Source organism: Prionailurus bengalensis, chromosome E4 (genome assembly GCF_016509475.1).
Source record: "Prionailurus bengalensis isolate Pbe53 chromosome E4, Fcat_Pben_1.1_paternal_pri, whole genome shotgun sequence".
Classification (NCBI taxonomy): Eukaryota; Metazoa; Chordata; class Mammalia; order Carnivora; family Felidae; genus Prionailurus; species Prionailurus bengalensis.
This window is the reverse complement of record NC_057360.1, coordinates 859,839-1,123,717: the sequence shown is the minus strand read 5'-3', so window position 1 is coordinate 1,123,717 and position 263,879 is coordinate 859,839. Positions and strand designations below refer to the sequence as shown.

At 53.7% G+C, this 263,879-nt stretch overlaps 2 protein-coding genes and 1 long non-coding RNA gene across 8 annotated transcripts; 1 reads left to right on the top strand and 2 right to left on the bottom strand.

Annotated features, from left to right (window-relative positions):
• Window positions 1-20,333: 20,333 nt before the first annotated feature.
• CNIH3 (cornichon family AMPA receptor auxiliary protein 3) lies at window positions 20,334-105,701 on the bottom strand. 4 transcript variants are annotated; one of them, XM_043569422.1, is made up of 6 exons: window positions 105,210-105,697; window positions 63,401-63,469; window positions 58,432-58,479; window positions 27,955-28,067; window positions 25,172-25,315; window positions 20,334-21,475 (listed from the first exon to the last, which is right to left on the bottom strand). In XM_043569422.1, exons 1-6 carry the CDS (start codon window positions 105,288-105,290, stop codon window positions 21,448-21,450), a joined length of 483 nt encoding a protein of 160 aa, XP_043425357.1. In that variant the 5' UTR covers window positions 105,291-105,697; the 3' UTR covers window positions 20,334-21,447. The 4 variants fall into 4 exon arrangements, with proteins under 4 accessions (XP_043425357.1, XP_043425358.1, XP_043425355.1 ...); XM_043569420.1 differs by lacking the exon at window positions 20,334-21,475 and adding an exon at window positions 24,188-24,922 and having other exon boundaries at window positions 105,210-105,701; XM_043569423.1 differs by lacking the exon at window positions 58,432-58,479.
• Window positions 105,702-134,763: 29,062 nt separating this feature from the next.
• Window positions 134,764-223,797, bottom strand: LOC122475852. 2 transcript variants are annotated; one of them, XR_006295322.1, is made up of 6 exons: window positions 223,520-223,797; window positions 208,128-208,311; window positions 196,097-196,273; window positions 192,680-192,872; window positions 156,020-156,142; window positions 134,764-135,888 (listed from the first exon to the last, which is right to left on the bottom strand). It is a non-coding gene; the product is annotated as an uncharacterized LOC122475852 (long non-coding RNA). The 2 variants fall into 2 exon arrangements; XR_006295323.1 differs by lacking the exons at window positions 134,764-135,888; window positions 156,020-156,142 and adding an exon at window positions 185,861-186,333 and having other exon boundaries at window positions 223,520-223,795.
• A 563-nt stretch (window positions 223,798-224,360) lies between these two features.
• WDR26 (WD repeat domain 26) lies at window positions 224,361-260,920 on the top strand. Of its 2 annotated transcripts, none has more exons than XM_043567956.1 (14): window positions 224,361-225,132; window positions 226,744-226,843; window positions 226,945-227,001; window positions 233,096-233,232; window positions 236,489-236,586; window positions 237,934-238,090; window positions 242,918-243,056; window positions 247,465-247,605; window positions 250,432-250,551; window positions 252,535-252,680; window positions 252,979-253,057; window positions 253,389-253,518; window positions 256,451-256,636; window positions 258,950-260,920. In XM_043567956.1, exons 1-14 carry the CDS (start codon window positions 224,735-224,737, stop codon window positions 258,973-258,975), a joined length of 1,914 nt encoding a protein of 637 aa, XP_043423891.1. In that variant the 5' UTR covers window positions 224,361-224,734; the 3' UTR covers window positions 258,976-260,920. The 2 variants fall into 2 exon arrangements, with proteins under 2 accessions (XP_043423891.1, XP_043423890.1); XM_043567955.1 differs by having other exon boundaries at window positions 226,945-227,049.
• The last annotated feature ends 2,959 nt before the right edge of the window (window positions 260,921-263,879 follow it).

Sequence of the window (263,879 nt, the reverse complement as noted above, 5' to 3'; positions counted from 1 at the left end):
GGGGGTGGGGGGAGACTCAGAAAGTACATGGTCGGAAGGAGGAGGGCATAGGAGAGTTAACAGTGATCACAGGGCACAGGGTGGTCTCATCTGTGCTCGTGACAGCAATTCCAATGTTCACTGGTGTTCCCAAAGAACATCCTCCCTGGAACCCACCCAAGTGACTCTTGACTCCTGGGGCCCCCGCCCCTCGTCCCGGAATCTGTTTCTCTCTCTTACTGGATAGCGTCTTCCTCTCTGATGGGGATGTTCCAGCCCAAGCGCTGAGCCGACACATTCAAACGCTCCCTTGGAAGGAGACTCACGGGTTCTCTCTCCTCCACACCCGGGGGTCGAGGAGACACTGTCACTCCAGAATTTAATTTTTTCCTTGGGACTCTTCCCATCAATGAGGCGACATCTGAAGGGCCAAGACTAGGGTGTAGGTCTAGAACACAGTCCCCCAAGCCCAATTGCCATGTTTTAGACCAGGTCCCTTGCCCTGTGGCTGTGATGTCTGGATGTGCTCGGAGAGGGGCCAGGGGAGAGGCCAGTCTCCAAGGGACCCGACCAAATTATCCATGCCTCCCCGAAAATTCGGAGCCCTTCTCTCAACTGAGAATCGCTCGCTTTCTCATCCTCTCAAATCCTGTAAAATGCATCTTATCAGCAAATCCTGTGGACACTGCTTGAGAAGGGGAGGGGCTCCCACCGTCCCACACTGTCCGCCGGATGCTGATCCGCTCACGGGGCCCTGCACCCCGGGCACACCTCGCGCTAACTGAAGACCTGGGTCACTTTCCGGGCTCTGGATTAGGCAGGAGACAGGTGGCCAGTCCTTCCCAGCCCAGCACCCTCACGCACGGCCTCTGACGGGCCAGAATGGAGGGGAGGTAGACTCGGCCATGGTCCCCCACACATTGGGACGGTGTCTTAGGCTCTATAACCAAATACCGCCGACTGGGGGCTTGAGCATTTATTCCTCACATGCCTGGAGGTGGGGAATCCAAGACCCAGGAGCCAGCAGGGCTGGGTTCTGATGAGAGCTCTCCAATCCGTGGATGTCATTCTCCTTAACATCACCTCAGCCAATATTTACAAACTGTCTCTGTAAGGCGGCCCTTGGAAATCTGCCTTCGGAAAGAGCCTGAATCCACCGCAAGACAGTCTTAAGTCAGGTATGTAAGCGTGATCCTAGAACAGAGATTAGAATTTCACCGCACGTCTTAGCGGGAGCCTTTGCCGCCCTGAAGCGTGGACGGGAGCAAGTCTGGAACCCTTGGCTATCAAATGATCTGCGGATCTTTGCAGATCAGCCGCATCCTGCCATCCCCGCCATCCCCGCCGTCGGTCCTGGGCTTTCCTTGTGCTTCCGATGACCCAGGATGAAGACAGGATTAGTTATACGTGTTGTCGGGGCGTCCCCCCAGCACCTGCTGCAGAGGGGGAGGGGGAGGGGGAGGGGGAGAATGCCCTCGGCACCGCAGCGGGACGGAGGGTCCCCCGCGGTGCTCCCCGCCGCTGAGGGCGCCATGCCGCTTCCCAGGTCACAGCACTCACCAGTGACGTAAGACAGCCTGGCTACGGACCTCACTATCTCCCCTCTCTTTTAACTTCTCACGGGCGCGCTGCCTACTAGAAAGCGGGACCGGGGGCGGGGGAGTGAACCACAAGCCACGCGAGACCATTAGCTCCACCACTTGAAACCTGCAGTGGTGCGGGGGCGAGCACCGGTGCGGGACGTGACCCAGGCCCTGGGCAGGCGCGGTCGAGTCGGAGAAACGAGAAACCAACAGGGGAGCCACGCGAACGCTGGGCGCACCAGCTGCCCGGCACGGCGTATGCCCTCGAGACGCGCGAGCCACGGCACTACCACGGTGGCTCCTGATGATGCCAGGCTATCGTCCCAGCACGGGAGCCACGCTGGGAAGCGCGTTCATATCCTCACTGCTGACACCGTCACCGGCCGCCTTCCTCCTGGAGCCCTCCGGATGCCTGCCCACGAGCCAGCGCTGGATGTGGTCCCCGGGGGGCGTCCGCGGTCGGCGGTCGGGAGCAGGAAGGCTCAGGGCAAGACTGAGGAGGAACCAAGGGTCCGGGCTGGGGAACCGGGGGCAAAGGCGGGGCCCCCTGCAGACGCTGTGGCCCAGGGGCCCGGGCAGAGCTCGCTCAAGAGTGGAAGGCGGTTTGCAGCAAATCAAGGAGGACCCTGGGAGGCTGTGCACAGCGAGCCGGGACAGCCACCGTCCACCTCTGGTCACTGCCGCGTTGCCACCAGGATGCTGACGGGTCAGAGACCACGAACGGGATGGTAGGACAGCGGTTCTGCAAGTGGGGGCCTGAGGGCCAGCGGCACCAGGAACATGTAGAGATGCAAATCCTCAGGGACCCCCAGGCCTGCTGATAAGAAAGTAAAGGAGGCCCCCAGCCTCTGCAGGGAGGCAAGCGGTGAGCCAGCCTTTCTCCACTTCAGCCCTACCTGTAGAGACCCTGGGCAGCCCTCCCTAGGTCAAAGGTCAGCGAGGCAAACTATTCAAGGGATGTGGACGGGCCGTCTGGCTCTTTTTTTTTAATGTTTATTTTTTTTTTGAAAGAGAGAGAGAGAGGGAGAGTGCACGAACACGAGCAGAGGAGGGGCAGAGAGAGGGAGACACAGAATCCGAAGCAGGCTCCGGGCTCTGAGCTGTGAGCACAGAGCCCCATGAGGGGCTCGAACCCACGGACCAGGAGATCACGACCTGAGCCGACGTCGGATGCTTAACCGACTGAGACACCCGGGCGCCCCCATCTCTCTTTTCAAAACTCCTCGGGCAAACCCAGCGGTGGAAAACCACCAGCTCAGAGAACGCACGGAACCATCCTGACCACATCCCAACCCGGGCTGTGGGCCCCGTGTGGCCGCCAGCTCACCGGGCCCGCCCCAGGCCTGGCACATCACGTCCAGCGGGCTGTGGAGCGCAGCCCCATGATGTGGACAAAGCAAAGGAATTTGCTTCACAAACACCCTCAGGGTCGACTCAGCTTGATTCCTGGCTTCTTTCTTTTTTGATTCTTCATTTATTTGAGGGAGCCCGAGCTCGAGCAGGCGAGGGACAGAGAGAAAGGAGAGAGAGGATCCCAAGCCAGCTCCCGACGCAGCACGGAGCCCCACTCAGCTCTCAGGATCCTGGGATCACAAACTGAGCCAAAAACAAGTCTGCAGCTCCACCCACTAAGCAACCCTGGTGCCCCCTCTTGGCTCCACTTCGTCACTAGCACACGGGAGGCAGACAGTCCCCACGTCAGTCAGTCACGGGCCTGCTGTGAGGGAGATAAAGAGGATAAAGGCTCAGCCGGGCCGGATGTGAGGGAGACTGAGGCCAACTTAGGAGAATGACTCAGCATGGCGGCTGTGGTGGAAACTGAGGAGAAGGGCTCAGCGGGGCGGCTGTGAGGGAACCTGAGTAGAAAAGATCAGCATGGGGGACTATGGGGGGAAACTGTGGAGGAGGGCTCAGCATGGTTGCCTGTGAGGCCCTCCACATCGGGGGAGGGCCCAACCATAAAACACCGGTGTGCCTGCCCCCTCACCCTGGGTGACCCCTGTCCCTCAGTCTGGGAAGAGCACGACGGCCACCTCGACCCAGTGCCTTCCTTGGGGGATGGGCTGGGGTGTTGCGTACGAGTGGGGTGGAGGGAGAGCCCTGACCCACCGGACCGCTAATCCCAAATTTGGGGTTCAGCGGGAGGAAGCTGTGGCGATGTGGCCTTTGCACCGCCACTGCCGGTGACACGCTGGGGATTTTGAGCTACGCACGCCTCGGCTATGGGCCGTGTAGGGTTGGAGGTCCAGGGTGAGCATGGGGACCATTCCCATCGGGACACAGTGGAAGGACCACCGGGCCTGAGTTACCGGCCGTGCCGGGAGACCTGGCAAGAAGTGGGGTCACCGTCCCGTCGGGGGAACGGCCCTTGACCCGCGGGAGGACGGGGCTGCCGTGGACGACGGGCGCCACGAATCCAGCGGGCGGGTCATCCCCTGCTGGTGCTCCCCTGTGGCGCCAGGACCCACTCTGGGGGCTGAAGGACTCGTCCCCTCTGCTGCCAGCCCCAAAGTCACCCCCAAGGTCTCCACGGCAGCCTGAGCCCAATGGCTGGGACTCGGGGAAGCAGAAAGACCCACCAGCGCCCAGGGTCCGGCCGAGCCTTAGGGGGGACGGCACCCCTCTCCCACCGCCCGCCCCGCTTCCGTCCCATCGTCCCCGACACCGCGGCTCCCAGGCCGCCTCCCGCAACCTCTTGCCCACCTCAGACTTGCTTCGTGCGGCAGAAGCCCCCCGATCTCGGGGTTCGCGGTGTCCTCTGACGTAGACTTGTCCGCGGCTGGGGGGTCGCGGGGCGTCCTCTACCTGACCCTTCCCCTTGTCTCCGATTCGGAATCGGGACGGGGTTTGGGGGACTCCTTCACGATCCCAAGGGCCGTTGTCCTTAGCCGCCCGGGAAAGGCCGGTGCACACCGGCAGGCAGGGCACCGAGGGCATCACAGATGGGAGCCCGGCCGAGAGCCTGGGGCCCGGGCAGCCTGGGGGGGGGGGGGGGGGGGGACGGGGGTGGTCTCAGCCACAGCAGCGGGAGGTGAACCTCGGGCTTCATCCGCCCCGAGCAGCCTCGCCGCAGACCGTCCTTCGGCCAACATCAGGCCAAGAATCGCCCGACGCTCGCGAGGGAAGCGGGTTTAACGCGGTCCCGATCGCCTCGGCGCTCTGGTGCATCGCCAGCAGCGGGGTCTGGTGAAAATCACACGACCGTGTGACGCACGGTCTCCCCGGCGCTACCCGCGTGAGCCCCAACCAGCTGCTTCACTTTGCCGGGCCGACGTTCGTCAGCTGGAAGAAGGGGAGGCTCGCAGGGCCGGGGTTACGGGCGATAAAGGACGTCAGGCCTCCAGCCCGGGCCCCACCTGACGGGCGTTAGTGTTTTCACATCAAGGGTTTTTAAGCTTCTCGGTGCGATGAGCTGTGATCAGCCCCTCCTGGCCGATTCATTTACCTCCCACCGCGCCGTCTCTAAACAGGGACACCGTTTCCACCTGGGCAGAACAGGAGGGACGTCTGGGGCAGCCGTGCAGGGCAGGGAACCGCCTAATGAGCGTGGCTTATCTTTACCCAGTGCTTCTGCCTCGTAGACGCCGCTGTCTTGCCGCAGGCCAGCCCTTCCGGGAGAGTGACGCTCTCCTGCAAAGGGTGAGTTACGTCAGGCCGCTTGCCCCCTGGGGACACGAGGCGGTCAGCGCCAAGAGAGAGGACGTGTGCAGTCGGGAGCCCAGAGGGGGCGCTGGGATCGCCGGGGATGGGAGCCTCTGCTGGGACAGCCCCATCCCAGAAATGAAGTCTCCTTGGCGGGTGTGGGTTTTGAGCCCCCACCCCAGAGTTCGCTGCGGGAACCCAGGGTCGGTCACTCAGGGAAACGCTTCGCCCCGGGCGGAGGAAAGGCCGGACACATGTGTCAAAGGGAGTGGACAAGCCAGTGTCCTGTTCAAGGCTCCATCGGGAAAGTCCCACACCGCGGCCAGGCTTCAGCCGGCCGGCTGACCCCGGGGTCCCCCAGGCCCTGGACTCCAGCTCTGGAAACGCTGGGGGGTTGGCCCAGGTGAGGGGAGGGATGGGACAAGCGGGGGGCCCCCTGAGGAGCCTGGACCCCAGGGTCCCCGAGCTGGCTCTCTGGTGAGTCTGCGGGACTGAGGACCAGACCCGACGGGCACCTTGAGAGACAAGCCAGGCAGTGAGCGGTCCCAGCCAGTCTTCCTCTCAGGCATGCTCACAGCACAGGGACACCCGCACAAATCCGGGAGGCAGGAGAGGGTTCTCTGTCCCCCAAGTGGCCTCTCTCCCTGGCGGCCTCCCCACCTCCCGCTATAGGAACCGCTCTGAGGAACGAAGCCGAAGCGAATTTTCTTCTCTGAAACCCCCTCCTTCCGGATGGCTTACTGGTCAGGCTCACCAGCTGCACAAGGGACGGCTTCACCTGGGGGAGGGGAGGGTGTCCCCACCTCAGAGGGAAGGGGACAGGCTCTGGCAACGGGACCCTCCTACGAGCACGAGGCTGACCCTCTCTGGCCTCGTTGCCCCCACGCCCAGTCTACACGGTACAGGCAGCCCACGGGCCCCAGCACAGCCGTGCAGGACAGTGGTCCTAACGCCACCACAGGTTACAGGCGTGGACAGGACAGACACCCGTCCGAGCGGTAGAAGACTCACCCCGGCTCCAGGCAACCGCAGAGCCCAAGCACCTACCCCTGCTTCACTCCGTGTAGCTCTAGCAAGTGCCCCTTCCTCCAGAGAGCCCTCCCTGACTCCACCCCCATTCCCAGGCCACTTCCTGCTCACAGGCGAATTCTTTCCCTTTCCATGCATCTGCTTTTCTCCACCGAGGGAGGATTTGTGCGGGTCTTGAGAGCCGGGACCGTGTCTTACTTGTTTTATGTCCTTGCGTGCGTGCAAAGGCCCGTGGTGGCGCAAAGCTAGACTGCTGGGCTTTCCCGGGAGGGGCCGCCGTGCGGAGTCGAGGAGGCCGGGGGCTGAAGCGGAGCCTGGAGCCGGCCTGTCACCGGCACCACGTGTGGGCAGCTCAGTCGGTTAAGTGTCCGACTTCAGCTCAGGTCATGATCTCGTGGTTCGTGGGTTCGAGCCCTGTGTGGGGCTCTGTGCTGACAGCTCGGAGCCTGGAACCTGCTTTGGATCCTGTGTCTCCCTCTCTGCCCCTCCCCCACTTGTGCTCTGTCTCTCTCTCAAAAAATGAATAAAAAATTTGAAACCGGTAGCTTAACTGACTGAGCCACGCAGGCATCCCCAAACCATTCCATTTTTAAAAGAATTCCCGTTTGAGATCAAATTAAAATTACTCCAGAGACAATAGGCCCTTTAAAAAGCTCAGAAAGTCAGTCTCGTTAACTGTCAGGAACTGTGCCTGACGCGTCCCGCAGGAGCCAAGAGATGGTGAATGAGTTTCCTCGTGTGGAGCCCAAGGGAGGAGGGGGAGTGGTGGCTCCCCGCTTGGGGCGGGGCTGCTCCCCGAATGACCGGGCATCAGGGCCACGCATCTTCGTCCTGTGCCCAGGCCTCGCCCAATGTGCTCCCGCTGTGCCCACAAGCTGGGGCCTCGCTGGGTGGTCCCAGCCACGACTGGCCTCTCTGACCCGGGCCGGGGGTCTCGGCCAGATTCCCTCTCTGCCCACCTCACCCCTGGGACTGAGGGCCACTGGGTCATCTTGGGGGTCATGGCCCCCATGGGCAGGGCTGGACCAGGGTGACCCAGAGAAGGGACTCTTGTCACTGGTTTGCCCGGGGCCACCCTCGGAGAACCCCAGGGCCCCTCATGGGCGGTTCCTATGCAGAGATGTTGGCCACGTCAGGGCGGGCAGCAGCCCAGGGCACTGACCCCAAACCTCCCAACTGTGTGGTCACTGCCCTTTAGTTCTCTTCGGATGCTTCCAGAGGAATCCGCGTCAGTCACCAGCTTCGAGGTACTTAAGGATAGTGTTTATTTCTTCCTTCAGTTTTCTCCAGATGGGGTGATTAATACCAGTCTCCCAGGCTGGGGGCTCACGCCCTGGCCCCAGGTCATCCCCACGATGGCCTCGACCCGGGGTTTGGACCCCAGGAGTCAGGTCCTTGAAGGGGGCGTGGGCTGGGGGTTGGGGGTGCGGGCTGGGGGTCTGGGTTGTGGACGGGGGGCCAGGGGCGCGGGCGGGGGGTCGGGGGTGTGGGCTGAGGAGTCAGGATCCAGTCTGAACCTGAGTGCTCATCACAGAATCCGCCTCAGCTCTGGACTTTCTCGGTGGTGCGGGGGAGGGGTGAGGTGCAACGTGGAACAATGTGTGGCTCGGGATGAAACCAGGTCACGGAGGTGGGACTTGGTCCAGAGCACCCCCTTCTTACTCACTCCGCTGTCCCGGGCTCTTGGAAGCAGCCCGCAAGCCCACTGCTGCTGGCAGAGATCTGCCCCCAACACCTGCCCTGAGAAGCCTCCCTGACTTTCACCGGCTCCTGTTGGCCGGCCCCCGTATGCACATTTGGTGCTCCCACAGAAATTTGCACTTCGTCACTGTCTTCAGACGACCCTTCAGGGATCATTTCTACATTTTGTCACGAGAGAAGTTTCTATGAATGTGTAGAACACAGAAGGATCCATAAACATAAAGTCCCATTGTCTGGGGGGAAATGACCATCTTGTTATGTTTCTTGATCGTTTCATGTTAATTTTAGTTTTCCGGGGGCATTTCAAGATCTTTTAGGAACGAGAAGCTTGCTTCTCTTACTTGCTTTCTGCATTTTTTTTCTTTAAGAAACAAAAACAACTTCACAGCATCTACCAGGGTGCCAGGCAGCACTTGGTAAATACAGTCAGAGGATGGTGAATGAGTTCGGAATAGGCCACCACCCTGTAGGACACCTCACATGCCAAAGCTCACCGGGTGACTGCTGAATGAATGAGTGAACGCCCCCTTGGCTCAGAAATGGATCCCATCTCTCCATTCTCCCTGTTGGCTGGCTTGGTGAAGAAGAATTCACCAGAAACAGAAAAACAACGTAAAAAAATGGAATGAGACAAAAAATATAGTAGTGTGGGATGAAGTGCTTGGTAGGTAAGTGATTTCTGTACATTCTACAGGGGGGTTCTGGCTCCTAGCCTCTCCTGCATTGGCAAAAGCAGCTGGGGGTGTGTTTGGAAGGCACCCGCTGGATCTGTGCCCTGTCACCTTCCAAAAACCCCCTGCTTCCTCTGTCGCTGAAAGGCAAACCACGAGACGGGAAAATTCAACAGGAGGAATGGTTACATTTAAACACCGGTGTCCCAGAGAAAATCTTTCGTGGGGACTTCGACACTATCAGTTGCTGTCTGCACACGCGGACTTCTGTTTGCTAAGGGAGGGGACTGAGGAAAGGTCTTCAGCTTGACAGAGTGATTGCTCGAGCAGACGTGCCCGTCAGTTTGCCTGGCTGTGTATAATTTCCCCTCTAGGTTAGGATGCTGTTCCCACAGCCCCTGTGCTGGGACATCCGTCTTCACGGCCACATGCGGAAACCTGACCTCAGTGACCAGTGACATTCCGCTGGGGTTTTAAGATAGAATCTACGTAGATAAATAATACATAGTAGAGGGGGAAAGAATTTTTTTTCTTTCTAGATTTCCTTTTGGAAAGGTTTCTTCAGAAAACAGTTTTTGACTAACTCACTTAGGGTAAAAGTTGAGTCTTCAGGGCACGATTTATTCAATACGAGACTAGAGGGGATGTGTGTGTGTGTGTGTGTGTGTGTGCGTTGGGGTGGGGTGGGGAGGGTTGCAAGTCGGGTTCACTTGTGTACCTTTAGAGGAAACACAGGAAGAGCAAGAGGAAGGGGTGAAGGGGGAAGCCTCCATAGTGGCTCTTCCCCTCGCTCCCCTTCATCTTATGTAAGATGACTAAACTCACAAAATAATTGAGCCACATTAGTTGGAGAGGCAAAAGCCATGATGGGGCAAATCTCTGTGTTCACACCAATGCATTGGAGTATGGACGGTTCAAGCATGGCAGCAGACAGGAACACAGAGGAACTACGGGAGGGCTTTCAGAGTTTCACAGAGCTATAATATTGGGCAGCTGAAACACAGTGGAATCTCCAACATCTGCTGAGGATGAGGACCCAATGAGCACTTTGGATGGATGGATGGATGGATGGATGGATGGATGGAAGAGTGGATAGATGGATGGGTGCATGGGTGGATAGGTGGGTGGGTGGATGGGTGTATGGATGGATAGGTGGCTGGAAGAGTGGATAGATGGATGGGTGCATGGGTGGATAGGTGGGTGGGTGGATGGGTGTATGGATGGATAGGTGGCTGGATGGATGAGCGGATGGATAGATGGATGGGTGGATAGGTGGGTGAATGGATGGATGGGTGGGTGGATGAATAGGTGGGTGGATGGATGGATGGATAGATAGATAGATAGATAGATAGATAGATAGATGGATTGATGGATGGGTAGATGGATGGGTGGATGAGTGGATGGATGGGTGGATGGATAGGTGGATGGATAGGTGGGTGGATGGATGAGTGGATGGATAGATGGATGGGTGGATAGGTGGGTGGGTGGGTGGATGGATGGATGGATGGATGGTGGATGGATAGGTGGGTAGATAGATGGATTGATGGATGGGTGGATGGATGGGTAGATGAGTGGATGGATGGGTGGATGGATAAGTGGGTGGATGGATGGATGGATGAATGGGTGGATGGGTGGGTGGATAGGTGGCTGGATGGATGAGTGGATGGATAGATGGATGGGTGGATAGGTGGGTGGGTGGATGGGTGGGTGGGTGGATGGATGGAGGGATGTATGGGTGGATGGATTGGTGGGTGGATGGATGGAGGGATGTATGGATGGGTGGGTGGATGGATGGATGAATGGATGGATGGGTGTATGGATAGGTAGATGGATAGATGGGTGAGTGGATGATGGATAGGTGGGTGGATGGATGAGTGGATGGATAGATGGATGGGTGGATAGGTGGGTGAGTTGATGGGTGGATGGGTGGGTGGATAGATGGAGGGATGGATGGATGGGTGGGTGGATGGATGGGTGGATGGATAGATGGATGAGTGGATGATGGATAGGTGGGTGGATGGATGAGTGGATCGATGGATAGGTAGGTGGATGGAGGGATGGAGGGATGGATGGGTGAGTGGGTGAATGGGTGGATGGATAGGTGCATGGAGGGATGGAGTGATGGAGGATGGGGGTGATGGAGGATGTATGATGGATGGATGGCACTCACTGTGTGGTTATCCTGAAACTCATGGCTTATTTCATGAGCTTATGTGTATGTCAAGGTTATAGAAGATACTCTGCCAACTTAAGCACACTCAGCACAAAGCAATGCCTTATTCCTTCCAGAAGTCATTGCCTTTCCTTCTGGTCCACCAGACAAACACGTGTGCTCTGTCTTCACCTCAGAGATGCGTGTCCAGACTGAGCAGAGCAGTAGCTCTCGCACACGAGCTGGCTTGTGCCGATAACAGAGTTCTGACTCTCTCAGGCTTCTGCAGCTGAACACGCCCTTCTTCTGCAGACATCTGTGCTGCTCTTGTCATTGGCTACGCATGAGAGTCCTCTGCCCACGAAGCCACCCGCGCACACACACCACACACCTCTTGGGTGCTGCGCTGGGGCAGGAGTGCCCCCTGAACTCCGTTCGTTGCCTTTTTTCTAATCACACAGAGAATTTCAATGAAAGGAGATCACTGCAACGCCGGCTGTCAGCTCCAGCGTGGCCCCATAATTATCACCTTGTCAGACCTTGAAATCCTCCCACACGCTATGTCGTGGTTCCGAGTTCATCTGAATTTATGAATTATTTGTGAAGATAATGAAACCTATCAGATTACCTTTTAACTCCATTTGAAAGAAATGAACTGGCAAGACCGTAACGACTTAGGAGAGGACTTTCATGTCCTTAAAACAGCCGACTGACGTCCTCTCCCCTCTGCCCTCAGCCCTCCCTCCCTTCCTGGTCTCCTGCCTCTTCCTTTTCCTTCTCACCAGAGGCTTAGAAGGACAGGGGACCCGAGGGACTGATCTTGAGAAAAAGCGTGTGTGAGTGTGTGCGTGCACATATGTGAGTGTGTATGTGTGAGTGCACATGTGAGAGTATGGGGGTGTGTGTGTATATGTGTATGGTGTGTGGGTGAAGGTGTGTATATGAGGTGTGTGTGTAGTGTGTGTAAGAGTGTGGTATGTGCTGTGAGAGTGTGTGAGTATATGTGTGAGTGTGTAAAGGTGTGGGTGAATACGTCAGAATGTGTATGTGACATAAGAGCACGTCTGTGTGTACATGTGTGAGTGTAAACGTGTATGGTGTGGGTGTCCGTGTGTGTGAGCGTGTGTACACATGCGTGAGTGTGTAGGGCTGTGTGAGTGTGGTATATGCTATGAGAGTTTGTGTGGATGTGTGTGGGCGTGCGACGTGAGAGCGTGTGAATGTGTGTGCGTGTGTGAGTGGGGGTGTGTGTGGGTGTGGTGTGTGATGTAAGAGCATTTGCATGTGTGTGCATGTGTATGTGTGTGAGCATATGTGTGAATGTGACTGCCTATGTGTGTGGTATGTGTAAGTGCGGGTGAATGTAGAAGACTGTGAGGGGGTGTATGAGGGTGTGTGTGCATGTGAGTGTGTGTGGGTAGGCGATGTGTGATGTGAGTGTATGCCTGTGTGTAAGTGTGGTACCTGAAGTGAGAGTGTATGGATGTGAGTGCGTGTAGGTGTGTGGGGTGAATGTGTGAGAGTGTGCATGAGTGTGCGTGTGGGCATGCACATGTGTGTGTGAGCGTGCACACACGAGTGTGTGGGTGTGTGCACGTGAGTGCGAGCACATGTGGGTGTGTGGGGTGAATGTGTGAGAGGGTGCATGAGTGTGCGTGTGGGCATGCACATGTGTGTGTGAGCGTGCACACACGAGTGTGTGGGTGTGTGCACGTGAGTGCGAGCACATGTGGGTGTGTGGGGTGAATGTGTGAGAGCGTGCATGAGTGAGTGTGAGCACGTATGCATGTGTATGAGTCAGCGCAAGCACATGTGGGCACATGCATGAGTGTGTGCGAGCACATGTGTGTGCATGTGTGTGAGCACATGTGGGTATGTGGGTGAGTGTGTGAGTGTGAGCACGTGTGCAGGTGTATGAGTGACTGTAAGCACATGTACGCACATGTATGTGTGTGAGCACATGTGGGTGTGGGGGTGAATGTGTGAGAGTGTGCATGAGTGAGTGTGAGCACGTATGCACGTGTATGAGTCAGCGCAAGCACATGTGAGCACATGCACGAGTGTGTGTGAGCACATGTGTGTGCGTGTATGTGTGTGTGAGCACATGTGGGTATGTGTGTGAGAGTGTGAGCACGTGTGCATGTATATGAGTGACTGTAAGCACATGTATGCGCATGTATGTGTGTGAGCACATGTGAGTGTGTGGGGGGTGAATGTGTGAGAGCGTGAGTGTGAGCACATGTGTGTACATGTACGAGTGTGTGAGCACATGTGAGTGTGTGGAGTGTGTGTGTGTGAGTGAGCACACGTGAGTGTGCATGGGTGTGGGTGTGTGGACAAACTGCGGAGTCCAATTCAAAGGGGACGGGACCCCTTATCTTCCTGCCCCCCGACAACAGCCCGCTGCCCCAGCGAGGCTCTGGAAGGCAGTCCTCAAGGATGAAAATCAGCCAGAAAGGATATTACGGAGAAAAGTACTGCCTTCCCCTCTCTTTGTCCAGAAGGTTAATTACAAACGTGCGGCACTAGCCCAGAGCTTTCTCTCCTCTAACCCCTCCCTCCATGACCCACCGATGGTGTCGCTCACCGAACCATGGGCTGCACGGCGCCTTCCGTGCGGCCGGTGAGCCCCGGGCCACGGACAGCGAGGACAGTGTGCACGGCTCGCACCTGCCCCCTCACAGGCCTGTGGTGCGACTGTCCCTGCCCCCGCCGGTCTGTGCACAGCACGGTCAAGCCCAGGGACCTGGAACGGGTGGGGCCTGGGGATGGAAGGGCCCAACCTCCAAGGGGCTCACGGAAGGCCCCCTGCCAGCAGCGTCTCCCGGGGACCGTGACACGGGCCGCTGACCAGCCTCCGTTGCATCCAGGGTCTACCTGTCACCACGGGTCTTGCTCGCCCTGGGGTGGGGGCTGCACCAACCCCCACTCAAAACGCGACTCGGATGTTGGGCCTGATGGTGCATGCACTCCAAGAGGAAGGAGGAGTCTAATCACTGACAGGATGGCTCTCGGGGGAGTGGGGCAGGCCCCCAACAGGAGGGTGTGAGAGTGACGAGGGGGCGGGCCCCGGCTTCTATTGTGATCAGGGGTGGGGCTCGGCAAGGGGTCCGTCGCACAGGCCGGCTTGTGTGTGGCTGGATCTCCCCACCGACATCGAGGGGAGGAGCACCCAGGCTGTCTCATCCGCGGGCCCAGATGTGGGCAAATGCATGGAAGATGGAGTCAGGCTCATGGTGACCCCACGGCCGGAGCCACAAGACCCCCAGGGCCCGGCTGCACCCTGCCCACTGCCCCGGTCTCCCTGGGACCAGGCCCACCGGCCCCAAAGCTGGGCCCGCACCATGGGTGATGTTGCAGAAGTAGTTGGGGTTAAAGTCATTCCCCCGCCTTCCTCCCAGGACCCGGGCTCCTAACACCCCGAGCAGCTCTCTCTGCTTCCCGCTGATTCCACAAGTGATCCGCGTTCCATTCGGCACCTACTTGCTGCGTCCTAATACGAGCTAAGCCCAGGTCCGGAGCTTCCTAATGCAAACCTGTCCTCCAAGAGCTTACGGGGCGCCTGGGGGCTCCGCCGGGTAAGCATCTGACTTTTGGTTTCCGCTCAGGTCACGATCTCACGGTTCGTGAGACTGAGCCTGAGTCGGGCTCCGTGCTGCCAGTGCGGAGTCTGCCTGGGATTCTCTCTCTCCCTCTCTCTCTCTCTGCTGCTCCCGCACTCTTTCTCAAAATAAATAGATAAACTTAAAAAAAAGAGAGTTTATAATCCATGGGATCCTGAATCGAGCCCTTCCTGCCTTTATCTGCATTTGAATTCTGTGGATTGACTATTATGCTGTTGTCCAATTTGGGGCAAGCCCACTTTCGCACACTAATTCCGATCCTTAGTTCCCCTCGTGGACCCATCCCACCCCCTCCGACGTGCTCGTCTGTCAGGCCACCCTCGACCCCACGGCTCTGCCCCACTCCTCCCCACGGCTGCAGTTCACAGCCAGTGCCCCGCAAGCCTTCCCCCTGTGACGCCGTGACCAGAGTTCCCTGCACAGGTAGGTTGGGGACAGTCTGCAGGGCGCGTGGCCCTGCCCTTCCTACAGGTGTGCGAGCACAGAGCTCCAATTCCACCTGCGGCATCTCCAGAACCGCCCTGGAAGGAGGGGCAGGGTGTTTCCACCCCGGCCCTGCCCTCCGCCCTCGTGGCACCTTGGATTCTTTGTTGACAGTCTTCTTGAAGCTTCTCTGCCCAGCCTATAAAAGGGACTCTGGACGCCCTGCTCTGGGCATATGCGATTTCCCGGTATCCCTCGTAAAACACGCGGCCGCAAGCTGAACAGTGCCCCTCGGGATTGCTGGCGGCGGCCGAGGACGCTGGGGACCCACCCTCGCTTTCCACAAAGGGGCCTCACAAGCTGACCCTACCTCAGCTCAGCGCCAGGACCCACTGCCCACCAGACGCCCTGGGCTCCTCATCACGCCTGGATTTTCCTGCTTTTTCGGAGCCTCATCTCCTATTCTGAGCCTGTCCTGATGGAATCCTGTTCAGCTTTGTGTCCTCCTGGGATGGATCAGTGGCCTTCACGTGAGAGTCACGGATGATACTAACCATTGAACGGGACAGGGCTCAGTGCCAGGCCCTCGCGCCCCATCCGGACGGCCTTCCAGTGTCCAGGATGCTGCTGCCCGAGGAACCAGCACTCCTGGGGCCCCTGCGTCTCCCTAGGAAGTCCCGTCATCCCACTGCCCTGACCACCTGGGTCTGGCATGGGTTGGGCTCCCCAACTGCGAGCTTCCCCAGACCTAGGACGGGCGTCTCCCAGTAATGCAGCCCTAAGTGACACGTGTCTCATTTCCTCGTTTCAGATGTGGCCGCTGCTGGACATGCGGCTGTGTCCTTACTGCTTCCCTGGGAGGCAAGCGCTAAGTTGTCTTCATCCAATCGTGAAATGTTCCTTCAACACAAAGAGTTGCTGGTTTTGAAGACCAGTTGCCCAGGGTGCAGGGTGCAGGCCGTCCCTGGGGTCTGGGCATGACGCGGGGCCCTGGTCCCCTCTGTGGACAGGGCTTTCTGCAGCCCGCGGAGCCCAGAAGGCCACCCCAAAGCAAACTTACTCTCCGTGGAGCTGCAGGAAAATCAGAACAGCATCACAGGACCTGTGCTCTGATGCCATTAACCGGCCACCCTTCCCTGGAAGCTTCTAGCTCCGCCCCTGCTGTCTCCATTGCAGCCCTGGGGCCTGATGGAGGTGTCTCACCGTAACTTCACACGGGGACTGGTGTTTATCCAGCTCTTATTTTCCCTACCTCCCCTGCCCTCAAGTGAGGAATATATTCCTACGGGGAAGGTGGTGCTGTTTCTCTGAGGTACCAGGTGTCTCTGAAAGAGACAGGGTTTGCCGCTCAGAGCCCCATCACGGCGTTTGGGACGGAAATGCCGTGGTGGTATGTAAGTCACCCTCTAGGAGCCAAACAGCCTCCTGGTGCTGGTGCATCTCTAAACCAAAAGCTGTGTGTTTGCCCCTGGGGTGCCTGGTCCAGGGAGGAGCCTGGCTTTCCCGGGGGACGCGTGCGTGCCGGAACGGCAGGACGCCCGCACTCAACAGGCTGCCTTGCCCGGCAAGGAAGGAGCTGTGCTCACCGAGCCGATTCTGCGTGCAAAGCTCAGCCAAGCCCCCGAGACACCTGGGGCCCCTCGTGAGACCGCCCACGGGGTGGATAATGTGGCCGAGTACGGTCGGTCCTCACCCCAGCACCCACCTAAGATGCGTGGGTCCAGCTGTGGGAGGACGTGGGAGCCCCTGGGAAGGGACGCCCCCCTCACAGGACAGTGGTCCCCAAGGGAACTCAAGGGTGTGGGGTCAGGGTCCAAGCGCAAAACCATGCTCGCGCTCAGCAGAGGATTTCACTTATGTCACGCCCAAGCCCAGGCCCTCGTGACACACCAGTGAAAAGCCTCCTTTCCTGTCATCTCTCGGGGACACAAAGCACATGGAGTGACAGCCACTGGTGCCAATGCTGGGGAGGGTGCAGGTCCGGCCCTGAGGGTCTTGGACACTGGGTTCCGGTGCTCAGGGCCCCCGCGTCCCCGCCGGGTGTCCTGGAGCCAGACTTACCGTCTGTGGGTAGACGTGGGCCCCGTGCTAGTAAACGTCTGACGGCGAGCACGAGGTGTGTAGGGGGGAGCAGGGGACGTGATCTGCAGCTTTGCCAATGTCTGTGTCGCAAACACTCCTGCCACGGCCCGTCGCGAGGCACCAGCGGCCCCGAATAGGGTGAGGCGTCCTGTCCCTGCCGAGTAACATTTCCGCGTGGGCACCACAGTCGCGCCCTCAGGAGCACAGATAACAGGAAAGCGTACTGAAATAATCAGGAGGTGGGGAGTTGTGACTACACGTCACCTTTGTTTTGAATATAATTTATTTAATTGTAAGCTTACATAAGCAGTTTTAGTAAGGGCCGTGCACGGACGGCAGATTAGCAAACTCCCGACAACATGTATCGACCGGCTCGCACAAGCCTAGCACTCGGCCAGCTGGGAAGGAGGAACGTGCGGGCATCACGTGGCGTCCAAGGGGTCAAGTTCAGCACACGAAGACACTCCTGGGCACCCAGGAGCTTAACGGGAGCAGATATGACTTGGCCACGTGGGGGAGACCCGGGAGGCTCTGCTTCGTGGCCTGTCACCCTGCACGGCTCCCGGGCACAGGGACAGCGGGAACGCAATCCAGGGAACGCCGCGGGGGCCTCGTCCGGCACCCAGGGTGACCGCAGCCCTCCGCCCAAGCCTCGGGGCAGGGGTGGCCCGGCACGTCCAGCTTGCACAGCCCGCCCTGACATCCGGACTGCTCTCCCCAGCGCCCAGTTTGGAAAGGAGCAAGCCCACGTCCCAGGAAGGGAAAGGTGGAGAGGAGGGTGTGTGCAGGGACACAGCGTGAGCACGAGTGATCGTCCTCGAAGCATGTGCTGGCTGTACTCATCTCTTACGCGGGAGAACAAAACTGTCTTAACAGCGACAACTTTATTGCGATTCCCACACCTGAAAACAGGAAGCAAGGGGAAGATCCTGTTGAGAGGGTTGGGCGGTTACCTGGGTCGCGTGCCTGGGACAGCGGGCCCGGGATGGGCAGGAGGAAGGCAGCTAAGGTTCACTAGCCGTGGGCGTGGCCCACGAGGGGAAGTGCTCTGTTGTTCTAGTAAAGGCTCCTTTCAAGTCTGCGGGGGCGCGGAGGGGAGCTGAGCGTGGAGGACCACGGTTTGTGGAGTGCTCGTTACAAGACAGGGCCCTGGTTGTCACAAGCACACCAGCCAGGGAGGTATTACTGCCCCACTTCACAGATGAGAAGGCTGAGCCGCAGGGAGGCCGGGAAGCTCGCCCAAGACCGATCACGAAGTCATTTACGCTGAGCAGACAGGAGGTATGCCAGGAGCCACCCTCCTGGGACAGCCACTCCCGTTCTCTCTCCTCCAGCCCTGGCCCTCCCCGAGGTGGTGCCTCCGGAACGAGGCACCGGGAGGACAGCTGGTCCAGGTGGGGCCCCTGCCCTGCCTGGGCGCAGGGCACAGGGCACAGGGCACAGGGCAGTGAGGACACCGCCTCCTGTGGAGTGGGGTCCTCTTACCGAACTTACCGCACGCAGGGCCCTGACCACGTCGGATCTTTATAACAAGTGAGTGCGGTGGGTGCCGTTACAAACTTCCCTCACCACCGTGAAAAGGAAGCTGAAGTGACCCCCCCACCCTTGGGGCCTGCGCTCCCCCTTCGGGCGCGGCCATCAGGCCTGCAGCGCTGCCTCTCTGAGGAGGCAGGAGCCAGTCACAACAGCGCCCTCCCAATGTCTGTGTCCCCGAGAAGCTCTCTCTTGGGTGCCCAGGCCCGGGCCGGGGAGGGAGCGCCGTCCATCAGCCACTTTGGGATTCACCCAGAGCACTGCCCCTGCCCCACTCTCCTCCCTCCTTAGGTCACTTCCGTGGGATGAACGGTGATGGCGAAGGTACCCAGCGGGCAGCTGTGCCCGCCCAACAAGTGTGGTTCTTAGCTGGTCACCGGGCACAGCACCGAGACCTGTCTGCTGGCTCCTTCGCTGGGGCAGCCGCACTGGCCAGAACCTCCCTGGCTTCCTGGTGGGTAACGTGGGGTCGCCGTGTGTCAGGGGTCGTGGCCCAGAGCCCGGCACCCAGCACGGCTCCAACAGGGTGCCCACTGCTCTCAGTCCTGTGGTCACCGTCCGCTTCTCCCAGGAACTGAAAATCGGCTCAAGCTCCGGACAGACCGGTGGACTTGGGTCCCAGCCACAGCTCAGGGGAGGGAAGTACTCGGATGTCCCTCTTTCAGAAGCATAAGACGCTCCCAGGGCGTGCCGGCAGCTTTTAAAGCTTTCAAGGGACCCCCTTCGGGAAGAACCTGACACAGTAAAGCAGGTCTGAGGCTGGGGCCCAAGGAAAAGAAAACCAGCCACTTTTTCTCCTGCTCTGTCTTTAAATCTCCTTTTCTCAGAAAGTTTATGCTAACTGAACCTTATCGGGAGCCCAAGCTCCTTTGCTGGCTTTCAGGTGATGGAAAAGACACGGGGTTTTCGAAGTCAGACGATCTGGGTTTAAAGACAGGTCTGTGGCTGCTGCGTGACTACAGGTAAGTCACCTACCCTCTCTGAGCCTTCCCTTTCTCACTTGGGAAATGGAGGAAATGGGGGACACCTGGGTGTCTCAGTCAGTTAAGAGCCCGACTTCGGCTCAGGTCATGATCTCAGTTCGTGGGTTCAAGCCCCACGTCGGGCTCTGTGCTGACAGCTCAGAGCCTGGAGCCGGCTTCCGAGTCTGTGTTTCCCTCTTTCTGTGTCCCTCCCCCACTTGTGTTCTGTTTCTCAAAAAATAAAAACATTTTAAAAATAAAAAAAAGAAAGAAAATGGGGAAAAGGCTCGTGTCAACCCCACAGGATGGCGAGGAGATCAAAGGAACGAAATCAATCTGCGGACGACGAAGCCCCAGGCAAACGTGAGCCGCCACGATTTGCCGCGAAGAAATGCTCAACTGCGGGAAGCAGAACCTCGGGGAAGGCGCGTGTGTGAATCCCCTCCCTCCATTCTAGCGGTCTCTGTGTCCCTGTGTCATGCCATCACGAGCCACGTGTCACCTTTTGGGAAGGAGGCAAAGTACAAAAACGAAGGAGACAGCTCCAGGGACAGACATGTGGGGGCGAGGGTCACGTGCAGGTGGCCCTCTCAGGCCACCCCAGAGGCGAGGCCCAGCAGCCCCGAAGGCCGCTCTCCCCCGGCCTCCGATACGCAGCCGGCACGGTGCGCCCTGGACAGAGGGGAGTCTGCTCCCCGAAATGCCCCCTGGAATCCTCCGGCTTTATACCCTCAGCCTCAGAGCGGAAGCCTGAGTTTTGTTCCCTACGGAATTTTTAGAAACAGAACAGCTTTTTGAAACTTTTCCTCCTCACCTACCAGTTTACCGCCCGTACGGAGAGGCAGCCAGCCTGCGAGGGGTTTAAATGAGGCGGCCGGGTAGGTGTGGCGCGCAAGCTGTCACTGCGTTTTAAACATAGCTCACGACGCGCGGCACAGACACCATTCACAAACCTGAGTCACCGGTTCCAACGGGAGCCGCGCACGGGTATAAATAGCCTGTGTGTGTGTCACACAGAAGAGAGGGAAGTGTGGGGAATAAGGTAGAAATCATCGTGCCCAGTTGAAACATAAAAACCTCAGCCTTGTCATTATTTACAACCCCAAGGACACCTCCTACCCAAACAGGAGAGGACGTCAGAGGGAAAATTCTAAATAAGCCAAAGTCCTCGAGTGGCACTAACAGAACGAATGACGTAGCAGCACAAAAGGAGGCTGTGATTGCGCCGTCTCGCCTCCTGGCCGCCCGATGCACACAGCACAGAGCAGGTGCAGGGCGTTTCCCGGGCGCCGCTGCTTGGGGTCCTTAAGAGAAGACAGGCGTTGACGACGTCGACCGGTCGATTTGCCTTCGTTGATTCCGCGACGGCTTTGGACCGACAGCGGGAGAACACAGTTTGTGGTGGCAAAGAACACTTTGAACGTGAAAATGCTTTAAAAAATCATTCTTCCCTCCGATTCCCGCCTCCCCTGAGACTTTGGACATAATTCATGGCCAGCAGCCGGAGCCCCAGCCCCCTGTGTCGCCGGGCCGACTCCCACAAAGCAGAGCGTGAAAACAGGCCGCCCGCGGGCTCGGGGCCGGTGGGAGCCAATGGCGAATCCGCGCCCCCGCAGACCCTCCCGCGGAAGCGCAGGGCGCTGCGGGGCTCCGAGGACACACAGAGGGCTCGGGTAGCCCGCGACACCCTGGAGGCCTCAGCAGGTCCTGGGTCATTCTGTTCCTGGGCAGGCAGTTTGTGGCCTGCCAGCCGTGCCCCCCCCCCCCGCCCGTGGTCCCGGGCTCACTGTGGACCGCACGGGGTGCTCAGAGGGGCGGGGGTCACTCAGGCAGCAACAGTCCTTGCTCAGGAGAGGTCCCGTGGCCCAGACGGGATCGCCACCTGGGTGCGGGCTGGGCAGCGACCCCCACGCTCCGTGACCTCGGTCCCCGCTGCCGCAGGAATGCGCCGTCCGCAGGTGTCTCTCACGCACCCCAGTCCGGGCCCTTCTCCAACCGCCAGCCAGTCGCGAGGACTCCGCCTCGAGCCTCTCCCGTCCCCGTCTCTGATGACCTGTGCGGCCCGGGTTAAGAGCTCACTAGAGTGTAGATCATGCTGAATGCAGAAAGAAGAGGAAGAGAAGAGTGAGTGGGAGCCCAGGAAGGACTCAGACCCTCACAACAGGGTCCTTCCTGAAGCCGGAGCCCTTGGCTCCCTTCCCGTCCTGGCACCGGAGCCAGGTCCCCCCACGGTCCACGTCATCTCCCACCACGTCGGACCAAACACCTGCTGTGAGCGTGCATTGCGTCCCCTGCTGCGAGACGGGATCGCTGCGCGCCTGTTATTCTCACCCGCACGGCTATGATGGCGGCCGTCCCCTTTCCTGAGACCGTAAGGCGGTCCCCGGGGTAGGGGTGCAGCGGATTCTTTCCCAGCAGCTGCCTCGTGCTGACGTGATGGCTGCGTCCGGGGCTCCCAGATTATGCCACATCACGTCTCAGCATCACCACCACAATGACCATCATCACTCTTCCGAGGTCCGAGGGGCACACAAACTACGTGATCTCTTACGGGGTATCTCCCTGGCCCTCCTGTTTCTAACAGAATCCAGACATTAAATGTGCATTGAGAGCACGTGTGCTAAGGTGGTGCCCCCACCCTGCCAGCGAGGGGTAAGGAACCCTGTGCTTTTAGAAAGGGCTGCAGCCTAATTCTGCAAGACCGAGGAACGTTCCACACCAAAGGACACCACATACACGTATCTACACGAATACCAAAATAGACGGCACCAAGAAAAGCGACCGTTTTTTCACATTATAGAGAGAAAAATGGATAATCTAAGGAAGAAAACCCCATGAAAGAAACCGCAGCGTTTTACTTCAATCCCTATCCAGGATCGAAGCTCAGGAACGCCTCGGGACGGCTGGTACACCTCGTGGGCACAGAGCATCCCTGGCCGGGCCCCAGCTGGAGGGCCCACTGCACCCCTGCCTTGGGAAACCTCACAGGCTTAACGGCTCGACAGCGGGGGCTTCAGGGGTGAGGCCGCTCGCTGGCGGGTGCTCAGCCTCTTCCGTCACGGGGCTCCGGGCGCCCCTGCCGCAGTCGTGGGCCTGTGCCCAGAGGCCTCCCTGACCCTCCTGGAAGCCAACAGGGCGACAGCACGCCTCCCCTCAGTGTTCCAGACACTGCCTGTCTGTCCTTCAGTTTGTCTCTGCCTCCACGCTGCATTCGCTAATTTCTTTGTTTCTAGAACAAAATTGGAACCACCGCTCTGCCTGGCCGGCACCCTGGGCGTCCCTTCCCCGTCGAACCTGGTGCCTCACTGCTCTGAGAGCTCCTCAGAGACCCCGTCCCTCCGGCCCCAGAACCCCCAGCCCCTTCGATGCAGGCCTCGAGGGGCGCGCAGGACCGTCAGCCCCGGCCACTCTCGGGGGGGAAGGGGGTCCACGTGCACGCGGAGAGCTGCGTCCAAGCTGAGCACGGTGACAGACTGAAGTGACAGCCGCTGCGACCCCAGTAAAGCCGGGGCTGGCACCTCGTTCCCGAGGACCTCACAGACGCTAAGAAATGTGTCCGAGGCCCTAGCTGGCGGCCGAGTGTCTGGCCCGGAGCCTGGGATCCTCTCAGCAGTGCGTGCTGACCACCCCAGCACCCCCTCTCGGGTGGCCTTGGGGCCAGGAGACATTTGCAGGTTCCTGGGACGCGTCCGAGCGGATGCCACATGGCCGTCTTCTCAAGCCAAGAGAGCTGAGGCGGTACAGCCTCCTGCCCGGTTACCCTGGGTCATGCGGCCTCCCTCTGTTCACCCCTCCCCTTACTGCTGGCCCGATGGCAGACACCCCCCCTCCTCCCACGGCTGGCCCCCCCACGGCCCCCCCTCCCCCCATGGCTGGTAGACACCCCTCCCCCCACGGCTGACCCGACAGCAGACACCCTGTCTGACTCGTTTGCCTGCGTGTCTACAGTGCGCACAGTAGGACTCACGCGCTCCTTGCTCTGACCCTGTGCCCCCCGAGGGCAGGCGTCAAGCCGCACGCTCAGCACGGTCTCCCAAGAAGGGTGCCCGGCATGTCGGAGGTGCTCAATAAATGCTGCGTGAGTGAGTGACCGAGAGCGAGGAGGGCAGGTGAAGGGTGTCTGTGACGTCACTTGCTGTCATCACGGAGAGGGCGCGGGCTTTGGCAGAGGGATGTGCCTCCTCGCCTTGACCTCCGTGGCTCCGGGGCCCTGAGCGATCCGCTTCTCACGGGACCCCCGACTCTGTGGCAGGGGCCCCTGGAGCCCCACAACAGGAGAGGCTGGGCACACGCCAGTGAGCAGCCTCACTCATGCCAGCCCCCGCTGTCGAGCCGTTAGGCCGTGAAGCTTCCCAAGGCAGCAACTAGTCTGAACACACTTTAGTCGCTAGAAAGTTCTGATTTGGAGTCAGACCCAGGCAAATCTGCCGGGCACCCTGGGACTCTCCAGGGACACTTCAGAGACCCTCGGGCTCCTTGTAACACGTTGAAGCAGGCAATGACCCAGGACCCTCCGTACGGAAGGAGGGGAGGGGGTCACCCTGAGCCTGGACCGACCCTCCACCCCAAGAAGAATGTGGTAGAAAAACTCTGAATCCCCCGCCCCCCCCGGGCTGATTTACCCCAGAGGAAGTTATACCCCAAGGACCTCTGGGTCTTCTGGACTCTGGGACGTTCTGGGGAGACAGGCAGGTCTTACTCCTGGGGGGACGCCCGGCCCCGAAATCCTTAGTCAGCAGATCCAAACCCAGGAATCTGCATCTTTAAGAAACTCACCCTCCTCACCCTGATTCTGATGCGAAAGAAAGACTTTTCTAGAGCTTTCCTACGACAGCCAGCAGTTGGGAGCTCCGTGTTTGGGACCGGACTTGAGATGCACCTGCAGCTGTGACCACGGGAAAACATGTGACGTCTGGGGACGTGGTCTCACTGCTAACGTGTGGGCAGTGACGGCATGTGGCCCTCAGACTGAGCGATGTATACCAAGCTCTTGGCTCGAAGCAGGGTTCGTGTGTAAATGCGGATAAGTGTGGCCGCCCCGCGGCCGGCCCAGCCTGCCCCCAGCCTGAGGCGGCCTTGGTAACACCCCCTCCCTCCTCTTCCTCACCCGGCTACCGTCCACAGACCAGTTTGGAGGCAGCACCGGGATGCTGGCGGTGTCGTGGCCGCAGGTACCCGCAAGGTGGCAAGGTGACAGGTGAGGTCCCCAGAGATGAGCCCAAAGAGGAACCAGAGAGGGACGCTTTAAGAAAAGGCACCCCCCCCCCCCCCACCAAAGGCATCCTGTTTACGCCATCTGTTGGGTAGGACACTCTACCCAAGGCGGGGGGAGGCTCCTGAACAATCGCCAAGTCAGCTTTACCTGATTAGCACGAGGTTACAGACCGTCAGGAGAATTGTGAGCACGCGCATGTAATGACCCAGCGTGCCCCTTCCGGGAGCGTGACTGCCACGCAGAGTCCCCGTTCTGGTTCCCCGGATGCTTACGTGTGGACTAGGGGCCACAAGGCTGGGCCCGAATGGCCGAGCTGTGGAGGGAGCCCTGTGGGGGAGGAGTGGCGGCCGCACGTCCCCAACCGCCTCCTCAGAGGCGCACCGCGTGGCCCCAAGGACGCGCCCGCCCGCAGGCGAGGACCTCTGCCTTCGGGCACGAGCCCTCGCCCCCGACCCAGAGTGAGGTGGCTGGCGTCACACCCGCCAGGCTGTGACCCCCACGCTCACGCCCCCCCCCCCAAAAAAACCTGCCTCCTTTGCTGCAGGAGTGAAAGCGTCAGGAGGGGCAGAAACTCACCAGTAGAGGTAATAGAAAAAGGACAGCAGGTAGAACGCCAGCTTGCACCAGGCCTCCTTCTGACAGTAACTCAGGGTGTCTGCGTTCATGACCGCGGGCGGGTCGTAGGCCAGCTCGGAACTGTCTGCCGGACAGTGGAAGTACCTGCGGAGAAGAGGACACGGCACCCTTGGCCCCGAGGCTGGGCGGGGACGTGAGGGCGTCCGGGGAAGCCCCCCTGACGCAGGACTGCGTCCGGGGGTCTCCGCCGAGCGGGCGTCTGCCTCCGCCGTCGGGAGTCACCGCCCGGCCCGGCCCGTGGCTGCTCCCGGACGCCGAGGTCCCCCCGCATCACAGGGATTCCACCCACTTACACAACAGGAGGAGGACGCGTCACGCCTGGAGACAGCGAGAAGAGTCTCCTTCCTCCAGGTGTGGGGGGTCCGCAGCACACGTGCGTGGGGGGCGGTCCCCCGCAGTGCACACCCACATGGGCATCCACACAGGTATGGGGTGCTACGCACAGAGAGAGCCGCAATGCCACCGACCACGCTCGCTTAACTACCACTGGCTGTTTTCACACCGTCCTCCCCCCAGACCCTCTTTCAAAATCCTGAATCCTGGGGGCGCCTGGGTGGGCCCGTCGGTTAAGCACCCGACTCTGGCTCCGGTCACGAGCTCACGGTTCGTGGGTTCGAGCCCCGCGTCGGGCCCTGTGCTGACAGCACAGAGCCTGCCTGGGATTCTCGCCCTCCACCCCCCCTCGAAATAAATAAATAAAAACTTTAAGAAAACAATAAAATAGAATCCTGAACGCTACAGGAGGGACGTCATGTCCTCGCTGGAGTGGGAATGGTTCACATCACTTGTCTTCTTGCTGGAAGGACCCAGAGCAGCCAGAGAACACTGGCCATGGTGGGGGGAGAGCAGTGAGGGAGCCGGGAACCAGGGAAGGGAAAGCACAGGGAATAGACGGGGCGGGGGTGGGGGGGAGTGTTAAAGCTAACTTTGTCTACCTGGAAACACCACCGGCCTCGTTCACGGGAGGTGGGGACTCCGGTGCGGGAGGCTGGGTGGGGGGTGGGGGCCACCGGGGGGGCCGACCTCTGGCCTCTCAGGCGGATGCTGTGTCTCCAGGCGGGGAGAGGGGCTCAGAAGAACACCTTCTAACCAGCACTGTGGGGGCTGGGGTTCCAGCCCCTCCTCACCCCCGTCAGAGGACAGCGACGGTGTCGGTCACCACCGTGTGCCGGGAGGACGCCGCAGGCTGCACTCCTTGCCTCCCTGGGGGCAGATCCAAAACCTACGGACCTTGGCGGAGAATGTTCTAGGCGACCTCACCCAGTGGACGCAGGACGGCTCAGTGGGGAGAGCCAGGCTCTGGGGCTCACAGGCCACCAGACCGACCTTCCTCCAGTCGACCACTGACCTCTCTGAGCCTCAGCTTTGTCGTGTGGAAAATGGGGGTGAAAGTGGCCACTCCATGGGCTCCTGGGACCACCGTGGGGGACGCTCGACATAACAGCCTGCAAGCAGGTGGCAGATGCAGGTGCTGAGGCCGCTTTCGGTAAAGCGCCCTGAGAGCGAGCACAGGAGGGGCTGAGCTCAGGAGAACGTCCTGGCCCCGGGCCTGGGGGCCGTCGAGGACCCCTTCTCTGGCTCGGCCTCCCACTTTGGGAGGAGCGGTAGCCCTGAGGATACGACTTTGTGAGTCCACAATGACTTTGGCGCCTGGAGAGACACCTCAGTACTGCAAGGGTCTCAGGGTGATTCCTCTCACAGGCAGGGGACTTCACAAGGAGCAGGACAGGTGACAAGGACATAGACTGTGACCCGCACAGAGGCGGGGCTGAACAGGCCCTGGGCAACTCTGGGCGGGGTCCCAGAAAATCCAGCCCATCTGACAGATGCTTGTCTTTTATTAGCATGATTCACAGGGGCGCCCGGGGGTCTGTGAGTTAAGCGGCCAACTTCGGCTCAGGTCATGATCTCATGGCTCGTGGGTTCGAGCTCTGCGTCCGGCTCTGTGCTGACAGCTCGGAGCCTGGAGCCTGCATCAGTATCTGTGTCTCCCTCTCTCTCTGCCCCTGCCCTACTAATGCTCTGTCTCTTGCTCTCAAAAATGAGGATAAATATTTTTTACAAATTTGAAAAAAAAAAAAAGACATAATTCACATACCCAAAACTTCACCTTTTTAAAATATACGGTTCAGGGATGTTTAGCATGTTCAGCGAGTGGCCCAGCTGTCACCAGGATCGAATTTCAGGACACTCTCACGCCCGAAGGAGAAAGCCCTATACCTATCGATGGTCCCCCGCCCTCTGTCCCAGCCCCCAACCCTCCTCCCTTCTCTTCAGAGCTGCCCGTTCTGGACGTTTCATAGAAATGGCCTTTAATGACTCGCCTCTTTGACCTGCATTTTCGAGGTCCGGCCACGTTACAGCGCGTATCACTGCATCACCGCCTTTTACCACCAAGTAACACGCCATCGCAAGGACGTGCCGAGTCTTGTGTATCCGTTAATCCACGCAAAGCGGTTCTCTCCACTTTGCGACTTCTACAGCTGCTTGTAACGGGGATGGGTGAGGTTCGAGGCCGCGGTGAGCCGACCAGGGAAGCAGACGGGCCTTCCCTTACGAGGCTGCCGTGCGGGAGGAGCTCCACAAGAAGGCTGCGGAGCACAGGTCCCCAAACGGAAGAGAGGAAGGCACGAGGTGGCTGGGGCCTCCGGGGCCACGGTCTCTGGAGGGCAGGCCGTCCAGGCAGAGAAGAGGAAGCACACACCCATCCCCGGCAGACTTACCTCCAGAAGTGATAGAAAAGCAGAGGGACGTTCAGCCCCAGGGTGAGCCACTCCTGCGCACACAGGAACATGACACAGAAGAGGCTGTGGATGGAGTATTCGGGCAGCACCAGCTGAAGGGGGAGCAGAGGCATTGGCCCGCGTTAGACGGAGGGAAGTCACTGTTGCCCGACGGGCCGCCAGCGCGCTCATGACCCAGTCACCGCCCCAAGACCGCGCTCCGTTCCTGCTACGCTTTCCTCGGAGCGGTCCCAGAGCCATGCTTCCCACCCAAGCCCGGTGGACCCGGGCTCTCGGCGCCCGACGTACCAGGCGAGAGCGCTTGGCGCCGGGGGTCACGGGAGGCGGGAGGAGGGCCCGGGAAGAGACGCGCCGATACAGGTTCCAGTGAATCTGCAACCGCCCGGCTCCTGCTCTCCGAGCCCCGTGCGCCCTCCCGTGCGAACCCGTACGCCGCGTAAAGAGGCGTATTTATGTCCAACCTGGGAGGGCTGGGAAAGCCCTGAGAAACAGCATCTTTCCTGGTGGCGGCTGGACCAGGGGGAGCCCGAGAGAAAGAACATGTAGTGACGATGAAGGCAGGGAGGCCAGCCTCCGCAAGATGGAGGCCAGCCCGGACCAAGAAGGGTCAGATGCTGGGACCAGCAGAAGGCCAAGCTGCCCGGCCCCAGCGTGCCCACGCGGGTGTAAATGCCACAAGGTCTATAAACTCCCCAGCGTGCGTACATCTTAGCGGAAGTCAAAGTTGGGACGGTAACCAAAGAGACGGCACGGGAGAAAGTGGGTCTCCATCCCCGTCACGCAGGAGCGCGTGCTGTGCCTCGGTGCCTCAGTGGGGCACGAGCGCCTCGGGGCCCCGGGACACTCCTTCCCACCACCCCGGCCGGAAGGCTCACCACGAATGCCGCTTCCTAACAGAAGCCGCGCCCGGCCCACCCCTCCTCACCCCGCGCCACCCTACAGCCCCAGGCCCACAGCGTCGGCACCCCTCTCCGGCCCCCAACACACATGCACCTGCCCCCCCACCAGCGCTGTCTTTGCTCATCTGTTCGCAGGTGCTATTGGGACTCAGTAGGGACCGAACAAGCACACGTGTCTGCAGCACGGCCGCCTGGCGCTGGGGACGCAGCCCACGGTCACCCACCAGGCTTCCTCTGGGCAGGAAACAAACCGCCTCCGGCCGCCCCACCCGGGTACGGGACTCGCCTGCGGGCCCCTCCCCTCGGGCCACGGTGTTAACCGCCCCACGTGACAATGCAGAGGAGACATGTGCCAGGCACGCGTGTAAGAAACGCACTTTGTACCCACGTGGCGTGTCCCTGACTCACGCGTCCACCGGCCCACACCCGGGAGCCCTGGATTCGAGCTCAAGGAGCCACTTTCCAGAGTAGGCGACTCGGTGGGTGAACCTCACCTGCCCGGGTCCCTCACCGTCCCCACCCCGGGCCCCTCACCGCCCGGACCCCTCACCCCACCCCCCGCCCCCCCTCCCCCCCAGGGCCCTCGCCCGCTCAGGCTCAGCCAGCTTCCAAATCCTGCCATTTCTCCTCCACGGCCGCTTGTGGCCACCCTTCCCTTCTTTCTCCTGCCTCTACCGGTCCGGCCCCCGCACCTGCCCCCAGACCAGGCAAGAACTTTCCTTCCTTCCACACGTGCCGCCCCCCGCCCCCCCGCCACTAGGGTGGTTTGACTGCATTTCTGCACCGCCCCTCTCCTTGGTGTATCCACGCACCCCCGGCCGTAGCCCACCCGCGGTCTGCCGACTGGTAACCTGACTCGTTACAGGAGCGGGTAGTGAGGCGGCACCTAGGTCACCGCTGAGGGATGGGGGGGGCTGCAGGGCGCGGACGCTCTCCCAGCCCCCACGGGGGGGGGGGTGAAGGAGCAGAAGGATGGGATCCCCTGGGACTGGGGGAGGGGGAGGTGGCGAGAAGGCGCCCCCACCTGCAGCCCCGCCCCGCCTCCCACCACACGTCCCGGGACCGAACATACTGAGAGCCACACCACGCCACCAGGAAGGTCCCAGGGCCGGGTGCAGCTTGCAGGGCGCGTGGTGAGACCCAGTCTCCGTGGACTCACATCGTGTTTTCAGCCGTGACCGCATCGGGCTAAAAATATTAGCCCGCTGCCTCAAAGTGTTACGTAAGTCCCGACGCTTACATAATGATCCCGTGTGGCACCGAGAACGTGGCTAACCAGGCAGTGTCTATTTCCCTCACCTGTAAACGCCAGCATTTACGACCTACCGAAGGGGCCGCGGTGAGGACACAGCCTGTCCCGCGGATGAGGCCGCTCTCGGGTGAAGGAGCATCGTAAAGGAAGAGGCGCTGTCCCTATCATTATCGCTAACAGTCGCGTACCAGCCAGTCCCCAAGCAGGGAGCTCGTCACTCTTGCCCAGAACCTCTGCCAAATGGCCCAGAGCCAACTGGGGTTTCCTGAGTCTCCTCTGACCTGCACCGGCCCTGTCTACACCGAGCCCCCAGCTCCCCCAAGCGGGGAGAGAAACCCAAGGATGTAAGACAAGGGCGTGAGACAAGCCTGCCTCTCCAACCGTGAAAACCCAGGCCTTGACTGTTCTTGGAGCAGACGGACACCCAGCCCCCCTCGTCTATATGCCCGCGGGCCCCTGGGAGTGAAAGAAAAGGAAAGGATGTCCTTGCATCCGATCCCCCAGCCGGAGCCAAACAGGTCCTAAAACAGGGGCCCTTGTGGGCTGGGCGGGGTGGAGGCAATTTTCTCAGAAGCATCCAGAGTGGAGGTACCACCGTCTCTGCCTGTCTCTGGGTGAACAGGTGCAGGAGGGGCAGCGGGAAGGAGGCAGGCAGGTTCGGAGGCGGGGAACCTGGGACCGCTGGGCTGGAAGGCTGCGGGGAAACCCCAGCGCGGGCAGGAAACCTTCTGAGTCCCTTTGCCCAGAAGAGGCCATTTTCTCTGGGGCCGCTCTGAACAGAGCAATCCCGGAGGGCAGCCTGGCAGGAGCCCACAGCAGCTGGGGCGGGGGCACCCCTCGTGCTGGAGACGGGCGCCCCAGCCTCAGGTGCCGTGATTCGCAGGGAGACCCCGACAGCTAGGCTTGGGGCCAGGCTGACCTGAGTGCCGGCCAGTTAACGTCCCGCCCTAGCGGAATTCGCACGGATGTTCGCCAGATACTCCCAGGGGTGAGCGGGAGACTCTGGGTCGTAACCACTGGGTGTGGAACCGTAACGTGAAAACCCACCACAAATCGGTCTGACGTGTGTGGATTCGTGTCCCTGGAACCGCGGGCCTGGCTCCGAAGCCTGTGCGGCCAGCAGCTGTGCTGGGCACTTGGGCCAAGTGTGGCCACCTTGGGTCGGGGTCAGGGTCAGACCCACACGGCTGATCCCAGGGACCAGGCCAGGCCTCAAGAAAAGCCAGTCCCCTATCGCTTTCCCTGTGGGCCAGTTCCCATCGTACACGAGGAGCCGGGGGGGGGGGGGGCACATTGGAGGGAGACAGCAGGAGGAGTTCCCTGCTTGGGTCCCAGCAGCACGTCAGGACACCTGGGGGGTCGTGGGGGGTGGGGCAGAGCACAGAGGTGGGGCCTGGAGCTGAGGAGTGTGGTCTCCAGCCCCCACTTCCCAGCCCCGTGGGGCCCTCTGGTTTCCACCCACCCTTTCTCCACCCTCCCTCCCTGAGCACATTTAATCCAAACCTGGGGGCTTTCTGCTGCTTTCCAGCCGTGTGGACTCACTTCTCTGCAGCAGAGGCCCAGGGAGAAGGTGGGGAGCGAACCCACACCCCTCTACCCTCTGCTCCTGGGCACCCAGCATGTGAACGGCCCAGTCGCAGCTCAGCCCAGAGGCCCCAGCCGGGACCTGGCTGTGCACCGACAAATCCGTGCCACCTGTCACACGTGCCCCGGACACTGGCACTCTGGCTCCCCCACGCCCTGCCCCGAGCCCCCAGAGCCGCCTGCTCCTCCCTGCCCTGACCGCTCCTCGGGACCAGCTCCCAGCCTCACTGACGCCCTCCGGCCCCACCGCCACTGCCCAGGGACCCTCACCACTGGCTGCACCTTGTGCTGGGGACACCAGCCGACTGGGGACACCCCCCCCCCCCGTGCCGCCTTGATCCAGGAGGAAATGCCTTCATGCCCAACACCCACGGGGAGGAAGGTTTCTTCCATCCAAAGTCCGAGGGGCCTCAGCTCTGTCTCTGGGGGAGGGGAAACTGGGGACAGAGGGAACAGAATGGGCTTTGCGGTGAGCTCTACTTCCCCGACACTCTACCCGCCTCCTCCCCCAGCCGGCTTCCTTCAGCCTCGCGGTAATCTAGTGGTGGGTCTCGAGCCTCATGGCACTCCCGAATCCAATGGGGGTGCTGCTAACACACAGACGGCCGGGGCCCACCCCCAGACTGTGTAGGTGTGCGTGGGCCTTTCCCAACCAGTTACCAGGAACCCACCGAGAACCGCACTCCTCAAACCGTGGTCCCGGGACCCGCGTCACCAGCATCACCTGGGAGCTTGAGAGAAATGGGAACCTTGGCTCCACTCCAGACCTGCTGAGTCAGAACCTGCAGGTTAACAAGATCCCCGGGGGACTTACAAGCAAGTCTGCAAAATAACTGCTCAGCACTGATTCCCAAAATAGGGTCCACCAGCCAGCTGCAACAGGGTCGCCTGGGGCACGTATACTAAAGTGCAGATTTCTGGAGGCGCCGGGGGGCTCAGGTGGTTGAGCTTCTGACTTCGGCTCAGATCACGATCTCACGGTCTTTGAGTTCGAGCCCCCCGTCGGGCTCTGCGCTGACAGCTCAGAGCCTAGAGCCTGCTTCGGATTCTGTGTCTTCCTCTCTGCCTCTCCCCTGCGATCGCTCTCTCTCTCTCTCTCTCTCTCAAAAATAAACATAAAAAAAATTTTTTTTGCAGATATCTGCGTTCTACACCTGTCTACCAAGATAGACTCCATGGGCTGGGAATCTGTATCTTTCAGAAGCATCCCAAATGATTTTATGAAGCATCTTAGCTAAGATTCGTAGGCCAAGGGCTTGAAGAGAACACAGAGCAGAGGCTTCCTTTCTGAAGACCCTGGGTCTCAGTCCTCAACCCCAACGCCCAGCGGGGCTATGACCGTCCTGCGCGCAGGTAGCCTCCACGGGTTAAGAGCAGCGTGGCCTGCTCCCCAGCCACCACCACGCGGGAGAACCCCTGCAGAAGAACCCAGAGGCTTGGCCATGAACTCTTCTGGGCGGAGCCATGTCCCCCAGCATCCTTCACCCCCTGAGCCCCCAGCCTCCGAGCCTCCCGTCCCACCCACTCTTACTGCTCTCAGCAGGCTAACTCTCCCCCCCTCACCGGCTCCCTCCTCCTGCCCCAGGGAGCTTTCTAGATCTGGGCGGTGGGCGGTTCCTTTTAGGACCAAACTTTTGGGTTCCGGCTCTGCCCGGCCCACGCCTCCCAACCTGCCTTTGTCCCTGTTCTCGTGCAGCTTGAATTCCTCACACTATCACCAACAACCTAGGGGGCCCGTTGGGGAGGAGGTGACAATAATGCCATATTTTCAAAGGAACAGAATTCCCTTACGACTCGCGGGAACCCAGAGAGATCTTAAGTTACCCTTGTAGCTACCCACTCTCTTCCTCCTTCCCTTTAAGGTGGGGGTGCTGGGGGTAGGAACCGCGGTCAGGATGCAGGGAGTGATTAGCCAACTGCTCAGACGGTCTAGGGGGAGAGGCATGAACAGGAGGGAACGTTCTAGAAGGAGAAGGGCAGAGGGGTGCGGGTTTCACAAGCCTGCCTGCTGGGGCCGGAGAGCCCACGTTCACACTCGGCAGGTGGGTGCCGGGAGCGCCCAGCAGTCTGGCGAGCGGAGGCCGCGGTGCAAGTGTACCCGCGACGCGTGGAGTCCGTCTCGCCAAGAAACGGGCGCCGAAGTACGGAGGGCAGCGCGCAAGACCCTCGCTGCGGGAAGAGCGAAGACAGAAACGCTCGTCTGAATGAGGGAATGAAGGCACGTTCCTCAGAGGGAACCCGGCTGAGGTCCAGCGGACGGAGTGTCCGGGCGCAGGGCGTCCCCGAGGGGCATCGGGCGTGGTTTGACACAGTCACGTTTTCCTCCCTGGCCTGGAATGACACGACTTAACAGATCTCCCACAGAAGTGACCTGGAGCCCCCAAATCCTTGGTGCCAGCTTCTTCTTAAAGCGTCGAGACTCCAGGGAGCATCCGTGGAGATTTCTCCGGACCACAGAAGCCACAGGACAGCAAGGAAGCTTCCGCCTTCACTCTGCCCACGGCCGGGGCGGAAATCCGTGCGCATGGTGGGGACGGTGAGTCTCGGGGCCTCTGCGCTCGGTCCTCCCCGCCGCCCTCCAGGTCCAGTGTGAAGGCTGGGAGGCCCAGCTCCCGTTGGGACCATCGAGGGCGCACCTTCTGGGGTCCTGTCCCCTCCACGAGGCTCTGTTGCTACACCTTTTATGGAGCAGGGACCCCCCACGCACGCACACACACCATCTCACATAGCCCCACAGGCAGTTTGTTAATAGAGCGAGGCTCGGAGGAGAGCCTTTCCCAGGTTAAAAACAGGATTACCGTACTTCACAGCCATTAAGTGGTGTTAATTACCCATTACCTGCAGCTCGTTGGAGACGTTTTGCTCCAAACGAGCTTAAGAGGGTGAATGGAAGGAGACAGGAGTCTCAGCACCTGGGGGAGGAGAGCAAGTCGTCAGCACCACCTTCAGTTGGCATTTGTTCAGAGCCCACGGGCAGGTACACGGACAGACGGACGGACGGCGGGCGGACGGTGGGCTAACCGCCCCGGCCCCGAGCCTACAGCAAAGCCAAGAGCGGCGGACCCCCTGCAAACCGGGGGCGGAACTGCACAGGCACCCTTACACGCGCACATTCGACGGCACAGGCTGGAGGTTTTCTCCACTCACTTTACCGCAAGAACACAGGATACAATCTGGCGGATTTCAACTGCGGGGAGGGCTGGCGCCCCAACCCCCTGCGTTGTTCAAGGGTCGACTATGCACACGAGTGTGCTTTCCAGAGTCGGGCAAAGGCGGCTATTAGAGGGACTGTGCCACGCTTTACCAGGAATTTGACTGTACAAGCTAACATTCTGGGGGAAAAGCAATATAATATTGCAACTTTTGCTTTCAGGAAGGGCTGGAGGGGCGGTGTCCCGGTGAAAACAGTTTTAGATTAGGGAGCAAGAGACCCGGGCTCCAGACCTGCCTGTCGAGCGCCAGATGCCCTGCGTAATCCCCATGGGCTCAGTTTCTTCATCTCTAAAATGGGGATAATAAGGACATCCACTTCACGGGACTGTAATGAGTGTTAATCGGTGAGAAGCTCTTAAAATCATGTCTGGCGCATAGTGAGACCGCACAGATGACATCTGAGCCGCGTGCTCCGATGGTCCCTGCCCTTGTCGGCTCACGTACTGTGGAAAAGCAGCACTTGAGCTCTCTTGAGAGTTAAACTGATGCATCTTCCCTTTCCCTTCTCCAGTCTGTTTCTAAGCGCTTGCAAGTTTTCAAAGTCCCCTCCCACCCTTCACTTCCGTCCCCAGAAATGCCATGTGCTCTGGGGTGTCCGAGCACTTTGTGTCAACGCTAACCGCGGGAGCTCCCACGTTCCTCCTGAGCCATGCACGCGTCTGCACCGTCCGTTTGTCCGTGTGTCTTTGTGGGTCTCTCTCCATACAGCGCCTACAGGTGTGAGCGAACCCGCCGTTTATTCACGTGCAGAGCCTCCCGTGAGGCGCCAGATGCCGTGACGGGCCCTGGAGGTGCCGATCCGTGGGCACCGTGCCGCTGCCGCCCCCCAGGCTGGCGGGAGGGACCCTGGCTGAACAGGCAGTGGGGAAACCGAGGCAGGCGCGCCCCCCCCAGCAGGCAGCCACGGGAAACACCGTGACCGGCGCTGGCCTCCGTCACCCGTCACGGGAATGATGGCAGCCTCCTGACCACGGGCCCTCTCCCGCCCCAGCCCTGCTCCTGGCCTGCCTTCACCAGCAGCCACAGAGAACATGCCACGTCTCTGCTCTACCCTGCACCGCCTCCCTGTGGCTTCTAGAACAAGACCCGACTCCTTACAATGACCTCCAGGCCCTCCCGACCCTGCACCCCAGGTCGCTCCCACTCAGCCACTGCTGTTCCTCAACCCCAGCCTGTCTGTCGCCACCTCGGGGCCTTGGCATGTGCCGTCACCCCTGACCAGGGAGCCCCTCCCCAGACTCCCTCATGTTCCATTCTATTTGCTCGAAGTGGACACTTATCATCATGACCTGAAAACATCACACATCTGTTTGCTCATTCATAGCCTGTGTCCCACACCCACAATGAATGCTCACAGCTGCACCCGCGGGGCCCGGAACAGTGGCCGGAACGCGGTGCCACCTTGTGTCGTGTGTGCCCGTAAATGTCACAATCACCATCCCAGAGCGAATTCCTCGGTATGAGAAACGCAAACGGCCGTCGCGGGCTAAAGCAGGGTGCGGACTCAGCAATAAGCTGGTGAGCCCGGGGTCGCTGGTCTGGCCCCCCACCCACGGATGGGAGCCCCAGCCCCGGCCGGGTCCCTCACGACGTCCGCCACTGCTCCCCAAGGGCTTGAGTAAAGGAGGCTCAACGACCTGAGCTCGGAGCGTCCAGGGCAGCGGGTCGGCAAGGAGGCACAGCGAGAGACCTGGAGAGGTGAGCGGGGCACACTGGGGACCATTAATCCCACACGGGGAGAACAGGAGTGCGAGCCCAGCGGGCAGGAAGGAGGAAGGAGGCCGCTCAGCCATCACTGCCCCTCGCTAACACGTGCGGTGCTATGGACGGGACGTCTGTGTCCCCCAGAGCCACACACTGAAGCGAGGTCGCCAGCCCGGTGGTGTTTGGAGGTGCGGCCCCTGGGTGGTCAGGTCACGAGGCTGGAGCCCCATGATGGGATGAGTGCCCTCAGAAGGACACGGGACAATGGCCTCTCTGCCCGGCTGCCAAGGTCACTCGGCACCTGCACGGCTGGCGAGGGCCCAGGGAGAGGAGAGTGCTGGAAGAGGGGGCCTTCTGGGGAGACGGCAGTGTCTGTAGGACGGCTGGGGGCAGGGTCAGTCCTCACAAGAGGGACGGGCGGGGGGGGGGGGGGCGAGGAAACACGAATGGTGAACGAAATTCAGACAGACCGCCTGGCGGGAGGGTGCGAGCAGACAAGATGTACAAAGTCGAGTACCAGGTCCCGGGTCCCCAACACGCCGGGACGAGGCGAGAAGGAAGGGCCCAGGACGCTGAGAAAGGGCACGTGAGGCAGGAGGCGGCGGAGGCTGGTGTCGGGACGGCACGTTAAAGACGGGAGAGATGGCAGCGGCACGCAGAGGAGGGAGGCGACGTCGTGGGGAGGAACCGCCGCTGGCCTGGGGCACTGACATCCCTGCCACGTCCCACCACGTCCCGCCACGTCCCTGGCTGCTGAGACGGTGTGTCTGTGATGGGCAGACCTTGGAAGGCGCAGGGACAAGGGGCTCTTCTCCGGGTTTTGTGAGGCGCAGGCCGACGCGGTGACAGACTGGTTCTGCAGCCACGGTGACCCTGCCACCCCCCACACCAGGTGATGTGACTCTGGACTGGCGGGACAGTGGGCGCCAGCCGTGGCCTTCCGGCTGGATCTTCAGAATGCAGACGACCCGTGCTCTCGGGGGGCAGTGTGTCCGGTGACCCTGAGTCGGCACGGATGGTAACTAGTCCCCCCAGTGTGGGCGAGATGTCCTGAGGTCGGGTCATCACCTCCCCACGGCCAGCGTCCCTCTCTATCCACATGTCCAGGGGACACGGTTCGCGGCCCTCCCCCAGTAGCACAGTGCGGCTACTCCCCCGGGACTGTGGGGGCCCAAGTAGCCCGGGGGTGCGGCCCCCTCGCTCCATCACGCCACCGTCACCCTCCCGCGAGGCGAGGGTGCTTGGAGAACGGGACGCCAGCAGCACACGCCTCCTGCCCCAGAACCTTCCTGTTATCCCCGGGGGCCCATGGGAGTCTGCCACACAAGGCGACTCGGAAGTGGGGGTCAGAGGTACACGCTCTCGTGGAGCGCTTGTGATGGAACGTCCCGGAAGAGCTCGACAGAACGGCAAGGCTCCCGGCGCCGTCCCGCCTGCCCCCCCAAGCTGGTTTCCGGACACGGCCGTGACTTCGAGGAGCCCAGCCTCGCAGACGCTGCTGTTCACGACGTGAACGCTGTGTGCTGCAGACCAACTAAAAGTCGCGCCGGAAGGGGAGGTGCAAGCTCGGGTCAGACCCCACACAGCAGATTTCATCGTGGGAGCAAACTTCACCCCTTCCTTCCGGAAGGCCCGGCCGCACACGTCCACGTGGGATGACGGGAATTTCTGCCGAGGAGGAGGTGAAGGTCAGAGAGGCACCAGTGACCGGCCCCCGGCTCCAAACAGCCCCTCGGAGAGTCAGGGGGCTGCAGCCCTGCCCTCTGACCCCAGCAGCTGCGACCCTCCCCCCACCACGCCCAGAACTGCGCCCGGCGCCAGCAGGACGAGGCGGGAGCCAGGACCTCAGTGGCACCGCGGACCCGGCCCAAGACTGGCCTGTGATCAGCAGCAGCACACGTGCCTCCCGCAGCGACGCGGTCCGTCCCGTGTTTGGCTTTTCGGTAAAAGCAGAGACACGTTCTGGAAGCCACCGCGCAGTGATTAGGTTCCTCGTAAGCTCCCGGCTGCAGAGGAAGGCGTGTGTCTCGCTGGCCCACAGGCTGCTGGAGACGCAGCTCGGGCTGGAGCGCGGCGCCGCGGATGGGGCTGGAAGGCAGCGCCCTGCAGGCAAGCAGGAGAGCTCGGCGCTCACTGAGGACCCGTCGGCGGTCGCCTCTCCGCCAAGGTCCGGCCACGAAGCGGGGCGGCAGCCGGAAATCGCAAGGAGTCTGGAGACGGGACGAAGTTTTCCGGAGTTTTCAAGGTTGTTGCCAGAGCAACCACATTCTGAAAGAGCTGAAACGTTCTATTTTAAAAATACCCAGTTGATCATCAGAACGCCAGAAGGGAAACAACCAAATAATAAGGTACACGTCGGAAAGCCTGATAAAGGGGAGCTTTTCTTGCGCCTGGAAATAATTCACTCTAGGAGGAATATTTTGACCCTGGAAGAAAACAGATTTCAAAGTGACTCCCCAGAGGCCTGATTACCACCTGCGTTTTGCACAGAATAGTGGTATCTCTCTCACCCGGGTCTTCTCTCAAGTCCTGGGCACGTCACACGTTCCCCCCACCCCTCACCTCCTTGAAGAACCCCCCCACCACCACCCGCGTGCATGCAACACGCTCTTGTGCAGTGACCGTCACATAAACGTGAGCTGTGTCCTGCCCGGTGCTCCGAAGGCTGGACGACTTGAGGACGCTGTTCTGCCTTCGGGAGGAGAATGATCCAGAAGCAAGACAGATACACACTCGCAACCCAAGGCAGTGGGAGATCCCATCCTGACCCGAGGGTCCCAAAAGTCGCTTGTTCCCAAAACTGCTGTGCATCAGAATCCTTCAGTAGATCTTCAGTAACATGCAGATCTGGGGGCGCCTGGGTGGCTCAGTGGGTTAGCCTCCGACTCTTGGTTTTGGCTCAGGTCATGATCTCATGGTTCATGAGATCGAGCCCGATGCCGGACTCTGTGCTGACAGTACAGAGCCTGCTTGGGATTCTCTCTCTCTCCTTCTCTCTCTGCTCCCCCCATCACTCTCAAAATAAACTTTAAAATAAGTAAATAAATAAAACGTAAATTTCCAAGCACCACGTCAGAATTTCCAGAGGGCGGGGGCCCATGATCTCTAGTTCAAATGCTGTGCTCATGATTCTGATGACGAACCGGGTGAAGGAGGAAGAGCTGGCCCGGGTGATGGGACAGGTACAAGTGTCAGAGGCGGCTGCGTGGAGCCCGTGGAGTCTGGGGAAATCGTGGCTCCAAAATGTGGGAGCGCTACCTGGCTGTCCTGGGAGAAGCAGGACTCACACACCTTGGACAGACCCCTGCGGCGGGGGGGGGGGGGGGGGGGGGGGGGGGGGGGGGGGGGGGGGGGGCCAGGAAGGCGGGCAGAGGACGTGAGACCTGGCGCCCCAGGCGACAGGACACGGGTCCCGGGATGCACAGCGGCGTCGGCAGAAATGGCTCAGCGGGGTCACGATGCTGGGTCAGCACCTGTCGGCATCCGGTTTCAGAGCGATCGCTAAGCACGCCTCTGGTCCTCAAGAGGAAAGACATAAAACCCTAAGTCACAGCGGGAAGGAAAAGCAAGAGATGAAGAGACGCTATTTAACATTTTTATACGCGGCTTTATTTCAGAATGGATTGTGGGCGGCTCACAAATGTGTTAATTAATCGTGACATGTTTGTTTCTGCACGGCTATATTTAGCAATACCTAGGATCATGTGTAACTTATTCGTGGTTTTAAACACTTTCCTCTGGCTTTGTTCCATTTCCTACTTTGGAGAAAAAGCCATTTTCTAACCACTCATCAGCAGAGTGTCCCGTGTGTGAGGACGGCACAGCGGGACCCGCGGGTCCCAAGACGAGCCGGGTCCGGAAGTCAAGTGCATGCAGCAGGCTTCACCATCGGGCCACCTGAGAACCCAGCAGGACAGGGAAGGCACAGAGTATTTCTCGTCTTGTGGACGAGAGAGAGAGAAATCTTCGCGGAAGGCACAACACCTGAACTGGGACTACAGGATAATAGTTTAGCCGAAAGAGAACATTCCAGGCAAATAAAATAGCGTACGAAAAGGCACAAAGAAAGGAAATCACAGAGCAGCCTCACACACCTCTGTTAACAGTATTTGGCACAGTCCTGGCACCCAGTAGGCACTCAATAAGTGCTGGGAGAGCAAATAAGTGTTTGGAAGGAAGCAGATTCTAATAGGGTGGTGAGAAATCAGAGAGAGCCTTAGAAGCAGCATGGAATATTTAGTCATTTGTGCTGCAACTCTGGGATCCAGATTTGCTCTGGGGTAAGGCAGTTTTATAAGATCAAGGTCTGCTTCAGTCACTCCAACAGTGTCACGCAGGGTGAACCCGGGAGGACTGGAAAACAGACCAAAGGCCAGGAGGAGCCCGGGTAGTAAGCTACTGCAATAGTCCAGGCAAAAGAAGAGAGCCTGAGCTCTGACAGAAGTGACTTGGGGGAGGAGGGCTGCAATTCACGAGGCACGTGGGAAACAGAACCCACAGACCAAGGACAAACATGGTGTTAAACCTGAGTGAGGTGGGGGGTGCCTGGGTGGCTCAGTCGGTTGGGCGTCCGACTTCAACTCAGGTTGCGATCTCACTGTTCCTGAGTTGGAGCCCCGCCTCGGGCTCTGTGCTGACAGCTCGGAGCCCGGAGCCTGCTTCAGATTCTATGTCTCCCTCTCTCTCTGCCCCTCCCCTGCTCGTGCTGTTTCTCTCTCAAAAATAAATAAACATTAAAAAAAATTAAATAAGGGGCGCCTGGGTGGCTCAGTCGGTTAAGCGTCCGACTTCGGCTCAGGTCACGATCTCGCGGTCCGTGAGTTCAAGCCCCGTGTCAGGCCCTGTGCTGACTGCTCAGAGCCTGGAGCCTGTTTCAGATTCTGTGTCTCCCTCTCTCTCTGACCCTCCCCCGTTCATGCTCTGTCTCTGTCTCAAAAATAAATAAACGTTAAAAAAAAAAATTAAAAAAAAAAATTAAATAAAACCTGAGTGACGCGGAAGACGGTGACCCAAGTAACCGAGACGGGTCACCTGAAACAGTAGGTGTGAGTAGGTGTGAGCCCCACAAGGTCACGCTCTGTGTTCCTGCTTCAACCGATAAAACGGGAATCCCCACCAGCCACTTCCACACCGTGGGGAAGCGTTAGGGAGGAGGCCTGTGGCCTGGCTTCTCGTGCTCTGGGACCTGCCTGTCCCTGAACTGCATGCAGTCTCTCCCCACTCCTGCAAGCTCGCGGCAGGTGCCCAGGTCAGGGTCTAAAGCCTGCCTCCGTGGCAGCACAAGCCCGCAGCCCTCCCCTCTCTGGCACCTGCTGTGTGTCTGTCTGTCCCTGTGTCTCTGTCTCTGTATGTCTCTGTCTCTCTCTCTCTCTTTGTGCCTGTGTCTGTCCATCTGTGTGTGTGTGTGTCTGCCTCTCCATTTCTGTGTCTCTCTGAGGGTCTCTGTCTTGTGTCTGTCTCTCTCTGTCTCTGTGTGTATCTATCTCTGTGTCTGTCTCACTGACTGTGTGTCTGTCTCTATCTCTGCGTGTGTGTCTGTCTCTGTGTGCGTCTATATGTCTCTGTCTCCAATTCTCTGTCTCTGTCCCTCTCTGTCTCTGTGTGTCTGTGTCTGTCTCTCTCTCTCAGACTTGGAGGTACCAGAGTCCCACCATGACTGTCCACGCAGCTGGCCGGACCAGACACTGCATTTTAATCCTCATCTAGACTCTTGCGTCTGTTCTCAACGGGCTGAGACCCAGAGAAGTGGCCGAGTGCGGGTGTTCGGCACGTCTGACCCCAATGCTGAGCTTGAGGTACAACAAGAACAGATAAAGGTACAACCGCTTGCCTGGAATTCGAGAGAGCGAGCAGGAGACCAGGGACGGTTCGGGGGCCGCTGTGAGGGCAGTGAAGACAGCAGCCCCTGTACTAGGGGAGGTGAGCCGCGCGGGGCGAGAGGAGGTCTCGGGCTGTCTCAGGACAGAGACAGGAGGGCGCCGAGCAGAGCAGGACAAAGACAGGGAGCCCAGCGCCCCATTTACTCACGAGCACACGGGGTCACTGCTGGCAAACTGCGCAGGAAGTGGGGGGGGGGGGGCGAGCGATGGGGCCGCGGGGGCTGCAGGGCCGTCAGAGGCCAGTGCTAGACGCACGCAGGACGGGGCAGCCCAGCCCTCTTCCCGTCGGCACAGAAACATTCACACGGGAAACAGGACGTGCACACGCGTGGGGACACTGAAAAACCACCCAAATCAGGGATTCCGCAGAAAGGCCAGTGTCCTGAGCAAAGCGCTAACGAAGACTGTGCTAGACTGAAAGAGATTGTGCGAAACATGACAACTGAATAGAACGTGTCAAACTTGGCTGGATCCCGAATTCTTTTCCCAAAGAACAAAACAAAACCAACCCATAAAGCACTTTAACAGGGAGAAGGGAGATGACCGTGAAGATGTCGTTGTCATGACAGCGTCCTTGGTGCGGCCGCGCGTTGCGGTCATGCTGGCGAATGCGTTTGGGGTGAAGAACCGTAACGTGTGCGACCAAACGGTCCCACAAAACAAGCGTGTGCTCCCGGCGCCGGGGAGGGAGGGGCAGACGAGGCCACGAGGAGTCATTCAGCACGCTGACCTCTGACGTCCTTCCCTGTCAAGAAACTCAGAGGGTGGGGCCAGAGCCGCAGCGTTTCAGGAACCCGCCGCCGGGGCCCCACCATGCAGGTAGGAGAGAAGACCCCTCCTGTTCCTCGACCTCTGGCTCTGAAACGCTACCTGTCCTGGGGGGCCGGCAAAAGCTTCTTCTGCCTGCTGGAGGTACCAGGAGATTCAGAGAGCTAACGATGGGGTCCCTCGCATCCCACGCAGTCCTGCCCTGGGCAGGAAGGGCAGGGCCATGGTGGACCGGCCACCAGACCAGCTGAGCCCCGGCAGCCGGGCCACCAAGGCGGCCGAAATGCGTCCGAGAACCTGAATGACGGAGCCTGCTTAGCAAAGGGTCTCCAACCAGGCTGCACGTCAGAATTACCCCGGGGAAGTTTTGAAAGTCCTGATGCCCAGGATTTATTCCAAACCAATTAAGTCAGAATCTCTGGGGATCGAATGATAGTTCCTAAAACCTCCCAAGGGATTCCGATGTGCAGCTCAGTGTGAAAAACAGTGCCCCGAGGAGCACTCTGCACACGTTAGTTATCACAGTCAGTAACTATGTGGGCCGGGCGAGGACCGTGGCCAGCTACTGATTCCTGCTGTCGTTGGGGTCTTCACCTGCCCAGATACCTCTTTCAAGTATCCCTAAGCCAGTTCTTGAGCTAAAAATAAAGGTTCTTTTTTTTTTCATGTTTATTTTTGAGAAACAGAGACAGAGCACGAGTAGGGGGGCAGGGGGCTGAGAGAGAGGGAGACACGGAATCGGAAGCAGGCTCCAGGCTCTGAGCTGTCAGCTCAGAGCCCGACCCGGGGCTCGAACCCACAAACCATGAGATCATGACCTGAGCGGAAGTCGGACGCTTAACCGACTGAGTCCCCGAGGCGGCCCGAGAATAGAGGTTCTGATGCAATTTGTTTCTTGAAAGGAGCTCATCTACTCCCACGAAGCATAACCGTTCCTGTATTTCTCTGCACCTGCAACACCTCCTGATTCTGCAGGACTCTGCGAGGTCTCCCCCCAGCCACCGGCTGGGGCAGCGCGGCACACGGCAGTATCCAGGCGGAATGAGGGAGCACCTGCATACCTCCTCCACCCCAACACACGCACACACACACGCACACGTGCATGCGCAGGCACACTCACACAGGCGCACACACTCACACACACCCGCTGCAAAGAACAACACCTGCATTGCTGCTGGTCCGTAGGCTTCCTGCCGCTCTGACGGGTGCGGCTGGATGGCAATGAACCACAGGGCACCCACGGTGTCACGAAGGAGACCAGGACTTGACCCTCTGGCGCCCTGGACTCCCCGTACAGTTGAGAGGGCTGCCATTCGAGGGAGCTGTGTGCATCACACGAGCGCACGCTGCAGGGACAGGGAGGGATGGGGCTGGGGGACACCAACCGGAAGATCTAAGCGGCATCGCCCGTGCAGCAGCAGGAACCCGCTGGAACTTCCACGCGTTCCTGGTCGTGAAATAGGACCTGCGTGCACACCCTCTTCTCCCCTGGAAAGCGTGCTGCCCACGGGCTGGGAGAGAAGGTTCTCTCAAGGGCAGCGGGGTCCTGCAGGGTCCTCAAGGCTCTGAAAGCCAGCCAGGGGCCTTGTGCAAAGGCTGGCGTGGGGTCTGACCAGCCAAGTGCTTCTGCAGAACCTGGCCAGGGAGCTGAGGCTGCCGGCTGAGGGAAAACACCTGGAGCTGCCAGCACAGTCCCCGCTGCCCGCCCAGGAGCGGCTCTCCTGCAGGCCAAGCCGTCCCCAACAGCGTCTTGACGCTGAGAAGATGCCCTTGGTCCAAAGCGCCCAGACTGCACTTGACGTGGAGGCCGAGAACGAGCTGAGAGGGGCCATCAGACCAGAGGAGCCCCGAGCGCGGGGGTGGATGTCATGGCTGCCCCCCCACCCCGAGCGCAGGGGTGAATGTCACGCAAAGGGCCCCCGAGAGCAGGGGTGAATGTCACGGCTGGCCTCCGGGCATCTCCGCTAACCACAAAGGCACGGGGCTGTCCTGGGAAACGTGGATGCGGAAACACGAGGACTTCTGGAGGGCAGGAGGCTGGGAGTCAGAGATGGGTGTGACCCCACACCGGCCGCCCCAGGGACAGGGACAGAGGAGGGGCCCCGAGGCCGCCAGCAAAGCACTCCGGGCTGCGCACCACTCCAGGGAGAACTGGGCACCCCGACCCGCCCACACCCCCCCAGCAGCCTTCCTCTTAAAAGCCCACACTTCGGGAAGCACCTCACCTCTGACTGTCCCTGTCCCCCCCACGCAGCCTTCCTCTTAAAGTCCCGACTGTCCGCGCTTGAAATACTTGATCGATAACGTCAAACAAACCAACGTCCACGTGGCAGTGGGCATCACCACTATCGCAAAGCATGATGGCACGGTGTGGCGTGTGTGACAGTCTAGCTCACCCAGGGAGGGTGACACGGCCCCTCTGTCATCGTGGGTCCCACCGAGGTAATCTGAGCACATCCCCCGAGGGCAGGAACCTTGCTAAGCGGCTCCTTTATCTGCTTCCTACCAGGACACCCGGGTCCGGCGCCTTGAGCCGCGAGGCGCGGTGATGTCAGCGCTCAAAGGCCACGGTGCCAGAGCCGTTTCCACCGTGAGTCCCTGCCCACCTCCTGGGCTGTAAGGATTTCATCATAGCCGCGACCCTTTGGCAGATACAAAAAGGGAACAGGACGTCTCTCTGTCCCTTTACAACAAAGGCACTTTGCATTTGTATAGGGCACTTGACACGTTCGCTGCGTTTCCTTGACTGCCTCCTCTTATCCCGATGAAACAAAACTCCATGTGTTTCCAACTGTGCCATAGAGACCGCTCAGGAATCAGAGCCAGTGAGACGGTGCTGGACGAGGACCGGCGCCCCAAACCGCCTCAAGAGTAACAAATCCCACATAAGCAGCAAATGGATCCGGCATGACAACGTGGCAGCTAACCGTGGGGAGAAGATGCATCCGGAGCGCGTGCGCGGGTCCAGCAGGGAACCCCGGGGAGGCCCAGCCCAGCCACGGGGGTCAGTACAGGCCGGTGCCGGAGGTGAACTTCAAGGAGGCAGAGACTAGGGAGCCCTACAGCCCTAACGAGAGGCCATTAGGAATTGGCACATCTTGTGGCCTAGAAACACGACCCAGAAATGTTTCTTGCTTTTCGAGCAATGAGGAAAAGGGCAGGAATGGATATCTGGAAGGGGGGGGCCTGGAAGTGGGGGGGGGGATTGAAAAACACAAGTCTTTACTCTTCATCACGTTGTGGAAAAGGGAGCTTCTGGAAGCAAAGCTGGACCAGGGAAAACAAGGTTTCTGCAGATTACGGGCAGAGTCCTCCCCCCGGGTCCACCCTGTCCTCAGAAATGGGAAGTCGGGCACTCACTCCTTCGGTCCGCTTGGGCGCCCACTGGCAAATTACTGCTTTTACCCTGGTGCCATTTAGGAAATGACGGCTCTCTAAATCATCCCCCGGGGCTGAGACTGAGCCACCTCCCACCTGCTCTGCCAAAGGCTGGCTCGTCCTGCAGCTCTGGGATCTGCACCCCACCCGGGGGGAGAGGCGCTCCCCAAACCCTGACGTCCAGGCCACGTCCCGCAGGGACTCTGGGGTGGGACCCCCGGAGCAGCATGCTTTAGGCCCCCCAGGCAACGCCAGCGTGCCGTGAGGTTGAGAACCCGCGCTCTGAGCCCGTCCGTGACCTCGCTCACCCGCCGGGCAGGGAGGGATGCTCTGATGAGACACAGCACGTCGCACCTGCCACTGGCCTCTCCTTGGTCACCTCCCTTGCCATAATCACTCGGCTGGAGAACTCTGCCACGCACAGCATGGAAATAACGGTGGCTGCCAGGCTCAGGTTCCCTAGTCCATTTAGCTAATCAACGCGAAGCCGACACCTCGTCAGGCAGTGCGGTGGGTACAAAAATCAGGAGGGCAAGATCCCTTCAAAAATACCAACGTGCGAGGTATGTGTACGAGCGACTATAACATAAGGTGTCGCGTAGCGGGGGCTCTGAGAGACTGTGAGGCAGGAATTCAGGGGGAAAAAGCACGAGATCCCTTTTAGCTGGACCTGTCTTCACAGCGCGCGCGCGCGCGCGCGCACACACACACACACACACACACACACACACAAAAAACATCCCCGTCAGCACCCGATACAGCACCATGTGCACAGCGAAATGAATTCCACTCAAATGACCGAATCAAGTCAGGCCGGTGCCCACCCGAACCCACCGAGGCCAGTGTCCAGGATGTCCTGGCTCCCCTGCCCAGCCCCACGATGCCCAGGTTTCTCCAGGTACCGCCAAGCCCCACCGCGACCTCTGACGCCTGGTCTGCCCCCCACCACGCAGCCCGTGGAGTCCCAGGTGCACAGCCGTGGCCATGTGCCCCGTGGGGCGGCTCTGCAGACCGATTCCTCCCTGAGGCTGCGACCTGCCCCATCCCCCAGTGTTCACTGCCCCCTTCTCTCCGGAATAAAATCCCTCATCTTTGGCTGAGCATACAGCCCCCAAAATAACACCAGCTGTGCCCATCTGCCTAAGATCCGGCCAATGAGTTAAGGGGAAGAGGTCTGTGCACCTTCGGGGACACGTCCCCACAGAAACCACTCTCTCCCTCTTCCCCCTCCCCCCTGGGCTTGAAGGGACATCGTGGTATGACACCTGTAGACTGTGGCCCGGGCAGGAGTGTGTGTGGGTCCCCAGGTAGCCCCTGGGGGCACCGTCCTCCTGACCACACCCCTTCCGGATGGACTCCCTGCGTCCGTCCCCGGCAGCGGAACCCACGCTCATCACCCCTTCCCGCCTCCGAAACCCGCAGCACCCGGAGTCTCTTTTCACACTCACGAGAGAAGAAAGGGTTACAGAAAAGATCATTTCTATGACAATGGCCAGTGGTCTGGGGACTTCCCACCGAGTCCACAAACCCACCTAGAAGGTCAGCTGTGAGAACGCGCTTTGCTGACGAACGCAGTGAGTCAACTGGCCTCCTTTTCTGGTCCACGCGCTCTGTGGAGACCACAGGGGAAACCAAGTGTCGTCACTCTCGATTGGTGGCCTCCAGACACAGGCCCCTGGTGAACGGCATGGAAAGTCAGCATCTCGCACGGACGGAAGCACATGGCAACAGTAAGAAAGAGAGTGAGCGTGGGCTCCGGGGCCACAGACCCGGGAGCAGGTGACCTGGAGCAAGGGGCCTACTGTCTGCCGGAGGCCATCGCTTCGCCACCTCACGGGATGCTCAGCCACACCCCCGCCCCAGGGCCCCTCCACAAACCCCCCCCCCGGAGCCTGAATTCCCCAGGACGGGGGTGTCGGTGAGAGTTCTCCAGAGAAGCAGAGCCGACAGGGCGTGTGCATGTACGTGAGTGTGCGTGGTGTGTGTGAGGGGTGGTGTATGTGCACACATGTGTATGTAAGAGCACATGTGTGCACGTGTGAGTGTGCATGGTGTGCGAGCATGTGTGTGAGCCTAATCAGCTGCCCACTCCCTCATCGCAACATGGCTTGGTCCCATGCACGTATATGGTACATACAGAGAGAGAGAGAAAGATTTTGAGGGGCTGGCTCATGTACTTGCAGTGGTTTGGGAAGTCCCAATTCTGCAGCGTGGGCCGCCAGACTGGAGATCTGGGAAGGCCCGATGCTGCAGCTGAAGTCTGAAGGCGTCTGCTGCAGAATCGCCTCTTACTTGGGGAGGTCAGTGTTCGTTCTCTGAGACCTTCAACTGATTGGATGAGGCCCACCTACATTAGGGAGAGCAATCTGCCTTATTCAAAGTCCACCAATCTCAATATTAATCTCACCCCAAAATACCCTCCCAGAGACATCGAGAGTAATGTCTGACCACATGTCTCGGCACCGTGGCCAGCCATGTTGACCTATAAAAATAACCACCACAGTGGGTGGCCATTCAGGAATCCGTATCTTCAATAACCTCTCCAAGTGTGATGTGAGGCACAGCCAGCTTTGGGGACCACTCTCGGGGACCCACCCCAAGGTCACTGGTGGCTCCAGGGTTTCTCCCTTCATCTCCACGAGGGTTCCTGGACTTCCTTTGTGAGGGGGAACCGGTCTTCCTCATGATATGGAGAGGGAAGGCGTTCCCTCGGCACGCAGCAGGGACACAGCAGACGACGGACGCTCCTCAAGCCTGTGCTGCCCGCCTCCTGCCCCTCCCCCCCCTCCCGCAGCCGAGACAACTCTCCAGACCCCGGGCAGCCACCGGGAAGCTGCCCGCGAATCACCAGGACACCCGCCAAATCACCGAATAGCTCTCACTGGGTTCCTCCGTCGTGGCCGCCCGTGAGATGCACACAGGGCGTCTTCAAATACATGTAACCGGACCTTCCCGAGCAGTGCGCCCGGCGGCCCCGCAGACCTGTCTCCTGCTTCCACAGTGTTGGGACAGAACGGACCCAGGGACACCCTTCCACCAGCCTCCGACCTCTTTTCCAGCCGTGACCTTTGGAGCCATCTTCTCGGCCACCCTCTGCCTCCGGGACCGGACAACACCCTATTCTGAACTCAGCTCCTCGTTACCAGTCAACCATGAGCTCCCAGGTTCGTCAGAATTATCCCACCGAGGTGGAGGCCGCCGTCAACGTCCTGGTCCGCGCGCACCCGCGGGCCGCCTACCCCTCCCTCTCTCTGGGCTCCTGTTTCCACCGGGAGGATGTGGCTCTGGAGGGTGTGGACCACTTCTCCCGAGAGTTGGCTAAGGAGAAGCGGGAGGGCGCTGAGCGTCTCTCAAAGGTGCAAACCCAGCACAGCAGCCGCGCCCTCTTCCCAGACGTGCAGAAGAGGTGCCGGGATGAGGGGGTGAGAGCCTGCATGCCATGGAAGCCGCCCTGGTCTGGACCAGGCCCGTTTGGACCTACACGCCCTGGGTCTGGCCCGCGCAGACCCCCAGCGCCGCGACTTCCAGGAGAAGCACTTCCTAGACGGAGGTGAAACTCTTCAGGAAGATGGGCGACCCCCCGACTCACCTCCGCAGGCCGGCTGCCCCCCCTCCCCAGGCTGGGCGAGGCCGGCGTCTCTCGGAAAGGCTCACCCCCCAGCATGACTCGGGGTCTCTGGAGCCCAGCAGCCCGTGAGGGGCCCCTCCGGCAGCCCCCGGATGCCAGGGCTGGTGCCCGAGCCTCTCTCTGTGGCCACCAGGCAGCTTTGCAACACCCTGGAGCCTGCTCCCACGCCACGGACCAAATGGAAACAGGAAAGCTTTTTGCAGCAGGAAAAGCAACAACAACAAAAGCCGGCCCCTCCCAAGATGCACGTTAGGTCTCCAGGGGGGATTCTGATCCGCAAAATGGTCAGGACCCACCAGCTCCACTAATGACAAACACAACAAAGCAGTGGACTCTACCAGTTATCGCTTCCCCGTACGGCACTCGCACACGATTTTGCACAACACGGGCAGCGAGGTTTCACGGCGAGTGCTAAGTGCCTCCTGCATGCACTTCTGAAATTCCCGGCTGTTGGATACCGAACGGAGAAGAGCAAAGCTGTGATACAGCGCTGTGACAGTGCCGGTCACTGGCTGGGCTCATTCACTAGCTAAGTGACACGTTTGCGCCCCTGGCCTAGAAGGTGTAGGACTCAGATTTGTGCTTCGGATCTATCGCCCCGGCATCTATTGCCGATTCCGCACGTGGCTGACCTTCAGGGCTGCTCCCAAACAGAACGGGGAAGGAGAAGTCCTTGAACCCCCGTGGTTCTAACGAGGCCACCCCTTTGATGGAAGCGGGCTGAGATCTCCACACGGTCGTCACGACGGGAAGAATATGTAGACGCTTCTGTGCCGCTCTCCTTGCACCTGTGGGTCCCTGGATGTACACGGAAAGACCACTTTTCACCGGAGAAGAGCTTATTATGAAATAACCAAGGGTCTTTTCCACGCCTTTTGCCAAGGATATAACAGCATGACGCCTCCTTCTTAGGTCTATCCGTGCCATGTTGGTGAGTGGTTGTACCCTCGGGGAAGACAAAATTCATGTGTAGTAAACGCTACACACGGTGAAATGGCCACTGACACGGGGTAGGGATGCCAGAAATTTCATCACTTACTGATTCCTGCGCTCTGGGCTCGGCTCTGGGGATGCCCTTGTGAGCAGGCAAGGTGTGGTCTCTGCCCCAGAGAGCTCACAGATCGGTCCGGTTCTGTCCAGCTTCAGTGACCTCAGACACTCCCCGCAGCCGAGCGGCCCAGACACACTGGCTGTGATGTCATCTCACCACTGAGCCCTCAGGTCTCAGTTTCCCCATCTGAAAATGAGGGGTCCGATCAGATGACCCGTAAGGTCCAGATTTAGCATTTCATCTCCTGGTCACATGCTGACCATCAGGACTGGGTCCCACATCGTGCTAAAGTCTGGGGACTCAAGGAAGACCAAGACGCCGGCGTCCACACCACATCTTCTTTGTCCACTCATCCACCGGCAGACGCTTGGCTTGTCTCCACGTCTCGCTTACCATAAATAAGGCCACTGGGTACACGGGGGTGGCACGTCTCTTCGGCTTGGTGTTTTCATTTCCTCTGGATCGATAACCAGAGGCAGAACTGCTGGGTCACAGAGTAGTTCTACTGTTAACTTTCGAGGCTCCGCCATACTGTTTTCAGTAGTGGCCGCGCCAACTTGCGTTCTCACCGGCAGGGCACGAGGGTCGCTTTTCTCCACGTCCTCACCGAACTTTGCTATCTCTTGTCTTCCTGATGCCTGTTCTAACAGGAGTAAGGTGGTGTCTCATTGTCCCGATCCCTGAATCTTAATCCCCTTCCTACTGACGTGGTAGATGGCCAGCACTTATGGTACCCTCACCATAGCCACACCTTTGCCTGTGACTCTGTAGCCCCTCCCAGTCCTACTCCGTGTTGGCGGAGGTCACCAAGAAGACGCGACCAATGGGTGACCGGTGAGGTGGACCCTGGTGCCCAGAGCTCCTCACCCACTCTCCTAGCTCTGGAATGCGGGTTCCACCTGCCCTCCCCGCTCCCGGGACCTGCCCCCAGGACAGGCCTGAGATGGTGACGTGGTGTTGGGACCACGTGAACAGATGTGGCTGAACCCTGTGAAGGCCTCTTTATAAGCTTCTAAAACAGGTGGGGAGGGGTGCAGAAATCTACCCGCCCTGTGGCCGCCCGAGACAAGCCTCCTGCGTAGGTTCCCTGGCTTACCCACCTGCCACGTGGCACGGCCTGCCCCCTGCACAAACCTGGGGAGCTTCTGAACCCACACCCTGGGCTCGGCCGCGTCCCTTGCGTCAGCCCACAGGGCACTAGGAGGTCTGATGCAGACCAAAGCTTGAAAAAGCGCCCGCGTGTTTCCACTTGTCCTCCGGCTTCTCTGTGACGCAGTGAGCAGAGCCTGGGCGAGTCGCTGGAGGACGAGATGCAGAGGGGGTCCAACTGCCCCCGTGGAGGCCGTCCTAGGCCAGCTAATGGCCTGTGTCCAGAGACACGCGCGAGCCTCAGGCAAGAGCAAGTGACACCCCTTCTCCCTGTAAGCCCAGCCAGGGTCAGGGGACCAAGCAGGGACCCACGGACCCACGAGAAATAGACGTTGTAGCTGCTGCTGACTGGCCTGACCCTCTAGGATGGTGGTGATGAAGAAGCAAGTAAGATCCGGCCAAGCAGCCACAGGCAACAGGGAGCCAGAGCTGTTGTAGGGCCCGCTGCCTGTCCTGCCGCGGCCTTGGGGGCGAGCGAGGTGAGGACAGAGCCCCCGCTGCCCCCACCACCCGGCTTCCGGTTCAGCAACGCTGGGACAGCACCGCTGCTCACACGGCGAGCAAAATGTTCCGTCCTTCCCTCTAACGAGGACTTTGCCGCAGAAAGCGATGGAAAATACATTATACATGAGACACGGTTTCTGAACTAGTTGCAAGCGTTGTTCTAGGATATTTTTACTTTTCTTCAAACATTCCCTCGAGGGGTGAACTATCCTACCAAGGAGTTAAACGGAAATAGAAAAGAGCCTTAAAGGAATCCACTCGGCCCCATCATGGTGAGCCAAGCATATTACAGGGTCCCTGTGGCTTTGGGGATTCCTGCCTTCCCTTTAAATAGCTGAGCGATATTACCGTCGTGGTGGTCCGTAAACAGCAGGTGTCAGAGAAGCAACAACTTCCCCTATTTTGTGATTAAAAATGTTGACTTCAGATCCACCGACTTGAGAAACATGAGACCCCAGAACAGTAAAGCTCTCTACGCCCCCGACTTCCTCATCTACTAATCATTAGTGCTTCACAGTGTCGTTATGAGGATTAAGAGTTAATTCTTCTAGGGGCACCTGGGTGGCTCGGTCGATAAAGTGTCCAACTTGGGCTCAGGTCATGATCTCACGGTTCGTGGGTTAGAGCCCCGTGTCGGGCTCTGTGCTGACAGCTTGGAGCCCGGAGCCTGCTTCGGATTCTGTGTCTCCTTCTCTCTCTGCCCCTCCCCCGCTCATGCTCTGTCTCTCAAAAATGAATAAACATTAAAATATATATATAAAAGAGCTAATTCTTTAAAAAAATTTTTTAACGTTTATTTATTTTTGAGAGAGAGAGAGAGAGAGAGAGAGAGAGAGAGAGACAGAGCATGAGTGGGGGAGGAGCAGACAGAGAGGGAGATGCAAAATCCAAAACAGGCTCCAGGCTCCAAGCTGTCAGCACAGAGCCCGATGTGGGGCTAGAATTCACAAACCGCGAGACCAGGACCTGAGCCGAAGCCGGACGCTCAACCGACTGAGCCACCCAGGCGCCCCAAAATAGCTAATTCTTTTAAAGGCGGGCAGTGGTCACTCTAAAAACAGAAACAGCTCCTGTCCCCAGCACACTTTAGAAATCTGCCAGCCAATACAGACTTCCATTCTGGAAAATTCCTGAGCCAAGGATGGTGTCTCTAAGGCATTCTACGCAACTGCCTCTGAGTTTATGTGTCCCTTTTCAACTGTATCATGTCCCTCAATTAAACACACCGTTCTCTCCAGAGCCCAAAGGAAGAACAGTGCCAGCGGCTAAAAAGACTGGCGATCAAGTCAGTTCATTGTGGCAGGAGTGCCGGGAATTACGGAAAAGGCACCGTCTTCACTATTCTTCCAGGTAGCTAATGCCGGACAAATAACGTGATCCAAAGTGATGTGGGTCTTTCTCTGGGCTCTGGTACATGAATGCATTTAGCAGCCTCCTCTGAGGTCAAAGAAATTGGGACAGAGTTTGAAACGGTCTATTTATAAATGTACAGAGTCAGCAAACAGCTGATGTGTGGCACAGGATACAATCAGGTTTTTTAAAAAAAGACTCCCCCTTATGTAAGCAGCACAAGCTTGCAGTATCGGTCAGTCATCGCTATAACAATGCTGCATAACAAATCATTCCAGCATTCAGCGCCTCGCAACAATAATCATTTATACTTGCTCGCACAGCTGAAGGTTGACTGGGGGCGAGGGGTCACTGGATCTAGCGGGCTTGGTTCTGAGCTACAGCTGGGCTGGGGTCTGCACCCCATGCCCCCGGGCTCCTTGCAGTGGGTTGGCCCCAGTGACGTCAGGTCAGGCGAGCAGGCACTCCCAGAACTCGGAAGACCTGGCAGAGCCCAGCGTGCGTGCAGAGGAGAGGGTCCCCACAATCCCTGGCTTCGGGGAGGTCACGGCTCCAGGGACGTGACCCAAGGATACAGCGGAGGGTGCAGAATCGGGAACAGCAGTGTGGTCTTCCTACTCGACCACTGCCCACCTCCGCCAGCTCCGCCTGCGGGACCACATCGTGGAGTGTCTGCGGCGGGTGCCGGTTTCACACCGTTCAGCTGTACTTCCCGCCTCGACCCCTCCCCCAAAGCAGGTGTGGCTCGGGTAAGCACGAAGGGGGAGGGGCACAGGCGGTCAGGGTGGTAACTCCTGTGGCCTTATCACCACCCCGTTCTTTCCAGAATAAAACCTGGTGCACCTGCCGCCTCGCACCTGGTTACACGGCCCCAAAGGATGCAACGCCCCCCGCCCGTCCTCCTCTTCCACAGCCCTGGAGGGAGGGAAAATCATCCATCCCCCGGGGCTCTCTGCAGCCACAGAGGTCAGAACACCGACACTGAGACTGGACACAAGCTTGCGGAAGTTGGGGAAAAAGGAGAACCGTACCTCCGTCAAGCCACACGGCGCCCTGGGTCCTGCCACGCACGCAGGCTCCGGCGAACGCGAGACCATCAGGGACACAAGACCAACTTGGCCCAAGGGAAGTGACACTTGACACGTCCCAGGACAACCAAATCCAGGGTGTGACGACCACAGCTCGCCAGGAACGCTTCTCCCCGAGCTCATGCCGACCCTGGGCTCTCACTGAACTTCCTTTCCTGAACCTGGAGAGGCAGCAGGGGCCCCTCGTCAGACGCTTCCTGCTCCCACCCCGCCCTTCTCCGTGACCCACGGAGCCGACCTCCTGCTCCAGTGGGAGAGCGGCTCACAGAGTGGTCCTGCCCTAGAACGTGAATCATACGCACACGTCAACACAAGAACCCTGCAGTTCAGACAATTACCCAAAGAACACATTTCCTGATAATTACAGAGCTTGAAATGGATCCACTCGAAAATCCCTTCCTTCCTCCCGAGAAAGCTGAGGAGGTGGTTTAACAACAATCAGCTGCTGAAATGCATCACATTCTGGGTGTTAGGAGACAAGTTCCAAGGAATTTCTTGGAAGGTACAGTCCCCAGAAGGTGGTGGTGCTAACCAGACCCACTCAGCCTCCCCCTGTGCCCGGCACGGGCTCAGACTCTGGCAGGGGGACCAGAGCTGGAGCCTGGGGGAGGCCGCCGGCCATGGGCCACCGCACCTGCACCCGCCTTGGCACGGAAGGCGTGCCCCGGGGGCGTTCACGGGGGTTTTGGCAGCCACCGAGGGTCAGGACGACAGCGGCAACGTGTGACGGTGTCAGCCGTTCTGAGCTGCGCACACCTGTGTCCTCCCCGCTAATTCCCCAGCAGCCTCCCAGGGGAGGCGTTGTGCTCACTGCGCCCGGGGCTAGAGTCGCACTGAGGGCCTCGTGGATCACCGGGGCAGGGGGCAGGACGGGGAAGCAGCAGAAGCCTGCATACATTACCTCCTGTCCGCTAGGGGCCTTCTGTGTAGACGGCGAGCACGACAGAGTTACATGTGATATGAAAATACACATCTGATGTAAGTAGTAAGTGTGGTAAGAGAGACACGTTCCCGGCTAGGTTCTCGCCCAGCCGGTGGCGGGGCCGAGGCCGCGAGGCTCCAGGATGAGTGATCAGTGATCGAGCGCGGCTCTCACACCTGCAGACTTGAAGTCAGTGTGCCCTGTCCTCTGCTGTCTACCGGAACTCTCCTCCCTGTCCTCTACTGTCTACTAGAACTTTCCTCGCTGTCCTCTGCTGTCTACCGGAACTCTCCTCCCTGTCCTCTGCTGTCTACCGGAACTCTCCTCCCTGTCCTCTGCTGTCTACTGGAACTCTCTTCCCTGTCCTTTGCTGTCCACTGGAACTCTCCTTGCTGTCCCCTGTGTCCACTGGAACTTTCCCCCCTGGTGTCGCCTGCTAACATTGAACGAAACATGCCTTCACGGGAGCAGTGGAGGCTGCAGCAAGGTGGGGTTTTGGGGGGGGGAGATGAGGGGACGGAGCCCATGAAAAGGAAAAAAAACAGAAAAAGGCCCTTGGAATATGTTTCCTGGAGCAAAACGCCTCATCTACTGCATACAGTTCTAGAAACTGTATGCAAACCCTATGCAAATTCGCAAATGGTAAAGCTAATTCTTGCTCAGCCCCTTTTCTTTCACACCCTTGGCTTTGACCTTCAGGCTGTAAGGCAGGACTCTGGCAGACACGGCCAGGCCACTGGTCCCTGTCCCACCAGAGTCAGTGGTCAAGCAGTCAGAAGGGTGAGCAAGCCTGATGTGAAGGATGTGGATTACTGCCTTGCCAGAGAGTCTGGGGTGGGGGGCTGGGGTACATTCAGGATGGGGGAAAGGGATGAGACAGACACTTAGCTGTCAGTTGTAAAGCACCAGCCAAACACCAGAAGTCACAGCCGAAGGCATCACTGGTGCCCACGATATTACCTGGGAAAGTCATTCACAGATTCATGAACTGCCCTTAATACCAAACGACACGTGCTGTTCTCTTAAATCTTTACTCTTGGATCACTAGTGTTTTCATATGCTTCTCATCATCTGACCACACTTCCCTGCTGCCTCGTCCAAGACGTGAAACTCTAACACACTGAGTGTCTAAGAAAACATCAACGGGCAAGCAATTGGCAGGAAAAAAATAATTAACTTTTGATGAAGCTCGCTCTTCCGATGGAAGGCATCATTACTGAAATCTAGAAAAGTTTCAAAAGCTTGCACGATGATTTTCCTTCTGTCGATGCTGGCAAGGTATCTGTTTCTCTCCTACTCACAGGAGGCTCAAAAACTCCTTTCGGGTTGACAGGTGGCTTTACGGTGTCCTGTAGCCCATCCTCTCTGAACAGAGATGGGGATGTCCTCTGGCTCTCGGCTGTGGGTACCGCTTCCTCTACCTGCAAGTTGCTGGTCTCTACACTTCGCTGCTCTCTGCACACACTTCCCTGCTGGACGGTGACGTCCCTCTGCCATCGGGCTTCCCCAGCTATGTCTCGGAGAGCACGCGCACCCATGAATGTGCATGCACACGTGTGTTCCGGAGGCGCCCGGCGGCTGTGACCTCTGCCCATCCATTCAGAACAACTCTCCGAACGCAGGCTCCCCTTCATCACGCTTCCAGTCCCAGCCCTGACACGCTCCCCGTGACGCTGTCAATCAATCTGCGAGGCTGAGTGGCAGCTGAAACCTCAAAGGAAAGCCAGCAGCTAGTTAAAAGCTTCCTGGAGCCGGGCAGGGGCATCCCCAGCGCCAGCCAGGAACAAAGGCCGCAGGGGCAGCATCAGGTGCAAATGCCATCCATCATCACGCAAAGATAGAGGACCTCCCGATCCAACCAGAGGCACCCGCAAGGATCCAGCGCCACCACTCTGGTGATGGCCACCACTCTAATCAGCTCCTTTCACCTCTGGAGGTTTCCACACGCTCCCACCTCCCCCACCCCTGCCATTTGCCTTCGGGGGAGACGGGGCTGGAGCAGGCATGAGCCTCGCTGGCCCCTTTTACCGTGTGACCGGCCACGACCCCGTGGCCGTCCACCCTCGGTGTGGCGTTCCTGCACTGACCTTTCTCAGGAGGAAGCAGATGCGTTCAATGTTCCTCAGCCGTTCCCTCTTCAGGACGCAAAAGAGAGGAAAAGAAGGGAGGTTGGAGGTTAGATGTTCTGCTGCGAGAACCTGAGAAGCCCCCACATTCAGCCCCCAGTACAGGAGGCAGAACCCACCAGAGACCCCTCCCGGCCACGTGGCCTGCATGCTCCCACCCAGCACCTCCTAACGAGACTTTCTGCTCATAGAACTCACTAGCAAAAAAACAAATCATCCAATGGTAAATGGGCAGAGGATCTGAATAGATATTTTCCCGAAGAAGACATACAGACGGCCAATGGGTATGCGAAAAGGTGCTCATCACCCATCATCAGGGAAATGCAAATCAAAGCCACGGTGGGGTACCGCCTCACACCTGTCAGGATGGCCCAAATCAACAACACAGGAAACCACAGTGTCAGCGAGGATGATGCGGAGAGAGGAGAACCCTCGTGCACTGCTGGTGGGAATGCAAACTGGTGCAGACACTGTGGAGAACAGTATGGGGGGGGGGGTCCTCAAAAAGTTAAAAATAGAACTACCCTACAATCCAATAATTCTACTTCTGAATATCTGCCTGGAAGAAATGAAATCACTGCCTGGAAAAGATATCTGCACCTCTGTGCTCACTGCAGCGTCAGGAGTATTTCCAATAGCCACGACACAGAGTCTACCTAAGTGTCCCTGGATAGATGAATGGAAGAAGAAAATGTCATACACACACACACACACACACACACAGCATATATATACTATTATATAGTAAGATATACACACATATACATACACAGTATGCATATAGTATATCATATAGTATGAAATATGTACACATATACACACACATGCACATATACACACACAGCATATATACAGTATACTATTACATAGCATGATACATGCACACACACGCACACAACACACACAAACACTGGAATATTACTCAGCCATAAAAAAGAAGGAACCCCCTGCCGTTTGTAACAACGTGGACGGAGGAGAGGGCATTATGCCGAGTGAAGTAAGCCAGACAGAGAAAGACAAATCCCGTGCGATCTCACTTATGTTTGTGGAATGTACAAACGTACAACAACAACAAAGCAAACTCCTAGAAAAGGAGAGAGAAGTGTGGTCATCAGAGACAGGGAGTGGGGGAGGGGTGAAAAGGCACAAACTTGTGGTTATAAGTACCAGGGACATCCTTCCGGGCGCCCACAATCAGCCCTCCTGGGAAGACAGCTTGGGCCCACTTGGGTCCCTGGAGCACGGGTGTCCTGATTTGTGTCCAAGGTAGGGTGGATCCCCGCCATTGGTTTTATTTTTCTAAAGTGAGTATATTTAGAGGAAGTCATCATCCCACTATGCCCCCAGGCTAAGATTTCTGCAAACGTCGAGGTCCCTGTCTGGAGCCTGGCTCACTGCTGGGGACAGGTGCCTAATGGCTGGGCAGGTGATGACGGTCACGTCACACACCGTGTGTTGCCTCCCCTTTCCCGCAATGACTTTCTTGTTTCCTGGAGCCACTGTGAGCACGGGTGAGGCATCCGCCGGCGCTCTGTTACCGAGGCAATGGGGTGGCCGTGGATGTGACGGTAATGAAATTCCTCGCGGATCTGGAGGGGACAGGTGGCTGGGACGCTTCTATTTCCCTAACTGACTCATACAGTGATTCCTGGGTGCCCTTTAAGAGCCCACATCAGGACAGATTAGCGCCCACGTGGCAAGGAAGTCAGACCATGCGTGTGCGCGCCCACACACGCACGTGTGTGCCCACACAAACCCCCATGCAGCTGGGCATCGAGGCTGCCTACGTAGAGAATAAGGAAAGGTGTGCCGAACCAGGCACAGAGAGGGTGCCGTGGGACGCACGGGCTGGTCCTCAGGGGTCAACGGCTCCCTCGCTCCGTGGCGACAGTGAAGGCCCCACTGGGAAAAGGAAGGGAAGGGCTAAATGAGATGCTAGAGTAACACGGGGGCCCCCTCCTCCTCCTGGAAGGGGGTCTGCCCCGAGGGCCCAGCAAGTCTGTGCTTTAGGGGATCTTCCTAGAGCAACTGCTTATAAGCTGAGTCCCCCCGGGGCTGGCGTCACCGCCCAGGGGGGCAACTGTTCCGAGCCTCCTGAGGCTGAGCTGCCTCCACGGAGGCCGAGATCGCTCCAACACAGTTAAGGAGGCATCTAAAGCGCTTAACTTCCTGCCAGGGAGTAAATCCTAAGAACCAAGAAAACGTGCCTAATATTCTTCCATGTAGGGTTTTAACAGATTTTTTTTTTAAATCCCAGATAAGAGGGACGCCGGGGGGGCTCAGTCGGTTGAGCATCCGAGTTCGGCTCAGGTCATGATCTCATAGTTCGTGAGTTTGAGCCCCGCATCGGGCTCGGTGCTGACAGCTCAGAGCCTGGAGCCTGCTTCCGATTCTGTGTCTCCCTCGCGCTCTGCCCCTCCCCCACTCGTGCTCGCTCACGCGCTCGCTCTCTCTTTCTCTCTGCTCCTCCCCCATGTCCTTCCCTTGCTCGCTCCCTCTTTCTCAAAATACATAAACTTTCAAACTCCCAGACAAGACTCCTTTCCCTGGGCCTTCAGTCTGTCTACAAGTTTGGCCGGCAGGGTCCAGGCTCCTTAATTACATCACAACCTGTTGGAAGCGTGGCTCTAATGACAGGAGTAAAGAGCTGAGACCCAGCCTCCAGGCTCACCTCACCCTGCAGGATTCACTTTCATCAACAACAGTTGAGCTCCTACTGTATGCGGGCTCCGTTCTTGCTCCGACCCTCAGCGGAGGCCGCCCCGGCCCCCGTGTGGGTCCTGTTCCCTCCGTCCCATCTGAACTAAGAAAACTGCCTGCTCCGTGACGTTTGTCTGTGGGTCGGATTTGCAGGACGGAGCTGAGTGGAGGACACGTTTCTGCACTCGCGTTGACCCTGGGTCATTTCAGAGAGCCCTGGGTGTTCTAAGTGAGCTGCGTCCTGGTTTGAGCCCGGACAGCTAGGAGGACGCAGCGGCAGGCAGCTGACCCCCCGGGACGCGCCCTCTCGAGCTGAGCAGCTCTGTGCCCTTGGCGGGTGCAGACGAGCCACTGCCAAACAAACGAAACATCCAGAAAGAAGTGAGGCCTTTCAGGCCCTGTGGAGCCAGGTTAGCCGGGGTGGGGGGGGACACCGGCCGATGGAAACCAGATGGATTTTAACGCAAGTTTCATAAAACTAAGGAGTTTCCAAGTGCCTCTGAGGGAGTCTTTCAACTTGTAACAAAATTCTGCTTCCCACAGTCGACTTTGAAAGGGTTTGGCTCTACGCCATGGAACCAAAGCATGGGTGCCAAAGGGATTCTGAAATCAGGCTTTAGAAAATCAGATCTCCGAAAGAGACAACACAGAGGAGGAGGTAAGAACACAGACGGCACACCTCGAATCCTGACCTCGCCGCCTGCGAGCCGTGGGCCCCTGCGCAGGTCTGTACTCGCGGTAAACGATGCCGGCGTGAGAGAGGTTACACACACGAGGTTCCCGCAGGCGGAAAAGACTCCCAAAACCTGGCGACTCCAGTAAAAACCCTGCACTTCACGGAGGCCACCCTGAAGCCTAGTCCCCTGGTCTTGTGGTTCCTCCAGGGAGCTTAACTTTCTCCAAGAACGGACCCCTGTGTCCCTGTCACTAGAGAGTGATGCCGCGAGCCTTCCAGGTTAAGACAGCGTCACACTAGTAAATCCTGCTGTTCAGTCTACAGCCTCTAAATAAAACTATCATCAGGGCGCCTGACTGGCTCAGTCAGTTGAGCGTCTGACTCCTGAGTTCAGCTCAGGTCATGATCTCGTGGTTTGCGTGATCGAGCCCCACGTCGGGCTCTGTCCTGACAGCCCGGAGCCTGGAGCCTGCTTCAGGTTCTGTGTCTCCCTCTCTCTCTGCCCCTCCGCTGCTTGCATTCTCTGTCTCTCTGTTCCCCCCCCCCTCAAAAATAAACATTAAAAATTTTTTTTAAAACAAGTATCAACAGAACTACTCAAACCAACACTTGCTTCCATGCTGGAAGGGCCTGGGAGGACCTTCATCGGTGCTGGGGCCCCGTGAGTTCAGATGGAGAGATGCCCCCTGAGTGACCCGTGTGCACCCCATCCTCTGAGCCCAGCAGTGCTGGTCTGGAATGAGTGTGGACAAGGCCCTGTCCGCGTGCGTGGCCGGTCCCCGGCTCCGGGAAGTAGGCTGCACTGACCAGAGAAGCAGAGACCTCACCCACCCCTTCCCTACGAGCGCCCCATCCCTCTCCTGCACCAAGGCCGATCTCCGTGGCCACCTCCATATGGGAGCAGCTGACAACTGAGAGGGAGTGGTAAGACCCGGAGCGGCGACCTGGGGCAGAGGGGCTGTCACCGCACCGACGACCAGACCGCGTCGGGTTCCCCAGCGGGAAGTGAGTCGGCCTGGGCCCACGGAGCCTCTCGAGGTGGGCGTCTCCTGGGCGGTGGTGTGGGGTCAGGGGCCCCGAACACCCACTCTGCACGTGTCCCACTGAGACGCTGGCCGGTGCCGAGCACGAATGACCACTAAGGAGGCTCCCTTCCCCCACAACATGCTGGTTCAAGGACGAATAACCACAAGACAGCACGAGGCCCCCACCTGGGTGACTGGGGTGCTCATACTTGTGAGTTAAGTGGAGACGTCCAGCCTCGGGCGCGAGATGTGTCCCCAACAGCCTGGAGCCAGGCACTCAGGGCTGGTATGTCCTTCACCCGCCCCACCCGTATCAGAACCTCCCTCCTCCACAGGCCCGTCACCACCCTGCCCTCCGCCACCCTGCCCACTGCCCCCCTGCCCTCTGCCACCCTACCCACCACCCCCCTGCCCTCTGCCCCCCGGTCCCCCATCACCCTGCCCTCCACCACGCCCCTGCCCTCCACCACCCTGCCCCCTGCCACCCTGCCCTCCTGAACCCTGCCCGCCACCAGCTCCCACCACTTACCGCGTGAACAGGGTTGCACTGGTCTATGGGGCTCTTAAAATCTGTCCTTAACTCATCGAAGGCAATTATCTGAAACGAATACGCAGAATCGAGATGTTAGTGCAAGTGTGAGCCAATGCACCAGGCCACAGGCTCCCTGTAGATCTGCTGCAAATGATACAGGGGGAGGGGAGGTCAAGGACAGGAGGCTGGCTGGAGTCGGTGGCTGTCAGAGCTGGCGACAGACACCTGGGGCTGACTGGGCTCCTGTGTCATCTTCTGCATCCGCTTAAAAGTCCCCAAAATAGGGAACAGGCCAGGTGCTGCATAAGGCCTCATCCTTGTGACTGGTAGACAAATAAGGCCCACAGACCTCATACGCAGCCTGGTGAGGACAGACGACAGAACCGTCCTCTCAAAGCTAAACTCACTCACAAACTAGCCCTAGAGGAGGTCAGAGGCCAGGGCCTCAGGTGCACGGAGCTGGCGGGTCAGGAGAGGCAGAGCCAGGCCAGGGGGGTCTGCAGAGAAGTCAGGAAGGAAGAAGAACTCAGTGGGAAGCTGTTTCTTTTTTCAAATTTATTTATTTATTTTGAGAGAGAAACAAGAGAGAGTGAGCACACTAGCAGGGGAGGGGCAAAGAGATGTGGACAGAGGATCCAGAGAGGTCTCTGTGCTGACAGCACAGAGCCTGACGTGGGGCTTGATCTCACGAACCGCGAGGTCATGACTTGAGCCAAGATCAAGAGTTGGACGCTTGACCCACAGAGCCCCCCGGGAGCCCCCATGTGTGAAGCTGTGTCTGTGAACTTGAGCCCTGTCTGTGCCACCGCTAAGCCGAAGCTAACGCATCACAGAGGTCCTGCCCCAGACTCTCCAGCCTCTCCCCGGCCCCAACCACCACAGGGTCACAGAGCAACGACTCACTGGCCAAATGGAGTCCCCGCGAGGGGCCCCACCAGGGCTAGCGATGCACCCTCCCCGCAACAACATCAGCAGACTCTCAGGCGGCCTGGACCCACCTCAAGAGGCGGGAAGTTGTATCTCAACGAGCTCTCCTTCTTTAGGCCAACAGCATTTACAATCAGGGGATTAAAAATCACCTTGCTTGTCTACAACAGTTATTTTGCTAAAAATAATAGTGCTGCACTACGGCAAACCCTTCCTGGAAGAGTGAGAAGTGGCTGAAATCTCAACCCGCTATAGGTAATGAGTCCCCGGGGCTGCCCCACTGAGAGCTGAGCATTTAGGAGACGCCTCTTTTCTCTGGAATGTTCTCTCCCGGCAGTGCCCTCTGGCTTCCGCAAGCTCCTCGCCGGGTGAGCCCTCACGATCTCGAGTCTGCATCGCGTGGACCTTACTGCTCGCGCACTGGGCGCACTGGGTGGGGCGCCTGCCTGGCGTCCGGTTCGGGGAGCCGAGCCCCAGGCACCGTGCTCGGATGACGGGGTCTCCGGGCTCGGACAGCGAGCACCGTGCCCCAGGTCCGGAATCCAGGATCAGCTGTGTGCCTTGCAACACAGTGTCGCTTCTCTGGGATCGAAAGGGCAGAAAGAAAGTGCGGAGTTACTAAAGACGCCGAAAGACTCCCCGCCCTGTTCGTAGCTTCGGGACACAACGGGGAGCGGGAAGACACGGCCCTGTCGTCACAGAGCTTACCACAGGGACTGGGTGGGGGTGATATGAAGAAACAGAATTGGGGGGAGGTCCGAGAGGTCTCTGGGGAGGTGCCCCCTCACCTGAGAGACCTGAATGACCAGGAGCCAGACATGGAAAGTTCTAGAAGGAAGTTAGGCTGCAGAGGCCCCGAAGGGGAAGCAAGGTCTGAAGGAGGGAGATGCAGAAGGGCCACAGAGGCCGAAGCCCCCCGATGGAGACACCACGGGAGACGAGGCCGGGAGCAGGGACCGGCCAGAACCCCACCCGTGCATGGCTCCCGTGGCCATGCTCCACCAGCTAGGCCTCTGTGGTCCCGGGCGCTGTGGCCCCCGGGGGGCTTGCAGAGCTGAGCACATCTGCTGCTCGCAATCTGACAAAGGGAACCAACCGCCTGGACGTGACCGAGTGGCCATCGGCGACACACCGGTGCTGGTGACCCCAGTGCCGACCGCGCACGCCGGGGAGGTGCTGGCGAGCAGATCAGGTCTTTCAGCAAGGCCGCGAGTTCACCCAGCGGAAAATCAGTGCCCAGAGAGTGGGGGACAGAAGGAGGGGCATCCTGGCGCATCGGACCGGGGAAGCCAGGTGGCAGCTGGGCGTTGGGAAAAACAGTCCATCGCTTTCTAATGGGGGGGCTCGTGGCCCGAGCCCGGAATTTCTGCCTCCGGGCCCACCTGGAGAGGGACGGCTCCCTCACCCGGGTCTGTGCTCAGACTCCCACGTGGAGTCCAGCGGGGCCAACCCCTCTCCTTGTTTCTCCGTGTCATGGGCCGAATAACGTCCCCGGGTTCTCATCCTCCCGGAACCTCAGAACGTGACCCTATTTGGAAGTAGGGTCTCTGCAGATATAATCACTCAAAATGACACCACAGACCCGAAATCCAGTGACAGCATCCCCGTAGAGAAAAGGACACGGGAGACTGCAGTGCTGTGGCTACAAACCAGGAGAGCCACGGATCGTCAGCAGCCACCGCAAGCCAGGAGCCTCCCCAGAGCCTCCCGAGAGAGCAGTCTTGACGGCGGACTTCGGCCGACAGAAGTGGGAGGGAAAAACACCTGTGATTTCAAGCCACCTAGTCAGTGGTGGCCTGTGAAGGCAGTCATGGGAAAACCAATACACTCCATTCACAGAGTGTCTGAAATTGCCACTGCTGGGACCTGAGACATCCGCGGGAAGACGTGGCTCTGGTGACAAACAGGAGCATTTCTGGCCCCAAATAAATACCCCCCACCCCCGGGGAAGCAGGCTTTTACCTGCACCCTGAGCCTTCCCGTAAGTCCTCCAAAGCCACACTCAGGATGCACTTGTAGGGGCGCCTGGGTGGCTCAGTTCAGCGTCCGACTTCGGCTCAGGTCATGATCTCACAGTTCTTGAGTTCGAGCCCCACATCAGGCTCTGCGCTGACGGCCTGTCAGTGCAGAGTCCGCTTCAGATCCTCTGTCCCTCTCTCTCTGCCCCTCCCCCGCTCACGCTCTCCCCAAAATAAATAAATATTAAAAAAATAATAAGGCACTTGTAACTTAGAAAGAAGGGGGTTTTTATGACCTCACCATGTCTTTTCCCTATTCCCTATCACACCATTCCCACACAACACGCAGCCCAAGCCCGCTCTGGGACGGGAGAGGGACGGCTCATGGGAACAAGTTTACTGCTGGGGACCCCTGTGTGGCGTGACATTTGGTCCCGGTTCTATGTCTGACCCTGGTGCGGCCATGAGTCCTAACATCTCTGTTCCCTGACCCTAACCCGCTCCAGGCCAGGGTTTGCTAAGCCACCTCTCAGCCCCTCGGAAGAAAGCTCCACACTCACGGACACCAGCCGCTCCTTCGGGTCCTGCCTCAGCTCCTGTCACCGCGCCGCATGCAGAGACCCAGGGTCTCTGACACGCAATTTACTGCCCACCTCCTTTCCTAAAACCGTGCAAGGCCCACAGGTCACGGGTGCTTTAAACTTCCCTAGGTATTTTCACGTGTTTTATTTTGTGTTCGTTTTCCATAACATCCCAAATTGGGGTGCCGTCCGCTTTCCCAGGGAACAATCGAGGAGAATGACGGGTCATCAGGAATGCCCGAGGTCACCCAGCAGAAGGGGGACTAAAACCGTCCCTCCCTCCGATGCTGCTCCTTGTGCTGTTTGCACGGGGCCGCACAGCCTCACCGCTCTTCCTGGGGGAGTGAGAAATGTTTACTAAGCCCCCACCGGTACAGGGTGCCATACTGGGCAGGACACAACGGGCTTAGCCCCGACAGCCCTGTCTTCTAAGGACTCCCAGTCAAGGAAATTGCTTAACCCTACCCGGCCAAGAGCTTAGAAAAGAACACTATTTCAGACCGGCACAGGGCATCTGAGTCTCCCCCTAACCTCACCCCGATTTCACCTCCGCATCAGTCGGCGTTCTGGAGAGAACTGGCTCATGCAGTTCCAAAGGCTGGCAAGTCCCAAACCCGCGGGGCGGGCTGGCAGCCCGGAGATACAGGCGAGGTCGATGCTGCAGGAGCAGTCTGAAAGCCACCTGCTGCAGAATTCCCTCTGGCTCGAGGGAGGCCAGTCTTCTCTTCTGTTCGGGGCTTTGGCTGATTAGATGAGGCCCACCCACATTAGGAAGGACAATCTGCTTGTGCTCAAAGTCACTGATTCGTTTCCATTTTATTTTTTAGTTATCTTTTTAAAATCCAGTACAGTTAACATACAGTGTTATGTTGAACACTTCTGTGCACGACTCCGTGCTCATCATGAGAAGTGTAGTCTTAATCCCTTTCACCTAGTTCACCCATCACTCCCCCACCCTCCGCTCTGGGGACCATCAGCTTGCTCTCCAGAGTTGAGAGTCTGTTTCTTGGTTAGTCTGTTTCTTTGTTTTGTTTCTTAAGTTCCTCATATGGGTGAGATCGTACGGTCTTTGTCTTTCTTGGACTTATTTCACTTAGCATTGTACCCTCTACGAGCAATCCACGTTATCGCAAATGGCAAGATTTCATTCCTTTTTATGGCTAATATTCCATTCTTTTTCATCATCAGTCCATGGACTCTCGGGCTGCTTCCACAGCCTGGCGATTGTAAATAATGCTGCTGTAAACACAGGGGTGCATGTATGCTTTCGAGTCGGTGTTTTCATATTCTTTGGGTAAATACTCAGCAGAGGAATTATTGATCACATGGTAATTTTAATTTCCTGAGGAACCCCCCACACTGTTTCCCACAGTGGCTGTACCAGTTTGCATTCCTGCCAACAGTGCACAAGGGGTCCCTTTTCTCCACATCCTCCCCAGCACCTGTTGTTTCCTGTGTTGTTGATTCTGGCCATTCTGACTGGTGTGAGGTGGTATCTCGTTGTGGTTTTGATTTGTATTTCTCTGATGATCAGTGATGTTGAACATCTTTTCATGTGTCTGTTTACCATCTGGATGTCTTCTTTGGACTATGTCTTCTATTTTTTAATCGGATTATTTGGTTTTTTTTTTGGATGTTGAGTTGTGTAAGTTCTTCATATATTTTGGATACTAGCTCTTTACATCATGTGCAAATATCTTCTCTCATTCCATAGGTTCCCTTTTAGTTTTATTAATTGTTTCCTTTACTGTGCAGAAGCATTTTGATATAATCACATTTTTTTTTTTGCATTTATTTCCCTTAGGAGACATATCTAGAAAACTTGCTATGGCTGATGTCAGAGAGACTGTGCTCTCTTCTAGGATTTCTACGGTTTCAGGTCTCACATTTGTCTTCAATCCAATTTTTTTTAAATTTCTTTTTAAGTTTGTTTATCCGACAGAGACAGAGTGCAAGCATGAGCTGGGGAGGGGCAGAGAGAGAGGGAGACACAGAATCTGAAGCAGGCTCCAGGCTCCAAGCTGTTAGCACAGAGCCCGACGCGGGGCTCAAACTTACAAACTGTGAGATCATGACTTGGGCCGAAGTCGGACCCTTAACCGACTGAGCCACCCAGGCACCCCTGTCTTCAATCCAATTTGAGTTTAGTTTTGTATGTGGTATGAGAAAGTGGTCAAGGTTCATTCTTTTGCATGTAGCTGCCCAGTTTTACTAGCATCATTTCTTGAAGAGACTGTCTTTCCCGCATTGTATATTCTTGCCTCATTCTTGAAGGTCAATTGACCATATCATCGTGTATTTATTTCTGGGCTCTGTATACTTTTATACTGACCTATGTGTCTATTTCCGTGCCAGTCTCATAGTATTTTAATTACTACAGCTTTGTACTATAACTTGAAATCTGTTATTGTGATGCCTCACAAAGAAGCTTTGCTCTTCTTTTTCAAGATTGCTTTGGGTACTCAGGGTCTTTTGTGGTTCCATACAAATTTTAGGATTGTGTTTTCTAGTTCTGTGAAAAATACTGTAGGTATTTTGATAGGGATTGCATTTAAAGTGTGGATTGCTTCGGGCAGTACAGAAATTTTAACAATACTTGTTCTTCCAACCCAGAAGCATGGAATGTTTCTCTATTTCTTTGTGTCATCTTTACTTTCTTTCCTTAGTGTTTTACAGTTTTCAGAGTACAGGTCTTTCATCTTTTTGGTTAGGTTTATTCCTAGGCATTTTGTTATTTTTGGTGCAATTTTTGGTGACGTTACTGAATTCATTTATCAGTTCTAGTAACTTTTTGGTGGAGTCTTTAGGGTTTTATATATATAGTATCATGTCATCTGCAAGTAGTGAAGGTTTTACTTCTTACTTACCAATTTGGATGCCTTTTATTCCTTTTTCTTATCTGATTGCTGTGGCTAGTTCTTCTAGTACCTTGTTGAATAAAAGTGGTGAGAGTGGAGGGGTGCCTGGGTGGCTTAGTTGGTTAAGTGTCTGACTTTGGCTAAGGTTATGATCTTGCAGTTCATGAGTTTGAGCCCCACATCAGGCTCTGTGCTGACAGCTCAGAGCCTGGAGCCTGCTTCAGATTTTGTGTCTCCCTCTCTCTCTGCCCCTCTCCCACTCATGCTCTCTCTCTCAAAAATAAATAAAAATTGAAAAAAAAAAACCATAAAAGTGGTGAGAGTGGACATCCTTGTCTTGTTCCTGACCTTAGGAGAAAAGTTCTGTTTTCCCCATTAGAGATGATGTTTACCATGGGTTTTTCATATGTAGCCCTTATGCTGAGGTATGTTCCCTCTAAACCTACTTCGTTAAGGGTTTTTATCATGAATGAATGTTATACTTTGTCAAATGCTTTTCCCGCATCTACTGAAAAGATCATTACAGTTTTTATCCTTTCTCTTGTTGATGTCATGTATCATGTTGACTGATTTGCAAGCATTGAACCTTCCCTGCATCCCAGAAATGAATCCCACTTGATCATGGTGAATGATTTTTTAAATATATTGCTGGATTCCATTTGCTAATATTTTCTGGAGAATTTTTGCACCTGTGTTCATCAGGGATATTGGCCTGTAGTTCTCTTTTCTCTCTCTTTTCATTTTGTGTTGTCTTTATCCTTTTGGTATCAGGGTAATGCTGGCTTCATAGAATGAATTTGGAAGCTTTTCTTCCTCTTCTATTCTTTTGAATAGTTTGAGAAGAATGGGTATCAACTGTTCTTTAAGTGTTTGGTAGAATTTCCCTATGAAGGCATCTGGTCCTGGACTTTTGTTTGCTGGGAGTTTTTTTTTGTTGTTGTTTTGTTTTGTTTTTGTTTTTTATTACTGATTCAATTTCATTGCTGGCATCCAGTCTGCTCAAATTTTCTATTTCTTCCTGGTTCAGTTTTGGGAGGTTGTATGTTTCTAGGAATGTATCCATTTCTTCTAGGTTGTCCAATTTGTTGGCACATAATTTTTTCATAATATTCTCTTATAATCCTTTGTATTTCTGTGGTGTTTACTTCTGATTTTGAGTCCCCCCCCCTTTTTTTTTTTGTGAGTCTGGCTAAAGGCTTATCAATTTTGTTGATCTTTTCAAAGAACCAGCTCCTGATTTCATTGATTCTTTCTTTCTTTCTTTCTTTCTTTCTTTCTTTCTTTCTTTCTTTTCTTTCTTTCTTTCTTTTCTTTCATTTCTATTTTGTTTATTTCTGATCTGATCTTTATTATTTCCTTCACTCTACTGGTGTTGGGTTTTGTTTTACTTTAGCTCCTCTACATGTCAGATTAGATTTTTGAGATTGTTCTTGCTCTTTGAGGTAAGCCTGTATTGCTATAAACTTCCCTCCTAGAACCACTTTTGCTGCATCCCAAAGATTCTGGATCATTGTGGTTTCATTTTTCATTTGTCTCTATGTATTTTTTAATTGCCTCTTCAATTTCCTGGTTGACCCATTCATTGTTTGATAGCATGTATTTAACCTCCATGTATTTGTATTCTTTTCAGATTTTTTTTCATGTGGTTGCATAGAGTTGCGGTCAGAAAAAATGCATGGAGGGGCGCCTGGGTGGCTCAGTCAGTTAAGCATCTGATTTTGGCTCAGGTCATGATCTCATAGTTCATGAGTTCGAGCCCCATGTTGGGCTCTGTGGTGCCTGCTTCCAGGCCTCTGTCTTCCTCTCTCTCTGCTCCTCCCCCACTCATGTGCACTCTCTCAAAAATAAATAAATATTAAAAAAAAGAAAAAGAAAAGATGCATGGTATGACTTCGGTCTTTTTCAATTTGTTGGGACTTCTTTTGTGGCCTAATACATGATCTATTCTGGAGAATGTTCCATGTGCACTTGAAAGTGTGCTTTCTGCTGTTTTAGGATGGAATGTTCTGAATATATCTGTTAGATCCATCTGGTCCAATGAGTCATTCAAAGCCACTGTTTCCTTGTTGATTTTCAATCTATTTAAGTAAGTGGGGTGTTAAAATCCCCCAGTATTGTTGTGTTATTATCAATTACTTCCTTTATTATCATTAGCTGCTTTATATGTTTGGGTGTTTCCATGTTGGGTGAATAAATATTTACAATTGTTAAATCTTTTTGTTTGTTACCTTTATGATTATATAGTGTCCTTCTTTGTCTCTCGTTACAGTCTTTGTTTTAATATCTATTTTGTCCAATACACATATTGCTACTCCAGCTTTCTTTTGACACCCATTTGCATGATAGATGGTTCTCCATCCCCTCACTTTCAATCTGCATGTATCTTTAGATCTGAAATGAGTCTTCTGTAGGCAGCATATAGATGGGTCTGGGTTTTTTTTCATCCACTCCATCAACCTATGTCTTTTGATTGGAATGTTTTGTCCATTTACAAAGTAATTACTGATAGGTGTGTACCTATCACCATTTGCTTTATTGGTTGTTTTTCTAGTTCTGCTCTGTTCCTTTCTTCTTTTGCTCTCTTCTCTCATGGTTTGCTGGCTTTCTTTAGTTATATTTTTGGATTCCTTTCTCCTTATTTTTTGCATATGCATTACCAGTTTGTCATTTGTGGCTTAGGTTTGTATATAACATGTTATGCATCTGGCAGTCTATATTATGCTGACGATAGTTAATGTTTGAACTCACTCTTTACTCCTTTTCCCCATCTGCCCCCCACCCACACTTTAGGTATATGGTGTCGGACTTCACATCCTTTTATTTTGTGAATCCCTTGACTGATTTTTATAGATATACTTATTTATACTGCTTTATGCTTCCTCCTGCTCTAACTCCTACCAAGAGTCCTTCCTTTCCACTCAAAGAGTCCCCTTTAACATTTATTGCAGGGCTATTTCAGTGGTGATGAATTCCTTTACCTTTGGTTTGTCTGGAAACCTCTTTATCGCTTCCTCTGTTGTGAATGACAGCCTTGCTGGATAGAGTGTTCTTGGTTGCAGGAATTTCCCTTTCAGCACTTTGAATATATCATGCCCCTCCCTCTGGCCTGCAAAGTTGCTGCTGAAAAATCAGACGATAGCCTTATGGGGTTTCCCTTGTATGTAACTGTTTTCTTTCCTCTGGCTGTTTTTAAAACTCTCTCGATCCCATGCTTCTTGCCATTTAAATTCCTTACATGCCTTGGTGTGGACCTCCTTGAGTGATTTTGTTGGGGTCTCTCTGTGTCTCCTGGGTCTGGATTTCCGTTTCCTTCCTCAGATTCAGGAAGTTTTCAGCTATTATTTCTTCAAATAAATGTTCTGTCCCCTTTTCTCTCTCTTCTCCTTCTCGGACCCCTATAATGCGATTGTTATACTTGATAGTTTTCCTGAGCTCCCTATATGTATTCTCATTTTGCATAATTCCTTTTCTCTCTCCTGTTCAGCTTGATTGCTTTCCATTGCTCTGTCCTCCACGTCACTGATCCATTCTTCTGCTTCCTCCAGTCTACTATTTATTCCCTCCTGCATTTCTAATTTCGGTTATTGTGTTCTTCACCACTGATTGGTTCTTTTTTATGTTCTCTCTTTGTTGAGGGTCTCACTGAAGTCCTCCACTCCTTTCTCAAGTTCACTGGTCATCTTTATAACCATTACTTTAAATTCTCTAACAGGCATATTATTTATCTTCATTTCATCAGGTCTCCTGCTGTGATCTTGTTCTGTTCTTTCGTTTGGGACATATTCCTCCGTTTCCTTATTTTGTCTAACCCTCTGTGTCTGTTTCTCTGTGTTAGCAGCATCTCCTGCCCTTGAAAGTCATGGCCTTATGAAGAAGAGGTCCAGTAGTACCCATGGTGCAGTGTCCCCTGTTCACCAGAATGTGGCTCTTCAGGGGTGTCTCCTGTGTATGATGCATGTACCCTGTTGTGGCTCAGCTTTGTTCGCCTTCTGTCCAGTCATCTGAAGTGGCTCTCTCTGCCTGTTGTGGGCAGGGTCTGGTCTCTATGTTGTTAGTGGGTCAGTCTGGGATCTCCCTGGGCTTGAGTTGGATCAGACCAGCAGTTTGCCAGAGATGTGGTAGCTCCAAATTGCAGGGCATTTTCCCAGGATCTTTTATTGGTGGGCAGGCTACAGTCAGACCTGATGTCTGTCCCCAGCCCACTGCTGGGGCCACAGTCAGACTGGTGTGTATGGTTATCTTCCCCTCTCCCCAGGGCAGGACTCACTTTGGAATTGTGCTGGCCCCTGTCTGGGCTGCTTGCACTCTGCCAGGCTTCGGGCACTGCTCTGGATGGACTCCACAGAGGTGTATTGGAGCAGGGAAGGTCCACAGGAGAATGCAGGGGCAGGGCACAAGGTGCCAGCAAGGCCTGTACTGGTCCGCTGTGGGAGGGACAATGCAGCCACCCAGGAAAACTCCTGCTGAGGCTGGAGCAAAAGGGGCAGGTTCTGCCACAAGCAAGCTGGGTGGAGTGTTGGGGGGGGGGGGGTGGCCTGGTTCCCACAGGTGTCCTGTGTCCAGGCTGCAGGCAGGAGAGAGAAACGGCACCTGCCAGCTCTTTTGTTCTTGGAGAAGCCTCCCGAAGACCCCTGCCCTTCCAGCACCCATTCTCAGATTGGTAAATCAACCTCCCTCCCCTGTTCCACAGGAGTTTTTCAAACTGCTGCTTCTACACTGAAGCTCTGTGGGGCTGTTTGCTGTTCGGTCTCTTTAAGGACAGGGACTCAGTTTCCTCCCGCCCTCCTGGCTCTCCCAGAGCCAAACTAATGACTTTTAAGGCTCCAGGTGTTAAGCCTCACTGATTGTTAAGAATGGCGAAGTTAGGCCCCTCTGGTTTTCAAAGCCAAATACCACGGGGATTTGTCTTCCCCGTGAGGGTCCCCGTGCCTGGGGTGGGGTCTGCTCCTCTTCCCTCTCCACGCCTCGGGTCCCTCCCTCCTTGGACAGTCTCAGTTGGTCTGGTTCCCAACTACATCTCTGCCCTTCCTACACCCTTCACTGTGGCCTCTTATCTCTATTTAGCTGTGGAGAGTCTGTCCTGCCGGTCTTTGGGTCATTTACGCTGATGTGAGTTGGCTCGTTGCATCCGTGGGACGAGATGAGCCCATCCTACTCGACCATCTTCCCTATGGAAGCCCCTCAAAGTCCCTGATTCAAATGTTAATCTCATCCACAAACACCCTCACAGGAACACTCAGAAAAATGCTGACCACATATCTGGGCACCACGGCCCCATCAAGCTGATGTAAAATTAACCACCCAAACCTCCAGTAGCTGGGGCTGTCGCAGGCTCTGGGCAGTGCTGGGCCTGGCCAGCGAGCTCGGCTAGACCAGCAGGACAGAGTCACGGCCCCCGTAGATCCCTCGTGAAATTTGGTATCTGTCAGTGAGCTCATTTTAGGAAGGAGCCTGCCCTAATGTAACTTGGGAACCGTGTGTGATCCGTTTAGGGATGGGGACCCTAACGACCAGAAAAGAAAAAAGGACCTGCAGGTCACCCTGCCCCCACAGCACACGCAGGGGGCTCATCACATCCCAGGAGTGGCAGCAGGCCCTCATTATGAGCGGGGAGTCCCTGAGCCGTGGGGGCCCCACAGAAGGATGCCCAGGCCATGGGTTCCCGGAGCAGGACCCAGGTGGATGGACAATCTCACGGCAAGTGCGTTGTCACCAGACCGCCTCATGCTCCTCACCACCCGTATGCTCACAAACGGTGCGGCACCTGCATTCACGGAAAGGGCATCATGTGCCAGTCAGGAACTTGAGTCTGGGTCCTGGCTTTGCTCTTGGCCGTGCGCCGTTGCCCCTGTGCCTCAGTTTCCTCATGTGCAAAATTAGCCCACTGGCTTACATCAGCATTGCTGAACACCATTTCTGGACGGTAAGCACTTCAGATTTCTTGGGGAAGTTGTCAAACCACAAGGGGGCACGGGCCCCGCCCTGGATCTGCTAATTGCCAGCGCCGGTGAGAATGACCCTCTATCCAGCTCTAGAAGCATCTCGGAGGATGCGATCACGCCAAGCCGCCTGCAGCAACCCTCACACAATAAAAGCCCACATACCAGCCTCTTGGGGAACTACAGACCCAAGTCACAGGTTTACGCTCAGTCTCTGACTCCTACCTACGGATACCATTTCATGGAGATACTATTTCAAACCTTTGCAAATACAGGGGTGCTCGGGTGGCTTGGTCGGTTTCGGCTCAGAGATACTATTTTAAACCTTTGCAAAGATCACCCCTGCAGGGACCTTTAAACCCCTGCAGGTCACCCTGCCCCCACAGCACACGCAGGGGTGCTCGGGTGGCTTGGTCAGTTTCGGCTCAGGTCGTGATCTCATGGATTATGGGTTCGAGCCCTGCGTCGGGCTCTGTGCTCATGGTGCAGAGCCTGCTTGGGATTCTCTCCCCTCTTTCTCTGCCCTTCCCCTACTTGCTCTGTCTGTCTCTTAAAAATAAATAAGTGAATTTAAAAAAAATAATAAGTAAGTGAATAAATAAAACCTCTGCAAATACAAACGTCTTTAACCTAGTCGCCTGCATCTATAAACCCTAATTCGAAAACATAGCTTTGATCTGAAAAGTGAGTCCCGGCACAGGCCACGTATGCGAAGAACACGGAGGACACAGGTACAGAGTCCCGCTGGGGTACGAGTGCCTCAGGACTACGGGACCCGGTGCGCTGAGAGGGGACGCGGCTTCGTTCCTTGCTGCTGTGAGACAAGAGAAGATGCAGGCACTGGCCCGTGCCCCCGTCGGCAGCACGGGGCTTCTAAAATCCTCGTTTCCTTAGTGGTAAGAGCTGTGGGCATCTTGGGTCTAACGGGGCATCTTTTTGTTCTGGGTGGTCTTCTGGATGGGGGCCGGTTGCCAGACGGACCCAGCCACGATTAGGAGCTCGGCATTGTCAACCCCACCGCACCCTCCAGAAAGGGATTAGGGTGGGAGTCAGTGAGTAGTTGGCCGTGTCTCTGTGGGGAGCCTCCGTAAAACCCCGGCAGCACAGGGTTCCGGAAGCTTCCAGGTTGGGGAGCACATCCACACCGAGAAGATGACGCACCCCAGCATCACGGGGACGGAAGCACCCGTGGCCGGGAGCCCCCAGACCTCGCCCTGTGTGTCTCTGCACCTGGGTGCTCACCTGTACCCTTTATCGCCTCCTTTAATGAACTGGGAAATGTAGCCAAGCATCTCCCTGAGCTCCGTGAGCTGTTCTAGCAGATCAGTCAGATTCAAGAGGTGCCCAACAAACCTCCGGCTTGTAGCCAAGTCGGGCAGAGGTCGTGGGTCACCTTTGGGAGTTACTACCTGCCGTTGGCATCTGGCGTGGGGGGCAGTCTCGTGGGACTGAGCCCGTAACCAGCGGGGTCCGCGCTGTCTCCAGGTAAGCAGGGTCAGGACCGAGTTAAGTTGTAGGACACGCAGCCCGTGTCACAGAGAACTGCTCAGTGCAGGGAAACCCCCTCCCGTCAGGTGACCGGAGTGAAGTGTTCTGTATGAGCAGGAGGACACCCAACGGGGGGAAGGAATGAAGCTTTTCCTCATACGGCCGGATGCCCCACGCCCAGATCGGGGCCAGGCGCGCAGCAGGTGCTTGCTAAGCGCCCACGGAGAGAACAAACGAATGGGTTTACCCACCTTTGTATCCTTGGCCTCGTGTTTGCAATAACTGGCGAATCGGTGCGGGGACAAATGCGAGGGGTTTTTACACCTCCCCAAATACCTTCATAAATGCTTCATTAGCACATTGTACCCACCCACCCCGTTCCTGCAGACAAACGAGGGGAATGCCCCGCTACCCCGCACCATCTCCCCAGGTGGGTACGTGCATGCTGGAGGACAAGTCTCCTCTGCACCCAAACTGGAGCCCAGGGGAAATCCTATGTCCGGGAGGGCTGTGTGCTGGGGACCGTCCCCTGTCCGTCCCCCAGGAGACGGGGCCCGGGATTCAGAGCCTCTGTGCAGACCCACCGATGACCCAGGGATCCTCCCACAGTCAGAACTGTGTAAGGACACGCCACCTTATAAAATAATTATGTCAGGTGGCTCATCAGAACTATATAAGAGAGTGAAAAATAATTGGGAATGAAAGTCAGGTCCAGAAACGACTTCAAACCTGAATAGCACGTAAAAGCTGAGAGGCACGAAGACCCTGGGACCCCACAACACCGGGGCTCCCACACGTACTTTAACGACAGCGGAGGACACGCACGACGGCCACAGGCACCGGACTTTTTACCGCGGGCGTCAGTGACAGTTGCGAACAGCACAGCCGTGTGGCACAGCGGGAGCATTTATGGGGGAGGCAAGACAACGCGGCCCGGGTGTCCACGTGCCTCAAATAATCCCCCCCCCCGCCACCTCCCAGGCGGGCGCTGGCACAGCCAGGGCCAAAGGGGAAGAGGTCGGGGTCCCCAGCAGAGATCTGCCTGCAGGTGACCTGTGTGGCCCCACACACTGACAGCAACTTGGGAGAATGGAGGGGCTGAACGGGCTTCTCTCTCCCGCCGGGACCCACTCTCCTTCCACCCAAAGCGGAGTCTCCAGATGCCTCTCTGCCCTCCTCCACCTGCTCTCCAGAGTGCTCCTCCCGGCCCTCCTCACCTGCTGGCTTCTCTCACCTTAGGCCAGTAGGAGGCGCCCGTGGGAGGTGGCAGGGTCTGGGAGGGGGGGTTCCTATTTCCTGTTCCCTTCCGGCAGGAGGCGCCCGTGGGAGGTGGCAGGGTCCTGGGGGGCGGGGGGGAGGGGGTTCCTACTCCCTGTTCCCTTCCTGCAGGACAGTGGCTTGGGGTCTCTGTTCCTCCTGTCGGGGACACCCCACAACTCTCATGAGTGAGGGCCCACTCCCCTCGCCCCTTCAGACCTGGGGTGGCAGCCGTTCCCCACGTCTGGGCCACACCTGCTGTGTGAGCCCTGCCCCGCTCTGTAAATGAGCTCTCCTCAATCACCCCGCTCCGGGGTAATTTTCTGTCTTTTTCTGGGGCCCTAATTGAGGCAGGAGCCCAGAGCCCTGAAGGGCAGGCCAACTTGCCTTTCCTAAAAACCGAGTAACTCTGGATACCTTCCAGCACGTGAACACACGACTGATCACAGCCTCCACGTCCTGTTCCGTGGAGGATGGGATTATTTTAGCCAAAAGCTTCCAAAGCGAGTACTGCTGGTGACTGGCCGCTCTAGTTGCTCAGCAGACGGTTCTGTTTGTTTGTTTAAATCTCAGGCGTGCTGCTGTGAACAAGTCGGCTGCCCAGTGAATTCTCCAGGCTGAATTATTTATAAAGCGTGTCCCTAAATAGCTGGAATTATTGGATATATACAATTAAATATTGTAGGACGTCGGCTGAGTCTGGGTTTAGAATGAGGCTCTAGACAATGGTTGAAATCAGTGTTTATTCAGGTCACTCCTCGCTTATGACCAAAGAGGAAAAGAAGAAACCTGTGCTCTTTATTTGAAACCACAAAAGGGCGCCTGGGGGGCTCACTCGGTTCAACATCCGACTATGGCTCAGGTCACGATCTCACAGTTTGTGGGTTCGAGCCCTGCGTCGGGCTCTGTACTGTCAGCTCTGTGCTGACAGCCTGCTTCAGATTCTGTGTCTCCCTCGCTTTCTGCCCCTCTCCTGCTCATGCTCTCTCTCTCTCTCAAAAATAAACACACACATAAAAAAAAGGAGGAGGAGGAGGAGGAGGAGGAGGAGGAGGAGGAGGAAGAGGAGGAGGAGAAAGGGTGTTTGGTAAGTTTCACTGCCCACATGGCAAATGGTTGATAGTTACCCTCCTTACGGGAAGATTTTTACATTTAGATAATCTCTCTGAAGGGCGTCTGGGTGGCTCAGTCGGTTACGCATCTGACTTCAGCTCACGATCTTGCGGTTCATGGATTCGAGCCCCGCGTCGGGCTCTGTGCTGACAGCTCAGAGCCTGGAGCCTGCTTCGGATTCTGTGTCTCCCTCTCTCTCTGCCCCCTCCCTCTTCAAACTCTATCTCTCTCTCGCTCTCTCAAAATAAAAACATTAAACAACAACAACAGGGACACCTGGGTGGTTCAGTCGGTTGAATGTCTGACTTCCACTCAGGTCATGATCTCACGGTTCATGGGTTCGAGCCCCACATTGGGCTCTGTGCTGACAGCATAGAGCCCACTTCATCCTCTGTCCCCCTCTCTCTGCCCCTCCCCTACTCACTCTCTCTCTCAAAAATATACAAACATTAAAAAAAAAAAAACACGTAAAAACGACAACAGGGGCGCCTGGGTGGCTCAGTCGGTTAAGTGTCCGAGCCTTGGTCTTGGCTCAGGTCTTGATCTCAGAGTCATGAGTTCAAGCCCTGCATTGGGCTCCATGCCGGGCACAAAGCCTACTTAAAGAGTGAATGAAGAAATGATAAAGAAAACTGAAAAATAAAAATAAAAACAACAACAAACTCCAGAGCAAGGAGGCAGCCATCGAGATTATCCAAAAGGAGCTCAGCCTTTGAGCCTAGGTTAAAAACGGAAGAGGGGCTGGCACACAGCTGCCTTACTCTGTTCAGGCTGGACACAAGGCCCGCAGGAGGCCACCCTTGTGCACAGCAAAAAGCAACAGTACCCGAGAGTTCACACGGGGCTCGTGTGGCCTCCCGTCCAAAGGGGAGGATACAGAGGGATCGCGACAGGGGCCCCCAATGAGACGTGTGTACACGTGACCTGTAAAGATGTAGGAATACCTACACTCCACCTGCTCCCCACATAAAATACTGACCTGAGAACGGCAGGCCCACCAACGTAAGGAAGAAAACCACAGAATGCCCTGGAAACGTCTAATCAAGTACAATCTGTTTAATGGTGAGGCTCTTCCGTTTGAAACGCAACTGACCACACAGTGCTTTAGGCGCGAATTGTAACCTGATCGGTAATTCTTTTTTTTTTTTTTAATTTTTTTTTTCAACGTTTATTTATTTTTGGGACAGAGAGAGACAGAGCATGAACGGGGGAGGGGCAGAGAGAGAGGGAGACACAGAATCGGAAACAGGCTCCAGGCTCTGAGCCATCAGCCCAGAGCCCGACGCGGGGCTCGAACTCACAGACCGCAAGATCGTGACCTGGCTGAAGTCGGACGCTTAACCGACTGCGCCACCCAGGCGCCCCTGATCGGTAATTCTTTTAGCGGCCAACGCGTGGCTGATGGCCCGGCTGCTGACACGGAAGGCTTCCCTTCCCGAGAGCCAGCCTTCCCCCTGCAAGAGTGAGGAAATCTCTGGCGAGTCCCGCTTCTGCCCCTTGCGCACCGCCTCTGCCCTGTCAGCCCCGCAGGGGTAGACCCGGGAGGCCCTGCCCAGTGGGCCTGGGAGGACGGGGGCCCAGGAGTCCTGCAGCCCCCAGCAGGGACAGGACATTAGTGTCCCGACCCCACCAGCAGGCTTCCCTGGGTTTGGATTCTGGAAGTCCTGAGAGGATCCCCCGTGGGGAGCCCTCTGTCCTGCTCCCTCTGCGTCGACGTGGTTTGTATGACCAGGATCCCTCGTCAGCTCCCCTGCCCCGTAGAAGACCTGCTCGCTGTGAGCAGAAGTAGCTGTCAGGCAACACTGCTCGGCCCTCTCTACCGTCACCCCTGGGCCCTGAGCCCGTGCCTCCCACACCCTTCTCCTCCCGCACCAGACAACGGGCCGGAACCCCGCTGACCGCGAAGGGCCAACCTCCCTGCTAAGTTATCAAGCCTGCTGGGGCCTGTGCTCAGCCGGCCAGCAGCCCTCGGGGCCTGGAGCCACACCACCTCCCGCCGCCCGACGTCCAGTGTGTACCAAAGCTGTCCCCAGACTTGCCGGTCTGCATGAGTACAGACCCCGTCTGCTCAAGCCTCTGGCCTTCGGCAGCAGACTGAGAAAGAAGATCCGGGGAAGGTCACGGGCCAGGTATCTGCTACTCCCCAAACCCAGAAATTACAGGTCAGACCTCCAGGCCACAACACTCCTGCTTCGCAAGAACAGCCCAGGGATCAGCAATCTCACGAACGTTGCTTGACCTCACTGATAGGCTGGGAGCGCAAACCTAGCTAACAACGAGATACTACTACTGCTGTTGGGGAGGCAGGGGCAAAGGAACGCCACCCGATGCCGGTGAAAACATGAACCGATTCGGCCTTTAGATGATACCTATCGTTGGTGACAATACATGCCTGCGTCCCGCAACCCCCCTTCTGGGGATCCGGCTCATTGAAATAAAGGCACCGGGGTGTAAGAACAGATGTCTCAGCGAAAAATGGGCAAAACACCGGAGACACGGTAAATAAGTGCCCGTCGTAGGAGGAGGGCGGAACGGGCAGCGGCTCGGCGGTTCCTTGGGCCGGAGGTACCGGCGATCCCGACCCGGAGGGGCCTCCTGGCGCTGCTCCGCGAGAAAAGCAAAACGCAGGAAAACGCAAAACCGGCATCAAGAAACACCCTAGAAAGTGTTCGCGTTTGTATATGAGCGCGAGGAAATCTACGAAGGACAGACACCAGACTGTTGCCACGGGTGCCCTGGGTATGAGAGGGGGCTGTGGCGGGCGTTGCGGGTGGAGGGGACGGTGAGGCGGGAACAGCAACAAAAGCCACAACTCAAGTCGTGGTGAAAAGAACAAAGCAAAACCCCAGGACGCATGACGTACTTCCTACAACTTCCTTCACGTGTGATTGTGCACACGTGCGTCCGCTGAAAGATACGTGACGGCGCAGTCACCGGAACGCTGACGGGGTGATCGCCGGGCGGTCCCCTCACCATTCTGTGACGTTTGCATTTTCACGATAAGCATAAGTTACTCACGCAACTGGGAAAGTACCCAGTACCGCTGTGTCAGCAGGTGTTTTTGTTCCCCTGCTTTTCCGACCCTGTTGTCACTTCGAACGCACTGCCTCCAACCACATAAGCCACAGTCAGCAGCTGCCAACTGCACTGGGCTCACCGTTCATTAGTTTTGAGTTGTGTGCAACCATGTGCACGTGCGTGTGTGTGTGCCTGCCTGTGTGCGCGTGTCTGACGTCTCCCTCTCCTCTCTCCCTCTCGCTCCAGCCCACCACCATCTGCACAAGCACACGGAAAAGTGAGGACCAGAAGACCCCATCAAGCCGGCATCTATACTGAACGCGTGGGCTCCACACCCACTGCCTTGCTTTGCCCCAGGAGCCCAGACCCTGAGCTGGCTCGCGGTGGGGAGGCCACGCTGAGTCCCGGCGGCAGCCGTGTGGCCCCACCCCACAGAGCCAAGGAGTCTCCTCAATCGTGACCTCGGGAGTCGGGTTCTGACCAATGTTTTCCTCGGATTCCCCGGACGATAGCTTACGGGAACGGAAAACCGTTTAGGAGCCGGCGCCGACTTGCTCTACGACGTTTGCCATGTGGAAGCTTCCGTTGGGACGGTCCTCCCGCCCGCCCGCCCCACGCTGTGCCCACCCAACCGGGGGTCTCAGAGCCCACCACGCGCAGAGGCAGCGGGGGCCGAGGGAGCGGGGCGGGGCCACCGGGCTCCGGGCTCACCTGCGGGTGGTTTTACACAAATTCACATGCGAGCCTCGGGAGGCCGAATTCCGAGTGCTTAGAACCAGACTGGTTGTTCTGCGGAACTTCTCAGCAGCACGTGGCCGGTCAGCACCCCCTGCACAGTCCCGGGTCCAGGGTCACTTCCGGCTGCGGAAAAGCACCGCTCGGGCGGGGGGAGCCCCGGCCGCCCCCGAGACACAGCGTCCTTGACGGATGGTCCCGTACAGCCCGCAAGGGCTCCTCCGGCCTCAGGAGCTGCTGCAGGTGTGTCCGGTGTGGCCGCCGCCTGGGGCGGGAGGATCCTTCTCGGTCCGGACACTCGCCTCGGCGGTCTCCCTGCACGCAGCTCCCTGCGCCGCCACGGAGCGTTTCTGCATGTGCTGAGCCATCCTGACCCGTTCTGCTGCGCTGACCCGTTCTTCTCGGGACGACCTTTCTGTTCGTGCTGCCCGGTCATGCCTGCAGCCTGTGTGAACGACTCCAGCGCAGGGGCCACACCGCTTACTGGAAATTTCCACCAAGGCAAAGACCTCTAGGAGTCCGTCGAGCACGGCGTGCGCAGACCTGCCAGGAGCCCCCGCTGCGTGAATTCGCAGTGAGAGAGAACAAAGGCGGGGAGGAGGACGACTCGGCTGGCACCGCCGCAGACCCTACCCAGCAGACCTGCACCCGCGCTCTGCACCCAGGAGTTGACGGAGGGGCCCTGGGGATTTCCTCGCCGGGACCAAGTTCCCCCCGAGCGTCTGTGTATCCAAATGGAGCCAGGCAGATCTCAAACGGCGCCAGAGAGAACGCGGCTCCGAGTGGCGGCAAACGTGGGACTCGTTCAGCCATGAAGTGACACCGGGCGTCTTCTTATGTACCAAGATTCCAGGTACACGCGGAAACAGGGAGAGGAGGGCGTATTCGTCTCCTACAGCTGCCGTATCAAATTGCCACAATCCTAACGGCTCACAACGGAGGTCAGAATTCTGAAACGGGTCCCCTAGGGGCTGAAATCAAGTACCGACGAGGCCGTGTCCCTTCTGGAGTCTCGGGCGAGAATCTGCCTCCTTACCACATCACTCTGGCCCTCCCGCCCCCTTTGCCAAAGGACCTCTGCGGTCACGTCGGGCCCAGCAGACAACCCCTTCCCCATCTGGGCATCCTTAATTTAACCGCAAACGTAAAGCCCCTTTGGCTACATCAGGTATCGCAGCAGCGGGTCCCAGGGACTGGGGTGTGGGCATCGCTGGGGGCCCTCATCCTGCTTCCTACACCTGGGGCGCACAGTACCCCAGGAGGCCGCACCACTAAGGGCTGGCCGTGCAGGCCGGGGACTCAGGAAGGAAGAAACTCAAGGAACAAGGGACGGCGGACGGTTCACACGCGGGACAAACGACAGCCACCGGGCCGGGCCTGCCTTGCCCCTCGCTCACACGGCAGCTGAGCACCTCCCGCTCCTCCCACCCCGGGACGTGGTCCTGCCGGCAGGCAGCAGGGCCGTGCACTGGACATTCAGGAAGCCCTGCATGCCGCCCCTCTGCCGAGCTGAGTGCTGCCACCTTCCTCAGCTCTGACACCCTGCAGCGTGGGGGCAAGCCGGTCCCAAAGTCTGCACCTGAGCTTAGAGGACGCAGAGACTCCCGCGCGGGCTGACCGCGAGCCCCGGGCTCCAGCGCAGCGGAGTGAGTCCTGACCGCGTGCCGCTCCGACCCTTCCGTCTGTGTCTCCTGCAGACCATCCCAGGGTGAGGGGATGGGAAATGCATCGCTAGCTCGAACTCCCGTACGACGGACGAGCAAGCCCCTCCCCAACCCCAATAGCGCTCTTCGCCCCAAAATGGCTCCGGAGGCCGAGGATCGCCTGTGACGGGACCTGGTGCCAACAGACACGTGACGAACGCGTCGCTGAGGGGAAGACCGTCTCTACCACCTTTCCTTTGCTGAGGTCACCCCTCCCCCTGGTTCCACCAGCACCTCTAGACCCCCACCTCCCGCTGCACAGCCTCGCTCGCTCCCCTGCTCCAGGCACAAGGCTCCCCCCATCTTCCTCCACTCCTCAAGGTCAGCACGTCCACACGAGAGCTCATCCACACCGTTCCCCACACCCCCTGCCCGCCGGCACCTCCCAGAGGGGCTCAGGCTTCAGTGCTTTTTACCTCTTGTCTTAGCCACCGGCCGCTGATGCCCTGAGCCAGCCCGAGCCGCCCAGACCCCGCACCTGCTGGTCGTGCCGATCCCGGAGCAGCGGCTGGCACTCTGATCGTCTCCCCGCCGCTGGCTGGCTTCCCACCCGCTTTCTCTTCCGCCACTCTGCCACCCAGCCCAGGGGTCCCGGCCCCACGCCAGCCTCAGTATTCTCCAGGATTGAGGTCAGGCCACATTCCCCCAAGTTGTTTCTTAAACAGAGCGTGTTTTTAAGCGCAGTTGCAGGTTCACGGCAACTCAGTGGAGAACACAGGTTTTTCGGAGTCCCTGTGCCCACACACACACGGCCTCCCCGTCACCAGCATCCCACACCAGGCGGGACGTTTGTTCGACCGACACGCCGCGGCCACCCGAAGCCCAGCGCTGACATCAGGGTGACTCCTGGTGGCGTGCGTGCTGTGGGTCTGGACACGCGGACAGTGACAGGGGTCCGCCGGGACAGCAGCACTCAGAGCATTCTCTCTGCCCTCGAAATGCTCTGCGCTCTGCCTGTTCACGCCTCCCTCCCCCAGCACCCGGCCACTCTTGATCTTTTACTGCCCCCAGAGCTTTGCCCTTTCCAGAGCGTCCTGGAGTTGGGATCGCACGGGACGGAGCCTCTTCAGACCGGCGTCTTGCACCGAGCAACCAGCGATCCGAGTTGCTGTGTGTTTCGGGGGCTTCGTAGCCTGTTTGTTCTACGTTCTGCCCAGTGTCTGAGCACCGCCTTCTCCTGGGGGCTCCGAGCCAGCTCACTGGGTCCTGTCCTTCAACCTGGGTGGGAACTTCCTGCCACGGCCCTGGCCACACAGAACCAGGTCCCCACCAGCCGCCACACGGCCACCTTCTGTGTACCCCAGTCCCCGGCCCAGGCAAGAGGGCGTCACGCACTCCCGTTCGCCTCAGCAGTCCCAACTCAGAGATCACGCTCCACGGACAAGCCAAGCCAGACTCCTCACGAGTTCTTCCGGATGCATCCGGACCCTCGGGACCGACCCCTCCACCCTTCTGTGCACCTGTCATGACGCTCAGGCCCATATAAATGCCACCTCTCTGCGACGTCCCCAGACAGGACTTGACGTGAGCCTCTGTCCCAGACCCGTTAGGTTATACTCACTACCTGAGAGGCAGGACCCCTGTGCCCTGTAAGTCCAAACACAGCGACTGACAAACAGGGGCTGACTAAAGAAGAATAACCTTAAACACATGGGTTTGCCTAAGGACTCCCTGCTCAGGGCTGAAAACACCCTGTGCGTTGCCAAGGGCGAGAGATTATCTGATTTAGGAATTAAACATGGCCCTCTGCTTCCGGCCACTCGGCCATTTCGATCCTTATTAACTCCTGCAGGGACAGGTGGCCGGGAAAAGAGAGCTCGCTGCAACGTGGATTCCTCCATTCGGGGTCGGGGGCAGCGGGCGGGTGAACGTGAGCGGGTTTGGGTACACTTGTCCTCCTCAGATGTCTGGGCGGTGACAGGCCACAAGGGGTCCAGTCCTCCTTCCAGGCTGGGCCGGCCCGGGTGTCAGGACCCTCCATGGGGCCTCACTGCCCGCCACACTTTGCAAAGAGGCGCGTCAGGAGCACTGAGGCCGTGTCACATGGCCCGGACTTGAGAGCAGGCTGGAAGTGCTCCACATCTCCACCCACCATGGCAAGCTCTGGAACAGACGTGCCCAGTGCAGAGCTGAGGAGGGGCAAGGGGACAAGGCCACACCAAGTGTCCTTGTCCCTTCTTCCTGGATTTCCATCCTGGAGCCAGGCCGGCTGTCTGTGGGGGCCTGGCACCCACAGGAACATCGAGCACCGGGCAGCCCAGGGATGCAGCAGAAAGAGGAGCAGGGGAGCAAGAGGCAGAGGAGAGGCGGGCGGGCAGGGGGCCAGGGGACACAGGGAGCCGCGAGCTTTCCCTGGTGTAGACCACACCCTTCTGAGCAAGTCTGCTCCTCCAAAGCAAGGAAGGCCAGCGCCGGAGAGCGGAGAGCACAGGTCTGCCCACGAGGTGCTGCACCACCGCCACCCTCCCCGCCGCCCTCCTCCCCGCCACCCTCCCTGCCCATGCCCACACAGGCCTGCTGGCCACCCTCCCCACGCCCCCCTCCCTGCCCCCTCCCCATGGCCCCGTCTCCCCGGTCCCCGAAGCCTCCACCCTCTGGTGGTGGCAGGTGACACTGCGGCCTGGCAGGAAAACACCAGGTCCCAAGCTGACCACGAGGCTGCTGAGGAGGGTCAGGAGTCCCCAGGACAGTGGCCTGCCCTTGTGCAGCCAGACAAACCTCACGGAGAGTGGACAGAGCAAAGACAGATGGGCAGGGCGTCAGGATGCCTTCCCCCCGCAAGATCTGTAGCTTGCCTGAATTCAACAAACGCGTCCAGGCGGGTGTCGGGGCCGCGAGGCCCTCGGACATCGTGTGCCGCGTGCGCCCTCTCCAAGGTCCTCGGGTCCAGCTCCACAGCCCCCATGTGGGACCGAGATCATCCGGGAGGCGTATTCAGTCTCCTCCACGGGGTCAGAGCCGCGTGCAGCTTGGGAGCTGGGGCAACGGGCAAATCAAGGCACACCCGGGTCCCGCCTCGCTGGGGCTTTCCGTCAAAGAGGTCCCCGGGGTCATGGGCTCTGCCACAACTCACACACCGCACTAGGTGCCCATGGCTGTACCTACACCGCCCGCCAGGCTTGACCGCGCTCCGTCCACGCTCTGACCAGCTCTTGACCACGGGCCCTGAGCCTCCAGCCCCAGTGGGGAGGCTGCCCTCCCCTCCCCCACTGCACCTACCCCCCCCCCCCCGTCTTGCTTCCACGACCCACCGTCCTGCCTGGGTCACTCCAGTCCAGATGACCGGCCCGCAGGGCTCAGGCAGGACCAGGTATACTTAACATCTTGCTGCATTTTCTCCGGTTTGCTCACTGCAAACGAGCCTCCACGCAGATGTGGCTAGAACCAAGGTCCTAAAGGCAGCGCACCTAAGACGGTCTGCAGACGCAGCAAGCACGTGCACCGACCGCGTGCATTTTCTCCCGCACGCGGCTGCCTGCTCCAGGGCGGGCCCTGCTCTGTTCCTTGGAACGCGTGCGATAATTGTGTGCAATAATTGTGTAATGAGGAAATGCATCTGAGGACAGGAACGTAAGAGCCAAAACCAAAGCGCACGCTCGGCAAACGCGCTCTCCAGCTACCGGCGAGACCACAGACGGCCCGCGGACATGTCTGGGGACCCACACCCAGGACCGTGCGGGAGGCTGTGGAAGAGACCGTATCCTGATTTTCACGTTCGGCGGCACTGACACGTGTCCCTTCGGGGCCCTTGGGGTTCACAGCCCAGAGCGGCACCCATTCCCAACACCCCACCCTTCCCCCACCCGACCCGGAGCCTCTCCCAGAGGGTCAGGCCTCCCGTGCCGGGATGACGGGCTCTCCATCAGACCCGCTCACATCCGTGCAATTTTAAGACGCGTGGAATCGAGAAGACCGATCGTTCTCTTTACAATCTCTACAGAGCACAGAGAGCTTGAAACAGTTCCCAAAAGGCGTCACACAGCAGACACGTGTGGTGGCGTGGAGGCCGGGAGCCGCGCGGGGGTCGGGCGGCTGGGGAGCGGTCCTGGCTCGGCCACACACCACCTGTGCCCACGGCCACACCTCTGTGCCTCCGCTGCTCACCTGAGACGGACACTCGTAGGCTCTTCGCGACAGAATGCCGTCCCCACGGACACGCCAGCGCCCGGAGGAGCGGGCACACGGCACCAGCGACTTTACCACGATGCCCACCCCCCACGCCCCCGCACAAAACAGAAGGGCAGGTAAATATCGCTAACACACCCGTGTCCGAACACACACCCAGCCCTCGGACATCCCCACGAGCAGGAACTGCCGGAATTTCACGACAGTCCCACTGCCTCGCACGCACCCCGAAGTGTGAGGCCCGCCGTGCTCTAGACGCCCTGAAAGGAACAGACGCCTCCGGCGGCCAAATGTGTGGGAGCATCCGTATCTGCAGCCTCACGGGCTCCACGAACAGGCCCGCGTCCTACCTCCCGTCAAGTGCGCCGTCAGGGAAGAGGGCAGAGCAGGGGACAGAGCCGTGGCAGGCAGACGGCGGCCACGGGCCTCACTGGTGGTGGTGTAGACGGGACTCGCTTTAGCTTTTCTGACCAATCAGACAACCCATCTGTCCTCCATGAACTACTGACGGCAAAGGAAAGTGGGGACGGGCCCGTGTCCCACGAGTCCCTGGGGGTGGGTACAGGCCAGCATCCCAGGAATCCTTGGGGGTGGGGACAGGCAGTGTCTCCAGAATCCCTGGGGGTGGGGGGAGGACAGCCAGTGTCCCAGGAGTCCCTGGGGGTGGGTACAGGCCAGCGTCCCAGGAATCCTTGGGGGTGGGGAGGGGCCAGTGTCCAGGGAGTCCCTGAGAGTGGGGACAGTGTCCCCGGAATCCCCCAGGGTGGGGGGAACAGCCAGTGTCCCAGGAGTCCCTGGGGGGGTGGGGAGAGGCCAGTGTCCGGGGAGTCCCCAGGGATGGGGACAGGCTAGTGTCCCGGGAATCCCTGGACGTGGGGACGGGCCAGTATCCCGGGAGTCCCCAGGGGTGGAGACAGGCCAGTGTCCCATCCTGTGAGAGATGCTAGAACATGGCAGAGAAGAGAGGTGCACTATGGGCAGAGGTCCGTAACCTCTGACAGTCAGCCTGCTTCCCGGGAGAAATGAGCCTGTGCCCAAAATAGGTCCGGGAGTCCAGCAGAGGCCCTGCCCAACAGGGTGGGCCTGGAAAGGATTTCCCCTCTGGCCACTGCCCGCCTGAGCAGGGACACCAGTGAGCAGGGAGTAGCTGGAGAGGCAGCGGTGATGGTGGGGGGTAAATAAATTATTCAGAGCATCAGTGGATGGGCCCCGAGAGTCTGAACCACTGAGGGCACAGGTAGCTTCCCCAAAGTGGACACCAACACCCTTTGCAAAGACAGGGCCTTTTTTTTTTTTCATTATTATTGGGGCGGGAAGAGAGGGGGAGAGAGAGAGAGAGAGAGAGAGAGAGAGAGAGAGAGAAAGAGAGAGAACACGTGGGGGAGGGGCAGAGAGAAAGAGGGGCAGAAGATCCAAAGCAGGCTCTGCGCAGACAGCACAGAACCCGATGCAGGGCTCGAACCCACAAATGCTGAGATCATGACCTGAGCCAAAATTAAGAGTCGGACACAGCCAACTGAACCCCCCAGGATCCCAAGAAAGAACCTTTCTTTTTTTTTTTTAAATTTTTTAACATTATTATTTTTGAGAAAGGCCTTCCCGCCCTTCCCAGCTCCTGGCGGGAACACAGAGGGGGCACCTTCCTTGGGACAGACGGGGGCCTCCTGCCCTCAGCTGTGCGCAAAGCAGGGAACTGAGGCTCAGCACTGTCACACGTGCGCCGACAGGGAGAGGGGGTGTTTCCCAGGCAGAGGTGGGAATCTGGGCCAGGGGTTGCTCTTCCAAGAGGAGAGGGAAGAGCCGGGGTTCAGTTTCCCATTTATCCTCCAGAATCTGGGGCCAAGCAGTGTGGGAGACTGCGAGCTCGCAAGACGCGTTTTTCTTATTCCTGATTCGCACGCCTGCTGCTCAGTCCTTCCTGGTGAGCAAGTGCTCCTCTAAATTCCTGCAAAGTTCTCCACCAAGCGGACTGGGTAAAAGCTGTGGGCTCAGAAGGCAAGACGTGTGCCATGCCATGGAAGCGCGTCACGTGGCCCCCGTGGACCACTTTAAGGAAGAGAAGGTGGAGCCTCTACTCTGGGGCAGCGGACGGTCATCACTCGAACGGGTGAGTCCAGCACATCCAGCCTCCTGGCCAGGGCACAGCAGCCCTGCGCGAGCCTGCCTGAACTTCTAGCAGCTTCCCTGGGATAACCCGGCACACGGTCTGGGCACCAGGAAGCTCTCTCTGAACACCGGGGAGGTGATGGCTAAGCTGCAGAGCTCGGGTCCTGAACACCTGTTGTGTCTTGGTCCCCAGCATCTACGGCCCCTTCCACACTGGTCCGACTTTGTCCGGAGAACCACCTCCCCCCTCTGAGTGCAGTTCCCCGTGGGACGGTGAATCCAGGTGCCCGGAGACCCCACGACACTTCTACTCACCCCTCAGTGCAACACGTGCCAACAGGGGCACAAGCCTAGAAGATTCTCCATCCTCAGAAGCAGCGATTCAGGGACAGGAGGAAGAAGACCAGTGACCTAACCCACGTTATTCCGTGTGTCAGGTCTGTGTCCCAGAGCTGCCACGCATCGTATGTGCACTCCACCCCCCTTCCCAAAAACCCCTTTGAGTAAGGTGGCCAGAATCGACCCCGAAGAACCTCAGCTGATACAGCCCTGCTCAGGAATCTGACCCCAAGTGCCCGGCAAGGCCGTGGGAAAGAAAGCCACACACGGAGAACAGGAAGAGAACGAGATGCATGTAGGGAGCACAGAAGAACCACAGGATTCCAGAGCTGGATGGGGACCTCGGAGACCGCTTTGTCCAGGGCCTTCACTTCACACACATGCACGCACACACATGCACACCTACACACACATGCACGCACACACACACCTGCACACATTCACACTCACCTGCACACATGCTCACACACCCACACAGTGCTCATACACACTCACAGGCGCCTGCAGTCACCTGCACACATGCTCACATACACACACACATGCACCTGTACACATGCTCACACACATGCACACACATGCACCTGCGCTCACTCACCTGCACACCTGCTCATATGCACTTACACGCACCTGCACACCTGCTCACATGAACCTGCACACTCACACACACCTGCACACATGCTCACACATACACACACCAGCACACATGCACCTGCAAACATGCTCACACATGCACATGCACCTGCATACATCTGCACACATGCTTACACATACACACACACCTGCACACATGCTCACACCCATGCACACGGGAACATGTGCGCTTACACCTGCACACATGCTCACACATATACATGCACCTGCACACATGCCCACACATACACACATCTGCACACTCACCTGCACACATGCTCACATGCACCTGCACACATGCTCACACACATGCACACGGCCACATGTGCGCTCACATGCACGCACATGCACACGCACCAGGAGGTTCAGGGACTGCACATCCACACAGCGGGTGCAGGAGAACACCGTTCGGCATCAGCACCTGCCCAGGTAGCTGCCAGCCCCTTGCCAGGGCATGACTTTTGGTTCTAAAACTGCCAATGCCAGCCAATGAGGGAAAAGGGTGTCGAGACCAAACACATTTCTCTCCATTCGTTTCTCTGCACTCAGCACATATGCTCTGTTGGCCTCGGCTCAATTCCCTCATCGCCCTCAGAACCTCCAAGAAAAACCATCCTGGGATGAGTCACGCTCCAGTAACGAGGAAGGGGCTTGATGCTCTGCGCATCTGGCTCGATCCCCAGCTCCAGATGACGATCCCGCGTCTCTGCCCGCAGCCTCTACCCACTTCCGCCCCGGGCGGTCACCCACCCCTCCCTGCTCACAAAGCAGCCAGCGACAGCTTGACGCCCCCGATCGTCCGAGGATCCCCATGCAACGGCCTGCCCAGGACACGCGGCAACCGGGCCTGCGCCATTTCCAGCGAGAAGGGGAGGGGACCGGGATCGTCTGCCTCTCTGTTCAGTGTGGGATCTGGAAACGGTTGGCACAAACGTGTTCTCTTTGGCCCTGGTCTCCCCACAGCTGCTGTGAACCCACCCCAGCTGGCAGCCCCTCCACGTCCACGTGCACACAGGTCTGGTCCCCACGCCCCGTGCCCGCGGCCCGCCCCACGGTGGGTTACGTGGAGCTCCGTGTCTGTGTGCACACACGTCCCAGCCCCCGTGCCCGCGGCCCGCCCCACGGTGGGTTACGTGGAGCTCCGTGTCTGTGTGCACACACGTCCCAGCCCCCGTGCCCGCGGCACGCCCCACGGTGGGTTACGTGGAGCTCCGTGTCTGTGTGCACACACGTCCCAGCCCCCGTGCCCGCGGCACGCCCCACGGTGGGTTACGTCCGGCCTGCAGGCCGGGGGGTAGGATGGGGGGGCACCCTGAAGCCATCTCTCCCACAGGGCCCCCCTCGCATCCGCCCTCTCTACCGCCAATTCCCACTTCCTAATCTTCGCACTCTGGGGGCTGGAATCACTGGGCTTCTTCCATGCCCACAAGCCCTGCACTTGCTGATTCCTTTTCTCAATCAGCTCACAGAACACATTTAAATATTTTTTTATCCAAGAGACAAATGTCTCTATTATATAGAGGACCATCTGGGCTGCTATGGCTAGCTGGCTGTGTTGCCATCAACTCTTTTTTTAGGGTTCATGAATCAGTTGCCAATAAGAAAAAAACAAGGAAGTCGGCTCCAAGATTCTGCGTTCCTCCCCTGCATTTTTCCCCAGCAGGAGAGCCGTATCCCAGCGCCAAAATGGACCGTGTGAAGGCGAAACCAGCAAAGACGCCGCCCAAGGCTGCTCTGGAAATGTCAGCCCAGAGCTCTCCTCGCTCTGGGGGAGGGGGCGCCGCCAGCCACCCACCTGGCCCTGGGGCCCCCCGGCTGGGCTCAGTAATACTGTGCAGCCTCTGGCAGGTCCAGGATCTACGCCAGCAAGAAGGAACAAAAGGAGGTCAAAGCAAGAGAGGACGGAGGAAGGAGACAGAGAGTGGTTGAGGCCCCGGCGCCCCTGACTCCAGGCCTCCCCACCCACCGCAGACTCCCAGCAGCTGGTCAGCGGGAGGAGCCGCAGGGGGCGGTGGGGCGCCGTGCGGCCACATCCTGAGAAATCTGGGCATGGGAAGCCAAGGGACCGAGAGGGGACATCATGTGGGTTCGCGGTGTCCTGGCCTGCGGTTCCTTACGTGGTAGACAGAAAAGAGATCAGGGTGTCATTCAGTCCGAAACGTGTCCTGAGCGCATCTAGGGTTTTTACAGACACTGCAAAGGACCACTTACAACTCCATTCTGGCCAGAGGGCGTCAAGCCAACCCCCAAAACGGGCAGTTCCAGGTTCTGACCACCCCCAGGCAGACCAGGGCTGGGTGAATGTATCTGGTCAACTGCCCCCATGGAGGGATTCGGCCCAAACCACGGGCACGCGGGCACTCCCTGCCTCCCACACCGGCCCGCCAACCCTCGCCCAGGGGTGGGGGGACAGAGGAAAGCAAAGGCATCCTCCCAAAACGTGTGGCCAGGAAAGGGTGGGGTTTTCACTGTTACGGAGTATTTTGTTGTGCTGGTAACTGTGTGTGAGAGACAGGGACAGACAAACTGAGGGAAATTACATTTTTACAAACCTACTTGGTTTTTTTAAGCCACTTTTGTGACTCAAGGCAACTTAAAGGGGCTAGAAAATGAAGCCATCCTCCTAATGGGCCCCATGAGCTGACAGCCGCCTTCTCCCAGCTCCTCCCTGCCCAGGTGAGCTGCCTGGTCCTCCCCCGGCGGCCGCCTACGCCTCCGCAGAGCTGGGCCTTCGGGCCTCCTCCTACACTGTGAGAGCGGAAATGCAAATAAGGCTTTAACGAACAACAACATTTTCACAAGATCCCTGAGTTCTCCGTTCCTCACTCAGGTGCATTCCTCAGTTCTCAGGCCTAGACTCGGGGAGAAAACGCTGTTCTCTGCCAGAGGAAATCCCTAGGAAGAAATGACTGCGCCAAGGGGCGTCTTTCCCGGCAAAGCCAAGAGCCGCATCCCATAAAACCTGTACACCCAGGACCCAAAGCGGAAACTTGACAAAATATTCTGTAACTACTTTGTTCTCCCACAAGACCTGAGGACTCCCGAGGAACGCAGCAACACGGACCAGATACCCAAGCCCACGAGCGGACGCAGGTGCTGTTGGTCCGCCCCGTCCAGGAGGAAGGCGGAGAGAGGCCAGCCCCAGGGGTCAGACGTCCAGACGGATATGGCGCAGCACAGACAGGACCAGAGTCTCTGCCTGGAAAGAACACAGAATTTCCACTCCATCCTGTGTTTCCACTTTGGGGCACCAGAGATATGTGCACGCCCATGTTCCCAGCAGCACGGGCACATAACCGCCCCCCCTCCCGAGGTGGCCCCAGCAGAGGACGGATATTCACACCATGGAACACACACAACACATGTAATCTGACATGTGCCTCGACACGGAGGAATCTCCAGGGCATCCTGCTCGGACACGGGCTTGCACACGCACACAGAACTTGTGCATGGACAGAGGCTTACACACGCACACGGATGTGCTTGGACAGATGCTTGCACACGCACATAGAACAAGTTCTATGTGCTCAGGCGCAGGCTTACACATGCATACAGATATGCTCAGACACAGGCTTACACACACACACACACACAGAACTTGTACCCAGACACAGGCTTACACACACACGTGGAACTTGTGCTCAGACACAGGCTTACACATGCACACCGATATGTTCAAACACAGGCTTACACACACACACAAAGAACCCGTACCCAGACGCAGGCTTACACACGCACATGGAACTTGCGCCCGGACACAGGCTCGCACATGCACATGGAACTCACACCCGGATGCAGGCTTGCACACGCACACGGAACTTGTGCCCGGACAGAGGCTTACACACGCACACAGAGATGGGAAGCAGGAGGTAGGAGGGCAGTGGTACCAGGGCTGGGTGGGCAGTGAGGGTCGGCGTTTGGTGGGGACAGAGTTTCAGTTTGGGAGGAGAAGGCTCTGGGGGGGGCGGGGGTGGGGGGGTGCTGCACGGCAGTGGGAATGTGCTCGATGCCACTGAAGCAAGCACTTAAAACTGGGTGAAAACAGTAAGTTTTATGTTATGTGTATTTCACTACCGTAAAAAAAATAAATAAAAGAGATCAGGGGAGCCAGACAGAGCCCAAGGTAGAAACCGCCAGGCCGCGTGAGGCCCCCGTCCCAGGCAGGTAGCCAGGCAGACTCAGAGAAAGGCCAGCCAAGGCCAGAAGCAGACAAACCCGGGGTCTTGACGAGGCTGCCCAAGTCCGGGCCTGGACCAGACGGTGAAAAGAGGGGCACCGGATGGGTGTGCCCGTCCGGCTCCGCAGCCCTGGTCGGCACCAGCTGGGCTAAGAAGGCGGCGAGAGCAGGCGAGCCCCTCTGCCTGCCGGTCACAGAGGCGCCCACAAACCCTTCGGCGAGAGGCCAGCGTGGGGGCCAGGTGGTGACGGGAGGTCCGTTCCCAGAGCCCCGTCACGCAGGGGTGCCGAGGCCCGCGGCGCCGAGGCCCGGGGGGCGAGCCGGTCCTCTGACGGTCCCCTTGGGACTGCTGCGTCCACCCGTCTCGGAGCGGACGGGCTCGGCCCGGGTGCAAGGCACCCACGCGCTCGCCGGACAGCCGGGCACTCCCCGGGGGTGGCCGTCACTGTCCCCAAAGCCGCCGGCTCCCTCCTCTTCAAGGAGGCTTCTGGATTCACAACACACACCAGGCTACAAAGAGGTGACTGCCATTCCCCTCACAACCAGTCAGAGCCACCAACCACAGCCACGCTCCGCACCTGTTCATCGTGGCCACGAATGCGTAACAGGGACGCAGAGCCTGCCCTCCATCAATTCTATCCCACAGACAGCAGATGTGCAGCCTGAGGCACGCGCCACCCCCAGGTCACGTGTGCGTGCCGCCCCCGAGGTCGCGTGTGCGCGCTAACCCCAGGTCACATGTGTGCTACCCCAAGGTCGCGTGTGCACGCTAACCCCAGGTCGTGGGCGTGCACTAACTAACCCTGGTCACGTGCACACTAACATCGAGTCATGCGTGCGCACTAACCCCAGGTCACATGCGTACACTGACCCCGGGTCACGTGTGTGCACCAACCCTGGGTCGTGTGTGTGTGCACTAAACCCAGGTCCTGTGTGTGCACTAACCCCGGGTCACTTGCACGTTGACCCTGGGTCGCCTGTGGACAGGGGTCAACAATCTGCAGCTTTCCCAGGGGTCGCTGCTGAGCCCAAGCAGGCTTGACCGTGGCAAGACACGTGGTCACACGTGGAAGAACGTGCAGAACTTAGGTCCAAGAGGGAGGAGTAAACACAAACCCGGGCGTGCTGTGGCGCCGGGGCGTGAGACGGATGCGGACCCACAGAGGCAGGCACACGACACTGTAACAGCCTCCAGCGGCCGAGCCACGCGGCCACGATGCCGGGAGCATGCCCGTAGCAGGGAGCCCCCAACCAAGGCTGTGCCGTCCTCACACCCCGGACGCTGAGCACGCGGGCATGTCGGTGGCTCCGTGACAGCCTCGCAGCTTACTCTTGATTTCTGTACCTTCTTCAGTGTTTTGTGTTTGGGCTTTATTTCAGCGTGTGTGAGAACGTCTCATGCCTGCCTCTCCTTCTATGTCAAATTAAAAGTATCTGCCAGCCTCATCGCTGGGTTCTGGGTTGGTACTCGGAGACCAATTCAGGATTTAATTGTGCACTTGGGATTTTCGGTAACCTTTACAGGAATTAATCACATTCCAAGAGGCATTAAAAGAAGTTCCTGCGAGTCTCAGTCACCTGTGTTGACACACAGAGGTCCCGGCTACGAAAGATCCCGCCTCCACCTCCAGCCCCACGGATCTGGGTGTGTACCTCGTGTGCCCAGCCACAGTGCCATGCCAGGACGTGGTGACTCTCTTCTCTAAGCTAACACAGTCCGCAGCCTTTTTCTAAGGGTCCTCCCTCTCCCAGAAGAGGAAGCAAGTCAGAAGAAATCCAAATGGCAAAGACATCAGGCTGGCACTTAGTATCTGCCTTATCTGAGCCACAAGGGGACTGTCCACACCCAGCCCTCAAGGGACAGAAGAATGGTGTATATCACGATCACTCACGGTCAAACACAGGTGCCGCGGGACGCCATGCACCCACTATCACGAAGCATTAATCGGCGTGGCCCCAACATCATCCTGTCAGACCGTGTGACGGCGACTCGTCCCGACATCTGCCGTTCGGAACCACAGACCAGCATGGCCCTCCTCCCCAGCACCCCGGCTGACACGCCGCATCGAGCGTCTCCCCCAACTCGGGGATTCTGGGCTCCCACCTCCCGGGTGGGCCTCCAGTGGGGCCCAGGAACGTGCATTTTTAACAAGCACCTGGATTGCTGCTGTAACCAGGAGGGTCTGGGAGACCGTCCGCTGAGCGGGAGTTTGTCAGCCTGGGTTGGGGCAGTAAGTTACCCAGATCCGACCACAGGGACGTTTGCAGAGGACGCAGGTTACAAATGAGGGGGCAGCTCCCGCCCCAGAAGAGCTTACAGTTCACGTGCAGAGACAAAAGGGATCGCTGATTCGGCGGCAGTGCTCAGACCAGGGGGCCGAGGACAGAGGCTGGGGCGGAGCGCAGGTGAACACAGGTGTGGGCAGAGTACCCCAGGGGGACAGCCCGAGCAGGTACCTGCAGGAAGGTGAGAACGTCCAGAACACGGAAGACCAGGAATGAGGTCGAACTGTTAACTGGGCCGCCACGAAAGTGGTAGGAAGGTAACACGGACAGGTCCTATTAGCGGGAACGATGGTCACTCCCGGCAGCTGGGGCTGGGGGGTGGGGGTCATCCCAGTGACATTTAACCAAGGGTGCTGGTCTGGAAGGGCACGCTCTGAGAGCGAGGGCCTGGGCTGAGGTTGCGGGGCGGGGGGGCGGGGATATACATGCTGACGGGGAGACCGGGCCACCGTGAGCGGTCACCGTGGGGACGGGGAAGGCACGGCCGAGGGTGTGGGGCAGGCGGCCCGACACACAGTCTGCAGGGTCGGGGGCACCGGCACGCGGGCACTGGGCAGCCACAGGTCAGTGGAGGCAGGGGAGGAAGAGGAGACGAGGAGGAACACAGAGGCCATGAGAGCAGCCACGAGGAGGATGCGGGCCAGAGCGTCAAGGCCACAGATAAGCCACAGCCACCAGAGAAGAGGTAGGCGCGAGGCCATGGCCACCGGAGAAGAGGTGGGCGCAAGGCAGCGGCCAGAGGAAATAAATGCCTGAAATAGTGTGGACAAGAAATCAAAGCAACAAAGCGCTAACATCTGCTGATTCCAGATGACGCGACCAGGAGGCTTCTCGGCCTCTGCTTTTCTGTGCACTTGCTACAAGAACAGAAAGAGGGAGCGGGGAGGCAGGACGAGGTGAGGCGACTCCGGCCCCCGAGTCAGGAGGGCCCGGAAGAATGGCTCATCCGCAGGCTCAGAGACTCCGGGGGATGGGCCGGCGGTCGAGGATGCGGGAGCTGGGGACAGGAGGCGGGCAACATCCCCGGGCGCCAGCAGGGGAAGACGGAGGCTCCGGCAGGAGAGGCTCCGAGTCTGGGAAGGAAGGAGAAATGTGGCAGCAGAGGCATTAGTTCAGGGACAGGCAGGCGTCCAGGTGTCCCTGTCAGTGACTGTGCCCTCTCCGTCGGCCCCAAGGGAGATCTTCTGCAAGGAGGGGGCTGGGCCTTCAGGGGCTCTGGGAAAACACCACGGATCTGGACCAGCATCGCAGGAGCCGAAAGAACCAGCCAGGATCACCTGACCGGAGGGCCAGGAGGTGAAGGTGAGCCACACACGACCCCACTCCAGCGGCCCTGGGCATGGGCAGACGGCAGACGGGGAGTCCCTGGCGGGTCCCTCGGAGACCGTGAGCACAAGGGGCCGAGAGCAGGGGTGAGAGCTGGCTGGAGGTGGGTGAGGGCCAGTGGCACAGGGTGGGGCACAGGAAACGGTCCCAGTCACACGGGGCCACAACCAGGGCAGCGGAGTGCGTGCAAGAGAGCCCTGCCCACCCCCCTCCCCCCCAAGAAAAGCAGGGGCCGTGGAGAGGGCACGAGACTGTGACAGATGCCAGGTCCCGCGGGGACCCCTGAGGGCATGGCCGACAGGGCACAGGAGACCGGACATCCACAGGGCAGCGGGCGTGGGGTGGGGAGGGAGCCAGTCTGCAGACCTGCCCGGAGGGAGAACAGCAGCGGAGAACCCCATGCAGGCCGTGGGCAGGGGTGGGGGTGCCGGACAGGAGTCAAGCCAGGTGAACGGGCCTCGCAGTGCAGGAGGGGACTGGGCCCAGCACGGCTGCAGGGCCAGGACAGGAGGATGCTCCGATCACAACCGTAGCTGCCTTTGCTACTTGTTCAGCAACTCGAACGTCACAGTCAGACGTCACGGTGGGCCCACGACATCCCACCCCAGCCGGGCCGGGAACCTCATCGAGCAGTCAGGCTGGGGGCCCATGCCCCTCCTTCTGCTCCTCCCTCCCCTCTGCCGCCTGACGGTGGGGGACCCACCACGATGATGCTGTAGGCTGTCCCCTGCAGGGGCAGCCAGCCCAGTCATCACACCCGATGGAAGACACTCTCTCTGGGAACAGCCAGCACCTGTCCCCACCCCGTGCCCCCCACACAAGCCCCACCCCGCGCCCTGCACCCCCGGCGATGGGAACAACAGGTTCCCAAGTTTCCAGGTGCTGGGACGGCAGAAAACACACGTGCCCAAACCACCCGGGGGCAGAAGCCACGTGAGAAACGAGCTCCATCGGCCAGAAGCGTGTGGAGCCCGAGCAGAAGGAGAAGCTATCCTGCGGGTGTTCGCTGAGCCCTCGTACTTGCCGAGCAACATCCCGGCTCTGGAGAAACCCGGTGACCCAGAACAGGTGCTCACGGAGCTTCCTTCCTCCAGGCGGGGGCTGGAGAGGCGTCCGCACCGCTGGCTAGGGACCTCGGCCGCGAGAGGGGATGAGCTGTCCCAGACGGAACAGGCACCCTTACCCAAGCAGACCAAAGCAGGGTCTCAAAAAGACAGGCTGTGCAGCCCCCGGCGCCCTACCATTTCACATAAGCCACTTCACGTTTCCAGAGGGACGCCTGGAAACCCTGAGAGGCTTACTCGGTCCCCAGGGCTGGGCCTGTGACAAGGCTGGAACTGGCTGAAAGGCCCAGGTGCAAGGACGTTCTGCCCGCAACGCCGCCTCTTGGTGAACACGTGTTGTGATCCTCTGTCAGGGTGTGAAACCTCTCCCGAGGCACACACTGCCCGGAACCGGAGCAAGTATCATCGGGCGTCAATTTTATTCCAACGCTGTCAAAACTCAAGTGTTCTTAAAAGTGACTCTAGGGGGTGCCCGGGTGGCGCAGTCGGTTAAGCGTCCGACTTCGGCCAGGTCACGATCTCGCGGTCCGTGAGTTCGAGCCCCGCGTCGGGCTCTGGGCTGATGGCTCAGAGCCTGGAGCCTGCTTCCGATTCTGTGTCTCCCTCTCTCTCTGCCCCTCCCCCGTTCATGCTCTGTCTCTGTCTGTCCCAAAAATAAATAAACGTTGAAAAAAAAAAAAGTGACTCTAGGTACTAAAAAATTTTAAGGGTGCCTGGGGGGCTCAGTCGGTTAAGTGTCCAACTCCGGCTCAGGTGGCGATCTCACAGCTTGTGGGTTCGAGCCCCGCGTCGGGCTCTGTGCTGACAGCTTGGAGCCCGGAGCCTGCTTCGGGGTCTGTGTTTCCGTCTGTCTCTGCCCCTCCCCCACTCACTTGCTCACGCGCTCTCTCTCTGTCAAAAATAAATAAACATAAAAAAAAAAAAAAACCTTCAAAAGCCAAAACCCTGAAAATGAAACTTTGATCTTTTCGAAGACTGATTTCGTCTGTATTTATACAAACGTGACGGTCGGCAAAAGGCCCAACCAAGCTGGTGCTGAGAGGCCTGGTGCCAGTAAATGCTGCTCATTTTATCCTGGCTGGAAACGGACATCAGTCCACATCCGAAACCCTTCACAACACCTCTTCTTCCTTCTAAACATCCAGAGGCAATTTTTTAAAACACACAATGTTTGAAAGAAGAAACACCCAAATCTTTTCTGGAGAATAAGGTTAACGGTGATCTTGTTCTATAGATGTCCCTGTATTTTCGAAATTTTCCACAAGGAGCCTGTATCGTTTTATGAGCAGAAACACTGATTTTTTTTTTTTTTACAAAAAGAAACACAATCTCCTCCTCTTAAAAGGGACACATGTTAGGTGTCTCTGTGATTATGATTCCAACCAGAAGTTCCAGCTCCAGATATCTTATTTATGCAGAGAAACGTAATCCTCTGGGTAAAAGCGTGATCCACTATTGTCAAAGTTAAACACGCCCAAGATAATAACCACAGCTGGAAAAAAGGCACGGGCACACCAGGCTCGGACTCAGCTGCAGTCCAGTTCTGACACACAGCAGCTGTGCAAGTTTCATAACCTCTCTGATCCACAGTTCCCTGGCCCATAAGATGTCCACTGTGAGGAGTAAAGGGCTTCCGGGGCAGAAAGAGCCCATGTGCCCACAGGCATGCAAAGCCACACACACACAAACACGCCGGAAAACAAACCCTCACATTCTGTACATTCCAAATGTGGCAAACAGCGGCTGATGTAAAACTAACCGGTAATTCAAAATATTTTCATTTGAAAACAAACGCAAATAAATTTTCAAAGTGAAACATGAGACTTGAAAGCGATATGCTTATGGCCACAGCCACCCTTTCTCCCAGGCCTCCGGTGGGAAGTAAACAGTCGGTGCCTAGAACCGGCCTGCTGTCCACACTCAATGCCAGGAGCTACCATCATGACCCCTAAGCAGGTGTGTACCATTGACAAGAAGAAAGTGCCGTCTTCGTGACTTACGGCCTAGACCCGGCAACGGGGCGTGTCCCCAGCTGCGGTGTATGTCAAGTGCCCAATTCATTCCTGGGGATGTTCACATAGGCTAAGCGATCGATACGCCTTATCAGATCAAAAAATATCTGAAGAAGAAGCCAGAAAGAAAGCAAACCACCGCCCAACCCAGAACTCGCTCTCCTAAATTTCCCTTGAAGTAATTACCACCGTATAAGCAACACCCACACATACAACATGTGCATCGATTTCCCCTTTCAGTGTTCAGCAGCCCGATCAATGAGGGGACGCTCTGGGCTGTTTGATCCGGAGGAAGGGAGAAGGAACAGACGAAAGAAACAAGAGGCTAGAGACTCAGGAACGCTTCCTCTAATGTGGATTCAAACAGCACAGATTCCTTTCATTATTAGAAACTGGAATCTCAGCACTCCCACTGGGAATCTGGTCGGGACCTGACAGCATTCGACTGCCCCTGGCCAAGGGGGTGGGCGCTGGGGACCCGGCTGGCGGGGCCGATGGGGGATCACGGCACGCCTGGCTTTGATTCACACATCTGTTAGTCAACGAGCGGCACCCACCATCCATTTAATTAACCTGCTCTTGAATTATTTATTATCTTCCCCCGAGTGACAGCAAATTATTCTTGCTGGTTACCCGCTCTGCTTCAGAGGCTTGTTCAGACAACTCCAATCCTGGCAGTTTGATGGAGTCCCTGGTTCCTGCCACCCTCTGGCCAAGGCAAAGACACGAAGCAACAGCAAGTGAAGTGTCTGGAAAAAGGGAATCATGAGCCTTCTGAAATGCAAGGAAGCTCCCCAAATCCAAGGAAGCAGAGCAAACTCCCTTGAAGACATGAGCACGTATGTGCTGCCCTGTTGGGGCGTGATCTGCCCTGCACCCCTTTTCGTTCTAAACTAGGTAAAGTTTCATTCTCCCCTAATAACCGTCAACAACTTCTAGACTCAATGCTGTAGCGAGGATTAGACCTGGGATCCTGGGGCAGAGGAGAGGCCACAAAATGCCATCACTTCCCACCGCAGGATTTTTGATCCGCCCTGAAATTCCTGTGTCTGAATTCCTTCTCCCCCCACCCCACCTCACCCCCAACTCCCCCTAGATTCCTAAACCCACTGATGCACAGACTTGCACCATCCAGACGCAAGGGGAGGCCTGGGGACCACCCAGGTCAACTCTCACTTTGGGGCTGTGGAAGGAAGCCCAGCAAGCATCTTCCCTGCCGCCCGGTCTCTGTCCTCGCTCTCAGAGAGCCTGTACCAGAGGCTGCGCTAGCCTAGTCTCACGCTCTAGAAACCTCTCCTACGAAACACCAGCATCCCACCCACCCCGCAACCCTTCTGGTCTGCTTCCCCGGCACCTGCCCCTGCAGGCGCGCTCCGCAGGGCTCGCCAGGGACGCGCCTCCGGGAATCCATCCCAGGGTCCCTCCCCGCCTCCGGGCTCGCTGGGCCGGGAGGCTGCGCGCCGCGGGCTCCGTCCGGAACTGGCGACCTCACCATTCCCCTCCGCACCGGCCCCCCGCGGGCGAGGGCAGGGGGCCTTGAGGGCGGTGGGCTTGCCAAGCGCTGCTTGGTCTCCGCGCTGCGGCCTCCCCCGACCCCCACGCAGAAGCGCTCCACGCCCGGGACCCACAGCGCGCCTGCAGACCCGCGGCCCACCTCCACGGCCCCCAGCCCGCGTGGCCCGGGGAGGGCGGCGGGACGCCGGCGCCGACAGTCTGCCACCTGCTGGGGTCTTGCAGGGGCTGGTGGCAGCGGAGGACGGGGAGACTCGCCGCGGGACAGGCGACCTCCACCTCCGGTACCCTGCCCTCCGGGCCCGGCTCGCCGCGCGCCCTCTCCCACTTTGTCTCCAAACGTGCCTCGGCCAGACGCTGACACGCTCCGGGTTAGTTGTTATAGTTACTAGACTAACCGCCGGGCCCGCAACTGCGGACAGGGAGGAGCCGGCTGGGCGGGGGGTTGCAGCCGCGCGCCCCGGGCCCCGCACCGGGGCTGGTGGGGCGCTCGCCCGGGAACCTGCGCTCCCCCCCCGCCAGCAGCCGGGCTCCGAGGGAGCGCGGGGCCGCCGGCTCGGGATGCCGCCACCTGTCCCCTGCCTCAGGTGCACTTCAGAGAAGCCGGGAAGGGGCGCACGGCAAGAGTTAGAAGTCGCGGCCGGTTACTCACGTGCCAGATGGCGAAGAAGATGAGCGCGGCGCACAGCACCAGGGACAGCATGTAGCAGAAAGCGGCGAAAGTGAAGGCCATGGCCGGCGGCGGGGCCTCGGAGGACCGCACTCCTTCCGGGGGTGTTGGGGGGCGCAGACGGGACCAGGTCCGCACCCCCGCGTCGAGGCCGGAGGCTGGGAGGAGGCAGGCCGGCGGGAGAGCCTCGAGGGTCGGGGGCGGCGAGCAGGGCCGGGACCCCGCAGCTCCGGCGGCCGGACCCTCAGGGGGCGCTCGGGCGTCGCCGGCGGGAAGTGTCCCCAAATGGAGGAAAGCGGTCGGTGGAGAACTCCGGCGGACGACAAGGCTAGAGGGCCCCCGAGGCAAAGCCGGCGAGGGCCGCGCAAGGAGCGCCCGGAGTCCCGGGGAAGAGCCGCCGCTTCCCGCGCGCGAGCCGGAGAGGGAGGCGGGCGCGCCACCGGGGCCCCGCCCGCGCCGCCCGGCGAGCTCCCCCCCCCGCGGACCCCGGAGCAGCCGGCGGCTCCCTTCCGGGAGCACAGGTCTGGGGGGGTGGGGGAGGGGGGGCGGAGGGGCCGGTGCCCCGCGCGGCGACCCGACCTCCCCGGAGCCCCGGGCCGGACCGGGAACCCGCTCCACCTGCTGCCGCCGCCGCCTCTGCCTCGGCGAGGACCGCGCGGCGCGGCGGGGACGCCCGGGCCCCGGTCCCGCGAGCGCGCCCTCCCGGCCCGCCTCTCCCCGGACACCTGCGGCGGGGGCGGGAGCGGGGGCGGGGCCTCGGAACACGTGCGCGGGGAGAGGTGGGCGCTGCGCGAGGGGGCGGTGTGTGCGCGCGCGGCTGCCGCCCGCAGGTGCCCGCGGCGGCGCGGGGGTGGGGGGTGGGGGGTGGGCGGGCGTGCGGCCGCGGGGCGGGGCCGGGGCGGGGCCAGGGCTGCTAGGGTGGGTTTTCCCAAACCGTCGTGCCCTTCACGCCCCAGCCTCTGCGAAAACCCCCAGTGGCGTTTTTCCCTCGCAGCTTCCACCTCCCCCCTCCCCCACCGTCTGACTTTGGGGTCGGGGCAGCCAGACCGCGAGCGGGACTCTGTTGTTGGCGTTGGTCCAGTGCAGTTGTCAAGGGCACGTGCTCTTGGAGCCAGACCTCTTCGGGCCACTTTCTTAACCTTCTTAAACCTCGGTTTCCTGATCTGAAATAATTGCGGGGTAAGAGTGCTACCAATCCGTTTCAAGGGGTTGAAGTAAGAGCCTAGCAGGGGCCGGGAAGTTGCTCCACGTTCAGTAAACCGCAGGGTTGTCACGTGCACACTTGACGCCTCTGGCCCGGCGCCTGGGAAACTCACCGTGCCTCCTGTGTGGGGCTGTCTGACAGGGCAGTGAAAGAAATTCCAGCGAAGTCAGCGCGTCCAGTCAGCAAGCGCACACGTCCTGGAACGTGACCGGCAAATCCCGGTGGGGGCGCTGGAAGCGCATCACGGTTGGGAGCAGATCTCAGAGCACCGGGTACCTCGCAGCGTGCGCGCGAAACAAATCCATCGGCGTTGATCCGCTCGGACCCTGGCGTGCTAGCTGTGCCGCTCACGGCTGCGATTCCAACGGCTGGAGAGCTGGCTTACGGAGAGCTAGTCCTAGACTAGGACGGGCTCTGCACGCTCCTGGCCCTGGGGTCTTTGCTCCGTACCTCGACATGTCCTGCAGCTGCCTGGCCGCACCTGCAACTTGGAAACTAGACGCCTTTCAACGGCGAAGCGCACCTACTAGGGCGAGTCGTAGTGTTGACACGGGGTCATCCCATCAGCATTTGATTGCCTCTGGGTCAGGACTGGCTACGCAGGACTGGGGAGGCCAAGGACAAAATGAAAACAGGACTCCTTGTTAAAAAGTTATTAAGAATTTCAAGACAGGGGCGCCTGGGTGACTCGGTCGGTTGAGCGTCCGACTTTGGCTTGGGTCATCATCTGGGGGTTCACGGGTTCGAGCCCTAGCCTGGGGCTCTGTGCTGGGAGTCTGGAGCCTGCTTCAGATTCTGTGTCTCCCTCTCTCTGTGTCCCTCCTCCACTCTCTCTCTCTCTCTCAAAATAAATAAACATTAAACAAACAAACAAACAAACAAACAACGAAGAATTTCAAGACCAAAGCAGCAGAGCATTAAACCAAGCACAAGGTCCTCCTGAGCCCAGGACCCTGGACAGCTGTGGAGGTTGTGCACTGTGAATCCAGCAGTGCTCTGGGTTATACATTTTATCACTTTCTCTTTCACTCATGTGTCTCCCAGTATCGATTCTCATTAAAGAAAATTTGGAAAATATGGAAATGGAAAAGAGGAGACAAACACCAGAGTTGGCTGATCTCAGAAACCAGCAACAGAATAGTGGTGTGCTCCTTCCCAGCTCTGTTTTCTGCTTTCGATGTTATACCAATCATTTCTCCTTTTTAAGAAATGTTTTAATGTTTATTTATTTTCGAGAGAGAGAGAGAAAGAGGGAGAGAGAGTGTGTGATCAGGGGAGGGGCAGAGAGAGAGGGAGACACAGAATCCGAAGCAGGCTCCCGGCTCTGAGCCGTCAGCACAGAGCCCGACGCGGGGCTCGAACCCACGAGCTGTGAGATCATGACCTGAGCCGAAGTCGGACGCTCAACTGACTGAGCCACCCAAGTGCCCCACCAATCATTTCTTTTAACGGTGGTAATTATGCTATATAAATTCTGTGGCCCCAAAACAATAAGAAAATATCAAAGGGAAATGCCATTGTTCAAATATTTTGAGTTCCTTCCAGGTCTGATCTAGTGTCTTTTATTTCTGCTGGTTCTTGCTTATGGTGTCCTAGCTCCTCATATGTCCAGTAAGTTTTCACTGTGTGTCAAACTTTTTAGAAAAATTTCTTTGCAGATTGAATCACCCCACGTCCCAGCAACAGCACTGCTAGGAATTTACCCAAGAGATGCAGGAGTGCTGATTCATAGGAGCACATGTACTCCAATGTTTATAGGAGCACTTTCAACAACAGCCAAATTATGGAAGGAGCCTAACTGTCCACCAACTGAGGAATGGATAAAGAAGATGTGGTTTATATATACAATGGAATACGACTCGGCGATGAAAAATGAAATCCTGCCATGTGCAGCAACGTGGATAGAACTGGAGGGTAATTAGGCTAAGTGAAATTAGAGAAAGACAGATACCATATGATTTCACTCATATATGGAAGTTGAGAAACTTAACGGAAGCCCGTGGGGGAAGGGAAAAAAATATATACAGTTACAAACAGGGAGGCAAACCATAAAAGACTTTTAAATACAGAGAACTAACTGAGGGGGGATGGGGGATGGGGGAGAGGGGAAAGTGGGTGATGGGCACTGGGTGTTGTAAGTGTTGAATCATGGGCATCTACCAAGAGCACACTGTGCACAGTTATGTTACTAACTCGACAATAAATTGTATTTAAAAAAAAAAAGTTATTTGCAGAAGTTCAAGGACTGAGATGATGTTATCTTTCTCCAAGGAGGATTTTCTACATCTTTTGCCGGGTGTCTGGGGGACACGAGCACTCTAGAATTGCCCGACTCCAAATTCGCGGTTTGAGATTTTCGGGGGTAACCAGATGACCGTGGTCTGCCCGAGGCGGGTTTTTTCCACTTCACCCTCATTCACAAGGAGCTGTCCTTTCAGATCCTGAGCCGAAGCAGGTTTTTATCACATCCTAAGCCCTGGTGGTCCTTGGACTCTGGCTTTTCCCCAAGCCCTACAGAGCACTAAAAGCCCAACCCAGCCTCACCCCTCCTCCAGATCGGCAAATGCCCCAAAGGGCAAAACTGGCCCCCACTGCGGGGCTGACCTCTCTGGATCCTGACCCCCTCTCCGCACGTGTCCCCAGAAGTGCTTGCTCTCAGGGCAAGTCTCTGATGCTTTTAAGAAGCTGTTTAGAGATTTTATTCAGCTCTTTAAACTGTGTGTGGTGGGAGGATTGGTCTGAATGATCCGGCCCAGCATTATCAGAATCAGGAGCGTCTACGTCGAAATCTAATGTCAAACAAAAATTGAATCCCGCATCCCACCACTCTGACTTCCAAGGCTCCATACATATCTCCGCCTCTATTTTTCTCGACCTTTCCCCAGCCCTGCTGCAGAATTGTCTACAGGACTAGAATTTCAGAAAGTGAGAGCTGCGGGCAGTTATAGTGTATTCATTCAACAAATGTTCTCTAGTGGTGGTGGGCACGTGTCAGGGACCCACAGGATTCCCAGCCTAAGTGGTGAGGTTATAAATAACCCCTTCACATGGGAGTTAGAAGAAAGACAAGAAGGAAGAAGGAAGAATTGCCTGTAACACTTACTGCCTGAGGAAGGCAAGAGAGAAAGTAATGAGGAATGGATTTTGAGTGACCAACCTACATGGATTCATCTACCGTAGACATCGAAAGGGCAACTGTTTTATTTTTTTTCCGAGCCGCCATGCAGCCACAAGTGGCCATGTGACAGTCTTGGAGCTTATGAGATATGTATTCCTTTGCGCTGGAATGCAGATGTGATTCCTGGAGGTACAGCAGCCATCTGGTAATAATGAGGAAGCAATCAACACATTAAGAACGGAAAGCTAAAAGAGTAAGAACCGTTGACATCATAATAGAGCCACCAAACCAGGCCTGAACTTCCAATTCCCTGGCTTCTTATAGACTGAGACAATAAAACTTCTGACTTTGGGGGGTGGGGGGCACCTGGGTGGCTCTGTCAGTTGAACGTCCAACTGCTGGTTTCGGCTCAGGTCACAATCTCACAGTTCGCGGGATCGAGCCCCACGTTGGGCTGTGTGCTGACAGCTCAGCCCCTTCTTGGGATTCTCTCTCTCTGTCTCTCTCTCTCTCCCTCTCTCCCTCTCTCTCTGCCCCTCCCTCCCTTGCACACGCACGCTCCTGGTTTTCCCAAATTGCATTTTCCAGCCGGTTTGTTCAAACCAGAATCTAAAGATGTTCCCTCCACACCTCTCACCCCCAGGGCTTTTTAACCTTCTCGTGGGTAATTTACCCAACAATAATTATTTTGGGGTTGAACGTCTGCTGCTGACGGCAGCGTGCCGAGCTCAGTGACCGTGCCCGGTGGGAGCCCGCGTGCGTGTGTATCTAAGCTGGCGCTGTCTGACTCAGGACTGTGTTCACATAACTCGCGTGGCACATACACGCGCGTGGAGAAGCCAGCCGCGGATTACTGACTCGCGCCTGCTCGACGTACCTGCTCTTCATTTTCCCGAAAACAACCGAAATCTAACTCTGAGTCCCCTTCCCGCTTGACCGGCAGGAAACTCGGTATCAGCCTTGGCTGGGGCTGCCCAGGGGGTCTGGGGCCTCACACGCAACAAACACCAGGCAGCTCCTCCCACTGCCATCGGTTGGTCATCTGCCCACGCTGGTTCCTGCCGACGTCCCAGCTGGACGGGTCCCGGGTGCCCACACCTCTGGCCTTCTGCTCCCTCCCAGATGGAGTGCCGGGAGCCCCGATGCCTAGTTCTGCCCAGCCCGGGCACCCACAGCCCCCTCTCTGAGGTCTCGCCTGCTCCAAAAGTCGGGGGCGTGAAACAGTGTAGGTATGGGTCCCCCTCCCGAACCCCAGCTTCAGCGTCTTTCCGGTCTGCAGGGGATCGCTTCCTGCCTCCGTCCAGCTGTTGGCAAAGCCAGTCTCCCCTTGGCTCTCTCCCCCAGAGGGACATCTCCCAGAATCTTCCAGAATCTCTCCAGAGCCAGAAGGAACCTTGGACTTCAAAGCTCTTTAACTTTCCACCTCCCGGTTTATCCAGCCAATATTCGTTAGCGTAACTGCCATGATTACGGCAATATCGAAAAGTTTTCTGTTCTGACTGGTAAACATCACAACGGCTGTTGTAGCGAACGGGAAAATTAACACGTGACTACATTCTAAATTAAACCCATTCATTCCAGCTAATTGTCACGGGATGTCACAAGGGCCGTTGATGAACGGGCCCCGACCTGCTCATCCAGCACAAGGCTCCCCATGCGATCGGCACCCTGGATTCTCACCGGACGGAAACCGCGTGGTGGCCCTGGACAGTCATCACTCTGGTCACATGGGCGCGTCGGAATTCTGTGTAAGTGGTAAACGCAGTGTTTCCATGCTCATAGGTTTAAGAATTTGTGTGGAAAGTATTAACAACGAGCTCACAAAAGAAAGGAAACTGAGCAAGGATCCATTTGTTGGCGTTCACCTAAGTATCATGCAGCTCAGTCTTCTGAGTCTGCGGGGAACCTTTCTGTCACTGCAGTGCGTCCCAACCACCCGAACACCTTCCACACTCGCGAGAATTAGTACAAAGTAACACGATACTTCTCAATACTCCACTCTCCATCATAGTTCGATCATTTTTTTAATTTTTTTTTAATGTTTATTTATTTTTGACAGAAAGAGAGAGAGAGAGACAGAGAGAGCATGAGCAGGGGAGGGGCAGAGAGAGAGGGAGACGCAGAATCCGAAGCAGGCTCCAGGCTCCCAGCTGTCAGCCCGGAGCCCGATGTGGGGCTCGAACCCACGAACCGGGAGGTCATGATCTGACCTGGAGTGATCTGGAATGGTCATGATCTGAGTTGGAGTCGGACACTTAACTGAGCCACCCAGGTGCCCCACAAAGGAGGGACTTTGAATATAAATCCATCTGTCTGTGATAAAGACAGGTATCAAAAACACTCCGAAACATACCTGTGATACTATTTATAGTTAGCATCTCTACAAAAATCAACACAATTTGCACTAGCTTTCATTTTCCCTGCTACTTTAAGCAATTTAAGTTTCTTTTTTTTAATTTTTTAAATACTTATTTATCTGAGAGAGAGAGAGAGAGAGAGAGAGAGAGAGAATATGAACGGGGGAGGGACAGAGAGAGGGAGACAGAATCCGAAGCAGGCTCCAGGCTCCAAGCTGTCAGCACAGAGCCGACGCAGGGCTCGAACCCACAAACCGCGAGATCATGACCTGAGCCCAAGTCAGACATTCAACCGACTGATCCACCCAGGCGCCCCTAAATTTAAATGTTTAAAATGTCGATAAAATGATTTAAAATATCGAGAAAATACCCTAAAAAATGCTAACAGTAGCCAGCATGTGCTTAAACATGCTCGAGCATTTCCAAACATGAAATATTCAGGAGCTTCTTAAACAAGAATAGTATCTATTTGAGCCCACATTGCATTCTAGATTTGTGGTCCCACTTGTTAGAAAACATACATCCAATGAAATGAGAAAACAATTTAATTGAAAAGTTATAAATCAAGACAGTAAAATACTCATTTTCTATGACACATCTGTGTTTTGCATCAAAGCGTATCAACAATTTATTTTAAAATGAGAAATTTAAGGGCGCCTGGGTGGCTCAGTTGGTTAAGCGGCCGACTTCGGCTCAGGTCATGATCTCTCGGTCCGTGACTTCGAGCCCCGCGTCGGGCTCTGTGCTGACAGCTCGGAGCCTGGAGCCTGTTTCCGATTCTGTGTCTCCCTTTCTCTGACCCTCCCCCGTTCATGCTCTGTCTCTCTCTGTCTCAAAAATAAATAAACGTTAAAAAAAATTTTTTAATGAGAAATTTAAATCTAATCTTGTTGGTCTTGTGACGTCGTAAGGAACAACATCTGAAATAAAGCCCAAACTTTGTTGTCAATGCTTGAGAAAAACGGGATCAGTGGGAAATATTATTGTGGAAATCTTGTCCATACAGGGCCTAGTACCTATATGTTAGGGGAGAAATTCTGGCCTTTCAGACAAAATTTTAGAAACATGTCTAAACGCCTTAAATTTGGCACTAAGTCACTGTATCCGATTATCCCTGGGTGATGCAATCAAAGATGTAAATTCGATCAATCACATTAGCCTGCTCTGGCCACCATAACAAAATGTCACAGACCGAATGGCTCATACAAGAGAAGTTTACTTTCTCACAGTTCTGGAGGCTGGACGTCCAAGGTCACGGTGCCGGGAATATCGCTTCTGATGAGAGCCCCTCTACCTGGCCTGCCGCGGCTGTCTTCCCCGTGTCCTCACGAGCCTTTCTTCTGCGCACGCGTCGAGGTCAGGGGGGCGGGGGGGTGGGGGAGAGGCATCTGTGGTCTCTTCCCCTTCTTACAAGGACACCAGTGCTATGGGATCAAGGCCCCCACTCTGACCCCACTTAACCTTTATCAGCTCTGTATGGTCCCCATCTCCAAATGCAGCCATACTGGGGCCTAGAGCTGTGACTTATACATTTGGCGGGGACACAGTCGGGTCCACAACAAGAACCACACATCAAATAAACAGAAAGAATTAAATCATGTGATAATCTGGGGATTGAGATCAAGAATTATAAGAATATTCGAGGGGCGCCTGGTTGGCTCAGTCGGTTAAGCGTCCGACTTTGGCTCAGATCATGATCTCGCGATTCATGGGTTGGAGCCCCGCATCCGGCTCTGTGCTGACAGCTCGGGGCCTGGAGCCTGCTTCGGATTCTGGGTCTCCCTCTCTCTCTGCCCCTCCCCTGCTTGCACTCTGTCTCTGCGCTCTCTCTCTCTCTCTCTCTCAAAAATAAATAAACATTAAAATGGAAAAAGAATTTAAAGAATAAGCCTTAGAAAACAACACTCTGTTGTTTTTGCTCCGTGTGACTTTACAAGAAATAAGTGTTTCTGTTAAACCGACTTCATTCAACGCCACTCAGCAAAAGTAATTAAGCTAAGGATAAGTCAGAGAAACTACAGGGAGACAGAAATACGATGTACCACTTGAAACAAAGCCAATTATGAATCCCAAGAAAGCTATTCGATTATCTAGTAAATTACATAAAGCGATGACACAGGTAAGAAGCAGAATGAATTTCCTTTCCTGTCAGTTAAATGCTGTGACTTCACCAAACGAGGTTTGCAAAGCTCCACGGAACGAGGGTGACCAAAAATTAACGAAAATCCATCCAACTCATGAAATTCGTTCTGTGAGGACAGAGAGGCCCCGCGGGTCCCCGCTCTCCGGTCGCGAGGCTGAGGTGACGCCCTGGGGGAGGCCTTCCTGGCTATTCCTGCCCCAGGCCCTTTGTAAGCGCGGCCAGCACCACGCGGAACCCAGCCCAGAGCTGAGTCACCAGCAGATAAAGAAAAGCTGCCAGTTTCAAGCCTTGGTGGTGCGGCGACCGCGGCCTGCAAACGTCCTTTATTCGCCAAGCGACCTTCCCGAAGAGGAACCCACCGTGCACAGAGCTCGCGGCTTCGAGAAGGGGAAGCATCCAGAAAGGAAGCTCTCCCGCAGCTCCAATGAGGCCTGCCTACAGACCCCTTCACTCCGTTTGCTCTGATCCCCGCAGCCCCCCAAGTCCCCTCCTGACAAGCAGGGCACAAATCCTCTGGGGTCTGGGGCAGGTGACACGTCCAGGGCACCCTGGCTAGGCGTGGGCTCCAGGGTCACGTGTCCTCCAGAGGCTGAGTCCTTATTACCACCTCATTTGGGGGGGTGGGGGTGGGCAGGGTGTGGTAACACATACATGAAACTTAGCTTTTTAACCGGTTTTTACACATTCCGTTCTGTGACAATGAAGGACACTCCCAGAGTTGTGCAACCATCACCCCCACTCGAGGGTCTCCAGAAAACGTTCCCCTTCTCCATTCTCCCCTCCCCCAGCCCCTGGCTCCCACCGTCTCACGTCCGACCTCTGCGCACCTGACCGTTCTGGGTACCTCATATCCGCGGAACGCCGCCCTGACACGTCACCCCTCTACGTGCCGAATCTCCGTCTCCCTCTGTAAACTGGGGGGCACCCGACCCCCCGGCGCGTGCCACGCCCGGTCCCCCCCGATCCTCACGCACTGCCACGTGTGTCTCAGCATCTCCGAGGCACCCGCGTGAACACGGAGATTCAGAGAGGGTCAGCGCTTGCGTCAGGTCACACGGGAAACTGCAGGCTCAGCCAGGATTCATGCGCGACGCGGGAGCCCGACCGCTAAGACGGCGAGGCCTAGGGACGCTGGCTTCCGGGACAGAGAGCCAAGAAACTTAGCAGCTACGTGTGTGCGCGCACAGAATGGGCCGTCGTGCAGCTCGCTATCCGGGACCCGCAAACCGAGGCCCGAGTACGTCCCGGTGTGCGGGGCAAGGGGCAGATGGCAAGACGGTTGGGCCCGATTAGTCTGTGGTCTCTCCTGATCCTTTGAAATGGGCCTCCGGGAAACCCGTCTCCGCAGGGAGACCGAGCCCCTCTCCCCATGCCACTGGCGACGCCCAGCGGTACAGAGAAGTCAGGGAACTTTGCCGGGAACACACAGCCAGTAGGCGGAGGGGCCAGGGTTCAAACCCAGGCAATCTGCCCACACAGATCCCGAAACCCCGAGCCTCCCAGAGGGCCTGGGCTAACGGCCCCTGAGTCCTGTGTATTGTAAGTGACTTGGGATTCGAGGGGTACCTGTAGGGAGGACGTGGCCGTTCAACCACACCCAGGAGCACAGGTAGGATCCAGGGAAGTAAAGGGGTGCCGGTGCCCTCGTCGACTACTAACAGACCCGTCCGACTGAGTTAACAGGGAGAGACACAGCATCACCAGAAAAGGAGTTTGGCGGCCTCGGATGCCGACCCGGAGGAAATAAAAACAACTTCAAGTGAAGTCAAGGTCTGCCGCGTGCCAGGTACGGTGCTGCCGTTGGAAGCAAATATGCTGGGGCACCTGGGGGGCTCAGGCGGTTAAATGTCCGACTCTTGGTTTCGGTTCAGGTCAAGATCGCAGGGTTCATGGGTTTGAGCCCTGAGTCGGGCTCTGCTGACAGCTCAGAGCCGGCTTGGGATTCTGTCTCTCCCTTCCCCTTCCTCATTTGTTCTCTCTCTCTCAAAGTAAATTAACTTAAAAATAATTCTTCTCCTCCCCAAAACTCGAGTTTGGGGCAAAGTCTTACACTATACGGAGCAGCCATCAGAGCTACGTGTCCAAGTGTCAATGAACACTTTGTGCAAACAGCAGACCCCACCAAACCCTCCAAGAGTCTGCTCTGAAAAAGGGCCACGGTCTGCCCTCACCCGGCACAGAACCAGTTTCGCCCGCGCGTAGGAAGTAATGTCGCTTGTCATTTACCCCGGATGCTCCATCTCACCAGAGAAGACCAAACCGTTATTTCTGGTTCGAATGTGAACTCACGAGAGTGAGGGCGGGTGGGAGCACGGGGTAGCCGGGCCCCCACGGTGCGAGCAGGTGCGCGGAGCTCGTGCCCACGAAGATTCAACTGCTCGCTTGCTCTGACGTCCAGCAAAGGCCGGGCGACTGCAGACCCAGACGGGTTTTCTGAGCAGCAACGATTTCAGTCCAGCCTCTCATCTCAGAGCCCAGGTTACACTGTGGGAGTTTTAAATACGTTTCTTGTTAAAGCAGCTGCAAAGGTCCCACCAGAAACTATGCTGTTTCTGAAAAATCCCCCTCCTCCATCTCTGATGGAGTCGGGGGCCCAGGGCCAGGACTCCTGTGCTAGCAGAGGTCCCAAGCAGGGACAGACATCCTACCTGGAGCCACCACCGCCTCCTGGCCCCTCCCGGACGCTGAGCCTGCGCCCTGGTCCTCAGGCTCTTGCAGAGTGCGGGTCCAAGGCAAAGCCCCTGAGAAAGTTTGCACACTCTTTAAAACTCGAAAAGAGGGGCACCTGGGTCGCTCAGTCAGATAAGAATCTGACTTCGGCTCAGGTCATAATCTCACAGCGTGTGAGTTCGAGCCCCACATCGGGCTCTGGGCTGACAGCTCGGAGCCTGGAGCCTGCTTGGGGTTCTGTGTCTCCTTCTCTCTCTGCCCCTCCCCCGTGCGCTCTCTCTCTCTCTCTCTCTCTCTCTCTCTCTCTCTCAAAAATGAATAAACATTAAAAAATTTTTTAAAAAAACTAGCAAAGAATGAGTGACAGGGGACAAAAGGTACAAACCTCCAGGTACAAGACGAGTGAGTCCTGGGGACACAAGCATAGTGACCACGGTGGGGAGCACGGTGCCCTACATTTGGAAGCTGCTAAGACATCTTGAAAGTTCTCATCCCAAGAAGAAAAATTGCAAAAGTGTGGCTCATTGTAAATATGACTGGCGTTCACTAACCTTCTCCTGGGGAGCATTTCACAATATGTACGCATATAGCACCTTATGCTGTGCGGCTTGGGCTCGTATAGCTCTATATGACAGATCCCAATAAGACTGGAAAAAAATAAAAGTAAATACTAATTTAAAAAAAAAAAACTTGAAAGAGAGCTATTGAGGAAAAATAAAAGAAAATGCTGCTTACACATTTTGAATACTGTCATTCATTCAACGGATACTCAATGACACCATAGTATGTGTCTGGGTTGTCCCATTAAGTCTTGGGGACAGATATCCGAAGAGGCACAACATCATCTCTACCCACAGAGAGTTCACAGTTTAGTTTTGGAAGCAAACACAGGAGGGAAAAAACACAGCTTATGGTAAATATTTAGGGATGCCGGGGAATTTATATACTAAAACTCAAACATGCAAAAACTATAAATAGATTTTCTATAACTAGTCTTTCCTTGTGCTCAGTCCCCACTGACAACACACAGATTTTCCGATAAAAAAATAGCTCAGGCTCTTGTAGACTGGGAACATTTCTTTCCCGTATATGTGCACTGACTTTCCAAGTGCGAGTTCCCTATCAGATCTGCTTCCTGTTTCCAAAGGGGCGCTGGCCACATACCTGCTTCCTTCTCCGATGGCACCAGGTGCAGGAGGAATCTTCCTACCTTGCGGCATCCCGCACAGGTCTGTGGTCCACCTGCTGTCCCCTGACCTCTCCTGGGTTGTGACCGGTGTCTCCCGGCATCCCAGGCTGAGGTCCTGGGTGTCTGGCCTCCTCTCCCTCAGTGGCTCCTCGGGCAGGTCCACACCCCCACCAGCCGAGCAGACTGCGGGGCCCATGGCAGCACGCTGGGCACGGGCAACAAGAACATGACCCAGAGCACCAGCACCACCCACCGGGGCACACAGTACCCTCTCCCGTGGCTTCCCGAACCAAGTCCCGCAACCTGGAGGGCTTACAGTACAGAAATTGATTTTCTCACGGTGCTGGGGGCCGGAAGTCTGAAGCCCAGATGTCAGCAGGGCCACGCCCCCCTATGGTCTCTCCAGGACCCTCGCACGCCTCTTCCAGCCTCTGGTGGCCCTTGGCGCTCCTGGACCCGTGGCCGCATCGCCCCGTCTCCGCCTGCGTCCTCCCCGTCTCTCCCCGGGTTCTGTCCTCACCCGCCTTGTAAGGGCACCAGTCCAGTCGCTGGATGTAGGCCCCGCGTAAATCGAGGAGGATTTCTTCTAGAGAGCCTTAACGGATCCCATCTGCAAACGATTTCCAAATCAGGTCTCATTCTGAGGCTCCAGGCGAACCCAGATTTGGGGGCTACCCATTCGACCCGCTCTACACACCATGCCGTGACAGTCGCATCAAAGCCAGACTTCCTCTAAGGGGCTGGCGGTGTCCCAGGGAAGCAGAGAATTTGCCCTCACGTCTCCAGGGTCTCCAGGTCACCACGCGTCACCCCTGAGTGGTTCCAGATGCGGATGCCGCTGGGAGAACCAGATCGTTCACGAGTCAGCTTCCGTCCCCTGATGGGAGGACTCCCCCACATCACGCGATTCCTGACACCAGCTGGGTGACCCACCATTTCACCAATTCAGACCCTGCCCACCCGGAGAGGGCGTCGGACCCCCGAGACCATCCCCTGCTTCAGAGGCCAAACGCAAGTGCAGGTCTCTACTGGGCTTCCGACCCATTGTTACAAATCAAAATTGGACCGAGTAAATGTGAAGATCTGATCCGCTTTATTAATCGACTCAGGAATCAGGCGGCACCCCGTCCAGCAAGTAGAGGGGAGCTCTGGGAAGTTTACAACATGGAAGGTTCTATAGGCTGGAGGGTGAGGCAAGCAAAGACAAGACTGCTTCAGGCCAGGTGGCCTTCCCTTGGGGGAAAAGGCAGGGATCTTATCAGGTGAATCACCTCACCTTCCTCGGACGGACAGGCCCTCAGGACAGAGTGCCTCACCGTGCCGACCAGAGCATTCCTGGCCCGCTCAGACGACATTTCTGGGGGGAGGTTGAAACTGCAGTCAGGTTAGGTGTTAAGCCCCAGTTCGGTGACGCGGCCTGGCCTGAGTGATTCCATTTGGGGCCTGTGGTCTCCTTCTAACACTGTAAATGGGCAGTTCCCATGTGGGTTCCATTCATTTGCCGGACCAGCAGCTCACAGAACTCGGGGCAGCCAGTGTCCTTGCGAGATTACCAGCTTACGGTGAGGGCGCAGCTGGACGAAGAAGCGTGTAGGGTGAGTCCGGAAAGATCCCGAACGCAGAAGTGTGGGGCGCACGTGGGTGTGCTCTGGGGCTCGAGCCTGTAAGCCCTCTGTAAGTCCTTTTCCTGTGCGGTGAGAACTTCCCCACATCAGATCTGCACTTCTGCCTACGCTCAGGGAAGAGCCCGTGACCTACCCGCACAGGCCCAGTCGGTTCTCGCCATGAGAGGGGACGACTTGTATCTCTAGAAAGCCCTTTTCTCTTTCAACAAAGTCTGCCTTTCGAGACAGTTGCCCGACTACAGATTCAAAAACAACTCCAAACACGAAACTGGGACCTGACTGTTCCCGTCTCACTCTCCGCGGAGACGCGGATTCATCACGTGCAGAGCTCAGGACGACCAGGGGCAGGGACTTTCGCGAATGAAAGAACCACACTTTGATTCAATCGCACCAGTACCTTGCACATCCCCTCGTAGGCTAAGGAGGCACATATGTGACCCCCTGGAGGGACCATCCCCACCTTTATTCACATCAGCACCGTGCCGGGCATAGGCAGGATGCTTTTGTTACATGCGTGTTGAATGACTGTGGGGGCTGGAAGGCTTCACGATGGAGGGGACGTTGAGTCAGGCCTTGAAAAATAAGTGAGTAGGTTTTGGATCGAGGGAAACGGCAGGAAAGGCATTATAAGCAAAGGGCAAAAGACCAAAGTCGTGGAAGCATGCTAGAGAGGGCATCTCCTGGCCCGGAGGATCCCAGGGTGCCCCGAGAGGCGAGAGATGGGGTTGGAGGGCTAAACTGTGGCCCACACCGTGGGACTCAGGCTCCAGGGGTGTGCCCCAGGCTTGGGATTTTCAAGGGAAGGAAATGGAGAGAAGCCGTGTAGGCTGAGAACAGAAGGTGTTTCCAGGGTCGTTCACATGCACGAATGTCTTACTGGCCTGTAACAGATTCCCGGGGAAGCCAGTGAAGGGGTTCAGAGCAAGTCTCCCCAGAACGTGCCCCTCTGGCACGAGGCCTATTTGAGGTGAAGGCCATGAAGGCGTAGCCGACTCAAGAGACACTTGTGCCCCTGCCTTAATGTCCTAGAATGAAAATTGGGGCTCCTACCCAGAATGAAGAGTTATGACCAGAGAGACATTATATCCGTGTGTCAGGGCAAACATCTCCTTACCCAACACTGTCCTCCGCTCTGAGGCCCCAGGCCCCCACCCATGCCTTAGCTCCAGATGGCAAATGTCTCACCCTACCTTTTCTGTCTTTGAACCTCTCGTGTGTGGGGTTCCGGGAGGTACGAGATTAAATTCGATTTGTTCCTGTTAGTCTGTCTCATCGTGTCAATGTCGTTCTTAGACCAGCCGGGGGAGCTTTGAAGGGGAGAGGAAAAATTTTCCCCCTCAACACCAGCAGCAGCTGGGTCCTCCGCGTTCCCAAACACACCCCTCGGTCCTAACGTCACAGACTTAACGCTGGCCAACCCGCATGGACATTTCTGAGACTCCCATGTCCTCGTCTCACACGAAGGCTCACAATGCTGAATCGTGGAGCCAAAATACCGTGTCAAATGATAACGATGCTTGTTCATCACATTCAAGTTCTGCCGTCCTGATGATGGCAAGGTGGATATCTTTACCGCCCTTTGCTTCATGACAAAAGTAAGGGTCTACGTCGGCACTTTTTCTCTGCCTTTCCGTTGTCTGCTCTGGCATTAAGGGTTTGTGATAGAACCGGTTAATTTTCTTCTAGCGCACAGACCAGACTTACATCCAATTTGTTCAAGATCAAGCAGAACCTCGCTGTCTGATATAACACCAGGTATAACGTTGTCTGTGAATCTCCCGTTATTCTGAGATTTAAGGACAAATTAGATGTGTGGTATTTATGGGGATTGCATGTGACTCTCTGCAACAGAAACTTGAGAATGTTTTTCTAATGCCTTTGCTCTGTAAAGTGTCCGCTTGCCCAGCCCCAGCAACTCGAACGAGTCATGGTGGAATAGCCCGCCCGCACCAGGGGGCCACCCGCCCAGCAGAGCTCTTCCATCCCCCTCAGGAAGGCGCCCTTGCCCCAAACGATGCATTCTTTGCTCATGATTTCCACCTGTAATAACGTTTCCTTCGCTAAAGTCCAGTGGGGCTCCTTCCTATCCACGGGCGAGATGGGCTCCATTCGTGAACTGCTGAATAAAGCCAACGTCATGGCAGAATTTTCTCTGTTGCGATCTGAGTGTTTGACCCTTCTCGTCTATCTCCGTTGCCACTGCCCTGAATCCAAAGTAGCAGGGAAGGAGCAGAGAGAGAGGGTGGGAGGGAGAGAGAATCCCAAGCTGAGTTCTGCACTCAGCGCTTAGCGCAGAGCCTGACTCAGGGCTCGAGTTCACGAACCTTGAGGCCATGACCTGAGCTGAAATCAAGAGTCAGACGCTCGACCGTCTGAGCCACCCAAGGGTCCCTAACATGCCAGCAGTTTAAAACCAGGGAATGAACAAAAATGGTCGAAGAGCTTTTTCCTGAGGGATCACTGACCAAACTACCCGGTCTCTACACACCCTCACTGTTGCCTACCGCACCCTCGTTGCCCTCCCTGAGGCATCTCTCAGATGCTGTCCAAAACCATCAGAGATTCCCAACAATGAGGAGGGTAGCTGACGGTTGGCTCCCACTCACTGGGCCCCACACGCAATTCAGATCTCGTCCCTCACCGTCCCGCACCTCCGCCGAGCTGGTCCCCTCTCTGGTTGGCATTTCCACCCTCGAGCAGGGACTCAACACCCCTGGCATTCCCCACCTACCCAACACAAACCCACCCATCTCTCCCTAGCAAAGCTCTCGGTCCTTGGAGACTCGCCCCCGTGGTCACTCGGGACTGTCCCCGGCCAGAAATGCTCCCTCCGTCCTCTCAATTCTTACAGCGCCTGGTATGTGCCTGGGGCAGATGGAGTGGGACGGTCCAGGACCCCAAACTCACAGGACTCAGAGCAATGTCTTTAAAGGTTAATGTTTCTAAAAGTGTGAGTTCCGAATTCTCCACGGTCTGTTCATGGAGACCACCAACGCCCCGGGAAATGTGCGTGCGGGCCCCGGGCACATGCTGTGGACCTCAGCGACACGTCAGTTGAAGTCACAGGGCTGAGAAGTAAATTAAAGTCAAAATCTCCTCCCCTCTATCGTTAAGAGTAAAGCAGGCATACAGGAGCGGCTCACAGAACAGCACAGCCCGCGGGCTAGCAGGACTCCCCCTTCCTAGAGGCATCCGACGCCTGCTGATTCTGAGCATGTCCCGTGGGGTCCCCGGCCCTGCCCTCAACAGGCCCCTCCTACTATTTCCCCAAAACACATACTCTCTCTCCAAGAGGAATCCAGGCAAGGAAAACCCCTTCCCTCCCGTTACCTATATAGGTAAGAAGGGAATTCCGCGGGGATCCATTCGGGTACGTCGCGCATAGGACAGCACCCCGGTTATTTCAATATCGATCGCTATTCTCGATGAAAAACTAGTTAGTACTTACCTCGGGGAGAAAAGTGATAGACTTTGTTCTTTCCTGTCTTCACCCCAGATCCTGCTAAAGAAAATACTTCCCTCTAAAACTTCCGGCTAATACTCGTTCATACTCTGAGCCCTGGCCTTCGATGGCTGTGTGTCTACCATAAACCGCAGTTAAATAAATGAACGCAGGAAGAGCTGGAGGAGGGAGCACAAAGAGAGGGTAGAGGAAACCCCAGCCTCCCACATCTCCTCTGCTGATTTTTGTCATCATAAGCACACCCGCGCTCTCATCTGTACGGACGGATGTCTGATGCTCCCACCTGCCACGTCCTGTCTGATTCCAGAGGTGCGGAAACGCATCAGGACACCCAGCCCCGGCTGCCTCCCCTCCAGCTTCCGAGAGTCCCTATCCTGCCCTAATTTGGGTATGACAACGTCTGTCTGTCTCTCTCCACTTCCAGGCTTATTTATGAGTGACTCAAATGTCATCCCTAAAGACCCTTAGCAAAGCAGATGAGCCAAATATGGCCTTAACGCATCATCTTCCAAGGAAAGAAAAATGAAGCCTGTCCCCTTGACAAAGCCAACCAGTCGATAATGAAAGAAGGCGCTCAGGAGGACAATCCCTTCACCCCACGATGCACGCCGCAGAGCACTGCGACTGACCACCTCTCTTACCTCCTCACATTGGGAGATAATCAGCATGCCTTGGGCTCTTCATATTATCGTCTCAAGAGCGATGAGCAACGTGTCGTGTGTCAGTCAAGATACACGGTCAGATGAACCAGCAGAGCGTGGAAGTGGACCCAAGAGCGAAGGCTTCTCAATGATGGAGAGAAGGGAGCAGAAGAGCCAGTGTGGTGACTTCCAGGGCTTTCCCCACGACGATGCCTCTTTTATTTCCAGAAATCTTAGGGCTCCAATTCAGGTCGCAGACTAAACACACTCACGAGTATCTGTTCCCTCAAAACCCACAGAAACACGAAGGAGACATGTGGTGAGGCCAAGCCCTGGAATAACGGTCAATTGATTTTCAACGAGGGTGCCAAGAGCATTCCATGGAGAGAAAACAATCTTGTCAACAGAAGGTTCTGGAAAAAGTGGATATCCACATGCAAAAGAAGGAATTTGGACCTTTACCTTACATCATATACAAAAATTAATCCAAAAAGATCAAAGAGCTAAATGTAAGTGTTAAAACTACAGAACTTAGGGGCACCTGGGTGGCTCAGTCAGTTGATCATATGACTTCGGCTCAGGTCACTGTCTCATGGATCGCGAGTTCGAGCCCCACGTCGGGCTCTGTGCTGACAGCTCGGAGCCTGGAGCCCGCTTCGGATTCTGTGTCTCCCTCTCTCTCTGCCCCACCCCCACTTGCGCTCTGTTTCTCAAAAATGAATAAATGTTAAAAAAAATGTTTTCTAACTACAGAGCTGGAGGAAAATGCAGAGGACAGTCTTCATGACTACAGCGATTTCTTGGATATCACACCCAAGACACAGGCAACAAAAGTAAAAATAAACAGGACTTCATCGAAATTAAAGACTATTGCCCATCAACAGACACTACAGGAGAGTGAAACAAACCCAATAAGTGGGAGAACATATTTGCAAATCACATATCTGATAAGGGATGAAAAATAGAACATGTAAAGAAAGAACCCTTCCAACTCAACAACAAGAAAACAAACAGCCCAATTCAAAACTGGGCAGAGGACATGAGGCTCGGGGGCTGTGCTGAGAGAAGTCTAGAAGAAAAAAAAAACACACACACATCCCAATAGAAAATGGTTAGCCAAGGACTTGAACTAGCTCTCTGCATAAGAAGAAATACAGACAGCTATGTCCAAATGAAATACGTTCAACCCCGAGTATAATCGGCGAAAGCAAAATTAAGCCACAGCAAGACACCGTTTCACACCAAGGGACTGGTAAGAGGTAAAAGGTCTGACAAAATCAAGCGTTGGCCATGATGGAGAGAAACCACCAGACGCTTGCACATTGCTGGCGGGAGTATAAATGGGACGAGCACCTGGAGAACCACCTGGAATCACCCGCGCGTGTGGAGACGCGAGTGCCTGTGGTCCGGTGTCCAAGGTAACGCCCTGGACCTCCTGTCCATGTGCACGAAAGCAGTGGGAGGCAGTCCAGACGTCCAGCCGACAGCACGGATGGGTCTCACAATCGAACACTTCCGTGGAAAAGGAAAGTTGCAGAAAATACGTACAGCGCGATTCCGCGTCGACGAAGTCCAGAAACACGCAAAAACGACAAAGGAGATTGTTTGGGGATAGAAAGAAAAGGGAGAAGGTAAAAGTGAAAGAAAGCAAAAAAAAAAAATCAATAAATAAAAGGAAAGCGAATCATAAACGCGTTCAGGAGAAGGGCTGTGTCTGGAAGCGGTGGGGGGAGGAAGGTTTCAACAGGAAGCCGCACACAGGTGCGCACTCCCACCATCCGTCATACACTGCACACACCTCACGAGTGTCCTTTGGAGGCTACTAGTATTTAATGAAAAGGTTAAGTGACGTGATAAGTGTGTGACGCGGAGCGCAGGGCTGGTGTGTGCTGGGCGCCTCGCCCTCCCGTTCTTCTCTCGCCGTACGTACTTGAGAACAAACTTGAGTTCACACCAAACGGTGGCTTCCTTACAACCCCAACCGGCTGGTAGATGGGGGAACACACAGGGTCTGCTCAAAGTCACGGAGAGCAAGGCTTCCCCACTCGTCCCCGGCTCTCACCACCCCCCAGCCTGGCCATTGTGCCCATGTTACTACAAATAACCGCCCGCAGGTGTTTCAGCCCCCTCCCCCCACCACGGTTCTGACTAGAAAGGTCTCCTTCGTGAGGCCAGGATGAGAGAAGCGGCGGTCCGATGGGGGGAGAAATGAAATCGTGGCGGCCTGGTTGCCTGCCAGCTGCACCTGTCTCGGCCAGCGGTCCGAGTCAGCTCGGGCTCCGTAACGGACTCCGGAAAGGACCGAAGAGAACCCCCTGCTCGGTGCCCGCTTTTCAGTCACCTTCTAGCCCAAATGTTGTGACTCTCTGAGTCAGTCTGAAAACACCTGTCAAACCAAGGGGAGTTGTGGGCCGTGTTGACATTTTCATAAGTAAAGGCTCTGACATTGATCTTCTCCCCACAGTTTTCTTCCATGACCGCGACGCAACTTGAAAAACGTCCAGGCAACTAACACATACAAAGTTCTATCCCTTCGCCGGGACGGACTTCAGGGAAGCGGCATCCTGGAGGGACACAGAAACAAACCACAGAGGAGTGGCCGGTGGCCCAATGCAGCGGGGTGGGGCAGGCCCAGGAAGCCAGGGGAGAAAGCCCCCAACTGGCCAAGGGCAGGGAGCCTGCACAGGGCACAAGGCAGCCACGCAGACCAAAGGGCCTGGAGCAAACAGGGGTGCAGGTCCAAGCTCCCCAGGGCTGAAGGCCTGCCGGACAAGCCCAGGAAATGTGCAGTCTTCTCCCCTGAGAAGGGAGCGTCAGCGCTCACAAACCCCACCTCGATTTTCTACCGTGCTTCGCACTTTTGCGACGAGAACACGCCTGACTGCAGGCACGTGCGGGCGAGAGGTGTGGCTGGGCCAGGACAGCGACCCGAGGTGCACCGCCGGACAAAAGAAACCTAAACCACCGTGACAAGCCTTGCCTGCAATGTTTGCAAGAAGAAAACATTTGCAGTGAGCCCCCCCACAGGCACCTTTAGGTCCCCTACTTGTAGGGGCACCCCGCCCCCACCCCCCGTACAGACGAACGGGGGCCTCTGAGCCTCGCCAAGTTTATTTGGCCAAAGTACCTGTTCTGCAGCGGCCTGCTTGTTGTCATTGAGAAACTGATGAATCAGATCAGCTGGGGGCATTTGTGACATGGGACAGAGAGGGTGAGGTGCGGGAAGTGGGGGCCAGAGCCCCCAGACTTCCCAGAGCTGACCAAGTGGTGACACGTCCCTCCACTTCTGTTCCGCCCCTCGGGTCACGTGGGCTCATTTTGTGACTGACCCTCTTTCAACCAGCCCTCGACGTTCCTTTTTTTTTTTTTTTTTTAATTTTTAACGTTTATTTATTTTTGAGACAGAGAGAGACAGAGCATGAACGGGGGAGGGTCAGAGAGAGGGAGACACAGAATCTGAAACAGGCTCCAGGCTCTGAGCTGTCAGCCCAGAGCCCGATGCGGGGCTCGAACTCACGGACCGCGAGATCGTGACCTGAGCTGAAGTCGGCCGCTTAACCGACTGAGCCACCCAGGTGCCCTTCGACGTTCCTTTTGACCCTGACCTCACCGGGATAAAAATGCCGGTTACCAGAGGTAGGGGTTGAGGGTTCAAGGGGAAGAAAGCTCAGCGTGCGGTCTGTCTTGAGGTCTCCACAAACCCGGGTACCGGTCTTTGGTGCACAGACAGTCCTGACGGACATAACACCGGATTCTTTCCTTTAAAATAACGGTTAAGAGGCGCCTGGGTAGCTCAGTCGGTTAAGGGTCTGACTTCACGATCTCGGTTTGTGGGTTTGAGCCCCGAGTCGGGCTCTGTGCTGACATCTCCCTCTCGCTCTCTGCCCCTCCCCCACCCACGCTCTGTCTCTCTGTCCTTCAAAAAATAAAACGTTCAAAAAAACATTTTTTAAATGATAATGGTTAGACCTAACTAGTTGTGTTGTCTTAGAAAACCAGACACGTTCCAAACCAGCAGTGACTGTTCCTTCCACCAGTTTAGACCACCTGCAGGTAGCAGGTGTTTATACATACCCACGGAGGCTAGATGATGGAGAGGCAGCACCAGAGCCTGCTTGTTCAGAAAAGGAAGCTTCCAGAAACCAGAGATCCAGAAACTCGTGCAGGGACTCTCCCATCCAGGGCCCACCCCAACGTGGCTCTCCCCGGGAGCCCACTCCATCAGATCAAACATAAACACGACCCACACCCCACAGACCCCTTTAGTGTGGGGACCTATGCCTCTCCAGAATCCCACCGGGGGATCGCCGGTTGGAAAAACGTCATTCACCATATAGATTTCGTCTGAAGTTCTGTCCTCTCCACGGGAAGATATCGGGAGACGCCACCCGGCAGGAGAGACCAGGAGAGACCAGATGGCTGGGACATGAGAGGCTATTCTCAGTCCAGGGCCAACAGAAAAGCTGTTGGCCAAATTTAGTTTGAAACCTGGTACCCAACAGTATAAAGTTAGAAACTCCCTTGAACCATCTGTCCAACCCTCGCTTGGAGAGGAACCTCAGAGTCTAGTTCCCTCCCGGACATGAGTCCACACCGTCACCATCTGGAGCCTCGCGGCCGCAGGACCGACCAACCAAGAGGGTGGCGGCCAATCGAATTCTCTGGGACCCCTGTGATTCCAACACGCCTTCCGCCCCCTCTTCCCTCCACCCAATTCTCTTCTGACTACCCCGCCTGAGTTCACGAAACACACTCGTGCACACGCACCCCCGTGTGAAATGTCCGTATTCTCGTCCTTCCGTCAACCCGGCCACGATGCTCTCTCCTTCTCACGGACGTGGGCCTCCCCGCTTCACGCCGTGCCTGCGTCCCCTTCTGTGATGCTGATACAATTTATCTGTCACCCCTGAGCACGAGGACGGGGAGGGACGGAGGAAAGACGCAGACACTGTGTAGGGGCGGTGGCGGGGTCACGCGAGGTACAGCGAGATCGCCTGGATCCCCGCGCACCTGCTTGCCACTTCTTAAAGGTTTGTGCAGTGGCCTCAACTGGGTTCAGCCACGTAAACCCTCCAGGTGCTTCCAACACCACCTTGGTCTCCTGAGCCTCCACTGCGGGAACAGTGAGCAGAAGGGGCACCTGAGGACAGGCAAGGGGCCAGGAGCCCCCCCACTGTCCAGGCCAGCTCTTGGCTTGACTAGCGGCCGCGTCCTCTCCGTGACCTCCTCCAGCGAGTCGCAATCCCGGCGCGCCACCCGGGTCAGTGCACGTCCCGGGCCCACCCCGCCCCCGCCTTGTGTCAGCCAGCACCTGGCCTCCAGCCTCTGCACCTGGCCTCCAGCCTCCACGCCAGGCCTGCCGTGCGGACACACCTGGCCCCTGCCTCTGAACTTGCTGCACATGTTGTCTGACGGGTAGGAGGTGAAGATTCTGCCAGAAGGTGGGGCATTAGGACCAACCGCAAGTTAATGTCCTGATAGGATGAAGCGTCGCCAGCCCTCTCTTTCTTTAACAAAAGGAGGAAATAGGAAATATCATCAGTAGAAACATCCTTGGAAGCAGAGCTGGCCGCCCAGCAGCACAGAGTCTGGGGGACACGCCTCTGGTCCCGGCCCCGGGGCCACCTCCTCCTGGGGGATGCCTGGCAGCCGGCCGCACCCAGGTGTCAGTCCTCTGGCAATCACAGGGTACCTTCGAGCCCCTTTGTCCTTCGATGACATTTATTTCTTAATGAAAACAACACGCAAATGTTAACATTTATTAGGATTTTGCTAGCTCACGGCGATAGAACTAACTGACTTGAACAGCTGGAAATGACTGGGTCGTCGTGCAGAAGTCACGGCACGGGGTGTGCGCGGACCGTGAGGCAGGACGGGCCGTCCTTGGCCCACAGCCTCATTTCTCCGTCTCTCTCGTCCCCCCCCCCCCCGCCCCCGGCTGCTGGCCCACGTGGGCCACTGTAATCCCGCCCAGCCCTGGGGGGCACCCCCCTCCTGTGACTTCGTCACCACTCCCACCAGGGGCTGCTTGGGACAGCGGTCTGTTCCAGCGGGAGCAGCACCTCGTGCAGCCTTGCCAGCCAGCACGAGGTCAGTAAAAAGCAGGCCAGCTTGTAATCCACGTGGGCCTTGTGACGTGTTTTGGCCAATAAATGTGGCGATTGTGACACCGGAGCTTCGGAGCCCGGACCTCAAGTGCTCTGCAGATTTTGTGTCCTGGGACCCCAGGCCACTGTGTCGGGAAGCCCTGCCCGGCCTCCCAGAAGAAGGGACTGTCCTCATGAGCAGAGAGAGGCCAGCAGGCATGAGACAACCAGCAGGTGCGTGAGGCCTCCTCCCGGCGCCCAGCCGTCAGACGGCTGTGGCCCAGCCCGCGGGGACCTCACACCTGGGAGCCACGGGGCTGTCCACGGGGCGTGCCCATCCTCACCCCTTCGCGGTGTGACCGTGAATTCCAAGTCTCCTTCCTTCTCTGCAGGGTAGAGATAGTGATACGCCTTCCACGGGCGGTCGGGGAAGCACTAGGATGGTGGGGGACAGAGATGTCACAGTGCTGGGACACCAAAGTGGGTATGAACACGCCCCGTGGACAGCTCCCGAGGCACACAGTCGGGAGCCGCCGAGGACTCCTGACCCTCGACTGCCCCTCACTGGAGTACAGACTGTCCTGTGACGAGGTCTCTTGGGGGGAAGCAGGGGTGAGGGTCCTTGAAAGCTGGGAAGCTGACAGTACATCCTCTCTCTGCAAGCCTGTGAGGGGCGCTGCCTGGGACATAAGGCCCACCCCCTCTGAAAGCAGCGGGAAGGGTGCAGGACCCACGAGAGGGAGAAGGGCCACCGCCAGGAGCCATTTTAAACCCTGCCCAGGAGGGTCACTCTGGAGAGCGGCCGTGTGGCACAGACACTGGGAAGCAGGAACGGAGAGGCAGCGAGTGGCAAACCACGCGGGGGACCCGCTGCCCAGAGGTCCGGCAGGGTGAACCGGCTGCCAGGTCCAGTGCAGAGCCAGCCAGCGTGGACAGTGCCGTCCACACGGATGCCTGGAGAGGGTGAGCGCTAGCTCAGGGTCGCCCAGGAGGGGTCAGTGCTGGCATGACATCCTCCGTGGGTCCAAGTCCCAGAGCCAGGCCTCTTCCCTACCACCTGGGAGAGCGCATGCTGAGGCAGGCAGGCACCATCCCAAAGTCAAGGGCAGGTGATGCAGGACAGGAAACCAGGCCGCCGGGCATGCCCGCCTCTCCCTTCAGGGCTCCGGACAGAGAGCCGATGCCCCGCGCCCGCAGGCAGAAAATGACAAGAGAGAGAAGGGGTATGTGGTAAAGATGTCACGTGCTGTGCCCACCATGGGGCACTCGCCACCCTTGCTCATCACCCCTGGCGGAGTCCCTGTGACACCCCCGGCAGCTGGAGGAGGGGCCCTGCAGCCAACCCACCGTGGGGTCAGCCTCGAGGCCTCCTGGCTCAGGGTCGGCATCAGGGGACGAGCAGACGAGGAGCGGGGCCCAGAGTCCATCCAAGGGCAAGGGAAGGTTCAACACTGAGGAAGGGAAAATATTGGCTCAAAACTCTGAAAAGAACATTGCAAACCACAATCGCTAAACGTTTCATTATATGTCTGCGAGATGTAATAATATTATGTCAACCTCATTTGCTAAATTAATATTCATAACAATGTCATTACATTTGGAAACAACCACAAGAATTCCAAGTGTGAATCAGACATCGCAGCCAATCATGAATTAAGCAAATTGTTCACAGCCAGATTACTTCAAAGGCAAATTACTTTCAGGACATCTTCCAAGTATTTATAGCAAAAATGTATATTTAATGTAGCATTTTATTTTTTCTTAATGTTGTAGGATGAGGCCTCAGAAAAACTTCGTCAGGTCTTTAAACAGGCCTGGCCAGTGTCGTCCTGAATCCACAAAGAAGGGCCATCAAAGCCATCAATAAATCCAATTCTTTGCACCATGACGGAAATGTTGTTGGTCTCCATTAAATCGTAATTATAGCCGCAGCATATCGCCGAAGGCAAGGGAAACAAAAGCAAAAATGAACTACTGGGACCTCATCAAAATAAAAAGCTTCTGCACAGAGAAGGAAACAATCAGCAAAACTAAAAGGCAACCGACAGAATGGGAGAAGATATTTGCAAACGACATATCGGATAAAGGGTTAGCATCCAAAATCTATAAAGAACTTACCAAACTCAACACCCAAAAAACAAATAACCCAGTGAAGAAACGGGCAAAAGACACGAATAGCCGTTTCTCCAAAGAAGATATCCAGATGGCCAACCGACACATGAAAAGATGCTGAACATCACCCATCATCAGGGAAATACAGATCAAAACCACAATGAGATACCAGCTCACACCTGTTGGAATGACTAACATTAACAACTCAGCAAACAACAGGTATTGGTGAGGATGTGGAGAAAGGAGAACCGTCTTCCCTCCTGTTGGTGGGAATGCAAACGGGTGCAGCCACTCAAGAAAATGGAGGTTCCTCAAGAAACTAAAAATAGGGGCGCCTGGGTGGCTCAGCTGGCTAAGTGTCCAAATCTTGATTTCAGCTTGGGTCGCGATCTCATGATTTGTGAGATTGAGCCCCAAGTCAGGCTCTGAGTTGACAGCACATAAACTGCTTGGGATTCTCTCCCTCTCTCTCTCCCTCCCTCTCTGCCCCTTCCCCCACCTCAAAATAAATAAACATTAAAAAAGAAGCTAAAGGTAGAACTACCCTAGAATCCAGCAATTACACTATTGGGTATTTACCCAAAGGACACAAAACTACAGATTCAAAGGGGCACATGCACCCCCATGTTTATAGCAGCACTATCGACAATAGCCGAAGTATGGAGAGAGCCCGCATTTCCATCAATGGGGGAGTGGGGAAAGAAGACTTGGTGTACAGATACAATGGAATATTACTGAGTCAACAAAAAGGATGGAATTCTGCCATTTGCAATGATGTGGATGGAAGTAGAGGGTATTATGTGAAGTCAAACAAGTCAGTCAGAGAAAGACAAATACCGTATGACTTCACTCACATGTGGAATTTAGGAAACAAAACAGATGAACATATGGGAGGGGAAAGAGAGAGAGAGAGGGAAACAAACCACAAGAGACTCCTAATGGCAAAGAACAAGCTGAGGGCAGCTGGAGGGAGGTTGGGGGGGGGTGGGCTAGATGGGGGATAGGTACTAGGGAGGGCACTTGTTGGGACAAGCACTGGGTGTCATATGTAGATGATGAACCACCGGGTTCTACTTCTGAAACCAGTACTCCGTTGTTTGTTAACTTACTGAAATTTAAATTAAAAAAAAAAAAGTAGACCTAAAAAAAGATCTTTTGGAGGCTTTCTATCCAAGGGTCTAGGGAACCCAGGGAACTAACTGATACCAAACAGTCCAGCTTTCTTAGTGATGACTCTTCTGAACAGTCCTATCCATTATTTGAAATTTCAATAGCTCCCTATCAAAATAACACCAGCATTCTTCACAAAGCTAGAACAAACAATCCTAAAATTTGTATGGAACCAGAAAAGACCCCGAATAGCCAAAGCGATCTTGAAAAAGAAAACCAAAGCAGGAGGCATCACAATCCCAGACTTCAAGATGTATCCCAAAGCTGTAATCATCAAGACAGTATGGTGCTGGCACAAGAACAAACACTCATATCAATGGAACAGAATAGAGAACCCAGAAATGGACCCACAGACGTATGGCCAACTAATCTTTGACAAAGTAGTAAAGAATATTGAGTGGAAAAAAGACAGTCTCTTCAGCAAATGGTGATGAGAAAACTGGACAGCGACATGCAGAAAAATGAAGCTGGACACTTTCTTACACCAGACACAAAAATAAACTCAAAATGGATGAAAGACCTAAACCAAGACAGGACGCCATCAAAATCCTCGAGGAGAAAGCAGGCAAAAATCTCTTTGATCTGGGCCACAGCAACTTCTTACTCAACACGTCTCCAGAAGCAAGGGAAACAAAAGCAAAAATGAACTATTGGGACCTCATCAAAATAAAAAGCTTCTTCACAGAGAAGGAAACAACCAGCAAAACTAAAAGGCAACCGACAGAATGGGAGAAGATATTTGCAAACGACGTATCAGATAAAGGGTTAGTATCCAAAATTTATAAAGAACTTATCAAACTCAACACCCAAAAAACAAATAACCCAGTGAAGAAATGGACAAAAGACATGAATAGTCACTTCTCCAAAGAAGACATCCTGATGGCCAATCGACACATGAAAAAATGCTCAACATTACTCACCATCAGGGAAATACAGATCAAAACCACAATGAGATACCACCTCACACCTGTCAGAATGACTCACATGAACAACTCAGGCAACAACAGATGTTGGCGAGGATGCGGAAAGAGAAGATCTCTTTTGCACTGCTGGTGGGAATGCAAACTGGCACAGCCACTCTGGAAGACAGGATGGAGGTTCCTCAAAAAACTAAAAAGAGAACTACCTTACAACCCAGCAATTGCACTACTAGGCATTTATCCAAGGGATACAGGTGTGCTGTTTCGAAGGGACACAGGCACCCCCATGTTTATAGCAGCACTACTGACAAGAGCCAAAGTATGGAAAGAGCCCAAATGGCCATCGATGGATGAATGGATAAAGAAGATGTGGTATGTATATTTACAATGGAGTATTACTCGGCAATCACAAAGAATGAAATCTCGCCATTTGCAACTATGTGGATGGAACTGGAGGGTATTACGCTAAGTGAAATTAGTCAGTCAGAGAAAGACAAAAATCACATGACTTCACTCGTATGAGGACTTTGAGACAAAACAGATGAACATAAGGGAAGGGAAACAAAACAATATAAAAACAGGGAGGGGGACAAAACAGAAGAGACTCTTAAATATAGAGAACAAACAGAGGGTTGCTGGAGGGGTTGTGGGAGGGGGATGGGCTAAATGGGCAAGGGGCTTAAGGAATCTACTCCTGAAATCATTGTTGCACGACATGCTAACTAATTTGGATGTGAATTAAAATAGATAGGTAGATGATAGATAGATAGATAGATAGATAGATAGATAGATAGATAAAAGAAAGGTATGGGCTACCAAAAGAAAAAGGCAATGCAATGTTGTTTGAGAATATTTTATTTATCATGTTATTGTGTGACATCATCCTAACCTCCAAGGCATTCCTCTTCTCTTAGCTCTTTTCCTTCTCTAAGCACTATTTCTTCCCTTGACCCTTGACTTTTCCCTCTCCTGTGCATCCCTTATTCCTACCCCCTTTCAAAGCTCAGCTCAGGAATCCTTTCTTCTGGGAAATCTTTTGTCATTCACCAGGCTAGACAAAGGGACTATCTTACATTGTCCCACACCTTTTTCCAGTAGCTCATCATCAAAAGGGAACTGTGATATTTATTTATCTCCAAGCCCTGGAATAGCATATAATAGTCACAAATTCATGGTTGTTGAATGCATAAATAAATGCATCCCAGACCATCTATTGGGATCCTGAATAACAAAAGAAAAATAAAATGGGTGACTACTTTCAAAGAGCTAACAGTTTATTATATCTGGTTGTGGATTTCTCTGATAGTTTAACGATGTAAGTTCCTTGAATAAAGATGCTTTTGAACTGTGAAAAAAAAAGAAATTTCGATAGCATGATTTTATATAAAAACCAACGTCAGAATTCTTCAAGATAAGTAAATAAATAAATCCTAACTGCATTTGGAGGTCACGCCTCTGTGATCGTTGAGTGTAGGGCCCACAGTCAGAACTGCCCCAGTGCAAACCATTGCTCCCGGACCTCATTGTGCGTCCTGAGGCAAGTGGATCAACCTCTCTGAGTCTCAGTTTCCTCACGTGTAACATCGGGAGCCCAATAAGGACCCACTTCAAAAGGTTGGGAGAATTAACGGAGCTAATACATGTAAAGTGCTCATAACCGTGCCCGGCACATAGTAAGTGTCGACTGAGTGTGTTGTTCGTGGAAATGTGGCTCCGCTGTGGGAACGCGAACCCACAATCATTACCACATCTTTCCCAAGTGAGTGAGTGCCAGAGCAGACAGAGACGCTTCTTCCACCAGGGTTCTCGGGACAAGGCGAGGGCACGTCACTCAGGCAGACCCCAGGTGGGAGCTGAGCAGAGAGCTAGAAATCTGGGGCACAGACACGATTCTCCCAATGGAGCCCCTCACGCTGTTGGCTCTCAAATAGTTTCCAGCCTCCCCGTGGCGGATTATTTATGCCTGTAGAGATAAAAAGGAGAATTTTTGCAAAACTACATGATTAATTAATCAACAACCGAGTGGTTGATCTGCAGCAAATGGATATTTCCTACAGAGGAATCAATTACTTGAATGCCAACTTGGTGTTTTATAGGCCCTTAAAAGGTCAAGGTAATTCTTTATAAGCATCCATTTTGTTTGTTAGGAGGGAAAGGAAGGGAGGAAGAGAGAGAAAAGGATGGAGGGAGGAAGGGAAGAGAGGGGAAGGGAAGGGAAGGGAAGGGAAGGGAAGGGAAGAGGGAAAGAGAGGGAAGGGAGGGGGAGGCAGAAAGGAAGGGAGGGAAGGGAGGGGAAGGGAAGGGAAGGGAAGGGAGGGGATGGGAGGAAGGAAGGGAGGGAAGGGAAGGGAGGAGGGAAGAGGAGGGAAGGGAAGGGAAGGGAAGGGAAGGGAGGAGGGAAGAGAGGGAAGGGAGGGGGAGGCAGAAAGGAAGGGAGGGAAGGGAGGGAAGGGAAGGGAAGGGAGGGGACGGGAGGAAGGAAGGGAGGGAAGGGAAGGGAAGGGAAGGGAGGAGGGAAGAGGAGGGAAGGGAAGGGAAGGGAAGGGAAGGGAAGAGGGAAGAGAGGGAAGGGAGGGGGAGGCAGAAAGGAAGGGAGGGAAGGGAGGGGAAGGGAAGGGAAGGGAAGGGAGGGGATGGGAGGAAGGAAGGGAGGGAAGGGAAGGGAGGATGGAAGAGGAGGGAAGGGAAGGGAAGGGAGGAGGAAGAGGAGGGAAGGGAAGAGAAGAGAGGGGAAGGGAAGGGAAGGGAAGGGAAGAGGGAAGAGAGGGAAGGGAGGGGGAGGCAGAAAGGAAGGGAGGGAAGGGAGGGGAAGGGAAGGGAAGGGAGGGGACGGGAGGAAGGAAGGGAGGGAAGGGAAGGGAAGGGAAGGGAGGAGGGAAGAGGAGGGAAGGGAAGGGAAGGGAAGGGAAGGGAAGAGGGAAGAGAGGGAAGGGAGGGGGAGGCAGAAAGGAAGGGAGGGAAGGGAGGGGAAGGGAAGGGAAGGGAGGGGACGGGAGGAAGGAAGGGAGGGAAGGGAAGGGAAGGGAGGAGGGAAGAGGAGGGAAGGGAAGGGAAGGGAGGAGGGAAGAGGAGGGAAGAGAAGGAAGGGAAGAGAGGGAAGGGAAGGGAAGGGAAGAGGGAAGAGAGGGAAGGGAGGGGGAGGCAGAAAGGAAGGGAGGGGAAGGGAAGGGAAGGGAGGGGACAGGAGGAAGGAAGGGAGGGAAGGGAAGGGAAGGGAGGAGGGAAGAGGAGGGAAGGGAAGAGAAGGGAAGGGAAGGAAGAGAAGGGAAGGGAAGGGAAGGGAAGGGAAGAGGGAAGAGAGGGAAGGGAGGGGGAGGCAGAAAGGAAGGGAGGGAAGGGAGGGGAAGGGAAGGGAAGGGAGGGACGGGAGGAAGGAAGGGAGGGAAGGGAAGGGAAGGGAGGAGGGAAGAGGAGGGAAGGGAAGAGAAGGGAAGGGAAGGGAAGGGAACGGAAGGGAAGGAGGAGGGAAGAGAAGGGAAGAGAAGGGAAGGGAAGGGAAGGGAAGGGAAGGGAAGGGAAGGGAAGAGGGAAGAGAGGGAAGGGAGGGGGAGGCAGAAAGGAAGGGAGGGAAGGGAGGGGAAGGGAGGAGGGAAGAGGAGGGAAGAGAAGGGAAGGGAAGGGAAGAGAGGAGGGAAGAGGAGGGAAGAGAAGGGAAGGGAAGGGAAGGGAGGAGGGAAGAGGAGGGAAGGGAAGAGAAGGGAAGGGAAGGGAAGGGAAGGGAAGGGAGGCGGGAAGAGGAGGAAGGGAAGGGAAGGGAAGGGAAGGGAGGCGGGAAGAGGAGGGAAGGGAAGGGAAGGGAAGGGAAGGGAAGGGAAGGGAGGAGGGAAGAGGAGGGAAGGGAAGGGAAGGGAAGGGAAGGGAAGGGAAGGGAGGTGGGAAGAGGAGGGAAGGGAAGGGAAGGGAAGGGAAGGGAGGAGGGAAGAGGAGGGAAGGGAAGGGAAGGGAAGGGAAGGGAAGGGAAGGGAAGGGAGGAGGGAAGGGAGGGAAGGGAGGGGGAGGCAGAAAGGAAGGGAGGGAAGGGAGGGGAAGGGAAGGGAAGGAGGGGATGGGAGGAAGGAAGGGAGGGAAGGGAAGGGAAGGGAAGGGAAGGGAAGGGAAGGGAAGGGAAGAGGGAAGAGAGGGAAGGGAGGGGGGAGGCAGAAAGGAAGGGAGGGAAGGGAGGGGAAGGGAGGGAAGGGAAGAGGGAAGAGAGGGAAGGGAGGGGAGGCAGAAAGGAAGGGAGGGAAGGGAGGGGAAGGGAAGGGAAGGGAGGGGACGGGAGGAAGGAAGGGAGGGAAGGGAAGGGAAGGGAGGAGGAAGAGGAGGGAAGGGAAGGGAAGGGAAGGGAGGAGGGAAGAGGAGGGAAGAGAAGGGAAGGGAGGGAAGGGAAGGGAAGGGAAGAGAGGGAAGGGAGGAGGGAAGAGAGGGAAGGGAGGGGGAGGCAGAAAGGAAGGGAGGGAAGGGAGGGGAAGGGAAGGGAAGGGAGGGGACGGGAGGAAGGAAGGGAGGGAAGGGAAGGGAAGGGAGGAGGGAAGAGGAGGGAAGGGAAGGGAAGGGAGGGAAGGGAAGGGAAGGAAGGGAAGGGAAGAGGGAAGAGAGGGAAGGGAGGGGGAGGCAGAAAGGAAGGGAGGGAAGGGAGGGGAAGGGAGGGAAGGGAGGGGACGGGAGGAAGGAAGGGAGGGAAGGGAAGGGAAGGGAGGAGGGAAGAGGAGGGAAGAGAAGGGAAGGGAGGGAAGGGAAGGGAAGGGAAGGGAAGAGAGGGAAGGGAGGGGGAGGCAGAAAGGAAGGGAGGGGAAGGGAAGGGAAGGGAGGGGACGGGAGGAAGGAAGGGAGGGAAGGGAAGGGAAGGGAGGAGGGAAGAGGAGGGAAGAGAAGGGAAGGGAGGGAAGGGAAGGGAAGGGAAGGGAAGAGAGGGAAGGGAGGGGGAGGCAGAAAGGAAGGGAGGGGAAGGGAAGGGAAGGGAGGGGACAGGAGGAAGGAAGGGAGGGAAGGGAAGGGAAGGGAGGAGGGAAGAGGAGGGAAGGGAAGAGAAGGGAAGGGAAGGAAGAGAAGGGAAGGGAAGGGAAGGGAAGGGAAGAGGGAAGAGGGAAGAGAGGGAAGGGAGGGGGAGGCAGAAAGGAAGGAGGGAAGGGAGGGGAAGGGAAGGGAAGGGAGGGGACGGGAGGAAGGAAGGGAGGGAAGGGAAGGGAAGGGAACGGAAGGGAAGGGAACGGAAGGGAAGGGAGGAGGGAAGAGGAGGGAAAGGAAGGGAAGGGAAGGGAAGGGAAGGGAAGGGAAGGGAAGGGAAGAGGGAAGAGAGGGAAGGGAGGGGGAGGCAGAAAGGAAGGGAGGGAAGGGAGGGGAAGGGAGGGAAGGGAGGGGAAGGGAGGAGGGAAGAGGAGGGAAGAGGAGGAAGGGAAGGGAAGGGAAGGGAAGGGAAGGGAGGAGGGAAGAGGAGGGAAGGGAAGGGAAGGGAAGGGAAGGGAAGGGAAGGGAAGGGAAGAGAGGGAAGGGAGGGGGAGGCAGAAAGGAAGGGAGGGGAAGGGAAGGGAAGGGAGGGGACAGGAGGAAGGAAGGGAGGGAAGGGAAGGGAAGGGAGGAGGGAAGAGGAGGGAAGGGAAGAGAAGGGAAGGGAAGGGAAGAGAAGGGAAGGGAAGGGAAGGGAAGGGAAGGGAAGGGAAGGGAAGAGGGAAGAGGGAAGAGAGGGAAGGGAGGGGGGAGGCAGAAAGGAAGGGAGGGAAGGGAGGGGAAGGGAAGGGAAGGGAGGGGACGGGAGGAAGGAAGGGAGGGAAGGGAAGGGAAGGGAACGGAAGGGAAGGGAACGGAAGGGAAGGGAGGAGGGAAGAGGAGGGAAAGGAAGGGAAGGGAAGGGAAGGGAAGGGAAGGGAAGGGAAGGGAAGAGGGAAGAGAGGGAAGGGAGGGGGAGGCAGAAAGGAAGGGAGGGAAGGGAGGGGAAGGGAGGGAAGGGAGGGGAAGGGAGGAGGGAAGAGGAGGGAAGAGGAGGGAAGGGAAGAGAAGGGAACGGAAGGGAAGGGAAGGGAAGGGAAGGGAAGGGAAGGGAAGAGGGAAGAGAGGGAAGGGAGGGGGAGGCAGAAAGGAAGGGAGGGAAGGGAGGGGAAGGGAAGGGAAGGGAGGGGACGGGAGGAAGGAAGGGAGGGAAGGGAAGGGAAGGGAACGGAAGGGAAGGGAACGGAAGGGAAGGGAGGAGGGAAGAGGAGGGGAAAGGAAGGGAAGGGAAGGGAAGGGAAGGGAAGGGAAGGGAAGGGAAGAGGGAAGAGAGGGAAGGGAGGGGGAGGCAGAAAGGAAGGGAGGGAAGGGAGGGGAAGGGAGGGAAGGGAGGGGAAGGGAGGAGGGAAGAGGAGGGAAGAGAAGGGAAGGGAAGGGAAGGGAAGGGAAGGGAGGAGGGAAGAGGAGGGAAGGGAAGGGAAGGGAAGGGAAGGGAAGGGAAGGGAAGGGAAGGGAGGAGGGAAGAGGAGGGAAGGGAAGGGAAGGGAAGGGAAGGGAGGAGGGAAGAGGAGGGAAGGGAAGAGAAGGGAAGGGAACGGAAGGGAACGGAAGGGAAGGGAGGAGGGAAGAGGAGGGAAGGGAAGGGAAGGGAAGGGAAGGGAAGGGAAGGGAAGGGAAGAGGGAAGAGAGGGAAGGGAGGGGGAGGCAGAAAGGAAGGGAGGGAAGGGAGGGGAAGGGAGGGAAGGGAGGGGAAGGGAGGAGGGAAGAGGAGGGAAGAGAAGGGAAGGGAAGGGAAGGGAGGAGGGAAGAGGAGGGAAGGGAAGGGAAGGGAAGGGAAGGGAAGGGAAGGGAAGGGAAGGGAGGAGGGAAGAGGAGGGAAGGGAAGAGAAGGGAAGGGAACGGAAGGGAACGGAAGGGAAGGGAGGAGGGAAGAGGAGGGAAGGGAAGGGAAGGGAAGGGAAGGGAAGGGAAGGGAAGGGAAGGGGAAGAGGGAAGAGAGGGAAGGGAGGGGAAGGGAGGGAAGGGAGGGGAAGGGAGGAGGGAAGAGGAGGGAAGAGAAGGGAAGGGAAGGGAAGGGAGGAGGGAAGAGAGGGAAGGGAGGGGGAGGCAGAAAGGAAGGGAGGGAAGGGAGGGGAAGGGAGGGAAGGGAGGGGAAGGGAGGAGGGAAGAGGAGGGAAGAGAAGGGAAGGGAAGGGAAGGGAGGAGGGAAGAGGAGGGAAGGGAAGGGAAGGGAAGGGAAGGGAAGGGAAGGGAGGAGGGAAGAGGAGGGAAGGGAAGGGAAGGGAAGGGAAGGGAAGGGAAGGGAAGGGAAGGGAGGAGGGAAGGGAAGGGAAGGGAACAGAGGAGGGAAGAGAAGGGAAGGGAAGGGAAGGGAGGAGGGAAGGCGAAGGGCAGGGAAGGGAGAAAGGGTGGAGAAAAGAAGGAAGGGAAGAAAACGTACTCCCAAAAGATTTGTAGTGTGAACTCCTATGTGAAAGAAACCCAGACTCCACTTGGGTACATGTTTGGGTATAAATCTGTAGGAAACAGGCTGAGGGGTACACAGGCGTTTTCGGAGCCCCACCTCCGACAGGGGAGATGTTGCGTGGGGGCTGTGGTAGGGGGCCAATGGGGCGTGGGGGCACCAGTACCCCGTGGAGATGCCCCCGGTGTAAAAAGAGCAAAATCCGGTGGCTGAATCAGGTGCGTCGCCTGAACCTCAAGCTGAACTCACACGTCCACGCCCCCCTGGGGGTGCCACAACCCAGATGTGCTTGTGGAGGTGAACAGAAAGGGATTCTTGCCAGAGGAGAAGACACCCGACGTGCCTCCTACAGGCTGAGCGCCAACACCAGGCGACGAAGGCAGGAAACCCGCCAACCGGCTAGACGCCCAGCTGGCCAGATGGGCCACGCGAGCCCACGAGAGTCCCCGTGGAGCAAGCGCACCTTCGCACGTGTGTCCGACTGAGCGCGTGAGATGACGCCGCGCTCAGGCGGTCTGCACTCCAGGTCCCCGGCAGTCCAGGTGCGTGTGTGACACCTGGGTGGCAGGTCGGCCAGGATCGCAACCCCGCCCACCCCTCTGCTAACCCCACCGCCCCTCCTGCAGACGCGCCTCGAACGTTCACTCACCACCACGGCGCACCGAGCACCGTACTGGAAGCTGCGGAGGACACGGTACGGCCCCTGGGAGAGACAAACCAGCGGCCAGGCCGCCACGGTTCAGTGGGCTTAGGGCTACAAGCCCAGGAAGCAGCCGTCAGGAGGGGATCGCCCCTGGACAGAGCCCTGGAGAAGGGCCAGCGCTGATGTGGACGATGGAGATGACTGTCTACACCCCAATGTCCCCTGCTGCTAACACTCCTGACGCCAAACCTCACTGCCGACTGCCGGACCACGGTCTCTGTGCCACACGTGGTCCTGGCCTCCCCCCCGCTGAATTGTTTGAGTTTCTCTAAGCACATACAGGACTGTGAGCGACAATGATTAGATCCCTAATAGAAGCTGTTACCCCCTCCCCCCAAGAAGCTGGAGCTGAGATACACCGGTCCTGTGGTCGGAGACGCTTCGTTCCGAATGCTCAATAACCCAGTAAAGCTGCTTGGGCACGCTGTGAGCAGTGATCATACTTAGTCCACTCGGGACGCTGCAACTTTATGCTCAATACACTTGCCATGGCCTTTTAATACGTATTTTCCTTCTTGAACAGCTCCCTTCCCCCCACCACTCATGAGTCTCCGCCCTTGGGTCAACCATGCCTCGTAATATTGAGCAGATTCAAATCAGTTTCCAAATCTCCTTTTTTTTATATTCAAGGTTTTTTATTTAAAAAAAATTTTAATGTTTATTTTGAGAGAGAGAGAGAGAGAGAGGCAGAGAGCGAGCAGGGGAGAGGCAGAGAGAGAGGGAGACACAGAGTCTGAAGCAGGCTCCAGGCTCTGAGCTGTCAGCACAGAGCCCGACGTGGGGCTCGAACTCAGCAACAATGAGATCATGATCTGAGCCGAAGTTGGACACTTAACCGACTGAGCCACCCAGGTGCCCCTATTTTTAAGTTAAAAAAAAATTTTTTTAATGTTTATTTCTTGAAAGAGAGACAGAGACAGAGACAGAGCATGAGTGGGGGAGGGGCAGAGAAAGAGGGAGACAGAATCTGAAGCAGGCTCTGGGCTCTGAGCTCCAAGCTGTCAGCACAGAGCGCAATGTGGGGCTTGAACTCATGAACTGCAAGATCATGACCTGAGGCAAAGTCGGATGCTTAACTGACTGAGCCACCTAGGTGTCCCTATTTCCAAGTTTTTAAAAGCAGGCTCCATGCCTAATGTGGGGCTCGAACTCACAACCCCAAGATCAAAAGTTGCATGCTCCACCAACTGAGCCAGCCAGTCACCCCCCAAATCTCTTTTTTTTAAGTTTTTTACTTTTATTATTTATTTTGAGAAAGAGAGAGAGAGAACATGCATGAGCGGGAGAGGGGCAGAGAGAGAAGGGGAGAGAGGATCCAAGCAGGCTCCAGGATCTGAGCTGTCAGCACAGAGCCGGATGCAGGGCTCGATCTCACGAACCATGAGATCATGACCTAAGCCGAGATCAAGAGTCAGATGCTTAACCGGCCAAGCCACCCAGGTGTCCCCAAATCTCCTTTTTAAAAAATGTTTCTTTCTTTATTTTGAGAGAGACAGAGACAGCACAAGGTGGGGGAGGAACAGAGAGAGAGAGAGAGAGAGAAAAAAAAAAAACCCAAGCAGGCTCCACACCACCAACACAGAGCCCTACATGGGGCTCGAACTCATGAAACTGTGGGATCATGACCTGAGCCGAAACCGAAAGCCAGACACTCAACCCGCTGAGCCACCAAGGCTCCCCTAAATCTCCTTTTAAAAAGACACATGGGACGTGAGTCTAGATCTGGGCATTCAGGTGCCAAAGAAAAGCAGGAGGCCAGGGAATATTTTTATTCCACCTGACACGTACCTCTTGAACATCTCCTCTGTATAAGACGTCGAGCTAAATGCTAATGTATGCAAATACACAAAGGACCTCCCTCAAGATACTGGCAGTCAGATGTGACAGGACCAAGGTTAGAAAAGACAACAAGCAGAATGAGGCAGGAACGAATAACGAGTGACAGGTAGGCGTTCGGACAAGGAAAAGATCACCATCAGAGAGGCACCTGCAAAGTTCCCCCAAAAGATCCTGCGTGTACAAAAATTACCTTAAAGATAAAGCATTCCCAGGGCCAAACACTGGATAATCGAGCAGATTCCTGCTGCATGGTTAGAGACCCAAAGATGAGGCAGAGGAGATGATGCAAGCAGGGATCCCGTTAGCACATAGACAGAATCAACGGCAGCTGGGGGCGGCTGCTGCCAAACATCCACTCAAGATACCTGCAAACGGAGACGACTCTGTCCACAGATCCGGAGTGCGCACAGTAGGGACGTCTCCACCTTGCGGGCGGGTGCTCTGACCCTGAGGTCTTCAAATATTTTTGAAGTGTAATAACGAATGTCAGGGAGGAGTGGAGAAAAAGAAACCCTCGTGCACGATTGGTGAGAATGCAAACGGGTGCAGCCGTCTTAGAGAACAGCATAGAGGTTCCCCCCCCAAAATTAAAAATAGAATTACCATACGATCCAGTAATTCCACTACTGGGTACTTACCTAGAGAATATGAAAACGCCAATCCAAAAAGATATGTATGTCCCTGTGTGTACTGTGGCATTATTTACAATAGCCAAATTACGGAAGCAAACCAAACGTCCATCACGTGACGAATGGATAAGGAAGATGTGGTACGTATACACAATGGAATATTATTCAGCCATGAAAAAGATTTAAATCTTGCCATCTGCGACAGGGTGGATGGAGCTAGACGGTACAACGCTAAGTGAAATAAGTCAGTCAGAGGAAGACAGATACCATATGATTTCACTCATGTGTGGAATTAAGAAATAAAACAAAGAAAAAAAGAGACAAAAAAACCAGAGTCTTAAATACAGACAATTGATGGTCACCAGAGGGGAGGGGAAGAGGACAGGTGGGTGAAATAGGTGAAAGGGATTAAGAGTACACTTACCCGGATGAGCATCGGGTGATGTATAGAATTGGTGAATCACGGGTGCCTGAGGGGCTCGGTAAACTAAGCGTCTGACTCTTGATTTCGGCTCAGGTCATGATCTCGTGGTCATGTGAGATCAAGCCCCACTTTGGGCTCCACGTTGAGCATGAAGCCTGCTTGGGATTCTCTCTCTCCCTCTCCCTCTGCCCTTCCCGCCATTCATGCTCGCTCTCTCGCTCTCTCACTCAAAATAAATAAATAAAAATATTCCAAAAAATTTAATTTTTAAAATGTTTTTTTAATTTTATTTTTGAGACAGAGAGAGAGCACAAGCAGGGGAGGGGCAGAGAGAGGGAGACACAGAATCTGAAGCAGGCCCCGGGCTCCCAGCTGTCAGCACAGAGCCCGATGGAGGGGTCGAACTCACAAACTGCGAGATCATGACCTGAGCCAAAGTCAGACACTTAACCGGCTGACCCACCCAGGCACCCCTAAATAAAACATTTTTTAAAAAATAATTATTGAATCACTATTTTGTACCCCTGAAAGTAATATAACACTGTATGTGAATTGTACTTGAGTTTTAAAAAATAGTAAAAAAAAAAAAAAAAAAAGAGGTACAATTCACTCCCCACAACCACCTTGCTATGATTGCACAGAAGCTTTGCACTTTGACCTGCTGCGTAAGTTTCCTACTGAGACACAATACACTGACCAAAGAACACAAGTATCTTGGTCTTCTCATTTTTCATTATAAAGGAACAACATAGCATATTATATTCCTTACAAATCTCTTGTGAAATTGGGCAAAACGAATCCTCCCTGGAGAGACTGTTCCATTCTGGGTGAGCCTAAGAAAGCTGAGATTACAAATCAATGCAAAGTCACCAAGGTGCACAGCACAAGCACTCTGCCTTCAACAGTGAACTCCACAATGAAAAGAAGAATTGAAATAATGAATTCATGCGTGGAGAAGCCAAGGTATTAAAAAAAACAACAACTAATGGTGATCTGAATTCAGTTAAACATAGAAATAAATCCTAATAAGTGGTAACTACGATAAAATCATTATAAATCGTGGAAGAAGAGTTAAATCGATTTTATAATAATAATAATTTGATGATAATATATTGGGGGAAATTTTCACATCTTGCCAAAACCAGGAGATTGAAAAGGGAGGTGCTGTTGTATTTCTTTCCACATTTCACAGGGAGAGTCAAGACACGGATTTATTTATGAAAATTGATGTATTAGGAAATGTAAGTTTAATATATTATTTAAAGAAAAAATGAGGGGTGCCTGGGTGGCTCAGTGGGTTAAGCATCCGACTTCGGCTCAGGTCATGATCTCCTGGTCTGTGAGTTCGAGCCCCACAACAGGGTCTGTGCTAATGGCTCAGGCTCGGAGTCTGAGCCTGCTTTGGATTCTGTGTCTCCCTCTCTCTGCCTCTCTCTCTCTCTCAAAAATAAAACAAAATAAACATTAAAGAAAAAATGGAAACTATAGGCTGACTTCTAGGTAAGATGGAGAAACAGAGCCCAGATTTATCTCCTGCTTGAACCAACTAAGAAAACAGACAAACTATATATAAAACTATGGTTTTCAAGACACAGGATGGAAGGCAGCAATGAAGGATGGTGATCTCTGAGAGGCAGAACACAAACAAACGTGAGTCCGACATTGGCCCCCTTACTGTCTTGAGAGAGTTTCCAGGCTATGGCTCAGAGAGGAGGAAGGGGGACCCAGGCAGAGCCCCATGGTCTCCCTGAATTGAGGACACAGATATGGGAACACAGGAGAGCCAAGACAGCTAGTGTTCCCAGGACAAAGTACCAAAGAAGAGAGAGCTGTTCACAGAAAGAACTTAAGAGATCTACAGAAATTCCTCCTCTATTTGTCAGCCAAATGCTGACCAGCTTGCATGTGTGAGGAAACTAAGGCTGGGGAAAGAATCACAAGAAAGTCTTAGAAAGAACAATTCCTGGGGGTTTCACAATGACAGAAAGAGTTCCTCTTCTTACTAGGCAGAGTGAAAACTCTCATAATTCACAGAAACTCAGCAGAGTATACAGGAGGTCTGTGCCAGTACTTGGGGAAAATTATCCACAGATTAACTGCTGCTCTGCTCTCACCTAACAAATATTAAAAACAAGATGGAAACATATCAAACTAGTAACTTAAGCACATCCCCAAATAAAGTTCAATAATATTTAGAGGAAATACAAGAGTACCCAGGACCAAACAAGGTAAAATTAACTGTCTGGCATCCAATCAAAAAATACAGGGTATGCAAAAAGGAGGAAAATATAATCTATAACATGGAGAAAAAAATCTATCAACTGAAACTGATCCGGTAATCACAAAAATGATAGAATTTGGGGACATGGCTATAAAAACAGTTTTCTAAACTGTATTTCATATGATGAAAAAGCTAGCAGAAATATTGTATATACTAAGTACAAATACAGAAGATATTAAAAAGATTCTAACTGAAGGTCTGTAAATGAAAACTGCAATGTCTAAGATTAAAAGTATCCTGGATGGACTTACAGTAGGTAGAAATTGCAGAGGAAAAGATTTGTGAACATAAATACATAGCAATAGTACCTGTACTATAACTTCGAGCAGCCAAACAATTGGAATCCAAAAAGAGAGGAGAGTGAGGCACAGAAAACGTATTTTATTTTATTTTATTTTATTTTATTTCATTTCATTTGTTAATGTTTATTTATTTTGAGAGAGAGACAGAGCACAAGCAGGGGAGGGGCAGAGAGAGAGGGAGACACAGAATCTGAAGCAGGCTCCAGGCTCCGAGCTGTCAGCACAGAGCCCGACATGAGGCTTGAACTCATGAACTGTGAGATCATGACCTGAGCCAAAGTTGGATCTCAACCGACTGAGCCACCCAGGCACCCCTAAAGAAATTTTTCCCAATTTGTTTAAAACTTTATAAACCCCACAGATGCAAGAAACCCAATGAACACCAAGCACACAAAACATAAAGAAAACTACACAAATACATCAAAAATCAAAGGCTCATAACCAGTGATAAAGTCTTAAAAGCAGCCAGAGGAGGAAAACACACAACACACATCAGAAGAGAGAATGGCAGCAGACTTCTCTCTGGAAACAACAGAAGCTAGAAGACAGTGGAGCAAAATGTTTTCAGTACCGGAAAACACGTTAACCCCGACTTCTATACCCAACCAAAATATATTTCCAAAAATGAACATGAAATAAAGACTTATGCATACCTACAAATGTTGACAAATTCATCCCCCTAGGGTAAGCCCCAAAGTCAACAGCACAAAACCGGTCAGACCCTTCGATTCTATCTCAGGGATGTGAATGAATTCATCATCAGCAAACCCCTCAAGAAATGTTAAAGGAAGTCCTTCAGGCAGAAGGAAAACTATAACGGGTGGAGGTGTGTATCTACACAGCAGAATGAAAAGAACCAGCAAGGTAACCATGCAGGTAAATGTACTGCTTGTCTCTTGTCACATAACAAGTTACCACAAATTTAGTGGCTTAAAACAACACCTATTTATTATCTCACAGCTCCCATATGTCGGGAGTCTGGGTTCAGGTTAGCAGGGTCCTCTACTCATGGTCTCACTAAACCAAAATCAAGGTTGTAAACCTGAAGTCCCTTTTTCTTTCTAGCTGTCAGCTGAAGATTACTTGCAGCTCCAAGCGGCTGCCCGTGGGTCCTGGCCCTGTGGCCCCTCCACGGACAATTCACGACATGGTTGTATGCCCTTTCCAGGTCAGCAGGAAAATCTCCCGCACTTCCCACTTTGAGCCTCTGACCTCCAAACCGTCTTTCAAAGGGCTCGCCTGATTAGGTTAGACCTACCAGGATAATCTGTCTTGGTTAACTCAAGGCCAACTCATTAGTAACCTCATCACAGAGAGATCTCATCATATTCACAAACCTCACCCACACTCAAGGGGAGGAGAATATTACAAAGCATAATGTGCATTAGGGCATGACTCCTGGAGACCTTGTGTGAATCCTGCTTCCCACAGTAAATATAAAATGTTCTACTTATTATTTAAATCTTTTTATGAGCGAGCTATTTAAAGCAATAGTAATAATGTATTCTGATGTTTATAGCACATATACAAATAAAATATGTAACAACAAGATCACACAAAAGATGAGGGCAGGTTGGAAATATACTATTATAAGTTGTTTGTGATATCTGACTGGCATGATATTACCTGTGGCAAGTTGAAGATGTAGACTATAACCCAAAAGCAAACACTAAAATAAAAGACCAAGTGTTAAAGCCAATAAGCCAACAAAGTAAATAGAATGGAATCATAAATAGTACTCAGTTGATCTCCAAAAATGCAGAAAAAAGAGGAAAGGAGGGATAAAACACAAATGGAGCAAACAGAAGACAAGATGATAGATTTAAAGCCAAATGTATTTATAATCACATTATCTGCAAATGGTTTAAACAGTACATCTTGGAAAGTGATGGAAGGTGGAGCCAGTCCTGCCTTCACTCCTTGGTGTCCAGGCCCATATAATACATGGTACCTACTGGAGACATGACGTACAATGGCTATTCCTTTAAGGTGTATGCCGCCTTCTGGAGAAGGCGTCCCACCCTCTCAGGGCACCGTCTCCAATCTGATGCCTCAGTTTTGCCTTCAAAAGAGGACTCCATTTCTCCCTCCGTCCGGCACCTTCTGAGTGATGGAGAGTGTGATGGGTCAAGTGGACCCCATAATCACATCCCCACTGTTCCATCTCGTGTGCTGTTCCATGGGTTACTTGACACACTGAGATGTTACATGGGATCCCATGTCGGTGGGTCAAACACTGAGTCCCCCAGTTGGCGGTGCTGGCTGAGACCCTAAAGTCAGGAAAGACAAACTCATACCTGTAATACATGTCTACTGCAGGTAAGGTGAATCACTCTGCCTTCCAAGGGGAACAGGTTTAGTGTGATCAACTTGACACCAAGTGGTTGGTCCGTCTTCTCAAGAGATGATGACGTATCGGGAGCTTAGCACTGATCCCTATTACCAGAAGATGGGCGTCCAGCAGCAGCAGTATACGTAGCAGCCTTGTCGAGTCAGAGTCCCCACTGCTGTGTCCACGTAGCACCAGAGTGACCAGTGAGAGAGGCTAGCCTACATCACTGGTCAAGCCATTCTGCCTAATTGGTTGATTGGTGCGTTTCCGTCGTAGATGCTGTAAACCATACCGAATCCAGGACGACATTTATTACCTGGCTTCCATTTGCCTCCCTAATCTTACAGAAAGCCCTGATAACACTTTGGAAATCGATTTCAACTCTGACCCTATATAGAGCGTTCACTGAAATGTCAGAACATTCCCTTTTCGTCAGTAAACCCAGCTACCCAAGTAAATGACAATAGGGATGGGGGGAATGGTTGTCATACCCCCTTGCCGTGGAGCTGTGGGGTCCTTCTATGGCAGAGACCATGGAGACTTGGCCTCTTCTGTAGTCAGTTTTGGGTCCGAAAACTGTCTCATGTCTGGAAACTAGTCAAAAAATTATTACTTTTTAAATTGTGACAGTTGCCCTCAGCCTCCTGGCCTTCCATCCTTGATGGAGTTTTGCCTTGCAAAAGTTTTGAGTGCATATCTGAGCAATCCCCATGGCACTTATCCCTCGTGGCCCCTAGGGATACCGTGTTCTGACCGTGTTCTGACCATCCCCATTGGTCCCCGAGAGTCTGGTCCTATGGCTATCACTCTGACCTTGCCTCTCGCTATAATAATAATCATGCTCCATTTTGCTTCTGACACATATGTGCCACCACCTGGCCTTAATTCTTTGGGGAATCTATAATTTCCACTTCTGTAAGAGAACCCGGTTCTGTCACAGTGTCTCCCCGAGAGCAGCCCTGGCCTGTAGAGGAGTCACCGCTGAGCTTCCCAAGGATGCTGGTGCTCCTTTCTTCAGCATGTACCTTATTACTTTGGAAAACAGAGTGTTGTCAGGACTGCCCACCAAACACAGTCATCGGTGAGCTTTCCGGAAAACCTTTAGATAAGATTTCCACTCCAGCATACCCACTTCTCTGAGACTTATGATTCCTTCTTTCACTGCCAACAGCATTTGACATTTCTACCTCCGTTAGCATGAACCATTGTTTTTTCCAGGCTTCTAAGAGCCATCTTTGCAGTATATTAGCACCATCTCCCAGGATCTTTGCAAGGATATTAAATCCTATATCAGGAAAGCGTAGTCCCACATTGATATGCTTCCATCATCCAACTTTATGTCCTCTCCTGATCTAGAACCCTCAGAATCCTTTCCCACATACACTGATCTACAATCCCAGAACCCTCAGAATTCTCCCCCATGTACACTGATCTAGAACCCTCAGGATCTTCCCCCCATGTACACTGATCTAGAAACCTCAGGACACTCATCTACTGATCCAGACCCCTCTCTCAGAATCCCCCCCACATACATGGATCTATAACCCTCCCCCATGTACACTGATCTAGAATGCTCAGGACCCCCCTGTACACTGATTTAGAATCCCAGAACTCTCAGACTCTCCCTCCCCCCATGGACACTGATCTACTGATCCAGCACCCTCTCTCAGAATCTTCCCCCACATACACTGATCTAGAACCCGCAGAATCCGTCCCCACATATAATCTCCCAGCTCGTGCCAGAGAATGGTGTCGAGGTCTTGTAGCTCCCTCAGACTATGGTCCCTTTCCTCCCTTCACAGGCCCATCACTTCTCCAGCCAGGCTATGGAAGGGCTCAACTATACGTATTGGCCTGGTGGCATCATCTTAAAGAAAGAGGGAGTGCTAGCCTTTAACAGTGAGAAACACATCACTTCTGTGGGCCCAGAAGGTTCAGAGCGATCTAGAGATTCAAGATTTTACTGACCTAGATGTCCCCACTGTGGTCTCAGGATTCTATTCTTCCCAACTCAGGGCCATGACCTCGGCAGAGCAGGCTTGACAGAATGACAATTCAACCCTCTCAGGGACACTTGTACTCTTCCAATTGTTTTGGGCCATTTGGCACAGCCTTCCCATTTGGCCTTATTTGGTGACTGATTACCATTAGCCTTGACTATCTTTCTTCAATGCACCGATTTCCCCTGTCTATGACCTTCCAGTTCTAGCTTCTAAATTACTGCTTCCTCCTTAATTGGCAAATGCCTGACGTACCACCGTGGCCAGTGCATTCATTCCCACTGGTGTTGCATTCCAGTTGGCCCCAGCAAAAGTTGGGATGACTGCATCAGTAGAGCACGCCAGGGGCAACCCATGCTCCCCGCATCAGGGACGGGCATCTCGCTGCCAGTTGGGTGGAGGGTGATCAATACAGGTGTCCAATACAGGTTTGGTGAATGGACGGCGCGTAGGTAGACGGCTGCTGGGAGGGGAGGAGTCCCCCGGAACCCCACCTGGTTAGCCTGAGAAATAGCTGAGAAACATTGGCATTTCCTAACCAAAAGTTTTCCTTTAATAAGAACACTATACAAATAACAGGGAAAGGAAAAGCAATTCTTTGGGGACTTCTGACTTCTCAGCAATTAATAATAAATCTGTAAAGTGACAACTAAAATGAACAATCATTAACCAAATATATTATGACCACGAAACACTAATGTAAGTCCTAATACACTTCGGTCAGAATCAACATCAGTCAGAGGGGCCAGAGGAGACGAGACGCTCTGCCCTCCAGGCCCTGGAGCCCGGTGGGTGACAGGTGTCTATGTCACTCTCAGCACTGCCTCCTTTGGGATATTTATGGTGTAGTTACCAGGCAAAGCCCAGGAAAGAGAAGGGCAAAAAGAGAATTTCTTCACATTGAAAACTCTGGCACTGTTTCCAGACCAATTCAGAGTCGGGGGCCCTCTCTGTTCCTCCCTGGTCATTTATCGAATTGCCAGAGAAGCTGAAATATCTCCAATTGTTAGGAAACATCGCTGTTTTGAATTTTGACATCCTTTTGTTCATTCGGCCTCCAGTATGGAGACAACCTTGAAAGTGGGAACACAGGTAGCCCCTGGGTACTCACCCATCCTGTGGTCATCGACCATCCTTCAACGGTCCAGTTAAGGGGCTGAATGTCTTAGTTCTGGCTTATGATTGTCACAGTCCTTGTTGCTAAAAAAAACATGTCTCCGTCCAGAGCCCTGCGTCAAACGTGCCCCTTGGGGCGCCTGGGTGGCGCAGTCGGTTAAGCGTCCGACTTCAGCCAGGTCACGATCTCGCGGTCCGTGAGTTCGAGCCCCGCGTCGGGCTCTGGGCTGATGGCTGGGAGCCTGGAGCCTGTTTCCGATTCTGTGTCTCCCTCTCTCTCTGCCCCTCCCCCGTTCATGCTCTGTCTCTCTCTGTCCCAAAAATAAATAAACATTGAAAAAAAAAAAAAAAAAAAAACGTGCCCCATCACCGTCTCTTTAGGAAAGATGCCCCGTGAGGATCACCGGCAGACAATGAGACAGTGTCACGGACTCAAACACATTTATTTGTCAGAGCTAAGGCTTCTGCTGACCCTAAGGTTTCCTGAGAGTTAGGGGAAAGGCACCCGAGTCCAGACCAGAGGCGAGGCCTGGTGAAGTAAGTGGGATGCTCGCAGATCCGTGTTCGTTTCACAAACGTTTGTGAGTGTCCGCTCTGTGCAGGTGCCACGGACACCGAAGAGCAAAACCCAGCCAGGCCCTGCCTTCTAGAAACTTCTAGCAGGGAAAACAGAAACTGATATAAATACATGTGTAGTGTATACATACACATGCACGTTGTGTGTGCATATAAACATAATACCCTGGAACAAGCTGCGGGAAGATCTGTGAGGGTCTAGGTCCAGAAAGCTCTAAGAGGGAGCACAGTGTGATCTGCTGTGGTCTGGGAGGGCAGGGCAGGCTTGCCTGGGGCGGGGAGGGAGGGAAAGGGCAGAGTCTGTGCCCACAGTTCCTCCCCTCCCCACCCCAGGGCTGGAAGATTGAACACTGCGTTTCCCAGACTCCCTTGCCAGCGGGTTCTGCACGGGGAGGTGGGAAGTGGGAGGCAGGGAGATGCGGTCGCTGCTGCTGTGGCGGCCGTGGGCTCAGGGCAACACCACGCTCTCTTCTGTGCATCCGGCCCCCGGAGGCGGCCGGGCTTCCTAAAGCAGCCGGTCTTTGAGTCGTTCGCCTTCCCCTTCTGCTCGGCCGCTCTTGCGAGACCTCCATTACCAAATTCCTGCGTTAAATTCCCTCTGTTTAAAACCCTAGAGGAACTTTTGCTCCCCGACAGCACTAACGCTCAGTTCCTGACACAGCCCCGCGAACGCACTCAAACATGGGCGTCTGGATGGGTCACCGGAAGGGACGCTAGCGGCTGCAAGGCTCGAGACCCATAAAGCTTCGACGACCGTGAAAGAGAACCTCTTGTCTCTCACAGCCCCAGAGCCACCTACTAGAGGTCAGACCTCACACCTGATCGGGCAGACTGCAGAATTATCAGTAACAGACCCACCGCGTCTCTTTTGAGTCCTGTCCTGTGATCTATAACCAAGCAAGCAACCCAGCTGCGTCTCCAGGTTGTGGGTCTGGAGGTGCACAGGACGCACGTGGCACACAGGACCAACGGCCCTTCCAGCCCCAGGAAGGTCCAGGCACAGATCTGAGGAAAGGCATTCCAGGCAGAGGGAACGGCAGGTGCGAGGCCCAGAAAGGGAGCCAGCATGGCGAGCGTGAGGGACGGGGAAAGGCCGGCGTGTCTGGAGCACGGCAAACGAGGAGGAGCTCAGAGGGACGTGGTGCCGGAGAGACAGCGGGGTCACGTGTGGCCCAGCCAGGATGAGAACTCATTTTCTTATGGTTTAATAAAATCCAGTTGAAGGCGAAAAGCAGGCGGTTTCCTGGGGTTCTGACACTGACCACCCAGAGGCAGCGCAGAGCCCCCTGGTTCAAGGGCACAGCCCCCAAGAAGGCAGTCACTGCTTCAATGCCAGCTATGAGCTCAGGGTCCTGAGGCCGCCCACACGTCTGACCAAGAGGCTAAAAATGCAGGGGTTGCTATGGCCTCCTCGCTAGGGTGACTCACAGCCCCCAGGGAAGCGCGGTGCCTGTGGTTAGAGCTGGATTCGAATCAGGACCGGCCAGATGGAGAGACACATAAAGCCAGGTCTGGGGGAGGCCCAAAGGCAGAGCCTCCATCGCCTCCCCCAGGGACCTCCAGGGACCCAGGGTGTGTCACCAACCGGGGCAGCTCCCTCCGGCCTCAGTGCCCAGAGTATCTGTGGGGTTTGGTCACCACGGAGAGACTGGCGGGCTGAATCATGGGCCACGTGGTTGGACTGCACCTTTTTTGTTTTTTAATTTTTTTAACGTTTATTTATTTTTGAGACAGAGAGAGACAGAGCATGAACAGGGAGGGTCAGAGAGAGGGAGACACAGAATCCGAAACAGGCTCCAGGATCTGAGCTGTCAGCACAGAGCCCGATGCGGGGCTTGAACTCATGGAGCACGAGATCGTGACCTAAGCCAAAGTCGGACGGTCAACTGACTGAGCCACTCAGGCGCCCCTGGACTGCACCTTCAACAGCCTCTCCTCCCCCGAGGGCAGGCTGGCACCACGTGCTCACAGCCCGACTGACCACAGGCTTGGTGCTTCTGGGGTGGGCTATCTCGTCAGCATAAACCGTCAAGAACCACCACGAAACAGTGGCACTCCCATCACTTGGGAAATCCGGTGGGTTTTAGAAGCTCCACGCTAGGAACCTGGGACAGAGACCAAAGAAATTCCTTACGACATAGCAGCAGGAGTTTCACAGTCAGAGTTAAGTTTTACAAAGATCATCGATCGCAGCTGCTATGTGGAGGGGTGGACAGCAGGCATCTATGGTGGCGTTCCAACAAGACGGCCCCTGGGCAGACACCTAGTGCCCTTGGTCCTGTCCATGTCCAAGCCTGGTTCCGTAGCCTTCCTGGTCATTCTGGGAGCTACAAAATGCCCTCGTAACAAAGTGTTTCTGCCCAGGTTCACGGGAATGGTTTCTGTACTTTTCCACCAAGAGCCCTAAGCGTGGCACACCTTTCTAGGCTCCTATGGCCTAGATATAGGAGCCCAGAATGCGGCGGGGGCCTCGAACGCTCGGCACAAAGCTCCCGCTTACAACGAGACGGGAAACCACCAAACCTTTGGCTGGAGACAGGTGTGACGGAAGTTTCGTCTGCATGGTGGCACCAGGCTGGATCAGAGGTGACGGTGGTGGAGACGGAGAGAGACAAACAGTGTCGAGATAGGATACGGATGTTCCCTCTGCATGGAGGATGGAAGAGAGAGAAATCATCATCATGAAAGCCAAAGTTGTGTATGAGAGAGAACAGTAGACACCGATTTATGAAGAACGTCCCATAAAGAACAGTCAGTTCCTTGCCGCCTCCTTTCTCCTTCCTCCCGAGGTCAAGAGGCCACGGCCCCGCCTGCTAACGGCCCAGACGCTCAAATCTGATAAACGGCTGCTTCTCCTTGAAGGGGAAATGGGGCGGTTTTGCTGACTCAGCCCCATTTTCCCAGTCAGGCAAATTTATTTCTCGTACGCACACGCACCGTATTCAAGACCCTCGTCTCCCGCTTTCCTCTCGTGCAACTTGTCCTCAATTCCCTCAGGGAAACTCCCTCTGTCCTCCAGTTTCTTCTTTTTTTTTTTAATTTTTTTTTTAACATTTACTTATTTTTGAGACAGGGAGAGACAGAGCATGAACAGGGGAGGGTCAGAGAGAGGGAGACACAGAATCTGAAACAGGTTCCAGGCTCTGAGCTGTCAGCACAGAGCCCGACACGGGGCTCAAACTCACGGAACGCGAGATCATGACCTGAGCCTAAGTCGGATGCTCAACCGACTGAGCCACCCATGCGCCCCAATATTATAAGTTTAAATGGTGTTAGTGGGCCAGCCTGGGCACCCAGTTGTATTTTTATTTTATTTATTTATTTATTTATTTATTTATTTATTTATTTTGAACGTTTATTTATTTTTGAGACAGAGAGAGACAGAGCATGAACGGGGGAGGGGCAGAGAGAGAGGGAGACACAGAATCTGAAATAGGCTCCAGGCTCCGAGCTGTCAGCACAGAGCCCGACGCGGGGCTCGAACTCACGGACCACGAGATCGTGACCTGAGCCGAAGTCGGCTGCTTAACCGACTGAGCCACCCAGGTGCCCCAGTCCTCCAGTTTCTTCCACGTGCGAGCCGAGGAGAAGCGAGCCCAGCGTGGTTAGTGCACAATAGTGCCAGCGACACACCCTCTTGAGGAGGAAGGCAGGCCTGACACTAGGAAGCCAGGTCTCATGTCCTGAAGATCCCATCACCTCCCGGAATGCCTAAGGACCCACATTTCCCTGCGGACCGCCAGCACCGATCTATACCATCATCCTTCCTTAACTAGCCCTATGTCCCCATAGGTGTCACTGTTTAGTAAAAATGAAAACCTTCCATAATCAGTTTCACGGATGATGGATTAAATCACTTACCTACATGCTAATGTTGCAATGGAGACGGATTTTGCTACAAATTTTTCTTGCAGACATACAACCTGGCACCGACTGATATTATCAGTTTTTAATTTATTTTTTTAAATTTTTCAATGTTTATTTATTTTTGAAAGAGACAGAGTGTGAGGGGGGGAGGGGCAGAGAGAGAGGGAAACACAGAATCTGAAGCAGGTTCCAGGTTCCGAGCTGTCAGCCCAGAGCCCGACGCGGGGCTCGAACTCACGGACCGCGAGATCTTGAACTGAGCTGAAGTCGGCCGCTTAACCGACTGAGCCACCCAGGCACCCCGTGTATTTTTAGGAGAAAGTGCGTTAGGCCTTCAAACAAACACTTTCAAGGTGACTGCTGGAAACGCAGGTTTTGGAAGCTGAACACAGCTTAACTCTTAATAAAAAAAATTCTAATGAGACATACAAAGTTATATAATTATTTTAAGTATAGTAGCAGAGAATTCCAACATGCGTGTCGAACGCATGTGACTTCCTTTCTCGCCACTTAATTGGTTCTGGTAATCTGCCAGCTCTCTCTTTGTTGTTCTAAAGCTGTCATTACGAGTTTTGCTGGCTCGCAGGGCGACAGAAAGACAAGCTGGAGGTATGAATTCTGCTGCCTGAGTTTTCCACATAAATTTATTAATACTCCTTAAATTATCCTCGAAGCTGGGTGTCTCTCTCGATTTAGAGCCTCTTCTCACCTGGTTTAGCACCGCAGTCTCCCTTTGATTGTTCGTACGGCCAGATGCAGCTGCATTGATTCACATGTTTTAGAGGAACGCAGCGCTTAGCTTGTTGGCATATCGGAGAGTCTACAAGTGCCCCGGTTCAAGCCCTCCTCACGACGACACGCGCAGGGCCGGTAGAGTGGAATTAGCCCCATTTGGCAGCACTGTTCCTTTTTTTCGGGGCCAATGCCCGAGCGGGAGCTAAGGGCTCAGAGAGCCGTATTACCAAGCCACACGGAAGGAACGGTTCGGGTTGCATTTCAAGTTTCCAACAGAAATTTCAAGTCAAGGCCATGAGACAAAAGCCACGGGAGCCAAGTGGAACGGAAACACAGCTGCATTTGCACTGTGCCTCCAGGAACCGGATTTTCTTCCTCTGCGCCTCTGTCCCCGGCGACGAGAGGGCAGGGGTTCTGAAGCTGCGATCTTCAAGGCCAGCCTTGAAGGCCACGATTACCCACAGCGTGTGACTTCGGCAGTCGTCGTGCACCAGCTGACAGGTGAGGAGAACCCACCGGGCTTCACGCACGGTCCCGTGGATGGAGCCACGGGGCCACAGAAGTGAGTAAGATTCCGTGGCCCTCCTCCCGCAGCTCCCGATCTGGAGACAAAGCGGGTGGCTATAATACAAAGCAGACAGGAAAGAGGTTCCCTAGGAGAAGAGGAAGCAAAACCATGCGGAAGGGCAAAGCGGGGACCGACGCGTTCCAACCAGGCGGCGGAGGGAAAGCTTCCAGGGGAGGAGGCTCTGAGTGGAAGCGAGGAGGGTCCCTCAGAAGGCAGAGCAAGGACATGGAGGCAGGAACGGCAGGTGGGGCGGCGCGGGGAGCCGGAGGAGACGGACACGGTGGGCGAGGGGGCCGGAAAGGCAGGTCGGGGCCACATCCTCCAGGGCCTGAGGCCACAACCAGGGCTTGAACCAGACACTATCTGACCCGTGTCATAGAAGAACACCCGCGTGACAACGGGGAAAATGGGCTGCAAACCTGACCCACCCAGAAGCTCCTGAAATACCCAGAGTAGAGTTAATCAGGGTGGAAGTTAGAGCAGAGCCACGGCCCTGGGATGGGAGGCTCACAGGAAGAAAGCACAGGGTTGGCAATCGATCATTCGGACGTCGAGAGGCACCGGAGTCCAGAGAGAATGGAGGGCAAGGGCTGGAAGCTGGCGGGGCATCCGGCCAGGGTAGGGGCCCCCAGCAGCCACGTAGGTAAACACGGCAAACGGAGCAGCGAGGTGGAAAGCGGGTGTTGTTTCAATGCGGCCAGTTTTCGTCACTGATGAGAGATGTGCATGAGGACATCCAGGAGAGCGTCAGAAAAACGGTCATAGCTCAGACCCTGCAGGAAGGGAGCCTGGAAAAGAAGATAAAAGACGGGAAGATAGAACTTGGAGGAAAGCTGCATTTAAGTTGTGAAGTTAAGCCGTAAGCAGAGAGGGGACCAGGAACAATCACAGAGAAGACACAGCCCAAGATACAGCGAGAGCCAGAGGAATGTTCCCGGCGCTCACGAAGGGGAACGGGGTCATGGGGTTTGAAAATACCCCCAAACCAGAGGCGCCTGGGGGGGCTCAGTCGATTGAACATCCACCTCTTGATTTCTGCGCAGGTCACAATCTCACGGTTCCTGACTTCAAACCCCGCATCGGGCTCTGTGCTGACAGTGCAGAGCCTGCTTGGGATTCTCTCTCTCTCTCTGTCCCTCCTGCGTGCTCTGTCTCTCAAAATAAATAGACTTAAAAAAATTTTTTTTTAGGGGCACCTGGGTGGCGCAGTCGGTTAAGCGTCCGACTTCAGCCAGGTCACGATCTCGCGGTCCGTGAGTTCGAGCCCCGCGTCAGGCTCTGGGCTGATGGCTCAGAGCCTGGAGCCTGTTTCTGATTCTGTGTCTCCCTCTCTCTCTGGCCCTCCCCCGTTCATGCTCTGTCTCTCTCTGTCCCAAAAATAAATAAACGTTGAAAAAAAAAATTTTAAAAAAAAAAAAAATTTTTTTTAATTTAAAATAAAAGGAAAGACAATCCCCCCAAACCAAAGCTCTTTGAGTTTGCTACCTGTCTTGGCTAAAACCAGAGTGCAAGGATCAAACCGGACCTGGCCTTGAGGTGGTTCAAGGCCCTGGCCCTCCCCCACACACCTGCTCATGAATATTCAGGACACACGCCTCCTCTCGGCAGAAAACTACCATGTCCGTGAGACTCTCAGGGGACGGTTCCAGCACTGAACAAAGTCGGCAGTTTGGCAAAGCCCAGGTTGCACCCCTTCCCCCTCGATCGGTGCGTCCGATTCCTATTCTTCAATCTGCCCTTCCTGCCCTGGGTCCCGTGCTGCCGGTGGAGGGAATGGAGTCGTGTGTTGGGGGCGACGCTGACCGTGAGCAGGCGGTGGCTCACAGCCCACTGGGTCCACTGACGCTGGCCAGGTGTCTCCCTGAAGGCCCGGCAGCTGCCGCGTATCCACACAGCGCTTTGGCCAACGAGCGTTTCTCCGCGCGTGGACGCACTTACGCCGCCCCACCAGCCCACAAGGAGGACGCTATTTTGCTCCCCCTGATTCACACGCTCGGAAACCCCTGGCCCCTCTGTCTCGGGGCTGAGTCTGCGTCATCGTTCCGGAACCTTCCGCAGCTTGTCCTCTCTGCCGCGTGGCACCCAGCTCACATGTGGCCGGTGATCCTCGCCTCTACCCGAGTCAGTATTCTCCGCTGGCAGCCCCTCCCCCGTGACTTGTCCTAATTTTAGGTGGCCCTCCCTCCGTCTCTGCCCCCTCACCCTCGAGCCATCAGAGAACATACATGACAACTTGGCATTAAGAAACATCCACTTCCCGGGGCGCCTGGGTGGCGCGGTCGGTTAAGCGTCCGACTTCAACCAGGTCACGATCTCGTGGTCCGTGAGTTCGAGCCCTGCGTCGGGCTCTGGGCTGATGGCTCAGAGCCTGGAGCCTGTTTCCGATTCTGTGTCTCCCTCTCTCTCTGCCCCTCCCCCGTTCATGCTCTGTCTCTCTCTGTCCCAAAAATAAATAAATGTTGAAAAGAAAAAATTAAAAAAAAAAAAAAAAAAAAAAGAAACATCCACTTCCCACCTAAAAAAAAGTGCCACCAAAATGCAAACAGGCTTGAAAGGGGGCTGTCCCAACCGGGCACACCCGGGACAGGCAGACCAGAGGTGGCTGGGGCAGGCCGCCAACTGCTGGCCCCCGCTGCACAGGCCCCAGCCGCACACACTGCCCACCCCCCGTGTCCCGGGACCTCACTCTGCATCCAGGGAGGCCAGCCTCGCAGATGGCGGCCGCGGCCTCCCTGGCCTCCAGCTTCTGGTCGGGAGAGGCCAACAGGCATCCGAGGATAGATGAAGCAGACGATCGGAAACGTGCCCCCCCCCCTGCCGCTCTGAAGGTGACGGTGGCCACGCGTGTCCATGGCAGGCCCAGGTCCCGGCACGCAGGCACCTCGTGGGCACCGCCCCCGCCCTGCCTGTCCCGGCCCCCTCTGTCACCCTGTGGTGGGACTCACCCCTCACCGCCCGTTAGGCTCTCCCCCGCCCACACCTTTGCATGTCCCCTCGTTTAACTGTCCTCAGCCACCACATTTGAGGGTCACCTGCCGACACGGTCCCTTTCCAGAACAAGCTCAGCAGCAGCCCCCAAACCCCAACGACTGTCAATAGTTGCAACGGCTAACGTGCCGACGGAGCAGAGGACACGAGGACACGAAGCTTCAGACAGCTAACCTGGGATGAAGGAACGAGGTCCTCGTCGCCCGGGGTCGCCGTCCACACCACAGGCTGGCGGCTTCGGCCAGCAGGGCTCCCCCACAGGTGTGAAATCGAGGCGATGGCAGGGCTGTGCTCCCTCAAGGGAGGGGAGCACCCACCCTCACCTCTCCTGGCGCTTGCTGGCCGTCCTGGCATTCGCTGGACCGCGCCGTGGGGCTTGGGCCTGCACGCGGCCTTCTCCTCGGCCTTCTCCGTGCGCGTCCCCGCCCCCACGCGGCTTTCTCCTCTTGTGCCCGTTGACGAGGACCCGCCAGCACGGCACCCGCACCGGCCGCCGCTCAGTCGGCAGGAACCAGCCTGGACGTGCCCGTGAGCGAGAGCACCGGCCTCTGTCACGACGCCGTAGAAAAGGCCACGTCCGCGCGAGACTCTGGAGGCTCGCACGGAGGCGCCGTGTGTGGTGACGACGTGCGATCGTGGAGGCCGTAAGGGACCCCGTAGCAGTAGAAGACGTGGGCACGGTCACGCTGGTCTGACCGCTGGCTTCTTCCAGGTTTGCTTTTCCGGAGTCAGTTACGGGTCCTCTCGAAGACTTCAACGCAGAAGGAACCTCTGTTCTGAGCCCGCGTGGACTTGCTGCTCGGGTGTTCCAACGGTGGTATTTTTAACGATCGTTGGTTTGTAGAATCAAGGTGACATCTCTAGGCAGACTGAAGATCTAAAATTCTTAAATCCCGGGCGCCTGTGGGGGCTCAGTTGGTTAAGCATCCGACTCTTGGTTTCAGCTCAGGTCACGGTTTGTGGGTTTGAGCCCCACATCGGGCTCTGCACTGACAGTAAGGAGCCTGCAGGGGTTCTCTCTCCCTCTCTCTCTACCCCTCCCCTGCTTGCGCTGTCTCTCTCTCTCTCTCAAAATAAAAAAAGATAAGGGCGCCTGGGTGGCTCAGTCGGTTAAGCGTCCGACTTCAGCTCAGGTCATGATCTCGCGGTCCGTGAGTTCAAGCCCCGAGTCGGGCTCTGTGCTGACCGCTCAGAGCCTGGAGCCTGTTTCGGATTCTGTGTCTCCCTCTCTCTGACCCTCCCCCACTCATTCTCTGTCTCTCTCTGTCTCAAAAATAAATAAACGTTAAAAAAAAAATAAAAAAGATAAACTAAAAAAATAAAAGTTAATTCAAAAGTAAAATTCGTAAATCTCAAACTATAAACCATTCCTCTCTGCCACCTGACCCTGCAAAATCAACTCAGCATTTCCGTTAATGGGCTTTACCACCGTAGGCAAAGCACAGTCCGAACTCCACGCAGCACTGAAGGTCCTGTCACCTCGCTTAACCACGCACACCCCTTACATCCCATCACACGTCACGCATTTCGTTTGTTCACTCAACAAGTAGTAATTAACCACCTACTTCTTGCTTAGCAGGCGTCAACAGGGTGAACTGTGTCCCCAGCCGTACAAGTACCTGTAAGAAACCGTACTCAGTACCCGTGAATGTGCCCTTGTTAGAAAATGGGATCTCTGCAGGTGTAATAAAGTTGAGGTCGTACCGAATTAGGGTGGCCCATCAGCCCAGTACCTAGTGCTCGGTCAGCCCAGGACCTAGCGCTCCGTCGGTCCATTTGCATTTAGTCATTTCACAGGATATTAACCAAAGCAAGAGAAGTCATCCTTACTGCGGGCTCTGGCCTGGGAGTTCCGTCTCTTAGCAACCGCCCGAGGGCTCTACCCTCCCCCTCAGCTTGGCGGCCTCCACCCCATCCCTCCCCCCACAGCAGTGAAATTCAAGCCAGCAGCAGGGATGGGACATTGTTGGCTCCGTCGCGTGTAACACCCCACTGCCCTGTACTGATTCCAGGCAGGAAGCTTTCACAACTTAAACTAGCTTGTGTGTAAGAGATCAGATCAGAGCAGGGAGCACAGGTTCACCGGGTCGTGAAACCGAATAGTCAGGCAGAAACCTGTCACGGCTGCACACGGGGGCTCAGGCAGTTTCATTCGGACCACGTTTGTCCCCACCTTCAATCCTCCTTTCCTCTGGGTTAGCTTTGCTCATTCGTGCAGGCAGCCACCCCGGGCTAGCATGCTCCCTGCAGACACCCCGGGTGAGGCAAACACATCTCCTCCCAACATTCAGACAAGTCCTGAAACTGAGCCCCAGCCTGGCTCAGATCGTGTTCCCACCCTGGGGACGGTGGAGACAGAGTCCTCCCCCAGCACCCTCCACACCCAAAGGAAAACCGGGGAGCGTCACTAGAGGGGGCACGGCGGTGGAAGGACGGATGAGAACAAAAGTCATTTCCTAACTCGAAGGGTGTCGATCACTCGGGGCAAACAGTACGACTCACCCACCCCGTGTCCGTTCCCAATACTTCCTGTTCCCGGCTGACGGAATCTCAGTTTTGCTTGCTTGGCAATATGCTCGCTTTAGGGCATGAATCAAACCAAGTCAAAATTAGCAAACACGTTTCCTGTTTCCAGATTATTTAATGGATGGATTCAAAACAAGCTCTGGTCAATGAATTAGAGGGGGAAATCTGGGAAATCTGCTGTGGACGTATGGCTCGGGGAAAAAATCCTCCTCCCTGAAAGGAAAGGAGGTTCATGAAGACAGTCCACACACGTGCTGTCCTGGGCTTACCTCTGGGCCAAGTATACGGGGATATGATGGGGATGTGATGGCTGGAGCTGCTGCAGCCACCTTGCGACTGTGAGGGGAGGGCCAAGAGAATAGCATAAATGCCAACCCACTGCCCTGATGTCCCGGAGCTACCGACCCAGCTCCAGACCTGCCATCTCCAGGCTGCTTATCGGGAAAACCACATGCACGAAGCCAGGCTGCCTGTTTCTCACAGCTGCACACGTCCAAACTATTCCACTACAATCCACGGACACGCGGGGCCTCTCCTCACACAGCCATGGCAAACAAGGAACCAGCAGGCCTTCAGTCAACCACCCTTTGCTGAGTTAAAACTATCCGGATGATCACCATCCGGTAGCGTGCCAGCACAGGACTAAATGAGGAACACAAGCCACAGATGCTCCTCCTGCCCCAGAGTGTCACTCTTTTCCCTCAGTTTCCCGGGGGTAAAAATGAGGCTAGTTCTCCCGCCCGGCCTGGGTCACAGAGTGATCATGGCAACTGCATGAAAGAGACAGGCTCCGGGGGCAGGCACCAGGTCTATCTTGCATACCCAACGCCCTGCCCTCGATAAATGTTTATTGCGGTAATGATGCATCCACAGCACTGAACAAGCTGCTGCATCGCACACACAGAGAGGTGTGGAGGCTGCAGTCAGTGGCCACCCCTGGGAGGGCCTGCTCTGCTGCTGCGGCCTCCCTGGCGGCCGTGCGTGCAGCATTTCTCCTTGGCCAGTGTTCGCTCCAGAACAGAAAGCCAAGAACGCATCTCCCATCACACAGCAATGCCCTGGCAACGAGGCACCAAGGCCAATCCGGGGCGATGCGCAAACCCCGGCAGGGCTGAGACCAGCCCCGCCCCAGCCTAGCGCAAGCTCGGTGCGGGGTCCAAGCTCCTGCATCCGGGTTTTTGGGCCAGCTCGGCCACCTAAGCTCCCCCACCTGCCGCCCCTGCACACCCCACGGACTAAGGCCCTGAGGGCCAGGCATCCCTCCAAGATCTGCTCAGCTCGGCCCCTTCCCTCCGCAGCGACCCAGGTCCGTGGGGTTCATGGGGACCACTCTCCCCCCACCTCCATCAGCTCAGGCGAGCTGAGAGGGGGGAGGGAAACAGCTGAGACACATACACACACACACACACGTATGTCCCACATCTGCCAATGAATATGCAGGTGCCCCATCTCCAGGCCCCGCGAATCCTGCCCCTGAAACGAGCCAGCCCTGAGGAGTGGATCGAACCATCAGGTGCACACCCAGGCCTCCTGAAAAACCCGGAGGGGGCCCAGGAAGGCCCCGCGGGGAGAACCATGTCACCGTAGCTATGTGTAGGGACAGAGGGTAGGGAAGCGCCTGCCCCGTCCGTTCGGCCGTGTCCTACCCGTGGCAGACGCCACACCCGCCACACGGCCCATCATCCTCCTTTATGCAGGACCACGCCACTGACCACGTGCCCCGAGACGGCTCTAGAGACAGGGTGTGCCAGGCCCCGCTGTCGGGGCTGGGGAGAGGGTTCGCCCCGACCCGACCCCAACAGCAGAAGACCCAGGACGCTTTACCGCAGCACTTTTGCTTTGAGATGCAAGAATTTGCCACTTGTAGCTCTGAGCGGGGCTCTGAAAATGCAGCGATGAATAGGGTGCCACGGCTGCGCTCAAAGGTCATGGCCTCGGGGCGCTGGGGGGGGCTCAGCCCGTCAAGCATCAGACTCTTGATCTTGGCTCAGGTCACGATCTCGCAGTTCGTGGGTTCGAGCCCCACATCGGGCTCTACGCTGACAGCTCAGAGGCTCCTTGGGATTCTCTCTCTCCCTCTTTCTCTGCCCCTCCCCCCTGCTCATGCTCTCTCTCTCTCTGTCTCTCTCTCTCAAAAATAAATTTTTTTTTAAAAGTTCACATTTTCGTGGAAAAAAATCACGGACGTGGCCAAACGGTAGTGGGTTTGTAGCTGAAGAAGAGCAGGTGCCCCCCGGTTTTTGAAAGTCCAGTTCAAACCGCTTTGCCTTTATCAAAGACCTACATTAGCACTTGCTCTTGCTAACTGAAAGGCATCCAAAGCGGACTTCCACTTTTACGAGAGAAAGTGAAGAGAGAAAATAGCCCTCAGTGGCTGTTACAGGGGCAGCACCCGGGCCCCCGCCCAGCTCCCTCCCCCCCACCACGCGGACCCCCACGCAGCATTCCCACAGCAGGTGCCTCTAAGCATCAGTTTTGTGCATCCGTCGGTAAGATGTGCCCTACGGTGTCAGAAAAGCCCAAGACAGGTTATTTCTTTGGTCTGGAAACGCTAAAAATATTTCCCATAAAAACCAACGGTAACTGTTTCTCCTCTCTGCCACTTCGGTTTATGGAAGGTTTCACGCTTTCAGATACTTTCAGATGCTGCGGGGAACCTCCAGCTATTTTTATATAATTAAATACAAAATAAATGAGGCTCTTTTAATATTCATATAAGCAATGGCTTTCACACCTTCACCTGGTCCACTCATCAGCGATCCGTCATCGAGCTCTCCAGGGGGAGATGAGGCAGCCAAAACGTTTCCCAAATTATCAAGACCATCGGCAAGGTACCTTTACATTCGGTGTTGATAACGAGAAACCTAATCCCAGGCATAAACGGTGCCTCAGATATTAGCTGATGGCAGTAACCAAAACATTGCATTTGACAAGACATTTAAGAATACTGTTTACATTATCTTCACCTGTCTTTTCTGGATTTTTACGCATATTTATAAGGAGCATAATACATTGGTACCGTAATGCATGTATAAAATTACAAATAAACGGGTATACACCTGCTGGGCGCCCACTCACACGACAGCGGGCCATCAGAAGGTTCCGGAAGCCACCGCTCTGAGAGACAACGCCCAGTATGTACTGGAAGTATAGTAATTGGCGGTTAAAATACCGAGCAAATAATGTAGCTAGAGAGCAGATTTGTGTTCAGATGTCGGAGAGGAAGGCGGTAAGTGGAGGAAGGTTGGGGGGGGTGGGGGGGGGCGGGCTGGTGGGGGATGGGCACTGAGGAGGGCGCTTGTTGGGACGAGCACTGGGTGTTGCAGGTAAGAGATGAAAATCACTGAGTTCCACTCCTAAAGTCAAGACTGCACTGTATCGTAACTAACTAAAATTTAAATAAAATTTTGAAACAATAAATAAATAAATAATCTGATATTGATGATAAAAAAAAAGGATGATGAACGAGGGGCTCTTTGCCGCCAAGGTGCCACCGCCTAGAAGCAGGGTGCTGACCGCCAGCCTCCTGTGGATCCTTACAACCTCGGGCCGCTTTCTGTTCCGTCCTCCAGAAAGGGGGGTGGTTTGTGTGACAAAGCTGGGAATCTAACTGTGACCAGGAGAAATGACCAAATCCCCGGAAACAAGAGTGAAGAGCAGGCTGAGAAAACCGGCGCTCAGCCAGGTGCCATCTCCCGGCAGGAACGTGCGGGTTTGCTGCCCCCTGCTGTCCCTTCCTGCCCGTGCCGTGTCCTGTGTCCTACGCTCCCTGTGTCCTACGCTCCCCGTGACCCGTGTCCTGTGTCCCCTGTGCCCCCTAAGACCCACGTTCCCTGTCCCAGCCCCTGTGTCCCTGTGTGAGTCTCAGAGGCCAAAGGACACAGGCCACAGGTGGCAGAGGCAGGTCTCGAGCCCTGGTCCGGCGGACCCCAAATTCCATGCTTCACGTGCCCACATCCTTCCGGGGCTTGGTTCTGTTGTGCGCAGGGGGGACGCGGCGGCACGGAGCACACAGCCATGACGGTGTCACCTCGGGGGCTAGAGAAGGGAAGGGCTACGATGGGGGCACACAAATGTTTTACTTCCTGTATTTTATTTTTTAAAACTTTTTTTTAATGTTTTATTTATTTTTGAGACAGGGAGAGAGACAAAGCATGAGCAGGGGAGGGGCGGAGACAGAGGGAGACACAGAATCGGAAGCAGGCTCCAGGCTCCGAGCTGTCAGCACCGAGCCTGACGCGGGGCTCGAACTCACAAACTGCGAGATCATGAGCTGAGTCGAAGTCGGATGCTCAACCGATTGAGCCACCCAGGCGCCCCAACTTCCTGTATTTTAAAAACAAAGTTTTGGGTTGCCTGGGGCTCAGTCAGTTAAACATCTGACCAGCTGAGGTTATGATCTCATGGCTTGTGGGTTCAAGCCCTGCGTCAGACTCTGTGCTGACAGCTCAGAGCCTGGAGCCTGCTTCAGGTTCTGTCTCTCTCTCTCTCTCTCTCTCTTTTTCTCTCTCTCTCTCAAAAATGAATAAACACTTAAAATTTTTTAAAAACTTAAAAAAATTTTCCTAAGTATTTTTATTTTATTATTTTTAAATGTTTATTTATTTTTGAGAGAAAGAGAGACAGCGTGAGCAAGGTGATGGGGTAGAGAGAGAGGGAGACACAGAATCCGAAGCAGGCTCCAGGCTCCGAGCTGTCAGCACAGAGCCCGACGTGGGGCCCGAACTTGGGGGCCGTGAGATCATGACCTGAGCCAAAGTTGGACGCTTAACCAATGACTGAGGTCCCCAGGCGCGCCTGCTAAACAGTATTTTTGAAGAAGGAAAAGACGCTGAAGGAAGAAAGCATCCTCCGAGGATGTGAACACGAAGTCCTGAAAGCTGGTCTACCGGCTCGATGATCACAGGTGGCTGTGAAAACAGGTTTCTCCTCATGGACAAAATCCAGGTATTTATACAGCACTTTCATCTGGGGACCTCTGAGCATGTCACAGACAGGAGTTAATGGCACCTCCTGTCACCTCCTAAAAGGCGGAGAGGCACTCGTTAAATAGGGTCTGGGCAAGGCGAAGCATCTGGTCTAACCGCGCAGCCGTGGCGGGGGCAGCGGGGGGGGAGGGGTGGGGGGGGGGCCGCGGGTCTAGAAAGCGGACAAACGTCCCACCCGGCCGCGGCGGTGACGCATCCACCACGGGCCCAGTGGGGGCAGCTCGGGCAGAGGACAGCCACCGCCTCCACAAGAAGCCCCATCTTGTGGGCTTCCATATATAAATAGAGACCGTCCACATATATCCTTATAAATATCCTTCCACATATAAATAGAGACCTTTTTCGGGGACAGCCCAAACCACATCCTCTGCCTTTTATTGTACATGTTCGGCCAGGCTGTTTCAAGCACTGGGTCATCTGTGCTCTGTCCCCTCTCGGCAGACAGGGCCCGGGAGGAGCAGGGACGGGGGGGGGGGGGGGGGAACAGCCGCTCCAGAAGCCCCTTCAGAGCCGCAGCAAACCCACCTCTTCGCGGCAACACTAACCTGCCCACCCGACTCCGAGGCACGAGGGCTGGCGGTCCCCGAGACACTAGCGGGGTGTCTGCTCTCCCTGGCTCCGCGCCTCAAGTCCTGGCCCCCTGACGGGCCTCCAGGGCTCCAGAAGGCCACCTGCAACAATCCTAGAGCCCTGATCTGACCCCGGGGGAAAACCCTAGGTCCCCCCACCTGCCGGAGGCGGGTCTACACCCCTGCAGGCGGCAGCCTGTCCCCCTTTCCCAGAAGTAGGGCAGCCCCTGGGGCGGGTCCTCGGGGAGCACCGCAGACCCCCCGCCCCCCGAGGCCAGTCCGGGGAGGGAATCCCATGAAGCTGGGACAGGCGGGGGGGAGAGGCACGGGTAGCGGAGTGGGGGCTCCAAGCTGCGGGGGGCCGCGGGAACAGGACTCGAGCCACGAGGCCGCAAGCCCCTCCACGTCTCCCACAGACCCACCGAGGCAGAGAGCCTTCTGGACGGCCGCCCCTTCTCAGGCGCCCCTTCCCCGGGGAGGATGTGGGAGACACCTGCACCGTCCATCGAAGCCCTGGGGACGCCGCTCTCGGGGGCCGCGCAAAAGCATCACGGTGACCCCGGCGTCGAGACTGCGGGGCCCAGAGCCCCCTCCCCCCAGAGCTCAGGGCTTCCGGGTTGTCCCGCAGCCGAGGGGGGCCCCGAGGGACCTCCGTGGGCGGTGGCGTGACTGCCGCTCTGGCCGCTGTCCAGGACAGGGTCACGGCGTCACAGCCGACACCGGCAGGGGCCCCCAGTGGCCAGCAGGGACCAGCAGAGACTGGCTCCCCAGGCACGCGGGTGCCCCGGGCCTCAGCTCCGGTGTCTGACCCTGTGCCGCCCGTTCTATGGCTCCACCGCCAGTGACTCTGCGGGAGACAGAATATGCCAGGGGCGCGAACCCCGCTTCCCAGAAGCCTGTGTGGTGTGCTCTGCTTCTCCGAAAGACCTTCCTTAGCACCCGGTCTCGCTAAGCAGGAGAAACCCGAAGCAGATTTTCACTTTTATGAGAGGCAGTGAAACAGCGGCCGTTAGGGGGCAGCGACGGTGCCCGCCCAGCTCCTTCCCCGGGCCCCACGCGACATCCCCAGGCGGCCTCCCCACGGCGGGCGTCTCTGAGCATCAGTTTTGTGCAGCCGTCGGCCAGATGTGCCCGACGGTACCAGAAAAGCCTGGCGGGCTATTCCTCGGGGGTGGGAACGCTCCGATGCCTTGCCTATAAGTGAGAGGTACCTGCTTCTTCCGTTTACGCCGCTTCAGCTTACGGAAGTTTCCGGAGGAACGCTCCGCCTTGGGACAGCGAGGGAAGCCTGCCTCCGCAGGAGAAACGGAGGCTGGACTGAGCCACGCTTTGAGGGATGCCGAAGTAAGGGGACACTGGCATATTTGGTGCCATTAGCGATGCGGACTGGCGGACGGCTCGCAAGGAGATCTGATCCCAGCTGCGCTCAGCAAAGAAACCTGGTCCCCTGTGTCCCCCGAAGTGAGGGCGCTCGGAGCTCTCAGTCCCTCCCTCCCGCCCGCACAGTCCCTGCACGGAGCATCCCGAGGGGCCCTCGGGCCGCACCACAGAGCGCCGGCCACCGCATGACTCTGACACCGAAGCTCACATCTCGCAAATCAGGACAGACACACACAGCACGAGATCCAACGGCGCGAGCCGGGAAAGCCTGCTCCTTCCAGGGCCGGAAGCATCCGCACCCCCACGTCCGAGCTGCGCCCTCCCACGAGTCTGCAGAGGCCCGCGTCTGGCTTTAATGACCACCGTCTAGAAGAAACGTGTCTGGAGACCCGGGAAGGAAGGAGAAGCGTGTGTTTCGGGCAAAGGGAGGACGGTGTGCTTTGTCTCAAACCGTCTAGCTTCCGGTTTGTAAAACCCGCCACTGCCGACGCGTGTCAGGCCGGGCTCTCACAGTGCTCCCGCGTGACGGGGCGTGAGGACCGACGATGGAATCGCCTCTCATCCACCGCTCTGGGGGGCGGGCGGCCCTCCTCGCACGCAGGGAGATGGACTTTCCTTCCAGAGAGAAAACCCTAGGATTCGATGCCGGTTGTCCAGAAATGCCTGACCCCAGGCCCACGGGCACCCAACGTGTGTGTGGCCCAGAGAGAGTGCTCCCAGCAGGGGCCGGGTGTGGGCCTTCTTCCTCTCATCACAGGGCCCGCGCAGAGCAAGCATTCTCCAAAGCCGAGCGCACACGGCCCGTTTAAAGCCCTGCCTCAGTTCAAGGTGGAAACACCAATGGCGCCCCTCAGTGGGGGAGCCTATGGGCGTCTGCACCTCGGCAAGAATCCAACGGGGAGACGCGATGCCAGGTACCCATTTCTCGCAGACAACCTCGAGGAAAGAGCAGGGGTGGAGGTGAGCTTTCCATACGGCAGTATGCTGTGGTATACTCAAAGCCTTTTGGCTTAATGATGGGCCCTAGTTGACAAATCTGGCTGTTGTATCCAACATCACGGGGATGTACACAGCGGAGAGAGCTTCTAAATACGCGTGCATATTCGGCAAACCCTGGTGCAGAATTTATTACACGTTAGGCACTATTTTAATCACTTTTGAGATACTCATTCAGTTTGGGGCGCCTGGGTGGCCCAGTTGGTTAGGCATCCGACTTCAGCTCAGGTCATGATCTTGTGGTTCACAGGTTTGAGCCCCATGTCGGGCTCTGGGCTGACAGCGCGGAGCCTGGAGCCTGCTTCATGGATTCTGCCTCTCTCCCTCTCTCTCTCTGCCCCTCCCCTGCTCATACTCTGCCTCTCTCTCTCAAAAATAAATAAAACATTTAAAAAAAATAAAATAAGATAACGATATTCATTTAATTTAATGCTCTTATAAACCCAGAAGGTGGTTACTCTTGTTCTCCTCATTGAGAGATGAGAAAACGGAGGCACAGAAAGGGTACTTAATCTGGCCAGAGTCACAGTGCTATTAAGTGACAGAGTCCATACTGGAACCCAGCCTGTCTGGACCCCCTCCTGTGACGACGCTAACGCCTGGCCTCTTTTCTGGGTGGCTACGATTCTCCCGATTTAGCCTCTCGTGTTTTAAGAACCGGCGCATTCACTGTTTTGTGAACACGAGGCCTTCTCACGCAGGTGCTGAGAATCCAAATGAGATCTTCTCCCTAGTCCCGCACCGCCACGGCCCGATTGCCGAACGCGCGCAACATTCCAGCAGAGAAAGGGTCTAATGTAAAAACGACCATTTCCTCGTCCCACAGGCGGCTGCTAGAGACCTGGGGGCTTGTGGGTTGCCCTGGGGCTCCCCCGCTTCCCCGAACAGGGAAGGCCTTGGAAGTAGGGGCGAGGCGGGCTGTCGTCACGGACCCGCCCCCACAGCCCGAGCCCACTAGCTCCCCCACGGCTGGGCCCAGGAGCAAACAGCACAGTCCTGGCTGCCACAGGACTTTTGCGGTGGGGGCCGGGAGGGGAGTGTCGCAGGGAGAGCCGAGCCCGAAGGGGAAGGAGCAGAGACCGTGAAGATGGGACGTGCCAGCGCCGGAGCTCTGCCCGCAGGGCCGCACGCGCCACCATTCTCGGACGAGGGGCAGACGCCGCGTCCTGCTGAGTCACCACAGCGCCACTTCCCCGCTGGGTTTTGTGTGACGCCCCCCCCCCCCCCCCGCCGTCACGAAGGAATTTCGCTCCCGAGACATGCGCTAGTCCCCAAAGATTCGTTCCCAAAAGATCGCCAGTGGTCACAATTCCATGATCCAACATTCCTGAAAGTCAGAAAACTGCCCGAGGACCTTGGGCACCAAAGTCTTTGTGACTCGGGGTGGCTGGGGCACACAGGAGAAAGCGCGTGCTTTCAAAGCGGCAAATGCAGCCGAGCCTGCAAGCCCATCGATTCGGGAGAAAACCAAACCTGTAGCACAACAGGGAGCACATTACTGCCTTCAGTTAAAGCTCTGGCACCATTCACACACCCTGCACCTCCAGGTTGCTGATGAACCTTTTATTCATTTTTGAGAGAGAGAGAGAGAGCAGGGGAGGGGCAGAGAGAGAGGGAGACACAGAACCCGAAGCGGGCTCCAGGCTCTGAGCCGCCAGCCCAGAGCCCGACGCGGGGCTCGAACTCACGGACCGCGAGATCGTGACCTGAGCCGAAGTCGGACGCCCAACCGACCGAGCCCCCCAGGCACCCCTGCACCTCCAGACGTTTTATAATCAATCAAGAGTTTGCTGGTTTTGTTGAACACCGAGAGTCTGTACGGTATCGATATAACCAGGAAATAAGATTAAGGCTTAGAATCTGTTCTACCGAGACTGTGCCGCACGGCACAAACAAGGCCATAGTGTCAGTCTGGCAGCCGCGAAACCTCGGTCCCGCCACAAAGTCCCTCCGGGCCCTCGTTTTCTTGTTGGTGAAACAGGGACACTTACACCTGCCGCAGGAATCTGATGTTCTTGCAGCTGTGAGACACGAGTTAGCCAAAATGGGGGTGGGGGCACATCAAGGTGTTTATGGATCACCCCACACACGAAAGCCACAACTGGTGATCTAGCGAGAGAACAGAAGACACGGCTGGCTTTTAAAGAGCTCACGCCCAACACGGGGAGCAAACGATCCTGTTAGACGCTGAGCAGCACAGAAGTCTTCCCAAACCTCGACCGAGCACGGACGGCGAGCCAAGCACGCTGACTGGTTCCGGGGTGGGTTTCGTTCGATGCTCTCAGCGACCTGCTGAAGCACCTGCTTCCAGGCTTGGGTTTGGACTCCCACGATCCGGATCTGTGAACACGGGCGTGTGCCGGCCGGTGACGGTCATGTCTCGGGAAGTCGGGCAGAGACTGAGGGCTAGTCGGGGCCGTGGCCCAGCCTTCTCGGGGGAGCCGAGTCCCGAAGGAGAAATGCGACCTGGACCGGCAGGTGCCAGGATTGGCTGACCTGCGGCCATGGAGGGCTTGGACCCCAGACCTAAGTGTGGAGGGCACCGCTCAACTGCACGGTCCTCAAAACTACCTATTTATTCAGCAGGACCAGTATTATTTGCATTCTTGAGATGAAGACAGAGTCCGAGGGACAGCAAGTAATTTGAGTGGAAGTTTGGTCCACTCACAACCAGCTGGGCTTTGTGACACCCACTCCTCATGCCCACCCGCCCCCAGCGAGGGCCACTGTGTGTGTGTCCCCGCTGGGCCCGTGTGTGTGTCCCCGCTGGGCCCGTGTGTGTCCTGCTGGGCCCGTGTGTGTGTCCCTGCTGGGCCCGTGTGTGTGTCCCTGCTGGGCCCATGTGTCCCCGCTGGGCTGTGTATGTCCCCACTGGGCCTGTGTGTGTCCCCGCTGGGCCCGTGTGTGTGTCCCTGCTGGGCCCGTGTGTGTGTCCCCGCTGGGCCCGTGTGTGTCCCGCTGGGCCCATGTGTGTGTCCCTGCTGGGCCCGTGTGTGTGTCCCTGCTGGGCCCATGTGTCCCCGCTGGGCTGTGTATGTCCCCACTGGGCCTGTGTGTGTCCCCGCTGGGCCCGTGTGTGTGTCCCCGCCGGGCCCGTGTGTGTGTCCCCGCTGGGCCCGTGTGTGTCCCCGCTGGGCCCGTGTGTGTGTCCCCGCTGGGCCCGTGTGTGTGTCCCCGCTGGGCCCGTGTGTGTGTGTCCCCGCTGGGCCCGTGTGTGTCCCCGCTGGGCCCGTGTGTGTGTCCCCGCTGGACCCGTGTGTGTGTCCCCGCTGGGCCCGTGTGTCCCCGCTGGGCTGTGTGTGTCCCCACTGGGCCCGTGTGTGTGTCCCCACTGGGCCCGTGTGTATGTCCCCGCTGGGCCCGTGTGTCCCCGCTGGGCCCGTGTGTGTGTCCCCGCTGGGCTGTGTGTGTGTCCCCGCTGGGCCCGTGTGTGTGTGTCCCCGCTGGGCCCGTGTGTGTCCCCGCTGGGCCCGTGTGTGTGTCCCCGCTGGGGCCGTGTGTGTGTCCCCGCTGGGGCCGTGTGTGTCCCCGTTGGGCTGTGTGTGTCCCCACTGGGCCCGTGTGTGTCTCCGCTGGGCCCGTGTGTGTGTCCCCGCTGGGCCCTTGTGTGTGTCCCCGCTGGGCCCGTGTGGGTCCCCACTGGGGCCGTGTGGGTCCCCACTGGGCCTGCCTGTGTGTGTCCTGCTGGGCCCCTGTGTGAGTCCCCGCTGGGCCAGGCCTGCGTCTCCACGGTAGCCAGAGTCCCCGCTGTGGCCTCTGCCAGAGGGCTGGGCCCGCGGTCCTATCTCCTCTGCCCCAGCTGTGCTGTGAACAGGGAGAGTCACCAGCTGCCTCATGACTCTCAGGCTCCATGTGCAGCCGGCAGGGTGTGTGAGGATGAGATTAGGCGGGGGGGGGGGGGGGGGGGGGGGGGGGGGGGGGGGGGCGGGGCTGGCCCCTGTGCCTCGGCCTGTGAAGTTCAGTCCCGGAGACCAGACAGGATGAGGGCGGGGGACACAGAGACCCGGGGCAGGAAGAAAGAAGCAGGGGAGCAAAAGACAAGACAGAGAGGGACTGGGAGCCTGAGGACCAGCACAGGAAAGAAGCAAGATGAGCTTTCGGGCAAGTATGGGGCCCGTGTCTCAGACCGCGCTCAACACATGTCAACTTTCCTCAGAGTTACGTCGTAGGCAGAGTTCGGTGCGCGTGGGCTAAACAATGTTCTGGCGTCTCACACAAAATAAAGGCCGTTCTCTTTCACATCCTCCTCCCCGCCAGGGTGCTGGCTCCACGTTCGCGAGTGGCCGGGTGCCTGCGCACAGCTCTCCCCCAGAGCACCCAGCCCACCGTGCCCCCCGCCCCTTCTCCTGCCGGCCTGTCTCTGTTCCTCCCCATTCTCATGGTCTTAAATCCACGGCTTCCTTTCTGTGGTTAGAGAACGGAGAACAGCTTTCCTTTCTGTTTGCCAGGGTTTAAATGCCTTTGGAAAACATCCAGAAAAGTCTATCAGAGGGGAACGGTCTCTCCCAACCGACTGCTCAAGAGTAGAGCTCAGAAGGGAGTACGGGGGGGGGGGGGGGGGAATGCCCAGCGATGGGGTCTCCAGTCACCTGGCCCCCTCCACTCCCCACCTCTTCCTGCTGGAACAGCATCCCCCTCCCCAAGGGTGCCTTGACCAGGAGAGAGGATCCGCCCTCTGCTCTCCCGAAGCTGGGAGTCCCAGGAAGCAGGGATGTGGGGTGGGGCTGAGAGCCTCCAGATGGGCGGCTGTTGGCAGGAACCAAAGGAGGCCCCCTCCCCTTGCTCCCCGTGGGCCATGTGGACCCACTCTCCACTGACCCACCGCCTTCTCACACGTAATCTCTAGCCACCTCATCCTGGCAGGTGTCTCTCTTTCGTGGGGCCAGAGAATGGCTTGAACCCCCCCAGTTTCTGAGGACCCCAGGGAGACAAGGGGCTCGCTCTCTGCCCGCCATACTCCGCCGCGCCTGGACCCTGCCCACAAGCGGCGTCCTGGAGGGAGACCCTTGTCCCGCAAACCACCCTGCACGGGGCCCTGAGGGTCCTCCGCTCACCCGCCCACCCCACCTTCCTCGACACCATCCGTGCAGTTCTGGGGGAGCGTCAGGCTCCTCTGCCCCCCAACCCTCCCTGTCATCTCTGCCGGACTCAGCATCCAGGGAAGTGACTCTGGGCACATAAATCTCTGTATGAAACTCGAGTGTGCAGAAGAACATGAGCTGAGGGGCAGGAGAGCCCGGGTTCCAGTCCACACTGCCTGCTGGCTACAAGGCCAGAGGAAGGGGGTTAAGTCAGATTTTGTGGGAAGAGACCTTAACAAAGAGCCATGCACGCAGAAAGCTCTCGGTAAAGATATTATTATTACTGGCAACCATTTATTCAACACTCAAGCCTCTACACTGAGCACAGTCAGAATCCCTCTTAGCTCAGGGCACCTGGGGACTCAGTCGGTTGAGCGTCTGACTCCCGGTTTCAGCTCAGGTCACGATCTTGCGGTTTGTGAGTTCGAGCCCCACATGGGGCTCTGTGCTGACAGCTCAGAGCCTGGAGGCCTGGAGCTGCTTCGTATTCTGTGTCTCCCTCTCTCTCTCTGCCCCTCCCCTGCTCAGGCTTTGTCTCTCAAAAATAAATAAATGTTTAAAAAAAACAACTCTCTAACTCAAGGTTCTTTCTGTTGAATTAAGGACTCAGAGAAATAATGGATATAATGCTACAAAATTGTAAGAATCTATATATGTATATGTTTATTGGTCTCTGCCCCCCATTCCTACTAATATTTTGTCTTTGACCACAGTTCCTGACACAGAACTCCTAAATTCCTCAGAATTTCCTGGGTGATTTCCAGTGTCTTGTGTTCTTTTTTTTTTATTTTAAAAAAAATTTTTTTTTCAACGCTTATTTATTTTTGGGACAGAGAGAGACAGAGCATGAACGGGGGAGGGGCAGAGAGAGAGGGAGACACAGAATCGGAAACAGGCTCCAGGCTCTGAGCCATCAGCCCAGAGCCCGACGCGGGGCTCGAACTCACGGACCGCGAGATTGTGACCTGGCTGAAGTCGGACGCTTAACGGACTGCGCCACCCAGGCGCCCCAGTGTCTTGTGTTCTAATGAGGTGACTCTCAGTGGGGTGGAGGGGTGGGTCCTGGGGGCACCAAAGAGTCTAGACCATGTTTAGAAGCTTGGAACTTTCACCCCTCCCCCACTTTTGTGCGCACACTCTCTCTCTCTCAAAAATAAATAAACGTTAAAAAGAAAAGAAAAGAAAAGAAAAGAAAAGAAAAGAAAAGAAAAGAAAAGAAAAGAAAAGAAAAGAAAAGAAAAGAAAAAGAAAAAATGAGAGCCTCCAGGCTGGTGAACACGTCCGCGTGCCAGGAGGCTGCTGCACTCCGGCTCCGTGGACCCTTCTGGACCTCGCCCTATGCGCCCCTTCATCTGTATCCTTCATCTGTGTCTTTTGCAATAAGCTGGTAGGTGTAAGCGCTTCCCTGAATTCTGTGAAACATTTTAGCAAATTATCCAATCCAGGAGGGAGTCGTGGGAACCCCGACGTGTAGCCAGTCAGTCAGAAGTACAGTGACAGCCTGGGATTGCGGCTGGCCTCGGAAACCCCTGCAGCAGATAACCAGTCAGCAAGTCCCACTGGCCACAGGGATGGCTGCAGGGTAAACATGGACGTAAATAAACCTAGTCAGAATGAAGGTGGGTTAGGAATGCGGTGCCAACGCGTTCTCCTGTTCTTTAGAGATGAGAACAAAGAAACACAAAGGCCAAAGGTTGCTGGCAACCATCTTGGGACTGTGAAAATCAGACAGAGGGAAATGGAGTCCTTGGGGAAATTGCTCAGCTGCTAGATCAAGCCTTGCCTGAAGCTCATGCTATAATGGACTTTTTTTTTTTTTTTTTTAAGCCCCAGGAGCAAATAAATCCCTGTCTCAGATAAGCAGTTTGAGCTAAGCTTTCCAGTTGCTTGATGCTCATGTATAGCAGGATTGCGGGTGCAGAGAGGGATGTAAAAGACGTCGAAACTAGGAAGGTTTGAGGATTAAGCCACGAGAGGCTTTCCTTGTTCCATGCTAGGGTGCCAGACTTCATATAGGCAGCGGGGAGACTCGCTGAAAATTGTTGAGGAAGGAGGTGGCGTAATGGAATCTGTTTTTCGGAAATTAGCTCTCATGGCAGGATGAGTGGCAGACTGGAGGGAAGGGAGATTAGAAGCAAAAAAATAAATAAATAAACAAAAAATGTGATTAGTAACGGGTATGGGAAAGGACATTTTATCAAATATCCCCAGATGTCGACGTCGTGGGGAGAGGGGGCGTTGGCGAGCAGGCAGTCACTTCTGCACAGCGTCTCCTGTTATCAGCGCTGAAGGCCTTTCCTTCACCCCCTAAGAGCAAACAGCCCACAGCTGAGAGGCTCCAAATCCTAATATCGCAATAACTCCGACGGCTATCCAGCTGTCTCAGAAGTTTCAAAAAGACAGAAGCTTTTTATTTGGAAATCTAAAACAAAGTTAATTTTAATCTATTTTTTTTAACTAACAATACTTCAAAAAACTTTTTTTAATATTTATTTTAGAGAAGGAGAGAGAGTGAGTGTACAAGTGGGGGAGGGACATAAAGAGAGAGGGAGACACGGAATCCGAAGCAGGCTCCAGGCTCCGAGCAGTCAGCACAGAGTCTGACGTGGGGCTCGAGCTCACGAACCACGAGATCATGACCTGAACCCAAGTCGGACACTTAATCGACTGGGCCCCCCAGGCGCTCCCAACTAACAATACTTTAAAGAGTGGAAAGAAGGGACGCCTGGGGGGCTCAGTCGGTTAAGCATCCTACTCTGGACTGCGGCTCAGGTCATGATCTCACGGATGGTGAGTTCGTGCCCTGCGTCGGGCTCTGCACTGATAGCACGGAGCCTGGAGCCTGCTTCGAATTCTCTCTCTCTGTCCCTCTCTCTCTGCCCCTCCCCCTGCTTGCTTTCCCTCTCTCAAAATAAATACACATTTTTTTAAAGATTAAAAAGAAACAGTGGGGACAAGAATACACCCCAAAGCAAGCTATAACAAGGTGTCCGCACTCCCAAAAGTTTGCGAGCCACTGATCTAGGTCATGGTGCTCCCAGATGTCCACCGGGAGCACCTGCCACGGCAGCTGCCAGTGAGCTCCAGCCTCCCGGCCCCGGGGGAAGGCCAGAGGCCTCCAGGGCTCACGTGGCTCTGTCCCCACGTCCACGAGGAATATGAACACCCGCATCTCCTGTCCCTGCGTCCACAGACAGCCCCGGCTGGCCCACTGCTCCGGCACGGCCCGGGGCTCCACACCCCGCCCCCCTGCCTTGCAGCCTCTTCCTGGCCGCGCAGTGCTCCCCGACCTGGCCGCGCCCATCCTCAGTCCCCAGAGCTTCCCACGGGCAGACTGCCACCCGCGTTCCAGACCCGCTGTTTAATCTACACGATTCCCATCGCGCTCCTTGCCGGCTTCCTGTTTGTGGAAACTCCTATACAGCTTTTGCGCGTCACGAGACCCAGGAGCCCGGCTCACGACAGCCCCCTGCCAGTGTAGTCCCTCTGCATCGAAGGAGACGGGGAGCCGCTATCTGATCATTTCCCTTTTTGTTGTAGAAACAGAAGCTTGAAAACACCCAGGGGTTTCCAATCCAGAGAGTTTCCCACAAGCTTTGACTGCACTGCCCGCTGGCTTCCTGTTAGCAGAACAAAGTTTCAGGCTGAGTCACAGCAGAGAGCCCAGCCCGGCAGTGATTCACGAGTGTGGCTAACGACGCCCCTGCCACCGGCACCGGCCACTGTGGGCGCTGCCCCCGCCGGGGCTGCCGCGGCCCCAGCTTAGCGGGCTCCCGGGAGCACGGCGGGCGAGCCGCATTCCCGAGTCTCTGTCCCGGGAGGCACAGGCCTGGCAGCAGCAAGAACAGGCTGGCCTTGAGATCCGGGGACCAGATGGGGCCTGAATCGGGACCGTTCCAGGGATGCCCAGGAAGGCACCCCTGCTTCCAAACAGCAGCACCCCCCCCCCCCAACGCCCTCCACACGGCTGAAGAGTCCTCCCTCCGAGTTTTCTCGGTTTTCCTTTAAGGCACAAATGCAGCTTAAACGGGCCGCTCACACCCCAGTGTGTAACGTGATGAGCTCACTGTGGAAAACACTCCTCACGGGGGCGGCGGATGGAAGGCACGCGGCCAAACACGACCAGGCGGGGAGAGGCGGGCAGGGGACAGGCACGGCGTCCAGCACTTCTCAGTCCGGCCCAGGACCGGGCCTGGCTGCAGGGCCCACCCTGGGGAAGTCCCTCACCGTCTGCTGTGAGGCAGTTCGGGGTTTCTCCTGAGTCCAAGAGCCTCCTGAGGGGCCTCTGCACACAGCAAGCCCCGCGGCTTCTGCAGGGACAAAACTCAGGGGCTCCAAGCCACGCCCAGACCCGGACACAAAAGTTCACAGGTGGGCCTGTCACCTGCATGGTCACCTGCACCGCATCCCGGGAAATGCAGCCCCTCCTGATGCCAGAGACGAGGGGGACGGGACCCCACACGTACCTCTGACCCAGGTCTTCTGACCCAAACTAAGAGACCAGGGGGACGGGACCCCACACATACATCCGACCCAGGTCTCTGACCCAAAGTACCAGGATACGCCACGGCAAATTGATTAATTCCTAGACTTAGCAAAACTCCAGACATCATCACGTAACACAAAAATCCACGGTCAGCAGGTGGCAGCGGGTTCACTGTGTGGCCCAGCCACCAGGGGTCCCCGATTCCGTGTCCGGGCGGCACACAGACAGCCTTCTCGCAGCCTCTGCGACGGGCCTGACCCCAGAGGAGGCGAAAGCACAAACTCCGATGTACTGAGAAGGGAAGGCAGCTGCCTGGGGGCCGGCTGTGTCGCAGGAGCTCAGAGAGCCCCCGACCCCTGTCCCAGAGGCCTCGGGGACTCTCCCACTCCCCGGGTTATGCTCCAGGAGACAGGAGCTCAGCCCTGTGGGTAGGCCTCCCGCCTCGGGCATCTCCTAGACATCTTAAACTTGTAATTTCGAACTACAGTTCCCCTTCTCCCCCATCCCCTCCGTCCTCCAAACTCAGCGGCCCCTCTTCACCTCCTTTATCTCTGCTCCTCTCGCCCCAGGGACTTGGCATCCCGCCCTCCCTGCGCTCAGCGACTTCCCAAGCCCTCTCCTCCCGCACTGGGAGCCCCACCGCTCCTGGGGGCTCAGGGACCCCGCCCCAGGGAGGACCCCTCAGCCGCCGGCCACGCCGCCTCTCCACTGTGCCCTCCTGGCCGCGTGGACCCAGCTTCTGGGGCACACTTGCTGCTGTAGTGGCCGTGCACGCGCAGGGTGACCCCCTCATCAGTGTCCACAGACCCCCCCCCCCGTGTCTCCTGGGACCCTCAGCAGCGACACAACCTGGCACCGACCTGACCAGCCGAGGAGCTCGGTTTTGTCTCTTTGTTTTCACCGACGCACTTATTTATTGAGGTCTAACCTGCAGACACGGTGACTCAATATCTGTGTATATTGTGAAATGATCAGCTCAAGAAAGTCTGGCTAACAACCACCACCGTGCAGTCACTGAAAACACTTCTTCCCATGATGATGAGGAAGAAGCCCCAAGAGCTCGCGGGGACAGAGCAGTGGCGAGAAGAACCTGAAAACTGCGGCTGCAGGAGGCTGTGGGTCCTGCGTTCACTCCTGGGCCCGCTTCCGCCTTACTGTGACCGAGGAACAAGGTTTGCGAGAAATGTGGCTCCAGGCACAGGGCCGGCAGGCAGAGGACTTGACAAACCGGTTCCTACCTTTGGTCTACTCTCCCTGCCCACCTTCCTGCTTCCAGAAGGCAGGCTGGAGGAGGCCCCGTGCTGCCAGGCGAGGGGAGGACACGGGGACACACAGGGACAGCTGGGCGCCGGGGAGATGTGCACATTCGATTCCTTCTCATCCCTGGGACTCCGCGGCATTTCAAGGGCGTGGTGATTTTTGGGGCATCCGGGTGGCTCAGTCGGTTAAGCGTCTGACTTTGGCTCGGGCCACGATCTCCCAGTGCGTGAGCTTGAGCTCCGCGTCGGGCTCTGTGCTGCCAGCTCAGAGCCTGGAGCCCGCTTCGGATTCTCTGTCTCCCACTCTCTCTGCCCCTCCCCTGGTCACACTCTGTATCTCTCTCTCTCTCTCTCTCTCTCTCTCTCTCAAAAATAAATAAATGTTAAAAAATTTTTTCTAACAAAAGGACTTGGTGATTTTTGAGATTCTGTATGAAAATGATATGAGATTTAATTTTTCCAAGTCCTTGTGGTCCATTCTATCCAGAGGGCGTGAAATACCAACACCGCAGGCACAATACTCAGAAATTACATTATCACAGTTTTTGGCCCAGCACAGGGGATGAGACCGGTTCAGACACGGGCCCCGGTGGCTTCTAAGACGGAGAGTCTGGAGACTTGATTCCGGACCTTGCTGCTGTTACTTTGAAGAGCCACATCAGATCAGATCGACGTGTTCAAGTGCACCGCCTGTGAAAAGTCTGCAGTCGCTCACAGACGACTTACGCAGCGATGGCTCCGGGGCAGAGTGGTGTAGACAGAGGCGCCTGGGCCCGTGAGCAGACTAGGGGGAGGGCACGGGGTCTCGGGGCTGGGGACAGAGAGTGCCTCCCCTGCGCCACTGCCGGGCCCCCAGGCACTCAGGGCCACCAGGCAAAGAGAAGGACCCGAGTTGTATCTCCGATACTCGAGACGAACCCGTTATCCGCAAATGACACCATTTTCTTTACCATGACCGAAACAAGACATGTGGGACACACCTTTCTAGGTCGCCTGGACACCTGGTTGAGAAACTCAGAAATTACTGGATCACTTTCCTGGATGAGAAGGTGCACTGGTTTCCCGGCGTGTGCCTCCCCGTCACCAACCCCGACCTGGCTTCGGTTCAGCCTGTCTGTGCTTCTGACACCACGGCCGTGTTGCCGAAAACCTGTGCGCAGTTAGGTCTTTGTAAACAGTCCCACGTTGGAAAGGCGCTGAGGGAGCTTCAAATACCAAAACGACGGCTACAAAGATGGGAAAATGCTTAGAGTCGGAGTTAGGAGGAAAGAGTCACAATCAAACCTGTGTGCGCACTATGGATAAAGGTTTCGAATAACATAGATGTACATTTGATAAAATTCTGGAATAGAATTTCCCAAAGTTGATAATACATTAGGGTGATGGAATATGGGTAATTTTTTTATTTCTTTAATGTTTATTTTATTTTTGAGAAAGAGACCAAGTGTGAGTGGGGGAAGGACAGAGAGAGAAGGAGAGACAGAATCCGAAGCAGGTTCCCGGCTCTGCGCTGTCATCACAGAGCCTGACGTGGGGCTCGAACTCACGAACCAGGAGATCGTGACCTGAGCTCAAGTCGGACGTTCAACTAACTGAGTCACCCAGGCGCCCTGGGTAATCTGTTTCGCATTCTACTTCCCAAACTTTCTGGATTGATGTTTTTAAAACTAAAAATATGAATTAAAAGAAGTCTGAGTGCGTGGCTGGCTCAGTTGTTAGAACATGCGATTCTTGATCTCGGGGTCATGAGTTTGAACCCCGCGTTGGGTATAGAGATTACTTGAATAAATAGACAGACAGAAAGAGAGAAAGAAAGAGAATTCTGCAACAAATCTTATGTTAAAAGGTGAACATTTATTCCACTGTGCTGTTATTCTGAATCTTTCCACAATGAACTTCTTTTAAGTTGAGGCAAATCTGCATTGCAAAGGGTTTAAAAACAACATTTCTCATTACAATAATATTTAAATGTAACAAATAGAACAACCCTGAAGTCAATCAAAATTAACAGGTGAAGGAGAAAAACAGAAGATTTCTCTGTAAGCAACTCCCCAGGCAGTTCACGTGCGCAGGACGGGCTCTGGCCCACCTCTGTGCCGGTTCTGTCCCGGGACCCGTGCAACCTCCCCTGCGCCTCTGTCCAAATGGGAAAGCGTTGGTATTTTGGCCGACAGCACACACACCCCTTCCTTGAGCCCCTGGGGCGGGCGGAAACTACCTCAGAGACGCACCCTGGATCTACACACTCACACACACTCCCACCCACACACGCACACACACACACCACACACGCCCACTCTCACATACATGTTCACAGCCACACTCACACACACTCGGTGTCAAACCCTTCAGAGCCTCAGGGAGGTTTCCCTGGTCTTTTGGTTTGCTAAGCACAACTCTAAAGGCCAAAACAAAACAAAACAAAACAAAATGGTAAACATCGCCATGCTCTGCAAATACAAAATTGCCGCACATAGGGGCGTCTGGGTGGCTTCGTCGGTGAAGCAACCGACTCTTCGGCTCAGGTCATGATCTCACAGTTCGTGAGTTCGAGCCCCACGTCGGGCTCTGTGGCGGCGGTACAGAGCCCGCTTGGGAGTCTCTCTCTCTCTCCCTCCCTCTGCCCCCTGCCCCAATCCACGTGATCACACGCTGTCTCTCAAAATAAATAAACTTTTAAAAATAAATAAATAAATAAATAAATAGAAAGGAAAAATCTCTTCTTTCTCATCCTGAAATGCCCTTGTCCACTGGTGAGAAATCAACACGCCCTGGGACAAAAGCCCTCGCTACCCGGGGACGTCACTGACCACACCCTTGTAAAGTGACGAGCCTGCTCCTTGGTTCCATTCTGGCCCTGCCGGACGTTACACCAAAGGAGCCAAAGTCACTCAGTCTTGCCATCAACGGATGGCGTCTGCTTTTATCTTCCACGCGCCTAACGGCCTCTGCTGTAAACTCAGGCATGAAATTGAAACTTCTGGAAATAACCTCAAAACGAGATGCGATCACCCCGGAGCAGGGGCTCCCGACCAGCGACACCGCAGGGAGCCCACTCCCGAGTGCTCCCCGCCAGTGCGGCCACGGGCATCTGTCCGGTCCGGGCCACCAGGCTTGGTCAGGGCTTCCAGGACCTTCCAGCATGGAAACGGCTGACTCGGTGAAGGTCGATGATCAACCTGAGATTGGCAAAACAGACATCGACTTCCTGGGACTGAGGGAGCGGACTGAACTGAGGTGAAGGTTCTGTCTTAAGCAGGCATGTGAGGAAAAACGCTCCTTCTACCCTCGTCTCTAACCATCAGCTTAACCTGCTTTCATGAACAGCAATGGAACATTCCGTAAGCGATACGCTAGGCCCACATCCCACCTTAGAATCCAGCAGGAAGAAAACCTGTGATGAAAATGGCAAAGTCGAATGAAAGTTACAAAGTTTAATTTCCAGTAATGGCCTTGTTTAACGAGCAGCTTACAAGATTCCTGCAGATTTAACGATCCTCGCTTGTGAGCCAACGGCAGTCAGCTCTGGGGGAAGTCTCCTGGAACCCATGCTTATAGAACATCCGCTTTGCAGGTAACAGAGAATTTCCCTGCAGGTCAGGAACTTGACAACCTGCAGCGTCTCAGACAGAGGACGCCTCTACAGTCAAACCACAGGGGACCACACGGAAGGGTCCTTGTTCCTTAGCTCAGGGGACGAGCTGATCAAGGTGATGAAATAATTCTGACACATGAAAGTAAATGACAGCGAGGGGCGCCTGGGTGGCTCAGTCGGTTAAGCGTCCGACTTCGGCTCAGGTCATGATCTTGCAGTTCGTGAGTTTGAGCCCCACGTCGGGCTCTGTGCTGTCCGCTCAGAGCCTGGAGCCTGCTTCCGATTCTGTGTCTCCCTCTCTCTCTCTCTCTCTCTCTCTCTCTCTCTCTGCCTCTCCCCTACTCTATCTCTCTCTCAAAAATAAATAAACATCAAAAACAAAAGGAAAACCTCTTTCTTAAAAAAAAAAAAAAAAGTAAATGACCGCGACAGAGGATTTACAAGTTAACTCTGAGAGCAGATCTGCCCTGGTTCTATGAGCATGCGACAGGGATGTCTCTGTACAGACAGCCCCTGACTGGAACGGCTCCGCTCCCTGGTTTCCGACTCTTGAGACGGAAGCAAGGCACGACACGCCCGGTAGGAAGCACACTTCCAGTGGTGACTTTTGACCCTTTCCTAGGCTAGCGATCTGTGACATTCTCCGGCGAGGCTGGGCAGAGGTCCCCGCTCCCTGCCAGCCGGCGGTCAAGGGGTTAGCACCGCACGCCCACGGCCATTCTCTGCCCACAAGACCGTTACACTCTTCAGTACAGTCGTCAATAAATTACACGAGAGAGTCAACGCTTCACTACAAAATGGGCTTTGTGTTAGATGATTTTGCCCAACTGCAGGCTAATGGGGGTTTCTGAGAAGTTTCGAGGTCGGCAGGTGTATTAACTGTATTTCCGGGTTAACGGTATTTTCAACTGACAAGGGGTTTATCGGACTTGACTCCGTTGTAAGTCGAGAAAGTTGTGTATTAGCAACCAGTGAACATAAACGGTGAACCAGTGAACGTAACAAGATATCAGTCGAGTTACACCGAACCAGAAAACTTCAAAACAACCTAAGAGGTCAAATCTGAGTGTCAGGTTGGGGCTGGACTGTAAGGAGAACTGGCTGGCCCACCCTCACCTTTGCACCCGTCCACTTTGCACACCTGTCCACTTTGCACCCAGAGACAAAACAAACAAACAGAACCAGATCACAAAAACCAGGATCGCTCTGTGTGCTCCCAGCCCGCAAAATATGAAACCTCGAACCTTTCCTGCAGGTTACTGACCTCCTACAAAAAAACACGTCTCTCCCTAACTTTTACAGAGTTGATGTCTGAAGATCCATCTCAGCCTCTGTAAATACTAAAATCATGGAAGAAAACGAATTTTTCTACCCTAAACAGACTGGCTGTAAACTCAGTGATTCGTTAATTTCTTCCCTTTAAACACCTGTTGCCTTTCTTCCTTGCTCAGCCTGTCTTTCTCAAGCCTGGACTCCCTTACAAACCTCTTTATAAGCCAAGTTGTTTTCTTAAGGTATTTTCATCTCTGAGTCCTTCTGTGACAGTGACTTGCTTATCTGTCCCCATCTTGTGGTCCTACATACCTCTCTCCATACCTGCTTCTAATCATGGCCGTGTGGCTCCCGTCAAACCAACCTTCTCACAAATAACAACTGTAAACTCTGGGCAAAACATAAAAACAACTAACCAAAGACACTGGGGAGTAACCAGAACAGGCAGATACCGGAAGGAAGTGAGCAACTGGATGGAGGGGAAAAAAGTGGGTGCATTTCCTGGTTTTTATGGCTTTTATCCAGGGGGACGTGCTTGGATTACAGTATACGAGGCAGCTGAAAGTCAGAAAGAAAACCCAAAGTCTTACTCCCATGAAGCACCAGAACATAGAGTTGAGAGAGACACAGCTCCTGTAAAGCAAAGGGGAAACCCTGGAAAGTGGAGAGCCAGAAAGGCAGAGCCCCAGACTGCGTGCATAAATTTTGCGGGAGTCCCTGGCTCGTGCCAGAACCACACTGGAGGAAGCAGCCCTCAAGCCATCCAGCCAAGACTACATGAAGTGAGCAGAAATTTGACCTACGGTTCACAGCACAGAAGACAAAGCTAGCAGTCTGAATGCAACCAAGTTAACTGCCTACCACCAGAAACAAACAAACAAACAAACAAACCAACAAACACAGAACATAACCCTTACAGACACAGAACACAACTCTTCACGAGAACATTCCAGAATTGAGAATCTCGACAACACATCATTCACAATGTTCAGGACACGGTTCTAACCTACTTAACAATTGGGGCGCCTGGGTGGCTCAGTTGGTTAAGCGTCTGACTCTTGACCTTGGCTCAGGTCAAGATCTCATGGTTCACAAGTCTGAGCCCCATGTCAGGCTCTGTTCTGTTCTGACAGCAAGAAGCCTGCTTGGGATTTTCTCCCTCCTTCTCTCTCTGCCCTTCCCCCCACCCACATGCACGCACTCTCTCTCTCTCTCTCTCTCTCTCTGGAAAATAATAAACTTAAAAACTAAAAAAATAAACTTAAAAAAAGTACTTAGAATAATTACAAAGAAACAGGAAGACATTATCTACACTCCAGAAAGAAATAAAATCAATGAAGATCAACCCTGAAATGATTCACATACTATTAGCAGATAAGGGCTATAAAACAATTATCATAACTAAGCTCAAGGACATAAAGGAAAGTACGTTTATAATAAATGAAAAATACCAGCAGGTAACTAGAAACTATAAAAAGAACTAAATAGAAATTCTGGAACTGAAAAGTATATATCTGAAATGTCAAAAACCACTGGATGGGCTTAACAGCAGAATGAAGACGAACTTAAAGACAGATGAATAGATTTCTTCTCTCTTTTTTTTTTTTAAGTTTATTTATTTATTTTGAGAGAGAGAGTGAGAGACAGAGCTTGAGCAGGGGAGGGGCACAGAGAGAGAGGGAGACACATAATCTGAAACAGGCTCCAGGCTCTGAGCCATCAGCACAGAGCCCGATGCGAGGCTTGAACCCACAGCCATGAGATCATGACCAGAGCTGAAGTCAGACGCTTAACCGACTGAGCCCCCCAGGCGCCCCAGTAGATTTGTTTTCTACTCTGAAGAGCCAAAGGGGAAAAAAAAAAAAAACGATGAAAAAATAACAGCTTCAGGAAGCTGCAGGACATTATGAGAAGAGTAAACATACATGCAATTAGAGTCACAGAGGAGAAGAGAAACAGACAAGACACTTGAAGACATAATGGTCAAGTTTTTCCCCAAATTGCTACCCCATCTAGACAGCAAGCTCAGTGAAACTCAGGAACTCCAGGCTACACATCCTTAGTGGTCCACTCAGCGCCTGGCAAAACGGCAGATTTGCCCCTTATACACATTTATGCGTTCAGCACGCAACCTAATTCTTTATTGAGTGCTTACTGTATGTAAAGCACGGTGAAAGGCGCTAGGGGCACAAAGATGCCTCAGGGACAGCCGCTGTGCTCAGTGCGGGGGGAATAGGGCTTTGAAAAAGACAAGAGGGAGGAACCCAGCTGCTTCTTGTTGAGGAAGGAGAGGGTTTCATTCTCTCCCAGGCCTTGCATCCTGATTTGCTCGGTTTGCTTACGGTCGTCCCTACTGAAGGGAGAACATAACCCCGTGAGTCCCGGGTGAGAAGAGGTCTCCTATCAGCAGGCGACAGTTCCAGGGGCCTCTCTCCAGATCCCCTTCAAACAGTCCTTTTCTCCCCAAACTTTGTCCGTTTAGGACAAAAGCGGGAGCCTCGTCCACACAATTTTCACTAACTCTGCTTGAAGGCGCCTTTCGCTTTTAGGCAGAATTTATATCCTAGGGACATCTCCAGGTGATTGACCGCGACACACGGCGACGCTTGTGTCACATGTACGGAGAAACGGCCGAACGGGACCATCTCTCCACCTGGAAAGCGTACACAGTGGCAGAGGTGTGAACGCCCCTCCAGGGCGTAAAGACTAGAAGCTCGACGGGACTCCGTTTGTGTGTATGTCAGAGAGACAGCAAGGCAGAGAGAGTCGCAGAGGCAGACGCAGGGTGGGCGGGCCTCTTAGCATTCCCTCCTCTCCGTGAAACGTCGCGGCGCGGCCGTTTCCTCGGGCTGCCTGCTCGCTGTCCACTTGCAGCCCGTGCTTCTGAGAGGCAGCCTGTCCACAAGTGAACTCAACAACACGCCCCGGCAGACGGGTGCCGGTCTGAGAGGCTCCTTCAAGGTCTCACCGTGGATACAAGGGCACGGTTTGGGGCACAATGCCCAAAACGAGACGCCTGGAACCATGAATTTAGTAAACCCCCCGAAAAGAGCCGCTGGAAATGTCTCATTTCTGTTGCAAAAAAGAATTCACCCACAAAGATACGAGCGGAAATTAGATTTGGGTATGTTTGCAGGAGCCTCTGCGTCCAGGAAGTGGCATTTGTGAGTTTGGTTCTGGATCTGTCACTGGCTCCATAAGTGACTTCAGCCAGTGTTTTAGTCACTGGTGCCTGCGTAGCCGCCGGTCGGGGATAATATTCTCTGCCACCCGTTTCTCAGCCATGCCACATGTGTCATATCGTGGCGGTTGTCATCCTGAGTTACTCCTGTGCTCCCGGCACTGTGATGCACTCTACTTGCATTCTTTGTTTTTTTTTTTTTTAATTTTTTAAACATTTACTTATTATTGAGAGACAGAGAGACACAGAGCATGAGCAGGGGAGGGGCCGAGAGATGGAGAGACGCAGAATCCGAAGCAGGCTCCAGGCTCCAGGCTCCGAGCTGTCAGCATGGAGCCCGACGTGGGGCTCGAACCCACGAACCGCGAGATCATGACCTGAGCCGAAGTCGGACGCTCAACTGGCTGAGCCACCCGGGCGCCCCTACTTGTGTTATTTCTGATCCTACCAACCCTCCTGAAGGTGGGCACTATTCAACTTATAGATGATGATGCTGAACCTCAGAGAGGTTCAGATTTGGAAAAGTCACGCTAACTAGTACGTAGTAGTGACAGGATTCTACCAGACGCCTCTTGTGATTTTATCTTAGTGTGGTTTTATCCATTACTTGATATATAAAAATACGTGTGTATATATACGTATATACACACATATATGTATATACATACATATATGTATATACGTATATACATACATACGTGTATATACATATATATATGGGGGAGGAGAAGGAAGAGGAGAAGGAGGAAGACGCAAAAGAAGGAGGAAGAGGAGGAGGAGGGGGGAAGAGGAGGAAGACGAAGGAAGCTTAGGAACTACATGCATGGAGTGTAGGTCCAGATCAAAGATGAGATACAGCCTAAATCAACCAGAGACCGTAAACAAAGCACAGAAAAAGCTACAGGCTGCGAGGACCACGCATAAAACAAAAAGTCAGAGAGTATTTAGATGCCTGGTGCGTCCCCTGAAAATCACTGAAGACTCTTAGTTTTTGCGTTGTATCCGTCTGGACCTGGAAAACAAACCAGGAGTCTTACACCCACACCACACGAGACCAGGGCTGTGCGTCCCCCCACATGACGTCTGTACTCGAAGACGAGTCTCTAATGTTTGTGAATCCGCAGCACTGGAAAAATGGTCGTTGACGAGCACACGGGAGCCCACTGTACCGTCTCTGTATTTGGGCAGGACTAAGATTTCCCATAACCTAAGTTTTAAAAGCGAGAAAGGGGGAAAGAGAAAGCAAAAGAAAAACGGCAGTCCGCCTGGGATGGAAAACGAGCAAGGCCTGAAAACAAAGAAGAAATCCTGATACAGTGAGTGACTCGTGAAGGGGCCTCTTTCCCCCGGCTGGACAACAGTTCTAAGACTTCAAGAGGAGAAAATGCAGGGAGGAGAGAGAAAGGTCCTCCTGTGAAAACCCGAGTGTGTTCTCACGAGACGTGAGGGTCTCCAAATGACCAAGAAAAGCCAGCATCTTGGAAGAGACGCCATAGGGGCCCGATATGGCGGAGCCCGAGCGCCTGCACAGGGACCTCGTGAACAAGGGCAGGCGACACCAGACGACTGCTGACAATGAACGTAACCACATCCCAGAGCAGAACTCAAAAACATGCCGAGGATATTGACATACGCATACCAAAGACAGATCTACACTGATGTCCCCGTGAATCGGTCTGCTTAAGCACTCACCAGGACTTCCAAACGCTTAATTGATCTTTCTCGAGTTGACCTTGTTTGCTGCCATTGGCATGAAGCGGCCAGCTGGGGCTGTGATGGTTATTCTTCCGTTCACGCACAACTTGTAAACCGGTGATTCCCGACGTTTTTCAAGTTACCATGGCTTACTTGATCTTATGAAAATTGTTCCTTTTTTTTTTTCTCCCTAAAGGAGAAAAAGCTTTATGACATATTTGGTTTTTTGTTTTTTTGTTTTTTTGTGTTTTTTTTTGATGAAACTAAACAAAACTAAAAGTCCTGGTAATTCTCTTCAAAAAACTGTCTTTTGGGGTCCGTGGCTAGCTCAGCCAGTGGAGCTGCAATCCTTGACCTTGGGGTTGTGAGTTCGGGCCCCAAGTAGAGATTACTTAAAACTAAAATCTTTAGGGGCGCCTGGGTGGGTCAGTCAGTTAAGCGTCTGACTCTTGATTTTGGCTCAGGTCATGATTTCACGGTTTGTGAGATTGAGCCCCACACTGGTCTCTGTGCTGACAGCACAGAGCCTACTTGGGATTCTCTCTCTCCCTCTCTCTCTGTTCCCCCACTCTCGTGCACAGCTCTCTCTTTCTCTCTCAAAATAAATAAATAAACATTTTTTAAAAAAGAAGATCCTTAAAAAGTTGTTTTTCATGGGATGCCTGGGTGGCTCAGTGAGTTAAACATCTGAGTCTCGATTTTGGTCATGATCTCGTGGTTCATGGGATCGAGCTGTGTATGGGGCTCTGTACTGATAGCACAGAGTCTGCTTAGGATTCTCTCTCTCCTTCTCTCTCTCTCTCTCTGTCCCTCCCCCAGGGGCTCTCTTTCTCCTTCTCTCAAAATAAATAAATAAACATTTTTAAAAATTGTTTTTCTCTTTTTTCAATGTTTATTTATTTTTGAGAGAGACAGAGCGCAAGCAGGAGAGGGGCAGAGAGAGAGGGAGACGCAGAATCGGAAGCAGGCTCCGGGCTCCGAGCTGTCAGCACAGAGGCCCACGCGGGGCTGGAACTCATGGACCGCGAGACCGTGACCTGAGCCGAAGTCGGACGCTCCACCGACGGAGCCACCCAGGCGCCCTTCTTACAGCATTCTTCACGAGGGTCGAGATATGGAAACAACCTAAGTGTCCATCAGCGAAGGAATGGACGACAACGTGCACACACGCACATACGCGTACATACACTGGGATATCATTCCGCCACGAGAAAGGAAACCCTGACACTCGTGACATCGTGGATGGACCCTGATGGCATCACACGAACTGAACTAAGCCAAGGGGAAACACTACATGGTGTCACTTCCGTGTGCAACCAAACAGTACAAGTCGAGCTCACAGAAACAGAGAACGGACGGGCACCTGGGGGGCCCAGGCGGTGAAGCGGTGGACTCCGGCTCAGGTCATCATCTCCCAGCTCCCGAGTTCGAGCCCCGCGCCGGGCTCCGTGCTGACAGCTCGGAGCCCAGAGCCTGCTTCGGATTCTGTCTCCCTCTCTCTCTGCCCCTCCCCTGCTGGCACTCTGTCTCTCGGTCTCTCTCTCTCTGTCTCTCTCTCAAAAATAAATAAACATTTAGGGGCGCCTGGGTGGCGCAGTCGGTTAAGCGTCCGACTTCAGCCCGGTCACGATCTCGCGGTCCGTGGGTTCGAGCCCCGCGTCGGGCTCTGGGCTGATGGCTCGGAGCCTGGAGCCTGTTTCCGATTCTGTGTCTCCCTCTCTCTCTGCCCCTCCCCCGTTCATGCTGTCTCTCTCTGTCTTAAAAATAAATAAACGTTGAAAAAAAAATTAAAAAAAAATAATTAAAAAAAAAATAAATAAATAAACATTTAAAAAATTAAAAAAAAAAGAAAAAAGAAACAGAAAAGAGACAAGTGGTTGCCACAGCGGGGGAGGGGACAATAGAGAGGTTGTTAAAAGGGCACAAGGGGCGCCTGGGTGGCCCGGTCGGTTAAGCGTCCGACTTCGGCCAGGTCACGATCTCGCGGTCCGTGAGTTCAAGCCCCGCGTCGGGCTCTGGGCTGATGGCTCAGAGCCTGGAGCCTGTTTCCGATTCTGTGTCTCCCTCTCTCTCTGCCCCTCCCCCGTTCATGCTGTCTCTCTCTGTCTTAAAAATAAATAAACGTTGAAAAAAAAATTAAAAAAAATAATAAAAAAATAAATAAATAAACATTTAAAAAATTAAAAAAAAAGAAAAAAGAAACAGAAAAGAGACAAGTGGTTGCCACAGTGGGGGAGGGGACAATAGAGAGGTTGTTAAAAGGGCACAAGGGGCGCCTGGGTGGCCCGGTCGGTTAAGCGTCCGACTTCAGCCAGGTCACGATCTTGCGGTCTGTGAGTTCGAGCCCCGCGTCAGGCTCTGGGCTGATGGCTCAGAGCCTGGAGCCTGTTTCCGATTCTGTGTCTCCCTCTCTCTCTGCCCCTCCCCCGTTCATGCTGTCTCTCTCTGTCTTAAAAATAAATAAACGTTGAAAAAAAAATTAAAAAAAATAATAAAAAAATAAATAAATAAACATTTAAAAAATTAAAAAAAAAGAAAAAAGAAACAGAAAAGAGACAAGTGGTTGCCACAGTGGGGGAGGGGACAATAGAGAGGTTGTTAAAAGGGCACAAGGGGCGCCTGGGTGGCCCGGTCGGTTAAGCGTCCGACTTCAGCCAGGTCACGATCTTGCGGTCTGTGAGTTCGAGCCCCGCGTCAGGCTCTGGGCTGATGGCTTAGAGCCCGGAGCCTGTTCCGGATTCTGTGTCTCCCTCTCTCTCTCTGCCCCTCCCTTGTTTATGCTCTGTCTCTCTCTGCCTCAAAAATAAATAAACATTTAAAAAATTAAAAAAAAGAAAAAAGAAACAGAAAAGAGACAAGTGGTTGCCACAGCGGGGGAGGGGACAATAGAGAGGTTGTTAAAAGGGCACAAGGGGCGCCTGGGTGGCCCGGTCGGTTAAGCGTCGGACTTCAGCCAGGTCACGATCTTGCGGTCCGTGAGTTCAAGCCCCGTGTCGGGCTCTGGGCTGATGGCTCAGAGCCCGGAGCCTGTTCCGGATTCTGTGTCTCCCTCTCTCTCTCTGCCCCTCCCTTGTTTATGCTCTGTCTCTCTCTGCCTCAAAAATAAATAAACATTAAAAAAAAAATTTTTTTTAATAAAAAATTAAAGAAAAAAAGGGCACAAACTTTCAGCTAGAAGATGAATAAGGACTCAGGATCTAATGCACAACATGGGGACTACAGCTGATAATACTGTGTCGCATAACTGAAATTTGCTAAGAGAGAGAGAACTCAAATGTTCTCACACACATACGCACAAACACACACAAGATAAATATGGGAGGTGATGGGTGCGTTAATTAACTGGATGGGAGAAACTCTTTGACAATGTACACATATATCAAATCATCACAGTGTATCCTTTAAACGTCTTACCATTTTAGGGCGCCTGGATGGCTCAGTTAGTTGAGCGTTGGCTCTTGGTTTCGGCTCAGCTCGTGATCCCAAGGTTGTGGGTTCGAGTTCCGAACGGGGCTCTGCGCTGACAGTGTGGAGACTGCTTGGAATTCTCTTGGTTTCTCCCTCTTCCCCTCTACCTTGCTCCCGCTCTCTCTAACATTAAACAAAGAAAGATTCTTAAAAAATAAATATCTTACCATTTTTTTTGTCAATCATACTTTAATAAAGCTGAAAAAATAAAGTAAAATAAAATAAAATACCAGCCGACACCTAAATAACTCCTTAAAAAAAAAAAAAACTTCTAGAGACAAAAACTACATTATCTGAAACAAAAATTAGGTCAGATGGAATCAATGGCAAAGTAGATATTGCAAAAGAAAAGGTTAGTGAATTTGAGACATAGCAATAGAAGCTACTCAAAAGTAAACAGAAAGAGAAAAAAAAAAAGAATTTAAAGACATAAAATCCTCGGTGAGCTGTGGGCCAATGTCAAGCAGCCTCATATACATGTAATGGGAATCCCCCAAGGGTACGAGGCATAGGGACATAAAACAATATTTGAAGAAACAGTGGTTGAAATTTTTCCAAATTGCATGGAAACTGTAAAGCCACAGATATGAGAGGCCCCATAAACCCTGGCACTTGCAACATGAAGAAAGCCATTTCAAGGCACATCATATCTATGCTGAAAACTGATAAAAAGTCAATTGGCAAAAAAAAAAAAAAAAAAAATGAACCCCAACCGCAGCCTTCCACCGTTTACAAAAATTAACTCAAAATGCATCGATTCAAATGTAAAATGTAAAACTATGAAATTATGAGGAAAAAACAACACAGGAGAAAATCTTGAAGATGTTCAACTAGGAAGAGTGCTTAGATCTGACGTTAATAATATGATCCGTAAAAAGGAAAACTTGACAAATTAGACCTCTTAAAAATTAAAAATGTTTGCTCTGTGAGAGAACCTGTTGAGAAAACAAAAAGACAGATTACAGACTGGAACAAAATCTTTGCAAACCACCCATCTACCAAAGGACTCGGTGTCTAGAATATATAAAGAACTCTCAAAACTCAATAGCAGAAAAGCACACAATACGGTTAGAAAGTTGGTTAAGGACATGTCAATGAAGTGAATATACAGGTGGAAAATAACCAAACGACCCAATGTCAAAAATCAGCAACCAGGGAAATGCACGTTAAAGCCACAAAACAAAAAATCTCAGTGCTGGCAAGAATGTGGAAAAACTGGATCACCCAGAGATTGCTGGGAGGAATATAAAAGGCTACAGCCACTCTGGAAAATAATTTGGCATTTTCTTCTCAAACTAAAAATGCACTTACCATGCAACCCAGCCCTAGCACTGTTGGGTATTCATCCCAGGCAAATCAAAACCTGCATACACTCAAAAACCTATACGTGAACGTCCATAGCAACTTTATTTGTAATAGCCAAAAACTAGACTCAACACAAATGTCCTTCAATGTCTAAATAATTAAATACATCGTGGGACATCCACACCAAGGAATACTACTGAGAGACCAAAAGGCACAAATTCTTGGTACAATGAGATCTTGGGCTGGCCTCCAGGGAAAGCGAAAGGCTTTATATTGCGCGATACCATGTAAACGATTCCATGTACATAACATTCCTGAGATAACTAGAATACGAAATGGACAACAGATGAGTGGTTGCCGGAGGTCACGGATTGGAGGAAGGGGGGCAGAGTGGCTACGAAGGTACAGGGGAGCCTTGTGGTGATGAGAGACACTATATCTCACTTGCGGTGGCAATTACAGGAAGCCACGCATAAAGTAAAACTGCACAGATACATACATACACACATCCGTGCACACGCAAATGAGTACATGTAGAGCTGAGGAAATCTGCATAAACTCTGGGTTGTATCAATGCCAATTTCCTAGTTTTAATGCAGTCCTATGGTTACACAAGAGATCAACACTGAAGGAGGTGGCTGAAGGGGACACCGGACCTTCCTATACATTTCTCTGCCACTTCCTGTGGATCTATAATCATTTCAAAAGACAAAGTTAAAGAGAATAAGAAACTTACTATTTACAAAACAACAATATAGCCTAGGGTTTCTTACTGTTACAAAAACAACAATATAGCCTAGGGTTTCTTACGTACTATAGCAAATATGTAAGTAAAAGATATGACAGCAATGGCATAGAAACCAGGAAGAGAGAAACAAAGGTAGACTCCACGGGCTCTCACACTACACCTCCAGTGGCAGAATGTAACCTGATGGCAGACTGACGAGTTAAAGACAATACCGTGACCCTAAAACCCCAACGTAACCACTAAAACATCAAAGTGAAGAGATACAACTAACAAGCCAACAAAGAAGATAAAATGGAGGGGCGCCTGGGTGACTCAGTCGGTTAAGCGTCCAACTTCAGCTCAGGTCATGATCTCATGGCTTGTGGGTTCAAGCCCCACGTCGGGGTCTGTGCTGACAGTTCAGAGCCTGGAGCCTGCTTTGGATTCTTTGTCTCCCTCTCTCTGCCCCTCCCCTGCTCATGCTCTCTCTCTCTCAAAATAAATAAACAAACAAATAAAAAAGATAAGATGGAAACACAAAAAATATTCAAATCCAAAAGAAGGCAGCAAAAGAGGAAAAAGGGAATAAAGAACAGATGAAACTAATAGAAAACAAATATAAATGATAAATTTATTTTTCTACTATTTCACATAACCAAATTTTTTAATGTTTTTTTATTTATTTTCAAGAGAGAAAGAGAATGCACACAAGCAGGGGAGGGGCAGACGGAGAGGGAGACATGGAATGTGAAGCTGGCTCCAGGCTCTGAGCTGTCAGCACAGAGCCCGATGCGGGGCTCAAACCCACGAACCACAAGATCATGACTTGAGCCGAAGTCGGACGCTCAACCAATTGAGCCACCCAGGTGCTCCGATGATAAATTTAAATGTAATCATATGAGGGGCACCTGGGTGGTTCAGTCGGTTGGTTAAGCGTCCAACTCTTGATTTTGGCTCAGGTCATGATCTCACTGTTTGTGAGATCAAGCCCCGCATCAGTCTGTGCTGATAGTGGGAGCCTACTGAGACTCTTTCCCTCCCTCTCTCTCTGCCCATCTCCTGGTCACTCACTCACACGGTCTCTCTCAAACTAAATAAAATAAACTTTTAAAAATGTAATCAGATAAATAATAACTGTGTCCAACAAAAGCAAAATGCACACTCTTCAAGTACACATGGAACATTTATCAAGATGGATCATATTCTGGGCCATAAAACTTATCTCAATAAATGTAAAAGGGCTTAACTCATACAAAGTATGTTCTGTAATCACATGGAATTAAATTAGGAATAACAGAAAGATATCCGGAAAAATCTCAAAATATTTGGAAATTAAATAACACATCTCTAAATAACCCATGGGTCAAAGAATAAATCAAAAGGAAAATTAGAAAGTACTTTTCATGACATGAAAAGGAAAATACAACCTATCAGAGTTTGTGGGATTCTACTAAAGCAATTCTTATAGGGAAATTTACAGCACTAATTGCCTATTAGAATAAAAGAAAGGTCTCAAAATCAATGACCTCAGGACCTATGATATGAAACTAGAAAAAGAAGAATAAATGAAACCAAAGTAAGCAGAACATAGGAAATAACAAAGATCAAAGAGAAAATCGATGAAATAGAAAACAGAAAAACAACACACAGAATAAATGAAATCTAAAGGTGGTTCTTTGACAAGATCAATAAAATTAATACACTTCTAGACAGACTGATCAGGAAAAAAGAGAGAAGAGACAAATTACCAATATCAAGAATGACAGAAGTAAGTGACATCACTACAGACTTTACAGATACTAACGGGATAACAAGAGAATATTATAAACAACTTTATGCTTATAAATTTGACAACTTAGATAAAACATTGTTTGAAAGATGCAAACTACGAAAGCTCACTCAAGAAGAAATAAATAACTTGAATAGACTTTTTAAAAATTTTTTTAAATATTTTATTTATTTTTGATAGAGAGAGAGCACAAGTGGGGGAGGGGCAGAGAGAGAAGAAGACGCAAAATCTGAAGCAGGTTCCAGGCTCAGAGCTGTCAGCACAAAGCCCAAGGCAGGGCTCAAAGTCACAAATTGCGAGATCATGACCTGAGCCGAAGTTGGACGCCTAACCGACTGAGCCACCCAGGTGCCCCTTGAATAGAACTATTTCTGTTAAAGACATTAAATTAAATTAATTAAGGTTTAAATCCTTCCACAAAGAAAGCTCCTAGCCCAGATAGTGAATTCTACCAAGTATTTAAGGAAAAAGTAACACCAACTCTACACAGAGTCTTCCAGAAAATTGAAGAAGAGTAAATAATTCCCACTTCACTCTATGAGCTAGCACTGCTCTGATACCAAGGCCAAAAAACATTATAAGAGAAAAAAACCACAGAGCAATATCCTCATGAACATGGATACAAAATTCTTAAATAAATTTCAGTAAATGGAATCCAACAATTATTAAAAGGGTAGTACAGGGGTAATACAGTTGGTTAAGCGCCCAACTCTTGATATTGGCTCAGGTCATGATCTCACAGTCATAAGATCAAGCCCCACATTGGGCTCTGTGCTGGGCATGGAGCCTGCTTGGGATTCTCTCTCTCTTCCTCTCCCTCTGCCCCTCCCCTACTTGTACTCACTCTGTCTCTAAAAAAAATAAATAAATAAATAAATAAATAATAAAAATTTTAAAAGAGTAGTACATTATGACTAAGCATGGTTTATCCCAAGAATGCAGCCTCAGTTTAACATTTGAAAAAGAATGTCAGTCATTCTATTAACAAATTCATAAGAAACGCCATGTGATCATCTCTAATGCAGAAAAAGCATTTGATAAAATGCGACACTTTTTCATGACAAAAAGACTCAACAGACTAGGAATAGAAGGAAACTTCTTCAACCTGATGAAGAGCATTATGAAAAGCCTGTAGCTGGGGCACCTGGGTGGCTCAGTGAGTTAAGCATCCGACTTTGGCTCAGGTCATGATCTCATGGTTCGTGCGTTCAAGCCCCACAGTGACAGCTCAGAGCCTAGAGCCTGCTTCAGATTCTGTGTCTCCCTCCCTCTGCCCCTCTCCTACTCACACTCTGTCTCTGTCTCTCAAAAATTAATAAACATTGAAACAAATTTTTTTGAAAAGTCTATAGCTAACATCATAGTTAGTGGGGAAGAACTGAATACTTCCCCCCAAGATCAGGAACAACATGAGGACATCCATTCTCATTACTTCTGTTCAACAGTGTACTAGAGGCTCTAGCCAGTGCAATCAAGCAAGAAAAAGAAATAAAAGGCATCGAGGTTGGAAAGGAAAACATAAAGCTGCCCTTAGCCCCAAACAATATCATCATCCAAGTAGAAAATGTGATGGAATCTAAAAAAAGGTACCAGAACTAGTGAGTTTAGTAAGTTTAATAAGAACATAAGATCATGGGGCGCCTGGGTGGCGCAGTCGGTTAAGCGTCCGACTTCAGCCAGGTCACGATCTCGCGGTCCGTGAGTTCGAGCCCCGCGTCAGGCTCTGGGCTGATGGCTCAGAGCCTGGAGCCTGTTTCCGATTCTGTGTCTCCCTCTCTCTCTGCCCCTCCCCCGTTCATGCTCTGTCTCTCTCTGTCCCAAAAATAAATAAACGTTGAAAAAAAAAAAAATTTTAAAAAGAACATAAGATCAATATAACAGGTCAATTGTATTTCTTATACTCACAACACAAAATCAGAAACTGAAATTTTTCAAAATAATACTATTTATAACAGCATCAAAACAAAAAAAAAAGAAAATTGGGATAAACATGGCAAAAGGTATGCAAACGGCTACGCTGAAAACTACAAAACATTGCTAAAGAAAATTAAAGAAGAGCTTTTTAAAGGGTGGAGAAATATACATTTTCCTCGAATCTGAGAACTCAATATTGCTAAGACGTTGACTCTCCCCAAATTGTTCTACAGATTCAGTGCAATGCCAGCGAAGATCCCAGGTGGATCTTGCAGAAATCAGCAAGGTGATTTTAACATTTAAATGAACACGTGGAGAGCTTAGAATAGCCAAAAATCGCTACGAAACAAAATACAGTTGGAGAACTCAAACTACCTGACTTCAAGATTTGTATAAAGGCTACAAGAATTGAAAAGTGTGATTTGGTGTAAATAAGCACACAGATGAAGGGGACACAACAGGGAACCCGGAAATAGACCTACACATACATGGACAACTACTTTTTGACAAAGCTGCCAAAGTAGTCAGTGGAGAAAGGGCAGGGCTGGAACGACTGGATACCCACACACAAACACAATGACCTCCAGTTCATACCTGGCGCCATATGCAACATGGAGTGATAGGTCTAAATGCACAACCAAAAATGGTACAACTTCGAGAAAAAAATGTTGGAGAAAAATCGTGTGATCTGGAGGCAGGCAAAGATTACTTAGAACACCAAAAACGTGACCCCACAAAAGAAAACTTGATAAAGTGCACTTAGTCAAAATCTTAAATTTAGCTCCTAAGAGAATGAAGATGACTTGTAAACTGAGAGAAAACCTTTAAAACGTGTATCTGATAAAGGATTTGTATTCGCACTACATAAAAAAACTCTGAAATACTAATAACGAGAAAACAACACATTTTTAAAGTTTATTTAGTTTGAGAGACAGAGAGAGAATGAGAGCGAGAGGAAGGGCAGAGAGAGAGAGAGAGGGAGAGAGAGAATCCCAAGCAAGCTCTGAGCCCGACTCAGGGCTCAAACTCACAAACAGTGAGATCATGACTTGAACCGAAACCAAGAGTCAGACGCTTAACCGGCTGGCCACCCAGGCGCCCCAACAACACAATCTTTTAAATGGGCAAAGCAGTCCCACACGCTGGTGGAAACATAAGATGGTCCGACCACCTTGCAAAACAGTTGGGCAGCTCTTTACAAAGATAAGCAGAGCACAGGGGATTTTTAGGGCCGTGGAACTGTGGGGAGTAAGTTTAGCAATTCCCTGAGTTTGCGCCAATGGGTTAACAGGGTTTAGGACTAAAGCACCTAGGATTAGGTAAACAGAGCAAAAGTGCCCCCAGCATAGTACAAGATCAGAAAGCTGCTTCCACAGAATGCAAGGTCCACAATAGGTAAACAGGTAAACAGGGCTACAGACTGCACAGCAGGGTGAAATTGCCCAGATCTGAGCTAGTTAGCAAAATAAAGGTGCCTTGTTGACCCTGAGGTAGCATGCTCAGTCCGTCTTATCCCCTAGACAAGTTAAGATAAACAGACATGCCTCGTGCCTGCCATAAACAGCCATCTGCCCTGCGTCGGGATTTTGTTTTGTATTGACCCAAACCCCTAACACCACATATCTTCGAAACCCCCTTTCTCTCACACGCGAGTTAATGTTCACAGTTTTATTGTCTCTTTCTGCACGTCCATCACCATTGTTTGTAAGCCTTCTGATCCTACTAAATACGGAGCAAGGACCCTTACTCGGAGCTCTTGTCTCCTCCCGGTCATTAGCCTCTCTCATATTCAATTCTGCATCTTCTCCCTTGCTGGACAAGAGAGAACTCCAGACTCAAAGTCTGTGACGTGGAACTATTCTGAATGATACTGTAACGGTGGATACATGTCATTATAATCTGTTAAAACCCATAGAATGAACATTGTGTGTCAACTACACTCAAGTAAAAAAAAAAGAAAAAGAAAAACCCAACATAGAACGTAGAGCATCAGGAGCAAATCCTTAGGGATGCTGTCGATGGGTGATAACAACGTGTCAACACGGGTGGACAGATCGGAATGAATGCACCATCTGGTGTGGGGTGCTGGCGGTGGGGGAGGCTGTGCCTGTGTGGGGTAAGGGCTGCACCAGAACTCTCTGTACTTACCACTCAATTTTGCTGTGAACCTAAAACTGCTCTACAAAATGAAGACTATTTGAAAAGACAAAGGGGGTGAAGTATGGATCCACGCTACAACACGGTGAACCTTGAAAACACCACACGGAGTAAAAGAAGCCAGTCCCAAAGGACCACATACGATATGATTTCATTGACATGGGATGTCCACAGTAAGTAAATAAGAGAGACCAAACGTGGATTATTGGTGGGTAAGAGCCACCAGGGGAGGAGGAAAACAGGGAATGACTATTAACTGGCAAAACACAGTTTCTTCTGGGTTGAATGTTCTAAATTTAAGAGAGCAGTGCTGGTGCACAGCTCCGTGAATGTACTAAAAACCACTGAACTGCACACGTAAGTGGGTGAATTTTATGGTATGTTCACTAAAATCTTGAGAAATGTTTTAAAAATTAAAAACTATGAAAACCGAAAGAAGAAAAGATTTATACGGTTATTCTGGAAGGCACACACGTGCGAGGAAAAGTATACTGTCAAAAACAGACATATACGTGAATTCGTGACATCTCTTTTACTTGTGGTCTCGAGTTGGACATGGGACCAGGACAGCAGGAGCCCCTTCTGTGTGGATATTGTTCCATGGAACACTGGCATGATGATCTCCCCACGGAAGGAAAGGGGTAAGAGTCGTACTGGTTATGAAAACATCTACTCTCCAAAACGTATAATGACTCAGAGGTAAGTCTGTATTACACATCTTTTGTTTAAAACGTACAGTGATGGGGGCCCCTGGGTGGCTCAGTCGGTGAAACATCCGACTTCAGCTCAGGTCATGATCTTGTTGTTCGTGAGTTCAAGCCCCACGTCGGGCTCTGTGCAGACAGCCCAGAGCCTGGAGCCTGCTTCGGATTCTGTGTCTCCCTCTCTCTCTGCCTTTCCCCCGTGCATGCCCTCTCAAAACTAAATTGAACATTTAAACAAAGATCCTTCTGTGCATTTATGGAAGCCCAGCTCACCCCACCCACCCCACCTCCACGGCAACAACACTCAAAATTCAGTAATTCCAAGAACGACGGCACCAACAGATCCATTTTGCTGTGCGCGCAGAGTCCTACCAGAGATCCGAGTTGTGTGATTTCTGTTCTTTATGAGAGCAGTGGCCCTGTGCCGTGGTCTGGGTGAGAACAGGAAAACGGGTGGGTGCCACTGAGGGTCCCCATCTGTAAGTCTGGCTTCGGTTAACACGGACCCACGAGCTTGACCTTCACTTCCTGGAGACCAGAAGTTCGTAGTCGCGGGCTGTGTTGGCAGGTCCGTGAGGTCATCCAGGGTCAGCCTTCTGCCGTGGTCCTCGGCGTGTGGCCCCCGTCCTCGGGCTGACATGGTGGCTGCTACAGACCTGGAATGTGGTCAGCAGCCGCGGGAAGGGGAAAGGGCAAAGAGAGGTGCTCTGACTGTTCCGGGAGGTAAGGACGGAGCTGCCCTGAGCGGGGAGAGGGCGATGGCCAGCAGGTCAGGCGCCCGGCTGTTTGGAGCCAGAAAGACGGTGGATGCAGGAACCGATCCCGGGATAACACGCGTGCTGTCCTGACCCTCGAGGGCACAAGAGGGCTGACGTCCGGAGCTGAAACGCCTGGGTTTAAAGACCAACAACCTTTCTTAAAGACCGACGGCTGCAAAGGAGTTCACTGCTGTGTTCAGGTCCCACCCTCCAGGGACCTCTCCCCACGAGGACTGAACTCGGCACCGGGGACTCTGAACATCTTGCACGTTCCCCAAGGCTGCTTAGCTGCCCAGGGTTCTTGAACTCACGAACAGCGAGATCACGACCGGAGCCAAAGTCGGACATTCAGCCGACTAAACCACCCAGGCGCCCCAGAAATATCTTCTGTTTACCGAGGCCGGCGGGGGGGGGGGGGGGGGGGGAGGGGTTGGTAAGAGGGAAGAGGGGCATGAGAATGCAAAGCGGAGAGACAGGTGACAGGTTCATGGTGAGCTGAGTGAAGGGCACGGTCAAGCAGGGGCAGGAAACACGGGTATCGGACAGCGAGAAGCACAGAGAAGGTGGCCGCTTTCATCAGACCCGGCTCTCCTGCCGGAGGCAGGCCACCCCCACCCGAGCCCTGCTCCGAGTTGGAACCTGGGAGAATCTGCCTCGCTCGCCCGGTGAAAGGTGCTCCTGGGGCCTCACACCCGCGAGGCGGCAGGGACCTGAGCGCGGGCTTGGCTCTCCACCTGGAGCCCCTCGGAGGGGGGCAGCCTGGCAGGGGCTGCTGCCTTCCCTCCTGTGCCCCGAGGAGCTACCACAAGCTCCAGGACCAGCCTCCCCTCAGCAGCGGGCCGGTGAGTGAGTGTCAGGTGCACGGTGCTCCCTCAAAACGCATGAAGGGACTAAAGGTGCCTGAATGCGGAACGAGGGGGGCAGGAGCCCCGGAGGGAACATCCTGCGCTTCTGGGCATCCTGCCTTAGCTGGTACTTCAGCTACAATGTCAAGTAATTCACCCCTTCTGTGCACAACAGATCTCAGAGGGAACTAAAGCTATAAGATTAAAAAAGCCTCTCCCCCCCCCCCCCAACTCCCCAACACCTGCCGGCAGGCCCTATACAGGGCTGGTGCCTCAGTACGTACATATTCTGTCCAGATACCTTCTGTCGAATGTATTTGCAAGAATGTAACTTATAAACAATTTCATTAACAATAACTCACTTATAAAGTACATCCTACATTAAAATTACTAGCAAGGGCCGGGGTTGGGCCGGTGGGGGAGTAGGGTGGGCCCTTCCCCGGGAGCAGTTCCTGGGATGGCCACCAGGTGTCAGAGCCACCAACAGTGCTCCCAGAGCCCGGGGCAGGGGAGCGCCAGGAAGGGTGGCAAGACCCCCCTGGCAGTGCTGGGCCCTTTGGTGCGAATTTTGTCTACTACGGCATTGGGTGGGGGGAGTAAGGGGAGCTGCAAACCCCTTAAATTCTCAGGCCACAGATTCCCATTCACTGGGTAGCCTCTGATCCTTGGAGAAGCCATGAGAGCGCGGCGGGGTTCTCTGGGGAAGCGTTGAGGATGGCCTGGGCCGTCTCCCTTCCCCAGCCAGAGGCCAGTGGAGAGGTGAGCACCGCGGGGCACACAGAGGCGGGCTCGGCCACCCTCCCGCACAGGTAAAGTTCTGCACGCAGAGTCGCGTCCAGCCGGGCCTGGCCCTGTCCAGCAGGTTTGGGGGGCTCAGCTCACGGGCAGCGCCCAGGGCGATTCCGGGGTGACCAGAGCCAGCCCATTACAACAGGGTCGGGGTGGGGGTGGGGGGCACGACGACCGTGGCTCCAGGCAAACAGCACATCTGTAGAGTCTCCAAAAGGAAGAGGTCCCTGGACCACACCCCACTTCTGGCCTCGGGTCCAGACCCACTGCACACTGGGGCTTCTCACGGGTGAAACTTTACCACCTATAAGGATGCCAAGCTTGTGGGAGGGGGTGGGGGTAAGGGGAGAGCTCGACACTCCCCGTACCACATCACTGACGTCTAAATACGACTCCAGATTCGTGATCTCCACGCATTCTGACAGGCAGATGAAGGTGACCTTTTTCTGTGATTGGAATGGCCTCATCGTCTAAACTGGTCCGTCCCACACAGGCCACGTGAAGCAACAGTAACTATTGAAGTCACTCTACACCTTACATGTCATGTGTGTAATTTAAAATAATACACCTGTTGCCATACACGTAATAAAAGCGGCAATTATCGTTAAAACGTAGGTAGTGTTCATATTCAAATGCGACCATGCATTTTATGCTCGATGTCTCAAGCGTCATATTCAAGCCAAATGATTCATTTAAAAATAAGAAAGGACAGAGCAACGTTTAGAGTGGGATCCACGTTAATGAACCACGACTGGTACAATAATCGTTGCTTTGATGTGGCCAACACTGGTCTGGCCGTGGAGGTGTTTTGTTCTCCATTCTCCTATTACACATGATATCAGAGGTACGGAATTGAAAAAATCTCTCATAATGCTAACCAGACTACTCCCGTGATCATTTCAGAGGGAACACTGTCCCTGAGGAGGGACAGACAGAGCCAAGGGAAGGGGCCGTCGAGCACCACCCTAATTTGCTCTGGGTTTGCCTACCTCAAGGAAGCCTCCCCTCCTGGATCATCCTGGACCCACTGGATTCCTGGTAAGTCAACGAGCCTCCCAAGCCCATGAATAGTCTAGTCTCCTTCATGAGGCCACTCATGTGACAGGGTTACACTAAGGCCCAGACAGATGCCACAGGTCAGTGTCTCACGAGATCCTCCAAGCTTCTAGGTCTCTGAAAAAAAAACAAAACAAAACCATGGGGTGTCGAGGGTGGGAAAGGATGGAATTCAGGCCCCGCCCACTTCGCTGAATCAAATACCTGCTTGCCACACGCCCCTCCAGTTTAATCACGTTTTGGGAGGGTGAGTCAGAGAGGAGGTGGGCGGCCGTGCTTGGTTTTCCAGGCATATGGTACCCTAATGACCATGACTCCTCTCTCCACTTAAACCTCCCTGCACAGACACTCCTCCAAGCCCTGCACCCGGCCAGGCAAAAGGCCTGATTCGGAATCTCGTCTCCTCACCGGTACCCGAGGCTGATCCCCTTCCATAAAAGGGGGAAGGATATCATCAACGTGAACGCACAAAAACAGATGACTTCCTGAGTCACACCTGAGTTTGGGCGCAGAGTTTGGGTGCAGGGTAAGGTCAAGCTAAAAGCTCAGAGGTCACGGACCATAATTATCCCTCCAGAAGGGCAGCCTTCCTTACCCGTAGCCACGCAGCTTCTGAGGCCATGACAAAGAGCTGGGCCCGTCGAAACCCCGGAGGAGGAAACATTCCTCACCAGGTCTCCCAGCCCAAGCTTCCGTGACAGGCACCAGAGGAGTAAACAGACTAAGCCAATAGAAGCAAGCGAGAACTGGTTCCCCTGCTCTCTAGATGGCTCATGACATTTCAATTATGCTCAGCACAATATAGCCAAATTATTTATAACCTGTATGGAGCCTCCTGGCTTCACAGAAGAAATCTTAGTTGGTGGGGTTGAAGGAAGCTAGAAGTAGAGACCAGAGATAAGTTCACAAGTAGAAATGAGCCCGTCCAAGGGGCCGTTTGCGTCCTGGATACGTAAAGCATGGCGACTTTTGTTCAGGAAGCCGTGAGGGTGGTGTGTTTGGGGAGGTGCTTACTTGCAATTTATTTCTCCGAATAATGTAGCGTCCGTTCATGTTCTGTCTCTCTCTGTCCCTCCCCTGCTCGAGCTCTGTCTCTCTCTCAAAAATAAATAAACATTAAGAAAGTGTGTTTAAAAATAAATAAATTAAATAAATAAATAAATAAATAAATATGGACTATTAGCTTTAAAAAAAAACAGGGGTGCCTGGGTGGCTCAGTCGGTTGAGCGTCCAACTCTTGGTTTTGGCTCAGGTCATGACCTCATGGTTCATGAGTTCGAGCCCCATGTTGGGCTCTGTGCTGTCAGCACAGCACAGAGCCCGCTTGGGATTCTCTTCCTCTCTCTCTCTCTCTCTCTCTCTCTCTGCCCCTCCCCCACTTGTGCTGGCTCTTCCCCCCTCTCTCTCTCTCAAAATAAATACAGAAACTTAAAAAAAAAAAAAAAAAAGAACAATCTCAGGTCACCACTTTGCCAGCCCCACCTTCGATGACTAAAGGAAGTCACTGGGAACAGAACTGCCCTCAAAGCCAGGAATGTATGACTATCAGGCCTCGCCAGGACATCTGGGCAAGACACCTGGCCATCACGCATGTCAGTCACGGTCACCTTGTCTGAAAAGTTTAGAGGCCCAGATTCCTTTCAATACTAAATGACCACACTGCAGAGTTCAATACACTTTCTAGATGGTCACTTCCCACGGGAACAACGGGGAACATAACTAATAGGAGAAAACCCCCCAAAATAGATCACTGTGCTGTAGCAGGGTCTATCCCACTGTGTAGACGTGGCCTTGGTGTGGCCGGGTTGCTTGGTTAATCAGACACAGGGATGTGAACACTTTTTGGGGCAAGAGAGCCACCCACCCGCAGGGGAGGACGGTGGCGACTGCGGTGGGGAGCACCTCTCTGGGGGACGGAACGAGCGTGGGTCTTTTTTGAACCGAGACCCAGTGTCTCAAGGGAACACTTTGAGCCAGAAAACAAAGCGGGCCGACAGGCTGTCTGGAGCCGTGACTCCTGCTTTTCAAGTTCACGCTCAGCCTACCTGTGGTGAGGCCTGTGGTTGCCACACCGGGGCCGTGTGCTCGAGAGGCTCTCGTTACATAACCCTCGGCCACGGCCCCGCACGTGCACGAGCGGGCACACATGGGATCGCGCACGCTGCGTGCACGGGAAGGGGGTTAGAACACACGAGGCTGCAGGACAGTGACAGGGGTGAGCTCGGGGCCTCCTGCCGCACAGGTTAACAACAGCAGCGTTTCACATTCCTGTGGTGGTATGAACCGTGTGCCTCGGGCGAAACAAAGGCTCCAAGAAGAGTAGAAAGCCAAGCGAGTTCTCAGTGAGCAGCTCCTACCCACAGGCCCTCATGACGCGGGGGACGTGGGGTCGGGCGGGGGAGACTCGGCATCTAGTGCTCCTGTGTCAGCTGTGAACGCCGTTCGGCCACTGCTGGTCAGTGTCCAGCTTGCTCCTGCTCCAAAGAATGAGCCACCTTTGACTCCAAAACCAGCTTTACCCGCTCCCTGCCCCCCTGCGATCTCTCTCTCTCCCCTCCACTCTCTCCACACACACCCCCCCCCAGCTCTCTCTCTCCCCCCAACGCTCTCTCTCCCCACCTCTGCTCTCCCACCCCCCCACCCCCGCTCTCTCTCTCTCTCTCTCTCTCTCTCTCCACTTCTATCTCTCAGAGGCATTTTCTTCACCGCACCCTATGACCGGCCTGGCTTCAGGTAACCAGTGCTCATTCTAAGTCACCTTGTTGTCACCCCGAGGCTTTGTGTTATCTGTTGCCTGAGCCTGGAATGCTCCCAACCCTGATCTTCACGAAGGTGGCTCACAGAGGTCTCGGCCTCCGGGGAGCCCCTCAGAGGGGCCCTCCCCGGCCCTCCAACTCCAAGCATCCCCCCACCCCGCATTCTGTCACGTGACCCTACCCTGATTCCCTGCCTGGCACTTCACACCCCCTCATTTATTTCCTGTGTGTTTCTTTCTTGTCTGTCTCCTCTCGCTAGCATGCAAGCTCCGTGGACGTGGGCATTCTGTGTCTTGTTCACGGACTGTTTCTAGCCGCTACAACAGGGCCTTGCACACGGCCAGTGCTGGAGAGCGCCAGCTGAACGAGCGGACCGACAGTTGGATGAGGGAGGAGGGCAGAGGAGGCCATCCCTGCGAGGGGCCGATGGTGCGCTGGGAATAAGGCAACGAGGACTCCAGAGTCCGCCAGGGAAGACGGACATTTACCCGAACCAGTGTGGTGCAAGAGAAGCTCATGGAAGTGTGTGCAGCTGTCTGCTCGATGGGAATGTGAGGACAGTCTCAGGAAAGGTCAGAGGTGGCCAAATGGGCAAAGGAGACAGAGGGGTGACGGGGAAGGCACCTTGTCGGGGAGCGTCACGGCCAAGCAGCACGTCTGGGAACAGACCGCAGGTTCCAGAGGAGCCCCGCGTGACGCAGTGAGGGGTGTGAGGCCTGGATGGGGTGGGGGCACAGGCCAGTGCAGCCTGGAAGGGGGGGCACGTGCCAGGTCTTAAGAGAGCCTCGCGCACCAGTCCCCGTGCGCTGGATTTCAATCCTCTGAGAGGCGGGAGCCATTGAGGTATTTTTAAGTAGGGAGGAGACATGATGGGTTTTGACTTACAAAGATAGTTTGGGTGGCAGTGAAGGCCACGAGAAGAGAACAGAGCAGAGCACGTGGGTCACTGTCCCCTCTGGGCCTGAAAACGCCCGGATGTCAGCGCCCAGCAGCAACAGAGAAGGAAGAGTGGTCACAGACTGGAAGCTGTTAAAAGGGTGGAATCAGTGGGACTCAGTGACACTCAACGTGCGGGAGGTGACGGACAGGACGGGGCTGTGGTCTGTGTGGCCTCGCGCGTGGGGGTCGAGAGGCGGCCAGGCCAGAGTGGCCGGCTCATGTGAGGCCGCCTCAGGGCCGCCTGCCCAGCCAGTTATCTTCGGCCCTTGAGCCACCGTCGATGATAGGTCCCTCTGATGGGTGCACATCCAGCCCACGACATGGGTGATTTATCTGCTCGTGAAGATCCGCACGTTAGGATTTCAGCGCGGCCGTTCTTGGAGGCACACGCTGGGCCACCGCCACAGAAGCATGACTATTGGTCTAAATATAGACGCGCCTGTCACCTCCGAGAAAGAACAGACCAGAAGCCGTGGTTCCACTCGCTCCGAGGAAGTTTTAAGGGGAGAAAATTGAAGAACAAACCTTGCCCTGTCTCTCACGGCTGTGAATCTAAGCAGCGAACCACGACTGCCTCACCTGCTGCCCTCCTCCTGCCCTCCTGGCTAACTCGGGCTCCAGAATCCTCGAGAGCAGCCCCCTCCCCAAGACAGTTCTCACAGGCCTCAAGGGAGACCTCACAGGGGCTGAAGAGCGGGTACAGCCGGCTGGCTGGCCCAGTGCTCTGCAAGGACCCCACTTCATTCCTTCTGCCCTGCCCCCCTGCCCCGCCCTCTCCCCCCCCCATCCCCCCCCCCACGAGCTGCCACCACGAGAACAAATGCACAATTCGGAAAGCGTGGGCTCTGGTACCTGGCTGCTTGGTCGAATCCTGGCTTTGCCATGTGGGAGCTGTGTGACCCGGGCAAGTTGCCTAGCCTCTCTGTGCCTCCGTCTCGAAAATAACGCGGGAAAATAATGCGGTGATTAAATGAACGAAGCGCACGGTGAGGGCCCAGCAAATGTTCGCTGTTGTTCCCACGGCCGCCCCTCCCAGCCCTGGGGAAGCCTCGCTAAGTCCTAAGACGGGGAGCCCGAGCTGCGGGCATCCTGCTGCCAGCTCAGGGGCAGTGCCCTCCTTCTGCAACATGCTACCAACGGGGCCGGCAGAGCAGGAGAGATGGCGCCCACTGTTTTCTGAAGTTATCATTAGAATGTTCTTGACGGTTTATCCCCACAGCCCTCCCTTCTCACGCCGTCCTCCCGGGACTCACCGCGGTCAGAGTCTTCCGGGCCAGGAGACAAGTGAGTGACAGACACACACGGTCTCCCTCCCTCGGGGAGGGGCTTTGTTACAGGGTCAAGTGGGGCCAGCCTGGCTCCTGCTCCCTTAAGATGGGCTCTTCCCAGGAGAATCCCTCGCTCCTCACCTAAATAGATTTCTGGAGTCTTCCAAAGGGCGGGTTGAGTCGGGTCCTTTGGACGAATGAAAGCCCAGTTGCATCGTTACATTATGTGTAAGTGGAAAACGAGTATAAGCTGTAAAAACATGCTAAATTCAAGACTAAAACAATAGTTCTGAGATGGACTTTTAACTTATCTTGGATGATGAGCTACCTGTCAGCAATCTTAACATTAGGACAGGGAGAGGAAAATGAAATTTTAAACATGATACCCATTCACATTAACATCAAAAACACCCGTCTGGCGCACAGGAATCAATCTTACTGATTAAAGAGGTGCAAAACCTGCCCAGGGAATCCAGAGACATTACCAAGAAAAAAGAAAGAAAACCTATATAAATGGGACAGCATGCCGTGTTCCTGGGCACAAAGGCTCAATGCCGTGAACATATTCGCTTTTCCCAAATTGATCTACGGATCGTATTCGATTCCAGTCAAAATCTTGGCGATTTTTGGTGGAAACTGACAGGATGACTCCATTTTTTTTTTTCTATGAAATGCACAGGACCAAGAGAACCAAGGAAATCTTGAAGAAGAAAAACACAGTTGAAAGATTTACTCTGTCAGATGGCAAGACTTATCATACGATTACAGCAGTTAAGTCAGTACAGTATTAGCACAAACTTTGGCCAGCAAAGGCGCAAAGATACGTGAACCGACCAAGAGAACCAAGAGGGTTTAGAAACAGACGCACACGTGTGCCAGTCTCTAATTCATGGTGACGACACCACGCTGCGGGGCAGAGAGGAAGGCATGGTCTTTGGACCCTCCGGATGTAAACACGGAAAAACAAATGAGCCTTGATCCTACCTCACACCAGTCACAAAGCTAAACTCTAGGGGCGTCTGGCTGGCTCAGATGTAAGAGCGTGTGACTGCCGGTCTCAGGGTCACGAGTTCGAGCCCCACGTTGGGCGGAGAGGTTACATAAGTAAATGAACTTTAAAACAAAAAGTCTCGGAGTGTGGACGTATCCAGGGCAGGCAAAGGATACCTCTGAAGCTTGCAGAGTCTGTCTGAGAAGAGTATCTCCGTGCCCTTGAGGACGGGGAATGACTTCTGAAGTAGGACACAACAAGCACGAACCATAAGGGGAGCAATTGATGAACTGGGTTTCATTAAGAACTTCTGCTCGTCGAGACACCATTAAGAGACTGAAAGCAAACCACACAGCGGGAGAAGGAATTTGCAGGACGTGGGTCCAACAAAACACTCACACTCACAATCCATAAAGAATTCCACAGATCAATGAGAAAGAGGAAACACAATGTTAAAAGGAGGGAGACGCAAAAGACTTGAAAAGGCGCTTCATAAAAGAGAATATCCCATGGCACCCCGCCCCCCAAAAAAAGAACAATTATTTTAAAAGGGCTCAACATGATTAGTCATCAGAAAAACGCAAATTAAAACGACGGTAAGACGCTGCTCAGGTCGGGCAATGTTTGCTTTCGTGGCAGGGGTAGGGGCCTCCCAGGAAAGAATCCAGTGAGCTGCACACTTAGGGATTTATGTGCTCTTCTCTATTTAGGACGCTTTCATAAACATGTTTCCTAAAAAAGCAAGAGACTTGAGAAATCTATCAAGCAAATTTAATGTGGAGACCTGACTGGATCTTGTTTCACACAAGGCAACTGTTAAGAAAGGGTTTGTGAGAATTCGGCCATCAACTGCATATTTGATGATAATGAAGACGTTGTTCCAGCGTTTGGGTGACGTGATGGTGTTGCAGCGAGGTCTTGGGGCGCCTGGGGGGGGGGGGGTGCAGTCGGTTCAGCGTCCAGCTCTTGATTTCGGCTCAGGTCATGATCTCGTGGTTCGTGGGACTGAGCCCTGCGTTGGGCTCTGTGCTGACAGTGCGGAGCCTGCTCGGGATTCTCTCTCTCTCTCTCCCTCCCTCTCCCTTGGGCCCCCCACTCCCGCTCGTGTACACGTAAGTATGAACTCGCTCTCTCAAAATCAATAAACATTTAAAGAAAAAGGACAGTTCTTATCATTTAGAGCTACCTACTGAAGTATAAATATGTACATTATAAATAAAACAATACCTTAGATATGCTTCAGTAATAACCGACGAGGGAGGACAGTAAAACAAGAATAGATGAGTTACTGGCCAGTATTGCTGGACAGTAAGCACCTGGGGATTGCTGCACAGGTGGCCCTTGAACGTGGAGGGCAGGAGCACTGACTCCCCTCCGCAGCCAAAAATCCACGTGTAACTTCTGACTCCCTGAAAACTTAGCTGTTAATAGCCTACCATTGACTGGAAGCCTTGCCAATAATGTCAATAGGCAATTAACACATTTTTATATGCATTATATACTGTATTCTTACAAAAAAGTAAGCTGGAGAAAAGAAAGCGTTAAGAAAATCGTAAGAAAGAGAAAATACGTTCACAGGACTGGGCTCAGCGTATCGAAGAATATCCGTATCTCAGCGGACTTGCGCAGTTGAAAGCTGTGTCGTTCAAGGGTCACCTGTACTGTTGCACTTTTGTGCACGTTTACAATCTTGTATAATAACAAGATTGTATTTTTTTTAATACAATAGCTTATTGTATTTGTAAAAATAGCTTTTTAAAGCTATTGCACAGCCAAGGTGTTATGCTTTGGGGCTATCCGTGACTCCTCTCTGCCACCCGGCCCCGACATAATCAAATCATATCGTGCAGTGACAATGGAAACCATGAACACTGAACCCTCAGGCTACAGGGACCGCAGGAAGTCAACTTGGCCATTCCCTCCTTATCGAGCGGGGTATCTGAAACAGAGGGGCCCACGCCACATCTGCACACTGAGCAGCACAGGAAACGTCTACTCTCAGAGAAGCAGTTAAATAGAAAATATTTACAGAAGAGTAGTCATTGATCTGTACGCTCTGAGGGATATGCCGTCGTCGGAAGGTCTCTTAGCAGCCCGGGTGCCCTCCCTGGAACAGAAGACTCTTAACGGAGGCTCCCACAGCCTCCCTGAGCTAACTCTTTCTGTCTTATGCCCAGACAGTAAGCCTGTGCTGTCCAGCCTCTCTCGGTGTAAAGTCATCAACTAGGAATTCTTGTATAAAACAAGTCTGGGATCCTGGACTGGTGTGGGCTTTCACAGTCGGGAAACAAACGCTTCACGAGAAAAGACTCAAGTGGTTACAAAAATAACATGACTGAGGCCTCCTGACCCAGCGTGTCTCCCAGGAAGCCCTCCAGGTCTAGTCCTTCCTTCTGGCCCTCACTCACCACTTGGCAGTGAAGGCCACCGACTTGATAAGCAAATCTCCAGGTTGCACCTAGCTTAGTTTGCTCCCCCTCTGGGCAACAGGCCATGTCGACAAGGCCTTCTCGGAGAAATGAGCTCTCCCTGTGGTGGCTCCTGGAGGAAGGACCACCTTTTACCGTCCGCCCCAAGAGGCTCACTTATCTATTAATCAGGCTAATGAAACAGTGACGGCTTCAAAGGGAAGAGGCCCAGGTTTCATATACACAGAAAGGGCAAGGTTAAAAAATGAATTTATGGGACTCTTCCATTTTTCTCTTGACCCCCAGAGACCTCAACAGTGGATGCTTTTCTGACTAATACCAGGCATCTCGGAAGAGCGTAGGGGGGGAGCACACAGCTCTGAAGCCTGTGCGCCCAGCTCTCCCCAACACCAGCTACATGGCCCCAAATTGCCAGTGCTTTGGTCTATCACCTGTAAAATGCAGGTAATGTACACGCCTCCCAAGGCCGATGAGATTAAAATAGTACAGTTTGTGTAGAGCGCTCAAAACAATGCTTGGCGTTGGCTCCTCGTGTTATCCTATCACTACAGAAGCCATGGACAGAGAGAACGAGAAGGGAGGCTCCTCGGAAGCCGAAGGAAAAGAACAGTGTTGTTAAGGGGCGCCTGGGCGGCTCTGTGGGTTGACTGTCCAACTTTGGCTCAGGTTATTATTTACGGTTCATGGGTTCGAGTCCCGTATCGGAATCTGTGCTGACAGCTCAGAGCCTGGAGCCTGCTTCCGATTCTGTGTGTCTCTCTCTCTGTCCCTCCCCTGCTCATGCTCTGTCTCTCCGTGTCTCTCAAAAATAAACAATAAATAAATAAATAAATAAATAAATAAATAAATAAAACGCTGTTGTTGAAACTCTGTGGCTAAACTTTACGAACCCATCTATTTCCATCTGTCACCAAACAATATTTGTCAATAATTTGGGGAGAGAGAAAGATATTCTGAGGTAAGAGGTCAGAGGTCTACCAGGAAAGTGGACAGCCTTAGGTTTCAGAAACGTATACAGAAAGGCTGCTCCTTCGGGCGACAATGCAAACCTGACGCACGCTAAATAGGGAGGCTGCAAGTCCGTGCACTGCCCGTCTGGACTCAGACACTGCCACTCCACTCGCCCCAAATCGGAGCTGAGAGCTGCTTGCACTCTCTCGTCGTTAATGACTGGCATCCCTGGGCTCCTTCAAACAACTTTCTAAAATTATTGACGCTATTTTAATGTTTCACATCTGTCTACACGCTTAGTATTAGTAGAGAGAATAATTTCAAAATAAGAATAATGAACCGAAGAGGTCCTGGGAATTAAAACATTAAAATTTTTAATTTTTAAAAGTGTAGCCATTAGGGGCGCCTGGGGGGCTCAGTCGATTAAGTGTCTGACTCTTGGTTTCCAGCCGGGTCATGATCTCACGGCTTTGTGAGTTCAAGTCCTGCATTGGGCTCTGCGCTGGCTGGCCATAGGGAGCCTGCTTAGGATTCCCTCTCTCCCTCTCTCTCTGCCCCTGCCCTGCTCCTGCCGTCTCTGTCTCTCTCAACAATACATAAACGTTAAAAAATGTTAACAGAAGTCTAGCCATTAGACCCTGTGTGTACATTCTGAAAACATATTCTCTTAATTCGAACTTGTTTCTTGTTAACAATCATTAATTGTGTTTTACCATGGACTGTTCTTTAATGATCATAATGCCAGAGAAGCGAACAAACAGCACATATGACACTGAGAATGAGGAATCCTGCCCAAAGGGCTTGCTGTCTACCATGCAGACTCCAGGGGCCGTGAATTATTTAGCTACTTTTCCAAGTTAATAAATAGGAGTGTCTTTTTGCCCTTTATTCCCCAGATGAATTTAACCAAATGAGAGAAAGGGGTGGGTACATTCAGTTAGCAGTCTGGGCACACAGAAGACACAGGTGATGAAAAGGAGACGTAAAGAACGTACAGATTTCATGTCAATTAAATATGCACCACACTGCTTTATCCGGCACGTTTTCATTATGACTAAATTGTCGTGAATATTTTGATGGTTTTTGAGGGTATTTTAAAACACACGAGTACCTTAAAAACATACATTAACACACACACAAAAGAAAGCAAAATCCAAATGACACTTAAAAAAATACTCATAGTTAGAAAATGCAAACACCGAAGGATCAGATGGAGAAAATAGTGCCTTCCCACCGCTGGAGTCCTTCCACCCGAAGGTTTAGGCTTTTCTTGGGGAGCCTGTGTGGCTCAGTCAGTAAAGCGTCCGACTCTTGGTTATGATCTTGCCGTTTGTGAGTTCGAGCCCCACACTGGGCTCCGCGCTGGCAATATTTATTGATGAGTATTATTATATTTATTAATAAGTGTTATTAATTTATTGGTAGATAAATATATTATTAATATAATAAATGCATATTGCTAACAAATAAGTTAAAAAAACAGAACAAAAGGTCAGGCTTTTCTATCCTACTGGAAAAATGACGTATGCACATATGTTGACTTGTTTACTAAAAGAATCATATTTTTTTTCTTTTTTTGTGAGAGAGAGAGAGATTGCAAGTGTGCGTGGGGGAGGGGCAGAGAGAGAGGGAGAGAGAATCTCAAGCGGACTCACGCTCGGCGCGGGGCCTGTCGCAGGGCTCAATCTCAAGACCTGAGTCGGATGCTCAACCGATGGAGCCCCCCAGGCGCCCTAAAAGGAAGCAGATTACGCAGTTTTGCTACATGCATTTTTTCCTTAATAGCGTACGTATCCTGATACTTTCAGATCAGCACAGCTATTACCACATTCTTTTTGCTTTTGCACACGGCGCTTCAGGGAATAGCTTTGCACACAAGGCTTGGTGTTGTAAGTGGTTTTTCAACGCGACCTGCTGCCAAAGTCCATGCAGGCGGCTCCAAGCGGTCTATCCCACTTGTGTGGTTGGAAAAGAACGCGTCTGGTTTCCCGGGTGGATCTGGGTGCTTCGGAAACTTTCCTGGGACGCCCTGATTTACACCCCATGGGTCTCGGGAACAGCACGGGAAAGGCCTGTTTCCGGCTGAGGGACGTGAACGCTTCCGCCTGTTCGCTTTTGAGCGTGAGGGTTCCCGTGGCAATGCGGGAGCCTGTCTTTGCTCTTAGGTCCTTTGCGCTCAGGGCCGCTCAACGCGCCCACCCCCTGCCGCTTACAGGTGCGCCCTGCAGGCTCCCGGCAGGAGGAGATGTTCGCGGAGGAAACAGGGGGGCGCGGAACCGGAGCGAACAGCGGGTAGGACTGCCAGGTTAGCTTGCCTTCGCTAGCGAGCAGGTGTCAGAAACTCCCCCTCACTGAGGACCGACGGTAAGGAGCTGCCTGCCTGGGGGCCGGGGGCGCGGGAACACAGTCACATGGGAGCGTGACCACGGGGTCTACGGCTCAGGACTGGTAAGAACAGGAAAACCATCTTACATCTTGGCACTTAGTTGCCTCAAATCCTTTTCGAAATGACGGCAGGCTTAAGATCTACTTTGAGGGGTGCATGGGTGGCTCATCAGTTAAGCATCTGACTTTGGCTCAGGTCACGATCTCGTGGTTTGCGGGTCTGAGTCCCCGGTCGGCTCTGTGCTGACAGCTCTGAGCCCGGAGCCTGCTTCGGATTCTGTGTCTCCCTCTCTGTCTACCCCTCCCCCACTCATGCTTTGTCTCTCTCAAAAATAAATAAAGACAAATAAAATCTTTTTAAATCCATTTTGAAATCTTTTGACAGCATTTTCCCAAACGTTTGCTGTATTTGTCACCTTGTTTGACTACCACAACAACTCAACAGGTAGGCTGAGGTCATTTTCTGTATGTACTTACAAGACGGAATGACTACAGGGCAGCAAAGTTACACAACTCACCCGAGGTTGATCAGCTAAGTGTCCTGACTCCAAGCACTGTGCTGTTTCCTGATCTCTCCCTCGCCCACCCAAGTCCCAGGCCAGCCTGCGAATGTCAGAACGCTGAAGAAGAGCTAGAAAAGGAGCCAGGGATAGAAACACACCCTCCCCAGGGATACCTGAGATCATGAAAACTACCTCCTCCTAACAAAAATTTAATGAATTGAATAATATTGATGTTGCTAAGTACCAGGTTGAGATACCAAAGCCACATCGTGACAGAATAATAGTCTTGACTCATTTGACAAAGACTTCTATGATAGGGCTGGCTCAGTCGGTGGAGCGTGGGACTCCTGATGTCTGGGTTATTAAGTCTGAGCCCCAATGGGTGCAGAGATTACTTAAAAATAATAAAAACTTAGGGGCACCTGGGTGGCTCAGTCGGTTAAGCATCCAACTTCAGTTCAGGTCATGATCTCACGGTCCGTGGGTTCGAGCCCCGCGTCGGGCTCTGTGCTGACAGCTCAGAGCCTGGAGCCTGCTTCAGTATCTGTGTCTTCCTCCCTCTTCTCTTCTGTCCCTCCCCCACTGAGGCTCTCTCAAAAATAAACATTTAAAAAAATAAAATAATTATTAATAATTAATATTAATTATTAAATATTACAAAGTAAAAAAATTGTGGAAATGTGCTTTTTATCTTATTATAAACACACATACTATCTCAGCTTTTTAAAAAATCCAGTAGCTCTTAATTTTTACGGTTAGATACTGCCCTGGATGGTACTAAGAAGTTGTCATTTCTTGAGTTGTCTTTTTTTCTAAGTCTTTTTTTGAGAATGTCCTACAGAAAAAACATATTTTACTTTGTAAAGCCTAGATACATATCTGTCATTGAAACAAAACCTAATTGCCCTTCCTATGAGTGTTTTCCTTGGATATTATCTATGTTTTCATTCTCTTGGGGACAGAGGTCTAGAAAGGCTCCTCTCTGTGGACTCGAAGGGGTCTTAGTAAATTAGAAAACATTACAAACGGCCTTCAAAGCCGAAGGGCCACACAGGTGCTACTCTAGGATGCTGGAAGTCAGGAAAGCCTCCCTGACGGGGCCCAAAATGAACTGAATCTCGAAAGACGAACTGGAATCAGAAGGGTAGAACTTCAAAAGATGAAATGAGCCCAGCACGTCTAGGGGACAGTCACGAAGGGTTCATAAAGGGAGTGGTAAGGGATAAGGTCGAAAAGAAAGCCTGCGGTCAGTCTTCAGAGAGCAAGACGGACGGTGGATTTCATCCTGGAGGTGATAATGGCATTAGTGAAGGTTGAGTGTACACAGAGCTATTCCAGGATTGTTCTTCCGCACACGGACTGCAAACCCAGCTCTAAAGCCACTCAGAGTTCAGACACCAGGTTCTCCAGCCATATTGTAGCACAGAGAAAAATGCGTGTGCACGTAGACTTCATAAATTCAGAATTCTAGTGACAGCAGTCGGGATCACATAAAAAAAATAGAAAAGCTAGGATATACGTATTAAGTTTAGACAGCAACTGAGCCCAGTTTCTGTGTCTTTTCATCCTGTTTACTTTTTTTTTTTAATTTTTTTTTCAACGTTTATTTATTTTTGGGACAGAGAGAGACAGAGCATGAACGGGGGAGGGGCAGAGAGAGAGGGAGACACAGAATCGGAAACAGGCTCCAGGCTCTGAGCCATCGGCCCAGAGCCCGACGCGGGGCTCGAACTCACGGACCGCGAGATCGTGACCTGGCTGAAGTCGGACGCTTAACCGACTGCGCCACCCAGGCGCCCCCATCCTGTTTACTTTTGTTAATGAAGTGTGAGCCTTATCTGCACTAAGTAACCATTTCCGTAGGAAAGCTATACACTTCACCGAGAACCTATCCTCAATACTGTTAGGAGCCTGACAAATTATTATGAACAACTCTTAATAATAATAAGGTTGTCTAAAGTGAACATACAAACAGGGCTCTCTGAAGGTGTTAACCATCCAGTAATTCAGGCTCTGCTGGCTACAGGGACGGTGCCCTACGATCCTTAGCTGGCACTCGGGTCTGTCTCAGGAGAATAAAAACATCCCAAGTGAGTCACCTTGCGATTACACCGCCACCTGGAAGCATATTTAAGTGATGACAACTACAAAGCTAGGTCTCTGTAGGACCCTGCATGAGACCTCCTCTCCCTTCTTCCAGTCTGAGGATCAACAGAGCTCAGGATTCCTTTACCAATTTCTCCTCGGCATCATCCTTTACCATTTTTCCAAAGTGGAAAAGGACAGTGTCCCAAGGCCCGGTTAAAGCTACCATGACTTGTTATGACGGTAAATTTCAGAGACAGAAAATGCTTAGTTAAGTCCGTGTTTTTTCCAGAGGAAACGACTTAGGAGATAGATTTTTTTTTTTTTTTTTTTAATTTCTGAGAAAACGCACACACTAGGTGTGTGAGCGATCACCCCCACACGTAAATAAAACTCGTTTGGGGTAGGGTAGACCACTCACCAGTGGTCAAGGTTCAGCCCAGTCTTTGCTGCTGCATTTCTGCAGCAACACAAACACGTACATCACAGTGACACGGAAGCCTTACGTTTCACCAAAAAATGTCATGCCTGGATCCCAAGCGGAGTTCAAATCCCGCTGGGAAGAGATGCACTTTTGGAGGAGGCGGATGGAAGGCAGAGGGGCCGCCCCTAGGCAGGTGCCCGAGCACCGCCGGTTTCCCCGCAGCAGCCCACCTCCCCAGGGGGTGCAGGGCTCTCGTCCGCCCGCCGCCCCAGACCCTCGGGCGGCACGCGCAAATTCCAGCTGCTCCACACTAGGACCAGGAGGTTGTTCGCCCGGGGTTACCGCTGGCTGAGCCGCCGGGGCCTCCCACCCTGCGCCTCCTCGTCCAGATCCCGCCGCCCCGTCCGAAGCCCGCCGAGACCCCGACCCCCCTTGACCCCGAACTCGACCCGGCGTCCGCCGACACCAACCCCCACCAGACCCCGGCCCGCGCCGGCCCTGTTTCACCCCCTAACCCCAGCCCCGATGCCTACCCGCGCCGACCTCGACCCTCCTGACCCCGGCCCGCGCCAGACCTGGGGCTGCCGCACTTACTGCTGCTAAGGCGGCCGTCGCGGTCGGGCCCGCGTCCGCGCGGGGCCGGGGTCGGGGCTGGTGTCGCGTCCGGGCAGGGCTGGGGTCGGGGTCGGCGCGGACCGGGGCCGGAGCTGGGGTCGGGGTCACGTCCGGGCAGGGCCGGGGTCGGGGGTGTCGGGGCCGGGATCGAGGACGCGTCCGCGCGGGGCCGGGGTTGGGGGCAGCGGGGCCGAGGTCCGGGTCGAGGCCGCGTCCGCGCGGGGTCGGGGCCGGGGCCGGGGCCGGGGTCGGGGTCGGGGCCGCGTCCGCGCGGGGCCGGGGCCGGGGCCGGCGAGACCGGTGTCGGGGTCGCGTCCGCGCGGGGCCCGGCCCCGGGTCGGGGGCGGCGGGGCCGGGGTCGGGGTCGCGTCCGCGGTCCGCCCGCCCCGCCACCCCGCGCACGTGCCGCCTGACAGGCCCCCCATAGGCTCCATACCTGCCACCGGAAGTGAGTGAGGAGGGCAGTATAGGCATTTCCTGTGACGCGAGCGCCTGGACTCCATTAGGCAGCAGCTGGGGGAAGAATCAACACACCAGGGAGCGGAGCGCAGCCACCGAGCGCCGAGGCGGCCGCTGCCTCCGCCGCCGCCCGCCGCCGCCGCCCGCCAGCGCCGGGGCTCAGCCCCGCGGCGGGCCCCGCGCCCCCCGCCGCCGCCCGCCGACCCCCGGCGCGCCCCCGCCGCGCTCCGAGCCGCCGGGGGGGAGGGGGGGAAGGCCCGGACCCTCCTGCTCCCCCTCCTCCTCCTCCTCCTCCTCCTCCTCCTCCTCCTCTCCCTCCTCCCGCCCCTCCTCCCGCCCCGGCCCCGACCCCCCCCTCCCCGCCCCCGGCCCCCTCGCCCCGACCCTCCCCCGGCCCCCGCCTCGCCCCGCCGGCTTCCCACCACGGCCTCTCTCGGCGAGGAAACTCTGGCCTCCGCTTCCTCCTCCTCCGACTCGGACGCCGGCGGAGCCTCCCCGCCCCCGCGGAAGAAACCCCGAGCCTCGGCGGCGGAGGGAGCAGGAGAGCCCGGGGCTTCGGCAGGCAGAGCAGGCCTCTCCCCTCCGTCCTCGTCGTCCTCGTCCTCGTCCTCGTCGTCGTCGGCCTCCTCCTCCTCCTCCTCCTCCGTGGTGGTGGTGGTGGGCCTGCCCCCGGCCGCGGCCCCCGCCGCCGCCCCCCACCGAAGTAGCGGCCACAGCCTGGTCAGCGGCGGCATCATGCAGGCCAACGGGGCAGGAGGAGGAGGAGGCGGCGGCGGCGGCGGCGGCGGCGGAGGGGGCGGCGGGGGCCAGGGACAGACCCAGGAGCTGGCCTGCCTGTCGGCCCAGAACGGGGAGTCGTCCCCGTCGTCGTCGTCGTCCGCGGGGGACCTGGCCCACGCCAACGGGCTGCTGCCTTCCGCCCCCTCCGCCGCCAGCAACAATAGCAACAGCCTCAACGTCAATAACGGGGTCCCCGGCGGGGCGGCCGCCGCCACCGCCGCCGCCTCGGCCGCCGCCGCGTCCTCGGCCACCCCGGAGCTGGGCAGCAGCCTCAAGAAGAAGAAGCGGCTCTCGCAGTCGGACGAGGATGTCATTCGGCTAATAGGACAGCACCTGAACGGCCTGGGGCTCAAGTAAGTGTCCTCTCCGGGCGGCCGGTGCGGACGGGCCGGTGGGGGGGGGGGGGCGTGGGGGGAGGGGAGGGCAGGGGGGCTGCGCGAACGGGAGGGGGGCCGGGGACTCGTCTGTCGGTGCAGACAGATGCGGGAGTGTGTCCGGGTGCGGGGGGAGGGGCGGACGGAAATAATGGACCTCGGAGGGTTTGTTTTTCGAGTGTATGTGAGAGGCGTCTTTGTGGGACAGCCCCCCGGTCCCCCCCCCCCCACGCCCTGACGGACACCCCCGGGCAGAGCACCAGCCCGGGAGGACAGTCACCTACAAGTGTTCGCCGTGGCGGAGGGGCCGGGACGCTTGGGAGGGAGGCCGCGCAGGAAGCCTGGTGGGAGTGGACGAGTGGAACCCTGTTGTCATTTGAAGGCCCTTGTGTACGAGCAGGAGGCCTGCCACCAACTGCCCCAGGCCGCGGTTTCGGGCCCAGAAAGCCATTGCCTGTGAAAAAGGGACAGCTGATGTGCAGATTCGATGCGGGTGGCCTTGCAGTGCCTAAAGCTGGGTGGGCGAAGGTGGACAGCGACCTGGGCCACAACCCACCGGGCCGTGCGGCACAAAGAAACCCTGCCCGGGTGGAAGGTGGGGTGGGTGGGGGTGCCCTGGACGGCCGGCCAGTTCCGCTTGGAAGCAGGGGCCCCAGTGAGCTCTGGGCCAGCCCGGCTGTGGTTCTGGATTCATAGATTTGGTGGGGGGTGGGGGGGGGCACTTTCTAGAAGTGACTTCAGTGTTCTGATTCTCTGGCAAAACGCACGGAGCTGAGCAAGAAAGCATCGAATCATAAACACAAACATGTAAAGGAGAGAGTCTCAGGTATCGAACTATCTGATGAAAGAAACTACATTCGATCGGTCTTTTCAGCTCACAAAGACAAACACGGCTTCGAAAGATTTCACTTTGCTCCCTGAGGAAAAGGATTAGTATGGAAACAGATTTTGTAAATGTGAACAGAGCATATTACTGAGACCAGAAGCAAGCTGACAGCAGCAGGAGGAAATAACTCGTGACTGTTTGGAACCTACACCATAGTAAATTTGCTATTTTTAGTAGAGCGAGAAAGAGAGTGATTTTTGATGCTGGATTTATTTTAATTTTAAAGAGCGACCTAGTAGAATTTCCGTGCGAACGTGATATCTGGATGTAAGGCCCTTCCTTCCCTAACCCAGGTCGTCCCGATCACCTTATCTGGAGCTGACAGTTTCTGTCTTCTAAAACGTTGTAAGGTGGTTAGTCTGTGCCTCCTGGGTCTTCGTTTATTTGACCCGTCTGTTACGGCACGTCTTTGGAGATTTCATACTTTGCTAAACTGCTGAGGAATTACGTGGTAAAAATCGGAAGAACTTAACTCTGATTCTGGTTTCAAGAAGGCCTTTAACTTGACATAAGCACAGGAAGGTGGCAGTTTAAAAATGCAAGTTTGGTGAGCCAAGCACATTGAAAAGCTCTTTCTCTCTCTCTTTCTCTTCATCGTGAACTTAGCTTGAAAACTTCCGCAACTGTTGTTATGGACGTTAGTGTATTTAGAAGGGTAAACCCTAAAGTTGGCCAGGTCTGTTTACACTGTATCTCTCCTGCAGCCAGACTGTTGATCTCCTCATGCAAGAGTCAGGATGTCGTTTAGAACATCCTTCTGCCACCAAATTCCGAAATCATGTCATGGAAGGAGACTGGGATAAGGTAAAGTAGGGCATATAGAGCTGTGTGACTGCTGCTAAAATTATATATTTGAGTGTGCATCCGGTGACATTTCTGTTTTTCTTTTATACCAATTTTTGCAGGCAGAAAATGACCTGAATGAACTAAAGCCCTTAGTGCATTCTCCTCATGCTATTGTGGTAAGAGGCGCACTTGAAATCTCTCAAACGTTGTTGGGAATAATTGTGGTAAATACACTTTTGTTCTTAGTTTCACATTCATGCTTATTTTAGTAGGTTATTGATAATTGTAGGCTTCTGTTACCTATAAAAGATAAAGCCTAAAAATTGTTAAATTTTGCATAGTTAAGTTTGTAAACTGCGATGAGTGTTAATGATTTAAAGTCTTGAGTTTTATGTCTTGCAAATCGTGTTAAACGTCTTTAAAGTCATGTTTAATAGATGTGTCGTCTGAACCTAGTTGATAAATTAAGCTTCTACAGAATTGATCGAGAGGTGTTTGTGCTCTCGGTGCCATTAAGAACAGTTTTATGTGGAATCAAACATAAGTTCTACTTTTCTATTACCTATACTGAACGTACCGGCAAAGGAGATGTATCCTAAGGATGCAAAGGAGATCTATCCTAAGTAGCTGGTACATTGTCTTTTTTTTCTTTAATCTTTGGGAATCACAGTCCATTCAGGCCAACTCCTTCGGTGTGCTCACCATTTTCCATTCTCGCAGTCGGGTGAACTGACAGTGTCTGAGTTGGTCAGTGTATACTGGTCTGGTAGGGGGTTTGTGAGCAGATCTGACCACGGAGCTCGGCTCACAGGCCTTCTTTCCCTGACGAGGTCAACTTAGTAGTTAAACTGGTTAGCCTCTCTGCTCAGTCTTCAGGAACCTTTTATACTGAGAGGACCTCAATTCTTCTGTAGATGTCGGTGAGGGAGAGGAGGGGATAAGATGTTCTGAGTGCCTGTGATTGGAAACCATGGAGAATCAGCTGCAGGCTCCTGGCCTTTTAACTTCTAGCTGATTCATTTGTTGTCAAAAGCAGTTTCCTGTCTGGTGGGGGAGGGAAGGAGCACCAATAGGAAGTGAAGTAGGGAAACCAGCTGTTTGTTAAATATTAGTAAGTGACTACTGTTACCTTTGGTTGTTGTTGTGTTGTTGTTGTTGTTGTTGTTTTAATTAGGCCAAACATTAATCTTTCTGCTTTTGTCCGTAAACCTAACAGGGTCTCTTATTTTTGTTTTTGGCGTGTGTGTGTGAATCTTAATTACAAAAGAGTTTTCAAATTCATGATACGATTTTATACAATAATATATAATCCTAGGGAATAGACTTAAGGCGAATTAAAGGTACAAAGTATGAACAAATGTGGATTAGTTTAAATTGATGATCTAGTATACATGGTTTTGCTTTCAGTAAATACTTAAATATTAAAATTTTTACTTTTGAATCAGATGATTGATAATAAAATAACTCGTGAAATAATCAGTTCCCTGTCAAATATTAAAAATGAAAACAGAAGTTAAACATCTATATTTAAGAGGGTTATAAATTTTCCAGCAGTTATAAGTTTTCCCCAGTCATTATGTTTGGGTTTTATCAAAACAAACAAACAAACAAACAAAACAACCAAGTATATTTTAATGGAGCAGTTTCTCATAAGCGATTAGCTCTGGCAGAATGGAAGATAACCCTGAAATAAAGACAAAAAATATAAGTGTGTGAGTTTGGGGGAGATTGTTTGCCTTTTGTAAGCTTTGCTTCAAATTACATTTGTAATTTAGTAGTGAAATTTTAATAGGCTCACTTCCTATTTTTTTCTTATAGAAATGTGGGGCTTGTGTCTTGGATTTAGGGTATGACTGTCTCATTTGAAATCTTCATTAGAAGCAACATGTAAACTCAGGAAAGGTAGTTGTAGATAATGAGGAGGAATCCTTTCTTTTTACAGCCTGTTCAGTCTGTAGAACGTTCTAGGATCTAATAAAAGATGAAGCTTAAATCTCTGGCTGAGCCTCACGCCATCAAACTTTTTAGGTATTTATACGAAGAGAAAGGTTCCAGGTTTAAGATCCAGTTCAGCATTTTATCACCCTTCGAGTCTGTGTTCAGATTTGCTCCTCTCCGCACTCGATCTCCAGAAAGATCATCTAATCCAAGCGTAGTTGTAATAATGCCATGGAACACAACATGGAGCTTTCTTTTAGCGTCATTATTCTTACTGTATGCCCAGACACGTTTGATGACTTAGTCTAGGCTAAAATTGTATTTTACTTTTTAAACTTTTCTTTCAAGTTTATTTATTTTGCGAGAGAGAGAGAGAGTAAGAGCATGTGGGAGGGGGAGAGAGAATCCCAAGCAGGCTCTGTGCAGGGCCCGACTTGGGGCTCAAACCCACAAAACCATGAAATCATGACCTGAGCCAAAATCAAGAGTCCGGCGCTTAACCCAACTGAGCCACCCAGACGCCCCTATATTTTATTTTTTAAACTCAAATACTTTTATTCACCCAATCTACTCCCTGCCCGCCTGCCCCCCCCCCCCCAAATACCATATTTTTAAATGCTTTCCAGTCAGATGATACCAGAAATAGCAGAATTTGCTCTGGACTTTCTGGAAAGTGAGCTCGTGAATCAACATTTTTCATTTTGGGTTCAAATATGGTTTGACACGTTTGGGGAGTTTGGGTTGGTAGTAGAGGCCAGTAGAATAGGAAACTCGGTCTAAAAGTTTTATGTATTTTTTTTTAATTTTTTTTTTAAACGTTTTTATTTATTTTTGAGACAGAGAGAGACAGAGCATGAACGGGGGAGGGTCACAGAGAGAGGGAGACACAGAATCTGAAACAGGCTCCAGGCTCTGAGCTGTCAGCACAGAGCCCGACACGGGGCTCGAACTCACGGACCGCGAGATCATGACCTGAGCCGAAGTGGGACACTCAACCGACCAAGCCACCCAGGCGCCCCTAAAAGTTTTATGTATTTTTTAATGTATAGAAATGTGCTTAAGAAAAGTGTTCAAATGCTAATTGGAGGGACAGAGATTAACTAGTGTATTTTGAAGTTAAATAGGGAGGGGTTTTGAAAGCCATGGTTTAAATAGAATTCATTTCCCCTTTCCTCTGAGTCATGGTTTAATTGCTACGACTTGGTTATAACCTTATTCCAGAGTTAGTGAGAGGCCCTCCTGAGTTAGCTAGGAGGCTGCCCGGGATAACCAGACTTCCTGTGCAACTTCGGGGTTTTCCTTCCCGTTGAATGGTGGGAGGAAAGAGTGAAGCAGCCCCGATACTGGGTGGGCCGGTGGGGTGGGGTGGTGGGGGACAGGGTTTACCACGTGGAGCTGTCCCTTATCCATTTCTTGCGTTAGATGGTAGAAGGGACAGAGACTCCCGGGGCGGAAGGGCTCTGAGAGATGATCAGAGGACACAAATAATCTCTCACAGAGGTCCCCCTAGGAGCTGGGAGAAAACAGAAAGGGGAGCCTGTTTTCTTAGCCTCTTTCTTTCTTCATTTGAGAAGCTTGTGCTCTTAAAGCAAAAAAAAAGTTAATAATGCTCTGTCTCCAGCTCAGCAAACTTTACTTTTGCCGAATTTTTTAAAACTTTTTTGGTAAATAATTAACATCATTTATGAACGATGTTAATTTTCTTGAACTTGTGTTTACAGTTTTGGGAAATAAAACTGGGAAGTTTTTTGGGAAGTAAGTCACAGTTGTACTCTTCACCCTTCTCATACACGTCAAATACAAATCGAACTGATCTTTAGGAGAATAAATATTTTCTCTTGCAACCAAATCGCTCGCCGTGTTTGGCCAGCGGTGTGTCACTCGCCATGCCCGCCACCAGGATTTGGTGCCCCTGCGAGGGTATTCTCTGTCTCAATCCGGATAGAAGGCCTCCTCGGGTAGTCTGTGCACTGCCTGTCTGGCGTGCCCCGTATGTACAGGGAATGCGTGTTCACACCGGCTTCTCCGACCACGTCCTCTGCCTGTGTCCTGTGCTGCCTCTGCCCCTTAGGAAGAGAGTAACGTCGTATCGCAGGCTCTTGGTGGCAAGATAAAGGGGAAGTCCCACTCGGGGCACTGTCCCCACCTACACTGAGCGGGGGTGTGCCTGGAACCTAATGATGGATACCCAGAAAATAAAGGTTCGCCCTGAGTGCTAAAAAAGTAATTTTCTCCAAGTTTCCAATTGCCGAGAAAATTTATTGAAGAAATCAAGTACACATACTATTGGCCAGTTCCATGTGGCATTTAAATGAAAAATTTTGCCGCTAAACAGGATTCTCAAGTTTAATTAGAAACACTACGTGAAATGAAACTTGTAACAGCAGACTGATAAATGGAAATCTACATTTCATAGAGGTTTTTTTTTTTTTTTCTTTCCAGAAGATAAAATGGTGAGAATATCCAGGATAACTTCAAATATAAAATTCTTTTGTTTTTAAGTTGGTCTTTTGGTTTTTGTCACCTGATGGACTTCAAAGTATTTTTTTATTTGACACACAGAGGTTAGCTTTTGGCTCCATGAACAACACGCTTTGCAGGGCGTCTTGGTCCTGGTCTGTCTCTGAAGCATTCACTAGGCAGTCTGACTTTTAAGTGTAAAATTGGGTAAGGGTAAATTCTAGAGTTGTAGGAGCTTATGTTACAGTTTGAAATTTTTTTCATCGTTCTTCAGTTACAAGTTGAAGTTCTAGATGATCACCAAATATATGCAGTATGTCTTATAAACAATGTGTCTAAATGTAGGCCTAAGTGACAGGGTTTGTTTCGTTTACTTTTGCTAGAAACCATTTTTCTAAGCTTGTACGTATGCCTTTTTTCTGAATACTGCCTAATAGAAAACCGTGTAGGGGCGCCTATGGGTCAGTCGGTGAAGCGTCCGACTTAGGCTCAGGTCATGATCTCACGGTTCGTGGGTTGGAGCCCCGTGTCGGGCTCTGTGCTGACAGCTTGGAGCCTGGAGCCTGCTTGGATTCTGTGTCTCCCTCTCTTTCTGCCCCTCCCCTGCTTTGTGTCTCAAAAAAATAAATAAACGTTAAAAAAAATTTTTTTTTTTTTTTAATGTAGGGAGGCTCATGGTACCCTTAACTCTGTGAAGAAATAATTTCACCACGCCATTTTTGGGTAGCAGTATACAAATAATGTTTTCACAGTAAGCCTCTTACTGAAGAAGAAGAGACTATCGTTTGGTTTTTTCTTTTAAGTAGACTTAAAATCTTTGCCACCGAGTTCCTTGGGGTCTCGAATATGACTGACGTTCTGCACCTGTGGCCTGCTCAGGCGCCACAGGCAGAGGTGACAAGAGAGCCCCTGTAAGCAGGGGTCTTCGATTGTAAAAGATTCTCACCTGGCTGCTCATAAGTATCTCTTTTCCAGCTAATACTAGAGTAAAGGGACATTAAAAAGAATTAGAACCAAACTCATTCCAGAAAAAACTAAATGTGAAAGTGCTTCGTAAAGCTGGAAGTGGTTTGTCATTTTGGGGGCAAAGAGCTGATAATTGTCTGCCTCCCAGTTCAGGGCTTCAAGAGCTCTGGTTGTTCCCAGTCCCCAAACACGAAACTGGAATCCTTCTGCAGACTTTTCAGGTTAGCTTTTTTTCTTTTCTTTTTTTTTTTTTTTTTAAGTTTATTTACTTTGAGAGAAAGAGAACACGTGAGGGGCAGAAAGAGAGGGAGAAGGAATCCCAAGCAGGCACCGCACTCAGTGCAGAGCCCAACTCGGGGTTCGAACTCACGAACTCCGAGCTCATGACCTGAGCTGAAAGCAAGAGTCGTGTGCTTAACCGGCTGAGCCACCCGGGCGCCCCTGCATTGTACTTTTTAAATGATTCCTCTGAGAACCAGTTTTTCTGTCTTTTCCAAACTTGTTGCATAAAACCCCCTAATGCAATTATAAAAGTCAGGTGTTTAAAACAAATTTAGAATACTTGGAATAGTTCTGAATTTTCACAAAAGAAAGAAAACTCTAGGTGGATGTTTTAAGGGCAGAGTTCGTGTTTCCCTGTGTTGATGATGCGATGGTCACTAGTGGCCTTCCCTGACCTGCGATTGTGCGTTGAAAGCAGAGTTGTATTAAGATGTGGGATTGCGCAGTCACATCTCATCTGCTGTGACTCTGTTAACCCGAAATGTTTGAGTCATCGTAGAGCTTTATGAAAAGTTATTTTCAAAGGGCATAGTCGAATGGTTTCTACTGTTCTGTTTAGGCACAAACATTTTCTGAAACTTCCGTCAACTTTTTTCCCCTGACTGCTGCTTTCTGTCATGTCAGAGGATGAAGTTTTTGCTGCTGCAGCAGAAGTACCTGGAGTACCTGGAGGACGGCAAGGTCCTGGAGGCACTTCAAGTTCTGCGCTGCGAGTTGACGCCACTGAAATACAACACGGAGCGCATCCACGTTCTCAGCGGGTAAGGAGGCCCGGCCCGAGCCAGGCCGATGAGGGGGCCGCTCCCGAGTCCCTCTCCTTAACGGCGTGCCCGCACCTGAAGATGGCTGAACTCTTGGGCCGCGTTCGTCTGGATAAACTCGCTCACGTGTCCAAGCCGTTGTTGTCCTCACGGGAGGCTCTGGGATCAGCCACGCGAGAGGGTGAAAAAAGAAGCGCGTGCTGCCATTTCGTGGTCTTACGGGAAAGCCCTGTGGCACGACTGTCTGCGAAGACAGTGGGCAGCGAGGCTTCCGGTGCGAAGCGTCGGACACTTCTGTTCCCGCGTGCCCGTCGCGTCCCGGGCCCTTGCCAGGCGCCCCACTGGAGCCTCGCGTCAGTCGCGTGCGTGTCGGGGGGCCGTGGGGCTTGGATCCGGCCCCCCTCCCAGCCGCGCGCACGCTCTGGGCCGTGCCTTCAGGTGCCTTCTGTGCACGAGGCTCCCGCTTCCCCGCGCGTGTCTCTCGCCTGCGTGACGTCTTCGGGGTGTCTCCAGGGTGTGTCGGGTGAATGCTCACAGCAGAGCTCGCCAGTCCGCTTGCCCCCTCCCCCCACCCCCGCTCTCACTTTCTTGCCTCTGTAAACCGTAAGACCTTCTACCCACTCGTCCGAACAAAAAGCCCAAGGTTCATCCTTGCAGGTGTTTAACCCTTTCGCTCTGCTGTGTGTCGGCCCAACTCTAAAACCTACCCGATCTGTCCAGTTCTCTCCGTCTCCACCGTTTCCACCCTAGTTAGTCCACACCAGCTCTCCTAGACTATTCCCGTACCCTCCTCATGAGTCCCACTGTATGTGTTCTTGCTCCTCTAATGGCACACGGTTCACGCAGCAGCTGGCTAGATACAGAAGTAAAACCGTACATTAAGTCATTTCTCTCCCTGTCTTAAAATCCAGAATCTCTGCTTAAGCCCACATGCTTGCTGGTCCTTCCCTGCCGTCTTTTCCTTGATCCATTCGCTCCAGTGACACGAATGTTTTTTCTGTTCCTTAACTTGCCAGGCCACTTACACTGCCTGTTCCCTCTATCTTAGATGCTCTTCCCCTGATCTTTTCGGAGGAGCTACTAGTTGCTAGGGTCCCAGCCCAAATATCCTCTCCTAAAACCACCCCCCAGGCGTTCTCTGTCACATCGCTGTGCTTCATGTTTTTCTTCATAGCAGTTTTTATTATAGGACAGGGCCCCAGCATCCAGGACAGCATTGACAGGTGATGAGTTTCCAGATACAAAATGATGGGTAAAAACGATGGACCCAGAGAGGCATAGGGTTCATTTTAGGGTTTTTGAGGAAAAGGAAACAACGTCAGAGAAGCGACGTAGCCAGTCCAGGATACAGCTAACACACCACCAAGAGCCGAGACCCAGACTCCGGCTTGACTGATTCCAGAGTCGCCGGTCCACACCCGCTGCCTCTGGAAATGGTGCTGCCGCTGGATGTCCTACGGTAGCTGACCGCTTCCTTCCTTCTGTTTACCTCTCCGACAGGGGGTCTGGTTTCTGTGTCAGCTAAAGAACATTCCCATGACGAGGTTTGTCTTGTCTGGTCACAGAACACGTAACTTTATCACATAGCCTTTATTCCAGAATGACCTTCATCCCGTGTGTCCCTTGAGTGTTTCACGTTAAGGAAATGGCCCAGAGATGGCCAGGTGTGGACTTGGCGTTCAGACCCGTGGTTTCTTCCTCTCACCCTCTCCTTCCTTTCAGTTACACTCTGTGGTTTCCCATAAACAGGTTCATTTGAAACCTTAAAGTATAATGTGTATTTTCTTTTAATTTTTTTATTTTAGAGAGCAAGTCGGGGAGGGGCAGAGAGAGACTCCCGAGGGGGCTCCACACTGTCAGCGCAGAGGCCGATGCAAGGCTCGAACTCAGGAACCGTCAGATCATGACCTGAGTCAAAATCAAGTCGGACACTTAACCGACTGAGCCTCCCAGCAAAGTAAACAATTTTTCCATAAAATTACCGATGATAAATTTTACTCCCAAAGATTTATTTTAGAAACCAACATTTTTATGATATCTGGCTTTTTTTTTATAGGGTATTTTGAGTCAAACTCCTCATGCTATTAAAGTAGCTAAGACACTGTATGCTACATGGCAAGAGAGCGAGGAGGTCTGCTCCTGAGGATGAAGGGCCTAAGTTACTGGCTGCTAAGTACAGTTCGGAAGGAGAGGGGGCGGCACTCCTGTTAACTGGGAGGTCTCGGGGGTTTCTCTCATCATTCAGGAAGCTCTGCGTCCATACCAAGCAGTGGACTGAGTACTTCAAGTACTCCCTCTTATTTAATCCTTACTTCCCTATTTAGTGCCCTTTTTCCAAGTGAGAGGAACAGGTCTGAGAGCATCGTCCCAGAGTAAAAGCAGGAGCAGGGTCCTTCGCTAGGTCTGGTCACTGTGTCCGAACCATGCCTTCGCTTCCCTGACTTTCAAAGCCCGTGCTCTTGAGAGGAGCCAGAGGCAGGTCAGGGTCCCACTTCCGCGGGGCCCTCCTGTGTTCTCCAGAATCCGTGACTTGAGCGTTCACACCTCCTTTGGCACTCACGGCGAGCCAGGAAACGGTTCCCAGGTTTCCCGCTTTGGGGGATCACGATACCTTTCACGGGATGACACAAGGGTGATTATCCAGTCGTTCCGTCTCTTGAGTGACGTCTGTGATCAGCTCTTGAAAGTGTGTTGTGGTTGAATTAACATCGTGTAAACCGAAGGGGTCTTTTGGAGTTTTGTTCTACAACTGAGGAGCAGCTGAGTTAGTGTAGTGTTTAAGAGCAACGTTTGCAGCTAAAAATGCCTGGGTTCACATCCCCTTCGTTTTTGCCTCTTACCTAAGCCAGCTCCTGAAGCTTTTCTGTGCCTTCCGTGCTTCGTCTGTACAAAGAACGCTAGCGCTTGCTTCATGCGGACTGCGGCGGGATCGCGGTGGGCGTTAAATCAAGTAGTGCGTGGAGCGCCTGGAGCAGAGCCGGGCGCACGGGGAGAGCTGCCCGTGTGCCCTGGTGGATTGTAATAATCTGCTAGTGGATGACACCATCGTAACAGTTACTGCACATGCTGCTGTCGTACTGGATTACGTTGTAGTAATTCTGCCCAGGTGCCAAGTTGTATTAGTGAATTGGGTCCACTGAAGAGATTTCTTCTTGATGAGTTTTTCTTAGTGAAAATATAATCAGTATTTTCCAATTATGTTTAATCCGAAGCAAAGGGTTTGGTACTCACTGCTTTCTCTCTGTCGCATTTTTAGCTACCTGATGTGCAGCCATGCGGAAGACCTCCGGGCAAAAGCAGAATGGGAGGGCAAAGGAACGGCTTCCCGATCCAAACTGTTGGACAAACTTCAGAGTAAGAAGAGTCTTCATTTTTGGTTTCTGTGTTTTCGCTTATGTTAGAAATAGATACTGAGAATTGATTAGGTAGCCTCGTGTCTAGACATACTCTTAGTGAGCAGTGAGCGGTAATGTAGGGAAGAAGGGAAAATCCATCACGAAGCCCTTTAAACCAGAGGTTTCCAGACGGGGGCCTGGAGTCTGGGAGGTAGCTCACATCCTCAGGAGCCGAGGGGGGCGTGGGGGGCGGGTCCCAGAGCAGCTCTCCTCGCGCCTGTGTTGCGCAGTCACGTTCCCGTTAAGATTTTCTTTGTGGGGGAAGTGCTGTGGTTCGAGAAAAAGGACATAAACCAGACCTTTAAATAACTGTTTTTCCTTTTTAAAGACTTTATTGTACTTTTTTTTTTTTTAAGTAAGTTCTACACCCAGCGTAGGGCTTGAACTCACGACCCCAAGATCAGGGGTCACGCGCTCCACCGGCTAAGCCAGGCAGGAGCCACCAAACTACAAGTGTTTCAAATATTTTGTTGATTTCAATAGGAAGGCCCATATTTAATTGTTTTCCTCAATGTCATAGGTAGCTTCCAAATTAGCAAAAGGGTTTTATTTTTGCCCCAGTTGTATACATAAACGACATTTTTGCCCTCTTGGATTTTAAATCACTTTACTCTGTGTATTGCACGTTGAGGTGCAGGAGTAAACATCCTAGGAATCGGGAAACCGTGTGGTCCGGGAGGTGTGAGGCACGGAAGGATTGGAATAGATTGGTGTCTGCATCAAAACACCAGTCCCCCTCCGTCTCTAGATTTCTAGATTTCCCTGCACGTGCGGTGACACTTAGTTCCCTCGGGCGCATGGTCGTCTGTACATTTTCTTTCCATCACTGCCTTTTAGGGGGAGGGGGGCTGTTGGTGGTGGGTTTGTTTTTTGTTGTTGTTTTGCTTTTGCTTTTGTTTAGTTTTGGAAATTCTCATACAAGTGAAAGCCCTCCTGGGGCACCTGGCCGGCTCAGTCAGGGAGCATGTGACCTCGACCTCGGGATCAAGGGTTTGAGCCCTCCTTTGGGCGTGGAGCCTAACTTAATAAATGAATAAAGTTTTTAAAAATTGTTTAAAAAAAAAATACAAGTTAAAGCCTTCCCGTCTGTCCCGTTTTGCGGCAGCGCCCCCGTAGCCGCTGACCAATACTGATGAAGCCCACATTCTGTCGCACCGCCCGCCACTGCTCTGTTCAGGGGGCCTGAATTATCGGGTCAGGGCCAGTGCAGCAGAGAGCGAGCAAATGTCTTCGATAAAAGGTCATACTGCCTTGGTGTTTTAACATTTACTTTTATTTCTCGTTTTAAAAATATCTTCTCCTGAAGCCTACTTACCGCCATCGGTGATGCTTCCCCCTCGGCGTTTACAGACTCTCCTGCGGCAGGCGGTGGAGCTACAAAGGGATCGGTGCCTATATCACAATACCAAACTTGATAATAACCTAGATTCTGTGTCTCTGCTCATAGATCATGTTTGCAGTAGGTAAGAGAACAACTTCTTATGTTCTGAAGTAGGCTAACATCTTACAGACTCAGTACGAACTTTGTTAAAATGTTTTCTTTTTTGGAGTTTTGTCCTGTCGCGGTGAAACCATTTGTCTCTGGTACCGCGTTCATGTTCGCGAGTGGAGCTGGGATTACCGAGGCTGACGTTTCCAGAGACACGTGCAGGTGTCTATGTGGTGACCCTCAGCTGGAGAGCGTGCTTTCCTCCTCTTGTCTGTGGGCGGGTCGCTGATCTTCGGTGTCCGGCCCTCCCGGTGAGGGCTTGTGAGTGGTGTCGGGTGGGGAGGCCACTGACCCTAGTGTTGGCCATCCTTGGAGGCCAGGACTCTCTTTCTGGATGCTGTCGCTATTTTAACAGTGGCCCCAATTATTTCCTGCCCGTAAAGATCATGGAAATACTTTGTTCCTAATGGTAGGTCTGCCTTTTAGTAGAACCTGGCCCCTGAACTAAACATGGTTGGAGTAACAGGTGTTAACTTTCCGGTTTGGGTTTGTTGCTGTATCTGTCCAAATACGTAGTTTAACCTGTAGGGATTGAGCCTCCACTTTTGATATTAGGAGTATTTTGACTGAAACTGTCCCTACTATTTTAATGACGATCTCCAAATTAAAGCAGAGCTCGGGGCGCGTGGGTGGCTAGGTCAGTTAAGCGTCTGACTTCGGCTCAGGTCATGATCTCGCGGTTTGTGAGTTTGAGCCCTGCATCGGGCTCTGTGCTGACAGCTCAGAGCCTGGAGCCTGCTTCAGATTCTGTGTCTCCCCCTCTCTCTGCCCTTCCCATGCTCATGCTCTGTCTCTCTCTGTCTCTCGATAATAAATGTTAAAAAAAAAAAAAAAAAAAAAATTTTTTTTTTTAAAAAGCTGAGCTCTAATTTTTAAGACACTGAAGAACAGGGGCGTCTGGGGGCTCAGTTGTGTAAGGCATCCACCTCCTGATCTCAGCTCAGGTCATGATCTCCCGGTTCGTGGGTTTGAGCCCCGCATTGGGCTCTGTTGCTGACCATGCAGATCCTGCTTGGGACTCTCTCTCCCTCTCTGCCCCTCCCCCACTCGCACACGTGTATTCTCTCTTTCTCTCTCTCAGTAAATAAGGTGCTAAAGAACGAATCTGGAAATATTTCAGGCTTCAGGAGGGAGACGATCTGGGTCTGGTGAACCAAACACGAACAGCTGTGCTGTGCGTGCCCAGTTTGTTTTGCCAAAGGCCCCTGCAGAACCCCTGGTGTGGGCAGGTGGGGCCAGAGTGCGGATGGCGACGGGCTTTGGGTCCAGGAACCCGAACGTTGGTGCGCGTGGTCCAGGCATGCACAGAGCGCTTTGTGTGTGGCTCGGTGTTGCCTCCCCTCCCCAGATGCAGTAGAAACAGGAGGCTGACGGTTGGCCTTCACCTAGCGGATAATGACTTGGTGTGTGTCTTAAGCTTGCTGAAAGTGATGGATTAGAGTCCTTTTCTTTTTTCCTGTTTTACTGTTTAATGTTGTTCTTTAACTTCGAATTTCTAAATCTTTCAATTGAAAAGAGGTAGGAGATTACAGTTAAAAAGCGGCATGGTTTCATCCTTCGCAGCTCCTGTGGGGAATGTGAGACCAGTGTTAAAACTAAGGCAGTTGTGAAGCCAGGCCTTTCTAAGATTTAATTTCTTGCTGAATATTGCATGAATTTGTTGCTGGCAGAATGCTATTTGCGGTGGCCTTTATGGTTTAAGAGGTGTCGGTGGGTGAAGGGCTTGCCTTCCTGTGTGGAAACTCAAATCTATGAGCACGGGACCTGCGTTTTTCTTAATGTCTGTAGTAGGACCTGTGAAAGTAAATGATGGAAAATGTTTAGTCTGACTTTGTCTTGCCCTCAGATCGGGGATCAGGCTCTTAGAACCTGCGTAGAAAGCACTCCTGAAGTTTTACGTGGGAGTGAAAGTTCATGCTTTTCAGAACTCACCGTCGACTGGAAGGTCTCCCCTGTAGTCTTTTAAAATCAAAATAAAACTTTGACTCTGTGCTTCCACTACTTACCATTGTGCACGCCACACGCACACACACCTGCCTCAGAGTCTGCTGCTTAAGATAATTCCCTGCTGTGCAGTCACACTGTCTGTGTCCTTCGCTCTTCAGATTTCTGCAGCCAGCACAGCCCCGTAACTGTTGCAGATGTTGGTGACGAACAGTTTCTTTTTTAAACCCAATGACTGCTTTGCAGACTCTTTGGTTTCACTGCTGGCTGCCGCTCGTTACCTGTGCTTTATTAACTGTGTTCCAGACAGTTTCTTTTGTCATCCCGCCTTCCTCCTCTGGGTTCTAACGGTGCCCGGGTCCAGGCAAGGGCTGCAGAATTCATCTCCTAAGCCTTGGACCTTAATACAATTGTGCTTGTTGCTCGAGTATCTTAAATGCAGCACGTCCAAAGTGGACTTCCCTCTCCTCTTCCTGTCCCTGAAGAGTCTACTCTTCCTCTTAACTTCCCTGTCTCAGTGAAGGGCTCCCGTCTGCCCAGATTCTCCCAGCCAGAACGCTGGGAGTCAGCCTAGAGGGACATTTAGGGGTGCGTTTGAACGGCACCGGGGAGGGATGCGTCAGGCATAACGTTGGGATACACGTCTTTACGGTGAGCTGTTCCTTTGTTGCTGAACTAGGAGAGGAAAACCTGGATTTGATTTAATTCCTACTATTCCCCTCTCATCTAGAGGTCTTCAAATGAAATTTTGCTGTCTTTTATTACCTACTCTACTCCCTTGGGGAAATAAGATTAGCATTGGAACTAGAAAACTGTATTCTCATAAATTAAATCTTAGCATTGAAATCTAAATACCAGCTTTTCTTTCTTCTCTCTGGAGGACAGAGAATTGATTATGAATAAGTGAACGGGAACTTGTAGAAATCTTAATCAGCACTGAAGAGTTTTCTTTAGATCGTGTATTATTTGTATCTGTGACAGTGAATGCCTATTTTTGGTTAAATTGGTGGGGTTTTTCACCAGCATCCAGTGGAAGGATGTTTCCATAGATAACTTTGTAAGTATTGAGTTTTTAGTAAAAGATTATTATGAAATATTTATAGAAACTTAAAATGTGAAGATTCAGTTTGATTAAAATGCTATACTATTCACTTTTACTTGGGAAGGTGCTATTTTTAACACCGTCTTAAGTTTCTTTTTTAAATTTTTTGAGCATTTATTTATTTTTGAGAGACAGAGTGAGCAGGGTGGGGGCAGAGAGAGAGCGACACAGAATCCCAAGCAGGCTCCAGGCTCCGAGCTGTCAGCACAGAGCCCTATCTGGGGGTCGAACCCATGAACTGTGAGATTATGACCTGAGCTGAAGTTGTACGCTCAATACACTGAGCCACCCAGGTGCCCCAACGCCATCTTAAATTTTAAATTTACTTGAAAACTAAGTCCTCAACTTTCACTTGTGTACATCTAAAATTAGGCTGTTAATAAACTGAGGGCTGTTTTTCAGAAATTATTTAACGATAAAAATAATGACAATTTAAATACTACTATAATGACTGTCGGTAGTAGACTGGATGATTTGTGCCCTAAATTCTTACTATGAATTGGTCCTTTCTCAAGAACATTTTATTGCTCTGATTATAGATCTGTCATTTCACTGATCATGGGATCAATCTTACCCATTTGAATTATTGTGTATTTTATGCCTAAATATAAAGTGTTTCTCACTGAGTAAAAGACATCACTCTCAATTACTACCCATAAAGTGGGGCGGGGGGGGGGGGAAGCACTGTTGATATTGAAAGTACCTACTTGACTGGAATTTTATCCAACAGTGTCTTGAAAAATGCAACTTAAAAAATGATAATTGAAAGAAAACTGGTCTTGGAGAGTGAGCCATAGGTTTAAATCCTAATTCAGTTATCGGTCTGTGAGACTCGGTATTTGTCCTCTGAGCCTTACGAAGACGGAGATGTTTACTTGCCTTGCAAGCTGGTCTTGAGAATTAGCAGTACTATATATAAAGTACGCAACAGTGCAGGGCATCTAGAAAGTGCCTACTAAATGTCAGCTGGTATCGATTATGTTTTAGATGTAGAATAACAGTTTAATATTAAAGCAACTTATAGACAACCCGAAAGTTTAAAGCAGCCTGCCGATAGTCAAGTGCTACGGTAGGTGGTCCTTGTGTGCAGATAAAGAATGTTAACTTGGTTTTAAATCTAGATTACTCTTCAGGCTGGTGAATTGATAAAAATATATTTTTAGATTATAGATTCGTTGGGTAAAAAAATAGGGAAAACCATTTTTCCAGACAGACTTAGGCCATCAAGTGCCAGGGATGAACAGTACAGCACAGGTAACGCAGTCCGTGTATAACACACCTGTTGCGGTGATAACAATGGTTGAGGCACCGCCACACGCCTGAAAGACATTTACTATCATAATGTCAGGTGTACTCGAGTTAAGAAAAGTTTCTCCACTAATGTGTAACTTTTTTATAATCTTACAGAGACCGTTACAGGGCCGTACTGCCCCCAAAGCAGTCACTAATTTATATGTGACCACTTAAACGGAAAGAAACTAAAATTAAAACTCAAGTTCCTCAGCTATGCCAGCCGCATGTCACGTGGCGGGGAGCCCCAAGTGGCCAGGCTCCGCGACTGGTGGGCTGGGTCCAGAGCCTTGCCAGGTTAGCTCAGGAAGCTGTCCGAGGTGCTGCTATAAATCTCCAGATTTATAAGGACATCGATATCTCGTTTGTAAAGTTTCTGATCTCCACGCGGTTCTATCACTTTTTCGTTGTTCTTATTCTCCTCTGCTTTGAACGAAGAATTACTTGTGGACCTCTCTGTTTTAGGAGACAGTTCCCGTGTTACACTCAGCAGATCCTTACGGAGCATTGTAATGAAGTGTGGTTCTGTAAATTCTCGAACGATGGCACTAAACTAGCAACAGGATCAAAAGATACGACCGTTATCATATGGCACGTTGATCTGGTATGTACTTTGCTGCAGGGGGGTTTAGGTGACAAAAAGGTAATCAGTGATCGAATCGACTGATTGTCAGTGAAGTGTATACACGTAAATGAGTTCTAAGCATTCTCCTGCCGTTCTGGTCGCGTCTTCCCTCTTGCTGTGCTGTCTAGATGATGCGCGTACACCAACACTGCGTGCGCGTTACGTGCCGGCACTGAGTCCGTGCACGCGAGATCTGGCTTCATCCTCTGCCCACACCTGTTGCTTCCGTGTGAGGAAACTGAGGTGAAAGTTAAGTGCCCAGGCTCTCAGAGCTCGTAAGTGGCGGAGTTAGGCTCAGATCCAGGAAGGGTTTCACTCCAGACCCACTGCTCTCAATGCCCCCTGCCGGTTTGTGTGCTAATATTTGATTTCCGGATTGGTACGGCATCCACTGTGTCACAAGTTAGGAGAAGACTTGTTACCATTTTGCCTTCCGAATCTCTTTTTTTAATTTAATTATTTTTGAGAGAGAAAGCGCACAAGTCAGGGAGGGGCAGAGAGAGAGGGAGAGAGAATCCCAGGCAGGCTCTGCGCTGTCAGTGCAGTCTGACACGGGACTTGAACTCATAAATCGTGAGATCAGGACCTGAGCCGAAATCCAGAGTTGGATGCTTAACTGACGGGGCCACTGGGGTGCCTTTAGAAGGAACTATCTAAAAAAAAAAAGAATCAGGGGTGCCTGACTGGCTCATTCCGTAGCACGTGCAACTCTTGATCTCAGGGTTGTGAGTTCAAGCCCTGCGTTGGGCTTGGAGTTTATTACTTTAAAACAAAATCAAATTGGAGAACACACCTCGAGATTTGTTTACCTACTATGTGCTGTGAATGATGAAAGGTAAACAAGGCCTACCCTTTGCGATAAAGCAGGCGTTCTCGTTTTGTACCACGTACTACTCTGGAGGGACCCCCCCCCCCCCATAACATTTTTAAATGCATAAACCAGAACATATAGGGAGCCCAAGTATGCTGAAATAGAGTTGTCAAGATAGTATAGAAACAGATACAGTATAATAACATGGTGCTTTTTTATTAATGCATTAAACAACAAGTTCTAGCAAGAGAGCTAACAAGTATCAGATTTGAAGTAGTGATGGGTGTCAGTGTTTCAAGATACCTACAACAAGTAACGTGCTGTGAAAATATTTGAGATTTCTGTTAACCGTCACCTTATCCTTCCTAATACTCAGTATGTGAATGTCCCTCGTGTATCACCTGATGCCGCCTTGTTAATTGCCTTCATTCAAGATTGAAGGAAATACTGAATTTTGGCCTGCGGTTAGTGAAAATAAAGATACGCACTTGTCCCATTCAAGTTCAGAGACCCCCGTTTCCATTCCTGAATGACTCCTTGCAGACCACAGGTGAAGGAAGTTTCATGCAATATGTACAAAGGGTCACAAGAGCACAGGCCTGCCGCTCAGGTGAGCGCACCTAGTCTGACCTTGATGTGCACAACATCAAGGGAGACAGGAAGGGGCATTTTGGGGCGAGAGGGACCTTACCTTGCCCTCCCCCACCTTCAAATAAGAGAATAGGGTGAGTCAGGCAAAGAGTGGGAAATCAGATTAGGAAATAGCGTGGGGTCTAGTCTCGGCCTTTGAGTGCCATTCCAAGGAGTCGCATTTCAGCAGTTATTTGCAACATGTCTGGAAAGAAAGCATATCAGACTGTGCTTTATTATGTTTTCTTTTGGCAACGACGTGTAGCAGTTCCCACCGTTTGGCACCTATTTTCTGAGCATGTGCTGTATGCGAGGCCTTCTTGCCAGCTCATGGTCATACGGTGTGATTGTTCTATACCGGGTGCTACAGGGCCGCAAAGAAGAAACCCCCTTGGAGCTGGAGAGCAAGGGCAGAGTAAGACAAGTAAGTCTTCGGAGAAGAAGGAGTAAACGGTTACTTAGACAAGCTAGTTACTGCTGGCCCCCAGGTACAGGAGGACATGGCTGGCATCCGGGCAGTTCTGGGAAGAGGCTACGCTGCGGACTAGGAGACGAGGCTCATGATGTACGGAGCAGCCAGTCGAGGAGGATCTTGTACACTTCGCTGGGGACTTCGGGCCTTCATGCTGGTATCACCCAGGGTGCTGTTGCCAGGACAGGAGTTCCACGTGAAGGGCTTTTGTAGCCAGAGTAGCTTGGGACATGCAGAATTCATGCTTTTGTTCCAATTTGAAATGCAGTGGATTTTAGAGTTTAGCACGATGGTATTCTATGTCAAGTACTGTCTGAAAAACTTGTAAGAAAGTTGGTGATCTTCTTGAGTGTGTGTGTGTGTGTGTTTTAAGAGATAGAAAAAAGAATACGTAGGGACCTTTGAGGTTTGAGTTGGTGTGATTCCAGTGCCTAATTTCTTTTGACAGGTTTTCTTACCTTTGCCCCCCAAAAAACATTTTACTCATTTCCCCACCCAAAATCTAAAGCAGAGTTCAGTGGATTCCATGAACATGATATTTCCACTTGAAACAGGTTAGTATAGAGACGCCGTGCTCGCAATGACCTAGTATTAATATCCCCATTGATGTTTTGCGCTTTTTTTTTTTCAGGATGAATTAATGTGCATGAAACAATTCGTTTTTTAGTTACATACTTCTAAAGTAGTTTGTCATCAGTTTAGAAGTGAATCTTTGGGTAGATACGAAGGACCGCATGAATGAGAGTTTCTTGCTGGAAGACCCCGAGCCGGTCCAAAAGCCTAGACTTCCCTGTTAAATTATGCCGGAGACTCTCTGTTTTTGTGCAGATCCCCACGCCTGTCAGCCTTCTCCCAGAGAGGAATCACAGGCAGTTGTAGTGTTCCCTAGTTAGTTTTGTCGGACAACGGCGGTTTGGACAAGGCGATTGAATAAATGCTAGACTTAGGGTCCAGTGAAGAAACAAAGTACATTAGACACATCCATTTGTCAGTTACATTTCTGGAAAAATCTCCCAACCTATTTTTATCGGAGTAGTTTATCAGACCCATCCCTAACTACTTTTGGGTCCTCGCCGTTGGAATCCTGCAGGCTTGATACTGGTCTCTATCTTTGACCAAACCTAAAACTGAACTCCTTGCTTCCTGCCCCCGTTTCCTGTTCCCACAACAAAAATGTACAGGTCATCCCATTCTGTTGTGTGTGACCTCTTTCGGTCCAGACTTTTGTTTGGATGGCCTGTCTTAACTGTTAATGGCTGTGGTGTCAGCTCTCTATGAGTGTATGTTTCCTGTGTCCGTTCATTCAGATTCACCTTCCACGTCCTCCTCGAGCCAGATGTCACGTCCCATAGCCCCCATCCTAAGCCAGATGTCACGTCCCATAGCCCCCGGTTTAAAACTTGTCGGCGGCTCTCCTCTCACCCTTGGCCCGAAGTGCAGGTGCCCACTCTTCAGCCCTGTCACTCGCCACCTCCCCTCTCACGGCGCAGTCCCTTCCACACGGCTCACGCTAGGGCCCGGGCAGGGGCAGGCCTTGCACATTCACAGACTTTGCGTCCTTCCCTGTACCGTGGAGGCGAGGGGGGGTGGTAACCTTGGAGACTGATGAGGGTCACACGAGGCGCTGTTGCCAAACGGTGCTCGTCCTGCCCAGCCACAGCCAGAAGCTCAGAAGACCGTAGCCACTCTTCAGTTGTCACACAGAGAGGTGGCGGCTCCGCTCACGCGCGTGGACTCAGAGGGGACTTGTCCACGGTCGTGACGGCATTAGATATAGTAGCCAGAAACATGGAAACAGTCCCGTGTTGGTCAGCTGACAAGTGGGTGTACACGGGGTCTGACGTGTCCACAAATGGAGGATTTATCAGGGAGAAGGAACAGAATGCTGACCCCAGCTGCAACACAGATGGGCTCTGGAAGCACCACGCAGACGCACAGAGTGAAAGAGGCCGATCGCAGAGGACGCCATATTGGATGGCTCCAACTTGTACGGAACGTCCAGAATAGGCAGATCCAGAGAGACAGGAGTGGCTGCCAGGGGAGGCGGGTGGGGGCAGTAACGGCCAATGAGTACGGGGCTTCTTTGTGAGGCCACAGAATGTTCTAGATTCACTAGGTCCTATACTTTGAGAGGGTGGTACCTAAGTCGTGTCTCAAGAAAACAGTTTTCAAAAATGAAAACGTAGCTGTGACGACACCTGCTTTCTGTGTCCCCGAGAGCATCACCAGGTAACGGCCTGTGCCCTTATGTTGGCCTCTGGCACACGGGGCCCGGTGCGTGGTGGATGCTTACTGGATGTTGCCGTGTGGACGTGTCTTTATGAAGCAAGCTGTTTGGGGTTCGGCTGGGAGCTTGGTGAAATCTGTGAAAACTTCCTCGGAGTGAATTGCGTTCTCAGAGTATACCCTCGCAGCTCATTGAAGTAGGACATGGACTCTGGGGACTCTAACCGAGTGGCCTCTTTCCCCCTTAGGACACACACCTGCTAAAACTGCTTAAGACGTTAGAAGGACACGCGTACGGCGTTTCTTACATTGCGTGGAGTCCGGATGACAACTATCTCGTTGCGTGTGGCCCAGACGACTGCTCTGAACTCTGGCTCTGGAACGTACAGGTGAGCGCGTTCCGTCCCTGCTTCGGCCCTTAAGGAAAGCCGTTGCGCACGTCCACACACTCGAAGCTTGACTGTCCCGTAGAGCAGAGCCATTCGGCCCCCTTGGCAAAGAGAATCCGTCGGGTGGAGCCCAGGTGTCCGAATGTATAAAGCTAAATATCATGCTGAGCGTCCTGGAGTTTTGAAAAGAAAGAGGAATGAGTATTTTCAGGGATGGCGGACTTGACGCTGTTGACTGCGGGACTCTCCCCGCCCGCCCCAGAGGATGCCCTGCGGTTTCATAGTTTGATGTACGCGGAACTGCCACGTGACAGCCTCCCTGCGGGGCTAGACTTCTCACCTGGCGGCCACACCATTGTCCCCTGGCCTGTGTTTGGCGTTCTCATCTAATCTGGGAAACAAAGGAAGTTTCAGCTCTCAGTAGTAAGCGCTCTGTTACTGGCTCTAAATGAAAACTTGGCCTTTATCTAGGGTCCCATTTTTTAAAAATTAGCATTAAGTTCCCGCCATTAATTTTGTACTATGTTTGGGAAACCTTATAGTTACAATTTGAGGCTTGTTTTGGTTTTTTTAACTTCCTTCTGCAAGATGGCTGGTTCGATGCCGTTCTTTTCACTTTCCTGACGCGAGGCCAGAACGTGGTCCAGGCTGTGGTTTGAATGCAAAAATGCGAGTCGATGAGCTAGGCCTGGGAGTCCGGGGGCCTAGAAGTGAGTTGGTTTTTACTGAGAGAGTGGAGCTCAAACTCTGCAGAAGTGTGCACAGGGGGTACCCCTGAAGGTGACCGGCCACACTCTCGCTCTGCTGCTGCCCCAGGCGGTTCTGTCACTGCTCACTTGCTGTTCGTGTGTGAGACCCCGCTTTCTTAAGGAAAACGTTCAAAAGTGGAGGAATACAGCGGTGACCCGGGCCCAGCACCCTGGATTCGGCAGTTAGCATTCCGTACATTCTGTGTGGACACGTGTGTGCTCACGCATGAGGACGTGCATACACACTCACATAGACCTCCACATCCAAAACGTTTGGAAGGAAATAACACGTAGGATGTTTTATCCCAAATATTTAGGCACGTACCCGCTACAAAATAACGTTCTCCCATATAACACGCGCTCCCGTCTTAACCTGACGTTAGCTATAATTAATCCTCTAATGTCTAACATTCGTTTCATGATCAGACACGCCCAGTGCCCTGCTAGTGTCTTCGTGCCATTTTTATCAAACCAGCGTACACACAGCGTGTGTTCGGGATCCCGTTCAGGGAGCGGCAAGGCACAGGAGAGTCCGTGGCTTTCTCAGCCCAACAGGCCTGAAGTGAATCTCCCCTAAAAGACCAAAGGGGTTTTTTCCGTCAAAGCTGTTTTCCCCCATTCAAAGGAAGACCTGTGTCGTCATAACTCTACAGTGGTAGACTCAGGATTTATGGTGGCCACAGTCTTCCTGTGGGTCAGTTTTGAGTTTCTAGACAGTTACACGATGTTCTAGCTCGCCTGTTTGCTTGTGTGTTACTCGATGGGCCTGTTACGTAGTCCATTTTCACCTTATTCCTTTATATTTTTAGGTTGTTTCGTAATTACATACTCATATACGTGCTGTCCTGAGCGTAACAGAAGAAAAGACCATTTCTGCCTACAGAAATGTGTACTAACGTGTTTGTGACAGGAAGTGTGGAGGATTTAGCTGTTGCGTGTGTACTTGTGGTTCTAAACTGTTTCTCTCTAGCAACCCAAAAAGATAAGTAGGTGAGAGCAATTAACAATACGGGGGAAGGTTTTAACGTTGCTGGACCAGGGAAAATCAGGGAGACTTCTGGTTTTCTAGTTTAGTGTCCTCTTTGCTTTTATTACTTGGCCCCGTTTCCTGATCCTACACTTTGTTTTCACTGTTTTCTTTTTACTTTCGATTACCCATTTCTCACAGGAAAATTATGCCCATGTACTTTTTATTACATCAAGGGCAGCTAATCTCTCTCAGAGCCTTTCTAATCCATGAACAAAATGGAATCGAGACTAGATTAAATGGTATGTGCCTACCTTCTAAGTTGAATAACCTAAAAAAAATGAGAGGAGGATGTTTCAGTTTTGTAACCACTAAACAGTCTTTCGTAGTCGGGAATACTTTCAAGTGGCTACGCCAAACAGTACGAAAGTTCTTCTTTTCTGAGACTTTTAGTTGAGATAAAATTAGGTATCGGAGTGCCTGCGTGGCACAGTCGGTTAAGCGTTTGACTCTTGATTTCGGCTCAGGTCATGATCTCACGGTTTGTGGGTTTGAGCCCCGTGTCGGGCTCTGCGCTGACAGCGTAGAGCCTGCTTGGGATTCACGCACACATGCTCTCTCTCTAAATAAATAAACTTAAAAAAATTAGATATCAGAGAAATAACTTTCCTTTCTCTCTCCCCATCTCCCCTGCTACATTTTGAGCATCTTGAGTATAAAATCTGGCGTAATTTTTGGCATAATGTAGAACACCCCTGCCCTAGTTCCAGGGCACAGTTTTTCGATCTATTGCTCATGTTCTTGAGGAATTGCTAACGGCATTAACTGCAATTTTAGAATAAATCTGTAAAGGACTGTGGGGTGAGGAGAAGTGGGAACTCAGAAGGAACAGGCCTGCAGGCTGAGCTTTTCACCACATTCTTAATTTCTCATTGAGGCTGCGGTGTTTTTGTTTGTTCGTTTGCTTTTTATGAGGCTGGTGAAAATAGTTCATTTCTCCAGTTAGGAGGACTAAACTAACCAGATAGCCCAGTCACCGTTGGCTTTTCTTTATACATTCCCTTTAGAAGAATATCTGAAGGTCTTATCCACAGTTTTATTCCTCTGTAGACGGGAGAGCTAAGGACAAAAATGAGCCAGTCTCACGAGGACAGTTTAACAAGTGTGGCTTGGAATCCAGACGGAAAACGCTTTGTGACCGGAGGCCAGCGCGGCCAGTTCTATCAGTGTGTGAGTATGTCGTGCGCCTCTCCACGCCTCTGCTCTTCGTTGTGTTTAAATAGTTCGTTTGCCGGGGCGCCTGGGGGGCCCAGTTGGGTAAGCGTCCGACTTCGGCTCAGGTCGCGATCTCACAGTTCGTGGGTTCGAGCCCCACGTCGGGCTCTGTGCTGACGGCTCGGAGCCCGGAGCCTGCTTCCGATTCTGTGTCTCCCTGTCTCTCTGCCCCTCCTGTACTCATGCTCTGTCTGTCTGTCTGTCTGTCTATCTTTCTCTCTCTCTCTCTCAAAAATGAATAAACGTTAAAAAAAAAAAGTTTAAAATAGTCGCTTGCCTTGGTATCTCGTATAAGACACGTCCCGCGAAGACCCGCTTCGCGCTCGTTCTGAACGAGCAGAGTGTGCAGAACTGTCTGTTCTCCTTCTTATACAAACTATGGACTTTGAGTTTAGTAAGACGTAAAAAGTTATTCTACTGAGCATTTTGTTCTCATAAACAAGTTTCTAATGTATAGGATTGGAAAATGTTTTACTATTCTTTTGAGGTTTTAGGTTTTTTGTATCAAAAATATGCGGAGTTTCATGAGCAGGTGGTCTTAAGTATTCGAGGACTAAAAGTGGTGAGGAGAGCTACCAGAGAGCCTTCCAGTCGTTATTTGAAATGTCTTTTGATTGGCATCTGCCCTGCTGATCTTGGATTGGCTGTCTGACAAGCAGAAGTACTAGGTGACAGTCCTGTGACGAGTCCTGTCACGAGGCCAGCTCTGCCAGGGGTGTGATGTCATCAGGCCCTGTCTTCTCGAGGCTCAGTGCCAGGGGCGCTTCGAGACATGTTTTGAGGACCAGAATTAAACAAGATCCTGAATCCCGTGAATCGCTAAATGTCGCCGGAGATGCGCATCGTGAAGACGCGTAACGCGTAACGTGTAACGTGGTCGTCACAGACTGGGGGGCCTTCCGTTAAGCTGGCCGTGGGACACGTGCTTGCTTACAAGCCCCAGTGCTTTTTTTGTTCCCAGTCGTCTCAGCACAGTGTATTGATCTGCGTGTGACCCTCCCATTTTTTAAGTGGAGTTTCTGTTCGTGGGCTAACGCACTGTCCTACTTTTATTTCTTACTCCCTCCGTTTTGCTTTAACGGACGGACAACTGACACGTAACGTTATGTTAGTTTCAGGGGTACAGCATAATGACTTGATGTTCGTGTGCGTTGAAAATTACGACCACGGTAATTGTCCACTACCATCCAAAGTTGTCATGAGGACTGTTAAGATACACCCTCTTAGCAACTCTCAATCTGCAAGTTAGTCACCACGCTGTACGTGGCAGCATTTAAGCCGTTTGTTCTTAAGTCCCTGGCTGCAAGATGACCACGACGTCTCTGCCGACCCCGCCGTCCCCTACGGTATTGACCCCTTCGGGACGAGGACTTGGCAGCCTGGCCCCCTGGGGAACGGGAACAGGGTGCCTCTCCGGCCTTGGAACGTTCAACAAGATGATAATCCTGGGAGCTCTGATCTGTAGAACACGTTCCACACTGGAGCACGTTACAAGTTTTTAAAGTGCTGTAGCACGTTCTGGCTTCCGTAAAGCTGCAGTTACCGTGTCAGCAACCTTTTCTAGATCACAGCTTCTGAGTGGTTAGGATAAACTTCAGTATAATGCATCTTAAAGGAGCATTTGAATTCTTTTCCAACAGTAGCGAGGCCCTTACTTGGAATTTAGGGATTCTTTCTATTTATTGTATTTGCCTGTGCCTGGCTGGCTATTGAAGGAAAGACGGATTTTACAGAGGTTCTCTCCCCCTCCCAACAGTTTTATTGTCGTAATGAAATTTGCCCCGTATTCAAATTTTTGTGACTAAAACCAGTCGTGGAACAATTACGTTGAGATCAGGAAAAAACAAACGTTGCTGCAGAAAGACATTGCCAAGAGATTCTTTGTTTGCTTTCCACGTGCTGGTCAGCTTTGGGGCTAAATGGTGCTTTTCTCCTCAGGATTTAGACGGTAACCTCCTTGACTCCTGGGAAGGGGTCAGAGTGCAATGCCTCTGGTGCTTGAGCGACGGCAAGACGGTTCTGGCATCGGATACACACCAGCGAATCCGGGGCTACAACTTCGAGGACCTTACAGATAGGAACATGTAACTATTTTTTGTATCCGTTAAATATTCGTTGATTTATGTTAAGACGTGTGCTGGCACTTGCTATCGTAGAAGAAGAGTTTTTATGTTGTGGATTTGGTTTGCCTGTTTGGATTGGCGGGTCTGGTGGTGCCGAGTAACCAGAAACTCAGATTTTCTTCCTTGATTAAAATAGCGCGTAGCGGTGACTACAGACAGAACTGTGGTCTTTAAGCTAGTAGAACAGGTTACATTTTGATCATTTGAATGTCTTGATTTTTCAGTATGTTGCTTCTGACAGATTATTTTCTGGTTACAGAGTACAAGAAGATCACCCCATTATGTCTTTTACTATTTCCAAGAATGGCCGGTTAGCTTTGTTAAATGTAGCAACTCAGGTAAGCTTCTCGTTCTCTCAAAGTGTTAGTGTAGTTCAGATTTTAATTGCGATTTTTGGGGTGGGGGTGTGTGTGTGTGTGTGTGTGTGTGTAAACGAATATTTCTACAAATACTTTTTCTTCAAGACTGCTGTTTTTACAGATTCTTAAATTTTACCACGTGTTTGACCTTTAAAGGTGTAGAGTCAACCGTAAATTTATCAGAACGTTGGCATTTTGCGTAACGAGACACTGAAACTGTTCCATCAAGCAAAGGGAAATTCACAGATGACTTTTTAAAATTCTTTTGAATTGAGGGAGAATAAATATGTCCATTTTCTGTTGCCTACAGGGAGTTCATTTATGGGACTTGCAAGACAGAGTTTTAGTAAGAAAGTATCAAGGTGTCACGCAAGGGTTTTATACGATTCATTCGTGTTTTGGAGGCCACAACGAGGACTTCATCGCCAGTGGCAGTGAAGGTAAGTCGTGCGCACCGTGGGAGCGTGTGTGCGGATGGGGTGGGAGCTCTGTGACCGTCTCCGTGTGTGAAGGCGGCCATGTTGCCGGGCAGATTCAGGGCGTTAACACGGGTAAAAATTGTAAGAGAGCACTGGTCACGCTTGGTGCGTGCGTCCCATCAAGGTCTACTTAGGTCCAAACTCTTTCAAATGCCGGCCTGCTCTCTTCATGAGGCTGGTGGCATTCAGAGGTTAGTAGGATCTAAAAAGTCAGGTTGATTATGATGATTTAGCTGAACTTAGACAAAACTGACGATCGCTAGATCTTTAGTGGTTTTGTAATGGCCAAGGAGAATAATAGAGTTTGATAATTCTTACAGTCTCAGAAAAGCTGAAGTTCTGGAAGAGTCTCTACTGCCTTTCAGAGCAAATGTGCTCTCCAGTTGGCTAACATCAGTGTTTCAGGCAGGCTTGTTCCCAAAGTAGTCCGGTTTAAGAGAGAAATTGTTTAAAATATGCAACATAGGTAGGTGAGTAAGTACTGAGAGTTAGTGTACCTTTTAAGGTGAAAGAAATACACGTCATGGGAAATTACTGAAAATTTTCATTGGCCACGTTGAGTACCCACTCTACTGTTCGGAGTACTAGGTAGCAAGTTATTTAAGTCACTTTTAAAAATACTGAAGCTAGTTTTACAAGCTAGACCAAGGTGCTGGATTATGTTGCTAATGTTCCATGTTTGCTACCCCTGTCTTGTCAGTACACGGAGGATCACAGGGTAACACAGGAGTTTTTCCTCTGAGTGTGAGATGTACTTAAGAACTAGAACAGGGCCGCCCCCGGTGGCTCTGTCCGTCAAGCGTCGGACTCTTGATTTCCGCTCAGGTCGTGTTCTCACGGTTCATGAGTTCGAGCCGCGCGTTAGGCTCTGCACTGACAGCATGGAGCCTGCTTGGGATTCTCTCTCCCTCTCTCTCTACCCTTCCCCCGCTTTCACTCACTCTCTCAAAAGTAAACTTTAAAAAAAAAAAGAATCAGGACAAAGACCTTTAGGGATTCATATGAAGCATACGAATTTATCTGTTGTTTCTTTCACTAAAAAAAAAAAAAAAACAGATAAGATTGAGAAGAGTGGTTGGTAGGTGACACTTTTGAAAAGATTATGTCTTTGCAGTTAGAAATCCTTTTTTTTTTCCTGGTAGTTTAATCATTTATTTTCGCCCGGATTCCGCCTTGGCTCCTACTTTGACACGGTCCACACTTGGGAAGCCTTCTGCCTGCCTGTCCACCTCCCCCCCGGGTCTCTCGCAGCCCCGCTCCCCCTCTTCAGCCTCACGGCCCTTCCGGATGGCACACGTGCCCTAGAAATGCCCGGAGAGCCGTCTAGCCGCCTCTGTCGCCAGTGACACAGTCCTTCATTCTAGGCCCCGAACAGACTTTGAACTAACGATGAATACCGTGAGCACAGCACGGTATGTTCTCTCCGGGGCTACAGGTGACACATACCTGCAATAGCGAGACGCGCGTTCTCCAGTCCGGGTGGTAGAGGGGTTCTGAAAACGTCCTGAGCACCAAGCGGATGTAGTGAATGTCTCCTGTCCCGAGACGGTCACATTAATCCACCTGTCATTCGTTTGCAAGGAAAATATTTCAAGAACCTTCCAAATCCCCAAACACGTGAACAGCAGTATAAAATAGAGCAATGAGGAAACCTTTTCCCAGAAGAGCTCTGCTGTTACTCAAGCGTGTTCACTGTGCTGGTGATATAAAAAAAAACTTGCTTTATTTTTTTGCCCTTGCGTGAGCTGTGGGTGCCCTGGACTGTGGCTCTGACCCTGAGCCCCGCCTCAGCCGTACACTCCGTGGGTGTGTGCTCACAGAGTGCTCCCCACAGTAGCCAGGCACCTTCACGCTCTTCAGACCCGTGGTGTCCTTCTTTGGAGCCCCTCCAGTTCGGGGGGAAGCGTGGCTAATCTGCCGGTCTTTCTCCGTGTCTTTTCTTCTTCTGCAAGGAGAAATGATCGAGCAGCACACGCCTTCTAGGCGAGCTCCGCTAGTTCTCCTGCGGGGGTCTCCGCTTTTGCTTCACACACGCACGCAGGATGCTCAGAGGCAGCCCCAGCCTCACATCGTCACGTTAGACGTTCTGAAGCCGGGACATCGTCCTTTCCCATAAAGGACTGACCGCCCCCCCCACCGGGAGCTCCCACGCTGGCCACTAGTGACACGTCCTGAGGTTGAATGCTTTTCTAACTCAGCCAGGATTCTGCCCTCTGTTTAAGGACCATCACTTCATGGTAGCACGTGGTGTCTCCTCTGTGCCAGGCTCTTTTCAAAACTCTGTTCCTTACACAAACTCATTTTACCCTCGTGCATGATGAGGTTAAGTCCAGTCCCTCCTTTACGGCTGCAGTGTCGCCAGGAGCGGGTTATGTGTCCACAGCAACGGGGCTGGGCGGTGGTGGAGGGTGGCCAGGCGTTGAGTAGCCACGGCTCCAGAGCCTCCGCTGTCCCCGAGCCCGGAAAGGGCGTGGGCAGCACCGTGTAGGCCCAGGACACAGTGTCCGGGACCTAGTGTGCGCTACACACCCCGCGAGGGGTCCGCTGTCACCTGTGTCATTGCTGTTGCTGAATCTGGACACATAGCTTTTCTGTCACGTCCAGTTTCCCTAGCATTTATTGTCTCTGTCCTAGGTTTGTTCACGTCAGAAGATCTAGACTGTTGCTCAGGTCTTACAGAACATTGCAGAGTCTGTGATGATTTGAGGGCTAATCAATCACCTTTAACAGGGAAATGTGTATTTTGTTAAAATGGCTTTTTTCGGAAGGTAATTTATTGAGCTGCTCGTGGCACATCTTGATAATCACCTCGCATGTTCTGTGTGTAACGAATAAAAGATTGAAGGTCAGTAGGACAACTCCCTAACTTTTCTTTGAATTGCCGTTTGTTCAGATCACAAGGTTTACATCTGGCACAAACGTAGCGAACTGCCCATCGCAGAGCTGACAGGGCACACGCGCACAGTCAACTGCGTGAGCTGGAACCCACAGATCCCATCCCTGATGGCCAGCGCCTCCGATGACGGCACTGTTAGAATATGGGGACCAGCACCTTTTATAGACCACCAGAATATTGAAGGTAACCCCACTGCACGGCAGCCAGGCTCCCTCCCGGTGGAACAGGGCCCCACTCGTTGTAAAGTTGCAGGACTTTTAAGCGTGGGACAGAATTTATGTTCTCCCTCATTTAGAGGCTGTATACGCTCTCCCTTCACAGGAGTGTAAGCAATGTGAGAGGCGGGGGGGTGGGGTGGGGGCTGTGCACGTGTGTGCCATGTGTGTGCGTGGTGACAGTGGGGAGAATAAACTGGAATGTGCCACCTCCTTCATATCCTCTGGCTGTGGTCAGTTCAACAGCGTATGGAAAATCATCTTGCTTCATGATGCAGGAAGCATTTTATATTTTTATACCCACAAGAACTAGCCATTATCCAAAATGTGAACCACTTTAGAACGATCTTGATTATGGATTTTACTCTTAAAAATAAACCTGTATGGTACCATGTGGCACCCCAGCCCCTGTGCAGAGGAGAGGGAAGGAAACTGAACTTCCCCCGTACCTTGGGGCCAGGCAGCATGCCGGCCTGGTCGTTCGTGTGCGGTCTTGCACAAATCCTCCTGGCCCTCCGAGAGACATGTTTACCCTCAGTTCTGGAGGGTTCCAGACGGAGTTGGGCCAGGCCTCACTCGAGCGCTGCCGGCCTTCGAGTCCCGAATCCAAGAGGGTTTTCTCACGACCTTGGAATGCTTGGTAACGAAGCAGGCCCAGAGCGAGGAAGTGAACAGTGAGGGACAAGGCTCCGTTGAGCAAGACATTGTGGCTGGAGGGAAGACGTGATGAGAAGGTTTATGGAAAGGACTTAACGCCGCTTTCACGCAGAGCAGGTGGAGTGTTTTGTTTGCTTAGAAGGAAGTCCCTGACCTAGAAAACCGAGAGGAGATTTGCATTCATTTTGTCCCACATAAATGAGCCAGAAAGGCAACCAGCTGCTGTCAGATGAGAGCGGGAGCCCGAAGGACGACAGGGGTGAAGTTTGTGAACCACTGCTCGGTGGTTCAGGGCCCGAAGGGCCGCTGGCCTGTGCGTCACGGCACGGCAGACCCGCTTCCTCAGGGAAAGCCATGAGGACTCAGCCTCCGCTCCATCCGTTGTCCTGTTTCAGTTTCTGGGCCGGGGCTCTATGTTGCATACGTCCGTCATTGGTCGTACGTGCGTTTCTAACCTTATCAGTCATTTGGAAGTTGTCTCTTCAAATAAGATTTGAAGGCGAAGAAGAAGAATCTTCGGTCTGTGGTAACAGATTGACTTCTAAGTGGATTTATTTTAGACACACCCTTGAGCTTCTCTCTCTATGGCAGTGAAGAGCCGCTGTCCTGCTCGGGGCGGGGGTGCTTAGTTGACGCGGATGCACCGGATGTGGTGCGGCTCTGAGCTCTGGTCCGGGTCAACAACTCTGCCTTGGGTTTTGGCAATGTCGATAGGGCCAGAGACAGGTAGCCCTAAAACAGGAAAAATGCTTCTGTGTAACCGGGTGTGTGGCTGTTACGCCTTCTATGTAGCACTCTTCTGGTTCTTTATCCCCCACTCGAAGAAACTTTTTTTTTTTTTTTTTTTTAATGAACACCTGTTTGGAATAGAAATTTTGAAAAGTATAGGTGAGGCTGAAGAAGACAACCTCCAAAAACCATGACACCCTAAGTAAGATCCTTTTATGATAACGGTAGAGTTCACAGGCGGTGACACTGCTACAGCCTGGATGGCACGAAAGACCGCTGAGTGTGATTCCGCTTGTATGAAACGTCCTGAGCAGGCGTACCCCCAGACACTGAAAGTAGACGGGCTGGGGGCCGGTGTTTGCGGACGAGTGCCAACAGGTGACGAAAACATTCCGCAGTTGACGGAGGTGATGGTTGTACGGTCCTGTGGACGTACCGGTAGTAACTGTTGAGTTGTGCGCTCTAAGTGGGTGTGTTGTGTGTGTTGTGTGTGGCTGACCCACAGCCAGAGAGGGGAGGCCGATGACTGCAGACCTTGAGACGGGCGAAGCGAGGCCATGGTCGCAGGGCCGTGAGAGTCTAGTGTGATCGTTCACTTGGGGAACAGAGTAATGACTGTAGACTGTCCTAAGTTAAGACATGATACAAACACTTGGTTTTAATGATTATGGTGGAAATGTCAAGTGTGTGCCTTGGCGTGATCATTTTTCAGTGGGAGTACGGGTTGTCATGTTACGATGCTGATATTAAAACTTACTAACTGGTAACTTTTTTCTTCCCCTCCCCTCCCCTCTCCCCCTCCCCCCCCCCCCCCCCCCCCCCCCCCCCCCCCCCCCCCCCCCCCCCCCCACCTCCTCCCCGCCCTCCGAACACATTTCGTCTTGTCTTCGTTCAGAGGAATGCAGTAGCATGGATAGTTGATGGCGAGTGTGGAGCAGACGGCTTCTGTTTAACTTAAAATTAGTCGTATTTTAATGGCTTGGGATTTGGTGCAAACAAACATGATTGATAGCTGGACAGACATGCTCGTCATGAAAAAAAGAACCATTTCTGAAGCCCGATTGGGGCCAAACATTTACACCTTGCTTCATAGTAACCAGTTGAGATGAAGCACGTCGTTAGAACGTTGTTGGACGCCATGTTGAATCGCCCCCATCGGTTGTGAAGGACTGTGCTACATTCAGGCTTACCCACCGAACTCCGTATATATATTGTTTTCCCTCCTGCCTTTTGTCTGGTGGGACACCATTCTTGTTGCTCTTCTGTGTAATGAAGTTTAAATGCTTGTTTGGAAAACTTTATTTAACAGTTTAGAAGGCTTGATAGAAGGAGTGCATTAGTCTGAAGAGTACACATTGGATAGGAAAGAATTTCCTTCTTTTGTTTCTCCAAATCTTTCCGCCTTATTTAGCTTGAGATCTTTGCAGCTTGGTTCATGGATTCTAGCCTTTGCCCGTTGCGCAGTAGATACTGATCCAGATGACAAACCAGTGAACTATGTCAAAAGCACTCTCAATATTACATTTGACAAAAAGTTTTGTACTTTTCACATAGCTTGTTGCCCCGTAAAAGGGTTAACAGCACAATTTTTTAAAAATAAATTAAGAAGTATTTATAGGATTAAAGTGACTTCATTTGTATACATTTGGAATCTAAACCAGCTTAAAAAAAAAGTTTCCTCTATGACTTAAGATACGCAGTAAAACTGACGCTCTTCCGGAATCCCACGTGAGACTTGGTCAGAAACAGAGCTTGGAAGGACATTACACAGGAAATCCAGAGTAACCCCTTGGAGGTTCCCCCCCCCCTTTTTTTTCCCCCCCCGAAGGAACATCAGTACCTGATGTCGAAGAAATTCAAGATTCCAAAAGAGAATTTTAAGCCTATACCAACAGGAGAGCTCGGTAGTGAGTCAGTGTAGGCTTTCCGCAAAGCATGTTCCGAGCTGTTCCCGGCTTGGAGGTCTGCTCTGGTGGGGTCCGGCACGAGTGGAAAGCAGGTGTGACCACCGGGGAAGTTCATAGCATGACCCAGCGTGTTAGAAGACTCCACAGGGCACAGACCGAAACTGGGTTTCACACCTCATAGTCCTGTGTCTGAACTGCCCGTAACGTTTTGACCTGTCGAGGGACGTACACGTACAGGACGCTCCTCCTCAGTTTTTCAGATCTTGCCAGACTGAACCTCATTCCAAACTGGTGCTGGGGGTAGTCTTTGCCTCCCCCTCCCCTGGTAGTTCAAGGAAAGGTGTCCTCCGTGGGAAAGCACTTTTAATCTTGAGAAGTTCACATCTGAAAGAAGCCAAAAGCCTCCCGTTCACATTGTGCTTTTAAACCCCGTAACAGCTGGACGCGGCGTACTTCGTCTCCTTCGGAGCCACCTCCCCGTTCCGGCAGAGGGTCCGAGGGGACCGCGGCTGTTACGGTGGGGAGAGGAGTGGAGGTGGCCCCGAGATGAGGTTCTGGCGAGGAAAAGGGCCTGTGCCAAGTCCCCTCTGGGGCCCGGGACCCTCAGAGCAGAGCGAGAAGGGCTTGGGTGGCAGGGACTCTCCTGGGGGGGCGGGGACGTCAGGGAGGGGAGACGAAAGAAAAACACAATTGGCCTTAAAATAGCACGGATTCTCCCAAAAGCTCATAGTAAGAGGAAGCGACAGACCGTGTCAGCAGATGATTTTATCAAATTGGTATGTAAAAGATTTCTTTAAGCTCCATTTTGCAGAGACCCCCACTTAGAGAATCAAGAATTCCTGTTTTGATACTTCTAAGTTACAAGAACGATCTGTTACAGTTTATCTGGTACTTCATTTTTCTTAACTAAAATTACTTCTTACTTTAAGCTTGAATAAAAGTCTTCATTGGTAACTGTATATAATTCAGTGGCAACTTCTCTTTCCCGCAGTACAGTTAAGTCCAGGCACGTTTGCCGCCCCGAAGCCGTTAGGCAATGCACCCCGTCTCCACAGTAGCATCTCTGACGAACTGTGGGCCCAGAAACGCCACGGCTGCTGACAGATTAGGTCCAGCGCGCTCCCCGAGGTCCGCGCCCGGCCGTGGGCTTCGGCCTCCGCTCCTCCCACTTCACCCGGCCGCCCCCACGCGGGAGCCCAGTGCTCCGCGGGTAGCTGAGGACCTCTAAAAAAGCGGAATAAAAGGGAGACACGCGGGCCAGGGAACAGAACTCCACTAAGGCGGAGTAACGATGATGCCGAGGACCCCGCGGTGTCCCGCACACGCGGGTGCCTCGCCGTGCCCGCTCCTGCACCTGCCGCGCGGGGGTCCGTAGGGCAGGCCGGGGGTGGCCCGTAGCTATGACGTGACCAGCTCCGCCAGGGCTCTAGTCTCTGCGTAGGCTCGAGAGCAAGGGGACGGCCCAGCCGGTACAACGTACTAACGTAGAAACTGAAAAGTACCAATACTTTTTGCACATAGATCAAAACTAGAGTGGAGAATTTGGGCTCCAAAAATCAGGTTAGTAGGCTCATTTCCATGTGCTTAAAAATGTTTTTGTTCTTGTTGTTGGTTGCTTAAGGGCTAGGGCAAGTCTAAAATGGAATGCCTTTTGCCTCCAAACAATCGGTTCTCGACAGCACAGTGTTGGATGTGAGGCGGGTGGGGGTGGCGACGGAGAAGTTGGGGGAGGGGGGGCGGGGAGGGGTGACAGCTAGCGTCCCTACCCTCCGCGTTCCCGCTGCTCCTCTAGGTCAGGCAGACATGTTGTGTTTAAACCAGGTAAGTCGCTTAAACAGGAGATTGTGCCGGCGAGCGTCCCCACGGATTGGCCGGTGTTCGTGGGTGGGAGAGCAAACGGGATTACTTAACTTTAAATACAAACTAAGTGATTCGAGTCACCTGCCTAGTTGTGAGGGGGGGAAAAAAAAAAATCCTAACTCCTCGTCAGTATTTTCGTCTGCAATCCCGCTCGTAGAAATGCGATTTTTCCGTTCTTAGGCATGTTCTCCCTCTAGAGTGGCGTTCCGTGACATTAATAGAAAACCCTTCTTCCCCACCCCTCCCCACCTTGAAATTTTCTTTTTTAGGATGTTGTTTCCTGCACACAAGAACTGACCTAGCACTCTGCTCACGGTGGTAAATATATCGTACATCTCTTGAAAGGGAAATATCTGTCAGGTTCTTTCACAGCAGAAGAATGGCAGCTTTTGAATGGGGAGGAAAGAAGACGTTTTTCTTAATATCCTTTTGGTCCCGTCTCTAAAACGTACACGTACCTCGCTTTAATTTTTAACTTCCCGTTTAGACTTCAGCAACTCTCTTTCGGCGTTCCTCTCCAAAAGAGGCCTTGGGTTTTCACAACATCCCCGATTCCATCGAAACTGCTCACTTTAAGAGAAGAGGTGAATTTGCGTTTCTTTACACTTAGACACTTTCTAAAAACAGGGTGAACTTCATTGCAGTCCTCAGTGCTGTTGAGCTGTTGTCGCAGTAGCTGCCCTCTAGTTGCAGAAACGAAACCTATCAAAGCCCGCCCCCTGTCTACTTAGCCCAGGTAGGCTGGATTGAATGAAACTACTAGTGTAAAAACGTGTGCGTGTTGTGTGTCTGTGTGCAAGAGAGCGTACCGAACTCCTAAAAAGCCCTGGAAACAGCTCTCTGGGCTCTTCGTGTCAATTTTAGGAAGTCTCGTGCACACGTGAGGTGCCCTCTCTGAACTCAAGGTCTGGTTAATACTGGTATATTTTTATAAGACTCAGATGTGTCCCCACGCTTCAACATTTGCGTTGTCGGGGTCAATGTGCTAAAACGGAGTCGTAACATTTTTAGGCACGGGTGGAAAAAATGTCACTGGCTCCTTGGAAAACGTGTGTGTGTGGCGAGGGGAACAGATCCACAAAAGCATGTGTGTACTTTAACAAACCAAGCTGTAGAGATCAGGGAAAGAACTTAAGTGTTGATCTCAAGATACCTAAATTGTCAAGATTTACATGGCATTGTGGTGGAACTAGTTAACGCTTAGAGCTTTCGGTATGTAATAACTATCGCTATGGACTGATTCAGTGTTTCAAAGGATTGTGTTCTTAAATTGGGGGGAGTTCTGGTTTTTTGTTTCTGGTTTTTTTTTTTTTTTTTAACTGCCTCTCAGATTATATTTAGTAGTTTAAATTTCTTGGCTTTATTATTTCATTAAAGCATAAAAAACTTCAGGTCTCCGGTATTTATTTTCACGTGTTCTACTAATTATTTACAAAACATTCTTTGTTAACTTTTATTTTATAAATGTGTAGTATATTAAGCGTCTTTAAAATTTTGTTCAATTGAAACTACATTAACTTTGATTTGCTTTACTGGGATTTTTTTTTTTTAATACACCTTTTCCATGTCAGTGCGTAGCACTTACCCAATTGTTTGTATTCCCTCTCAATCCAATAAACAGAATGAATAAGAAATTGTTGCTGTGTTAAATCTCCTCTAATATCCACTCATCTGAATGCTTACATAGTATGACTTTTAACCTAAAACAATGGATTTGCTGAATTTGACTTTCCTCTGTTTCCCTGGAGGTTGTTTTTAATGTTTACTTTTGAGAGAGCGCAAGCGGGGGAGGGGCGGGGAGTGGGGCGACCGAATCCAAAGCAAGCTCTGCGCTGATGTGGGGCTTGAACTCACGAACCACGGACGAGACCGTGACCTGACCTGGACCGAAGTTGCTGAAGTTGGACACTCGACCGACTGAGCCACCCAGGCGTCCCTGGGACGTCTTTTGTAAAGCGCAATTGTGTAATCATGGAGGGATTAGTTTAGAAAAAAATTTAAGGGAAAGTTGCATTTTAAAGGAATCACAGGCCTGCTCCATTTTGTTCAAAGATGTCA

Bases quoted from the DNA above. Each gene is read 5' to 3' on its own strand.
- CNIH3 (XM_043569420.1), bottom strand. From the start codon at position 105,290: ATGGCCTTCACTTTCGCCGCTTTCTGCTACATGCTGTCCCTGGTGCTG. The intron at 63,470-105,209 runs GTGAGTAACCGG...TATTCGTTTCAG, and splicing joins TCTTCTTCGCCATCTGGCAC to ATAATTGCCTTCGATGAGTT. The intron at 28,068-58,431 runs GTCAGTGCAGGA...CTCCCCCTTCAG, and splicing joins TCTGCTTCCTCCTGAGAAAG to CTGGTGCTGCCCGAATACTC.
- WDR26 (XM_043567955.1), top strand. From the start codon at position 224,735: ATGCAGGCCAACGGGGCAGGAGGAGGAGGAGGCGGCGGCGGCGGCGGC. The intron at 236,587-237,933 runs GTAAGAAGAGTC...CTTCTCCTGAAG, and splicing joins ACTGTTGGACAAACTTCAGA to CCTACTTACCGCCATCGGTG. The intron at 247,606-250,431 runs GTGAGCGCGTTC...ATTCCTCTGTAG, and splicing joins TCTGGCTCTGGAACGTACAG to ACGGGAGAGCTAAGGACAAA.